General features: G+C 40.8%; 3 long non-coding RNA genes across 3 annotated transcripts in view; 2 read left to right on the top strand and 1 right to left on the bottom strand.

Moving 5' to 3' along the window:
* Positions 1–2,433, bottom strand: part of LOC116653252 — a 6,255-nt gene extending 3,822 nt beyond the window's left edge. Inside the window, exon 1 of the long non-coding RNA XR_004306806.1 lies at positions 1,849–2,433. This is a non-coding gene — a long non-coding RNA (uncharacterized LOC116653252). The remainder of the gene's footprint in view (positions 1–1,848) is intronic.
* LOC116653251 lies at positions 2,395–22,123 on the top strand. The gene is made up of 3 exons (XR_004306805.1): positions 2,395–5,345; positions 5,606–5,690; positions 22,043–22,123. It is a non-coding gene; the product is annotated as an uncharacterized LOC116653251 (long non-coding RNA).
* A 19,580-nt stretch (positions 22,124–41,703) lies between these two features.
* Positions 41,704–164,725, top strand: LOC116653231. The gene is made up of 5 exons (XR_004306758.1): positions 41,704–41,895; positions 81,907–84,979; positions 95,302–95,420; positions 163,629–163,734; positions 164,145–164,725. It is a non-coding gene; the product is annotated as an uncharacterized LOC116653231 (long non-coding RNA).
* The last annotated feature ends 120,312 nt before the right edge of the window (positions 164,726–285,037 follow it).

Below are 285,037 nucleotides of genomic sequence, written 5' to 3'. Positions count from 1 at the left end.
GCGGAAATGCATAGGAGAGATAAAGAAGAGGATGAGAAAGACTTAAACGATGACTTTCAACAAAAGGTAGGTGAATTCTAATGCAGAATGTAGATTGTGTTTTTCATTGCTTGTTTTTTGGCAAAAGGTCTCTCGTAAAGGAAAGACTGCATTTTTTACTCAAAAACAACTCATTTGGTTTTGCCTGTGATTTATTCATTACCAAGATGTTAACGACTCAACTTCAGAGATTAGTTGTGCTGACTGCTGTGGTGGTATCAGCTCCAGCTCTAGCTGATATGCAACCAGCCAACTCAAACCAAGCGCCAGGCGTTATGGTTCAAAATCTGAAACCCATATCACTCCATCTGCACACTGACTGGTGAGCGTACAGTGAGAAGAACTGCTGGATGGAACAGTTCAGAACCTAAAATGGAAATCGTTCAGAGCTTCGGAAGATTTCCAGTTAGTTTCTGTACAGGGAATACAAGTTTTGGAATGTGAAGGTGCAGTTTGCGATGTTGCATAGAAACACCTTGAAGATTTTTGTTAATATCTTATTTATATCTTTATTTACATCTTATTTATATCCAGTAATTTTCTCTATTTCATTCTTTATTTTGCTGCTTAGTAAGTAAGAGTGCTTTCATTTCTCTAAGTGTCTTCTCTGTAGTTAGAGATCCAAATCATATCTTGGCATTTCAGTAATTTTTTGGATATATTACATTTTTATTTTTTCTTTTTGCTATGTAATGGATATTTTCAGTATGAAAATTTCAGCTTACAACATATATATGTATATATGTAGACATACTTAAGTTATGCAATTTCTGTTTGCAGCACATCACTTTGGAAAGCGTGGCATAAGTTCACTCTCTTGTATTCGTTGCTTCCAGACAGCACAGAGCAAAGGATTTTTCATTATCTGTGTCTTAAAGACTTTTCACTCCCTCTGTAATTTCCTTTTATTGATTCCCTTAAGATATCTGTATTTGGTTTTAGTGATTTAGGGTATTTGGTTTTAGTGATTACTAGTGATAGTACAGGTGTGGAATGGAGCTGTGTACACCTGGTGCCTCCTCCAGAGGTACTGCTTGTCTTGATCTTCTGGGGCTGGGCAAGGCTGATGTCATAATTTTCTTGGCAGAAAATGCATTATCAAATCAAAACCCTTTGCAAATAGCTAAAAATGTCACCATTGCCATCAGAAGCTCTCCTTAAATTCTCAACTTTATCCTGGGCAAAGGGGAAAACTAGAGGAGAGAAAACCAATGAAAAAAACATCTTGGATTTCTCAACAAATAACTTTTACCAAAATGAAAACTTTCTATAAAAATTGGTTTCACAAGCTATTTTGATTTGATTATTGTTTTTATTTTTCAATGGCAAGTTATTTACGGTTTTCTTTTCTCCTCATTGTGTGGCCCTGGGCCTTATTAAATGTGTTCTATTCAAACCCTGCTCTGAAGACAGAAATATTAATTTCCTCATGGGCTTTTCTATAGTACTCATCGCTATGGTAACTGAATGTTTCATAAACATTAATGAACTTATTTTCACTGCGCTGCAGTGAGGCATTGGGTGGTGGTATTATCCCCATCTCATGATGAAGAACTCAGGCTGAAAGAGATTAAGTAGGAAAGTATTCACTAATTTTAAGAATTTCCCAATCTGAGATGCACGCTCTGATTTTTCAGAGGACTTCAGCTTGTTATCTGTTCAAAGCACAGCTCCCATTGCTGCCAGTTGCAGCTGTGAGTTCAGATTTCTTTGTGCTTCTTTACTTGGATAGAGGCTGCTTTAATCCCATTCGTACGCGGACTTTTTAATTTCTTTCCTCCACAACAATCAGAACGAACTGAGACTTACTAGTACCAGCCACACGCTCTTTCTGCATATTGACTGAAATGGCAGTACTCCACATCACTTTGTCCATACACCACTTTGCAGCTCGGGTGCTGCAATGAAAGTAAGAAATGGACTTAATCTAATTTATCTGAGATTAAAAAAAAAAAAGCATTTGTTCTCCTAATGTTTATTTTTCATGTTTATGAAAGAGAGGAAAATCTGTTGTTTTGAGGTTAATTTTTGGACTAGTGATGTGACTGCAAAGAGCTAAATTGGTGTTGGGAATTGCATGTATTCATCCAGAATCGTTAGTGGAAGAAAATAAATCCTGCCTTCCCTCAGTGCAAAGATACTTCACTAAATTTATTAAACACACTTGGTTATATGGGGTTTTCAAACAGGTGAATCAGATGTTTCAAACATACCTGGGTTTTGGCAAGGTTCAGGTTCACAGTCATTGGCCTGTGGACATCCCCTTTAATAGGAGTGTGTCGATTAAGATAGTTTTATGTCTTCAGACAGCAGGGCTTTATAGTAGCTTAGGATATCTTGAGGAGCCAGCCCTTAATTTGCATCAGAATACATCATGTGGCGTGGTGGTTTCTTTTTCAGATCTAATTTTGCAAGCTGCTCTGCCATTCTTTCCTCTAGACCTGCAAGTATAAACAAAAGGCAAAGTTTACTCTCAGATCTCCCCTGAGAGATTTACTTCTGGAGCAAACTTTTGTAGATGTTTTTCCAACACAGTGGTTTATAAAACAAGCACCGACCCATCTGAGCTGCAGAAGTGTGAGCAGGCTGCCCTTAATACCGTGTTGTTGAATTTTTCTTCCAGCACTGACTGAAAGAGAGCTTGCCCTTTTCCTCAAATCCCTCTCTGATTGAGAGACGAGTGAGCTGGTAACTACAATATCCAACAGCTTCACCAAGTCGAGAATGTGATGTCTGTGTAATAACGCTCAATTTTACACACTTCAAATCCATTAGTAGCAATTACCTTACCTGAGGTGTTTTGAGTTAGTTTTAGCACAGCATTCTTGCAGTTGGTAGATAATGAGCATAATAATGTATACAGCATTTTCAAGTCTCTGTTTTTAGCTACAATAATGCCATTAGGATTCTATTTAGCAAATGTGTGCTTCATGTGAAAAGTTAAGACTTTTTGTTCATGTTTTTCCCCCCACCTCTTTCTGTTGCACCTCACGTACTTCTCTATGCAGCTCCAGCTCTCCTGTAAGAGCAGGAAAGTGCTTTGGCCACCGTGTTGCATGCAAAGGTAGTGAGGCCTGGCACATCGGTATGACAAGTAGGATGCAGGAGACCTGGGGTTCATTTTAGTCCTGCTCCAGCATCCCAGACAAGCTGTATGTCTGCGTTCTATTGATGTTCTGGAAGAATTCTTTACTCAGAGAGTGGTGGCACCAGAGAAGCTGTGGTACCCCATCCCTGGAGGCATTCAAGGCAAGGTTAGATGGGGCCCTCGGCAGCCTGAGCTTGGGGGGGAGAAGACAGCCATGCCTACAGCTAGGGTTTGGAGCTCGATGGTCTTTAAGGTGTCTTTCAACTTCAGCCATTCTATAATTCTTGTGGGCAACCACACAAAATATTTTGAGAAACAAACTTGTATTTATAGTGAATGTGTTTAGAAACAGATAGGTAAGAGTTTAGAGGGCCTCCTCTGTTGAAAAAGGGAGCATGTGACGTCATGTCTCAGGCAGAAGTGTATTGTCTCTCCAGCTCTTTTGCACTAGGATGCTCTTCTGAGATAGCCAAGTGATCCTTCTGGCATTGAACTGATATTTCTCACCTTTCAGTTTTTGATAAGACAATGGTGTATTAGGATGAAGGGGAGCAGAACCTGTCCTCCTTGCTCTGCTGCCATCTCCCTGCCTGCAGGGCTGCCTCTAGGCAGTCAGGCCTCGGTTATGTGCTCCTGGGGCTGAGATTTGTGCTCATCACCTCTGGCACCTTCAGCTGTGAGTGTGACTGTCACCTCCATCCATCTGCTGCCCCGCATGTCTGCTTACTTGACAGCCGAGCCCAAAAGCTGACCCCATCTGCAGCCTGCAAACCGGAGGGGAGCTGGGGGAGGCAGATATCACTGCTCAGTCACAGTGTGCCCGGGCTGCTCCAGGGGCAGCGCAGCGAGGCGCTGGCCCTGATCTCCTTGCATTGCCATCACCTACCCTGAAATTAGTAACAGCGCATCCAAGGTTAGCAGCAAATTCAGATGCTCAAGTCACAGAGGAGGAGGGTGAATAAAGGACGGTGAGTGCATACAGTACTAGCAGTTGCCTTAGACAATGTGTGACCTCTGAAGTAGAAAGACCGGGATTAGCAAAGAGCTTTTGGCAATATTGGGTCCATTTACAAAAACCTTTAGTCCTAATTGTATGGTGCCACAGAGCTTTAACTCAAGCACATATTGGTTTTGTAACCTGATCCCCATATAAATTGTAGTCTGTGAAGAGCGCAACAATTAGTGCCTTAATCTGCTGGAACTGCATAGTACCTTTAAATCTGAATCATCCCGATCATTACAGGTATAACAAGAGTTAATTCATTTATATTTCACACAGAAATCTAATTAAATCCCACAACAACATGCCTGTGAAATGCTTGGGGAGGGATGGGGAGCGCGGAGGGAAAGGCCTTTCCTCACGGAGCCGCCATCAAACTTTGTGGCGTGTCATTAATGGAAATGAAATATGTCCTGTTTTGCTTTATGATGAAGTACAAAGTCTGGTGTGTGGAGATGTGTTTTCTAATTTCATATGGCGCAGTGGAGAGGTCACAAAAGGAGTTTGCTGCTGTGTACTTTCAACTCAGTCTGCAAGAAAATCATATAATGCCTGCTAACCAGCGTCAGCACTTGGAAGAGATGAAGGCCTTGATGTTGTGGAGAGCCCGGTGCCGGTAGTTGGTCACCTAAGGGAATCCACTTATGACTCTATTACCCAGTAAATTAGCAGAGCGGTTCAGTCAGGTATATTTATCATGAAGAGAACTGAAGATAATTAATACACTGCATTGAATGCAAATTGCACCCACAGCACTTATCTCATTTTCAATTAGCACAAATGTTACAGCACTGCAGGCTTGTTATGGTTTTACCATGGGCTGGGTAATTAATTTCTGTGAGCTACATATCAGACACCTGATAATGCCGTTTATTAATAAATGTCACCCCAGGTATCTGTTAGGAGAGGTAAATAAATTAAATGTTCAGTTGTCTGCCCTGTGCAAATCTATTCTTACACCTCATTGCATCTTTTCACTTGTTTGTTTATCAACGAGAATGACTACGGAGATTACAATGGCAAACAAAGGAATATGAGGAACAATAATCTGTGCCGAAAAGCGCCGTTCTCTCAGTGACAGCCCATTGCTGATGGCAGCAGCAGGGCACATCTATGCCTTGGGTAACACTCCTGCTGGGGACACGGGGCCCACCACAGGAGGGAAGCTGAAGCACCCACAAATCCTCCACTTTGAAGGAACTGGACAACCACTTACTGGTATGTACTACTGACCCTAGTATCCCTCAGAGCCATTTCACCACTCCTGACAGAGACCATAGTTAAAGCTGCAGGTGAACCTGCCTGCTTGTCCTCACCACCAGAGGGACACGGCCACACCGTGCTGCGCTACCTCAGGGCTGGAGGCAGCAAGGAGTGGACTGCTCAAGGCATTTCTGGAAGGTTCTCCACACCTGAGGGCTAAAATAATACTGATTATAGCAAGAAGCAGCAGCCATATATTCTCTGTTCTATTCCAGCCTTTGGAAAACCAGAGAAGCGGGAAGTGGAACGACTTCTGCGGGCTGGTGGAAGATAAAGGGAAGGTTTTTCTGCAGGAATGTGGTAAGGTTGGGAAATGCCATCTCCCCCATCTGGTGGGTTTTTCTGTTGAGTGAGTGGATCATGTCTGGCAAATTGTATGGCCAACTACTGCTCTGAAGTTCCAACCTCAGTCTTGCCGCCATAGTGAGGAAAGGTTTGGTCCTCTCCTATGATTTTAAAATTTCAGCAAGTCACACTAATGAAAATAGTTGTAAATGTTCAAAGTAACTTGACATAAATAAATAAATAAATACAGCCCATATCCCTAAATCCACACTGAAATAATAGAAAGGCTTTCAGGGTTGGAAAATATATGTGGTATAATCAAACCTGTTGTGCCTGCTAGCTTCTCCACTCGCTCCTTTTGCTGGGTCTGTTCAAAGTGTACCTGCTGCTGCTTCAGTTTTCACAGCAGAGACTTGTACCACTGGTGACACTGGTGGCTTTGGCAATTCCTCTCCACTGGGAAGGTCAGAAGCATGTAGCTGCTGTCAGTTTAAGCAGACTTTTTCTAATCTTGGTCTTAGACAATACAGGCTTGGTTAAACTAACAAAACCTGCATTTCTTGGGTGTAATTCTGCTGATAGAAATTTGCTGCATGTTAGTAATTTCATATTACAAGCATAGAGTCAAAGCAAGTAGAGCCGTACAGTGTAAATACTTGTATTGTAATGCAAATACTTGCATTTTGATGGACACTGAGGAATTGTACCCGTCTGAATACATTAGAAATCTGAGTATTTTACAATACAAGACTCACTCTTTCCTGAGAACAAACAGTAATTACAGCGACCCTCCACTCCCCACAAGAAAAGTGCAATGCAGCATACAATTCCATAGATACTAACATATCTAGTGATAGCTCCACTATTAGGGACTTGTAAGTAAGCTGTGGGAAAGGAAGCCTCTAGAAAGCAGCTCTTGCCGCAGTAGTTTAATCAGTGTGAATTTCAGCAAATACTGCTCTTAGGCAAAGTGTTTTCATCCTTTATGCAGATCTTAATTATATTTCATAGCCTTTATATGGTAAATAATTTTCACGTGCTTGCTAGTAATGTGACCTGCCCTCTTACCATCATCAGCTGTGATCTCTTGAGCTTGCAAGACTTGGAAGATGGGATTTATAACAATGCTTCTTTAAAAGTACTGGAGCACTTGAAAAATCAATTTAAAAAAAAGTCTTATTTGGATTAAGATTCATATTCTAGTGGAGAACATGTGATTTTAAAGGCCAAGTGACCTGTCAGCAGCCTCTAAAACTGTGTTTACTAAGCTGAGAGAAATGTATAAACTCACAATTTAAACAATTAAAATAATATTCATGCTGAAGAGCTGGCATGGTACAGAATTCCTGCAAATTCATTATCTGTTCAGGAACAATGTATACAGTAAAAACAGATACAATGAATGCACTTTAGTACCTGGGTGCAACATATTTGGTTTCTTTCCAGTTGGTTCCAAGTTAACTCCCATTGTGGGTCCCTGCCCTTAGTGTGTGCTTGGGATGCCAACTCCCTTCCGGCAGCCCCTGCAACCCCTAAGCAAAGTGCAACTGGTGCCAGGGCCATGCTAACCCAACTGTTCTGTGTGGATGGAGGCTTTAGCTTTGCTGGTGACACTGGTGCTGCCTGTGGAGTGAGGATCTGTCATGGGGAACAAGCATTATGGGAAAGGTTGTATAGGAAAGGACCCTACATGATTTATCAGGGCTTTCTGATGGGACTGCCTCTCCCACCTTCCTACCAAGAGAGAAGTAGATGTAATGAAGCACCTTGTTTTTGTGTTTCTGCTCTTGTTATTCATTCAAGTCAGAGAAATATGCCTTAAGATAGAGGTGAAGATATTTGATCCACAGGCTGAAGGCTCTGGACAGATGTGTTTCTGCAGCGAGCTCATAGGTCTAGAGGAGCAAATCTGTCAAATGGTCCCTTCATTGCAGCTTTGAACAGCTTGTTAGATGTGATGAGGATGATAAGAATGAAGACCATAAACTCAATTAGGAATTCCATGGGAAGCTGGTGCCAGGCCCAATGCCAGGTCTGATATGCCATTGTCACTGAAGAGATGCATTAAATGAAGTTTCCTAAGTGTGAATGCTGCGTACTTGCATATTTCAAATGACTACAGTCCAGCTGAGAAGTGACACAGCCATGAATAACTGAGACAAGGTCATCACCTGCCAGGATGGGAGAAAGCCTGCTAGCCAATGGAAGAGAACAGAAGTGTTACTTGCAGAGGTTGCTGTGGGAAATCTTAGCATCAGTAGCAAATCCAAGAACAACCCTAAATTATGAAACAAACACCCTGACTGTGGAAATGCAACCTCATGCCAGGCATACTGCACACAAGTGACAAGCTCTTAAAGATGCTTTCCTGTCTCCCATCTGTCTTACCTCTGTCTTGCTTGAATGTAACCGACTGCTTTTCTTCCACTGTCGTGTTGGAGGTAGCAGGGTGTTTATATTCACCAAAATGTCGATAGAGCCATATTTCATCTGCCTACTTCTGACAGTTCAATCCATGTCATGTCAAGTAGTGGCTGTGTGTAGACATGGGGAAATGCTGCAAAGAATACAGATCACAAGTCCACGGAGAAAGGAGTTTAGTGATGAAGATAATGTGGTTTTTTTTCACGAGTCATGGGGTGCGTCTCAGCAGAAAGGACTGAAAAGAATTTTAGTACTTTACCCTGGACTTCTGCCACCCATCAGGTGAGACAGCAATATCTCATGGTTAATACTGAAGTCAAGGAGGATGAGGATGGATGTATGTGTCCTCTCCCCACTGACAGGAGACCCTCATCCATCAGTGCAACTCAAGCTGTTTCATTTCCACATCCTAGCTTGAATCTAAACCATGCCAGATGTAGAAGATTTACTTTTAGCAGGTTTAGTCCCAGGCATTCCTTGGCTAGTAGCAGTAGGAGCTTTCTTGGGAACTGGGAAACCTGATGGGTGTTGTTTAGGAAGAACTCATGTATGCAGAGTGCATTTCCTCAGGGATGAGTGATGGTTGATTTCCAGTGTGGTGGTAATTCTTGGTTGGTGTGTCCAGCTTCCCTCCTTCAAGATTTCAGCCTTCTGGGTTGGGCTCTGCAGCAATCCTAGACAGAAGGCAATATTGTGTGGTGAAATCCGGGACAAATGGATACTGAAATGGAGAGAGCTCTTCATTGCAGTCACTGTACCCAGAAGCCATGTCCAACTGTTCATTTTCTGAGATTTTACAATTCAGTTAAATTCGGCCATATGTAAAATAAGGCTCTTCCTTTTTTCATGAACTGAGGAGGAGGGAATGGGAAGCTTTTACAAAAGATGTAAGTATTTGGTCTTTGGGTCCTGGAATGCAGCTGGGTTGATTTCCAGGTGAGAAGAAGGGTTGGGTCCTTCTTGTTGATTAACTAAGTTGTTGTAGACAAGGATTATGGGAGGGGATGGCAGTCACTGGATAGTGTGAGTTGCTTTGCTGGAAGAAATGAGACTGTAGTACAGGAACAGGCTTCTATTAGCTGACTCTATTTATTTATGTGGGATTTCTTTTGGCTCCTTTGTTACTTCTGGGTATTGTAATGGAGGCGCAGGGTGGTAGTTACTGCTTGCCTCTAGATTGGGATCAGATACTCGTGGCACTTAAGGAAAATGAACATGGATAGCCTGAAAATGCAACAGGTTTTTCCTCCTGGCCTTGTGGGTTGATGTCAAAGCCTTTAAGTCATTATTCTGTAACAATGTGTTAATTATGTGTTTATATTCTTAAAAGTGTGGATTTGTATTTACCTGTGTTTCATGATGATTATTGGGTACCAAGCAACCCATTACACTTGCAGCCAATCGTGTGCTATTAACAGGGAGAAATGGTAAACATTGTTTTAAATCTTATTTGGCTTGGCAGAGATACAACAGTAAAAAAAATAACAGCAAAATCAACTGTTTGTATATACAGCTTTTATCACCCACAGGCATCTTTGTCAGTACAGTTTCGATTAATATCTGTACACAAAGTAGCATATTCCTATTATCATTTGAGAAAATTTAATAGGCTGTTTGCTTCTTTCCTTGAAAGAGTGGATTTTAGAAAATAACAATAATAAGAATAAAACACATAATTTTTATGCTTAAAGGAAGTTAACCAAAATCTTGATACTCATATTTGACCCACAGTATGGGGAACTGTGGCCAAGTTTGGTCGTCTACTTTGTTTTCCAAATTACAACAGTGATTATGTTTATTTTTCTTGACCAGGAACAAAAAATCCAGAGAAATATTTTTTACCTCCCAACAGGCAGGTCAATTTCCATAATGAATGTACATGTCTTGAAGGTAAACTAATATTAGTAGGCAGAGAAGAGGGTCAAATGTTTAATCCAAAACTGAGGTCCTAGTTGAAACATGCAGAAGAGTCATGAATTTGTGCCACTTCCAGTGAATTGTTTCAATTTGGGGAAAAACAAGAAAAAACAACAACAACAACAACAAAAAAAACCCACCAGCCAAAAACCACTCATGTCTCATTTCAACATTTCTCTACATTCCAGTGAGTTTGTTTGTTTTTTTAATATGAAGAAAACCTTCTGGAAACTTGTTTTAGGTCAAAACAATGGATGTTTATTTTCTTATTGTATTATTATTTGGCTTTGATTCTTTGGTTGCTTAGCTAAGAAAGTCTTGTAAGAAGCAGCAGCAACATAGAGTTTCCCAGTTGCCAGAGGCAGGTGGAGTGTTGTGATTGTTGGAATCATGCAAGAGACAGTGGGATTGGGGGGGAACTTCACTTCCTCTGGTGTTAGGAACACTACAGCTTAATCTGCTCCTGTGAAAGTCAAGGGAAGAATTCATGGGTAGTATCTTGCCTGCTGTAAGTAATGCTGTGGATCAAAAGGTTTGCATTTCCAGACACTTTATTGGTCTTAATGCTAATGAGTTTATGGTGTAAGAAAATTACCTTGACCGTGTTGTACATGCGCTTCTTTGCTACTGTTAATATCATTCAATCCAGCTCAGAACTGTAGATACCACTCACTTGTTACTTAAAGACTTTTTTTTTTTTTTTAATAATCTTTGCTCTAACATGGAAGCAAAGGTGGTTGTGTGTGAAGAAGAGCATGGGGGGAGGGAGGATTTTAATCAGCAAATGATCCGAGAATAAAGAAAGGTTACCTGTTTGTTTGTCAACAGGATGAAGTAAATAAGAGTTAAAAAAATCTGAGACACCAGTCAAAAGCAATCAAATATGTATTTAATTAAAGCAAACATAAAAATTAAAGTTACATGTTGAATCAATAAACAGCACTTTTTTCTACATGCATTTTGAACAAGACAGATCAGAATCTTGCATGATGAAGACATAATGTGTCATAATAATTAGGAACACAGACAAAAGAACAGCTAATCAACATGCAAATTTATGCAGTTCTGGCGATTCAGATGAGGCAGATTTCTACCTCTTTTTTTGCTTGATTCATCTTCATTGCTAATCATCTGAAGGCTGCCAAATGTTCACTGACACTAATGTATTATAGGTCAAGAGAGGCAGGTCTTCACCTATTACCCCCACAAACAATATGCTTTCCTTCCCTGTTTCCTCTTCAGGATTTTCAGCAATTACTGCCAGATGCAATCAGACTCCTTGAATAGGAGCAACTGGGGCTTGTTTGTGGCTTGGATTCATTAGAATCAGGAGGATGAAGAAAGGAATAAATTACTTAATTGCACAAAAAAGTTGCAGCCAAAGTGATGGTGAGAGAAGCTGATTGTGTAGTTGCGTATTAGGCCACTCTTGGAATGGAGGATCTTAGAATAGCTGGTAGTTTGGCCTTCCTGATTCAGACAGATTTGGGTGTCCTCCAAAACAGATGGCTCCACACACCATCTATTCTTCTCTTTGTCAGGTTTTACCATTTATTTGATCTTGTTCATCTATGATGCTGGTTGTATTAGATGTAACACAAATATGCATTCAGATCATATCCATTTAGTCTTGCATCCCAACTTTTATTCTTTTAGCCTTGTTTGATGAGATGATCAAGTTGAACAAAGCCCTTGTTGTCCTATTCCTGCACAACATCCATACATAAAACACCAAAAACCGTGACTAAAGCCTTGCACAGACAAATAATCTTCCCGTGTCTCATGTTTTAGAGGTTTATTTCTCCCATTTTTACTAAGCAGCCCCCAGTTCAGACAAATGATAACCAGACACAACAAATAGTTAATTTTTATTTGATCCCATAGAAACAAACATTTGCATATGCCCAGGCAAAACTGCCCGCCTCCCATCCTTATGCTGAGACCCCTGTTCAGATATTCTCTTCAGGTTCCAGGCCATGTGTTATGTTTGTGGGTGGTCTTAAGATCTTAAAGAAAAGCTTTGCTCTGTGAAGTCATGCAGCACTGTATGTAATTAAGAGGCTTTCTCCCCCCCCCCCACCTCCAAACTCCTCTATCTCTCCTAATATTGTTGTTGCGAATGATCTACACTTGTGGATGAGCTGCCTTTCAGGTAATGGTTAAAATTAACTTTCTAAAACTGAGACGTGTGGTCAGGAATTCACTTTGTGGGAGCCCCACTGAGCACAGTGCTGTGTGTTTCCTGGGTCTGGAGTGGGCACATTGCTGGATTTGGAGTGCATGTTGCTGTGTGTGTATTTACAGCTGGAGGAGTTTGTGTGCTTGTGTGCTTGGTAACTGTGGGGGTCTGTGTTTGGTGATGGGCAGGTTGGTATATGATGTGACACATTATAGGGTTGTAATGATCTTCTAGGGTCAGTATTAGTTTCTTATTTGGCCCCTTATTTGTCTGTAGTCTGACAAATACCCAACACGCTTCTTTATTCTATGATGGTGTTTAGGTCTCAAGTGAATAATATGGACATTTTGGGTATGTTTCAGCCTAAACTGGGGTTTGTAAAAGGCTGTAATATATTTTCAAAGTAAAACAAAACACCCATGGGTATGGCAGCTCAGTCACAACCCCAGACAGAGAGCTCAAGCTCATGATTTCCAGCATCAAAGCTGCAAATCCCCAAACACCCTGTCTTTCAGAGACTGGTGAGATGAGGAGGAGAAATGCTGGATCCCACCTCTTACCAAGGCTGGCATCTCAACAACCATTTGCATTTCCACCTCTGAGGTAGCCATTTCAGAGAGCTTGAGATGCCTCATGTAGAGTTTTTTTAGAGGTCACGTGTTAGTATGGATTCATGAAGAAGGTGTGTCCTTCAGATGCCATCTTTACTTTTGGAATTGAAGTTGATGGCAATTTTTGTCTATGAACCCAATGCACAGCCTTCAGTTCTTCCCTCCCCTCAGCCCCTGCATGTGGCTCACAGCCCCTTTGACCTTGGCCCCAAAGGTTTCTCCACTCCTCTCTCCAAGTGGGAGGGAGAGGAGCATTGTGCTTTTACCCTGTGCATTCTTTTTTTTGTTCCCATAGGCCCAATTTTTATTTGGGATGTTTCGTAGGGCATCAGTGAATACATTTTATTGCAACTGTTGGAGAATTAATTTTACTGCTGTGTCACTAGGGGGAGATTTGTGAAGGCACAAGTGCATTTAAGTGCTTACCTTTCCTTTGAAAGTCAACAGGAGTTGTGTATCTAAATGGCTTTTGTGTCTGAGGAAAATATTTGCACTGAGATGGGAAAAGCCCACATATCTGGAGCAAGAGCTAAAAGCCAGTGGGTGATGCTATACTGAAGTCTGGTTTTGTTTTTGTGTGTTTTTTCTTTTTTTCTTTTTAATTGTCCTCAGATAAGTTCTTAACAGACTGAGGTTTGGTTTGTTGCAAAGAATTGCGATACCTCATCTCTTCAGTCAAAGTCCTCCTAGATTGTTTTGTGATAAGAAGACTGAGAAAGTCTACACGAGGAACTTCTCTTTGTGCAGATGATACCTGGCTGCTATTCTTTCTAAAGTTATAGTGATTCAAGAGCTGATGATGTCTTACAAAGGCTCTCTCTATCTCAGGCTTCCCTCAGAAAGGCAGGAGGAAGGCTACTTTGACAGGCCGGCTTTTAAGCCCATGTAATCTCTTGCAGAATGGCCTTTGCTTTCACAGCTCCTCATGTTGCACCACGTCCTGGTTTCTGCACTCACATTTGTCACTGAAGCATTGCCTGAGCAGTGCTCAGTCTGAGGGCTGCTCACTTCAGGTGCTTACAGTTTTTTACTCAGCTGTGAAACTAGTTATTCCAGTGCTCAGAATAGCATTGGTAGCATCAGACTGAGTGACTAAACTGTTCAGATTGGAAATGTGAGGGAGGACAAGTGATGCAAATGAATCCTACTTTACGACTGAAAATACAGAACTGCTGGCAAAGCTCTGAGCAAGTAAAAGGCTGTTAGTGCAAGCACTGGTGAAAAGGCTTTGGTCACAGTCGGAGCAAAAAGTCCTCTGAATATGCACAATTGCCAGTGATACTTAACTAGGTCCAAGCACCTACTCTGTGCATCTGTGGCCATAAACATCTGCATTTGCTATTAGTGGTGTTCTTTAAATGCTGATGTTTCCCATGAGAATGAGGCACAGGCTTTGAAAATGGGACTGTTTGCTCAGTGAGCTTGTCTATGAACAGACCACCAGACTTGTGTGTGTGCAAAATGTAGGTTAAAAAGGTTGCTGGCCTTTTGTGTTAGGTGGGGCTTATGTTACCTTGTTGGTCTCTAAAGGCTCTTGAGGAACTTCTGATCAGTGAACTCATTCGTCCTGATGGTCCATTACCTCCTTTGTTTTGACATATTTTCACTCTCCTCTTAACGTTTCCTGTTTTCATGAATCTTCCCCTCCTGCTGTATTTTCCTGTGTGTGTTTCTTGTCTCTCAGATGTTGTGTGACTGGCTATTTCAGTAACTCTTTGCGCACTACAAACTTGAAAAAAAAAAAACCAGAAATGGAAAAAACCCACAGTGGAATGATGCTCTGTTTTCCACGTGCATGTCACATGTTGACTGAAACATGCTCAACTGACAGGTTGAACATCTATCTAAATACTGCGGTACATAGTGTTTAATTAGAGTATCCATTCAGTATATGAGTTGGTATCGGTTTCTTCAAAAAGATAGAAGCTCTTTTAAAATAGTAGTGATTTGCTAGAAATGAGGAGTTGAAGATTTTTTCTGTGCTTGTACCAGTTTAGAACTATGGACTTCTATGGAAAAAAAACATGATGCACTTATGAAATGGCCAGAACATATGGATGTAGGACAGGATATTTGAAGATGTACACAGTAGCTCTTATTCTGGCTTCCTGATGTTTGGCACTTCTGAAAGACAAGCTGTTTATTTCTGTGCCTAACTGTACATTGTGGCCTGCATTGTAGAGCTCAGCAATGCCAACTCTTTGCCTACCAAAGTAATTTTATGTGTATCCACACAGATTTATCAAGGGTAGGTTCTTTTCTTGTATAGTGCAGTTTATATGCAGTATACACCTGTGTACTAGTATCTAGTGATTACTATGGGAGCTGAAATGGAATGATCTACTTAGTTCTATGTACCTGCATTGCCTACCTTTAACAGCTGGTTGCTGAAATCTTTGCAGTGGTAAATACAAACCAACTTGAGTCTTGAGCTCCTAAAGTTTTGTCCTTTTACCTCTGAGATCTGGTTGCTGTGCAAAAATACCAAGTAAAATTTCACACTGGAAATGACAAATTAATGTAAGAAGCAAGCTGTTTGAAACAGACAATGACTGTCTTAATTACAGCTCTGTCAGGGATCTTTAGCTCAGTTCCCCAGCTGATGTGTGCTCAGTAAAAGTCCTTGAAGTGGGTTTCTTCCCCCACTTCCCTTGCCGCATGTGTGGGTGTCACTAGCTAAAACAGTTCTAGAGTTTACAAATACATTTGGCAAAGTTTTCTCCAAATCCTAATTATTTGGGTAACTGTTTAACCATGATGATAATCCTTGTAAAATGTCTGTGGAACATACCCAACTGTTTCAAACAAATCCAGGGTGTGGAAAACATACTGACCAGATGTGGACAGGGAATTCTGTGCTGCTGGAGTGCACCATTAGGCTTGTCATGCCTATATGGCCAGCAGCATTTGCTGAGTACAGTATAAGCTACATCCATCCTGTGGAATAGGCAGAATCAAATTCCTTGTTGGTATCTGCAAGCTTGCAATGTGACAAATACTGTCCTTACATTTTGGTGATGTCAAATTTAGTTCTATTCTGTAAGAGCTCTGATGAGATTCCTTTAGCTCTTTCAATTTATGTGCACCTTCTCCTCTTTAAAGAACTGCCTCCAGTCTTTCTGTCCCTTCAGTAGCTTTCTAATGTGTCCTCACTGGCAGTTGAAGGTGTACATAATGAACTCCTCAGAAAACCTTTGACACTGGACAGTATCCCAGACCTTCTATCTTTTCTCTTTCTTAAGTCCCTAACAGAGCAGTTCTGGATGCTGGGGATCAGAAGAATTTGGTCTATAATTGCAGTTAAATGCTTCTGAACTGTAACAGGCCTGTAACTCCACACACATTGCTGACCAATGGTGGAATGGAGTCCTTTCCCCATGGAGCCAATGTATAACCAATCCCATGGAGCTAAGGGCTAAGGAAAGACCTCCAAGGTCTGATACTGCCAAGCAGTGTCATGGTAGGCACTTCAGAGCTGCAGGCAGTGACTGAAGTGTAGAAGCTGGTGGGGATATTGGCAAAAAAAGTGTTGAAGCTCCTGATATAAAACCACAGCCCATGCAGTTTTGGAGGACAGTCATCTTAAACTTCTTGTTAACTCCTGCATTTTGAAAATGCCACCTGACATTGCCAAGTGGTCAGGGTGCTCTCATGCAGTCATCTGAGTCCTTTGCCAGATGTGCTTGTTGGTAGATGAGTTAGGGAGCCTAGAGTTTGTACCCTTAATGGCAGCAAAATCTTCTCTTTACATCTATAACATGTTTTCTATGCCCTCTTAAAAAACAATGGTACCTGAGATTTCTTTGAGATCCAGACGGAAAGCTTTTGTTAAAGGGGGTGGTAATGAGGCTCAGTAAGATTTGTTTTTTGTTAAGAAAAGATCATCTGGTGCTTGCTTTTGGAGCTGGTTGCTCATGAAGGTTTCTAATTCAGGGTCTTAATTTTTGTAAAGCGTGAATTACAAGAAGTCAGAAGAATGATGCGAAGAGCATTTAATAATGCACATTCACAAAGAAGTGGTGTAACTACATTAATTAGGCAAGTCTTGCGTAAAGATGCAATGTAATTATATATTTGAGACAGTTAATTAGGGAGCTACTTGGAAATTTCAGTGAATATTAAGGTAATTATACATAAATACTATAACCATTAAGACTGCACCCATAATGAAAGCAATAACTAATTACATAAATAACAGCATACTTATGTTTTTACATTACCAATACCTAACAATACTTCATCTCTTTCCTCTCTCTCTTTGCCATGCAAATGACAAAACTTCCATTTTTAATTCACATATTCTTGCAAATTGTCGGGGTGACAATGAACTTTCCTTTTGTTCTCTTTCTCTAGAGAAGTCCAGACAACTGGAGTTATGCTCACCTTGCAGGAAGACAGTTAAGAATATTTCAGATACATATGGAGTTTTTGGTGACTACCCTTGAATGTCACACAAACCCAGGTCTGACAAGCTTAGTAAATAAATTGTATAATTGTAAAGATGATGATTTAGACTGTTTAATCAGCTTTGAGTAATTCAATAATGAGGGTTAGGTGAAAGGCTCTTGTAGAAACCGTGCTCTGTACTTCACTGTGTTAGACCAATGAACAAATGCCCGAACCATACTAAGCATTTTCTTTCCATTTACTTCTGTCAGGGTTTAGGGTGTCTGTCTGCAATTGTATGCATCTTTTTCTAAATCTATCAATCAGCTTCCAATGACAAGTGAATGTGGCAACATTCCACGTGCTATGCACGCTGCTATCCTTCCCTCATGCTGCCTCAACAAGATTGAAATTTAGACCCATATGAACAGCTTCTAAGCCAGGAGCTTTTTATGAGGAGCAGTCCTATTGATTCAGCTGAAACAGAGAAATTGTTGCATCCAAATACACTTTCTGAAATGACAGTTTCTAGCAACTAAGGATCTAAAGGTGTCTCAAAAGCTCTAATAAGTAGGATCTCAAAATGAGTCTGGGATTTTTGTGAACTATTCTGATGGAGACTGTATTGGTGTCATGACTTTATTAACTGTCATGAATCAAGTTATCAAGTGACTTTTGCAATGTTATAAAGAACACTGAGAGTCCTACTGTAAGTCTCTCAGCTGTGTTTTAGCCAGAGAATCCTTCTTTCTTCTGCAGCAAGGACGTGGCACATGACTTAGGGTCTACTGATGCTACTCTTTTCTCACTTTGTTAATCTTCTCTGAGTAATTAAATTGACCTGGTGAGGCAGTGGAGTTCACAAAGGAATGTTATTTTCAGCAATTTGTACATATTGTTATGTTTTCATCAGGCATGGTAAGTAGCTGTCTGAAAGGGCCCACAGCAGCATGAGCTCTGTGCATGTTTTTAATATTGAAGTCACCATCATGCAGAACAAGGTCATAGTGAGAGCTGGTCTGGCACCTGGGAGTTCTTCAGGCTTGCTAAAGAAATAGTGATGGCAATTATTTCCTTCCATTTCCTTCCAAAAGTTCTATTTCCACAATGATACCAATGCTAAGGTATTTATATATATATGGATATATATTAACATATACTCTCACTGTGGACTCCAGAGCAAGTAGCTCTGGGCAGCTCGTCCATATTTTCTCAGCTCAGCAACAGCGACCAATGGAGCTGCCTGCCACAAGATTTAAAACCTCTTAGAGGTTAGTAGGACCTCTCAAATTATTTTCATTTGAGATAGATGTCATAATTTTGAGATAATAAATCCTTTCTGTAGTTATATATGATCTTACACTTAGCGGTTTACGCTGTATTCTGTTCCAAGGCATGTGAGGTCTCAACTATATATATATATATAATTATTTGTACTGTAGTAATTTTTAAAACTCCTTATTTCTAGCGGAGTGAGACTGGGGGAAGTGTGTATATCTGTTGGAAGAAAGAATAATGTGCAAATACTGTACATTGGTTACCATGGATAAATAGTACATGGGTTACCATGGGTAAATTGTGTCCCATTCCTTCAGTATCTTTCTCTGAGTTTGTGACTCTAATTCATCAAGGCTTCTGTAAAACATTTAATGCAGCGCTGTGTGAAAGAAAATCTAGGCTGGAGAATGTGAGTTTTGCTAGAAGTGTAAAGAAATGGCTATAGGATGATTGCTGAGAACCTAGTTGAAAGAACTGCCAAGAGACAAGAACAGCAACTAGCAGCTTATTAAGGATCAGTCTTGTAACCTATCTATCTAAACATTTTTATTTGTGGCCACAGCAGAAAAAGTGAGCACATAAAAAGTTTGTAAGTGACGGAAAGCTGAAAGGCCTTGACAGTTCAGAGGACTGACCCTGACAATAGCAAAAATGGAGAACGGATAAAATTAAGTACTAATAAAGCACAAGGTCATGCAGATGTTTTTCTCTTTTGCTCTGAGCAGGAGGCTCATCAGCTGGAAGTAACAGCAAAGAGTTTTGCTGAATCTCACAATGACTGACAACTGCTGGAGCTCTGCAACAGCAGGGAAGGGAAATGTTCCCTGAGATGTTCCCCTGGATGTTGCATGAGGGGAAGCATATCCAGGAAACATGTGGTATTCTTAAACACTTTTGTACAAGGCACTGGGGAGATCCTCATGAAGTTCAACAAGGAGAAGTGCAAAGTCCTGCACCTGGAGAGGAACAACCCCAGGCACCAGGACATGCTGGGGGATACCCAGCTGGAAAGCAGCCTGGCAGTAAAGGACCTGGAGTTGAATACAGGCCACCAGTGTGCCCTTGCTGCAAAGAAAACCACAACAGCTAAATGTATCTCAGGCTGCATTAGGCAAATCATTGCATTAAGTCAAGAGAGCTGATCCTTACTCTCTGCTCAGCACTGTTGAGGCCACACCTGGAGAATTGCATTCAGTTCTGTGCTTCTTAGTGTAAGAGAGAAGCTGGGATGCTGGAGAGCCCAATGAGACGTTACACAAATGATCAAGGGTCTGGAGCACCTCTCCGGTGTGATAAGGTTTAGACAGTTTGGACTAGTAAGCCTGGAGAAAAGAAGGCTCAGGAGAGATCTTAAAAAGTTTGTGCCTGAAGGAAGGAAGCAAAGAGGATGAAGCCAGGCTCTTCTTGGTGGTACCTTGTGTCAGGACAAGAGGCAGTGGACACAAACTGTAACATGGAAGGTGTTTCTATCACAAAGTGTTTTGCTGCTGCTTGGGTGCCAGCACTGGCACAGGTTGCCCAGAGGCTGTGGGGTCTCCTGCTTGGAGATCTTCAGAAGCTGCCTGGACATGGCCCTGGTTAGCCAGCTCTAGGTGCCCCTGTGTGAGCAGGAGTTGGGCCGGATAGACCCTGAGGTTCCTGGTAGCCTCAGCCAGTCTGTCATGCTGTGATCCAGAAAAAGAGATAGGAACTGTGTCTTTAGTTCTGTTAAACTAAAACTGAGTAGGGGTATATTGCTCCTATAAATATATAATTGGGATAAATGATGAGAGAGAACTCTTTAAATTAAATACATACTGACTGCTGTAGGAATGACAGAAAGGAGCCAATTCTGAACACAAGTTCTTTGGAAACTGAATAAAGATTTTGAATAATATGAAGTTTTGGGGCAGCCTTCCAGTAGGAGTCACAGGGGCAAGAATACTCCCCGATTTCATGAAGAAACTTGAGAAATCTATCAATGAGATAGTGATGTTGTGATATCAATGAGATATGATGTGTCAGACATAGCAGGGGATGACCTGGGAGGACACCACTAGTCATATTTCCTATGTAAAACTATTCAATAGAACCCCTGGTCTCCAGAGTACTTTTTCTGTAAAAAGACTTCAATAGCAAGGAAGGGAAAAAGTCCTTTGCTTTGGATTCTTTTTTTTGCCCTTATCTATACTGGTGGCATTAATCTGATCAAAGCGCCAATGAATCTTGTGGTAGGTTGGATGCAGATCCCTATTATCTGTATGACAATACCCCTCTGAGGTCCTGCTCATTACCAAGGCACAGCTACTTTCCATTACTTGACTTTTGTGATCTCAGTTCATCTCTCAGCTAAATCCATCTGAAGCTGTTTCCTTGATAGCTCCTTTAATTTTATAGGATTCTTACAGTTCCTGTATTCTTGTAATCTTCAGAGGTTCTTTACAGCAAGCCAAACAATCTTCTGCCACTCACAGTGCTACCTATCTGCTAGCCAAAGCCATGCAGTAGATCACTAATTCTCTGAGATAAGATCAATAGCAAATCACCCTTCTCTATCGTGAAAAGATCTGACAACTCAGTTTAGTTGTAACAACTGAAAGAAACGTTAATAATGGATGATGACAGACCAGAACCATGGTATTCATGCATACTGCTTGTTGATTGACAGTCCCAACAGGTTAGAGGTTACCCACAAAATACAGCCTTGATGGCCTAGGATGAAATGTTCCTTCTGACCCTTCTGTAAGCTAGTGATATACAGCACTGGCTAACGTATCATTAACTTGCAACACCATGATGATGGGATTAAGACCCAGAGGGCTTTATTTCCACCTTATTAATGGCAATTAAAAGCTGTGTGACAGTTTTAAAACTTGATGTAAAGAAAGTTTGTACCTGTCTTATAGTAGCACAGTAAATAATTGTCTGATTGCTTCGCTTTTTGTAATCTGCCCGTGCAGCTGTATATTATCATTATTTTGCTGCAAATACAGCTTTTCAATTTATCAACAAAAGAGCAGGTAAGGCTCTGTGTAAATAATAATGAAGGACACTTCCAGGTTGGATTATTTCCCATTTAGACTACTGAGCATGAAAGAAGCAGAGGATTTTCAAAACTGACAATATCTTTTAGAGGTGGTTTTCAATGCCTAATCACCACTTATATGAAATAACATTTAAAAAAGGTTTTAAACCCAGTTTTAGTTACTGCCAACTCCACCTGGGTAATTCATAGGGCACAAAAAATTCTCCCCACTCCTCTTTATTGGATAGCAGAGTTATTCCTTCTTGGGGGCTGATACGATGGTTTCATGGCAAGATATTTCATATTTCTTATCCTTCTGCATGGTCAAGAAATGTGTCTACTGATAGAGCAACAGTTGAATGCTGTGAACCAGCACCACCTCTTTTACACATGGCTTTTATTATAATCTCAGTCTAATCACAAACTCAAATGTGCACACTGTCTGGAAGGTATCCTTTTCCTCAAACATATAGTGGCTATTCTTGCAGTTCTGCATATCTTGATAATCTAATTTTGGTTTTGGTGTCTCAGTTCCAGAAAGTTTCTGATCCCCTGTTCTCATTCTCAGTTCTTCAGTGACAGAATGGACCAAAAGTCATCTGTGCAGCCCTCAGAGTTGTCTGTCCGTCCTTGCTCCCTAGTGAGACAGGTAAGGTTCTAGGTCTATGTCTCTCTGTTAAATAGATTTATTGGGTCTGCCTCAGGGTTAATGAATCTGGACAACATTTGTTTGGTAACGCTTGAGCCGTCTTCATTGTTTTCTTATAGAAAAGGGTTCTTAGCTTTCCCTGCTGCTGCTGTTTCAGAGGGATCGGCAGCTGCAGCAGCCCTTGCTGCTCTGGCCGCAGGACTCCCACTGTGTGCTTTCTACTCCGGGGTCCTCAGAAGCCGCGGGACTCTGAGACATGTTTGTCATTTCAGACCCTTGCCACTCCAAGGCAGAAATTGCCTTACACCTGTAGTTTATACAGCCCCAAGCACAATGTCAGCATTAAACATTAATTAATAATAGAGGCTTATATTGCTAATCACATAATTATAAATTATGTGCTGGTTATGCCTGCCATCACATATTACTTTGTAGTTACATAGATATACACATAGTGTATCTGGGCTTTTGTAAATCAGCTTGTAGTTGTTCAATGATACAAAGGCTATGCCAGCACATAAATCCGATGTAAACTGCTAATCATTTTTAAATGAAGACAAAGCAATCTGAGTTTTAAAACCATAATGCAAGAGAATTACAGTGCGGGTGCCTGAAATTTAGGAAGAGAACTTGCTTTGTAGACGTTTCAATTGTAAGCAAATTTCTGATGTTACGCGCATTACATGGTATTTTACTGAAATCACACTCTGTGGCAGATTTGCATAAATGAATGTATTGTATTTTTTATAACTGTGAAAGCTTTAATTACCTAAACTCTAATTAGACTTGCATTTTTCAGAAAACACAAGATATTAGCTTATTTTGTAGTTGGCTCAGCTTTAATGTTTTCACAAATTTTAACTCATACGTAACAATATACTATAAAAACACACGGAAAACACAGAGATGAAGGCATCCCTGGAACTTCTGAAGCTGATTACTTGTTCTTTTCTTGCTGTGTTTTAGTCTCAGTGCACTGGAATTTTCTCAAATGTAGGCAAAATCACACCTGACGTAAATCTGCCACAGCTAAATTTGGTAGCATTGCATCAAAGGTGAATCTAAATGAATAAATGCTAATAATTTCTAGGAATAAATGTGTTATGTGGAAAAGAATTGTTGACAGTGCTGTTTCCTAGTGGAATTTGGTCTTTTAGGAATTCTTGCAGTTCTACAGCAGTTTTTCAGACAGTGAGATATAAAGGTGCTGAAAGGGTACTTGGCCAGGTGGGGTCCCAGCGAAGATTTATGTCCGTAATGCGGGTTTTGAAAAGGCCTTCATGACTTGATCGTTGCTCGGTACCTAGTGAGTCATTGCTGTGCTTACACAAAATGGGAAAAATTAATTACCAGTGGTCATTACTGCCTCGTTTGCCAGATCTTTGAAGAAAAAAAGAATTAAACCATCTTCTGTTAATTGTCTTGAATTTTCTCATTTGCTTCCCTATCAAAGTGCCTGTTCTATCTGTATTGAGTTGTCTACATCTTGCCCTTTTCTCTTTTGAAAATTATTTCTACATTTGTCCCTGTGTAGAGAGACTGCTGCAATGTGCTCTATCAAGGGCTACTTCTACAGGCAATTTAGCAGCCCGTGCTAGAGCAGAGCATCCTGCCCAGCGTTCACTGAGGGCTTACTGCTAAGAGCATGCAGCTCCTGTGTTCTGCACTTGCTCTCAATACAGGTCTGCATGCTGTTGACACACTTGCTGCAATGTGTAGCCTTCCAGATGCTCAGAACATTCCTCTTTTTTTCCCTCCCCCAAGGTAAAGGAAGGTAAGGATGCCTGCTCTTGAAGGACTGGGTTGAGAGAGATTGTATAAATCTTCTAGTTGTGTTTGTAGTACTGCTTGCGGTGTTTTTGGTGAAGCCAAACAGTGCAGCCCTTGTGGTTGGCACATTTTTAAAACTTCTGCTTTCCTTGCTGTAGGATCAATAAGTATATAGATGTTGTATAGAATATAGAGAAGTTAAGCTGGTACGATTATCACATTGGAAAAGATAATCAGAGATAAATGAAAAGTGCTCACCAGTGTTGTAGGCTTGCAAGAAACTCCACAAGGAGCAATCTCCAGAGAGAAATCCTTCCTCAGTGGCAGTCAGCCCTTAAATGGGGTCTAGGAGAGGTGCAGCCAAGCTCCAGCCCTTCCGGTAGCACAGCTGAATTGCCTTTACTTGTGCTCCTGTGGTTAACTCAGTGCTGCCTCAGGTAATTAATCAGAGGTTTAGGATGTGATTCAACAGTTCCCATACACTTGCACATTGCATTTTTAGGACAACATTGTAATTTTTTACATATTCAGACACCTGAGATTGCAAGGTATATTTGTACCAGGGTGGATCTGTGAGTGGATTCAGTGATTATTCCAGCCCTGCTAAAAGCAAGCAGCTTTTAGGTCTACAGATCCAGCAGCATCTGCATTCTGCTTCCATTGTATTTCTGGATATTCTTCAGGCTGGCTATGTGCAAGTCTACCAGCAAGCTCATACTCCTAAAATGTTCCTGTGCAGAACTGTATACCTTGAATTCTGAAAAATCTGGCCTTCAGACACTGTAGATACTGCTGTTGGTGAAGACCTTTAATGGTATTAAATGCGCAGGTATATCCATCTCCTGTCACTTCATGAGGGTTGTGTTCTGCTAAACTCCTGAAGGTTAACCTCCCCCTCTACTCTGCCCTGGTGAGGCCACATCTGGACCACTGTGTCTAGTTCTGGGCTTCTTGGTTCAAAAAAGATAGGGATCTCCTAGAAGGAGTTTAACAGAGGGACACAAAGATGATTAAGGGTATGGAACATCTCACATACAAGAAAAGGCTGAATAACCTGGGTTTGTTTGTTGTGATCCTGGACAGGACTAGTTCTTATCTTATGCAAGGAGCCTCATCCCTTGTGCATTTTTTCTGTACCAGTACTGGCAAGTTCTTTTGATCCTACTGTGGAGATATGACAACACTGACAGTTGTAACAGCAGGTGTCACAACACCTATCCTTAGTGGCCTCGCATCACAGTGAAAACAGCAGCCTAGAGTTAGGTGCAGAGATTTGCTGTGAAATCTATATGAACTTTCGAAGCTGGTTGGTAGAAGAACTTTACAAGGTATTTCCCCCAGGCATAGACTCTCTAATCAGCACTATTTGCTACCTCTGTCTATGTGGGATTTTCAGCCTCAAAATCTCTTCTAAAGATCAGTGCCTGACTTTCCTCTGAAGAACTAACTGGTAAGGAAACTGCAGTATTTTTAGCTGGTGCTTTACTGGTTGGTACATTCATCCGAGGCATCTGAGTTCACTTTCCCTTTCTCCTTCCTTAATTCCTGCCTAGGAGTTGGACTTGATTCTTATGGGCTCTTTCTAACTCAGGTTCTTGTGTGATTGTATAACTCTGTTTTCTGGTGGAACGGGATCCTGCACATCAAACTATCAGCTAGTCTTGGGTAGGATGACAGAAGAGATCCTCTTCATGCTCCTTCTGGAAGTGATTCTCATCATGACATTCAAGGTTAATTGGGGCAGAAAAAAAAATGTAAAAATAGTCCAACTCTAGCACAGTGATTAGTTGAGCTCGTTTGGGAAAGGAAGGTTTTGTGGCAGAAACTGAAGCATGTAATGGAAATCAAGTGCTGCCATTACCACTAGGCATGCCTTCCTCTTCTAGCCATGGTGCCTAGGAAATTGAGAGCAATGATGTTTTTGTATTGAGTCCCTCTCAGTAGATGTGTTCCAAAGGCACCTGTAAGAGCAGGCTGTTACGCTGAGATAGATGGAGGTGTGTGGATGCCTGCTGGGGCATAAATACTTGATCACCACAGAGTGACTGAGCCTTTTCAAGACAGCATTTTCTAAGCATGCACAGAAGCAAAATTGTACAAACTGAGGAATATGTAATGCAATTGATTGATGTGCCAAAAGACTCCTGGGTGTTCTGAGGATTATATCTTTTCCACACAGGCTGGATACAGCTGCTCGAGCCCTGCTGTGGATCTGGTCCAGAACCCCTTTGTATTGGAGTTTTCTACCAGTAAAATGTAGAGAGTGCCCTTGTATATTCAAGAAGTTCAGATATGATGCCCCATTATTGGGTAAATACCTAATATAAAAAGGACAAAGAAAAGTTGAGTCCCTTGCAGTTTGCAATCTGCTCTAAGAGGTTGGCGAATACCATCCCAATTTAATGTGGGATATTTCAAAAGTCCGAGAGGTAAGAGGCCAACATTTCAAAATCACCAGTGGTTCATGGGGGTAAAAATTTGAGGTTTCTCCAAAGTTGCTTCTGAGTGTTTCAGAGAAGCCCAAACAGTTGCTGATTCTGAGACTATCTGAGACGGGAACATAGGAGCTGCACTTGAGTCCCCTAAAAATGGAAGCATCTGGGATTAGTGTGAGAAAAATTTTGGCAGACTACCTTGTGTCTCACAGTAGGCTTGTTCCAAAGCCAGGGCCCAGCATCCCTTCTCCAAGTTCTTGTAACAATAAGAACAACCTCCTCAGCAATTGCCTTACAAAAGGTTTGAACATCAGGTTACCCAGAGACATGAGCAGATAGTAGAGCAGTGATGTACAAATGAAAGTCCTACACTTTGACCTCCAACCACATGAAGCCCCATTACAATAAATATCCAACAACACATCCCTTACCACACCACACAGATGCTGCCTTAGGTACAAAGGTACTAAAATGACTGTTCCGTGTAATAAAACATGGTGGGAGAAATTATGAAGTATAAAGTGAGGTTATTGCCTTCACTGCTAATTAAAGTTTACCGTATCTTCTTGCAGCTTTGTTTAATGGGCTCCAACATATCATGGGGCGTTTCTTTAAAGAATTAAAAGAAAGCTCTTTTTAAGGTCACTCGCTTGACCTCGACTCATTGTGTTGTGAATGCAGTATTGTAGTAGCACATATTGTGTGGGGTACAACACCATGTGCTGCTCCAAGACTCCCGTGGTAGCTAGGCACAAAGGGCTGCGTTAACGATGGTGTGTCAGCCTTAGCTTTGAATTTCGTTGCTTGAGTGCTAGTTTTCATTACTGACATATAATATGTGGTGTTAACCATTTCAGCACCAAGCTGTGTGCCAGGAACACTTCACTGCTTGTGCTTGGAAATGGTCATTTCTGAAGTGCCAATGATCTGAAGTACAATAATTATTTTATTACTTAATGGCATCAATTAGGGCAAGCTTTGTCATCTAGCACACAATGATCTCAGCACCACAGTGTGATACAACTATTACAGTGAGCATCACAGGCTGATACTTATGCCATATAGGGAATAAAAAGCTTTCAGGCTTTCTTTTTTTTTTCTTTCTTTGGTTGTTTTTTATTTGATTATAAATTTCATGTTCTGAAGTTTTCACTTTGTTTCTTTGTGCCTTCATTTCATCCTCAGAAAAATCCTGCACAGCTCTTCAAGTACTATTATTCCTTTATGTAATATGTTTCCTCCCACAAAAATTTTCTGTTCAGCAACTGATACGGCATTTCAAATGGCTACATCCTTGATTATTTTCAGTTTTCTCTTGTATGCTTTTCCCATTCTGCTAGCTGAGTCGAGGTCTATGTTTGCATCATACATCTCAAGCTGCAGCTGCTGTGGATCCTCTTGTTTGGTGGAACTCTGTTACTTTGGTATCTTGGCTGTTCATCTGGCTCGGGCTGCTTCCTCCTCAATACGTGTTCCACTCATGAGGCGGGTGATCCAAAACCCATTGAAGTAAATGGAAAAATTGCTGTTGATTGAATTATTTCACATCTGCACTCCCTGGCTCTACCAGCTTCTTCCATTGTCCACACATCCTGATTCACAAATGTTTTAAATGACAGCTTTAGGAACATGAAAGCCTTTGGGGCAATGGCCTAAAGACACAGTGGAGGGTAAAATCTGTGAGCATTATAGTGCTTTAGCTCTAGCACTCCCATTAATCAGTACTGAGCATCTAACTGAAAAGCCTGCCTAGTTAGGCAGGGGAAGCTTATATTTCTCACAATCAGGCACACAGGCAGCCCCCGGCCCACAGTATAGTTCATCAGGAGGCTTATTTGCTTCCAAATGCAACTGAACAGCATCTTTATTTTGCCAAAGGATTTGGTTTGCTTTGCTATTTCCATTCCTCTTCCTTGCAGGTGGAGGACAGTAACAACACCAACTGCCCAAGTGAGCAGACTTTGGATGATTGACTACACTATAAGCTGCTGTGGGGCATATTGGAGAGGAGGGGTACTGTGATGCTGAAGCAGGTCTGTCACCATCCTAAGCCACTGTGGGGATTGTCACTGATGGGGTACAGCTGTGGTACTAATAAATGTGTCTAGCTGGGAGACCTACATGTTGTACAACTGCCTCCTGATGGTAAGTCTGTATAACACCCAGAGGGCTTCACCCCCTCTCATCCCTAAATGCTGGTGTTAACTCAGAAAATCTGGGAAGAAGGCAGATGTTTCTCCAGCCTGTGTCCTGCTCTCAGGACCAGAGACTTGTGATGACAGGCTGTAGAACCAAAACAGACTCCTCCACAGAGTTGGAGGAGACCTTATATCCCATCCAGACCCACCCCCAGCCATGGGCAGGGCTGCTGCCTCCCAGCTCACGCTGCCCAGGGCCCCATTCAACCTGGCCTTCAGTGCCTGCAGGGATGGGGCACCAGAGCTTGTCTGGGTGGCTGAAGGCTGGGTTGTGGGATCGAGTGTGATTTATGCCTGGATTTCAATTGACTTGCCAAAACAGTTAAAATGGCAGTTGAAAGTATCAGTAGAACTGGTTTTCCAATATCAGTCATGGAAATTAAGCACATTTTCAAAAATAAGGGGCTGTTTACTGATAAAATCATTTTCGGAAGCAGGCAGGAAGCAATGTCCAATTATGGCAACTGTGCGTGTACATTTGATGAAGGTTACATGTATGCTCAACAACTCAAATACCACTCCCAAGTTGTTCTCATCTGTTATTTTTCTCCTCCTCTCATTTGTGCCTTTGTCTCTTGGAGCTGGAGTGACAGTCCAGCAAAGATCATGAAGTAACCTCATAAAGCCAGGCACAGTTGTGGGGGGAGAAATTCAGGACTGTGAATTCTCCCCTCCTTGGGAGGAAATCTACAAATGTTTTGAAGAAATGTGAAAGCATTTAAAAATCTTTAGAGGTTTGCCATGTTCCATTAAGACACAGATTCAGCTTTACCAATGGAACAAATGCTGGTTATATGCTCCAATTATATACCATTGTAGCAAACCTTCCTGTTAGTCACTAAAAGAATAACAATGTCATTACAGTGATAAATATAGTTACCGAGGAAACCAGTTTATCATAATTGACAATTTATCTCTGATTCTTTCTGTTTGGTATCCCACTGCACCTGAGCTTATTTATTTATTTTCCCAGTTAAAATGTCTGGTGAAATGCTGTAAGGCTGACTGTCAATCTGCATCTTAATAAAGGCGGATGTATCTTGCCTGCAGAGGTAAATCTAGGTGCTCACTCTTTCTTTAGCATCTAGGGCTAGGAGAGGACTCTATCAGTTTATTTTATTGCTCCCATATTACTGAAAAGTGACTTCGATCTACAGTATTTCCAAACTTGTATACTGCCGCTAAAAACACAGTGAGGGAAAGAGGAAGCAATTCTTGGCTAACAGATGGCATCAGCTCCCCTGTAATGTTTAAAATAATCAAAGAAAAGATGTCATGTCTTGTGGCAGAGGAAGGAAAGGGCTTGGATTTCTTTTCCAGGACCTAGAAACATTTCTTTTCCACAGGAATTCTCTGGGGTTGACTTTGTTGGGTGTCTTTGGTCCTGGTTTCCTATCTGTGTAGCAGATGTAAGACATGACACTGTGTGTTGTCCTGTTGAGATCAAGGAGTTGACCTGCATGGATGGGGTAAAATGCTGTGCTATGAGTAATGATGGAGCAGTTCCCTTCCTTGAATTCCCCTGGACTGTCATTTTAAGATAGGCAAAAGCTTTAGCTTTAACAGAATGACACATCAATTTTGCTATGTCTGTAGGCATCTTTGTTTTTAAAATTCATGACAAGTTCCTTACAACACATTTTTACTGCATTACAGCCACCTGTTCTTCCTTGGTGTGTGGCTGTAAATCTGGGACTGTCCTTTTGCACACGTGTGCCTAAATGACTGTCTCCTGGTACAGCATACAAAGAGCTTCCAAAATGTGTTCACAGCCTGGACCAAACTGGGAGACATGTGGACGTTCCATGTATCCTTTTCTGCCACTGTCAGAGTGTTGCTTTGGATCCCAATGCAAAGTGTTAGGAAAACATGTAGCACCTTTCTCGTGTCCCGGTGGTGCTTCTGGAGCCAGGTTCTGCCACCCATGATCAGCTGGAGTTTTTAGCTCTTGTGCAGCAGTAGGCAGATTGGATTCAGGGCCATTTCTGCTCCCTAGAGAGAAGCCTCCTTGACCCAGGGCTGTGGGGTGAGATGCTGAATGAGAAACCAGGAAGATCTGCCTTCTGGTTCTCAGCCCTGGATTAGGCTTAGAGAAATCTTGTTGCTTTCATGTGCCTCAGTTTCCTGTTTTAAAATTAAAATAATGATATTTTCTGCCTCCTTTTCTTTTCCTCCTGTCAAGTTTAATAGTAATACACCTGAAAGCCTTGTAATGCTGTTCATCTCAGTGCTGTAGTTTATTAATGGCTGTTAAAGCAACAGAGACCTAGAACAGGGATTCATTTGTTTTATGGGATGAAGTACAAATAAATCAACTCAGTGCATTATTAGAACTCCAGGATGATTTCAAGTGGAGGTTTACTGGCTTGCTGTGTTTGAAGCCAATGGAAGCTCCTGGGGGCAGAGCCTTCTCTTCCTGTATATTTGCTTGTAAGTGCTGTAAAACAGTATCATTATGCAGAGGCTGTCCAGTTCCTTGTACAATATTATAACCCAAATGTGTGGGCCACATAGAAGGCTCATGATGATAGAAAGCAGTCTCAAGAGTCAATGCTGCAGGCTAGTCTTTTATTAATCTCCTGCAAAATGAGGTCCCACGGCAGCAAATCACACAGCGCTGACACATTTAGTGCTTGTCTTCCCTAGTTCACATAAGGGGAGAGCTCTGCATCCCCATTTCTGAGAGAATGAGGTGCAGCATGCGCTGTGTCTAAGGAAGAGGTTGGGTTTGCCAAGAGCACCAGATGAGACATTGATGAAATCCTGGGAGCGCCTGTGTACTTCTGGTGGTGTGGATTGTAAATCACAGTAAGGGATGTTGATGCTTTAATTATGTGTATGTGATGGTCTATGTGTTTGTGCTTGTGGGTTTTTTATAAGTACGGTAAATGGAGGAGAGAATCTGGCCTGGCTCTGAGGCTGCTGCTGCTACTGGCGAGGCGGGAGAACATTTTGGCAAAGCAGTATATTTATTTTTTTAAACCTCCCTCCCCAGCCCCTCCTGCCGTACTATATTTTTGTAGGATTTTTTTTTGTGTTCCTTATCGGAGGTGCTGCTGGGACTGGCCGTGTGCTCCAGCTTGCTTCCCATTTATCTGGTGTGGTTCCCAACCTATGATTTAGCAGCGGTTTGTGCAACAGAAAGAGAAAAACAATGTTTGATCTGCTAAAATGTACCTTAAGAGCAAACACATACACATTGATGAAGGTATCAGCTGGGTTCTGCCTACAGTTATGTCAAACAAAGTATGCTAGGAAGTGCCAACTTTCCTTTTGTGCTGTGACACCAAGCGCTGCCAAAAGATATTAAAAAGCTTGCGTGAACTAGGTGATGGCAGCTGTAACTATCTAAGTTATTGCCTGGCAGCTGTAATGCTTCTTCAGTGCTGCTGGCTGCTTTTTATATTTGGTTCCCCATTTGTTTGCCCTTATTCTAGCAACCGATACCACCAAAGCAGGCAATCAGTGTGTTACAGCACATGGCCACTTGCTACTGCAAAATAGGCAGCTTAGTAGTGGCAATTGAGAGACTCTCATGCAGCAGCTGATATAAGTCATATTTCTTTTGGAAGAGAACCAACCCAGTGTTTTTTTTTCTGTATGTGTCAGTGTGAATCCAAGAAACCTTAGCTGAGCCGATGGCAGAAGGCAAACACACACACGCTCATACACGCACACACTCGCATGCACACACACAAAAATGCAGCTTTCCGTGTTCTTTCCGTGTTGGCTCAAAATGTGCTAGAACAATATAGCCAGCTCCCGGCCCCTGCCAATCCTACATCTGCTCTCTAAAACCTCCAGCAAATAAGAATTACTGTAGGGTTGTTTAACCAACGCTTACAATATACACACTTTTCATTTTTCCGTCGCTTCTATCTGTACACTGGTGGCAAAGGTTTGGGAGATAATGGAGAACGATACCCATTGGGCACTTGCTTCTGCAGTGCTGTGAGGTGGGCAGTAGCCACCTAGATCTCACTGCTGGCAAATTTGGGGCAGTATAAAATGTTTTTTCATTGCCATGTGCTTTTGGGAAATTGTCTACACAGTGGGGGTAGATTTCTGCTGGTTTTAGGGTGTTTTATGTTTTTTTGAGTGAGAGGAAGGCTGTATATTCCATGCTCTTCCTTTGAGCTTCCTCTGTCCAGTCACCTCTTAAATAATTCCTACAGTTCACAAATGCAATATTTTTGGGAGATATGTTTCTTTACTTCTCCTTTCTCTTCCTCATTTCCAACCAAACCTGGCTGCATGTAACCTGGTAATATTTTCAGTGTGCCTAAGCTTCAGAGTGATTTCCCCAACATAGAGATCAGGTTGAAGTAGTAGCAGCATCTTGCAGAGGACAGGGCAGAAGATCTCAGTTGAGCTTTTGGATTGTTTTTTTTCCTTTACCATTTAGGCTCAGCTGTTACAGAGACCTGAGACAATTGCATGTTGTCTCACAGTAATAAGACACCATAATTCTTTCCACCAAAGAGTCCCAAAGCATTCATGAGTGTTTAATTACCTATTCCATTTCACAGATGAGGATGCTGAAATGCAGAGCAGTTAAGTGATATGACAAAGGACACCCAGGTATTTGATCATGTAACTTGTAAAAGAAACAGCATGTTATTAATGTTTCCCTTCACAGTGACAGGACTGTGATGGCAATCAATGTGACTAAAGAAATTTGTAGGGTTTTGGAGCCTTGCCTCCAACTATATTGCTTAGCCATTTTTTCTAAGTTACTATTATTATTTTTCTTTTAGGGTGCTAAGAATTTAAAAATCCCCAGTTTCTTTGTTTAGATTGTATATATATATATTTTTTTTTTTCAAAAAGATAAGTGCCTCACTATTATTTCAGAACATGGAAGTGGATGAGATTTGTGGAAAGGCTTATAAATGATGGTAGTGTGTTGTTCAGACTGGGGGCAAATTTGAACTCAGCCTCTCACCACTCAGATTATGTCAGTCATCCCATGGCAAGTACTGTACTGCAAAGAAAGACCTATGCTGGCCCTCTCAATTGCCAATGAATTTCTCTCTGTAAGAAAAGATTTCTGTAAAATAAGAATTCCCCCCTTCTATTGTAGAAGCCATACTGCTCTGCAGTATTAAAGCATGCCAAGTGAAAGGGGTTTTGAGAAGTTATACTGTTTCAAAGTTCTCTTTCACCAGGGGGAACCTGCACATGCCCAGCAATTTTGCGTGGAAAGGCTGGCATAACTCAGTGAGGGAAAACACCTGTGGGGTCTGTGAAGCAGTCTTGAGCTGGTTAACCTGCTACCTGTTGCTTTTCCGAAGGATCTTCATTTCTGAGATAAGTTGACCTATTCTCTAATTGCCTCAGCACTTGCCTTTTTTTCCTATCCATTCTACTGGATAGAAAGCGATGCTTGTGAGTCAGCCTTGTTCATGGGCAACAGCTGTCACAAAAGGATGGTGGAGTGAGCCCTTGTCCTGTAGGATGCAGCAAACATCACTCCCACGTATATCAGCAGGGCTGGGAATGCCCACCTGTAGGTTCCCAAACCCCAGCAGATATATTCTTTACCTCTTAGTGCATTTGACTGCCTGCAGAAAACAACGCTTCCCTCCCATTATCCCTCTCAGCTCAGAGATCTGGGGCACCTGTTATTTATTAAGAGCTGGTCAGCCACAATCAACAGCTCATTCATCAAATCTTGTCTGTAATATTTTTAACGTAATATCCTATTGTCTAAATTAGTCACCTAAAAACAAGTGTGTGGTTGGAGGGGAGAAATTATCTGCTTTGTTGTTTTTTTTGTTTTCTTTTTGGCACGATAGCTTTCTCTAAGACCAATCCATACAACTATCCATTTCAAATTTTCACCATTGTTTTCTATTAGTAAATGCAAAACAGCTTACAAGGAACATCTTGTATCTCCTTTTTTTCTCTCTAGAAATAAAATAGGTGTTTCATTCTAAGATTCTCATACCACTTTCAGCCCCAAAGTATTCTTTTCTTTTTTTTCTTTTTTTCTTTCTTTTCTTTTTTTTTTTTTTTTCCCAGAGGGGGATTTGAGCTGTCCCTTCCCTCAAGAAATGTGTGCATGCGTGTGTGTAATGGAAATGCTGACAGACCCTTAACTATAGCAGCACGAAAGGCGCCACTAAAATAACAGTGGAACAGATGCTGTCACCACTGCCCCTGGTGGGGAAAGAAGATGAAACAGAAGGGCATTAGAGTTGGTAGATGGCAAATTAATCCTATTGTACTAGCAGCTGCAACCACCGAGATGCTAGCATTCATGCTTAGACACTTCCAGTACACCAGGCTCTAGTAGGGGTGGTTGGAAAGGATGAGCCAATGAAAGGTCACTGGAGCTGTTTTCATCTGAATAACAAAAATGTTGGTATACGTTCCCTACTACGAATGGGCTCTTTTTGCCGTGGCAACCAAATCAGGGATCTTTCTGGTATTTTGACTCTTTCAGTATTTCTGAAATGCTCAAGTATAATCCTAATGCTTTCTTTTTTTTTTCCCCCCCAAGCTTTCAGTGCTGAATCTGATTTTAGAACACGGGTAATGACAGCTCAGATCTCTTTCTTATGCTCACATTAACAGGCAAAAAAAATCACTGTCATTTTAAAACAGCGAGTAAGAAAGTTATAATTATCATTCCTAAGACAATCTGGGTGATTTTGTGAGGATGCTGCAGAAACTGAAACTCAGAAGGACCTGTGGCCTGAAATGGTTGGGTTAGAAATGAAACCTTGTTTCCGATGCAGGCTGAGTGGATGGTGTAAATCAGAATTTCAGGGGCTTAATTTATCCCTACAGGATTTATTTTTAAATTTTTTATTTTTTATTTTATTTTTGGTGAAAACTTGTTGAAGAGAGCTGTGCAAACAATAGCTTGTGTAAGCCAAAGCTGGCATCCAGTAATTCTTAATGTCTGAATGAAAGTGCTTTCTTTTTTTTTTTTTTTTTTTTTTCTTCCACAGTACATGTTGCCAAGAAAACAAGGAGTAGTTGCTTTAAGCATTTACAAATGGTAATGCACCAACAGCTGGTCCCAATCCAACTGAGCTATTGTAGGGGTATTAAAAAGACAGGCCGGAGTTTGAGATCTACTGCCAACCTCCCTTGCAGAGTTAGGGAACATTTTACTTGAGGAAAAAAAGGTCTTCTCTTCCTGTAGAGATCTGCGGCTGTATCCTCCTGCAGAGCCTGAGCCCTGCCTGGCAGAGTAGGCAAAAATGCATCGGTAGGCCAAATGTATCATTGACATGAAAGTGTAGAATCTAATGTCTCCTGCTACATTATTCATCTCAGTCTAATATTACAGCCTTCACTTTTAATATGCTGTTTGTTAGATAAATAGTTGTTTCATGTTATTGTCTACATTAACTTACTGTAATGTTAATATGAATGAAATTTAACTAATTCTTTCAAACTGAAGGATTGTTCTAGATGGGGGGAGGGGGGGGGGTTAGTCTGAAAAGGTTTTCTGCTTTCTGTTGTTGGTGTTCACACTCTTCTTTCCATCTAGCACAAACTATAAAATATTTTGGGGGACTTCTATGTTTATAAGTAACAATTATACTAAAGAATATTCTTGTTCCAATATAATTATAAATCTTCTAGAGAGAGCAATAGAAGTACTGTTTCTCATTCCCCAAACCTTTGATATTAGCAGTACGTTTTATATATGCTGTCTTTTCTGAATGGATGCACAATGTTTGGCTTTTCCCTAGAAAATAAATGATGCCATTTGTCGATGTACCACACTTGAGCTGGGCATTTATGTGAAATTAAAAAGGCCAAATTAATTGTAAAAGACAAACAAAAAGTCCAACCAGGAAAATGTGAAAAATACGCGTTTATCTTCTTTGTTGCCTTTCAAAGGTGTTCACAGACATTGGCACAACTCCCACTTGTTTAGGTTTGTGTGTATACAGATATATGTATGGGTTTCTCAGCGTTTTGGTTTTTTTTTTTTTTTTTTTTTTTTTTTTTTTTTTTTTTTTTTTTTTTTATAGTCATATGGCTTGGTTCTGTTCTACAGATCTTGTCCAGGAGCTGCTATTTGAAATAAAAATGTTTGTATCCATTTTCTCATTAATCGTCTCATTGTGATACAACCTGCTGCAGCTAAATGACAAAACAGATGCAACGATGAAAATTAAAAGTGATGGATACTTATCTTTGGCTATAAAAGCTGCTAACAATTTAGAGAACTAGAGTTGCTTTTGGAGCTGGAATGTGGCAAATGAGAGAAACAATAATAGGGCTAAAGAGTTTGCTGTTTGTGAAGCAGATAACTGAGGTAACTGCATTACTGCATAGCACCTGTTTTATGCAATCTGCCTTTTCTATCGTGTAAGATCAAGTGAGGTATCATTGTAATGGCTGATACGCCTTGTATAGCATTGTTGGAACTGGATGTAACCCAAGCCCAACAAAACTGCTGGAGACGTGACTTTGCTTTTGTATGATGTTTTGAACTTGAAACTTGAAAATAGGCCTCCTTTATTTTTTTTTTCTACTGCACGTACTAGAATGGCTTGGAGCTTTTCTTTGTGAAACAGGTTCCTTTTCCCTAATAGGAGCAGACTTATTCTGATATGAAATATGGTTTTGAAACATAACAGCCAAAATCTGACTAGTTTTTCTTTGCCAAAATGTCGCATTTTTCAGTACATTTCATGGGGATGCTGAATCTAGAGGGTGCAAAAAATTCAAGGGTCAAAAATCTTATGGCAGAAATACTTAAGGTTGTTCCTTTTATACTTGGATCTCCATCACTGCTTGCAGTAAGACATATTCTCTCACCCATCTCTAGTTGCTCTCTTCCTGCAGCTGGGCCTCTTGCCTGTTTTCTGCTGTAATGTATCTGCATTGTCTGTGATTTGGCGATGCACTTCTGCAACTCCAATGTACACTTTCAAAATGCTGTTGCCACCTGAAACCTTCAGGTGTTTACAGTGGCTGTCCAGACAAATCTCTTCAAAAATGCATGATAATATCTATGCCCATACTTAAAGTTATATTCTGAGTAGTCCTAGATTGGTTTGGTATGGATGTTTTTGAAATGCTGTGTTCATGAACAGCAAAAGTGTACAGTACAGGTACCTTCCGATCAAGTCCAGTACAACTTCTCCTGCTCATTCCTCTATTTTAGATTTATCTCAATGCATTGTTTTTATTCATAGAGAACTCAAGTTTCCATTGAAAAAGGAAATGATCCTGAGACTGAAGAATTTGAATTCTCCATATTTTATCGTGTCTTATGTTTGTTGTCTTTAATGATCCCTGTGTGTGAGAATAGAGCTTCAGTTCAAATCAGTTAAATAGAGGAAGGGCAAAGTAGTTCAGGGCATTTTTAAAAGCCTTAGACATTATTATTATTATTATTATTTATTTATTTATTTATTTATTTTTTTCTTGTGGGTTACTAGGAATCCACCCTGGAAAATCTAAAGTGGTGAGTGTTTACCTGTCAGAAAGGGAGAAGTGATATCAGATAGTGAGCAGGGAAGTAAGAAGATGATGTGCATGGGAAATGATTAATAGGGGAGGGCAAGAGGTGACAAGAGATGTGACAAAACAGGAGGGTCCTTCTTTTATTTTCCCATCTGTCACTGGGCAGCTTACATAGTTTAGATTCCTTTTAGATAGTTCCATGCATCACCTGTGCTCTGTTTGAAATATGCTGATGTTCTCCCTCCTGGCTACAAAACCAGAGTTCTCTATTGTAGATAGGAACAGAGCATCCTCTATATGTGCACCAACTGCCTCCATGAATGAGGAGTAAAACTCTCTTAAGTACTGTGGGTCACTCTCTTCCCATGACAAGCTGCCAGTGAGATAGGTCCCAACACCAGGCCTCTTCCTCATTCCACCTTCTTATCATACCTACAGCCCCAAGTCAGCTAGTGCCATTGGCCCTGCTCACTTGAGGGTAAGTTCAGGCCTGGCTCCAATCTCTATTTGGGAAAAGAGCACCTACTCCTGCCCTCATACCCTATGCCTGTGTACTTCTGTGTCAGATGCCGTTCTGTCGAACTGCCCCTCTGCTGCCAGCTGTGATATGGCAATAACACATAATGGAATATTGGTGGGAAGGTTCAACCTTTTCTGCCATACTACCAGCATCTGTCTCTGACAGCGCAGTTCAACATAGTACAGTATGAGGCATAACTTCTGGAGCATCTCTCATAGTTCTGCATTTCACAATGTCTTGTGATGTCAATGCAAATAGCAATAATTGCGTTGCATGAGAAATAATTTTCTTTTTTATTGTTTAAATATGCTACCTGATAACTTTACCGAGTGCCACCAACTCTGTGTATGATTTCCTGCCTCACCTTCTTAATCACATTTATGCTTTTGCTAACTTCTACCGACTCCCTCTTCTGTTGTCCTTTTCCTTCTGTTGCCTTGATGAATTACAGTCTGTTTCTTTCCTCACTGAAGAAAAAAGCTCTTCTTTGCCTGCTTTTCCATGCTTCCTTAAATGTTTCAAGAAATTATGAGTGAACAACTTTCCATGATCCTTTTTTGCAAAACCAAGTGTCAGAAAATGCTTTTGGCTTTGTTCCAGTGATACAAGAAAAGAATATAAATGTCAAGCTGAAAAGAGAAGGACTTCCCCGCTTATATGATCAAATCTGAGCTTGCTCAGGCTTCCATCTTCAGAGATGTGCCTCTCTTGCCTGCAAGTCCTCTTTCCAGTCTCAGTATTTACAGATGGAGCTCCTGATGAATGCTCAAGCATCAGATATGCACTTGGGCCTTAGGATTTTTCTGCCAATAACCTGCCAGTAATTCTGAGACTGAGTAGGCAAATATGCCTGTCTTCATACAGACAGAGGAACTGAAATTAAGTGATTTACACAGGAAAATTCTGTGACAGCACCAATGCTCATGGTTTCCTGGCTCTCAGTCCTGTAATCAGATCCTTAAGCAATTCTTTTTCTGTCCTGTAGTTGTGCTATCTTAGCTCAAAATGAGGCCAAAGCATGAATCTGAATCTTGTGTTCCCAGACACTGGGAAGTAGGTTGTCTGTTCTTTCTTAAACACATTCAGTGTGAAGCAGAATTTATTCAAATCCCTGAAGAATAACTTGTGCTTTTATTTTCTCTGCTATTTTTAAGTTGTACCATTTTTCTTCCTAGTCAACATCTGAACTGTTTTGTGATTGCTAGTCGGGAGAAGGGCTGGTAGAAATGAACAGAAAGGTGGTACAAACCAGTGGTGTTAGTGATTGCAATGAGAAGTAGAAAAAAAATCTGATAACTCTTCTGTTGGGCAGCCTTGGAGGAAAAAGAGATGAAATCACTTTGGCTAAAATGAATGTCTGCAGCTTTGCTAAATCTTTCACAAAGAAAAAACTCTTACCTTATAGTTTTTACAAAGACAGGAACAGCCAGAATGCCAACAGAAAGATCAGTCCAGACAAAGACTTCACTAGTATTTCAGTACAGAAACTCTACTTTCTTCCTGGTGCTGTAAGAACCAAGAGCGACACAAAGTCTCAGGGCTAAAATTCTTTTTTAGTATTTTTTCTTTGTAACAATCAGCTACAGCTCAGACATGAAGCAAATGCTGGATTTAAAAATGCAGCTTTCAGTGAGCAATGAATCTGGCATCCACATATTACATTGTGCTGCCAGTCCTTTTTTATATACCAACTCGTGTGCTTCCTACCGCCTTATGAGCTGGGGCTGTCTGTGCCATGATGTAGCTATTATGACAGTGATATCGCCAGTTGCCTGCACCATCCCATCCCTTTAGATTTGGAGTTCTAAGAAACAGCAGATTGGGAAAAATCAAGTAAATGTCAACTCTCTGGACTTAAAATTAGACCTTTCTTCAGAGCATCTCAATGCATGTTACAAATCCAGACCACTATTCCTAGGAATTAGGGAATCATATGCCACATGTATGAAGCATCACACAGTTGAGGAGCTTGATTGGAAGCATACCTGAAACACAATACCTCCAAGAACAGATTCCTCCTTATTCCCACTGTATGTGCTAGCCAAATGGCTGTTCTTGGACTGTGGTGCTCTGAGCTAAGGCCTGATTTGTCAAAATTATGAGTAAAAGTCCAGCAAAATAACATTCAGGTGCAGTGTTGCAGCTTTTCAGGGGAAAGCAGCTGCCTTTGATAGATGTGAGACTTCAGATTGGGAGCTCAGGACCTCTGGAAATCAGAACCTCTGCTAATATATAACATCCTGTGCTGAAATACAGAATGTGCTGGCTTGGGATCCACAACTCAGCTGTGGAATGATTCACACGTGCTACCATCTCTCTGCTCTAACAGTGATAAATGCTCTAACAGGGAGAAAGAAAAATACTACATGTCCTTTGCTGCTTTCAGTATGTGGACAGCACTTTTCACTTTCCTGTTTCTTATAGGCTCAGCTGCCTCAAGCTGCCATCTTTTTCTCCAGTTATTGGCAGACTGTTCTTCCTCACCTTGTTGGCTATCCACAATTACTTCTGACTTACCTATTCTTTTCCCCCACATTTTCTTTCTTCTCTGTTAGTTTTTATCCCTCCACCTTTATCTCTGCACAGTTTCCTTGTCTCCTCCTTCCCTTGTTTTTGTATCTTTTCATCTCTTCAGTCCTCCCTGCCTTCATCCTGTGTATGTGCCTTGATATCCTTTGCCTTCTATTTCATTCCTGAGATGGGCTGAGCTGTGGTCATGGGGTTCCTTTACATAAACTCCCTGAAAAGTTTTGTATTCATGGACTTTCAGTGTGCTTTCAGATGAGAGTGGATTACACCGAGTATTTTGTGAAATGCTTTGAATAGATGAGCTTATAATGAATTTTTCCACCAACTTTCTGATATCCCACCATAGCTTCTGAGGTCAGCTGAAGTCATTTCATTTGAACCACCTGCTGTTTTCTCTGACTCATAACAGGATCTACCAATATAAATTCACATGCTTTGTTTTCACCTTTTCCTCCATCTTCTACCTCATTTCTGTTCATTCGCTTTTCTTAGTACAGGCTGTTGGCTCAGGTGTTATTGGCAGGAATGTGTGAATACCACATGAGTTAGCCCATTAGCTTGAGTAGTGAGGAAGCAGCCTTTGCAAATCAGCAGGTTACCTTCCTCAGGCTAATTCTCCTGTAGTATTTATTTATTTATTTATTTATTTATTTATTTATTTATTTATTTATTTTTTTACTCACAGTTCATGTTAACCTAGGAAGGCTGTTTCTAGTACCTGAGCTTGATCACAGAGAGTTCTCAGCTCTTTCTCTGCACTGAACTACTGTGCCTCAGCCATGACTCCACGCCAATCTCTGCAGCATCTTTCAGGACAGCCCAAAGGTTGGCTTCATCTTCCCTCAAAAAATCTTCTGAGACTTCACTTCAAAGACTCAGGTAAGTGGCAGCTTCAATGACAGGTAAAATTATTAACCTACCAGTGAAGTAGTTAACACAAATTAAAAAAAAATACACACCAATGTTTTTATATCCTGGAGATGCGCCCAGAATCAGACTAACCATTTGCTGATCCATTCTTATCTCATCTAATCCACGCCATGTCTGAATCCATGCTTATTTCTATGAATTTCTGTGTATTATTAATGTGCATGAGAGTCCTGATAATACAACATGTACATGTACTGGTGAATATCTGCATGTGCATACTGCCTTCCAATTGAATTATGTCCAGAAAGAGAGACTGGGAGGCAGATCCTCTGTTCCCCCAGCTAGTGTGGATATGCAAAGCACTGGACTGAAGGAGCATCTATATTATTGCTTGCTCAAAGCAGCAGAGACTCTGTCATACATAATACAGAGACATCATTACTAATATAAAACACTGCTGGGGAGAAGGGACACATGGGCGGGCCAAGATGGCAGATGGCTTTTAGTGGCATGCTGCTTTCAGTTCTTCTACCTTTGTAATTTGTGCAATTTAAAGCCTTTGGTTACTGTTTTTAGTCTGCTGTCCATTGGCTCTACTGGGAGCTTTTGTTGTTGTGCAAGAATGCACTGTATTTTTAGTGAGGGCCACAGCCAATAGTATGTGCTGTGTTCTCCTGGCGACTGGTATTAGGAAGGAAGGCTAGTCAAGAATAGCTGTTATGATCGGCTGGATTGCTGAAGAATTGATGAAAATAGCAGTTGTCTTGGCCATATAACCTCTGCTCTGCTGTACTGTAAGATTTTGCAGTTGCTCTGTAATGCTTGAGTACTGAGGTAGAAAGACCTCTGGCAGTGAAGGGAGGAGGATGGAAATAAAATATACCTCAAGGAGAAGCAGTTTCAGCGTGGGGTTAAGGACACATGAGAGTAGCTTCTGATTTGTGTAGTGATGGAAAAAGTCCTTGGGGGTTGGGGTGAAGAAAGTGAAAGTGCCAAAGTGGCCCTTCCTACATTTCCAAAGTGGTGTTCAGGAAATTTGAGGTTACTTGTCGTATGGGCCAAAGTCACTTCGGTTCCTTTACCCTCAGCATCCCATCTGCAAAATGAAAATAACAGTTTGGTATTTGGAAAGGTATTAAGTCATTCTCCATCTCTTCATCCTCTGGGATCCCTAATGCTCTCTGAGACCCATTGATGGATGACGCTGAAGGAATGCACGGTGTTGGTACTATTGGTGCCAGTTATAGTTCCACAAAGCAAGATCGTGACTGGCCTGCATGTAGCCGTGGAAAGTTTATCTTCCTCTTTGTGCAAATTGCACAGGGGCATTCATGGTCATAAATTCTGTCCCTCAGAACAGTGCCTGCAGGCAGATGCAGCACAGGAGGCTGACTCATTTTCTGTTCCCAATTTTATCTTTTTTTTTGCCTCACTTCAGAACCATAAAACTTAGCACCTACTTCATCTTATAAGGAGAGGGCTGTTCACCTCTAGCTGCTACAATAAAATTAGTTTTTTAGATGGCTGAAGTATCTCATTGCAGCTTGGCCCAAAAGTGGAAGCACAGAAGTACTGTTAAGGAGCTCACCACAGATGGGAGAAACAGGAATGGTGAAAAGATGCCTGTGGATACATACCTGCTTTAATTTCTAGACTGAAGAAACTGAAAGAAGCAACCCACCTCGGGAAAGCTTTTGCAGAGGCTTCTGAACTAGAAAAAAGCCCAAGATGCAAAGGCTGAAATTTGATCTCTCTATGCCTTTCCTCCTTTTTTTTACAGCCTTTCCACATTTTCTGATGCTTTGCTTCCATCTCTGATTTGATGGTTTTGTGTGAGGACCTCTCTAATTAGAGCAGGTGAAAACAGCTCAGCTAAGCACAAGCTTAACTGTATTGCAGTATATTTAGTACGTTTCATGGCGTGCTTTGAATTGCAGTTTTAATAGTACACTAAATCTGTGTATGTATAAATTTAAACGCTTCTGTTGCCAAATATAGGATTCCTTATACTGAAAGATCCATACGTAAGCAAGCGATATTGCCAAGGAGTCTTGTTGTAATAACAGTAACTTTGGTTCAGACTCACAGTCCAAAGATGCATTTTTAGAATACCTCTGCATATGCATGTTAGTTCATTTGAACTCATGAAAGTATTCCGCCCAGGTTCTAAGTATCAGATGAACTCCTAGGATGAGTTTAGGAATTTCCTAGGTATGCTTTTGAATTCTTCTTTAGCTTCCTATGTTTTTATCTATTTCCTGACAGTCTGAACATACACTGAGTGGATTTTTTAAAATCAGAATGTGAGCGAGCATGAGACACGAATGTAATAACCTATTTTCAACTCTACTTTCAGGAGATGTTTTCTTTTGAGTTCACAATGCATACAGTAGCTATAAAAAGACACATTATATTTTCAAGGTCTGTCACATTATTTACAATGTGTGAACATAAAACCTCTCTGATGTTTCCCGATAAACAGTCAGACCCAGTAGCACAGCTGAACAGGCTAGGTACATCAGGTGTATAACCAGCTTCAGGTGGAGTAAAGAAGCCAAGGGTATAGGAACATCCTTTTTCTAAAGGACACGACTGTACTCAGATCTCTGTAGTTTCAAATGCTGGAGTACATGGGTTAAAAAACATTTCTGGTACGTTGTGGCCTAGCACTGCTACCTTCCAGGCAGTCAGTCATTTAAGCAAAATTTCCACATGGGTGGCTGCTGAAAAACACAATGCCCCTTACCGTAGGGTGAATCCTAGTTTTGTTTAAGTCAATGACAAAACTGCCTTTGACTTCAATGGAGTCAGAATTGGTGAAGTCTGACTTCCATTTGAGCTTAGGCTTGGAGATATCTTGCAGGAAAACAAATCAGACTTTTTGCCCAGGGGAAGGAATAGCTCAGTGGATTTGCAGCTCTTTCACCTTTATGACCAAAGAGGGCTTATCCTCTTCTGGACCCAGAAGTGCCTATAGAAGAAACTATTGCCCTCCTCAGAGGTCAATGCTTCTGACCTCTTAAGTTGTTTTAAGGATAAATTATGTAGGTTATTATATAGAACTAGAGATTGTGGTTTTAGCTGAGATATTTGATTTGGAATGAGTTAGGAAGTGCTCATATGAGCTGCACAGCTTCAAGATCAAGATAAAACTTGGAGATGCAGGGTTGCTGTAAGCATTAAGCTCTGGGTCAGTAAACAATATTATGCCCATGGTTCAGGTAATTAGAAGAGTGCTTTCGCCTCATGGCTTCTCTGTGTGATCAGTGTGGACACTACTGACCAGGGCTGTGTGTGTGTGTGTGTGGAAGTGCAGTGGTCTAAATCCTTCTTAGGATGAACCTTACAAGGACAGAGGGCAGTGTGTGCTGTGAAAGCTTCCCTGAACCAAATCTTTGTCCCAGGTCTAACTGAAAATGATTGATCTCTATTTCCTGTGTTCAAGGTGGAAAAGCACTTCCTTATTTTCCCTTCTGTCTCGTCGCTCGTATTTCTTTTTTTCTGTCAAATGGGTGCTGCTGGGCTAAATAACTGGAGAATGATTCAAACTGGGCAAACTTAAGACAAACAGAAAATATAAGTTGTTGGAACAACACGAGAGCTCCTTCAACAAACATCAGAGCCTGAATTTCTTTCAGAAAAATACTAGTTGCTTGTTTGAGCAATGTATCTGTGCTATGTCTAAGTGCCTGGCACAACTGACTGAAGTAGTTAAGCTGTGCAGTCTGTGCTGCAAGACTCTGGGCTCAAATGTATTTTATGAAAAGAGAAGGTTCCCCTGAAATTACAGTGTAGTTCTTCAACAGTTGAATGTCTCATTCTTTGATGCTGCATACCTATGTACAAAATGAACAGACCTTGTGGCTGACCACAAATGGCATTCTGAACCTCTGATCTGCCTCCCTGTCTGTGGGAGAAATCTAATCTTATTTACAGAAAGAAGTCTATGAACATTTATGTATCTTACACTTTAAATTTCAAAATTATTCCAGAATTTCATAATTCAGACTGTGCCACTTTGGATCCAGCATTTCTTTTGCAACTTGTTTATTTGTGAAAGGATTCTTCTGGCATTTTTTGAACTTCAAAGCAAACGCAACAATAAAGACTTAACAGCTGGGTCCTGGAGGGAAGCCTGCTGACACCTCATTTAGTGTCTGATTTTAAATTATGTTAAGAAATGAGAAGAAGAGTGAACTTTTTAGAAGTATTCCAGGCTGCTCAAATTCTGAGTGTGACCCTTGGGCAATGCATAGCAGCTGGATTCTTAAGGGTAGGACAGTGGCAGAGCACTGTGCATCTGGAGACGTCCTGGGATTTAGGCAGAGCAGTGTGCTGAGGGCAGAAGTGATGGTATGTTTGCTTTTCTTGTGGTTGTTGCACTGTATGTACAGATCTACAAGCAAATCTTCAGTAACAACAATCCAAACAGTTCTGACACTTCTCAGGAGGCTCTGAAGTCCAAGTCCAACAGCAATCCATCAGAGAAGGTCTAAGTATCATTAGTAGATCCTGGCTGGCTGCAAGGACCTAGGCTAGCAGTCTTCTTTAGTTTTATAATAATAATAATGATTACAATTGAAAGGGAGACAAGAAATTGTATTAGCTGGGCAACAACAGAAAAGGGAAATGCTTCTCATTTATTTATTTATTTTATCAGATGGTCACTCTTAAAATGAGCTGTTATCCTAATACTTGTAATTCTTTCTATTACAGTTTCCTTTGTTACATATTAATGTTGGGTTCGAAGATGACCCCAAAAGGTCACTGAAAATCAATGACTTGTAACTGGCTTCACTAAGGACTCAGTTCTTCAGCCTCAAGAAATTAAAGAGGGTTTTGCATTGCTTGTTACATTTGTGCAGCTGTGATAGAGAGTTGGGTGGCACATTCTTGAGGTAATCGGCTTTTGAGCTGATGTATGCTTCCAATATCAGGTTACTGAATGCTGGTGGAAGAGAAATTTTACTCCTAGAATTACAGAATCATGAATATTGGAAAAGACCTTTAAGATCATCTAGCCATCTGACTACCTATCAAAAATATTGTATACTAAACCATGCCCTGAAGCACCACATCTATATATTTCTTGATCTTCTCCAGGGAGGGTGACTCTACTACCTCCCTGGGCAGCCTGTTCCAGTGCCCAACCAGTTATTTGGAGAAGTTTTTCCTAATATCCAACCTGAACTTCCCCTGGCACAACTTGAGGCTAATCTCTGTTCCTTCTCTGCCCATTCTGACTATGGATGACAGGTACAAGTCAAGGCAGTTGTATCATGTTGAAGACTGTGAGTGGAGATAGCACAGTATCTAGCTCTCACCCCTCTGTTGGCCCTGGGGTTTGGAACCTGACAAAGGAGATGGACTTGAAGGTGGCATTGTGTTGCTGTTAACATGTGCCTAAACTCAGCCTGGGGAGCACCCCTAAACTCTAAAGGTGCATCACATGAGGCCCACCAGCATCCCACACCACTCACTGATTGCTTGCCCTGGAGCGAGGGCTTTGTATGGAAGGGAAAAACAACTAATAGGATGTGATTCTACCTCTATGTGAAGGCAAGGTCACCCTGATCCATTATCTATTTCTGTCCTAGGTAAACAAAATCACTTATTACAAAATGGCAGCATCCATATATGGATAATCAATATGGGGACCTCTGTGGTGTGTTCCTTGGATGACTGTGTCTTCTGTTTTCTCTCCTTTGATATTTTTATCAGAATAATTTAGTCTGACAATGTTCGTAAGTTAGTGAGAACAACCAAAGGATAAACAGTTCAGTCACCTTGGCCTCTTTCTTTTCCTGGTATTAAAAGTTAATCTAACTGTTATTATGATATAGTATTTTACTCATTGACTTTCTTTTGAAGGTTCATAATGTGGAAGCTGTTTTAAAAAAATCAATTTACATAAATGCTTTTTAATAACAAAAATGTGTTTACTCTTCCTTGACTGATTAATAATTTTCTACATAGCAATTATATATAAAAACTTGAGCCTGTCTGTAGATGTACACATATATATTCATACAGGCTCGAACATATATGCGCAAAACTTGTCTTCTGTAGCTGGAAACAGATCAGCTGAGAAAAATAATGTGCCCACCAAAACAATTGTAATTTTTCAACAAGATCCCAGTGTTTTCTTTGTAAAAAACTGGGATTGGAAAAACATGAGGTTTTCCTGCCAGATTCCATTCATTTTCAGCATGAACAATCTGCTCCTCTCAGCTGAACGTTTTACAGCAAGAATGGCTGGAACTGAGGAACCAGCTCCTGTTTGGAAATAGTAATTGTTTTTAATGAAAATGCCTGCCTACCATTTGGAGCTAATACTAGGACCACGATTCCACTAGGACAAAGCATCAGCTGGACAAAAATATATAATGCAAAGAGGGCAAGATGTCATGTTACCAGGAAAGCAAAGAAGAAACCCTTTCTTTTTTCCTGCTTTTCCTTTTTCTCTCCTTTTCTATTGGTTTCATCTGTGGTTCCCTAAGAGATACCAGATAATAAAAAGGGCAAGGGCCAAAAATCACCTGGTGGTGACTGGAGTCATGCCAAACCATTGTGTGTTTGAAAACAAAGCTGATGGTAAAGGAACAGTGTGTTAGACCTCCCTGATAGTTAGGGTTTGCTTGGAAAAATATGGACAGCTTGGCAGAAATAATTTGATGTACAAGGAGATGTGACTGAGAGAACCTGGAGTTCAGACAGCCCCGTCACCTTACTGTGAAATGTCTTGAAACATTAGTAAAGTCTTTTTCACAGAGGTAGAGATTCAACTGTTTCTTTAATAACTTTACAAATCAGAGAAGCAGAATAGCTAAATTTAAATTCAGATGCATATTTATAAGCAAAATGAATCCCTAACCCCAAATTTATTGTGGTGCAAACCCGTTAGTGGAAATGCCTGGCTTTTACGTAATACATTCGGCTTATTAGTATCAGCTTTCTACCCTTGAATGTAATGGATTCCAGTGAGGCATCTTTGATGTACTGCACCTCTTCTCATTGCTTCAGTGGTCTGAGTTACCATCACTAGATACAAGATCTTTCCATCAGGCAGTTCAAGCTGACCCTTTTGTTTATCCATGCCGTTCATAAGATTTATGTATTTTCTGGTTTTGCTGTCTCGAGTTTGGTTGGGAAGAGTGGATTCTTCTCTCTTTTGCTCTGATTCAACTTTTCTGCAGCTTAATTTATACTGAACTGTTAACAAACTCAGGATGTGGTCAATTAGTACCACAAGTATACTTATTTTCTATTATTTCTTCAGTTTTTATTTGAAATGGGAGGAATATATTAGTTGAAAAGACATAAGGTATAGTGTTAAAGCTGTCATAGTCTCAGAATATTCAAGAGGACTGAGAGATTGGTGGGGAGAGGTCTTGCCTTTATTAGATGAGCTGATATAATAGAAAATAATAGGCAAGGTTTCAGGCACATGCAAGTTGCTATTTGACCAAATCAGTGAAAAGCTCTCTTTAGAACTTGGGCTTTGATTCAGTCTATTAGGGAAAATATGTATTTAGATGTCTTTAAAATGGCTACTACAATGATGACACTATTTATTTTCACAGCAGGGGTAGGATGGCTTTTGATATCAATGACCATTGGAAACAAAGGCAACGAGAAGTGTGAACTCACTCTCACCCCAATAATTCCACAGTTATAACACAGGTTAATGCTGAAAATAATTCAGGTCACAATATGAATCTACCAGACTATAGCAGGTGTTTTACAGGCATTTCAGTTTATCATGGTGTATTTGAAGAAGTCAGAAAAACATCCCTTAATCTATAGCTGCAACAGAAATCTGTCCCATTGATAATTAGAGTTTCTCATACAAATCCTCAACCTATGTTCCTGTATGTTCAGTACAGCTGGCAATAGAAGAGAGAAGGGAAATAAAGGCAGTAGCCGGCTTTGCAATTGCCCGTATTTCATACTGAAAGTTTCAGTTTGGTTTTGGGGAGGACCTGTGTGTCTTCTTCAGACATTTCAGGGACCACAGGATATCTGGCTTAGATGTTTGCAACACAGGTGCAGCTGTGTGAAGGTGGTGTGAGTGGGTACGTGTACTAGAGTAGTAGAAACACTCTAAGTTGTCTCATTTGTTTAGCAACCACCTTTTAGCTACTGCAAGTAAAATCTGCTAGCCAAGTATCACTTACTACCTTTTTTCCTTTTATTTAAAAACCAAAACCAAAACTTGCTGCTTGGCGTAAGAATGTCTTACTGCTAGGCAGAAAGAAATCCTAAGGTTAGTGAGTCAAACTGATGCACTGGCACTGCCTAAATGACCCACCTCTTTTGAGGAATCATCTCCTCTTTCAGAGTTTACTAGGAACATGAAGTGGGGACAACTATAGACACATCAAAACATTTGTGGCTGCGCTTTCATAGGGACTTGCAGAACAAGCTTCATTACAATTTGGCTCTTCCATTGCTTCCATGTTTACAAACCTGCCCGCTTGATTGGGAATCCAGACTTTGCAGTTTAAGTCCATATCTACAAAAACCTTCTCCCTGGAATCTTTAAATGAAGTTACTGATGAGCCAGACGTACTGTCTGGCTGGGAAGGGCTCAGATGAACAATGTACTGTCTTTGGAGAAGACAGACGTGCCCTGAATTCAGAAGGCAGGCATTTCAGCTAAGACTGCATCTTCAGCCTTGCATTTTAGGTATAAAACCTGGATCCTGTGCTCAGGAGGGATCTGGCATTATGGAATGTCCACTTTGGTTCAGATACAAAGGTACATTCCTGAGTTTGGATATCAGAACACTTCAAGACTGCAGATTTGCAAATCATCTTGTGGTCAAACTGTAGGTAATAATTTCTTTCTATTTTGGTGAACACTGTTCATCCAGGGAGAATTAGTTCTTTTCCTTATATGTGAGTCTACCCTTCAAGAAATATAAAGAATATGAAATACAGCTTTTCTAGTGTTTTCCTTCATGATTTTGTTAATCAGTCCTAGTTTATTAGTCATTTCCTGTTTTGCTCTAGAAAGAGTAAAAAAAAAAAAAAGAGAGAGAGAGAGAAAAAAAGAATCTATTAAAAGCCTCTCCATTAACTTCTAAATGTGAATTAGAAAACATGGTAAACTGCAATTGCTACTTTGAGATAGAGGAATTAGATCTGACACTATTTTCTTGTTTGTAGAGCTTGCTGAAAATGAGTATTTCTCCACTGAGTGCTCAGATATCTGCCATAGCTGAGCATGTTCAGATCCATTAAGAATAATAGCATTGAGTATGGAGCAGTTTTATTATGTTAAATGGAGTAATCTTATGTTTTGAAAGCTTGTGGTAGATTTTGAGGGAAATAATGGTGCAAAATGACATGGCTTTATGCATGGTTTTCATTCTTGTTTTTTGAGTTGCCTCTGACATTCTGACATGAATTTTGAGTATTTGCTATTGGTTGGGTTTGCTTTGACTCTTCTGTTCCATGAGCTCTCTGCAAGATCCATGCAGCAGCACTTTGATTAGGGCAGCCCAAGAAGAATTCCAGGTTTCAAGTGTTCCAAAACAGAGCAGAGTAAGGCAGCACCTCCATACTCCTTCCCGTGCCTGCCTAGGAAGTAGAATATGGAAAATGAAGGTCATAGTCTTTCAGTCAGGCTATTGTTGCCATGCTATATCGGGATGTACTACAGATGCACAAAGAATGTTGGTGCTGATGTAATCTCCCAAAGCTCACCACACCAACCTGCTTCATGAGGAACCTTGTGTGATAAAGGATTGTAGGTTTATAGTGCCGTAGCCAAGCTTTCTTCTGTTGGACCTGGGGCTACTTCCCTATGAACTGAAGCTTTGACTCACATGCCTGACTCTGCCTAGGCTGACACTTTTGTGTGTTGCATTTTCCAAACTCCCCTGGTTTCCATGCACAGAGAAGCAGCACACATAGCCTGAGAGTGCATCTCTAACCCTCCCACCAGGCTCACTGGGACCAACACCTTCTAATGCCTCAGCAGATACAAATGTATCCCTGAAGAGAGGCCATATGTCTGCTGAATGTGAACACAGGTCTCCGTTTTGGTAAATAAATTCTGTGGCTGTGCATGTGAAGGGTTTACAAAAATAGGTTGGCTTATACTGCTTGGCTCTGCTCTTTCCTTTGTCCTCTGCTCTTTCCCTTCCCACCATGGCTCAGTCTGTGCTGTCTGTATTGTCTTGCACAGTGTGTTCTCTAGACGTTTTGCTAGCAGGTGTATTTCTATCTTGGGTAATGACAGTGTTTCAGTGATCAGCTTCACACTGTAACAGCGGGGCCCATCTCTATGCCTAGTTTATGCAGACAGTTCCTCCACCTCCTCTCTGCAACAGTGTCCTGAAGCTCCCTGTTGCCTTGGGTATTCTGGAAATGATAAAGATTTGCTTATTTTCTTTCTCTTCTGACAGTAGAATTGATTCTGTCTCTAGTGGCTTATCTTTCCTTGCTCAGATCAGGCTGCGGTGTTGTTTAAATGGAGTATTAGGAAGGAACAGAACAGATTAACACACTGAATTCACCTTTACCTAACCATACTGTTGCACTGTGCCAAAATGGTTCTGTGCTAGGCTGTTCAACATGGAAGAAATGACACAATTGTATGAGGTAGTATAAAAGAAAGTATATATGATGTGGGGAGACTGAGACTGCTGTTCTGAAAACACAAACTCTTGAAGTATCAAACTAAACCTTCGTGATTACTCACACGAGTTGGGAGTTATTAAAAGTTATGTATTGCAGAGCGTGTACTTGGGCCTGTGCTTTCAGGTACAGACAGCTTGGTAGGAAAGTTAGTTTGTGGAAAGTTAAGCTTTTGCACCATTTCAGAAATGAAGTACGGATGTTATTAGTGTTGTCAGATACAACTTCTGCTTTGTTGCATAGTTATAATGACCTTTGGCTTTCTGCCTTTTTTGTTGTTCCATTACAACACAACTTGGGGTTTTCCATTATTTTTCTTTTTAGTGCAGCTGAAAAAAATCTGTGTTATTCTTATTGACAGATTTCCCTTTTGGAGTATGAGATCAGCTGTCCTGATTGTTTCATGTGATCAGACTTTGGGAATTTTAATCAATTCCTCAAAGGTCTTCTGTGTTACTTGAAGTTGTATTAAGTCTTAACTACAGATACACACTCAAACACACACACAAATATATGTATGTATTTATATTTTTACAAAAGTCTGACATTTCTCACAGGAAAATACTTCAAAGGAGTTATTTATTAGTGTTAATTGTCATTACTCTTTGATTTTTCGGGGATCTGTTGTTCCCCATTCCTGAATTTCTCAGTTTTTGAAACGTTTCAAATGACAAAAGGAAAAATGGAATCAAGATTTAAAACAACCAACAAACCAAACAGAGGAAATTGTGAAACACTGAAGTTCACTCCTTTGAATGATCTGGAAGAACCTCTCTCATCTCTCTATTGACAAGAAATGGTTTTGTGGTGTGGGCACAGCCAGCTAGATTGTTTTTTAAGTTAGACAGTGTAACCCTCCTGCCCATCCAATACTGTTTCACACTTATGGTGAATTCATTTGTGGGCTGAAGTTTATGGCTACATGCCTTCACTAGCATAAATTTTTAAAGTTTTTGTAGGTAAAATAGAGAATATTATGCTTTAAAAAATATTATTATGAAGTGTCACACATCATGGGAAAGATAAAATGAAATCCTGGGTACTGTCTGTTACGCCAGCATGAAATTATGAGAACACTGTCTCAGGTTAGATGTGTTGTGGGTATTTCCACCGCTTTTTATTAGGCACTGTGATGCCCTTCTCCAGGCTGCTTTTACCACTGAAGTTGCAGTCTGTGGACTTAGTCTTGCTTCGTACTGAGAGTTAGGTCGATGATGCCTTTTATTTTCCAGGTGGATCTTTGCGGATGGTACAATAGAGTTTGCAAATTTACCCTCTGTATTGTAACCGAGCCTTCCTATTGGTGCTGTCTCTGTATACTTACCTCAATACTATATGCCAAGATATGTTTTTCAAGTTTACTTAATATGAAATACACATAGTCAGGAAAGAATTTAGAGAGTTTAGGAATCTTCCTGTACCTTTAATACTATATTAAAGAAACACATATAAATATAATTGCAAAATAGTTGAGAGAATGTGGAATACAGTCTGTGACTCAGCTGAGCAGATAAATAGTACTGTCCTTCAAATCAGCTAAAATTGCTGGAATATTCAGTGTCCTCATCAGAAATGTCCTACAAAAGGGACATGTAAACGGGCACTCTTTGTTGTACATTATATGTCCTGCAGCTTTCTTACTCCCACACTCTGAAGTCAGTCAACCCTTCTTTAAAGTGTTTGGCCCTGGGCAAGTTCAAAGTTGTGTGGCAGGTGAGGGGTTAATGGCATGCATGCAGCTGCTAATACTTAGCTTCTGAGGCAATATGGTCTTCAGGGGTTATCTATCCAGGCATGGATAAATCTCTGACATGAGATGTGACATTTATCATCAAGCCTAGAGAGGGCTGTTGTACACATTCTTAGGGCTATCAAGAGCTCATGTTGGTTTCTTCCCCTTTGCTGCATCGATTCTCATGAACCAGTTGGAGTCTCTCTGCTTCTACATATCCTTCTGCTAGGCTTTTGTCTATCCGCTGGGGAATCTCAGTTTCCCTAACTAAGTGGAGAAGGTTACTATTACTTGATGACTTACCAGAGGATAGTGAGGAATAGCTCCACAAAATGAGGTGGGCTGAAGACAAGCCTTTGTGAAAGATGTTGGCAAAACAGTGTGTAGAGGCCAAGCAGTATGAAATTGTAAGGGGGCTTAGGAGAGCTATACCTTGGAAAGTTTTGGAAGTAAAGGAGAAGATATAAAGAGATGCTGACGATAAATAATGAAAGGGAGGCTCAAGGGCAGAGTGATAAGAACATTGATGTCTGTTATGGAATTATTTGGCCTGACATCGAAATCCATTAGTTCTGCCTACCAAACTGGTGGCAGAACTAAGGTGGCCTCTGGTATGACTCCTGCAAAGCTGAGCATAGGTGACTTCCTCCTTACAGAGACTGCAAGCCAGGTTGGCTCAAAGGAGCTGTGGGTGATGGAATCTATTTGTTTGCTTCCAAGTGTTCCCTCCACAGCCACTTAAGGATCCTCAGACTAAAAGCTTCCCAGTATGTGGGCTGAGGTGGACAGATAAACCCAAGCTAGCCTTCAGATTGACTATGAAGGCAGGGGCTCTGTTTGCAGGTTCCAGAACCCTTATTTTCTGTATGATGAGATCTGGACAGTATGTGTAACTACAGTTATTTCACAGGGAGGAAGGCAGGAAGACTCTGCAGTCACACCTCTAACAGCAGTGCAGATATATCTTCCCATGTGCCACTGTCTGGCCTATTATTTCTGTTCTCTGTTACTGTAAGCATAAATCCACGAGTGTTCTCCCATTCAGTTTGTCATACAAACAAAGGATTTTAAAAAATAAAAATGAATTAGAATAAAAGGAAGCAAAATAATTATGCTCATCTTCAGAATATTCAATTCAGCTCCATCCAGATCTCTAATTTAAGGTCAGCACAATAATTCAGTGCACAAAATAGAAGTGGATGCCATTAGAAACTGAATATTTACCAGGCTTCAATAGTCACTGAATGTAGGTGTTCTTTACCTTGGTCATTTTTATTTTTTTTTTTCCCAAACTGAAAAAATTCTCAAATTCTACATAAAATATAATTACAGTCTGGATTTGAATGGCACTAGTGCTGCTTCCTGTTGATTTTCATCACGAGTTTAACATTTTTTGCTTAATTTTCAATGTATGCAAAAAAACTTTGTTCACTTTTCTCAGGACACGGACAGTTAGGGAATGGATTATGAAACCAGAGATGCACTAACCTTCCTGCACACCTGACATTACTTACAGTGAATGAAAGTTATTCTTTGAAGCAGGTGAATGAATGAGAGCATTCTGCTCTGTTTTTTAAGCTCTGTGTTACTTTAGCTGCTGACTTTTCTCCCAACAGAGAGGGCAAGGGCTAAGCAGGTATTACAGCAGAACAGCCTTTTTCTGCATTAAAATTTCATACTGTTATTAAATAGGTCCAAGCACAGCTCTCAGAAGTAAAAGTGATGAATAATCAAAGCAACGTCATTCGACCTAGAAACCAGAAAGACTAGAAGACATAATCATAAAAATATTGTCTGTGATGAACACCTTGCCTACATGAAAGCTCCCACTGGCAGTAACAACAATGGGAAGTTTTTAGGAAAATCTCAGTAATATGGAAACATTACAGTTGGTTCCTGTAGCTCAGGACTGGGATATGTTTCTGCAGGGCAATTTTGGACATGGTTGCATTATTCTCACAGTATGTACCCTCTGGATAAATTAGATTTTGATTTTCTTTCATCTGACTTCCATTTATTAGTACAACATTTGTTTATAAGCAATATGAAGTTGTCTATTAAGAGATGTATGCCCTCTCTTCCTACTGATTTGTTGATGAACTTCCAGTGCTCTATGGCTGTGATGTTTGAGGTGTCCCTTTGCCAACAGCCTATACTGCAGCATGTGCAAGAGTCTGGCTGTCACTGTGGGATCTAGAGGAAGTAGAGGGAGACTGATGAAGGAAAGCTTGTACTCAGATATCAACAGCCTCATGTTTAGAGGACAGGAAAAAAGAAAGTACTATTAAACAATAGATCCCAGGTGGGGTCTTTTGTTTCAGAAATTTCTCTGTTTTGGGACTTGTTGCAATGTGAAAGCTAAGTCCCAGGAAAACCCTGGCCATGGAACCTTCCAGCTAAAAGATGGCATGCAAGATAGACAAGACATAGGAGCCAAGGTTGACTGAGATGCTGCTGAGAAGATGAACCCAAGATCTGTGACATCCATCTGCAGCAGGGAAGGTCCATATAACTGCTTCTGGCAGCACTGGGCACACTCCTACCTGTGCTGCACAGGGCTGTGCTCTGGAAATAAGAAAGGTGAATAAAAATTATTCAAAGAATTGACTGATTTACACTAGGGTAAATTCACAGCATTCTGAGTTGCTTATCTGTTTCCCCTGAAAACCAGAAACTTCTTGTCAGTTCTATTTCAAGGCTATATGTGAGTGTAGAGTGTTTGTTGAGGGATGGAAGGATGGAGGGATTCTCTTCCTCGTGGTTCTTTGTGCGTTTATGTAGCAGAAAGAGGATGTTTCCACAAGTTCTTGAGTCTTATGAGCCTATGGAAAGACCAAAGGATTTCTAACAGTCACTGAACCTGGAACACCAGGCGGTAGAATAGCTGAAGTGGCTTGAAACAAAGAATGAGTTGGCATAAATTTTGAAGTACATAGGTCACGAACATTTGGGAACTGATATTTCCTGATGTTTTTATTTGGAGGGGTAAAATGAATGCCCTAAATCTATACCTTAGCAGCATAATGCAGAGTTAGAATATCAGTACTAATAAGCAACTGGATGTTCTTTACGCTGTGCTTGCTGATGAGACTTCTGCATTTCTCAGTGTCTCTTTCCTTCAAACTGCTGATCCTGTGCTCAGTAGCTGCTATTAATGTGGGTGAAGTTGGCCATATGGCAAGCAGAAAACAGTGTTGGAAGAGCTTTCACACATAGCTATCGCAGTGCTGTCTGCTAAATGAGGATTTTCTTCCTGAAGTCCAGATTTCACATTCAGATCTCTGGGGTAATGCGTTAAACCACAAACAAGACTGAAGTGTTTGCATCAGTCTGTTTTAATGCCTGGGAGAAATCCATCTTCTCTTTCTCTTTTATGATATGGGGCTGTTTTTGAAAACCTCTTTCTGTGGAAGCTGGAGGGGGAAAGTAGCTGTTAGATTTGCTGTTAAATCTACAGTAGGTTCATCAACAAGTTATTCACCAGCAATTTCCCTTAGCCTTATCCCTGAGGAATTCCCCTACATCCTTCAGTTTTTACTTGCAAAACTGCATTATGCTACTGTAGGTTTTAGATGAAATTTTCTGTTTCTCAGATCTACAATGTGTTCCTCTAAATCACCTATTTCAGCCAAAGCATCTGTTAGAGTGTGATTGTGTATACATGTTTTTCTTTGTATGACTTAGTTTGTCATATTTATTTCAATCTCTCTGTGGTATCTATCCATCCATATGTCAGGCTGCAAACCAATATTGATTTCAGAGGCCATATGCTATCCTGATGTCTACAAGCATTTCTCCTGGTAGTATCAATGGGAGTACTCCCTGTGGAGACTGAGGACTTTTCAAGCTTGGGTACTGCTGTTGATACTTACTGTGTTGGCTGATCAGTTTTTCTTTATGACATAGAAGTTCAACAGCAAAGTAAAACTTGCTTAATCCAATAACTATTTATTTGTTGAGAATCATGGTTTTCCTTTTAAGCAAGCTTTAACTGCAAACATTATGTTCGAAACATTGTACTATGAATATGTAATAGCAGTTGACGTAAATATCGCCAACACATGTCTTTTGGCATGTCTGTTGAAGTCAACAAAAAGTTTCATGTACATTTTAAGATGCAAGGCTTGTAGTTACTTAGAACCTCTAGTTAGAGGTGGATATATGGGAGGTGTGTTTCTATACAGTGTTACCCTGGGACAATTTGGGCACCCAGTGCTGCTTCACGCTTGTTTTACTTCCATGGCCCTACCAGACATGGGTTTGTCTGCAGGCTCTTGGGCAGCCCTCAGTCTCTGTGAGCAGGAAAGGAACAGATTAGGTGGTGCTCCTCTGTGAACTTTGGGGAATATTCAGTGGGACTAATAAAAAAATATATATATAATTTTTTTTTATAAGAGGTTCTGTCTTGTTGGCTCCCATTATTGTTCTATTCTGAAGGGCAAATGTGCAGCTAGGAGCTAACTGTCCTGGAGGTAACAAATGACTTGGACTCTCCTATGTAGCTCCTCAGTTTAAGGAAGTACTAGAGTCTTTGTGCTAAAAGCTGAGTGGTACCCTTATTAGTCTTTTCAGGTGAATCCTTCAGTGACACTTTCATATGTTTTTTTATGAAATACTATGGTCTTTTGCATTGCAGTTCTGCAGTGTGAATCATGCTTTATTTTGTTATTCTTTTATCTAATAAATCTTAAGAGATTAAGAAAAAGCATGTTTCTCCTGACATAGATCTTCAACTCACTTTTCTTTAGATAGAGTACTTTCTCAGGAGAAGTTCTGGAACTCAGGCAAAGGCAAGTGGTAGATGGTGGATGCAGGCCATATGTTTAACAATCAAGTACATACTGAAGTACAAGACTTAAAAAATTTAATATTAAAGGATTACACCCTCCTTAGCCCAGAATAAGACTATGTTTGGGGAAAAAAATCAGCCCATCAAAGAAGAAAATGTAGTGCTGAATGGTCGTACCTACTCTGACTTGTGATCATGCCCAGCTTTCATTAATATAATCCATTCTAAACATACAGGTGGCGTCCTCTTACCAAGAGGGTAGGCATGATTTTATAAGACTCACTACAGAGCTTTCTCTGCATAAATCAGGCCTGCCAAGAAAAAGAAGTTTTCTTCTGCGCAATCTATGAAACAAACAAACAAACAAACAAACAAAAAAAAAACCCCACAAAAAACCCTCACAACAAACTGTTGTTAGCAGGGACCGATTTGCTGTTATCCTAGAGCAAACAAAAAGAAATCCTACCTGTAAAATAAAGCTTCCAGAGAGAAGGAATTCCAAGATATTTCTGTGTTTCTTCATCTGGTCAGTCATATCCTGCCAACTCTTGTAAAATCTATTATTTATTTCATTTATACTCTACACATTGCTGTAGTAGCTAAGCACTGTGTACACTACTATAATATTATAATTGAGAGCTAATGAGAAAGAAATGCAAATTGCTTAGTTAATTTTAAAGCAGCTTTCAGGTTTACCAGCTGTATCAGTAGAGATGAACTGAAACCAGGGTGAAAGGAAATCTTTGCAAAAGGTAGCACAAGTTCTGGTTGCCTGAGTGTAATACAATGAAAATGTAGTCCTAGGCTTGCTTGCCTCTGCTTATGTTTTCATTTCTTCATCCAGTTAAAGAAATGGAGCGTTGGTGGTGGAGGATGATGGGATGGGTCTGGGGGGTGGGGGGTGGGAAGCAGACCTACTGAATAACATGCTCAAGAGCTCTCCTGCACAATGAGATTAGCACAATGTAATCATTTTGGTGCCAAGGTGCTAACACAATAATACAAGCGAGTTTGCCAACTTTTCAAATTGAATGTATTTGATTATTTGCTTTTAATTAGTGTGAGTTTTGGAGTATGTACAGGATTGTTAGAGATACATGAAAAGCCTCCTATGGCAGGAGAGTGTATTCTCAGTAAAGACAGTACAGCATTGTTCTTTTTTAGCTGTGGAGAATGAGATTTAACAGCTATGTTAAATGTTTTAGCCCATTTCTATTGTGCCTCCATTTCAACCTATTGGCAAGCCCAAGTGATGACAGAAAATAAACCTCTCATTTGATCTGAATGCTGAGCACTTTGCCATAAGAATTTCCAGCCCAACTTCAGGATACAGAAAGTACTACTTATTAATTTATGGGAAGCTCTTGCTCCCTTTTTCTTCCTTATGATCTTGATCTTGATGAAACTCATGGTGTCCTTTATTTTCTTTTACTTTTCCTTTTTTTTTCCTACACAGTGCTCCCCTTTGCATTCATTTGTCTTGAGCATTTATGTCAAGACTTTAGATTTTTAAAAATCTTTTCAAATGGCAGAAACAGATTGCAGCTCTGGAAGAAATATAACGAGGCAGAAACTGTTTATTTTGACCTCTTACCTTTTTTCCTTAAGTAGGAAGGCAGACTGAAGGTGTCTTGGGGATTGCTTGGATGATTTACTAGTGGCTCACTTCATGACTTGCCAGTCACCAGGAGTAACTCGCTTCCCTGGATCAGGGGACATGTCAACAAAAGGAAGAGTAACTCTCAGTGTTTGGCACAGACTGTAAGTCAATGTCTGTTTCTTAGTTTTGGGCATTACCTGCCTTCACAGAGTTCAGCCTCTTGGTCTTCTACCATCTGAAGAGTGGGGTTGAAAAGTCTTCCTTGGGAGGACACAACCTTCTACCTGTGATGTTCTTCAGTCATTTATACACAGTTATATATGCACACACACATATATATTTTAAATACTCTCCCCTTTAAACAATAGCGAAAAACAAATGGTTGACAATAACAATGGCAGCAGCTCTCCAACAAAAGCATGCAATTATTACAATTATACTATCCTTGATTAGGCTCCCATGCATTGCATTTCAATGTAATTGATGTTGTAGGTTGACACATTGGACACCAAATATTCTCGCCTGTCCCTTCACTCTTTTGTTTCAGAGCCTGATTTGCATTTTCTATGCTTTTAGTAATGAAGACTTAGCACTTTTCCTCCATTAGAAAAAAAAAGAGAGACACAATAATCTGCAACTCGGCACTTGTTTAAGGATTCTGACCCTCAAAAATACCACTTTGCTTCACACATTAGCTGCTTACAAAGAAGGAAGCTAATGTATCATCTAATTGGGCAAACCACTGCATCTGATTTCTCTCAATCAGACTATTAGCTTCGTAATTACCCATCTGCCTCATGTGGAAAAACGGCAAGGCGAACACCCAGCTAATAACATTCTCAAGAGCTCTCTACCACAATGAGATGAGCATGATGTTGTGGGATATAGTCCCTAACCATTTAAGTGCCAAGGTGGTCTCACAATACAGTGGGAGTCTGCCAACCTTCCCAGTCTGAATGTGCTTAATTATTTGTCTTTAATTAGTCTGAGTTTTGGGGTCTGTTCAGGATTGGTGAGGAAAAATGAGCGGAAGGAAAGAAAGCCCTCTGAGCCCCCTGGCAGTCTGTTTTACATCATACTATCTATTGAAATAGTGGTGTGGAAAGTGGGATTTATCTCCTGAGCAGCTCAAAGTTTCTCCTGCTTTTTCCAGATTGGAAGGAGTTTTCTGGATATCTAAGATGAGGAATGTCCTTGTCAGAAATCAGATGGAGGATGTGCAAACCAAGCCTCAGTCTTGAATCTTTTATTTCCTGTAGGTATATGCTCTTGGTCTTTATGGAGCTATTGCCACGCTATTCTAATTTAAGAGAGGAGGTACTCAAATCTAAGATTTCCTCTTCAGCAGTGAGAGGTGCCATTCTCTCTTTCCAGGTCCGGTTCTGCCCTTCCTGGATAGTTTGCAATATCTCTGATTCTTGCAGATTGCAGAAGGCTGGAATGCCCTTGCTACCTGGCTCCAAGGTTGAAACCATATGGTCAAGTGGCAGGTGATTCTCTGAGAAGGGCCCTTGGCTCTGTTTTCGCTCCCACATGTGGTTTAGTAAAGCCCACATCTGGCTGCAGGTAGAGAACAGAGCAAGATGCAGCTGCACAATTCTCTTCATTGATTTGGAAGCTTAGAGGAGATTCATTGAGGATAAATCAAATATTGATCTACATTAACTAATTGCAAATAACCTGGTTTCCTTCGTTCATCTTACCAAACAGCACAAAGCATTCTTCATTTTATTGTAGCTTATTCTTTTGTCCCAGTACCTAGAACACTGCTCATAGGCTTGACCATCCAAGTTCAAATGATCTCAGCAAAGGAATTAAGGATTTTTAAAGAAAATGTTAATGGATGAGGAAGAACATCCACCATGAAATAAGAATTCTTATAACAGAACTGTCCATTAACCAAATGTTTTTTTGCATACTAGTGTATTTCAAGTCAGGAATATTAACACCTTTACCTTCTTCAGAAACCAGTATTTTAAATGCCACCACAACTACTGATGTCAGTTACAGTGTAGAAGATGCAAGTACAGCTATTCATTAATAACTCGATACTTCTACGACCCTCTCTGTCTTACTAGCTTGCAGTACTAACGAGATGTGTACACAGCAAATGGAAGCAAACAGATGGTCTTGCAGTTATGACCCTCACTCTCTTCTCTCCCAGTGTTTACTGATATCACTCTCTGTGCTATGTCCAAACCCTTTTATAGCTCTGCCAGCATAGATTGCTGGACAGAGGCCTCAACTTGCAGATTCTTCTCATGCTCATTTCTGGTATTGTGTAAATACTATTTTGGACGTAACAGATAAGCTGAGAACCTGGTCCTTATGGCTAACTCAAGGTAGCGGCTCATTGTCGTGTGAATTATTCTTAACATATAAAATGATTACATGCAGGCTGGGTTGGAGGTTTCTCTGCAGTGTAGGCAATGCTGAATGCTGACGCTCATCATGTGAACAGCCAGAAGAGGCCACCCTGTCCCAGGGGGAGGAAGGCAGGAGAAACATTAAGTGCAGGTTGCAGCTATGAGCCCTAAGCTGCTGGAGGATGGACACAGCCAAGCCTGTTTTACCCTTGTTTGGCTGTTTAGCTGACCCTGCAGTTTGTTGCCACTGGCAATTTTCTATGTTGCCTTTGCACTGAAAGGTCTTGTATTTTTTGCTTCTTGCTCATTGTGTTATTAAATAATATTCTGTGGCCTAACGACACTCAGCATTTTAGGTTATCCAAATCCTTCACCAAATACCTTCAATGGATTCTCAGCTGCATTTCAAAAATTGTGACTCCATTTTACTGACTACAAAACTGAGGCAAGATTTTAGGCAATGCTGTAAAGTAATGTAGCCCTGTCAACTGTCTGAGTGTTTACCTGTTTATCAAAATGAGTACACGGCCTTAAATAACTCAGGCTCTCTACTCATGCATGTTGTCCTCGCTCAAGTGGCATTCTTCAGGGTATGGCTTGAATGAATAAGGACTGCAAGGCTGTTATTTCACATGCCTGCGTTCCGTGTGTTTTATCTTCACCTTCTCTCTAGTGACCTCTTTGGGGGAAAGGCTGTGCAATCTCTGGCCAGACACATCACTTCAGCAGAGGTGTTGACTCACTTATGGCTTCAGATTAAATTTGTATGGCTGAAGTGTCATTGCTGCCCACCACCCGCCCTCTCCTATGCTTCCTTCTGAGATTGCTGACTTCAGAGCAGAAATGGCTGAGCAGCTCTTGAACTGTTACCATTTATAGCCCAACATAGTACAGTAAACTGGCATTGGCTCTGGTTTTCTTTCAAGTATTGGCCTGAAAATTGTGGTAGTTCAAGAGCTGTTGCTCCTCTGCACTGAGATTATAATTCCAAGACTCAGATTGGGTAATCCTGGACCAAGAGACAAGGTATCCCACACAGGAATCACTGCCACCTCAGCTGACAGGATCAGCAAATGCCATTTAAGGATTGCTTTGTTTGGTGCTGCAGGGCTATACTAAGTCTCTACAGTGGGGATTTGTGCTGGTCACATGTGGGCCTGTTGTTTGGAAAGGCCCCAAAGTGAACTGAGAATGATACAAAACCACACTGCTGGTCTGAAAAGTTTTTTTCTGAGTTACTCCTTAGGTATTGCTGCTGAATATGACTTTCCTCTTCATGTATGTGTGCATGTTAACTGGCACTAATTTGATGGGAAAGCTCTCTCAGGTGGCTTGAGCTGCAGGAATGACCCATGTTATTGCTGAGCTCTGACTTGTGCCCTTGTGCCGAGGGGAAGTGAACTTGGTGCGTGAATGAGGAGGTAAACTTTCTGGACTGGACACACCATGTCTTTTCACAATGTCTGTCAGACCAGAGGGTTCTGAACTGGGTAACGTAAGGCAGTTAAAGCAGACTAGTGGTTATGATGGACTTTGGAAGCAGTACTGAATTGAGCTGAGGAAAACAGCTCTTGAGTCCATGGTTTATTCTGATAACCTGATGGGAAAGCTCCCCTTCCTTTTAGGTTCCCCTCTGGCTTGGAAAATTCATGACAAAAGAAAAGATCAGGCTTTGTATTTACCCGGGAGTTGTATGTTTGTCAGACTAAACTAATTAGTTTCAAATGACTGCTGACTTTGGGTTCTGAGTCAGCTTGGGCCAATTAAGTTGTGCTGGGTTAAAAAGTTGGAACTATCATTCTTCAAGTCCACACCCTTGTTGTAACTCACTTAAAGCATATATCAGTCTCTCATCTGCCACTTGGAGTATACGAACACCTCTTTCTGTCTGAGATGCCATACTGAATTTCAGCCACAAAGGTGTGGCAATGAGGTTATTCCAATGTCTCATGTGAGATCAGTAACTTGTGTGGAAGGAGTCAGTCAGGGAGAACAGGGGACAGTGACATTTTTTGAACCCTTGCTGCTAATTTAACTACAGCTTGGGGTTAATTTCAGCAACTCTCTTCAGTCAGATTTATGTTGACATACCATTTTGATATAACTGATCCTAGCTTTTGTCTAAACTACACGGATCTTCCAGAAGTCACTTCTGTTTATCATGAGCTTATTTGAAGTCATCTAATACCTAAAGGAAAATTAGCCTGAGTTCAGACCAGTAGGACAGTTTGCACAACTAGCTTGACTTTGCAAACCATGTGCAAGACCAGCTGTAAATGATGATTTCAACAATGCACTCTCACTATGACCTCGCTATTAAAGAAACTGTATTGCAGTTTTTTAATGGCAGAATGGCTGATGACATAGAAAGGAAAATATTCTAGTGATTAATTCCTAAGAAGAGAATTAAAAGACCCTCAGCACACACTTTATTTTCTTCTTAATGGGAAATATTCTCTGAGGTTTTTTGAAAACTTCTTCAAGCAGTTAAGATTTCAGTTTCATTACCTCAGAAATATTGGGACATTTAAAGAGATTTTCTTCCTAGAGTAAGATTAAGTCAGTCCACTCTGTCTGGTTATTAGTGGATATTCTTTGCAGTACTATTCAAGCATTTACTGTTCCTTAATAAATGATTATTTCCCCCTTTTTCCTGCCTTGGGGATACTATTTTTGTTTTCTATGGATGAATGAGGATGGGACTGATTTTTCTACTTGTTCCTTAGCAAGGCAAGGCATAGGCTCATCATCCGTTCCTGCACTGAATTCCATATTATTTCTGATCCTGTTGGCTATCAGTATTTCAGGTATGTGCATATAACCTGTTCTTGTGGCTCTGCAAACATTGACCATTGGTGGTATGATTCGGTTCCCTGTTTGACCACAGTGTTTCAATGGTGTCCTTGTTCCCCATATAACTCTTTGTGCATCGTAACAACACTTTTGTACTTTGTTAGTCTGGACATGATTCATGTAGTTGTGAGCATTTCAGTTGCTGAGGCGAGAGGGGCCTAGAAATGCCTGTAGCAGAGGTAAATGTGTTCTTGTATAGAAGTAATTAATGTAAAGGGCACAATCTGAAAGGAATGAGAATATGGTGTGTGTATTCCTGGAGTCACTCATCTCTGCTGTGTTCTGAAAGGCTCTGTGGGATTTGAGCACTTTTGTAAACATTGTGGTAATACAGCAGTAATCCAGTACAGAAGATCAAGTGTCTGTATTGACTGAATTTTCAAGGAACAAGCCAGCAGCAGATCCAATGGAGGTTCTTGATTAGTTTGACTCACACAGCATGCAAGTGCAATAAGAAACTCGGTCAAATAAAACTCTTTCATTATTCCTCTTTCTTTCTGCAATAAAGCTGTCAGGGCAACTACTCAGCTCATGTGAATCAATATATTCATAGTACTGGGAAGTAATTTTATTCTTTTATCATTGGAAACTTGTTGTTAATTAGGCTGAAATACCAAGTGGACAAAGGAAGCAAAAGGGTGTGTTGTGACTTTAGGCAGAGCAATCTAGGTGCTGTTCCCAGGGAGAGATTAGCAGCTCTTGCTGAGAGATACTGGTGCTGAGCCAGCTTTAAAAGAGTCTGTGCCACATGCAGCCACCTTTGGAGTGGAGGGAAAGTGAATTCAGGAGAGGAGGCCAGGACAAATCTCTATTCTTATGAGTCACATGAACTGTAGCGCCAGACACAGTTTATCTGTGGTGTCTTATCTAATTCAAGAAACTATTACAGGATTAAAAAAACAGAACAAACAAACAAAATCTTAGCTGAGTTTTGAACCTTACTAAGTACTGAAGTATGAAGTACTGAAACATCAGACTTAATCAGCAGAAGAACCCCCTTCTGCATCATTTGACTGTGCTTCTTCCTTCTATGATTTATTTTTTTCTAAAAGCTGGTAACAACCAACAGTTCTTTTTGAATACACAGGATTCAGTGTATTCCACTGAACTTGCATTCCATTGCTAGACTCCAAGGTCACATCATAAAAATAGGGCACTGTCTCAACCATAACCTTGGCCTATTTACAGTTCACCCCTTTCACCTTGGCTGCAAAGCTGTTTGTTCTCATCATGACATAAGCTGAATATTTATAATAATGAGCCTTTATTGAACGACGGTGTCCAAACTCCTGGTATTACTTGCAGCAACACTTGGGGTAATGAAGAGTTCAATATTATCAGTCACAGTCTTGGTTTTGATAGCAGTGTACTGACTGCTGCTATGCAGAGAGACTAATGTAGCTAGACTGAAAAGGACTTTATAAACAGCAGTTTTGCTTAGGGCATCAGCTGTCAATCATCTACTGTGAGAGCTTGCAAATGAGGTTAGTGTGCTGGTTATGCATGTTATCTGTTGTTTAATCAAGTCCTTGATGCAATCTTCATGGTCCTTCTAGATTTCTGAAGGAGACTCTGGACTGGGATCTAAAAAAATTGTCAAGAAGTGCACCTGGAATGACAGAGTGATAGAAAACTCTAGTCAGATGACATCCTTAGAGATGTTAGCAAGCCTGACTTGGTGACAGATGAACTGAAGGGTGATGTCTGATTTCAAAGAGAATGACTCTTAGCTTTTTCTCTTGACAAAATGAAGTCGAATGAATTGGAATTCATGACAAATATGTTTAGAACATTATTTTAATTAGTAATGAAGTTACCCATTCCATTAAGCAGTACTTTAACAGCTTACATTACAAATGGGCTCTTATTCAAACTTCACTGATAGGTCATTAATTAAAGTGTGATGACTTCTATAGTGTCTAAGTTCAAGAGACCTATGTCTATACATATTACAGTAGCATCTATTCCCCTCTTGGTTGCTGGACCAAGTGATCGGTCTGTGATACATCTCATTTTGTTCCAGTGTGCTTGAGGCTGTCTGCCTCCTGCTGAGAGGGCAGCTTTTCTGTAATACTTTTTTCTATATGCAGATAAGGCGGCTGCTATTGTATTAAGAAATCTTAAAAGCAAAGAAATACCCAAGACATTTGCCAGTTAAGTCTTGTGAAACTGAGAACAAATAAGATGGGAATAATCCAATAGGAAAGTTGTGTTTTCTCTCTTTAACAAAGAAGGTTGAGCCTTCTTGCTTCATCTCCTTCTGTCCTCCTGCAATTTTTTGATGGGTTTTTACTTGGCTGCATGGCAAAGCCAGCTTTTAAACCTGCAATGAGATTCCAGGACCTTGAATATTAAGAATTCACCCACATATTCAGTTTTTAACAAAAGGATGCTATCCCCAATCGAGAAAGAGTGACTTCTTGGGAAAGGAAAACATGTTTGCTTTCACTTGGACAGTGACTCGGAATCACTGTGTGTCAGTGCATGTGGGGTAACCAAGAGTGGTAACCCGTGCAGTGGCTGTGCCATCACCAGCATCCAGGGAACTGGTGGTCCTCTGCCCAGTTCCAGCAGCCAGGTGTCATTTCCACACGGTGAGAAAAAACAGTCCTCCTAAGCAGGCACTAATTGGCCCCCTTGTTGGCAATCTCAGCAGAGATGCCAGAGTGAATGGGCATGAAATCCCGCTTAAACCCCCCTTGGTTTTCTCCTCAGGTCAAGGTTGAGGTGCTTTGGCAGAGAAGTGTGAGGAAAGCTGACACTGCTGCTGTCAGTCTCCAGGTCTGTCAAGCTGCCACCTTTTTTAAGCACTGAAGCTCAGGGGTTTGGGTTTTAAGATGTGATTTTGTTACTGTGTCAAACTTTGTGCTTCCAGAAGTATTGTCCTTTTTGTGGGCTGTACATGCCAGTGAAAAAAGGAAATTTCTAGCCTGCTCTGAAGGCAATACTTAGAGAAGAAATCTGTTTATTACCCGGAATCTGCCTTCCCTAATGTCAAGCATCCACTCTCACAGCCCACAGCCATCTTCTACTTGGAGTAATGAGACCCTGCTCCTGTATATGTTGTCTCTATGGCCCAGAATTTTTTAGGTTCTTCAATAAGGCTTACAGAATCATAGAATTGTTTGAGCTGGCACGAACCCTTAAAGGTCATCTAGTCCCAACTCCACAGCAATGAACAAGATGTCATACAGCACCCGAGAATGTATCATCTAAATAAAGTTTCATCAGATATGTCCCTTCAGCTTCAAGTATGTCAACTGTAAAAGCTTTTTAAGGCAACCTGATAATTGTAGGGAACCTAATTCAGGGTATCTGAAGGTTCATGACTGAGAACATTGATCTATATGAGGGCACTTATTCAGAAAAAGGCCTTGTTGATACTTCAGTACACACAAGTGGTTTGGAAGAGAGGTAGATTTCAGAAAATCCTTGTGAAGACTGTGTTGCAGCATCCCCTGGCACCATGCGATGTTTTTGAGTTTACAAAAACTAAGGAGAATCTGTGGGGACTGTGCAGAGCAGCCAGGCAGCGAGACCTGCAAAAGCAGCTTTGGCAGTGCTGACTTTCATCCCTGCAAGTCATTTCTTGGGAAAGACAAATAATCCATTAAAAACTGGAAGCAACATGAATACCTTCCTGTTTTCTACAAACTTCTGTAAGTGACTTAGAGTCACTACTAATGCTATTTCAGCATGATTTTCTGGCGCAGACCCTGAGGGCGCTTTATGTGCTGTAGGTCTTTTTTTCCCGCTTTTATTTTTTAATTTTGTTTTTGACTAATATCTTGCAAAGCCACAAGGGGTAATAGCTCAGCTGAGAGCAGGCAGTGGTGCAGAGGGAACTGTTTTCATTGTCACTTTCCCCCTTAATGTTCTGTAAAACTTATGTACTGTAACTAGCTCAGATAAGTACTTCATTCTAGAAGTTGTGCCAGATAACAGGTTTTCCCAAACTTAGTGCTCTTGTTAGCGGACTCACACGCTACCTGTATCTAATGATTTCCTGCAGATTTTGTTCTAAACAACCCTAAAATGGTTTGTGGAGACCAACTGAGATGGTGGCCTACTTAAGGAGGAGCTGCCTATGCTCACTTTTTGGTATTTTCACATCATGGCTATCCTGTAACATTGGTAATGCCAATCAAATAAGCCTCAGAGCTGCAGAAAGCAGCTTACGAGGTGCACCTGTGCATACCTGTGCGCAGCTGAGTTCACGACAGCAGCAGAAACAAACCAACTTTCCTTCTATTTCTTCTTGCTTGTCTCTGAAATTGTGTCGCATGATACTGAGATGTGCTGAAGACCTAGCAAAGAAATTTTGGATTACGGGTGGGCAGGTAGCTGATTGTGGCCAGAAGAACAAATCCTTGGACTTAGAGAGAGGGAAAGGCTTTCCTGAAAGCAGCTGTTGTGCTGTCCACTCTGAAAGGCCACATTTCAAAATGAAGTTAAAAGGTTGTAGTTCAGGAAAGAGTGACAGAAACAATTATCTGAATGGAAACCTGTTTTGGAATGCGCGAGTCAAGGATCTTAATACATTTTGTTCATCAAAGAGAAGGTTAAAGTGTGATAAAAATATCTACAGGAGAAAAAATACAAGCTGTAACATTAGTAAAAAGATATATAAGAGCCCAGGGCTAGAAGGTGAAGCTTGGCTAATTTAGCCTAGATATAAGGCACATTTTTACCAGGGAGGATAATTAACTGTTCCAACAACTTAAGGGCTGAAGTGGTTTCTCTGTCACTGGAAAATATTGCATGTTGTGCTGTAAGATGTGCTTCAGTTTAATGATGGCTTTTGGATACAAAATGGGAAATAATAGGCATTCAGGTGGTATGGAAGAAATTAAAATCAGCGATAACCCTTGTGCATGCCTACTGTTAAAATCTATGATGTTTCTCAAGTCCTACCATGCTGGATTTGTATTATCTATATTTGTTGCCTGTAGAATTTTTATCAATAGCAGTGTTTCATTCTTCATTATATCCTTATATTTATTTAATGACACACACAGTGTTTCTATAAGTCTGAAATAACAGAACTTTTTGAAGAAGTACTATCAAAGAGCTGGCCTGCTTTAGTGCCACACAGTTTTAAGACACCCAGACTGGAGAGAATAAGATTCTGTTTGGGGAGGGTTAAGTAACAGCTCTCTCAGCCTTTTCATAGTAAAGTACTCAAACAACAAAAATAACTCTATATTTAGTCTGTGCAGTGCACTATAAATATTGACACGTTAGAGTAAATACTAACAGATTAAGGTAACATAAATAGGATATGGAATAACATCCTGAAATTAAACAAATCCTAAATTAAAACTATTCTGAGTTGAATTTTTATTTTACTTTTAGTTTTCTGATAAAATTTTCACTTTTTTTTTTTTTTCTTTTTTTCTGTTTGCATCAAGATGGGGCTATTTGTAGAAATATCAATGTAATTTGGAAGAGCCGAAATTGTTACTTTTGGAAGGTGAGATCTGCACTCCAAGGTTTAAAAAATCTTTGTTTCTCACTTGAAATCACTTACACCATAGACATAAGCACACTTGGATGTCTCATATGCATGTATGGCTTTGTCAGTTGTTAGATTTAATTAACAGCAGTTTTGTAAAAGAAGGAAAATAAAAGAAGACAAAAGGCTGGAAACTGTCATTACAAGGCTATAACCAGCTAAATTTAAATGCATGCCTGTTAGGCAGCCCTAGGGGAGGGATGTAATGGAGATATCATCCTTAGCAACATAAAAAAAGGAAGAAAGATTTCATCACTTTTTCTTTTTTTTTTTGTTTCAGAACTGTTTTGAAATTACTGTTACTCTGGATAAAGTCCCATTACTCTTGTCAAGAATCCAAAATTTATATCTGTGTCTATGGGAAGACATGCAATAGATGGCTCAAGTTCTCCAGGGCCAGACCCATCACATGGCTGCCCCTGTAGGGGTGTCACTGCTGGTACACTCCCTCAAAGAGGTATTTTCACAATTTCAACTTTTAACTGTGTGTGTAACTTACAGGGGGCCTCGTGTTTTTTGATTATAAAGTCCCTCAGTGTCGTCCTCCCCTTTGGACTCAGGTGTGTGATCAGTTTGCCACATATTAGTTGTGTGGTCATTGCCTTCATTTTGTTCTTAGTTGATGTGCTTTTACTTCACTGGGCACAAGGAAGCTACCTACCTGCTCAGGTACCACAGTACAGCAACTCTAAGGCTTCATTGCTCCCATTCTAAGCTGTCTTTGAGCAGCACAACGGTGCACTTTAAACTTCTGTAGTTTGGCCAGAAGTATCAAAGAATATTGTCTAGAAGGTCAGCAAATGTAATTTAAAAGTAGGTGTGAGCGCTGCTTGCTTGCCTTGTGAAGCAACACGAGTACATCTTTGTATTAGTTCTGATAAAACAAATAATTCAGGTTAAAAAGAAAAAAGCAAAGGTTTTACTGGTGATAAGTAAGCATTTAAGTAAAATTAAATTTCTGTTGGTTTAAACAGAAAGGAGATAGGAGTGATATGAATTACATAAGGAAGAATAATAGGAATTACACAGCTGCATTAATTTTATGTACTGGTAAATGTACAAAATATAATTTTATTATCCAGTGCTGCTGGGTATAACACCGTGAATAAACCCTCTCTCACTGCAGTACCCACAAGAACATGCCAGTTGATAGATATGTTTTGGGTTTATTTTGTTTGTTTGCCTTTTATTGTCGCCTCATTCTCTCTCAGCTCTCCTCTTGCAGCGTGTTTGCTTTGCCCCTGTTGCATCTGGTTGTAACCTGGATTGTAAATTATCTGAAGTAAGAGGCCATCCGCTTGGTAAGTGTGTGTGCAGTGACTGATACAGTGGAGTACCACAGTAATTATATCACTCGTGCTGGAGTCCAAGGGACTGCTAATGGAGCTCTGCCCAGGGAGGAAGGTTTGTGGCATTAGCTTGTTGATATCCAGCATGACCCATAGCTGCTGAGAAGGAGCAGCAGCATATAGTAAATATTGCCTGACACTAACCCTGTAGTACTAAAGTCAGTATAATGTTTACCTCTACAGTCTACAAATGTCCTCGTGGATCAGGTGCTGTGGGAGAGTGTCACCTCCCTGCTTCACACTGGTGGGACAGTCTGAGCTGCTGCATGCCTAGGTCTCATGGGACTGTTCCTTCAGACAGTAAAAGTGTCAGAGAGGAAGCCTTGAATGGTGACATACAGCTGAACTGCTGCAAAGCTGTGAGTTAAGTCAGGTACTTGGGAACCTGAAACTTTTCCTCATTGAAGCAACCGTGAGAGAAAACAGGGCAGGGACCAAGCAAAGTCACGGCCTAAGTACTGAGAAAGATCATTTCTGAGGCATGGGAGAATTGCAGGGTAAAAATATCCTTGGGAAGGAGATTTACAGTGCTGGGCAAGGCAAGGAAATAAAAGGTGGAGGAAGTTTCCAGAGAAAGCATCCCTTAAAAGTGCTATGGTTTTTGATGTGATAAACATCATTCAAAGCAAACAGAACAGCTGCAAAATATGATAAAAATCACTTGAAAGTTCATTGATTTTGCAGTAAAACTGTAAGTACTTCACTTTATAGTAATTGTTCCTCTCATGCTCTCAAATCTTGTACTTGAGCTACAAGAGTATTCAGGTCAGGGTTGCATTCAGAAAATAGGCACAAAAAGACAATGAAGCTCAACTAGAGAGATACTTTAATCATGAGCTAATTTACAAACCAAAGCAAAACAAAATCATTTTTGTCTAAGATTATTAGAAGATGCTAATTCTATGCTTAAAATTATCTTTTTTCCATAACCTAAAAAAACCCAAAAACAAAAACCCAACTCTTATCTTCCTAATTAAATTTCTTGTCTTGGCTTACATGGTTGGTTGGACATTTTTTTCCTTGTCTGAGGACAATGTGCATGTGTTATTCAAATATGAGTTCCTCTGTAGTACAAACTCATATAAACATTGTCCTGATGGTACAAAACTAATGAGAGTGCTCTTTGTAATCATTTTCTCTTGGCTTGTAGTTATATTTAAAATAAGTGAGAAGCTTTTATGGAAGAGAAACACGTGAAAAGGGAGCCCTGCTATGTGTGGACAACCTTGTAAACTTTGTAAGGGACTGAAACAAATGAGTGGGGATATACAATAAATTTAAAGCAATGATGAGTAGAAGGAACGTTTCTGTGATCACATGATAAGGATGCTGCATCAGAGCTAGGCAAGGAAAGAATAGAGAGAATTCATTTGAATTAAAAATATGAAAATAGCATTTGTTATCTGTAATCATTTTTATTTTCTGGAAACACCAGACTATTTCTTACTTCTTTTTTAGAAAATAGAAAACAACCACACAAAATAATCACAATATTGACTCTGTGTGAGTATGTATGTACTCAAATACCTGTGTACTGACACACGGAGAAGAGCAACTGAGCTGGTGCAGGAAGTAGAAGACCAGTTATCAGAAGAGTTTGAGGGAACAGAGGCTGTTTGGCCTGGAGAAGGGAAGTCTGAAGGGAGACCTCATTGTTCTACAGCTGCTTGAAAGGAGGCTGCAGCCAGGAGAAGGGGTCTATCTCTTTTCACAAGTGATAAGGGATAGGACTCAAGGATTCAGACTCAGATTGTGCCAGAGAGGTTTAGATTGGATGTTAGGAAGAATTTCTTCTCAGAAAAGGTGGTGGGGCATTGCAACAGGCTGTCCAGGGAACTGGTGGAGCCTTCAGCACTGGAGGCATTCGAGAGATGCGTGGATGAGACATTAAGGAACGTGGCTTAGATAGGACTCAGTAGGTCAGTTTGGTGTTTGGACTTGATGATCTTGAGGGTCTTTTCCAATCTTCTACATCACCCCACCCAATTCATGAACATCCAAGTGCTAGCAATCAGAGGAAAATATGGGTGAAATAACTACAAGTGGTTTATTTTCTGAGTTCTCTCAGAAAGTTTTTTAAGTCATACACACATGAGTTTTGTGGTTTAAAATGCCCGATTATGCTTAATTCTGTCTCAAGTGTGTAGCTGTATGAAGTGAAAATATACATTTTAAGTTTTTTATATTAGCAAAATTCAGGCACGAATTATACAGCCCTTCATTTCAAAAGACTATGTTTGCATCAAGGCAAATGTTGGGAAAGGTACAAGCCCTTTATTTATTTATTTAATTTATTTATTTATTGATACCTCGTGGCATCTTTTGTCAGGCAGCTCATCTTGTTTTGTCCTCCTCTTTGTTTACACACTATTCAGTTTGTGTCTCTGCAGCACTGGCGCTCTTGGTGTGATATCTCCTTCTTTCCATCACCCAGGGCAAAGATGGACCTAGACCTTGCACCAGCTGCCTGAGCTGTGGTTCCTGGGGAGTCCTCTAGCTTTGTCTTCTGCAATTCGTTCTGACTGCTGTGCTGCTGGCCAGGCCTACTGGTGCACCCAGCCAGTGCCCCACCTTGAAGATACTCTCGCCCACTGCCCTTTAGCTCGCTCACTAATTAAAGCTCTCTGGATGTTCTTGTTTGAGCAAGGGCTCTCTAGGTCGATGATTGTGCCCTCTCTACACATTCCTGGTCAGTTCTTCTAATCGCACGGGTGTGATCACCCTGGTGTACTCAGTAAAATGCATCTCTCAGTGCAGCTGTCAGCAGTTTGTAATCCTATCATTGCTGTTTTGTCAGGTTTCCCAGGCGCCGGGCCAGTCATGACTTTCCAGTATTTTTTAAATGCTCCTATGTGAACATCAGATAAAACAGTGGTGCAATTGAGAGTATCAGGTGTTGGAGTGTTACTGTTGCCCTTTGGAAAACCCAAACCCTCCATTCCATTTCTTGTCATTTTGATCTCATGGTGACGTACTGTGCATCAAGTTTTGGAAGTCAAAGGCTGCTATAGACTAAAAAGATTTTTTGCAAAAATGTATTTAATATTATACTGATAAATCTGTGAGAGCCTGTGTTTATATGCAGAGAAGCCAGAGGGACAGAACTGTTATCCAAGGTCATGTATTTATGCATCCTTTTTCTCAAGGTCTACCTACAAACATTTGAGAGCAAGTTTAAACGATGTTGCTGAGCCAATCTTCCCATTTCTTTTATGAAGCAAGGGGTTTGACTGCTCTCAACTAGCATAAAACCACTCTGCACTGGAGATCAGCCAAATACCACTAGGTCTGCAATCAAATCAGAGCAGCAGATTTTTGAGTTAAGTGTGTGCTGTCATTTTTGACACTGGAACCTCTCTAATTTCTTTTCCCTCTTTTAATATATTTGAGTTCCTCTGAAGATGACAATTTATATTTTAAGTATTTTTCCTTCTCATTTGGCCTTAGAACATGAATACTTCTAGTGGAAGAACATTCCTCTGTGCACTGCTGATTCTGTTGACATCCAGTGCACAATGCAGATGCTCTAGGTAACTTCACACTAAAGTTTTTCCACTAAACACGTGACCCATGTCTACTCTGTTCCTGGGTTGTCTCTGTCTTGGTGTCAAATAAATTAGTTGCACCAAACCCTGGTATTGTGCTCACAGTTGCCCTTGCCATTTTCAGCTGCAAGAAGAAGGTAGGATCTGGAGGCAAGGCAAAAGCCTGGGCTGATTTTATAATGATGCAAAGAAGCTGTAAGGGGACAGACGCTTCAGCAGGGTCTGTTCTGATCAGAAAAGGGGAAAAGGTTTTAGACTAAAAGAGGAGAGATTTAGATTGGATTAAAGGAATATGTTTTTTACAGTCAGGGTGGTAAGGCATGGCACAGGTTGCCCAGAGAGGTGGTGGATATCCCTTCCCTGGAGACAGTCAAGGTCAGGCTGAGGGAGCTCTGAGCAACCTGATCTGCTGTTTGCTGCAGGGGAGTTGGGCTAGGTGACCTTTAAGGGTCCCTTCCAATGCAAACGATTCTGTGATCATTCTACATGGTTGTGGTGTAGCAGGACACCAAGCTGACTGATGCAGCACCTAAAACTTGTGTTGATTCCATATTCCTTGATCTTCCAATGGGCTTTAAGCTAGTATTTCACAGAGTGTATGTACTAGTTACTTTGGATTACTTTGTAGACAAGTTATATTAGTTAGCTCTTGCTTCAGGGCTAAGATCTGGTTACGACTCGCTCAGTGTTTGAGTTGTAAGCCATTTTGCGTGACTGTCAGTGGAATTAATCCTCTACAATTTGAGCAAATGTTGGCTCTCCTTTTTCTTATTTTAAAGGGAGAATGCAGCTGCTTATTCTGTCTTCTGGAACATAACCAGTGTTTCAACATTTGAGAAAACTTGATTAAGCCAAGACATGAAATCAAAAGCTCTGTATTCTAGTATCTCCTATGAGAAGTTATAGGGATTCAGTGATTGATCATTTTGTAACTTTTTGACTTAATCATCTCTAGACTGCATTCAACTGGATTTATTTTTGGATCACTTGTAATTCACAACTGGGTAGAGTTTGGTTCATTAAATAGCAAAAGTTTTCAAGCCAATGCTTACATTGTCCATCAATATCTTGGCAGAATTATCCATGATTCTCCTTAATTGAGGGAAGCGGTGAGAATGGGCTTCCAATTAGGGCATTCATTGTCTCAAACATCCATTTCTGTATGCTTTCTGGAAGCTTCCTCAATGTGCTGTGTTGTACTGGCCTGAGAACTGTACTAGTCCTGACCTACTTGGCTTGCTTAATCTCACTCATCCTCTGTCTGTCCTTTGGCAGACTTTTGTAGTCCAAGATTCTGCAACAGAATATGTAGATGTGTATGCCCCTTGGTCGTTCCTTGAAATGCTGTATTTCTGGGTGCTCTGGAAGATGCAAGCTTATTAGGTGAATGAGAAAGGGAGAGCATAGTTCAGGAGAGAAAATTCTGCTTTGTGAGGTATTGTGGGTATTTTGGTATGCCCCAAAGCTCAGCATAGTGAGCTGTAGAGATTCCTTCCTTTGGTGCAGGAGCCAAATTGTCTCTTTTGCCCTAAAGTTGGAATCGTGCCTGGGGCAGGATTACAGAGAGCTTCACTTGGCAGTGCTGCTGTGCACTGGAGGGATCCCTAAGGACCCTTGGGAACAGCCAGTCTTCAGTCACACCGATGGCTCACCAGGATGTAGGCAAGGACACAGGCCTGCTCTCCACATGCCTGTCCATCCCGGAGATGAGTGTGGTTAGCCTGACAACATTCTGTGTGTGGTAAAGTAATGTAAGTGAACTGTTTTCAGCAATGTTACTGCTGCTATGGCATCTGATGGGGCTGTGGAGCACCTTGTGCCTTACCTTTTTTTCCACTGCTAAAATCAGCATTATGCCTTTTACCACAGGTGTCTAATCTGCTTATTTGTCAAGATTTACAGGTTTACAAGATTCACAACTCTTTAATTCTTTAATCATCATAAGTCTTGGATTTCCAGCAGAGATGAGGAGTGCTGTTCAATTGTACAGACTCAAGACCACTTGTTGGAGTCTTTCAACGGATCAACACACTGTAGAGTGGATGCTGCTTCTATTTTGCATCCTAAGATTTGGCAAATTTTACTTATATAAAACAGTTAACATATAATCAGACCAGATCCTAGCTCTGTACAAGGAAAGCTGGATTTGACCTAACTATGGAAATCCAACTATTCATTTATAACCCTGTGTTTTAAAATGTCATCATGGCATTCCTCTAGGTAGGTATTCAGCTGTATTTTAAAAACATATCCATCTGAAATGCCCTTCTGAAGTATAGTGAGAGCCTGAGTTAAGGGATCTTGGTTTAGGGGAGGAGGATTGATTAGAAATCATAATAAATTCTGTAGAATATGTGGCCATGCCACATTCAATCTGGTAAACCTCTTATGTCTTACAACCCGATCATGAATTTTCTGTGTCAGTGGGTGTGTAATCACTCTTAATACAATGATTTACAGTTTGTGTGCAGACAACAGAGATATACACTCAAATTAGGAAGGAGTATACAGAGAATGCTGTATTTATAATTAAAGAATGTTACAAACTGTAGGCGCAATGAGATTAAAATTTGTTAGAAGTCAGGAAAATGCAACAGTAATTTTCATCTGAAAATCTGTATCATCAAGGAATTGTCCAAGATTAGACCCCTACAAGCATTAGCTTGTGAACATTGGGGGGAGAAAAAGAGCAACAGCTTTACGCATTAATGTGGTTAATCCCACAGCGTAGCACTTGGTTAGAGTCAGGATTTGGAATTATAGCTCAAATGGTGATATTTCAAGGGGAAGGTCAGTTTGAATCAGTGATAATACTTTGCATTTTTACAGCGCCTTCCGAATAAGAACCTCAGAGGGGTTTAGAGACATTAGTGAATTAAGGTTCTCAGATCTCTGCCAAGACTGCAGTTTTTATCCCTGTTTTATGGAGGGGAAAACTGAGTCAGGAAGAGTTCTGGTGGCCCTGCTGGGCCAACACTTGGTGGTATGCTGTGTGGTACAGCTTTGTGGGAAGCCTGGGCATACCTGTGGAAGCAGTGCATACTGCCAGTGTTATTGGGAGCAGGTGACAAGGAGACTCAATGGCTTGGTAATTATATGCTGTGGCAAGGAGTTAGCAGTTTTGACTCATTATCTTGCCTTGTGTTTGTACTGAAGTGTCTCTACATGGACTTCATATGGCGTTTCCCATCCACAGAGGTTGAGCCACTTCATGCTGCTCTGACCTGAGGGAGCACTTCTAACTTCTACCCAGCAATACTCCCAAAAAGAGATCTTGAACCACTGGGATTTGGGGAGAGACACATTCCCCCCCCCCCCCCCCTTTTTTTTTTCCTTTTTTTTCAGGTGTGTGTGTGAATTCTGTGCTTGACAGGAGTGCTGTTCTTACACAGTGGCAAGCAGCAGTAGGAATGAAGAATATTGACAAGCTTATTGCCTCAATGTTCCTTATTTCTTTTCAGATATTGTTTCCAGTACGTGGCTTACAACACAACTTATTGTTCAGAGTGAGATTCAATTGAAATCAATTGCTAATTAAATTTATGTCTAAATTAATAAATCACAACTATTCAGATCATGTTCATATGAATAATTTCTATTATGGTGAACATAATTATTAGATTCAGCATTTAATGAACCATATTGTTCAATGAAATTCTTGTGACAATTGGGACTAATAGAATATGTTAACCTTTATTCGCCTCAGCTTGACACCACATTAGACCATGAATTAATATATAAGTGCCTAGAAGAGTTTCATAATTAAGTAGCCATTGTGACTCCTTTGGCCTGTTGGATGAGTTACTTATCCCATGTTCTGTCTTTAGAACGCCGCATTTGAAGCAAACCCACAAAGGCCTCTGAAATGTGAACAGGGTGTGCTGTTCTTTGTTGTGCCTCTGTCTGTGCAAGTAGCATCCTGGACAGTTCATGTGCACTCCAGTGAGATTCAATTACATGCGTTACCTCTCATAAACACTTCAGCACAGCTTTCTTCCTCCCTCCTCTCACCACAACCTTGAATGAATGAATTGCTGGGAGCTTCCAGTCTGTGCAGGTTTTAAATATATGCCAGTTCTAAAAATCACAATGTGCTAAAAAAAATATTGTCCAGGAGTGTACTCGTGCAGATTTGCTGTCGTAAGTAAATTCTTGCCTTTAACTACCTTTGCCTGTTTTGTCACTGACATTGCAGAGGAGAAAGCTTGAAAACAGCTTCCCTTTGGCAGGCTGGAAAACAAAGCAGGGAATAGACAGAGGGAATCCAGGGGATTCGAGTCCCCCAAATGCTTTGCAAATAGGTTTAAAAGGAAGGGAAAGGCTGGTACTCTGGAAGCCAGGCTATCTCATGGGCCTAATGATTAGACTTTAAGCCCACATGGCTCCATGGAAAGATTCTAAACCCCACATACTACATACTAGGGGACATTGCCAGGGACTTTCTGTTTTGTTCCACTCTGAGGAATCTAAGCATTGGCACTCAACAACTAAAAGACATTTGCCATCTACAAAGATATTTCTAAGTGAAAATCTTTATATTCTTAAAAAATAAAACAAGAGCCACCAAAACCAAAAGCAACAGCAATTAAAAAAAAAGCAAAAAACAACAGAAGAAAAGGAAGCTAAAGCACTGAGCTTTGCAACCTGTGAAATAAAAGCTTAGGAGTCCACTTGATCCACTAGATCACCCTAAGATATACCCCTGTGTTACCCCCTTGTTTCCAGCTTACAATCTGAGCTCCCATGTTCTAGTTTAGCAGCCTTTCTCAAAACTTGAAGAGGTTTTCATGAAATTTTCTAGTAAATGCTATTGCTCCTCTTATTTTAAATAATGAGGGGGGATAGGATTAAATGTATATATGCATATATATATATGCAGAATCAAATTGTTAAGGGACTTGCTCTACTTGCTCTCATGTAATGAAAGTTCAACTAGGCGGGAAACAGCTCAGGATATAGGGAGATTTTCTCCATTGTTTTTCTTTGCAGAGCATCCATGAACTAGGAAGACAACAAGATATACACTTATTTATTTATTGATTGGTTCTTTTCTCTAACCCAGACATATATGACCAGTAATGTTAATGGGACATTGTGGAAGTTACTTATAGTCTATAATGGCAAGTAATAAGGCCTCAAGAAAACAATTTTTGAAGTAGAAGGAAGAAAGGCCAAACTTGTTAAGGAAATAACATTATTTTCAAGGTTCTCAAGGGATATTAGAAACAATGGAGAGTAAAACAAATATTGAAATTGCATAGAAAAGGTACTTGACATTTTCTATCTATAAATGACCCAAACAACATTACTGCAAAATGCTGTGATGTTATTCAATTGGCAAGAATACAAAAGGGAACAGTAGGAGATGCCAGCCATTCATTTTATTAAGAACTCAAAGAACAGAAAAATGAATAGGTAAATTGAATCTTAATAAGAACCGAAGACATAGCAATGTATTTAGTAATGAAAGCCCATTTAATAGAGGAACTTTCATAATTAAAGACTCATATTGCAGCTAGAAAGAACACAGTCCCACTACATTCAGTTTGTATACAAATCTTCTTGGATATGTTGTATGCTTTACTCAGGCCTTACTGCTTTCTTCTTTTTGTCTGCTTCTTCAGGTTCTCTGCTTTCATGCCATGGTTTCTGATTTTGCTCAGGAATTTCCAAGCTTCTATAAGGCCAGCAGTGAGTGAGTAAACTCCATTTAAAACTGATTCTCTTGATGAGTGGGAATGAAGAGCAATGTGGTGATGTCCTTTTTTTGGGTGAGTTTAAACAAGGGCTGTGAAAATGAGGGCTTTGATATATGTGCTGATGCAAACAACTGTGCTTCTTGAAGGAATGCTGTCCCACCAAATGCCAACACAGAGAATTTCACCCCATCCTGCTATGTTCGCAGACTGATACTGGTGTCTTATTAGTGAGCATGAACAATTCTAGGCTTTGGATTAAGTTGAGCAGGCAGTGAGTATGAGACTGGGCACTGTATTATTATTTTTTTAACTTACCTTGGAGTAAAGATCTCGTAAATGCAGTAAGACACATGTCAGTAATGCCTTTGGTCTTAATTCGAAGCAAATGCCATGTTCCTGATGGGAACAGCAAGGGTTTCTCCCACAGCAATCAAGTTAGGTTTGAGATGGAAGGCACCAGGACACAGAAAACAAGATGCCCTCATCCCCATACTCCTGTTGGCCTGAAGTGTCAGGCTTGGCATGTGGCAGGGGTGACTCCATGTTGTGAAAAGCAGTCAAATAACTTACTTCCCAAAGTCAGGGAGAGCAGGGTAGAAAACTGACTTGCTGAGTCGCAATCTGCTTTTGGCAGAAAAGAGATACACAGCACCCCTTGCTCTGAGCAGATTGTGCAGTTACCTTTTAGCCCCTTGCTAGTTGTAGACAGAGTTTATTCTGTTCACACTGCAATATGTGGACATTAGCTCATGACTTCCTTTAGTGTTAAATCCAGAAGTTTAAAAATAGGAGGAAGATGCAAGGATTTCATCAATATATTATTATCCATTAATTATATGAATTGTATCCATTATATAATACAAAATGAGAAGATACTGTAATATATATGTCTCTGCACAGTCCTGGGAACTTGCATTTGCATGTTTTCCAGAGGAGGTGTCCTGACTTTCAGGATGAATATTAGTCTTTAATGCTTAATTTTCACTCCAGGTTTAACACAGATGTAGTGGAATGGAGGGAAAATACATAATCAGACTTGCACCAAAGCTGTTGTCTTAACATAGATGGTCCTGAAGCTTGTTTATATTAAATTTGATTCTATTCCTACTTGAACTGCTTTATTGTTCTAATTGCTCACCTTTATTTATTTATATATAAGCTTCTCTCTTGGTTTACCTGTAAGTTACCCAGTAATTTATTTTCAACATAGTATTATTTTTGCATTACGCATTGGACCTAATGTTGGTTGATAATGTTCTGCTTAAGCCTTTGGAAGGAAGCTGATTCACAACAGCTGCAGGGTTTCTTGGTGACATTTGTTTTTTTTATGACCATGCACAAGGAGAAGTGGCAATGGTGCACTTGGACTTCATCAGCTTCTGGCCAATGGTCCTTTTCAGGCTGTGATAGTGGACCAAGTATTTTGGAAATAACAGTGTATCAGCTGAAAGGAGAAATAGTTTTTTCTTTGCTTTGTTTTACATTAACACCTCTCTACTGTTAAATAGCTACAGTATTGGTTCAGAACTGAAGAAAAGCTCTGCTATTTTTAAATTGATATTGCTCTTTTTGAGGAGGAAAGGAACTTCAATTTTACAAAACTTTCAATTTCCTTTCTCTTTCTTATTGCACTACAATGTATATTCAGTATATATTGAATCACAACTGTAAGAGGAAGAAGAGAGAGGATGGCCACAAACGCCTCTGGTAGCTGGGTAAAAGGACTTCAGGGGTGAGAAGAATGAAGGCTGTTGGGCAAGGAGTGGAGTTGTCACCCCTGGAGGTTTTCAAGAAACATGTAAATGTGGCACTGAGTGACACTGTTAGTGAGCATGGTGGGGATGGGTTGGATTTGGATCTTAGTGGTCTTTTCCAACCTTAATGATGCTATGACTCTATGACCTTCTTAGAGCAAAGAGGAGTTTATGAACACAGAACACGGTGTTTTGCCTGCAATTGATGTGTTACAGACTTGATTTTGTTATGGAGGTTGTCTAACCTTTGGGATTATCTTAATTTCTTCAAAGAAAAGAAGAAAAGTTTCACGTGTGTTTGGCAAGCTAATAGAACTGATCAAGTGATTGGGTTTGTGGTTTGAATTTAGAGATGGTCAAACTTTTGTTGTGATTTGATTTTTGCTATATTTTGTGACTTTGAAGCAGACCTTCTCCACTCTACCTCGGTATCCCACCAGTACACACAATGTTAACTTAGGAAATCTCACAGGGTTTTAAAATGTTTTGAAGAAGTCCACATCCATGTAGGCACTAGGTATGATCTTACATTTCCTCAGCCGCCAGTTTGGAGAATGTTGGGAACTGGGGTAAAATACAGACACCTGTTTCACCCTCAAGGTCCTTGACATATATGGAGCTCTATAGATATGAAAAGCAAGCTCCTGTACCACAGCAGCTAACTCCTACACATTCAGGAATGAAATGCAAGTCTCTGCTGGCATCAAGGGCGCACTCCACCTGAAGAAGGGCTGATCTCCCCCATGTTCTGTGGGCCTCTCACCTGTGGCTTAGCCAGGATCCAGTCTGGCCACAGGTTTCCTGTTGCTCAAGGCTGATTTGTAAAAGCTGATTTCTTTGGCCTCTGCATTGTCAAGTGGGTGCTGGTTTTCCATATCCCAGATCTCCACACCTCCAAAGCTCTCATATATGCCTGGTGCTGCCCCTAAGCCTGGCCACGAGCTGAGCTGTATACCCAGCTGCTTCTTCGAGCTCGTGATAATGAATTTTCATTGCAGTGGAATTTAGAAAGGAATTGCTCTGATTCTAAAGCTCATTGGTTGCTAATAGTAATAACAATAAAAGAGCTGTTTCTTAAGGACTAAAAACTAATCAGGGAATGTGTAGTTTCTATGTCTCCTGCAGGTTCTTGTCTTGTGGGGCTGCCAGACCGCCACAGCCACGTGACCGGCTGTCTGATTTCTGACTCAAGCTTTTCATTTCCTAAATGATAACGGATAAAAGATAAAATCTGGCACACACAGGTAATCTTTGCCATCTTAATATTTGTTAAGCTTTTTGATTTACTGAGAAGTTAAAGTCACTGCAGGTCACAAAACCTGCACATTAGATCTGCTTCATAAAACACTGTGAGGGAACGTTTTAGTCATTCATTTCACCATCTTTAAACCAATGTAGCTGAAGAATTGCACCTCCAATTTATAAATCTTTCAATTTATTTCTGATTCCATTTATGGGATGGGGCTATATCCAGCTTTTCCCAGCCATTTGTGCATAGCTAGAGAAGAAACCTAACATATTTCTTGCATAATGTAGACTTGATCCAGCTTACATTTGTTAAATCATCCAAAAGGAAATATTCTCACTAGGAGACTTTTGCACGCAGTTAACGTATCCAGTCTGACCAGCGTTTTAAATTTCTGCAGTCCTTCTGCATGTAATATCTCTTTCTCCCTCCCACCCCTCCCTTCCGTAGTCTCTCTCTGTTTTGCACATCTGCTCCCCACCCTTTTTCTGAAGGAGACATGTGATCCACAGAGAAATTAGAGATGATCTGAACCATTTTGGATACCTACTGCTATGGGATGTTTGGAGGCCCATGGGTAGCTCAGGTTTCACATCTGCCAGCTTTTCAGAGGATGTGATCAAGGGCAGAAACAAGCAGATGATGATGATGATGATACCACGGAAACTGGTGTGAAGGAAATGGGATCACTCCTCCCGGATACATGTGTGCCCCCTAGCCCAAGTCAAGATCATTTGAATGTAGTAAAAAAGCTAACAAAGGAAAGTATATTTTAAATTGTAATATTTTAAAAAAGAGAGTCTATGTCTTTAAAATACAGCATCTGAGTTATGATCTGCTTTAGATTTGGGCATGGTCTTTGACCTTGGAACGCTGACAGAGTAAAAAAGAGTGAAATGGGTCAAAGAGTCTGTCAGACAAGGTGAGACATACTAAGCTTTCCTCTGATCTCACACCAACACGCAGTGGTGTAACTCCATTGCCCTCTGTAGATTTATGCAAACATATGGAGAGTAAAACCTGCCCCAGAATGATTCTGTACCAAAATAGACCCTTCTTTTCTATGGCAATGTGAAAAACCTTACATGAGGAATGCACAAGGTTCCAAAGGGTAAAATTTTGGCTTGGATTAATACTGCTTGCAGCCACCCCAATGCGGAAACTTTTCTCCAATTAGCTGACCTTGATGGATAAATTCCTCCTTTTTATCTTCCTCCAACCTTTCCCATATTCCACCTCTTCTTCTCCTTGATCCTCCTGATAAAGTCAGGCTGTCCTTCCAACTGTGATCAGCAGAGCCTTTAGCCAGTGCACAGTGCTCTCTCCAAGGACTCCTGATGCCAGGGGCTCCCTTCATTTTCTCTGCAAATACTTTTTAACAAATTCAAAAGGCCTTATTGGGAAAGGAATGAAATACATTTGTGTGTAGTGATGTATCTGCTAAACGGTGTATGCTTTTGCCCATACAGTTCTCAAGGGACTCTCGGGCACGTTCTGTGGGCAGAACACATGGAATTGCTCAGATGTATTGTTTGAGCAGTGGGATGCTTTTCTGAGAGTCAGGTCCTAAGAGAGCTCTAGGAACACATATCGTTTTTGGAGATTTCCTTGTCTGTAAATGCTAGATTCAAACTGCCCTGTTTAGAGTCTGACTTTTCCACTGCTGTATAAGTCAGGTAAGCGTCTGGCCCTTGCAAAGAGATGCAGAGCACTTAAGACAAGTGTCTAGGCTCCCTCCATAATCAACACAGCCAGAAGAGAGCAATTCATCATGTGGCATCGGTCAGACACTTCTAATAATTGCTTTTGAGGCAAGGTATCCAGTATGAAGTTCTTCATGTGTCTGACTTGCCTGATCATCCAACTTTCTTTGCACACTGTGCAACAGCAGGAAGCATTACGCTTCAAGTGTAAACTGAATGCTGCTTGAGCTGTGAGAGTTTCAGCAGCTCACAGCTTAACCCTCCTGTTGTGAGAAGGAGGACGTTAGTGGAAAATTAATAGCCACTTGCAGGGATGTGAGTGGGCATCTGAGAGGGTCTCTGGACTTCATGTGAGGGCCTGTGTACCAGCATAGATGTTCCCTCTGGAAAGGAGGAAGGTGGAGGGAGGAAGAGAGACAAAAACTTCAAGAAAACTTTTGATGCAACAAGCATATGTTTGTGTTAGGGCATATGCAAGGCAGCTATTTGGTATGCCAAATGCCAGGTGTTTTACCCTGCTGAATTGTCTGCTGTGCCATAAAACTACTTTCTGCTTTCTTTTGTCCCTACATCATTCAGCAAAGAGACACTTTGTTTGAACCTCCCAATTTACCTCCAAGCAGTCTAGCTAAGAAAGAAACCCCTGAGAGATATTACTGCGCAAGCACGCAAGGACAAGAAAGCAGGAAATGTACCAGCTGCTGCAGAAAAAAAAAACACCAAAAAAGAGGAGAGTGCTTGCAGTCCAGGAAGGGCTCGGTATTTCTGTTCCATGTGTTTATTAGTTCAGTGCTCTTTGACATCTTTCCCCCACAAGATTTTCTACCAGTTTAACAGCAAACAATTACCCTTCGCTCGGCTTTGAAGCTATTGTTCCTCACACTCTCCTGTCTTTGGTTCACAAAAGATTTGACTGTATCTTTTATTAGCCTTAGGTCTCCTGAGTTTTGCTGTAAGTTTTTGTATTCTTCAGGTTTCAGATAACATCGGCCAAGCTTGGATGACCCTGGCCTCAGTTTCTAATAAAATATCTTTTTCCCCAAAGTGCTGGAAAAAAGTCATATCTGGGGTGAAATCATGTGCACTGCACTCATTTTTTTCACGTCCTTCACATTAGATCAGACAGTATTGACTCATGAGGAGTGTAATCCTGGTTCTGTCTGAAGCCACCATTTGCCCTCTACCCTACGCCGAGAAGGCTAAATTCAGCCTTGACGTTTGATTACTGAAATTTAGGCCCTCTTTGCTCGGAAGTTTATAAGCATGACTGACCAGTCTTTTCATTCTGCAACAAACCTCCATCCCAGAGCTGCCTGTTATTAGTTCTGTAGGAAACTTCTCACAGGTGTCAGTAGTGATGTGGGTAGAAGTTCTCTACTGCAGTTCAGTAGTGTGCTAAGCAGGAGACTGTTGGTTGTCCCAGTAGAGTCTGTTGTGATAGGACAAGAGGAAATTGTTTCAAACTAAAAGAGGGGAGACAGGTTATAAGGAAGAAGTTTTTTACAATCAGAGTGGTAAGGCACTGGCACAGGTTGCTCAGAGACCTTGGATGCCTCATCCTTGGAGACACTAAAGGTCAGGCTGGGGGGTGGTCTGAGCAACCTGACTGAGCTGTAGGTGTCTCTGTTCAGTGCAGGGGAATTGGACAAGGTGATCTTTAAGGGTCTCCTCAAACTCAAACAATTCTGTCATTCTGTGATGCTCTTGCTCTCTCCTCTTGCCCACTGACTGCGCAGTGGGTTGGTGGCTCTGTGATAGGCTGCTGTGAGGTGCGTGCCAAGGGTGCCACAATTCCCTCTGTGTTCTGGTTTCTTCAAATGGTGGTGACAAGGAGGGCTGTTGAGAAACTGCTCTGCGCCTGGGGTTTGGAGAGGGGCGTCAGCACTGGTCTCTTCAGGCTGGATCACGACTCGGGGTTGGGGGCTGTCCCCCTTTCTGGCTCAGCCTTGCCAATGGTGTGGTGGGGGGTGAGGCATGTGAGCAACACACTCGCCTACCCCACTGATGAAGCATCTGCATGGCATCCCCCAGGGTCCCACTGAGTGAACAGAGCAGGCGTCATCAAAATACTTCTGTCTCTATCTACATGACTTTTTGGTAATATTTCTCTGCTTACTGAGAATACTTGGACTCCATAAACCAAAATTTATATTGACTTTTTTTTTTTTTTTTTTCAGATATCTAGTTCGGCTGTAGAAAAGTACAAACACATGATCTGAAGGAAAATTAGGCAGAAACGGTGTTACTCTGGCTTTCTTAGTTTAGGACAGGGCACTAGAGGCAGGCAGGAAGATTTAGCTTAGATTATTCTCACTCTAAAGACTAAATCTTCAAGAATGAAAGGGTTTTGGAATTTCCCATGACTGAGTTTTAGGAAAGTGAATTCATCCATTCTGTTACACGCACTGTGACTTTCTGAGTTGAACCAGTTTTTCTGAGCTCCTGGTGACTTTCATTGTTAAACAGTTTCTGTCTGTTACCATCTCAAGGTTTTCTCTTTGCTTCCACATTCTCAGGGACTCCAATGATCAGTTAAATTACCTATCTACCTTCTTCACATAAATGAATGTGTTTCTGCCCCACAAAAATACAAAAAAAGGCTGTGTGTTCATGCAAGACCTTTCCAGGTAGCTTTCAAGTCCTTTGTTTTGTGCTTGGTCTTGAGTTGTCAACGTTACTATTCATTTGCATTTCACATCTCTGAGTAAGACAATGTCCTCAGGGTTCTGACTTGTTATTGGATGCCAGAGCTGAAAAACTGAGCTGTACCTTCATATTCTATTGTATTTGATGAGGAGTTCTTAACACTGCTTTGTCTCTTCCTGTTTGGAGGATATCTCCTTTCCTGACAAAGTTTGATACCTGCTGGTGATCAAGGTATATCGCGGTGTTAACCCTGTTCCTGCCAAGCAAACGACATTGTACCATTCCAGTTCATTTGTACAGGGAGAACAAAGGTGCTTAAAAGAAAGGAGAGGAATGAATGCCTGTTCTGTAGAGAATTCTAGCTTGTGGATTACAGCAGTCTGTTTAGGTCTTCCTCTCATTGTCCTTACTTACTCAGGAAAGGTTTCATTAGATGTTGATCTACATCTATATGGAGAAACACTGGGCAAACTTCGTTATACTGTTGTAGAAACCTTCCCTTCAGTGAGGCCAGTACCCAAATTAGTAGCTTAATTAAATGCAGACTTTGTTGCTTTACACCTGAAGATGGACAAGAGCTATTTCACTGCATGGAGTATAACAGAATCCCTTGGAAAGATCTACTGGGGGATGGTTAAAAATCAATATAACGTTATTGCAGGCCTAAGTGTGTGAAACAACTGTTAGAATACCATTTTACTGAGACTAAAGAAGCCTGGAAAGAACTTAAAGCAAAGAAATCAGATAAATCACTGTTGGAAGAAGGCTGTGGAAAGTTTTCATAAACATTGTTTGCTCTTCCTGCACTGAGATGCTATAGCTTGAGGCCTTTCAAATCTCTGGCAGTAAAGGACTCATTTGCAGCAATTTGAGATTAGAAATAGTCTTCCTCTTCATTTCTCTAATAGCCATTTCTTTACTTTGCTGTCTATTCCTCAGAATATTTTTTAGCTTTCATAAACTAAGACTCATAATGAACTGTTTTAGATACTTAGTTTTGCCATAAGAACTGTGAATATTACCCAATGAAAAATTAGATAAGCAAAAACAATATCGTTCCACCTTTCTGCATAATTAAGATGAATATTTCATTCTGCTCTAATTTTGTATTCATGATATAATTGTTTAGGTACTAGAAAAGCACAAAGAAGAATGACATGATTTCCTCAGCTTGGTTCCTATAGTTATTTAATAGTGGGTGGTTAAGTCAAGTCCCTGAGAAGCAGTGGAAGGAGTGACTGAGTTTGTTGCTTGCCTCCTGAACATCTTAAGGAATCAAATTGCTGCTCACAGGACAGTCACTGCATTTTAGAATAGGGTGCAATTACAGAAAAAGCCTTTGGTTTCTAAACGCACAAAAATTATCTGTGGCAGTGTGAAATGGAAATCAGATTGCAAGACCAGCATGGACTTTGCCCCGCAGCTGTCCTGGTCTGACATGAAGCTCATCCTTTATGTCCTCTCTGCAGAAGATATGTATCTCATTAGAGCAGGGATAATATTTCACGTACCATAGTGAATATATTATTTAGGGAAAAACAGTGGTGGACAAAAGTCCTCTTAAGGTGACAGTGTCCTGTCTGCTATCTTACTGTATTGCTGGGTATCCCTCAAGACTATTCTGGTGTCTAGTGCCATGGATATGTAGGATCTTTATTTTGCTGTTTTATAGCAAAATATATATTTATATATACTATTTTATTTAATCCTGTCTGGATCCTTACCTTGTTATTTTTTTATCTTTTCTTGTCTGTTATCGCTTTATAATCTAAATCATGGAATCATAGAATCATAAAATGGCTTGTGTTGGAAAGGACCTCAAGGATCATCAGGTTCCAACCCCCCTGCTACAGGCAGAATTGCCAGTGACTACATCAAGTACTAGATCAGGTTATCCAGGGCCCCATCCAACCTAGTCCTGAACACGTCCAGGGACAGAACATCCACAACCTCACTGGGCAGCATGTTCCAGCATCTCACCACTCTCAGTAGAAACTTCCCTCTGATATCTAATCTAAATTTCCCTGCCTTTAGTTTAAAACCATTATCCCTTGTCTTATCACTATCTACCTGTGTAAAAAGTTGATTTCCCTTATGTTTATAAGCTCCCTTTAAATACTGGAAGGCTACAATGAAATCTGCCTGCAGCCTTTTCTTTTCCAGGCTGAACAAATCCAGTTCTTTCAGGCTATGCTCCTAGGTGAGTTGCTGCAGCCCTTGGATCATCTTGTCGGCCCTCCTCTGGACCCTCCCCAGAGGTTCCATATCTTTTCTATGTTGGGAACCCTAGACCTGGATACAGTATTCCAGATGGGGCCTCCCCAGGGCAAAGTAGAGGGGGGCAATCACCTTCCTTGCTGTGCTGGCCACCCCTCTTCTGATGGAACCCAGGATACCATTGACCTCTGGGGCTGTAAGCTCATGCACCTGGCTCATGTTAAGTTTTTCATTAACCAGGACCCTTAAGTCCTTCTCAGCAGGGCTACTCTCAAGGAATTCTTCTCCCAGTTTGTATACATACCTGGGATTACCTTGACCCAAGTGCAAAACCTTGCACTTTGCTTTGTTGAACCTCATTAGGTTCACAAGGGCCCACCTTTTGAGTTTATCAAGATCCCTCTGGATGGCATCCTTGCCTTCTGCTTTATCAACCACACTGCTCAGCTTGGTGTCATCAGCAAACTTGCTGAGTGTGCACTCAATCTCATCATCTGTGTCACTGATTGTATGGGAAACTGGTAATCACAGCATGAACCTCTGATTAATCAGCTGAGGCAAATGTTGGGTCAGCTGTGGGAACACAGGTGAGAGTAATTCAGCTGTGCTCCTGGAAGGGGTGATGCTTGACTCCACCTCCCCCAGACTTCATTTAAGGGCTGACCACTACTAAGGCAGCATCTCTTTGAGATTGTTCCTTTGTGGAGATTGGATAACCAACATTAGCATTTTCTAGCTAGACTGAAGGTATCCATATTGGTGAGTTTTTCCTATAGATAACTTTTTGGATATATATCACCATCATTCTTGTATTATTACCATCTTTGTATTATTTCTACCTTACAACCACCATCCTTGTATTATTCTCACCTTACCCTGACAAAGTTGTTAAAGAGTACTGGACCTAAGATGGGCCTCCGGGGGACACTGCTTGTTACTGGCCTCCATCTGGATATAGAGCCACTGACCACAACCCTCTGTCTGCAACCTTTCAGTCAGTTCCTTCTTCACTAAATGTTCTACCCTTCAAATTTGTATCTCTCCAATTTAGAGATAAGAATGTAGTGGGGGACCTTGTCAAAGGCCTTGGAGAAGTCCAGGTAGCTGATACCAGTTGACTTCCTTTTGTCCACCGGTGCCATCACTCTATTATAGAAAGCCATCGGATTGGCCAGGCATGATCTTCCCTTGGTAAAGCCATGCTGGCTGTCTCAGATCACCTGCTTGTCCCTCACGTACATTAAGCAACCCCTGATGTTTCAACCAGATCTTCCGTAACTTTTATCTCACAAGCTCCTCTCAGATACACAGGCCTATAACAAAGCATCCTGAGCTCAGAGTACCAGGAGACTCAGATGTCATTTAAAAAATAATCCAAAAACTTTTGCAGCAAGGTGAATCTGATTACAAAAATCCTTGTTCAGAACTCTCAAATCATCACTACATTTCATTTCAGTTAGTTATTTTTTTCCAACAGTGGTAAATTTCCCAATTGCCCCTCTGCTTGGAAAACACACATACCCCAGGGTGAATGTGATGGAGAATCTTTGGAATGGCCCAGCACAAGGTTATGCGTGTGCTGTGTTTTACAGCAAATTAATGATGTCAGATATGTTGCCCTTGAGAAGTACCTATACATGCAAACAGATATCGGAATATGTTTCTAGTTGCACTATTTTGTTAATTCCTACATTCACAAATTAATTAAACATTTTTTTTTTCCCCTGGATTTTCCCAAATTGTCACCTAAATTATGATAGTGTTGATTTTACATTCTTGCGATGCAATCAGGATTTTACAAGGGTTTGTTTCCACAAGGGTAAGCAGAAGCATATTTTTCAGTGGCGTGTTCGAAGTGGTCATGTTACTGACATTATGGGTTGTGTGTATATTTTCTTGGATAACAAAGTTTTTTAAAACTGAAACTTGGCTTATAGGTATTTTCCCTATCTTAGAAAAACAACTAAAATAAAAAAGGGCTGTATATACACCCAACATTAAATATTGCCATTATTAATTTATTGTTTGTAATAAGTCTAACCCTAATCCAATGTTTATTAAAACTGGACAGGATTTATTAAATTGGTTCAAGATTATCAAATATGTGCAGATCTTTACACATATTACATTAATTCTCTTTCTAAATATTTGCAAAATTTATTAAGTCTTTGCAAGTCTTCTAAAAATGTTACATGACACTCAAATGGGACATATTCATAACACTGACAGAATTGACTGATTATATGAATATCTGAAAACAGCATCTGAAGATTGAAACAGCACAGCATCTGGGTGGTTTAAAAACCATTTTGATACGCAGGCTTTAATAAATGTATTTTGTAAAGTAAGCCTACTTTTAGGCATTTCACCTTGTTCTTCAGGAGGGTATGAGATCTGCCTCATAAAAAGGCTGAGGGTACAGCTATGTGTGTTCTCCACTTTTTTTCCTTCCTAGTATGACCAGGAACTTTGTCAGTGCAATTTAGAGGAGTTTTAATGAATGCAGCCAATACTGCAGCAATAACAAGCCATCCTGGGAAGAATCTGTGGCAGTGTTTTCAGTGAGGACACTGGACTGAGACTCAGGAGGTGTGGATTCACATTTACTAGACTTTGGATTAAAAATATTTAGGTGTATTGCACCAAGCATGCATAGAATCATAGGTTGGTTTTGGGCTGGAAGGGACTTTAAAGCCCACCCAGCCCCAACCCCAGCCATGGGCAGGGCTGCCCCAACCAGCTTAGCTGCCCAGGACCCCATCCAATCTGGCCTGGAGCACCCGCAGGGATGGGGCACTACAGCTTCTCTGGGCAGCTGTTCCACTGCCTTACCACCCTCTGAGTAAGGGATTTCCTCCTAACATCTAACCTAAATCTCCCTGCTTTTAGTTTAAATCCATTCCTCCTTGTCCCCAGTGTTAGACCACGTAAAAATTTGGTATATGTCCTGTTTATAAGCTCCCCTTAAGTACTGGAAGGCTTCAGTGAGGTGTCCTTGGAACCTTCTCCAGGCTGGACAAGCTCAAACCCCTCAATCTTTCTTTACAGGGGAGCTGTCATCAGGTTGGTGTCATCTGCAAACTCAGTCCCATTGTCCATGTTAGTCAGTCCCATTGATAAAGATGATGAAGAGTTCAAGTACTAAGATCCTGTAAACAGCTAGGAAGTTTTGAAAATACTGGCTTTAGTCTTTCTGTGTTTCACTTTCTTCACTGCAAGTCAGTGCAGGTGGCATGCATTGAGCATTGGTGATGACATTTCTGGATAGTATAGTGATCAAGTTGAGTCCCCAGCATCCACAGGCAAAACCTCAGTCCTGAACTTTGATGGCACAGATCCACGGTCTAGCACTGTTGAAGCTTTATGAGGTGTCCTGTGCTGCAGGTCCCAGTCGTACACAAAGCCCATGCAGGCCTTGTTCAGTCAAGCAGTAGATTATGCTCAGTGCTTCACAGCCTCCGGCAGTCATGGCAGTGTTTGCTACTTGTGGTGTTTGTGAAAACACCAGAGATAATATTAATTTTCCAGTTGTTTCTTTTTGCAACCTAGGTTTCCCCTGGTGTTATAAATAAGAGGAAACCACATTAGGAATCCCGAGAACCAGCTCCTGGAAAGTAAATTCTGGTTCAGTAGATAAATGGTGACTGGGATTAGCAACATTCTACTTTTATTTTCTAAACAGATCATCAGAAACATTATCTCAGATTCTGACAGAATGCAAAGCTAATTTATCTTTTTGTAATATTCTTTTTAGACATTTCCACTTAAATACACAGTGCATTCGTCTGAACTACAGAGAATGTCTTCTGTTATGGACAAGATCATTGTCTGATGCAAACTGGAAGAGAACTATGGAATTTCATTGGAGTTATGGTAATTAACACTACTTTGGGTCTGAATGCAAATGTTAATCAATCTATTTTAATTCTGTTTTCTGTTGCATTTAACCTTTGACTAGGCTCATTACAGTAGACAATGTATACATATTTTTCTCAGCTATTCATTTAAACCACCTTCCACAATCTGTGTGCAATTTTGCTATGAGCAAAGCAAATGCACACTTAACATTTCTGTTCTGAACCAAAATTTAAATGAACCCTTTTGTAGTTATGAAATATGTAATTAAAGCTGTAACCCAGTGGAGCACTTAACTGTATGCTTAAGAATCTGTATTGTCTCATGGACTTTCTGGATATGCTTACCAAGAATATATCATTGCTGACACAGATGACATTTTGTTTTCAGTCAGCTGGTAGCATGGCATGATGGTTCTCTTTCAGGGATGTATTTTACCAGCTGTGGAAAAATGTTGTATTTTGTTTGAGACTGTGGAGAATTCTCATCAAAGAAAGTAAGACTCAAAATGATGAAGAGACCAAATCTGAAACAGAATGTCCTGAGGCTTTTGATGTTGGTATTGTTAATCATAAAACTGATTGATCTGGGGTACTTTTCTGGCCATAAGGCATCTGACTGCAGTCTTCATTCAAGATCTAGGTCTCTTACTCAAGAAAAAGTGGAGATAACCAGACACTGAGATGCAGCTTCAAAGGGTTAAGTGATCAGTCCCAGGAGTGGCCACAGAACTGAATTTGGTACCTGGGATCCAAGAATAGCATGAGAGAGAGAGCTAGGACCCTAGAGAGGGAATCACTTGCAAGCTAACCTCTGAGTTGCTTTGTGGTGACTAATTATTGACTCGAATAGAAAAACTTTTCACAAGGAAAGCCTTGAGGCTTTCCTTTCCTAGCTGAGTACCTTAACTACTAGAGGAGAACCAGATCTTTCTGGCCACATGGTTCCTCCATTCCTGGATGCACAGCAGTTACAAAGCTGTACTCTCATGGTTTGGGCACATGGGTTTTGGAGTTCAGAAGCCTCAGGATAAAGTGAAACAATATTTTGACTTCACAGTTAGATAAATCTGATAGGTGCCAGACTGTTTGGTAAGAAGTGGGTACTGAGATCAGTGAGAGTGTTTGAAATATACCTAGCTTCTCCAGGAACTTAAATGCTAGGTTATGCCTTTCCTAAATCCCGGACAGCTTTAAGCAGTGATGCCCAGGTGGCCAGCACAAGAAAAGACAGATATCCTTTGGGACATCCTCTGTAGTGCAAATATAGCTGTAGCTCTGTGAGTGAATTCCTGAACACTTTATTGAATGCTGACCTAAAATAGTGCATTGTAATGTCAGAGGAAACCATTTAATTTCATGCAGTCACTTCTTTATGGAGCCATACAAATTTGTGTTTTGCTAGAACATCTTGTTTTCATCTGAAGGATCTAAAAGATGAATCCACCATTTTATCTGGTTATTTACACTCATGTTAAATTATGTGCTGTACTGAATTTATCTGGCTTTCATTTACAGGTGGTAGGAGAACAGTCTCACAAAGTAGATGCAGTTGCATTATAGCAATTGTGTGTGAGTAGTTTTTTAAATCAAGCATTTCTTAAAAAATGCAGATCTCTTTTGGTTTGGCTTCTCTGGAGGTTTGTAGCATTACATGTTCATTTTGTTTACTAGCACTATAGTACAGTTTGTTTACTAGAGCAGTTCTACTATTTGTTTACTATAGCAGTCATTTGAGATGAATATCACGTAACAGCATGTGTGAGTTAAACAACTACTTGTAGAGTGGGAAGTTTTTATTAATTTTCTTTTGTATTTGTTAACATTTGACCCTCTGTAACACATGATGAAAATGCATTTTTGGTGGCACATCTTGCCCCAGTTTAGACAGATCAACGTGGCATATGAAAAGCAGCTTCATTTACCGTCCTTGACATAACTAACCATACATTTGCAGGAACACTTCTTCCTACCTAGACTTATTATTTTTTCAGAATCTTAATAGATGGGCTTTGTGCTTATGAATTTGTAATGCTGCTTACCATATATTTTAAGTCAAAGTGGATCATTCTGTTGAGGATTCTCTACCTTCTTCTTTTCTTTTTTTTTTACAAAAGAGATAAGTGTTTTCATTCACCTTCTGTGACTTACAAGCTATTGAGTAGCACTTGTTGTGTTTGAATGTCATGTTATGTGTATTATAGCTGATAAAGAAATGTCATTTTCCCTCTGTTGCTAATATCTCTTGAGACGTTCTCAAAAACAAGATGTTTTGACACAAAGTGTTTGTCTGGATAAATACATTTAAAATAACATCAAGAATTTGTTGGAGAAGATTAAATGTAGTTCTACTTTTCTACATTCAGTGCGATGATTTCCCCCTGTTACTAAACATCTGAGGATCCAGAGATGAAAAAGACAACTGGGCTGTTACTAAAACAGCAAGTGGTATATTGAGTATAACTGAAGATCCCTCTAGCCCACCAAGAGCCATTAGTATTGGTGAAGTGTCTTCTATGCAAGGTATACAGGTTGTGGAAGTTCTGGTCTTGCTAATTTTTTACGTATACATCTGTACAGACTGTACATACAGGCTTCTGTCTGCATACAAGCTCCCCAGGGCAGTAGTCACTGCCCCAAGGCTGCTGGAGTTCAGGAAGCATTTAGAAAACATTCTCAGGCATAGGCTTTTAATTTTGGGTAATTCTGTGCAGAGCTAGGCATTGAGATCCATGATACTTGTGCGTCCCTTCCAACTCAGGTTATCCTATGACACGGTTCAATGAATCATTGTTAGATTTAGATTTAGTATTGTATGTATATGCTGCATGCATGTTTCCTCTCTCATTACCAAGTTTTTGGCAAACAATTATTTAGAGTTTTCCATAGCTGGAGTTGACATCCAAACTATGCAGTATGTAGCACCCTTTTTCAGGGAGCTTTTGGCTCCCTGAAACATCTTGCTGCAGGGGTTACCTGGCTTGAAGGTAGTTTAGATGAAGAAAAATGCATCCCTGAATACCTTTTATTTTGTACAGAGAGTATATATGCATAGCCCAAAGTCACAAAGTGTGTTTTCTAGGATTAGGCTTCACTGCTGCAAACACAGCTTTTCTCTGAACTTCTGCTGTACATCAGGTGAAGGAAGGTGAATTTTATTATTCTGTTTCTTTAGTGTTTTATAAAGCCATTGAATAGGACCCTTTCTTGATGAATGTTAAAATTAATTATTACAGATTCCTTCATGGACCTTGTCTTTATTTTCCACTGTGCTACTAGGTCTAGGAATACAGAGAATTTGTGCTAGTGAAGAGAATGGAAGAGACTGGCCCAGTTTCTTCAGGCACTCAAAGAGCAAAATTCCAAACAGGGCTGGTGAGGCAACCCCTACTCTCTGGGGTCCAGGGCAGCTGGATTTCAGTGGACTCCTGGCCTCATCCTTTCCTATTCAGGAACTTCTGTCTTCCTGTAAGGAATGGGTAGTGCAGAGTGAGTCATCCTGGCACTCGGCCACCTGGCAGTGCTTCTTTTTTGGAGGAAAATCCCTCAGTTTTTATTGGGCACTCCTGAGCCCTAGCACAAAGGGGCCAGAGTCTGGCCCAAGAACTACAACACACACAGCTTATGAAGCCGCTTAACACTATCCCACAGCTACAACAAACCATTGTCTGCCCATCGTATCTTATGGAAGCTCATGGTGATTTTTTCCATGCATCTTATCCAGCTGTACATTGTTATCAAGTGCAGCTTCTGTTGGTTAGTTCCTTAGATAAAGGCCTCACTAAGCCTCATCCACGCTTTGCTATTGTGCCTCTTCTGACGTCACCATATGTAGTGCATTTCTTCTTTTATGTCTCATCCAAGACTATCTCAGAGTATCCATCCATCATTTGGTGATATGACATACTCATTGTGCCTACTCTTTCTTTCCTGAAATAAAAATGTATGGCATATATAGTATTTAGCAACACTGCACAAGTCTGTTCCATATCTTTAAAAGATTAGTGTTTCTATTAGTGTCTCTTAAATAATGCAATACAATTTCCAGTTGCAGCCACACACTACATTATTATCAACATACATAGATACATTCTCTTCTCCTCTGTGTTGTGTTTTACTCCTTTTTAGAATGGCCTATGTCAAATTTACATTTGTGGGTGCCTTAGTACACCTAACAGAGTACTGCTAGGTTGCATCTACATGCACACTACACACCTCAGTGACCCCAGAGAGAACACGTGAGCAGGTTCATGTACCAAAGGCACTATCTTATGGAAGTTCTCTTCCTTGCCTACCATAGGCTGAGAGGTCATAGAAGGGCCCAGCACCTGGGCCGAGAGTTGTTATTTAATATAAAATTAACCTGGATCCCAGACCACAGTGAGGTTGCCATTCTTCTTAGTTCAGTGCTTGCTCACTTGGGACTGACTTGCATTTGCAGGTTGAGGTGATGAATGGCACTGAATGATACTTTCCATTGTGTGGTATAGTCAGTGTACTGTGTTTCAAGCACTTGCTAGCAACTCCTAAATGCCAGTCAAGCCTGAATAACTTCTTCCCCATTTGGGTATACATTGGTTGTTGGTTGTCATCAAACTTCAGAATATGATAAGAATTGCAATGGGATTGCCTGATATCTATGGCGCTTAGAAGAAGGTTGGATGTGTGATGCTTGTAGATGCCCTCATTCTTGTGGTGTAGCTGGTCATTGGTATCTGCTTAAGTACTTCTTTAGGCCATCATGGAAGACTATTTCTATCTCCTTTAAGGACATAGATGCAACAAGATTACTAGTGTCTAAAAATCAGGTTGTGTCTGCAGAGTGTTCCTTGAATGGCTGTCAGTTTAATAATATTTATGTTTTAAGTCTGCTATAGTTTTACATTTTACAACAACTAAGTTCAGATACAAACAGACTGATATCATGAAAGAAAAGACTTTCCAGTGCTTTTAATTTTGGAATTTGTTATATATATATATATATATATATATATATATATATATATATATATATATATATTTATTTTTCCCATGCTTTTATTCCCATCTCTTAATTTTAATCCAGTTACAGTGATAAACATAGGATTCAGTCTTGTTGGGCTTGCCCTGGAAGATCTCAGTAATCTGAGCTCTCTGTGAGCTCATGAGAGGAACAAGTTGGGATATCTAGGAATGAAAGCACATGCCCTGAACCAACTCCATCTGGAGTGAAAGGCAGCAGCATCTGTTTAGCAGCACAGGTCAACATGAACACAGAAACCTGGTGTCTGCTCCCTGCCCTGCCTTTTCAGTCCATTAGTAGGTGAAATCAATGAAGTGGTAAGGAAAATAATGGGTCATTTTTAAAATACTGGCTCTGGAAAGCCACTGTCTTACGTATGTCAGGAAAGATAAAAACACTGTGGCAGAAATGGCAAAATAAGAGAATAAAAATAACAATAGGGATAGTAGAAATCCAAACTGAACAGTTTAATTGTAGTTATGTTTTAAGTACAATGAAAACAAATTTCCATTGAAAATGTCAGCTTTCCTATAAGATGGCACAAGTTGTCTTGTTTATCATATTTATGTATAAAAAATGTAATCAAGTCCTGCAACAATGAATTGAATCTCTCCATATTCTTGTCTCTGCTTGATACCTGATTCTAATGTTGGAGAGTGAAGGACTTGAAAACAGGAGCTGCTGTAAATTCTGTCTCCTGAGGTTTTTCTCAGTTAAAGTCTGAGCAGATGTGATTATAGAAAGCCTGTGGCCTGTAAGCCGGTCAGCAGGAACTGATGGGTCTTGCTATGTAAAAGAAGCCAGCCATGGTACCTGAAATCTTGGTTAAGTTGTGGGTTTTGTGCAGGCTGGGATAAAGTCCCCACAACATTTAAATAAAAGGCCACAGTGTCAGAGAACTGGGCCTAAATGAACATATGGAGACTGTCCACACCTCCATACTTGTTAGTGAACTTCTTATGGTTCATAACCAGAGTAGGAGGTCAGAAACAGGATGAAAAATGAAAGCTGGTCTGTCTTGATTATCTGTTGCCTTACAGCGTCCTGAAGCTACATAGGGTACAGCATTCTGTCTGTTTGAAGGTTTTGGTAGTGGGATCTCTGTTCTGTCTGCCTGTCTGTCTGTGTAGGCACACAAATGCACGACAGATTAATCGAGTTAAATGTATCCCAAACTTGTTTGAAACAATGCCTGTTTAATTTTTTTCAAGAGACTGCACAGAAATATAGCATTGTACCACAAATAAAAGTGTTGCCACAATGCCTGTAAATCAGAGCTTTAAACTATGTTTCAATTATCCTTCTATTATCCAGCTGGTGTTTAAACATGTTTATTATTCAAATCAGTAGCGAATGTGCTGCTGTTGTGTAAACAACTGTCAATTGCTGAAACAATGATTACAAGGCACCATCTCTTTCAGGTGTACTTAGAGGTACTTATACCTCAGCCACTTGTATTTAAATAACATGCAAACACAATGCTTGAGTGACTACTTTCACTCCTGTTTCCAATACCTCGTGCCAATTCTATTACATTAAGAGGGAAATCTATTACATTTTTCATTTATACACATCTGTACTCTGTTTTTAACCATTGTATCATTAAGTCTTGAGTTAATATAATAGATATGCCAAGAGATGAGGTACATACTGAGAAATCCTGTTCAAAATAAAAGCCAATTTCTCTGCATTATTTTAGGGTATTTGAAAGCTTTTATGAAAACAATGCTAAGAAAATTATTTTCTAAAGAGGAAGCCTGAGAAAAAATGATTTAATCATGAAACTCTGCTCTCCTCAAACCTCTATCTGTTTCGATGGTACATTACCTGATGTGGTTTTGGTGTTTTTATTTCAGATAGACGATAACAGAACGCAGTATTGATGGCATTGAGCTGCCTTTCTTGTGTGTGTGACAGTATTCAGTGTCTTTACACACCTACTGCTGAGCAAAGGTAGTTCAACAGGCAGTGATTGCCAAGTGAGCTTTGGAGGGAACTCTTTCCTGGTTTGTCACATGCTGAGAGGGAGGAAATTTCAAAATGCTACATTTGGGAAATTGCTAATAGGATCCTCAAAAGGCAGAACTCAAATAAAGATTTTTCTGCTTATCTCGGTGTTCTCTTGAAGAAAAGATGCTACCACAGTTTTTGTCTGTCCTCTATTTTCCTAGAGGAAAAAAAAAACCTAGAAAATAAAAGGAGAAACTAAAAAAATAAAAGTAAAAATGGAGCTTCAAAATGATACAGGCGTTACATTCTACCCCTCCCCCTTTTCCTGTCTTTTAAGCTAAATGCTTGAATATTAAATACAGAGCTAATGGAAGAAACAAACACTACCATGAGGATAAGCTGTTGTAGTGTGCAAATAAAATATGACATTCTTTTTCAGAACTTAATAGAGATGCTTTGACTGTTGTTCTGCAGTCAACAAGGCTGGTCTAATTGGTGGCCATGGCAACAAAATCAGGTCATACAGAGGTTCATACCGAGATCAAGCATATGTAGATCTTCTTGTTCAAATATACATAAAGATAAGAACCTTTAGTGAAAGCTCACAGTGAAAGGCTGAAGATGGATGCTCCCACGCACATCTAATATTACTTAGAAATATTTACCTGTTTGTAACATAATGATGTTTTGCAGGACAGAAATAGAATAATCCTTCATACTCATTGGAAAACAATCATTTTTTAAAGTCAAAGCAGAGTGTATTCATGCACATTGCTTCATAGCTGTTTGTAATTTACTCCCTGGGGTTTTTAGTGTGTCTGACTTATATTTTAGATGTAATTAAGTAATCAGTGGTGTACACTGTAAAATGAATGTTTAGGCTGCTTAAGGTTGAATTTTCACAGCCATAGCAGCTGCGCAGTTATGGCTCCTGCCCCCACCTCCCTTCACACAGTCATCCATTTACAATTATTACTTGAGTTATTTACGTAGTTATGATATTTCATAGAAATAGCATAGCAGCTACCTGGTAATGGCTGGCAACAAATATACTGTAACTCACATGACTGCATCTCTCTTATTTTCTACTATATACGCATACAAGGTTTGCAAGACTTGGCTACTTAGTCCTCGAGTACCCTAAGCCTTGCATTGGGCATGAAGAAGCTACCGGTGAATACCTTTACCAGGTTTTCTCCCTCTGACCAAGTGCTTACAAGCATTATTAAGGCCAGGGAGGGCATCTACAGTCTTTCGTCTTCTTCACATGTATTTACAAGCCACGTTTGTAGCGGTTTGTAAGTTAAAATCTTATGATACATAGTACTCCAATAAAAATGAATAGTGAGTCTTGGGCATGAGCATCTGGGACAAGAACCTACTCCCAGACTGTGCAATATCTAATGTAGGTTCTCATTGAAAATGCTCCAGCTGTGGGCTCTGAAGCCAGTTGTTATGTAGATGTGGAAACATATGGTTGGAAAGTCTCTCCCCACCTTTCATTGATGTGCCAAGCTGAGGTGACCAGTCACTACCTGCATCCTCAGCTGGGCTCATTTTCTCATAAACAAAAGCTTATATTTTAAGCACCATTAAAAATAAGATGTTGAACAAGTTGAATTAGGCATACTATGGTAGGAAAAGAAAAAAACATTTTGTAGGAATTTCTACCTCTTCTGTCCAATTCTCCAAAGATTTGGTGGCAAGGAAAAACTTTCCTTCTTTCCAGTTTCCTATTGGTCTTTGCTAAAGGTAGTTGGAACAGCAAAAGCATTTACTGATGGACCCTCCCTTGTTCTTCTTTTCTCAGCTTCTTTTGCCTGATATTAACAGAAAAGTCCTTTATCAACCCTACCCCCGCCTTCTCAGCAAAGCTGTTTTTCTAGCTACAAGGATATGCAAAAAATCTGATTCTAGTTATCTGTTCAGCTAAAGGCAAGGATTAAGGTTTAAATTCTTTTTTCCTTATTTATTTATTTATTTATTTATTTATTTATTTATTTATTCTTTTTTCCTCTGGAACAGACTGCTCTGATCCAGTGCTTGTGAATATTGCTATATTTCATATTTCCAGGTCTTTCCACACTCACCAAGAAATTTGTTTGTGCATTGGAGTTCATTTTTTCCCTTAAATCATTGAATTTCTGCACATACCCAGTCGAGGAACTGGAAATTTTCTGTTCTCTCATACATATCCCCTTTGAAATCAAGTTAAACTCATCTGTAATGTTTTACATTCACTTTCTTTCTTGACGTTCATTTCCACTGCTATAAATCTTTGCTTCTTTAGAAGCCACAAGGAGAAGCTTTACTCACAGAGCTGAATGCTACATGCCTATAGTTCTATCTTACCTGTGAAGAGGAGTGGATCTGAACTCTGAGACACCAGAGTCTATAGATGAGGTTTGGGGTGGTCATCTACTTGACTATAGAAATGCAGAGAGGAAGAGTGATGCATAGACTTGTACTTAAATGGATGGGAGCATGGAAGAGAAGAAATTTGTCTGGCCTTTAAGATCACCTACTCCAAACACCAATCCATGCCTGTGACCATCCTAGACCACGACCCTAAATACTGTATCTCTATGTTTTTTGAACACTTCCAGGGATAGTGACTCCACTGCCTCCCTGTACATCCTGTTCCAATGCCTTGCTCTTTTTCTAGAAGAAATTTTTCCTGATATCCAAGCCGAACCTCCCTTGGTGCAGCTTAAGGCCGTTATCTCTTGTCCAATTGAATAAAAGTATATTCCAGGCTGTGACCCAGTGTGTGCCTGACACACAGAGTGGTGATCAGCCAGAGGCTGAATGTACTTCCAGGTAGTGGTACTTCCTGCTGGGGAGTTAAGCAAGCCTGCAAACTCCCTTGTTAAAGTATTCCCTTTTTCCTGGCACATAAGCCTCAACAGGTGTGAACAAGTGTATGTAGGTACGAAGTGCCAATGTTTCATTTCTGGCAGCGTGCGGCCATCATGCACAAGAGATGACAATTGCAGTGTGTTGCAGTCTGCCCATCAAAACACATTGTTGCCTGGCACCTATATATCATTCAACTTGTGAGCAGGCACTGTGCCATCAGAACAGATGGTAGTGAGAGGAAGCAGCCAAACTACCACGTACAGTAGATGCATTAAAGTATAGGTGTGGAGAGTGTTTTCCAGCCAAGAACGTCAAAACAGCTCTCTTCGTCTTGAATTTACATGCCCAGAGTTAAGGGGATGGGCAAGCATTTAACCGCACTCCCAGCTGGATATGGTTCCATACACACACAAAAAGCTTCTACTTCAGCTCACTTCAAGTGAGATTTTGGCCTAGCTGAATTAGGCGGGGTATTGGAAATGACAGTGAGAAGCATTTTAAAGTGTTCTCCACCTTTTCTGGCTCTCCTCTGGAAGTCCCCCTCTATGGAATAAGTGAAAAGAAACTCTCATGGCCAATTGTCATTTATGGAAATTTGCAGGGTGCTGTAAAGTACTCTTAGCTTTCTAGTGTAAATGTCTTTCCAAAGAAGGCTGCAACACTTAGAAGTAATGGTGTATTTAGAAAAATAAAAGTATGCAGTGATAAAAGAGCACTGTATTGTGGCTCTGCCCTCTCCTATTTGTAGTACTCACATTCATCAAAAAAGGAATTTTCAGATGAAGATGAAATGGAAGTGTATGGTACGCTTCTCTGGCATACGTGCTGGGAATATCCCTCCATAATAATAAAACAAGGAAGCATTAGTAATTTCCTAACATGGGAAAAAGAAGTTATTGTTTAATATTCTACTTCTTCATGAGCTGCTTTACTGGAAATTGGGCAGTTTAAACGTCACTGTGGCTCTCTTGTTTGTATCATTATGCTTTTCAGAAAAAGCAAACAATAAACAAACAAAAAAACTTAGTTTATAAATAAAAAAACACTTTTTTTAAACTTTTTTTTTTTTCCTTTTTTTCTTTTTTTCTTTTTTCTTCTTTTTTTTTCTCCCCCAGACCTCTTGTTTTGCAAAATTCTGCCCAGGAATTTAAAGCCAGTCCTCATCTGCCATTGCCATAAAGAACTCAGGCTGAGTTCTGTCCCCATTTTCGTGTGTGAACTACACTGCCTTTAGATTATGACCTCCTTCACACCTGTAGCCTCATTGTTTTCAAGACAAAATTTTACTTCTTTTTTTGTTGTTGGCCTGGTTTTGATAGCAGTGTGAAGAAGGGCGTGTTTCTCTGCCTAGCTGTAGGCACAATAATAGTTTCATTTGAGTCTCTACAGCTCTAATAGGCACAGATGAAGGGAAAGGGGATTTCTTTTTAAAGAAAAGGGCCTTGTGTTCTGTGGCTGCCTTAAGACTGCTTCATGTCTTTCAGAATCAGCCTTTAAAACTGGCATAGGCTGGAATTTTCTTAGTTGCTGAATGTATTAAGAATGGGGGTTGGTTTCGTCTGTTGAACAAATGAAGTGAATCCTGGTTTGAAGAAAGAGTGGAAGAAGGAAATTAATTTTTAAAGAACAAGACATGTCTGAAGCTGAATTCCTGCATTTTAAATAATTACAGGAAGGTTAAAGAATTGACAACAGCTATTTTTCTCACAATAATGTAGAAGTGAAGAGCCCTTATCTCCTCATGGGGAAAACCATCAGATTCTCTTAGAGGAAGTTTCTTTCTGCATGAGGTTCTTAAGGGAGAGTATAATTCTCATTATAAGCAGAAAACCTTGCTTTAAGGACACGAGGAACTCTTTAATTTAAAATACCAATAGAACAATAGATGTTTGTACAGTTCATTGATTTTCTCAGTATTCAATTTTCTGTTTTTCATGTCCCAACTTCACATAATACCATTTCAGAAGGGCAAAGCTCAGCCCTTCTCTGACTTCCCTATCATCTTGCCTGCTTGTGTAATCTAGCAGTGAAAAGTACATCCCTCTGTGTGCCGGGAAAGTATGTGTGTTTAGCCTCATCTGCCTGTTCTGAAGAAAAGCCATCCATTTGAGTGACTGAAAGTGCAGATGTCTTTCTAGTCTTGCTAGCTCTCCTCTATGTTTGTGAGAGACCTCATGTATACCCAGAGCTAAATGCTAAATGCTCTGGGTAGGGAAGATACAGTCTAGGCTTTGCTGCCATGATCCAGGAGGTTGTTGGGGGATGTATAACCATATGTGTACGGTTCTGATGATAATTCTCAGCAAATTCTGTGAGTCTGTAAAAAGCCAATGCCCGTAGATTTTCTTAACCAATCTTAATTTAAGCTTTGGGATCACAATTGTTCTGCCTGCTACTGCAGAAACTTTGAGTACGTGGTGCGAACAGTATAATGAACACTCCCAGGGCTCCAGCTCCCCTTCTGTGGAACACAAGCAGTGCTTATCTTTCCTTGTCTAGGGAGACTGTAAAATATTCAGGGTGTAAAAAAAAAGTGTGTTTAAAGTGGGATTTCAAAGGGAGCTAGTGCATGGATGTGAGCCCTCAATGCAAACTGAAGCTGAGGTGTTAAGCGAAATGAAAAGTGAAGTGGTTTTGTACTTGTATTTCTGGTTAGAAGATGTCTTACAAGTGCACTAAGTGGGCCAAAGTGGCTCCTAGATGATGTACTTCTGCTGGATAGACAAGGTTTCTGGTTTAGTAAAGTGCTTTATGATCGTTGGAAAAGGGCTGTTGTAGAAATGCTGAGAATTGGTACTATCAGTGTATGACAGAACACATTTATGGCTTTTTGCCTATTCTGTCTTTGTTATCACAAGCAAAGCACCTTCATCCATTTTCTGTATGACTAAGCTAGTTTATTCACAGATAGGCCCAGGTGCATCCTATCTAAGAGAAAGTACCTAACCAATGTGCATCTATTAAGGGTGCAGCTACCTGGTTTTCCTTCTCATTTGCTGAAGGGTGATAGTCATCTCAGAAAGCAATTCAGATTTTTCACTAGTTTAAATTGCTCCCTAGAGCTCATATATCTGCCACGCAGGGGTGGGGGGAACCCTGGATGTCATTAACCCTCAACGAGTATGTCAGGTATGCAGACTCTTCACAAAAATTATATAGTTTCCCCAGCAGGTTTGGATCAAAAGAAGATGGGAAGAATCACCTTGTCTAGATAACAGTGAGTCTTGGCAAACTGACTGAAATGAAGTCATCGATTTTGTTTCTTGAGTGGTTTGGAAGGGAGAAGGCCTAGGTCTTACTAGGACTGAGGCTGCTGTGGTGTGGTGTTAAGTTCAGGTGGGTGTAGGGATGTGGCTTCATCTCTTGCTCCTCTTCCCTCCGGTGCACATGTAAGACTGTGTCTGTTACAGCAGGGATTAATTCGGTTGGGGCTAAAGAGTAGTTATGTAAAGGCCAAGAGATTGTTTAAGAAGAGAGTTTATTTTCTATACACAGAGATATAAAAACTAGTAGTCAACTTTCCCGGGGCTCTGTTTGGAGTAAGTAACCTGCTTTAATACAGTTTATATCATGGAAAATGCTGCTGACTGCATCTCCTGTTTATTTAACAAATATGTACTGTGTGTACGTTTGTTGCAAGAAAGTGACTGAGGACCATCATACTGTCAGTGTATCTTCAAGACCCGTTGGCATCTTATCTCTGGTTTGTGCTCAGACAGTTCTTCCTGCCCTCGGAGGATGGAGAAAACAGTAGGCACAAGTGAAGTTGTGATGGCTGTTTCTCAGGATGGGGTGGAATTTGGTGCATCTTTCAGTTAATCTACTTCACCGAATCACCATGATTCATCTGAAGGTACTAGGTGCAGCTGTAGCAAAGGCAACTTAAGCATCTGAAGGAGGAGATGGCTTTGCCAGTTGGGTGTGATTGTTTCGGCTACACCATTGGTTGAGTAGAAATCTGCAAAGCATGACCCTTTAGAGGCAATGCAAGGGGTAACTCATGTCTGTGTCTACTGCAGTAACTTCAAACATAGTTTTGACCAGATAGAGAACGTAAGAGAAAGATCAGAAGACTATATCTGAGCACATTTGTATCTGTACATGTACATACATCATAAAGGTGGAAACATAACAGTACTGGGGCAATGTGATCTGGAAAAATCCCTGAACACTGAATGACTTTTGTTGAAATTTTTATCTTCAAATGCAAATAGAGGGGAGGTGTAGTGGGAAGGGAAAAAGATGTGATTGAACAGTAAACATGAGTGATAGTTACAGGATAAATAATATTATTAACTTACATTTTATTACAGTGGCTACTGTGGTAGAAGAGGGCACTTTTTACAGGCATAAAAATAATAATAGCTCAGAGAAAAGCACACAGTCCATCAAAACCTTATTCCTGGCAACAGAAAATAGAAATCACCAGGTATGGTAGCTCACCATCTTATGTAAAATTATCTCTCTAATGGCCGTATGGCTACATTCACTCCCTTCTCCAAAAATGTCCAGCTCCCTCTTGAAATGCTGTTCAGTTTACATCTATTACTGACTTCAGCAAAGCCCATTTTATTCTTTGTGATGAAAGTCCTTTGCAGAAAGATAGTCTATCTGAATTCCACGTAGTTTTTTGCAGCTGTTCCCTTGTCATTGTCAGTCTTTGTGACCTCTTGCTTTGAATGATAAACTTTCAGAAACCTCATTTGGCAGTAATCCATTTTTTCTGTACTTCTGAGAAACTTCTGTCTCTTCTGCTTTATACGCTACTGTATGTTGACAATCTTCACATATGGCTTCTCTACAAAACCACAGATTAGAAAAAGCTTTAAAAATGAGGGGTAAAACAGATCACTGCTACAAGCCCACCTGACTGGCTGAACAGTATTCCTCTTATTTTGTATGAGTATTATTGAAAGGAGAATGTGCATTTAATATAAAAAGGTGTTCTAATTGCTCTGTCCAATTACAGCAAAGCACAAAGGCTAGCAACACGCTTCATACTTCCAAATAAAACAAGTGGCTGGGATGTTTTTATTCTGCTGAAATACTTGGGAATTTCTTGCTGCAGTAGCCATTCTCACTGTGCTTATTTCCTGAGGGGAATGCTGCACCTGCTGAAATAAGGGTGGTAACTTCTTGTTCTACCACAGCTGATGGAGATGTTTTACTACTGGAAAGCTGGTCATCTATATCAAGATAAGCAGCTCTGGAGAAAGCACTGAAGTGTTATGAATGTATGCCTGCAAAAATGGGCAAATATGTGCCCTCTAATGTCCAAATTCTCTGACACTGGTGCATCTACATCTATTTCAGCAGCAGGATTATGATGGTGAGTGCCTTGTAGACTCCTGTTAATTGTCTTCTGTTGTGTTCAGCTGTGTAACACAGATCACATGTCTATTCTGCCTAGTATGTAGTATACTGATAGTATCTGGTATTTTAATTAATTGTTTAGATAAATACACTTTTTCACGCTGTAGATTCTTCAGTGTTTACCATTTTCTTAGTGGTAAGGCTAGGCTAATCCTTTAGCCCCTCACATTTGGTTTAAGAGGAGAGTTAGAATAAATCTTATTCTGCATGTTTAATCTGATGCAACTATGTTGCGTTCTTTGGTTTTCTGTGGGCTCCATTATTTCAGATTTCATAGTCAAAGCGCTAGCAGAAGATCCTAATGCTCTAGCAACGTGATATGCTGTGAACGCATCTAAGACTTTATGTTCTATAACTAACATCTCTCTTCTTTGGTTTTCTTTCCTAGTCTTACAAATTCTTCTCTCTCAAAGCTTAAATGAAAGCAACCCCTTGCTTTCATTTTCTAGAAAGAAAAAACATTTTTTTTTAAATAGCTTCCATTTTCTTCTTTAGTGAAGGACCCTTAGACTAAGAGATGAAAAATAACTTTCAGTAATGAATCTGGTTTTAAGTTCAAGTGAACTGATTCAACTTACACCTTATTTGCTGAGGAGATGGAGTATGTACACACAAGTAACAAGTGAGCAAGCTATTGTAAATCAGCTGCTGGATGGCAGCTAGGCTGTCTATACTCTTACCCTATCATAAATGCAAGGTAGGTTACTGTGAATTGGAGGATGAGGAAGTGTCCTTACTTTTACCATGAGAATATATGCTGGTAATTACCCTAGAGCAGCTGATACCTGGCTGCTTCCCTGTGTACACTGTGTCTTATGATATATATGAGATAATTTGAGGGAGTTTATCCCTAATAGATGATTCCAGGATTGTCACTCCTTAGAGCGTGAGAAAATATTGTATTAGGTTTGAGTAAACGGAGACTCTTCTTTGACTGTTTTTTTGTTGCAGTGGGTGGTAGGTCACTCAAACCACTGTACGGCATTGTTCCTTCTCTCATGATGGATGTCTGAGTTGCAGGTAGCACCAGTTCCCTTGGGAAATTCTGGAAAGAGTCTTTGTGCTGAAATCCACGTACCTTTGGAACTTGTCGTTGTTTTTATGAGGTCCCTTAGGACCTTGCAGGCAATTACTCATATGGTTTCAGAAAATGGTGGAGAACCGAATATCAAGAAAATATTTGCCACAGAGGTTTTCAATGAAACATCCCAGATACTAGATAGATTATTTCGTATGTTATCAGAACCTAGTCTTTCAACAGTTAAGAAGTGTTTGGCTCTGTTACATTATATGGCATACTGTTCCCTCATTTATTCATTCATGACCTCTGGGCCTTTCAATTAATAAATGAAGTTCTGTGTTTTCCATCTACTTCTTTATTTCTACAAAGCAATCTTTTTAAATGCTATGAAAATAATAGAATCTTTTTAAAGCAATTATCAGAATCCTTTACTATTAAAACACATAGAGCCTTAAAAAACTTTAAATGCATTTTCTGAAGACTTGCATGTGGTTGGAGATTTCTTTTAGTGAATCAGAAACTATCAGGAAATGGAAAGCAAAGTCGATGAGTTATCTCTTTGTATTTTTTATTATTTTAAGTATTTTCTTACTACTACCACTAATAATTCTGTAGAGAATTACTGTGTTCCTGTACGGAGATGATATGTCTTGCAGTCATTGTAGTGAAGGAGCAGCATAGAGTGGAGTTACTTAAATAGGGGAAGGCCGTAACCCCCAGTATCAGCATTTATGTACCTTGTATCGAAGACATCTCCATTAAATTCACTCCTATCAGAGTGAGCAATGTGAATAAAGATATCACATGCTGGCCTATAATCTCACTAGAGAGTATGGATTTGACACTAACCCTACAGGCAATCTGTTTTAGATTAGGTAATTAATAGCATTTTACCCTTGTTACCTGGGTCATTTCATTGCCTCTTGCAAAGTCTCTTTATTTGCATTCCATTGCTTGTTGCGAGTTTGTGTCTACTCAGAGTTGGGAGGAGAATGCCTGTAAGTCCCTTATCTCTTTTAGACTTTGTAAATCTTTGTAATGTACTCAGGTTCTTAAGATGAGAAACAATACAGAGGGGAAAGGTGTTATTTAATTCAAATTCAGCGGGCTATTTTGTGTTTTCATCCTTCAAAGGAATTCAAGACTTAGTAAGTTCATAATAAAGAAAGATGAAAGAATTTTGTTGTTCAGGGTTTCAGGAAAGAAATGTTTTACTACTTATGAAATCAACGCTAAAATTACTGTCCTTAGAAATGTGGATAGATGCGTTACATCTTGAATTGGCTGTGTAACATGGAAAAATACATTGCATTTTGAGAGGTTCTTTCTTTGAAGTCATCTGATGTAGGATTTTAATTCAGATCATTTCAATATGCAAACATGGTCTGGCCATTACACACCATTAATGTTTAGGCTTAGCGTAAATACTCCAGTCTAAAGGCAGGCCTTCTGCTTGCATCCACAAGCTTATCACAGGCAATTATCTTACCCAAATAAAAATGAAAATGAGAAAGTTAAATAAATAAAAGAACATTCTGATGGAATCATGTTAACATACTTCTTGGTTAACACCAACCCTGACTTTTGGACAACTGAGTTTGTTAAAGCACTTGTCCTTTGCTTACTCATCAAACCCTGTTAAGTCTTCCTGTGCTCTACAATGTCGTGAGCCTAGTCATATCTTCTCTGTCTAACAAATAAGCCCCTGAGATAATGAAAGCACTATCAATATAAGGCAGCAAAGTCTTAAGAGAATGTCATCTTGATTTATTTTTTTTTTAATTTTTTTTGTTGTTGTTTTCAATCAGAAATGAAATCACTGTATAGAAAATGAATAAACTGAACTCTTTTGGGCATAATTGATAATCTACAGATTTTTGGACACTGTATGATTTAAGTATTTAGAAATCAAGCTCTGTCCTTTGCCTGCAAGTACATAGGAGACAGTTGAGGGGAATGAGATGCCAAATTGTCAATTTTGCTACTGAATATCCCCCTTTGTGTAGCAGAATTTGCATGTGCAATATCAGGAACTTAATTTATGATTGTCTGTCTTGCAGTGCGTTCTTAAACTGACTGCATTAAGAAAATTCAATTGTCAGAAATAGAAGCTATTGCAAAAATTGTTCCAAGCTGTGTATCTTCTTCCACACTAGAAGTGCTCAGCTGCTCAAGGTCTCCTGAAGCAAGAAATTCGTTCTGTTTGGAAGCTTGGTGTAGTGCTTTTAACATTCGTAACCAGTCCCGTCCTGTGATTTATGGGTTATGGTGACTCATTTTAATGTTGATACATTTATTCCAAACATAGTCTAAATAAAGGTTTAGTGTCGATCACATTTACAAACACTACAGTTCGAAATAATTAAAACAAACAGAAGAAAAAAATGCCTGCTAGTTAATTCCACTTACACATGTACTTATTATTATGCAAATTAGGGAAAAACCTTTTCAAAGGGTGTCATCCCATCCTTCAGCAGCATTTACCATATCTGTATTGAAGCTACTTCAGTCTGGCTGCTGAGATGCTGGGCTAGAAATCAGGAGGGCTGCTTCACTTCTGTTTTCAGACACTCTTCTTTAGTTAAGGCAGTTGGTCCATCAGCAACACTGTTTCACAAACTGTAAGATGAGAAATACCCTTCCTTATAAAATACTGTGAGACTGATGTGTTTAAAGCAGTCACCAGGATTTCTTTGTTCGTGGTGCTTTCTGGACTCTTTTTTTTTTTCTTTTATTTTTCTTTTTCCTTTGTCAGCAATGTGGAAGGGATCAAGGGAAGGCGACCTGCAAAACTTTCTGCTTGAGAACTGTGTTCTATAGTTACTATCTAACAATGAAAGCTTAAGGGTTGCTTGTGATTCAGCAACAGTTTTGACTAGTAGGTGCATGTGGACATTTGTGGGAGTGAATTGGCACTGGGTGTTGTACTCAGGTTATTTGACAGGTTTGCTCAGTTAGTAAGGGCCACATCCCCACTGCTTCTCCTGTGACCTTTACCTTTCTGTCCTCCTCCTACATCTGCTCTCCAGACTACCTCTGCCCTGACTTTGTCAGCTTCCATCTTTTTCCACTTCTGTGTTTTCTTTCCAGCCGTTCTTCAGTGAATTCTTTCAGAGATGTCTGTTTAAATATTTCTGCTGCTTCTTCTCCTTGATCTGTAATAATTTAACCTTCAGAATACATTAAAAAACTCTCATTGTTCTCAGGGCCATCAGATATTTAGAAGTGAGCTGTGGGAGGAGTAAAGAAGGAAGAAACTTGTAGAGAGAAGACCCTGGAAAGTGGTTTGGGGAGCCTAAGCAGCACTGCTTTCTTTAAATGGATATGCTCAATAGACCTGCTGGACTCATACGTGTCTTTCCATGTGAATTTAGCTGCCTGGACTGGTACTAACATGAGTCTGTCCCTAAGTCTCTGTCCATGTGAATTCCTATAGATGGGTCAAATGATGACAGACTTCTGAATTCGTCCAAGCCTGTGAAGACCCTCTAACCTTTGTGTTCATTGTGTGCAATGGTTGAAATTTAAATTCATGTTGTCATCTGCAGCTCAGGCTGGGGCGTGTAGGAATGCATGACCCTAGTTGTGCAAAGAAGCTGTGCCACAGTTGTGCTTGCTGTATGGGTCTTCTAGATTCAAATAGGCTGAAGATGGAATGTGTACTTCAAATATCCATGTAGCATCTCAGACCTTTAATCCCTCTTAGAAAGAATCAATGTGGTCATGAGCATGCTATCTGGCGTCACAGTCACAGGCTGAACTTGGAGGGTTGTTGCTGGCACTGCCACTCTTGTCCCAGCACTCCTCTTGTGTCAGAGACAGTACAGTGCAGCCCTGGCTGTGGAGGGATATTAGCTCAGTCTGTGATGAAATGTGATGTTTGTTTATGCATGATAAATGATGACTGCAAATGTTGGGTGAAATTCAGTTTTTGCTGCTCAAGCTGATGACATCTTAGAACATAACCATTCCTCCCCATCTCCTCAAGCTCTGTAGGAATCATCCCAGGAACTTCAGCTGTTGCATCCAAAACTTTAAACTGTGAAGCTGAGACATAAGGGGGTTTGTTGGAGGAGATCATAATTTTGTTATAACTATAGTGATAGAAGAGGTCATGTTACCTAGTTTAAAGCTAGCTCAGCTATGTCTACAGAGTGCCAAGGCAAAGACGATATTTGTTCCTGTTTCCACGTTCTATTGCAGAACCACAGAGCTTACCCTGTGACTTTATGTGAGATATTTAAAATCTCAACCTAATTTTTCAGTATCTCACGGTTTTCCCCTCCCTTTTCTGAGAGTAGTTTGAAAAATGCCCTGGAATGAATGGAACTTTTGCACAGGTGAAAACTGAAGGAAGGTGTTCTATTTTGGTGTTTAAGAATTTGAAATGCATCCTTCCTTCCATCTCGAAATAACTCTTGTTCTTATTTTTTCTTATATCTGTTTCCTTAAAATTTTCACTCAGTGTATTTATGTACATTTCAAGATTTGAACATTATATCCAGGTTCAGAACTAAGCTAGTGTGTGAAATCCAGAAGCAGAGGTCTGCCTCTACCAGAGGTCTGCTACTTTACCAAGTGCCCACCATTCCCAAAATGTGGGAGAATTCATCTGATTCTCACACTTGGACACAATTTTCATAGGGCAAAGCTCTAGGTCTAACCATGGACTCTTTGAGAATACTTGTTCAGGAAGAGAACTGGGTGTTTTCTTTTTTGTGTGAGCTTTTCTTTAAAAATGTAGTTAATTTTTTTTGGAATAATATGTGGTTTCTGTGATAGGAAAGAAGTTTGTGTACTGAAACTTGAAATGAGGCTGGAAATAAGGGCTCTTTGGCACAGTGACCTGCAAAAATTCAGTGCAGGTCGAAGGGAAAGGAAACAGGCAAGAACACAGAAAAGGGAATCAAGGGACTGGGACCGAGGGAGGACTGGGATAAGGAATGCACGTTTGAGAGGAGCAGAGAAAGAAAGAAAAGAAATAGGAGAAGGGAAAAGACAAAGAAATGGGGGAAAAATGGAAAAAGTAAAGAGGGCAGAGAGCAAAAAAGAAGAACCTAGAGACAGAAGGAAAAGCTGCAGGGAAGAGGGTTTATTAGAGAAAAAAATCGCAGCTTGCTGAAATATGGTTGGCGTAGAAGATTTTTATTTCATATCCTGCTGCCTAGGCTCTGATGATTCCTAGGCTGAAGGTATATGACACTGGTAGATAACATACGGGCAGCTTCTGTGCTCTTCTGAAAAGCTTTTTGTGTCCCTGACAACTTGTTCTAATTGCACAAGTTCAAACACTTCAGATGTTCTGTGTGGCTGCAAGCACTTTAGAAAAGGTTGATGTAGAAAAGCCATCTCTCTGTGGACTGACTTTTCTTCACAAGTGCTCATGTTGATACTTTAACTTTGTTAATCCAAGCAGACACTGTAAGTACATTGAATTTTAAAACATCAGATTGCAGAAAATTTGGTGTGGAAGATGAAATTTGCCTATATAGATTTATTTTTTTTTTTTCTGTGGCTGTATATTTTCTGAGAGGCAGAAATGTTTGTTCAAGCACTTCCTTCTGTTTGCCTCCTGCACACCTCGGTTCTTTATCCAAACCTAGCTCAGTCATATCAGCTTCTGACTTCACTTTTAATGAGTGATAGAAAAAGCTTTGAATCTTCAAAGCCTGTGAGACAACATGAAACTTATTATGGTGTGACCAGGAAAAGAATAGTGCATCTCTCACCTGGGACCTCATTTGAGGTCCTCTCAGGAGCTGATCATGGAAATGGCAGGACTGACTGGAGCTGAAAGAGCAGCATAACACAGGAAAAAAAAGGGGTTAGCAACAAGAGATGGGGCTGGTAGATTTTAAGGGTCCTTTCAGTGCTCAGGGGAAGTGTTGGTTGCACAAAGGGATGGCAGAGGAGTTGTTCAGAACTAGAAAGCAAAGGTTGCAGATTAATGTTCCAAGAGAAAGGAGAGAGGTATTTAAAGGGGAATGACTGTACTAGGACTCTGAGTCACTTTAATTCTCCAAACTATGTATATTGTACCCTATGCTCTTGTTAGTGGTTTGAATCACCTAAGATGAAAGACTGGAAATACATGCTTGTTGTGTGAGCAAGTGTGAGAGAAGACAATCACCAAGGATATCCTAAAAATAATAACTGCTGTGTCTTCACACTCACTTCTTTAGGCAATCTTAATGGATTCAAAGGGATTATGATACCACAGAAATGCAGACATAGGAAGAATGAAGGCAGAGCTTGATATTTCTACTCTTCATACCACCAATTTTCAGGCAGGATGGAAACAAGAGCACTTTAGCTCGGGCAGGGTAATAAACTCTGCTGATTAGACATTCTGTGAGCTACAAGACTATAGAAGCAGCACATATACATTGCAACTAGTCTGTGCTATGCTTGGCTATGCAATGCTGCCTTCAGACCTGTAAGCACAGTCTTCACACAATGCCACTCAGCTGGAAAGATTGCTGTCTGTCACCATTCCCAGGTATGCTGTTGTTGGATATGGTAGGAAGAAATCATAATTAATGTTTGGGCTAGCCAATTCATATACAACCTGCCCACTGCTTTGTCAGAGAATTGGATCTATACAGCATAAGAAGCTTAACTTTGAAAAATCTGTTGTCAAGGGAAAAGTGATAACAAACCCATTATTCTGAGCTGGTGATAGGTACCTCTTGTCCCCAGTCTGCATGGTCATGGTAGCACGTGGGTGACCTATCAGGCTACCAGCATCTCACCTCAAGGTGTATGGACTCCTTCAAGGCTGCTGAGGAGTGGAGGAAAAGTGGAAAAGTCCATAGGACAAGAAATGAGCGTTTTGATTTTAGTGCCAGTGAAACAAACCACACTCCTTCTAAAACGTCTGCTCAAATGATCTTTATCTGATGCAAAAGCATAGAAAAGTTGACTATTCAAATGCTGGAGAGGGAACTGGGCCCGTAAAAGTTAATTTGTAGTTTAAACAGCCCCAGCTACTCATAAAATCGAGAGATAATAGCAGCAAGATTTTTCTTCCGCCTGTTTGCATATGTTATGAAAGGTACTACAAAGGGAACATCAGTGATATGTTCTGACAGAGTGCAGCAGTTGGCAGATGTTTTTAATTAAAAGAATTCAGGTAATGAAACAGAACCAAGGGTACACAAGATACCACATTTGCACATGTGCCCGTCCCCTTTCACCACGCCCTTGCTCACCAGGCAGCACCTGCTCACCCAGTTGTCCTTGGACCATGGTCAGCAGAGGGAAAAATATGTACAAACTGACTTGAGGAAGACCTCCTCCTTTCTAAAGACACTTTTATTTTCTTGAACTTCTGTGTTCTGTAAAACAGATACATAAAGAGTGACTGATGACTTGTGGTTAACATGGACATACTGTGAAGTCATGTTGCTTTGCAGTTTCTTGCCATTTTTTGTTTTGAGTTCCAGAAACATTCAGAAATAGTTCTGCTAACTCTCCCCTTCCTTGCAGACCAAACTAAATATTTATACTTCTTTATGATTTTTACCCTAGTCTGAAGAGCTCCATAAAGTAAGTATCAAGGCAAACTGCAGGAAAAAGGACTTCATTTCAGGTGTTGTTTGGGTGCTTACAAATTCCTCATCAAGCTTGTGAATTGGGTGAGTTACTTTTGTGTCCAGAGCAGCAAAGACTGAAAATGTGTTCAAAACAGAATAATTGAAGAGTGGATGTGGGGAGAAAATTCAAGATGTGGTTACTGTTTGTTGTGTTATAGCACGCCAACTCAAAGCCAGTATTTTACCTGTCTTATAATCTATCTTGGAATATCTGCCTGGCCTGAAATTGATGCTAGTAACAAGAATTGATAGTGGATAGCACATGTGCACATGGGCACAATAAAAGGGTGACTTGAAGAGTTTCAGAGCAGTCTGTGGAACTCTGTTTTTTGTTTTGTTTTGTTTTGTTTTGTTTGTTTGTTTGTTTGTTTTTCTACATCCAGTAGTAGCTGTCTTGATGTGAAGGCTCAAGAGAAGCCAGCTCTATTACTCATCACAAATTCTATATGAGATGACACGGCAGAGAAGAAAGCTATACTTCCTAGTTTGGTTGGAAATGGTTTTGATTAGGTAGAAACACTGGGCCAGTATAATTAGGGCATGGCTATGTCCAAGGAGGACAGATGTAGTGTCCTTAGTTCCTAAAGCACTGTTAACAGTTCTTGAAATACATCTGCAACCTTTTTTGTTTGGGTTACTCTGAAAATCGGTATTTCATCAAGAAAAGTCTGCATCCTTCATGTGCAGCTTTTACCGTCTTGTGTGTCATCTCCACAAAAGTTAATGTTACGGTAGAATAGGGTGCAAGGCTGCATCTCTGAATGGCTTCAAGTGACTCTCTGCTACATTATAGAATTCATTTAGCTGAAGAAAATGAGACTGAATCTTGTCTGTTTCCAGGGGTTACTTTCTTATATTTTAAATGATTATTGATTTCAAAAAGAAATGTGTTTTCTATGTTTTTGAAAGTTTGTTTTTTATTAGGTTTGTTTGATCAGAGTTGTCTATGTCCAAGGTGAACAAAGGAATGCATTTACACTATGGATCTGAAGTATTTGGTTATAGAGACCTGGAATTAAAGTTAGTCCCTGACTGTGTAGCAGTGCATGAAAATGTGTTGAGAATGCTTTTGTTTAAAATGCTTTTGTTTTGTTCTTGTACTACTATTACAGTATCTCATGATCTTGGCTGTATTAATTTACATGATACCGCAGTTTGAAAAGTGGAAAATTGGTACCTGAGTTTCATGGGTGGGGGCAGAGACTGAGAAATGATGACTTCCAAAAATCACACTGACCTCAGTTAGGTCAATTATTCAAATTCAGGTCTTCCTAAGTATAAGTAACACTGAAGCCAAAGGAAGCTCTCTGTAGAACAAGCTAGTAAATGTTTCATATTAATACAAATTACTTTTGTGGGTAACTTCAAAGCCCACACAAAATCATATCTCAGTTGGCAAGGAGACTTGTGTGTCTATTCTCATGTGTTAAACTTCCATTTGTTAAACTTCCAGACTATCACTGGAATTTAGGATTGTCCTAAAACCAAATGAAATCTAAAATTCTTAACTTTGATGCTCATTCAGTTATCTCAAGTATTCCTGGTGCGGGACGTCAGTCACAAGACAAGAGCATCCTGTGAATTTACTGCAAGCTGAAATATACAGCAACGCATCGCCTCATGTCAAACCCTGATTATGGATGAGCTGTTTGCTCTTATGTCCTTCCTCAGACACATATAGTAGACTTTCCAAACAAGGCTTTTAAATGTTTGTGTTGAATAAGCCTTCCCAGTCTGGAAGATGAAAGAATTCCAAGGGATACTGCCCCTGCAGTGACACTGCAAATGAATGGAATCAAAGATGGTCTTGCTTCATTGGCACAACAATCGTGTCAGTGGCTGCAGTGGTTTCACATACAAAATCGTGTTATTAGGGCTGTGTGTCTTTGGGTACAATTGTGAAGCTTTTTGCTTGTTAAAAGCTTCTATTTGCATTTACCCAGTGCATTATAACAAGTGCATCTGAAACTTTCAAATGTTTTTATATGTACTGTGATTCCTGTATCTGTGTTGGCGTTTATCCTTGGAGAAGTTACTCTTAACCTATTTAAAAGGTGAGTGTTTCATAAAGAAGGTTGCAATGTCCCACAAGGCTTATTATCCATGAATTAGGAAATGAAAACTTTTTAATAAGAGAAGCATCCATTTTCTCTCCCTTTACTGAAAAAAACTTCTGTTACAGTCAGCCTACTACTATCTCTAGTCTATAGTTTACTCTTTGATAGGTTCCCATTCCGCTGTAATGGGAAGACTGTCCACCAATCTGAAATATTTGTGGAAACAGAGTTCCATGGTTGTTAGAAATGGTTCCCTAACATCCAGTCATTCACAACTATGTTTTAAAGCTTTCTGTCAAAATAATTCAACAATTCATAACTTGATTTTCACCTTCCATGGTAAACATTCACAATTTCTATGTCCAGAGTCTAAATTCTTAAGTAAAACTAAGAAATAGCTTTCGTTTGTGTAAAGACTGGCCATTTCATTCTTAGGCAGATGTGGTGGTTATATTTCCTACGTGCTATTAGCTTCCTTGCCTATTACTGCTTACTGTGGTTCCAGCTCTTCACCAGCATAAAATATCATCAAAGTAAGCAAGGTATCTTTAAGAGTAGGAAGATTCTTGTGGCAAATACTTTATGACTGAATATTGAAAGTATTGGAAAGAAACACTTGTGTGCTATGTCCCATGCTATCCTTTAGTGCTATAAACAAGTAGGGTGAGGTTTTAAAAAGTTTTCCTTAAATTTGAATCTAATTAAGAGCAATGGGATGAGATTTCCAGGCATCTTAAAAGGCTTTCACAATCTTAGTTATAGGTCTTGTTCTGGTGAATTTAAAGTTTGAAATGTCATTTTAAAATTTCTCTCTTTAATTCTCTATCTCTTTCCTTCACTTTGTCTTTCCTTCTTTCTCTGTTTCTTTCTCCATCCTTTCCCCTAGCCAGTAATTAACAAAATAAATGTTAAAACAGAAATGAGAATTAACAAATGGAATAAGCTGCTAACAAAACATACATAGCAGTTGTGGTATAAACACCCTGCTCGAAAGAATAGAATTTCTGTAATATCTCTCAGTTTGCATGAAGAGGAAAAAAAAAAAAAGCTTCACAGAGCAGTATAAATAAATAACAGTGTGATGTGTAACTAATATTTTCTAATTTTCATAGGAGCCACCATCTTGGCAATATTGTGTTGCTTAGGAACTAACAAAAACATGTCTTTTTTTGTTTTGTTTTTAATGGTTCCTTTGTGCCCTGATATTTTTCCAAGTTGGCAGCTGTAAGGAAAAACAGTGTGATTTGGTTAGATTCAGCCCCTCTCTTTCTCAAGTCTGGAACAGAACAGATAAGAACTCGTGTGTCAGAATACAAAGTTTACTCAGCACGAGTCAAAAGCTTTTGATGTTTGCTATCCAATCTGGCCCGGCATCTTTGAAGTTCAGTTACTCATACTACAGCCCCATCAGTAAGAAATAGTCATTTCCCCCTATGTTGTTTGAAACACTTGACAAATAGGAACAGCCATAGCATTGGCAGCAAGATGTTTTCTGACTTGATCTAGGCATTTATTTTTTCTGCTCTTCAATAAGAATGAAAATATTCAACAGAGTGTAAAGAAGAAAACTGAATTCAAATTCTGCAGTGTAATTAAGTATTGTGTTCTTGGAATGTGTTTGTCTGCTGTTCATGAATTAAATGTAGTGCACAATACAGTCATGGTAAAGGCTCTGGAAATATTCACTATGTCTTATTTGTTTGCCTGTCTTTGAAATGAGATGTAGGTCTCATTTGTTGAAAAGAATGAAACTTCTTTTAAGTGTTACCAGTATCAACACCATAGCTCTTCTGACACAAGAGAGGTATTTCCATTCCCCATTTTTTTTTTTTCCTTAATCAAGAGGTCAAATTCAGAGCCAGTGTAAATAGGCAGAATGCCTTTCAAATTGGTCAGCCTGGGCTGATTTACACCACCAGCTAAGGATGTGGCCCAAAGAGACTGAAATTAAGGAAATTGCCCCCAGTAACCCACCACAAAGACAGAAGTGGAACCCACCCCTGAAACCCTGTCATGTGCTTTAACTACAAATTCATAATTAAAGCAGGAAAAGCAGTATAATCTGTGGGGTAACTCTTATCAGGATCTTTTGAACTGTGCAATGAATTATTTAATTGGCATGGATGAATTCCTTTCACTTGAACAAAATCCAGCTGCAATGTTAAGTATTATGGATGTCAAATATTAAAATGATTTTCCTGTGCTACTAGTAGTGTTCTTTGAAGGAACAATGTCTTTGTTCTAGGAAAAAGAGCTGTGCAATCAATATACAACTAGTGAAGTCTCATATTCTCTACCTTTTACTGTGCAAACCTTGGATAACAAAGCAGGAACCCTCCTCTTTTATTCATCACGAGTTCTTAAGGAGACCAGTGTTTGTTATTTTTTAAAGGGTATTCTAAAGGGTCAGTTAGACTACATTCAGTAGCCAAGCAAAAACTATACAGACAGAAGGAGTACCACCACCTTTAATTGTAAATCTGCAGTCTCAACAAATTGTGACAAATCCAACTTCTATTTTTTATTGTAAATATGCCCTGAGTTAGCTGTTGGGAGGATGAAAACCTCATGTAAAGGATACAATTGTGTTACAAAGGAAAATACCTCACAATGAGGAGATTGACAGGGTCTCACAGAAGGAAAGCTTGAAAAAAGCAATTAACCACTGAGGATTTCTTAATAACATCTGGGTATTTAGTGTGTGGCATTGAAATTCTTTTTCTTCTCTTCCCCTTCTTTTGTCATGTTCTCAGCTCTATTTCATGACTTGCCTCTTGCCATCAATCTGTTGACCTTCCCCATTTGGAAGATATGAAATTTGGGAGATGGGTACCAATTCCTAACCCCAGCAGAAGTGAATACACTCTTCATGCTGTAAGGGAAGGAGCTGAGTGATAGTATAAGTTGCTTCAGAGAGAGATGGATACTGCGGTACTGAAATATGTGGAAGCTGTTCTTGATGTGACTCAGAGTGGTTGGTAGGTTTCGGCAGGTCTTGAGTTGTAACTCAGTCAGGCCTGGAAGGAGCTCCAAAAACTATGTTTTTGTTTTTTACCTTGGGGCTTGTGGAGTTAGCAAGACAAGCTTTTTAAGTGAAGAGGCTGGGACTCTTGATATTCCTGCAATTAAAAGAGAGGCATTAACATGTAAAGATAAAGTACTTGCTTATGGTCAAGTCTCCTTTTTCTCTGAGAAGGGGTGGATATCATGGAAAAGGGTGTGAACTCAGGTGTTGTGGACCACACTTGATTTTTTTTTTTTTATGGCTTTAAATCTTTTCTATAGGAGGATATGGGTACTGTTCCAGCCAGAGACGGCATTTGTTTGATGTCATTAAAAATGCTGGTAGAGCTAATGTCAAAACAGTCAGAAATACGCTAATGTGAGATAAAACTATGAACAAAACAAGGGCTAGATCTTGAAAATGATTCCCTGTAACCTGCTGGCCAGGTCTATTGTCTGTTTGGATCCAGCTGCAATGGTTTTACAAATTGCATTAACGGACTCCAAAGCCCCATTGAACTCCTTATTCTCAATGGGCTTGGTGGAGGAAAGTGTACCTTGTAGGGAGATGAGGGAAATTCCTTGTAAAAGAAGCTTGTAAGAAGGGGTAGATGTGCACATAGTTAGAAAAGAACTCTAGCAACATCTTAATTGAGAATAAATGATGCATTTAAATTCAGCAAGGGAGTAGTACTGCTGCCAGTTGATCTTTGCAGACATGTTCTATGCCCTTACCAGAGTGAAAAGAGTCAGCTAATGGGAAGCTGGTCTTTTTTCTTTTTTACTCCCTTTTGGAAAGTGTCCATCTCCTGAGGAAATACTATTAGAAAACTTCTCCTTCCATACAAAAGGCTGGAAGGTGGTTCTTGAGATAGAGAAAAGCAAGTGAAAATCAGCAAAGTTCCGTAGATCTGATTTACTGAAGTCTTTGTTTTGATCCAGTGGATCAGGTTTGTAAAATGATCATTTTGCCCAACAGAGGATGAAAATGCCAGGTAATCATGTAATCCCAGAAAGATAAACTTCTGGAAATTCTTATTTTGGGTGCAACGTGAATCTCTTTTGTCACTTGGAGAATGGAAGGAAATCTTAGAAACACTTCAGGGGAATTACAAATTAGATCTCTGGACTTCAATTCTTACACATGTGCAAACTCTGAAACTGAGCACAAAGTCCTTTGTGTTCCCAGTAATCCACTTTGCTGCTATGTAGTTCCAGGTACTGTACGGCTCTGGTGGTTCTGTTTTTCTACAGCTGTCAGCTGTGAATGTATTTGTGTTTGAACTGTAGAATAGGAAGCTCTGTGATAAATCCACATTTGTCTCTATGTTCTGTGCTACGCAGCAGATGCTTCTAGTGACTTGCTGCAGTGAGACTTACAACCAAGTTGTTTCTATTGGAGGACATGGTGAGCTTTCTGGTTCTGCCTTACCACGGCATTTGTGATTTGAAGGTATTACACTGTACAGCATTATTTTATTTTCCATATTCTCTTTCCAAAGAGTAGAAACTCGTAGGCTGATGTTTTGACAGTAAAGCAAATGTCTATTGCTCTTTTATGAATTCTGACAAGCTACTGTACATAACATTTATTTAGTGCTCTGTGTGTGTTGCCAGCAACGCTAGCTAAATTTCTTCCGCAGAAATAAAAAGATTTGATCAATCATATGATCTGGGCAACCCGTATTTATATCTCCAGTGTGTCATAACCTAGTGTTGCTTGTCATTTCTTATCTGATCTACAAATATTACAAAAGCAATTTTCTGTCAGACTAAGGCTTGATCACAGTTGACCTCAAATGCCTAAGCATATTCACTTGAGAACATCCAAAGCTCCACGAATATTTACGGGTGGTGTTCTCTCTCTGCAGCACCCATCAGTATCAGACAACCAACCTGTTTTCCAGTTAGGTTCCTTCCACCCTCATATGCTTTTGCATCACTTACCTTTTGCCAGTTTCTAAGTATTCTGGAGATAAAAATAGTGATATCTTCCTGTTTTCAGCTGGGCAGTATGTGAGCTTAGAGAGGCAGCCACTCCTCTTATCTCACCCTCTCTCTCTCTTTCCCTTTTCTCTCTCTTACTAGTTTGGTCTTTGTTATTACAAAATGTATCTTTTTTGTTGTTTGGAAAGTGTACAATGAAAACAGAATGCCAGCTGCATCTTTGCTGAAAGAGCAGCCTTAGTTAGCACAGTAGCTTCGGAGCACACTGGGAAACTGTTGATGCTGCAACCTCTATGACTGTGAGAATATTGCTCTTGGAGTTGTTTTTTATCAGGAACTCAGAGCTGTTGGCTGGATGTCTGTGGATTTTTCTGGATTCAAATTTATCCTCCCCCCCTCCTTTTCCCCAGTACCAGATTTATCTTTGAAATGTACTCACAGATGGTATAAATCATTTCTAAATGTCCTCGGTACAATGCAGTTTCTTAGGAATTCCTCTCCTCTTGTTTTGCATTTTTTTTTTCCTTTGGCATATTGAAGTGACCTTGGTGTGTCTTACAACACTCAATATCGGGAGGCTTTATAAAACTCATATCTCAGAAGTGTCTGACATTACATTACAAGAGGATCTGTAAACCTCTGTGAGATGACGAATGTCTTTTTTAAACAACAGACCAAGACTTCATTTAAATTAGTAACGTGGAGATTAGAGGAGCTCTCACAGGCTGTGCTGCAGCCATGCCAGGACTCTAGGAATATCAGTCACATGAAAGCTGTTAAGTTTGAGATGGAAATAAATCAAGGAGCCTGTAAAAACTGTCAGCAGGTCAGGGAAGTTTATGAACTCTTGCTGTATCTAATCATAAATCATAAGAATAAGCTAAAACTGAGAAGAAAAATGTCCTCTTTTGTAATCTAATGCTGTCTGTTAAGGCAATAAAACTCAAATGAAATGCATGCATTGCAATTTTTAGTTGATACTTTACATTATTACCAAAGTGAAGGAAGAGTTTCAAAGTTATAAAAGTGAGACAAATGAGAGGTGGGACTGTGCTGGTTGCCATTTCCAGGCCTGCATTTCTTCTGGCTTCCAGAAACAAAGAGCACTCATCCAGGAAAGCACTTAAGCATGTGTGGAACTGCAGACACTCAGGCCGACTTAATAACAGCAATGGCACAGATTCATATGCTTAAAGTAACATATGGGCACAATCTCTCTGCTGGACAGCAGCTTAAGGGATGGGTGCAGTAATCAGCATCATGCTGCTGTACAGAGAGCAAAGATCAGGTCTTGGAAGCGTGCCTGAGCTCTTGGCTATGGAGTGAAGCAAAAGGCAGAGGTGAGAGTCGTTGGGCACCATGGGCATAACAGAAATATTTTCTGGAGGGCACCAGCCATTTAACCTTCCAATTTCTCTCCATTGTCACTTTCAAAACTCTTATGACCAGCTCTCTTGCTTTTCAAATGCACTAGTTCTGGAAACTAGAAGCCACAGGAATAAAGCAGAAGTGGCTTTGTTGAGTTTTAGTCCCTTTGTTCCTTAAACCAACCCAGAGTCTTTCCTTCTGTGTCATTCAGGAAGCATTCAGTATCTGTTTAGGGCCCCACTGGCTTCAGCAGTTGGGTTAGGGTTTATCTGTGGGGATTGGGTTGCAGGGTGAGGGCCATGGGCTGAAAATCCTCCTTGCCTAGCATAGTGTTGTGAAGCACTGTGAATGTTTCTGACACTGTGGATACTGTTGTGCCGCTGATCCATCTCAGAGTATGGTAAGTGTTCGCAGTACTTAACAATGGCATGCCCAGCAAGGAAGATTTTACAGTCTGGGGCCCTGACCTTGCAATCTGATCCCTACAGACATATCCTTATCCCTGTCTGGACTAGCCCTGAGGTCAATAGGACCGGTTGAGGAGTAAAATACTATTCAGTATGAATAAAGAGATAGGGAGGAAAAGCCTGATACGATATGAACAATGCCTGAAAGAGGGAGAGAAAACATCTCAGCTTGCATTTAACAGAATACAGAAACATTTGAGGTTAGCTTTTCTACCTCTGCTTCTTAGCAGGACTGTGCATGCTGGCCTTGAAGTCATCTTGAATGTTTTTGCTGCTGAGAAATTTGAAAGGATTGTGTGTATACAATTATACATTATGTACATAGATTTTACAACTGGGTGTTCAAACTGAGGGTTGCAGAAGTCAGTGTGAAAAGACACTGCTGGGGAAAATATATCAGCGATAAAGAAATCTTGCTGAAGTTGTAAAATAATTGCAGACTGAACACCATACTACTGTAAAAACGATAATTGTTAGGTGCAAAGTGATTTTGGGTCATGACATGTTCTCAGGCCCAGAGGAATTTTGTTATCTTACCATAGTTCCTAAAGTTTAGGGAGCCTAGTAGGGTTTCTCCAGCCCTGGCCAAACACAGCCATAAGGGGAAGAAGGTGGACATGCCCCGTTTGTGAAGTGACAGCACCGGGATGAGGAGCAGGAGAATGAGCCATGTAGGCTCTAAAAACATTCTCCCAACTCCCTGTTCTGCTGATGCACATGGGCCTTTGCTCTTGCTGACCTCTTCTCCTCCCTAAGTGCTTGGCCCACTCTACTTGTCCTCCCCGCTGTTAAACTAGTGAGGGGCCTGATTAACCTCATGTGTGCATTGCCTGGTGGGGACTAATTACTTGCACTTCCTTCTGTAGCACAGAAAAACATGTTTTATATTTGCCCTTCAGACACAGACAGGACATCAGGATTGGGAAAAGGCTATAAACCAGCTCTTCATTAGCTTCTCTTCATTGTTACTGGGACAGGACCTTATGGCTTCACTTCCTCTGAGAGGGGCTTACTGAGACAGAAAAAAATGCAGGTGCCCAGGTGCCCATGACATAGTTTTCCCCTGTAACCAACCTGAATAGCTTTCAAGAGCAGAGATCAGAGACTCTGGCTTTTGTAATGTCAGCATCCTTGTTAAACATTTAGCAATCTGAATTCCACTGCCGTAATGCCTCTAGCTTTTTTGTTCAATGGACACAAATCCTTTAACAGACTTGTAATGATATTAAAGATGAATGAAGGACATACAATATTTAATTCCTTGTCTGTGATCTTTAGTGCCGAGCAGTTTGATCTGAGCGTTTGCTTATTGTACTGAAAGCAAAGGTTTAGTAAATAAGAAGGGAGTTCGGTGGGTGGGATGGTGGGGAGAGCAAGGATCAGGCAGCTCCTGAGGCTAGGAAGGATGGCCCAGAAGGCTGCGGCTGAAACACGGCTCTTACGTCTTCAAAATGAAGGCAACAACAAAGTAAATTGGCAATGGGGGATTTCCTAACTGATCACAAGGACGAGGAAAAAGATTATTACATAAATCAAAAGCTTCACTAAAAGATCAGTCAAATGTGGACTAGGGAGATGAGCTGGTAGCAAACATCTTTACGTTGTCAGGTCACCCACTAGACTATCTCAAAACCAAGACTTTTATCAACTGAAGATTTTTGAGAAGCTGGCGTGTAACAAATTGATGTCTTGGTGCTCAGTTGGCTGAGAATGGCCAGGCAGAAAAAGAAAACAGTTTACCCTAAACCATTGACCAGGAGGGGTGTCAGTGTGCTGCGAGAGGCATCAGGCGTGGGGAGCAGTGCTCAGCGGGGTGTTCCCTGGCTGCTGGCAGCCACTTCCCACCCATAGGTGACTGCCCCTGGACACCCGTGCTTTCTGAAGTCACCTTCATGAGCAGTGCCAAAGTTAACGTACTTCAGGCATGTACTTCCCTCTGCTCCTAAATTTGTTTTTCTTGCAAAATATATACACTCACCTCTGTATGTTCTGAGCTGAAAGGGGAAAAATAGAAAATCTGCGTGAGGTGGGGACGAGCTTCTCCTCGACATGGGGATGTTTCTCAGTAGTGTTTGCTGTTCAGAGAAGGCAATGGCAACAGGATGAAAGAATGGAAAGAGCTCTTTAATGAGAGTGACTGAAAGGATTCAATTTGTCTTCCTTAGGAAGAAGACAATAACAGGAAAACATAAATGAAAAGACATAAAAACTGTAGCAATCACTGCAACAGGATGTTATTAAGAGCAATAATTTAGTGAGATTAAAATTAGAATAGCTTCTTATTTGGCTAATGAATTTGGTTAAAAAAAGAAATATGTTAAAAAATATATACGTAATAGCTGCCTCTGACCTGAGATCTCCTGAATGCTGATCCACTACACAGATTCACTGGTTCAAGGTACTGAAATCAGATGAACTTCAAATCTAATCCAGAGTGACACTTCTCCTCCTCATCAATTTGGGGTCTGGAGCACTGTGATCAGCCTGGTGTTCTTGCCTTTGGAAAGCTTTCACGCCTCCACGGTGGTACTCATGGCCTGATTTTACTTCTTGCCTAATCCAATTGAGAACTGATTCTGCCCTGCATTTTTCCTTAGAAATGTTTGTTGTTTTTTTTTCCCTGTTTTTAGAATGTTTATCTTCTCCTAAAAGGGAAAATGAATTTGAAATTAAGTTTTTGATTTTTTTTTTATCAGTTGAAAACGTTTGGTTTTCAGTGCCTTGAGGGTGTTTTTTATCGATTTTGATATTTCACTTCAAGTATCTAAAATCCTCCGTACTTTCACTTAGGAAAGATCTGTTTTGATTCTTGATAAATGTAATCTTTGCAATTTTGGGTAAAATGCGTGGTTGTTGATTGTTTGTTTTTCTCCAGCAAATCTGCTGGAAAACCTCTCATCTTTACAACATAATTCATTATTCAGTAATTATTAATACAGAATATATTCAGATTCGCTATCAGAATACAATTAGAATTTATTTTTTTGCTCATTGCAGAAGAAAGGAGTAGGTGCATTGCACAAAGGGCTGTAATTGGGATGAAAGAGAGAAGTGTTATCAGTCTTTTATGCTTCGGGGCATAATCTGATCACCAGCTGTAGTCAGAAGAGATCACCGTCTATTATTTAATAGGAAAAAATGTGTCATATTTTGATGATGAGTTGTAGAGGAAGGGTATGGCTGATCAAGCATTGAGAGCAACTCCACTAGCAAAATAATTTTTTCATCTGAATTGACTGTATACATTTGTTATACATTAGATAAATGTGAGCTAATACATTTTGCAACTTTCTTCTTTTGGAGAGTGACCAAAAGGGCAGTGTTTAAAGTAAGGTCAGGCAGCAAAGCAGTGTGAACATGATAGCAGACCAAGCAGCTTGCCGCTGTCGGTGAAACCAGTGGAACATCACTTTTCTGTAGAGTTTGGGAAACGTGAGCCATATGGAATTTCTGCTCCTCTGTGTTTACTGAGGGGATGTTGGTTCAGGCAGGAGCTAACTTTCTTCACAGCAAATTGCAGGCTGCTTCCCTCTTCAGTCAGTAGAGAAGATTTTTCTGCTAGAGAACATCTCCAGGGAAATTGAAGTGGAGTTTTATTAGCTGATTTTATGTGTGAATTGGCTTAGTTTTACTTGTAATCAATAGACACAATACTATCCCAGTGATTTAAAGGGTGGAAAACCCTAACATTGTTAATAGAGATTGAAGTTCTTTATCCTATCTGTCTGTCCTCCTGAAATGCAGGGGGAGGAGTGAGTGAAACGTGCAGTAAGTGGGAGCCTCCCTGGGCTGTGCGTGTGCAGGGAAGGGATGGCTGTGCAAAATGTAAATGACTGGTACAGACAGACAAGGATATGTAAAGAGTAACCGAGCATCAGGTATAAAACATCAGGGAAAGAAGAAAGCTGGACAGATTACAGAATGAAATTAAGAGTGCAAAGAAGTGATAAGGAAAGCGAAGGCTGAGAATGAAAGGAAGATAGTACAGGAGGGTAAGACAGATAATGAGAAATGTTTCCAGAGCATAAGGGCCAGGAGGTCAGTGAAGGAGAGCATGAGGCCTCTAACACATCACAAAGGTAATTTATTGTCAGAAAACATTTCTAAATGTAATGTATGCTGTGGCTTGATACTCACAAAAGGAGGACAGGGGACAGATGCCACAGGCGGACATAAATTTCCCCGGGGAGGATGAAGAAATATGGGGAAGAGGGGAAGGAGTCAGGCTGACACAGGACTGCCCTGTGACCTTCGAGGACTGGCAAACAGTGTCAGGATGGGATATTAATTGAGAAAAATAATGTCTTATCATTGTGCCAGCTGAACTGACGGGACTGAAAGCGAAAACAGTCTGTCATTTCAGGCTACTATTAACCCATCTGAGCTGCTTCTGTGCAGCATCCTGGCCTCAATGGGACCCAGTTTGTCTAGAAATAGAACTTCTGTTTTGGCCAGATGGAGGTGAAAAGACTTCTACGTGCTTCTGAAGTCACAACCAGCTTTAAGTTCCTTAATGTATGTGTGGGTTGTTTTCCTGCAGCCCTGAAATAAGGGGAGTATAGGGCAACAATGACATCCCATGACACTGGTAACCACCGTGGCTTCTTTCTCGTGATAGGAAAGTAAGAAATATAACACTAAGATCCAGACAGGTTACCTTATTCATGCTGCATTTTGCTATTTGCCTTCTACAGGTGTTCTTGGGTATTCATAGGAAAGATCTTTTTCTGAAAAGGCCTGGGGCTACATTATTAGTTGGTGCAAGTCAGTATTGCTACAATGAATAGAAAATGCAGTTTGATGCAATATTCACAATCTTTTTTTCTCCTAAGGCCTTTCTCAACTATTCTCTGACAATATTTAGCGAAGAATTTTTCCTAAAGTTGAGGGTCTGCAAAGATGAGAGTTACTGGATCTGTCTCCTGCATTAGATGTACTTTTCCTTTCCCTCATAAAGCAGAAGGCAGGGAGCCTCCTGGGGAGGAGATACAGATGTGCTTTGTTCTGCCCAGTCACCTGCTGGTGTGGAGGTACTCACTCTGGCAGTCTCACCAGCACAACGAGAAGGCAGCAGAATTGAGAGAGAGCCACAGCCAGCTCCTCCTTTTCGCATGGGGCAGCTCTGACAAAAGAAAAAGCCAGTCCAGAGCTGACAAGGCAGCAGGATTTTTTTCATGTTCCCTGCAGGTAGGTTGAGTCTGTACCACCAGATTGTGTAGCTCTTGTTTTGCATTTCTTTCTGGGAATATTTCTCTTGCCTCCTATGGGGTGATGTGTGAATGAGTGCGTGCTCACTCATGTGAACAAGGATGACGTGCTCTGTCCCACAGATAGTTGTGTGATTGTGTCATTTCTTTAGTGAGGGAAGGTCTAAGCCAGTCATTTCAGCTGAATCTAGCTCACAATATCCGTTCTCAATGTCAATTACTACTTATTTCTTTGACAAGGCTTTTAAATTAGAAGCACATTTCCTTGGAGATCTCTATGGGAATAAGCAGTTCCAGCACTCTAAGAACATTTTGACTCCTTTTAAAGCTCTGTTCATTGATGGCGTGAGCAAAAAGAACCGATAGCTTCACACTGCTTATTACTAGCAACCTTGAGGCCTGGGTAGGTTACAGATAGGCCAGTCTGTCCCGACAATTCAGATGGTACCAGTTTGTAGAACTAGCTACTGAAACCTGGTTGTCTGTATGCTTAATTTATTAGAAGCAGCTTTGGCCACCTACTGTTCTCCAGGCAATTCCCTGGCATGACTACTGGTTAGCACAGGCCAGAGGCAGTCACAGTAGGTGGTTTGGATGCGACCACCCTATTTAATAGTGTAGGTGTGGCCTGCTTTATGCCAGCTGGTCTCAGTGTCAGAGTGGTCTGAGGTACTTTTAATTTACCAGCAGAGACGAGGCTTTAACTGTCAGTAAACCACATGGCATAACTTCTGAATGATGGCAGAGGACCTGATCTTTGTTTCATTCCAGACTTACACTAAGTATCTTTCTTGGTTATAATAAATTCATCCCTTATTTATTTTGCTATGAAAGAAAGATAAGAGTTTATATGGAAATGTGCTGCTGACCAGTGGTCTAAGTTTAAGCATCCCCGATGGTTGGAGCTCCATGGGAGGGGAGAGGTCTGAATCAGGTGTGAGGCGTCATGCATAGCACTGCATGAAGTGCTACTACTGAATCTCACAGTCATCGATTGGCCTTGCGGAACTGATCCAGCTTTTTGCTTCCTGCTGCTGCAAAGCTCTGGGAGCTCTAATTTTAGCTGAGGGTTACCTCTTTTTGATCTGACTGGAAGCTTGAAAGTCCTAAAAATCACAGCATGAGGCTTAGGGATGTGCGGATCTCCATCATAGCCTGCTAGGTTTGTCAGTGATCTGGGAGCACAGCACTTATGGAAATGGCAAATGTGTTGAGCTGCAGAACTTGAGTTTCCAGGGATCACTTAGAAGTGTTTCAGTTATTCTTAAACAATTTTATTTTTCAGAAAAATGAGGCATTTCCTGTGGAGTAGAAATCCCGTTTTTAAGCTGAAATGTCACTAGCTAAAAGTTGTGCAGGAAACAGAAGGATAACACACAACTTATGGATGCTCCTAGCTGGAGTAGTTTGTCATACAGCAGAGAACACGAGTGATGGATCACTGGATAGTGCTTAATAAGAATTAAAAAAGTGCTTTCTGGGAACAGTTATGGCTGGGTGGGAGATGACTATTAGTGCAACAAAGGAAGCAGACCTAGATGGGCTTCCGGACCCTTGTCTGTCTTAAAATTTCCTATGTAATCTCCATAGGCATCTCCTTCAGTCTAAATGTACTTTGGCCAGTAGCCTTGAGGTTTATTAACACCATGGAAAGTAATTATTGCCTTGTCCACACTCCCCATGGCAGTTATTGTTTAAGTATTTCCCTTCTCCTGGATTGCAGGAAAACAATCCATTACATAAATCTACTGACAAACAGTTATGCTGCAGCAGCTCGAGAAGCGCAATATTCTCTCTGTGCTAATTTCAGTGAAACAGTACGTTTTTGTAAATGAGCTAATCTACACAAAGTGACAGAATGTTACATTGCTGAGGCCTGGCTGAGCTAATGGTACAGAATGAAAGAATGTTTTCACTCCCTGTTCTCTTAAGTTCAGTCGGCATAATAAAATACTGTTTTCCTTCATAGAATATACATCCTTCTACTTTGCTTCTCTGTCAAAATAAATGACTGGCATGGAATTAAATGGGTTGTTCCTAGACATAGGATGTTATGATGAAAAGGAGTGTTTGCTTACCCAGCCCGTATCTTTGCTATTACAATGCTCCTTACCTTGCATTTTGCAGTGCTCTTTCCAATTTAGTGTTAAATGTCTCAAGCATCCAACCCTCCAGTGCTCTTCTTACAGGTCTTTTGCTCAGCTTCAGGGTGTGAACTTGCAAGCAAATATAGTCACGTTACTGAGGATTAATGAAGTAGCCCACTGTAATTATGAGCAAAAACACTTGAACTTGCCCCAACAGCAAAATACAGCATGTGAACATAAATTACAGCTGACATAAATGAGAAGAGACCTTCTCAATACCACATGTTAGCATGATTTTGTCCACGGCTGGGGTGGAATAAAAGCTTTAAATAGTCTGTAATAGTATCACAACTGTCAACTGAGAAGTGGGATAACTTGGACACTTTTTCTTGTGGTAGCTGGAAAGTTCTGTCTCCCTGTTCCTCTCCTCTTTTTGTCTTATGACTCCTAGCTGTATGCTTGTGCAGCATGGACAATCAATTCCATTCCTTTGGGGTTAATATCCTTGAAAATACCACAGACCGCAAAATGACTGAGTTGTTATTTCCCTCACAGAAGGGCCAGGCCCTCTGCTCTGCTGTATTGTAGCACCCTAGATTTTGGCTCTGTGTTTTCTCCCTGTCAGTCTGTGCCCTGCAGCAGGGCTTTGATTTGGGTCTGAGAAAAGATGACAAATGTCACCACTGGCTTGACTGTGGCTTACAGCCTCCTAAATCAGTGTTTACCACAGGTTTAAATCATATCATGCATAATAAAGATAGAAATTAACTTTCATCTGGGAATTTATAAATCTTCATCAAATGCCACGTTCTGTGTTGTGAAATTAGTACTTAATGTGCCTTGAAGGTAGCAAAAAGGCAGTGCTGAGCTCTGCTCTCTTATGACTGAGGGTATGGCATGGAGCTGTGTCAGGGGAGGGTCGGGTTGGGATTTGGAGCAGGTTCTTCAGCAGGTGATGGTGGATTCTGAACAGGCTCCCCATGGCCCAAAGCCTGCTACACTTCAGGAAGCGTTTGGAAGGTGCTCATAGGGTTTGAATTTTCATTGGTCCTCTCTGGAATCTGGAGTTGGGTTTGATGATTTTTGTGCATCCCTTTCAGCACAGGATGTTCTATGATTTGATAATGCCTGAGCATACCTTGTTAGACTCTTAGATCCAGATGAGCACAGTGGGTCTAGTTAAGATGAAAATTCAAAAGTTTTTAAGACAGAAACCAAATAGTGAAAATTAAATTCACATCAAATAGGCATGATTAATTCATGTCTGCATATAGCAAGACTCAAAGTGGAAATGGAAGTAGCTCAAGCAAAAACTGGGTAAGATGAAAATCTTTGTTAGAGAATCTCCAATTGGTCCAATTTGTGCAAGGCAATGCTGGCAAAAAACCATGCCTGTCAGTGCTTGTGATTCTCCACGTAATCTGTAGCTGACACACTGAGTGACTGCAGCTCTTCCGGTAGGCAACCTCGGCTGCAGTGCTCCTGGAAACTCACCCAAAGTGGGATAGAAATTTCTACATGTCCCTGTTTGTACTACTGTCTTTTTTTCCTGCTCTTCTCATTAATCTCATATAACTTTGGAGGGACTCCAGAGAAAATGATGGAGATGTCTCTAGATAAAACTGCTGCAAATGAAAATGAAACTTGGTCCCTAAATCATTCTAAAACACTCTGTCATGTTCTGACACAGCTTTATTGGTAAAGGTGCATACTCTAGCCAATGTTAATGGAACTGGAATCTTATTATTAAAGTTTTTGTTATCACACTGCACATGACAAGCTAGCTCTTTCTAGAAGGATGGCTTGGAAAAAGGCATTTAGATGTCCATTTCATGAGATGACTGAGAACATTGCTGAGTGGCTACTGGTCTTTCTCAGGCTTCATATTTTTTTTGTACATTAGGCCTCTGTAAAACTCTTCTGTCTGTCAGAAACGTTCTTATGTTGGTGTACTGAGTGCTATAACCACAGCAGAGCTGGTGGCTGCTCCATTTTATTTTTATTTTTTATTTGTGAGGGTTTACACTGTGTTGTTAATTGGACATTTAGTTTCATGCAGATGTGTCAGATAACAAGTATTGCAAAAGACTGTGTTTATTTAATATAAAGTTTCACTGTGTTCATTCAGAACTCTCATGAGTCCAACATGGAACGTTCAGAAATGACTGATTTGATAGCTTCAGATTTTAAAACCACAACAAACTGCAAAAAACTGGAACACCCCAGAAATGTTAACTGGAGGTTATTGCTGCAGTATTTGAGTTAATTTCAGTATTCATTAGGGAAGTTTCTTAAATTCATGTTGGTGTGGCCTCGGTTTTCCTGTATCTAGACAAGCTTTGAAGTTTGTGAAGCAGTTGAGGCAAAGCAGTGATGAATTCATGAGAATGCATCTTCTGCTGGGATTCAGGATCTGGGTTTTCTGGATGACAACTCTTAGCTGGATCACTGAAATCTGTTGCATCATTGGTGACTGCAACAATTTAGTGAATCCACTGATAACTGTGAAAGCAGATGACCCAAGTAACTACTCTACTCACTGGCAGCAGTTTGTTTTTTTGACACTGTGTAGAGTTGTTACTGAAGACTTGATTTTACATACAGAAAAAGTTTGGGGGTAAAAACGACTCTTCACACTTTGTTGACCTTTTTTTTTTTTGACTCCTATTTCTGTGGTTTCTGAAGGAAGTGTTTGGGGACGCCTCAAACGAGTACTTCATTTTGTGTAGTGTGGCTTCTATTTATCCAATAGTAGCAATGCTATTGGAACTGGAGTGCTTTGGCGTATTCTCTAGTGTTCACTTACATTCCAGAAGTGAAGGACTCTCAACTCCACAACTTGTTCACATCTGTTGGTTACATCACATAGTCTAATAAAAAAATATTAGTTCTTCCTATAAACTCTCACTTATCTATGTATTGCTACCAGAAATATGAAAGTGGTGGTGGCTTGTATGATAGAAATGCATGAGAGTAATAGTGTTTCTGTTCTTAATATGACGATAGAGGGGAAATAAAGGCATCACAGGTGAAGTGTAATCTGTAGCAAAGCACAGAGTGAAGTCAGTGGAGACTCAGTCAGCAGCAGAGACGCAGATCTGTGCTGCTTTCCAAGAACATGCTGAGTCTCACAAGTTCTGCTGTTGAGTGGACAGGAAATTCACTCTGAAATGCAGGCTGTGTAAGGGAGCAAAAATATCTATACAGTAGTTCTCTTCTCATGGTGGGTTTCTGTTTTTTCTGCAAAGTTGAAGTATTTTGCCTCCATGTATTTCAACCAGCAAAGTATTGATTTCAAAATTACATTTGCATTTTGAAAACTTGCTCTTAGAAGGATTCAATAGAGCCCTAAGTGAAAGAAAATTAATTTCAAATTGAACCCAATCAGGTAGTTATGGGCAGGGCCTGAAAATCAGGGATCCCGCTGAGCCCAGTGCCTCATACACAGTTTCTCCTTGCTTCCTCTCCATCAGAGACATTCTCCCACCAGGCCACTGCAAGGGGGCTTTGCTGCAGTTTAGTATTTGGCCATTCATTCCTGAAAATGGAGGGGACAACAGCAGGCCTCTAAATACTGCAGGGCCATTTGGGTGCCCTTCTTGCAAGGAAATGTGGTGTCTGAAACTATTAGATGCTGATTTTTACTGATATCAGCACCTGTCAGGAATGATTGCATATGGTATTAAGTCTCTGAAGCATTTGTAGCGGGAATGAACAGATTCTTGAGACTATAAATCATATCTGCAACTTTGCTGGATAGTGAGAGGAATCAGCCTTTCAAGTGATGCCTGGCTATAACCTGCTCCTCTTGCTAGCCTGGTCTGGCTCACATCTGTGAATGCAGACCCTCTCTGCTGCCATGCCATGTGTAAATTCCAGTGCAGATACTTAGATCATGCAAGCTTAGCACCTTTAATTTGGTGGCAGTACTGTGCGTAAGCCTTTTGAGTTTGGTGTCTTAATATTGTACAGTTGGTAAGCCTAATATTTGTGAAGAGGATGCACAAGACCAAACAAATATGAAGTAACAAGAAGTAAAAAACATATCTTCCCTTATTTTCCTTCCTGTTTGCCTAGGGATTATTTATTGTGTTTGCCTTGATTCCAGCCACTTATATTTTTCCAAACAGATGCAGCTGATTGATTAATGGCATTTTGTGTTTAAAGTCAAAAGTGTCAGCAAGACTCTTGCATGCCTGTGTCATTCTCTCCTAGAACAATAGGTTCGGCTGAGAAGCAGGGACTTGTGCCAAGTATTCTTGAGGATAGGAGGTCATGTGCCACTTTTCTGCTAGGAGACAGATATATATAAGGACAAGGGGAGGCATGAGTTTGGGGGGTTGGAGGGCTAACTCTGTTCTATTATTAGGAGGATCACATGGTTGCTAAGTCACCTACAACAAGGCTTAGTTTGCGGAGGTGAATCAAAGTGCTGGGAATTAAGGACATTTCTTCAACTATCCTATGACATACAAAAATAGGCCAAGGGAAATACATATGTGATGAAGAGATATTGACTGTCTAGGCCAAAACTACTCGTAGTAACTACAGGACTTCACTTCCCTCATCTTCTTTCACAATTTCTCTTCTCTTGCTTTCTAGTAACCCTGCATGCAGAAATAGCATACAGGTGGTCTGGGTTCTCACCTGATGTGTAATGGTATATATTTGTGTATGGGGCTGCAGCCTCAGCTGTTGGAAACAGAGATAGCTTGCCTGATGCCAGTTACCCCCATCAGGGTCTGGCCCTAGCTGCTCAGCCTGGTGTGAGAATGGGTAAGGAGTTGCAAATGGGGAATTACGTACCCATGCACTGCATTGGAAACCTATTGCATATTGTAATGTCAGTAATAGAAAGCATCTACATTTGCGGATCAAAATGAAACTGGCATAGCTCTCGTTTGACAGCTGTTTCAAATAAACAGCTCATCATGTTGTAATTCTTTCCCAGTATATGCTTAGAAACATGTAAAACACCAACAAGGCTGAGACCCTATTGTTCTCTTCTGCACGTTCTGAGAGTTTTGTGTAAATGTATCTCAGGCCTGGAAGAGCAGATTTCTAGATACTGAAGTCAGAGACTGAGCATTGGTATTTCTTGTCAATGGCATTAATCAACAAGTGGGGAGTCCCTTTTGTTTCCCTGACCTAATGTGTATTTTCCCAGCTTCACAGGCTCGGCTTCAGAGGAAACTTCCTCTGAAACTGTAAGCCACTAGAGGCCTCCTGAATACTTGAATTGATTTTGCATCCAGGAAGACATAGTCTCCTCAAATGTACATCGGGCTTGCAGAAGAAAAGGATTCCCAGTTTGCCAAGCTAGGCTGACACAGAGCCTAGCGAGCATGAATGAAAGATAGTGCAGCTGAAATAAAAAACAGAATGCACTTGAAATTCAGCTCTTAAAACACAGCCCATGTAATATTGAGTCACGGTGAATTACTCATTTCTATTTGGGCTTTATCTGTTGCAACCTGATTAGACAGAGAAACTGCATTCCTTTATTCAGGCATGAGGCCAATATTCATATTAGTCATTTTTAGCCATAATAAATTCTACAAACTTCGGTCAAAATGCTTAATCCAATAACACAAACGTAGGGGCTCTTTAAATAAACCATTCCTCAGCAATCTCTCTAATTATTTATTTATTTTGCATCCCCACACATTCTTCCTCTCTTCCTGTAGCTCTTGTTTTCTGCAGCACCAGGCTCATTTGTGTTTACCTCTTTTGCATAAGCATCTATTGCAAAACCCCCATGGATATCAGAGATACTTCGATGACACAGTTGATGTTTCCTCTCTGAGCTCTGCCAGGTTCTCTCATTGATCCAGGAGCATGTTCCTGTTAGTTAAAGCAAGGTCACCCCTAATTCCCTCCTACTGCTCTTTACCTCCCAGCCCTCAGGGGGGCAGACACTTGGAGGAGAAGCCTGGTTGCTTTCTGTGTCAAGAAGCTGGTTGGTAGCTCGCTGCTAATTACTTTGGCTACAATAATTCTTAACCCGATTACAGTGATACAAATTAAAGCACTCTTGGCGAAGTGCTGCTAAATCCACGTCAGGCACCACAGCCTCGGTTTATTTAGGGACATCACATTTCTTCTGATCTTGTTACCCAGTTTTCCATCTTCTTTGGGTAATCCTGAGTAAATCTTCCTGCGGTGGAAATCAGCCCCATACACATAGGCCTAGATTTTTAGAGAGGACTTTGAAGTTGTCTCACGAGGTACTCTTCTTCATAGTAACTAGTGATATGACATGAGGTAAATGGCTTTAAGTTGCACCAGAGGATGTTTGCGTTGGATATTAGGAAGAGTTTCTTCTCAGAAGGAGTGATGAAGCACTGACACAGGCTACCCAGGGAGCTGGTGGAGTCACTGCCCCTGGAGGTGTTGAAGAACAGGGCAAATGTGGCACAGAGGGACATGGTCTAGAGTTGTCATGGGCATGGATTGATGGTTGTTAGACTGGATGTTTTTAGTGGTCTTTCCAACCTTAATGATTCTATGATTTCTGTAGCCCTTTGGGGCCAACAGATTCTACTCCAAAAAGGATTGAGAACAACTGGGGTGCTGGGTTCCTCTCAGTTGTGTATCTTCACAGGGCTTAGTTTTCAGCTTGTCTTCAAAATCATCCTCTGCAGAGTACTTCAGCACTGGTCCACCAAAGGAACATGCTCTTTCTAGAAATAGAGGTCTATGTGTTAGTACAGCCTTTGCTTATGCAAATCACAGAATTGTCAGCTAACACTGTGTCCAGTACCACTACATGCAGGGAGATGGTTCTGCTTTCTGCATTCCCTGAAAAATGCAGTCTTTTTTTATGAAAAATGGGTTGGAATGCAGAAATGCAGTTCTGTAGGCAAGCAGCATCTTTCTGCATCTGCTTTCTAAACAACGTTGAGGACCCTGTTGTTTCTACTGGTTATGAGACCATGCTGGCAAGTAGGAAACTGGACTTGGGTCTTGTCAGTCCAGCTGGGCCTATGAAGCAGTATTTCTCAACTTCTGTAGCCACCTGCTAGAAACTGTAAAATGCTTTTGCTAAAATAATGTTTCCAAAATAGTGTTTCAGTATACTGTGAATAATACACTGATGGCTGAGTTAGTTCTGTAGTGGGAAGCAGAGTAACAAGATTAAAGAGAAACCTGGGAATAGAGGTAGTTCTGTTACTTCTTTTATTCTGGCCTTTACCAAGCTAAACTCCCTCCAAGTTAGAACAATATAAATATTGAGTATTGGCAGGATTTAACATTTAGTTCACATTACATAATTATTAGCCTCTGGCACCTTCTTTTTCATTTATAAAGCCACTGTCACGAGCAGATTGTAGTATTGCCAGGTATTTTATTTAGCTGCAGCCTCCTTGCAGAAAACCTCAGCTGTACCACATGCAACAAGCAGAACGTTCATCTTCTTTACAATAAGGTATCAGAGTACTATACAGTCAATCTGTTTGCTTAGCTGTGACATAACTATCCTGGTTTAGTTTCACCTATTTTCTGTGAAATTGCACACTGCCATTTGCACTGAATTACATAAACACAGGTGTATTTTTCAGGGTGGTTTGAAATGGCAAGGTACTGCAGGGTAACCTTATGCTTGGATTTTTCGTTGAGTATTTCAGTGTTGTAGACACCTTTCATGGATTCATCTGCATTTTCAGATAGGATGTGCTATGAGCATTATGTTCATTTTGTGATCTGAGACTTCCAGGTAAATTAAAGCTCCCTTCAAAATAAGGCTGAACTTAGCATGACAGGAGGGTTCTCAGTGGCTTGATGAGAGCATGCACTTATGCCTTATAGATGCTGGAGATATTTTAGCTCTTTGTAAACTTCCTGACTCATTTTCCACACAGATTCCTCTTTCCAGACATTAGGAGCAGAACTGAAAGGCTGAGGTGAAAATCTGTAAATTGCATTTGAAGAATTAGGTCTATAAAAACCCATACATAGTCATGGTCAAGGAAAAACAAAACATAACAAAACAAAAACCAGCACAAAAACACCCTCCTGTTTTGCAGCGCAGCTGCTGTGCTCTCTGAAGCAGGGCCTCAGGCACCGCTGGGAACAGGTGACTCTCACTTGCATATGTAGACATAGGCTTTAGGCTTCTAATTTTAGAAGGCTGAGCTATTTGATTCAATGCCCCATCCGCTCTGCACTGGAGCTCTCAGGGCATATCCTCGTGGGCATTTAGGCCTGTCTGTGCTGCTCTGCTGTCCACCTTCTACTGCTGCTGTTTCTGCCGAGCACAGGAAGGTGATTTACAAACGTTTGATGCGATGATGCTGGCGATTTCATTTGACCTTGTGAAAGCATAGGTGGGGCAGGGCCTGTCCCTGAAGGAAAGTTGCAGGAGGTTGGGTATTCCACTCCCATCTTACTGAGCACATCCGTCCAACTTCTTTCCTTTTCCTTTTCGTTTCTTTTCCCTTTTCTTTTCCCTTTTCTTCTCCTTTTCTTTTCCCTTTTCCTCTCCTTTTCTTTTCCCTTTTCCTCTCCTTTTCTTTTCCCTTTTCCTCTCCTTCTCTTTTCCCTTTTCCTCTCCTTCTCTTTTCCCTTTTCCTCTCCTTCTCTTTTTTCTTTTCTTTTCTTTTCTTTTCTTTTCTTTTCTTTTCTTTTCTTTTCTTTTCTTTTCTTTTCTTTTCTTTTCTTTTCTTTTCTTTTNTTCTTTTCTTTTCTTTTCTTTTCTTTTCTTTTCTTTTCTTTTCTTTTCTTTTCTTTTCTTTTCTTTTCTTTTCTTTTCTTTTCTTTTTCTTTTTCTTTTTCTTTTTCTTTTTTTTCTTTTTTTTCCCTCCTGTCCCTTTTTGTTTTGTTTGACCTTGGTCACTGATGACAAGGCTGCTTTTCCTGCCAAACCAATCAATAAGCTAAACAGAGAGAAGATGAGTATTTAGAATATGGGAAGCCAAACTCAAACACAGATAGGTTATCAGCCTAGCCCAGAGCAGACTTCTAAGCAAATATTTCATTAACAAATTTTTCATGGCAACTTGCATGTTAAAAAAAAAAAAAAAAAAAAAAGAAGCAACAACAGGAGAGGGAATGGTAAAGGGGATAAAGTAAAAGGACTGGGCCGGAGCCATTGGGCTTAGCTGTTGCATTGCTGACTTTGGTTACCAGTACTCTCTATGACACACTGCAGCTCCCTAGAGAGATGGTAAACAGGAAGGTGAAGATCTTGCACAGATGGGGCTCTGAAAGCCTGCTCTGTGCTGCTGCACCTTGTGCTTTCCTCCCCAAAAAGGTGTGCATGGACAGGCTTGGGGGTGAATGCTTAACCATGCTGTATGCTGATGGCAGAGTGACATTCTGGGCACAGCCTGAAGTTTATAACTGTTTAATCCTTGAATCTCTGGCAGGTGTTGTATACGTTTTCTGTTAACAAACAGGATTCTGAGGCAGTAATATCGTTAAGTTCCCAGTTAGCTTAGTGACCTATAGAAAATATATTTGTAATATAGCAAAACCTTGTGAAAATGCATCCAAAAATCTCACTTCGGTATCTCTCTCACCCCTCGTGTGTGAGATCCAGCTTGTTTGATGCATTACCACTCTCCATTTAAACCAGTAAACACAAATTAATGCATTGTGCTCAGATAGGGATATTTTACAGTGTTCTTAGCATAGATTAACAAACCCTCACTTCCATATGCTAGAGGGACGAGGAAGGAAAGCTCAACAATTTTTTTTTTTGTCGTGACAGCTATTTTAAAAGGTTGACCGAAGGGCAGAGAAGTTGCTAAATAACTTTTCAGATTTTGTAGAGGAGAAAAATATAGGTCACTAAGCAATAAACTCTCTACATCCTTCTGGCTAAGGAAGAGAGTCTGAATCTCCATCCACCTTTTACTAAAATGAGACCAAAATCCAAATCCAACATAAAGCATTACAGCTTTAAGTACTGAAAATATTTATTATTTTTATACCAGTAATCCAATAGCATAATCTCAAGAACATCAGTGCTCCAGGAATGTCTAGAAATACAATGGATTTGCCTTTATTCCTTTATCCAGATGTTTCTATAAAATACTCTGGATACTAGGAATCTGCAGAGGAATTAAAGATTTATTTTTAATACTTGAAAACTTGAATTTCTAATAACTATGATCCTTTAAAATGTTTTAACTGCAGATGCAACATGCTTTGACTTTTTGATGAGCTTTCCCTATATCTTTGAGCTTACTTTCAGTAATGGACAACTGTTTCTCACAGGCAGCTGCAAGACAGTCACAGGACACAGGCACTTTACTGATAGCTATAAATGTGAGAGTTAAACTGTGTTGGCTTCAATTCAGAAGTTTATCCTTATTCAGCAAAACCAATTAGACTTTGTCTTCACAGGACTGCGTAGATATAGCCGAGCAAGGGAAGGAATCACCAGCATCCTAAATAATATCAGTGTAGAGCTAATGAATCTAAACTCAGGCTGTAATAGTCAGCCCTGTTATTGAGAATGAACTTTCATTTAGCTGCTGCAAGGCAGAAGGTCTTCACAGAATATGACACAGTCTGTTTGGGTGTAGTTTTATCTCAATTCTGAGAGTCTCATACTTTTCTTTTGACAGATGCATCACTGTGAAAGCATTTCTGAGTCTTGTATACTTATATACATTCTGTGTTTGTCTTGTGCAATTATTTAATATAACTTCCCCTTGTACAATGAGCACTGCCACCCATTTCAGGAGCTGGGTAGTAGATGTTGTAATAAGAATTTTTGTTGTTTCTAAAGCACCATGGATTTAATGATTTGTTTAACAACAAGACAGGTGCAATAATCATGCAGGATTTTAGAGGCAGACATCTCCAAAGCCACTGTGTTCCTAACAGCAGGTCACAAACTGATTCCCTGAAGAAATCCATTAGAGAAATTTCACTGTATGTCAATATCCAGTTTCATTTTAGAGTTGTATATCATTAGCCTACTCCTAAAATCCTTTAATAAAAGAGGAGCACTAGCTCATATTTATTTAACTGTACTAAAATATTGCCACATTTCTAAATCTAATTTCAAAAAAGACATATTTAATGGAAATATTGTGAACTGGGAAATCAGATCTTAATCACAATTTATTCTGAATTTATTAGCAATTTAACATCAGTTTAGATTAGTCAGGTCCAAGGGTACTTTTCAGTGGCCACATAGAGTAGAAATGAGTTACTTTTTCCAGTCAAGAGAGCAACTTATGGTAAGAACAAACCTAAAGAAATAGTGCTTAGAGTAGTACTTTGGCTGAGGCAATGGATCTGCTACAGGAGCTGCTGGTGGAAGTGCTGGTCTAGAGATGTACAATGTACTAGTTGTATTAAGTGTTCCTTATTGTGCAGATAGGTGCCTCACTGTCAACTGCAAATATGAACACTGTCCTACAAATTTTAGGTGTGAAATTGTAAGATGCTTGCCATAGTCCAGAAGTGGCTCACTGCATCCACACACTGTGGTACTGCTTTTGTTGACCAGCTCAAGGTGTTGTTCCACTACTATTCAGCTTTGGGATCATGGCCATAAGAGCCAGGGCAGCAATGGCAGCAGGTTCATGCTTTCCTCTTTGCAGTGCCATCTCGTGTGCCACAGGGGCAGTCCAGAAGAGGAGGGCAGTCAACAGTATGAAAACATCTCTTCATGAGAAAACACCATACTTTTCAGTTTTCAGGGTGGAAAGTCAGAGGTAAACAACTAAGTCTTCCCACTTTTCTTCCAGCCTGCAAGAAGACCATATAGAATCACAGAATCATTAAGCTTAGAACCTGAACGTTCCCTGGCACAATATAAGGCTATTACCTTTTGTCTTATTGCTAGTTACCTGGGAAAACAGGCCAACCCCTATCGCAATACAGTTTTCTTTCAGGTAGCAGTAGGTAGCAATAAAGTCTCCCTTGAGCCTCCTCTTACAGAAAGTAAAAGCCTAGCTGAAGTGATGAGAAGGCCTCCTACATTCACATTGCTATGCTTCTGTTCAAAATGCAGTAAATCATCATATCTGAGCCTGTCCAGACCCCACAGTGAATTAGGAATGCTTCTCGTGTAGCACTGACTTGATCTCATCTTACACATACCCCAAAGCAATAGCTAGGGGAAAATTGCTGTGAAGCATTTTTTCCTTTGTTAGTGCCCTTAGGGCTCAATCTGAACTTGTTAGAGACAAAAAAGAACAGCTAGGAAAAAGTGGTGAATTTCTGCGTGCCACGAGGGCTGGAGGAATGTCCACTGTCATCTTCCGCTTTTGTTGTTGGGAGTGTGCAGATGTGACAGGGAGCAGGGCTTTGCTGGCCACATTCAAGTCAAACATGACCCATATTGCACCTCTCTCAGCAACAGTTGCCTCTTGGCTCCTACCTCAGTGTAAGGATGCAGTAAAATGCCATTTCAGCTAAGGATTACTTTCAGTACGCTTTTAAGGCTTGTAGTAAGATTCTGCTTCTATACCAGGCCTCTGTTCATATCTATCTCATGGTGCAGTATGAATCTGAATGGAAATTTGTGCAGAATATTGCCTGCTTATATTATTGGATATACATATTTCTGGATTTATGAATGGTTCAAGTCACTAAACAAAAGGGACAGGGATACATCTCAGATTTTCAAGTTTTGTAATTTCTCTAAAGACCAAGAATTTGATTTTACAAAGTTTAAAAAATATTTTAGTATAATATTTTTAGCTTAAAATTTTCTGAGGCATAGAAAATATAAGGATATTAAGAGGGGAGGGAATAGGCATTGTTTCGAAGCTTGACAGTCAGGTAATACTCCTCCATCTTCCATAAAAATATTGTAGGAATGATTTTGTATGGTAAAAAGAAACCTTTACTAGTCTCACAAAGATGTATGTATTGGATGAACTTTATTTGCTCTTTTCCTGAACTCAGTAAATCAGGTCTGTATATCTCTACAGGGTGACAGCCTTAGCATGTGTTTACAAGAGTTAGGATATTGATACTCCCTGTACTCTGTGTCCAGCTATAAAACATAAAATAACCCTTTTATGAGAATATTACGTGATTGCATTATATGAATAGGTGCTAATGAGAATGGGGCCCTTAGTGTTAGTACTGACTCAGTGAGGCGGTCATAGCACAGACTGTGCCTTTCTCTTCTGTCCCCTCTTTGAGTAAGAAAGCAGGATGCTCCTGCCTCTGGTTTGGACTCTGTAGGTCAAACAGAGTCTGGGAAAGGCATGAATTCAGGTTAGAGCTTGGTGCATCCAGGTTAACTTGGTTACAAAGGAGTTGGGCATCATAAGTTTTCCTTGTAACCAGTTCCCTTTGAGGAGAACGCTGCTAGTTTTGTGTAAGTTTTCAAAAAATTCAGAGAGATTTTCAGAGGTCTGTGTGAGTAGCTGACTGAAAAGTAATGGAGAGGGCAAGGACATTGATGAGAAACTGAAAATGTGCGGAACCGAAATTAGTATATGCCCAAGGGCCATCCCGTATGCAGGCTTGAAAGAAGTGCATTCACACTGTGATGAACAAGCCCTCCCCAAAAGTAATCAAGGGTAAGAAGGAGGCATACGTGAGGTATTAAACATCAAGTACAGGGGAAGACCAGAAAGATTGCAAAGAGAAGTTCAAGAAATATTATATATGATAAGAAAAGCAAAGGTTGAGAATGAAAAGAAGATTGCATGGGAGGCTGTGAAAAATAATTACTTTTTTTTTAAGCACACAAGGAAAAAGAGGTTTCTGAAAGAGACAGAAGGGCCTTTAAGACATGGCAAAGAAAAATTATTGAAAGGGAAGATAGATATTGCTTAAAATATTCAATACATTTCTTGCTCTTTTGTTCTGAAAAGAAGGTAGTGGTGGCGGACACAGGTGTTGGAAACAACCATAAATTTCTCTGGGGAGGAAGAAGAAACACTGAAGGAAATCAGGATCATGCCAGAATAGGTTGTTAAGAAATTAAAATATCTGAAGACTTGCAAAATAACTTGTTCAGATGGGACACAGTCTTGTTTCAGTAGGAAATGTTAATAAAATGAGGATAACCTAAGGCAGGCACATTTAAGATTGTGTTTAGGAGAGTGTATGACTAAGATGGACTACACCTTTCTGGGTGTTGTGAAACAGGAAGGACTCCCTGGGACCCATGGGACAGTTTTGGTGCCATGATGTTTGTCACCTTGTTGTGGACGGCGTAGAAAGTGCACATAGGCAGAAAAAATAAACTAATGGAGTTCAACTTCTTAAAATGACAGGTCTGTTCTGGGAACTGTGGATTCTGTAGCTAAGCGGACTTCAGTTGTTTGGCAGAATCCTTGGTCCCGTAGCCTTCTGGTGAAGCAGTTTGCAGTTCAATAGCAGATTTGTTTACATTAACTGTATATAAAAGTTTATACAATTAAGTACCTAAATAAATACAATAATTGGTATTATTTATTTTGATATCTAGATCAATTTAATTGATGCTATTTTCCTGACGTTCCCTCCCTGCTCAGTTCAATATAGCAACAAAAATGCAGAACTACATTGTAGGAGTTGCCATGGGGAAGCTGAAGTCTTTGGCAGTTAGGTAGGGGACAGTTGGAGCTTTTGGCACCTGGGAAGACATGGGAAGCAGTTTGGGATTGTGGAGTAAATGCATTGGCTGAAAGCTTCTGCTGAAATGATCATCAGTGGAATCATTAATAATACTGGAGTTTAAATTGTCAATTTTTCTTTCAGTATTAGCATAATGTTGTAGGGAATAGGGCTGTCCACACCTCACGAAGTTACAGTTTCAAGCTATGTACAGTGTCAGATAAATATTGGTTTATGGCCCATTACTGTGTTCAAGGTTATCTTCACAAGCTTGACAGTCAGCAAGATAACAGGAAAGTTTTGTTTCAGCAGCACAGTTGTGCAGTAAGGGAAGGATGCTCTGGCATATTTCTCAGTACCACTGTCACAGGAAATTCAGCTAGTATTTCAAATTCAAATCCAGGAAAGATCCAGAAAATTGCATGTCTATGGGCTTGTTTAATTTTTGTAATTGGAAGAGAATAATATCATAAATCAGAATGTGTGGGGGAATGAAAAAGATGGAGACCTCTGATGATATTGCGGGTAGCATCCATAAGTGCACAGCAGAGATCATCTACTGGAATCTGTGGGGAGAATCACAAAAGACTGACTGAAGGAAAGTTTGGCTACAACTGATTTTATTTGCAAGAAACCTTTTGGATCTGGTATCACTCAAACGATGGCTCCTTAGGTCTGCAGACAGTCTTGGATGTGAAGTACTTTGATGGAAGAAGAGTTGATGTAGGTATAAAAAATGGTATTTTCAGGGGTACATGAATCAGCTTTATTTTCCCATCAAAATCTGTATATTTTTTGGAAAAAAAAAAAACAAACCATAGAAACAACAAAAACAGAAGAAAAAAAAACCAAAAAACTATATGATCTCCAGAAGTCCCTTCCAATCCCTACAATTCTGTGATTTATCATTTCAATATTATTCATTATATTACAGTAGTGCTACAGATAGAATACACTGTTCTGTTTTTTCTATTGTAATGGGACAGAATTAAAAAGCAAGATATCTGAACTAATATGAAAGGAAGTAAACCAAAGGTTCTTGTTTTGCTGGCAATTGCAATGACCATATATTTATGTCGCCCATATCTCTTGTGCTCAGAAATTCTTCCTCAGGGAGCAAAACATCACCCATCGCCTCTGTGTGCTAACAGCTCTGGCTATCGTCTTCAAGATGGGTGTGTAAGAATGCTAAGATAATGTCCCCATGTATTCTAAAGTAGGACAGCATCGTAATCTGATCTGTGACAGATTCAGTGTCAAATATTCTGAGGCTGGAGAAGTTCATAGTGGGTCCTGGGCTTCTTGGAACCCTGTGTGTGTCAGGAGAGTAACTCACTTAAGATTGTGCACTCTGCATTTGAAAGCTGGAGTCTTAAAAAGATCTCCTGTGCTACTCTGTGATGCCTGTTTCCTTGGCTTCTGAATTGGTTTCTCAGCTTATGTAAACTGGTGGGATGCTGTTGAGGTTAGTAGAGCTATGCTTCTTTACAGCAGCCAAATGTCAGGGATATATTCTTTCTGTTCCCTATAAAATGATGTTTTTGTTTAGAATATAATGAAGCAGATAATGTAAAAGCAGTGTCCCTTTACTCATCACAATGCAAGCAGCCTGTGCAGAACTGTATGATGACCGGTTAGGTTTCATGCATCTGAATCCCCACTGATGCTGCCAGCCCACAGCACAGCTGTGGAGGAGCACGTGGGGCTCCCCTGGATCCCCATGTCAGCACCCAGGAAGGTCTGTGCAGTGGCAGCCCTACAACCAGTGATGCTCTTCGCGGCAGAGAGATTTTCAGGTACTGGAATGGAAGGGCACAGTTGGCAATGAGAAAAGACATCTTTGGGTCTGCAAGTAGGGCAAAAGATTATGTGGAAGGTACACAATGAAAAAAAAAGTGTACAGAATGCCTCTTCATTGTTTACATTGCTGCTCTTCAGAAGGTTAGATGCAGTTTATTAAGCAAGAGCTGAAAAATCTATTTCAGTGTCCTAATATTGTTCAGATACCAGTTGCTATTCCTAACATTGCTGAGTAATATTTTGTCTCGGCTCCAGGGCTAACAAATAACAGCTTTATGATTCTGATACAGTGCATCTTGAGATCTGTTCTGACTGTTCTGCTGGCTGGGCAGTAGATGGTCATTACCATGTGTGCTGATGCTCCTTCTGTTTCTGACTTTACAGATTATATATATTCTAATATATAATATAATATAATATTATATTCTAATATAATATAATATAATATTCTAATTCATGACATTATGTGAGCAGGTGAGGTGGGTTTGGTGGGTCAGCATAAGGGCCTGTGTTCACCTCTGTCCTATAGCTTTTCTTCTTAAATAGTTTCTTTAAAAGTGCTTTAAAATTCAAAATGAGTCATTTTGTTCTGAATTCATAAGGAAATCAATTTTTAAATGGTTAAGAGCTTTTCCCTTTGGTTCCCATTGTACAAAAATGAAAAGAAAAAAAAAAAAAAAAAAAAAAAAAAAAAAAAAAAGACTTTCCAAAATGAAAACGTTCTTTCTATTTTTTTTCCATTTCAGACTCTTTGCAATAATGAATGCTTTTGGTTGACTCAAAACTACATTTCTCAGTAAGAAAATTAATTAATTGGAAAATGCTGTGTACTTCAAAATAAGCTGAAGTAGATATAAAATATCATCAGTGGCACAAATGATTCAGTGCTTCTTGACCTGCAAGTCTATTCAGGGTAGTACCAATAAAGCCCTGAGTATCCTCGCCTCATTAGAAAGACTCAGGGAATATCTTTTGGTACTGGGGATAAGTATTAGAGGGATACAGGGAAGCTGCTAGTCCGTTTAACATCTGTCTTACAAATAAGCTTCATATGCTCCCTTTCTAAATTCTTCTCATTTAATTTGCAAAATAATCAAGAAGGAACATTTGCTGTCTTTGGACCAAATCTTGAGGCCTTATTCAGGCAAATGCTGACCAAGTAATTAGTGATCTCTCAGCAGCAGGACTGTACAACTGATTGCAGAGCACAAGGAACAGCTTGACATGATTTATGCTACGGTTTTGTCGCCGATTTCTCTGTACACAAGAGGACATGGCTGGGTAAAAAAAAACCCTCAAAGTGAACTTACACTTTGGCTTTATGCCTTTTCACTGGGGTCTTGCAAAGCAATGACTGAAGAAGCAGTTTCTTCCAGAGAAATGATTACGCAATGCCATGACAAAATAGGACTTTCTCATTTCAGGATTTTCTAAGTGCATGCCCAGTCACATGTCTCCCCATAGCATTATTCAGATCCTGAGCACTTGTGTCACCTTCCCCCAACTGGTGTTAAACATGGTGAAGTACAGTTACCCCCATGGTACCCAGGAGCCTTTCTCATCCCTCGTGTTTCTCTGCTCTGAACTCTGGGCTGTGCTGGAGGATATGCCCAGCCCTGGCTGTAGCAAACAGGCTGATTCAGGAAACCTCAGCACAAAGGGATACCAATGCTCTAAATCCATTAGATCAACAGAACAAAGACTGAGCAAAGGAAGCGCATTTGGAAATAGAGAAGAACTGACACTGCTTGCACATTTTGTCTGCGAACTTGAAACAACATGAAGAAAGAAACTATGAAAAGAAATTCTTCTCCCTTTTTCCTGCTTGTGCCCTTTTAATTATCTCATCTCTCATGCAGCTATTGTTCTTACTGATGCTTTTACTGATGTTCAAGAAATATCCCTGACTTCCTCCTACCTTTTGTAAATTCGCCTTGGCTCTCATTGTTGTCTCTGCACTCTTTCCCTTTGTTTTCTCACTCCATCCCCCTCCACCTACCTTTTATTTTCTCCCTCCCACTCTTTTATTAAGCTTCAACCAATACCAGGAAACAAAACTTTTTTTCTAAGAATCAGAGCACACTCTGATCACTGCCACATATGGCGTCTTCCTTTCAGGAGGTTTGCTTGGCCAGGTGAACATCTGTTACTGAGTGGTCTTATGAATAAACAGCAGTAATTCTGACAGAGTGAGCTTAAGATGACAGCTTAACTACTTTTGCGCACGAACTTAATCGTTCTTTCTTATCTGACTCCTCCTGATTTGCAGATGTATGCACACATTTTCCTTTGCTTTTAGGCCTAGTTAAACTTTGGAATAGAAATCTGCCTCTCTCTCTTCTGATTTTAATGAAATTTTCTTAAGTTGTACTGCCTTTTTATTGCTTATTTCTTTTTTAATGTGATTTCATTTCACTGCAGCCTGTCAAACATCAAGAAAGCAAACTTTGTTTGCTGTTTCAATTGTCCTTTCCATGTGCTGCTGGGAGAAGGTATTGGACTCAGGTTCTATGGATGGAGGGAGGGAGGAGAGTGTGTGTAATCGAGAGCAAGTAATGGGTTCCTGCAAACATAGTGCCCTTCTAATGTTGAGGCTGATGCCTCTGTGCTCTGTGCATAGCATAGACAAGGCAGGCAGCACATGACCAACCCCTTTAGCACAGCCCTCACCTGGGATGAATTTACAAAGCTTGGCACAGCAAATATTGACTACGAATGTCATGGGCTTGTCCTGCTGCTGGGAACAAGAGGGTGGCAGAGCAGCCTTCTGATTCCTGCAGCTCTGCTGCTGGTTTCTACTTTTTCCTACTTTCTTTGGCTGTCTACAGAAATACCTCTGCCTCCCAAGTAAGCTGAAGTCACGCTTGTGCTTTGCATCAGTTGAGTTAGTGTGAAAATAAAGAGGGGAAAGGAGTTCCTTTTAATTCAAGAAAAGGTGCACAAATAAAATATGACTAGAAGATGCTGATTTCCCCTTTTCTTTGGAAGCCTGGCAGTGGAAATGAGGGGAGAGCAGACAGCAAAAGGCAGAGAGCAAAGACCTGGGCAGGACGCAAAGCAAAGAGGACGAGGCAGCTGACAAGTTGTCACTTTTGCTTGTGTCGGCCAGGGAGGAAGCGCGCGGACAGCCTTGCATGGCACACTTGATGTATCTCAAGGCATGACAATATGGCTCTGTTTGTCTCAGTCGAGGGGGGGAGGGGACCATTTGTTTTCTTAAGACTATTAAGTCCTTCTAAGTACCACTATCGGCATTCTATGATTGAAAGTGACAAACAGAAGCAACCCTATTTAAAAACTGCCACTTCGAATTAGTGGAAGTATCAGATTAAGTTTTACAATATTTTACTGCTCCATTTTTGCACTCTTTTACATAAGGACAGCCAAGTAAATATCCTGGTGACTTGCCTTTGCCAGAATTCCTCCCCATGCTCCCGCCCCATTAGCTGCTGCCTTATGAACGCTGCGCTAAACAGAAAGTGACAGCAGCTGACAGAGCAGCCAGGGCCAAATTATCAAGCGTCTGAAGTAAGGCCTGTGCAGCCATGCACAGACCTACTGCCTTCCATGTGGAGCAGAGCTGCATGCAGCAAGTGCCCTTGCTGGTGGGACATCCCTACACCGGGCAAGCTGGAGGTATAGCTAGGAGAGTTTGGTGCCCACAGGTTGGAAGTGCAGAGCTTGGGTGTGGTGAGCCATTGGCCATAAAGGAGAAAATTGTTTTTGCAGTTCTACTTTGGATTATGAATTCAGTGCCTAAAATATAGAATCATAGAATCATTAAGGTTGGAAAAGAACTTAAGATCATGTAGTCCATCCATCAACATATCACCCCCATGCCCACTAACCATGTCTGTCAGTGCCACGTTTCCGCGTTTCCTGAATACCTCCACTGATGGTGACTCCACCACCTCCCTGGGCAGCCTTTGCCAGTGCTTCACTCTTTGTGAAAAGAAAAAATTTTCAAGTATCCAGTCTAATGAGTCTAAAATGCCCAACCAATCAACAGGGATAAAGTCTTCCAAGCTGCAGCATTCAGCCCAAGACAGGCATTTTGAATTTCTTCTGAGCCAGTTCCTACTCAGGTTAGTTGCTTAACTTTGGTCTGTTCAAGCCTCTGGTGAATTCTCCCTGCACAGGTCCCAGCAGTGGTACAGCTGTAGGTGCCACCAGCCCTGGTGGCAATGCCTCCACAAGACAGCAGCTGCCAGCACAAGGGGCAAGCAGTTTTGTGCTTCACCAGATTTCCATGGCCCTAAAAAACTCGGGTTGCCATCTTGGCTCTCTGTTTGGCTTCAGTTGTGTCTGGGAATCACATTACAAACTCCTGCTTTATCCTGCTTAATAATGAATATCTGTTATAATTTGTGCATTATATCCTGCAGGGACCCTGTCCCATGGCACACCGGGGTGCAGGAACAAGGGTGATAAGAAGCGTTGGGAGGTACAGGCAGAAGCCAAGGTGCAGTGTAAGCCTGAAGCCCGTGTTTAGGAGTCTTTCCCAACCCCCCGCCCTGTTTGAAAGGAGTAAGGAATCTTGTCTTTCAAAGCAAAGCTGCATTTGCAATCTTTGATCTTTCTTTTCTATTCTTTGTTTTTCATAAGGAAAGATGCAGACAAAATAATGCAGACAAAGCAGGTTATTTGTAAGCCAGCTTGAGTACCCATTAAATCTTAAAGGCTTTATTATTCCGACTTTCAATACCAATGCACAAATAGCTTTTCTTTTTTTTTTTTTCTTTTTCTTTTTTGTTTTTTTGTCCATGATCTTCCATATGGCCAGATACAGACGCCTGCATGGAAGCAGCAAAAAGAACCAGCCTGACGTTATAGTTTGCAACCACACAGCAACATTGGCAGAGTTTGGTCAACTGCATGCTGATAATAGTTTACATTCTGGAAGAGATTCCTTTTCATGAGATCATGTAAAGTAGTGCAAAAGTATGAAAGTCAACTTTGAAGTGTACAGTGACTAGTGTAGTATAGCAGCAAGGCAGCCAAGCTGTGTGCTGTGATACAAAGTACACTGAATTGAATGTAGGAATTAGTCTTATCTCTTGCTCTTTCAGGATATTTCTGTAGGTTCTTAATACATCATTTTCTTCTTCTTTTTTTTTTTTTTTTCCTTTTTTTTTTGGCCTTGTCTGTTAGGCTGTAAACTCCTCGAAGAGCACTTGATTGCCATCCTTCTGGCACTCACAATTATGGCCCAAAAAGGCATTTATGCCTCACTGGTCAAAGTATATAGTTTTCTCTTTGCTATTCACCACTGCAGATGGCATGAAAAAGATACCTTGGGTTGTTACTTGCAAAGATCAAGAAAAGCAATTGCCAGAGGTCAGCAGCATATCACTTCTGGTGGGACTGCTGCAAGAAGATGTGGCCACATAGAATGGAAAAGAAATAAATGGGGAGTTTTCTCAGCGGATGTGTAGATACAGTCACACATACATGAATACATATGTGCTAACTCAGACAACGATGGTCTGTAGAGTAACCTCTTCCATCCAGATAAAGCCAAACAACAGTGGCAAATGATGTGGGGAGCATGTGTTTTCTGTCCAAATGGTTTTGATACAGCATTATTTCATCAAAAGCTTTCAGTGTTCCTGATGTGTAACCTGGGAAAGTGAGTTTATTGTTTCCCCTCACTCTTATTCAGCACAAGGAGGGCAGCTGGTGCAGGCAGTTATTTCATAGGGACTGTTTCAAGGCTTGCTGCTGCTCACACCTGGCTAGCTGCAGGAACACCCGCTGGACTGTAGATCCCTCCCTCTCCTGCACAGCCTCTCAGTCCTCACTGAATCAGCTCTCTGCTCTGCTGGCTCGCTCCATATGGCACAGCCCCTCCTCTGGGCCAGGTATGGAGTCCAGAGCCTGGGGGGAGTTTCTGCATGGAAAGGAGGGTGCCAGGGTGACAGCACTCCCCCGTCTGTGCTCCCTGGGCCAGGATCCACAGATCCTGGCTCCCCTCTGCCTCTTCAAACATTTGGCCCAATGTTTTGTCCTCATTTTGCTTGTTCTGTAGCAACAGTTTCTTAGCAAACACCATTCTCAGAGTGGTGCTGATATTAATTGATGAGGCTGGTACTCAGAGTTGTCTTGGCATGGTAAGGCACTATCTAAGTAGAAAAATAAACAGCCATGTTCACTCCAGTTCCTTTCAGAAAACAGGAAAAAAATATCGATGCCTCACAGATGGAAATGAACAAAGTCAGCAGCAGAAAAATATCTTAGAGCTCCTAAGAAAGACCTGAAAAAGGGGGAGTGAGCAGTCCTGACTTGCTGAGGATTTTGTTTGTGTTAAACAAAGAACTGCTGCTGCTCTGATGCTGTGCTTGCAACGGAGGAGCTCAGGGCTTCAGACAGGGCATGACATTTCACTGATTCAGAGTCCTTTAGGAAAGAAAATCCCAATCTTCTGTGGAAAAGTGATTTTTCTTGTAAGTCATTGCTTTTCCTTTGAAACCATGGTAATAGGAAATGCTGTCTCCATTTAAATGTTTCTTTCATTCCTTTTGCCATTTACCATTTTAAAGAAACTTAGTAGCAATATCATCGAGGTCTTCAAAGTGGAGTTTATAAATATTTTGTGCTTTGATTTTCTATTTCATTTCACTAAATAATAATGTAAAAGACCCCTCACTCCTATCTGTTTCAAGGCTATAAATTCTTTGGTTTCAAATGTTGTCCTCTAAAAATGATGCCACTTGTGTGTTCAACAAGCGTTCCTAGTTAAGTTCTCTAATGCCTGGAATTTGACTCACCCTATACAATGCGAGCTAACCTGCTCAGGCTCAGAAGGAGCACCTGATTCAAGTTGTGGGAGAAGATGGGACACAATTCAGGGCAGGCACAGTAGTGACTGTCCAAACCTGTTCTATTGGACAACCCTGTATCTTCTATGTTCTTGATTCTTGCACATCTAAAAATTGCATGTTGGTTTTTCCACTGCTTATTCAGGCTTCTGGTTTTTGGTTTTTTTTTTTGGAAGATGGACTGGCAGCTGGAGTGGGGGCTTCTGAATTAATCTCCCTGGAGTAGTACACGTTATTTATTTACATCACTCCTGAGTGTGGACACTTCTCTCACACATTAGCACCACTACACAAAATGTTGAACTCATACTTACAGATGATCTCTGGTAAGGTAACTAGGTAGACCTAAGGAATCTGCCATGCCTATGTGAAACACCCAAGTTCCGTGAAGTGTCTGTTGCCACACTGAGAGGTTGTGGCAATTTTAATAGGAAATGGTTAGTTTTTAAAGTACATATACTCTATTTATTTATTTATTTATTTGTCTATTTATTTATTTATTTATTTAAATGGTCTTCTATTTAAGAAAACTGGTATCATTCCAAGGTTCAGCCATCTACTCATCATGAATAACATGAAGTGAATAGTGTGTGTGCAACTGAAAATGTGCCAGGCTGAGAAGTGGAAATTGAGACAATAGGGTGAACATGTTCTCAGAAATCAAGTGATTCCAGATTATGAGATGACTTATGAGCAATGACCTATGCAGCTGTGCGTTAAGAATACAATGTCCAAAAATTATGCTGATTTTTTTAATAGCCCTTTGAAGACAAGGCTTTTGGCCACTGGCAAGTATCTCTCCTTTGCTGCTCTTTCAGAGAAAGGCATCAAGGTAAAGTGCAAGGCAGTAGATGTTGTACGTGCCCTGATAAATTCTTAGAATAATTTTGTCATGTAAAGTGTAAAAAATGGTTAGAATAAATGTTATGGAAATTGCCCTTTGTTACATTATTTGACTATAATTAAAAGAGAAGCCAAGTGCTGATAGCTTAGCAGAGAAAATATTTTCATACTTATCTAATCTGCAGTTTTAAGTAGGGACAGACAAACTCATTTTGCCTAGTTTCAAACCCACTTGAACACAATTCAGCAAAGCACTTACAGTCATATTTTCAAAGCTTGAGATCTTTTCTTTCCCCTACAATGGTATCACTGCTGATATTCCTTCAGTGAGAAAGTTCACATGGTTTTATAAATGAATTTCAGGAGCATTTGACTCTACGAGCTGGATAAATGTCTGAATTAGAATTCCCTAGTTGTTTCTTTTCATCTCCAAGACCTTCCTCTCCTTACAGTGATTGGTTTGTTGGTCATTATCAAGTTCTCAGTTCAGCGCAGAAAATAAATGAAGGGAGAAAAGTATAGGGTGCTCATGGCTATCCTGGAAAGTTCACACCTAGCTGATTTCTGGGACAAATCTATGTGTTTACCCCAAATTTCTTGATTCCCTTTTCTTTTGATTGAAGAGAAAGTTAGGGTTGGTTGAAAGTCTGAAGACCTGCAGGATGTTGAAACTCAGAGTGTGAATCACTTTCCCCATCAGGCAGAGAGAAGGTTTCAGTGTGCTAACCGGCTTTGTTTTAACTGACTAAAACAAAGAGCACAGCAGCCAATATAAAAACTGGAAAGCTGTGATTAGCACTAATTAGTTCCAACATCTGGCAGAGAATGACCTCAAGCACATGGATGTTTGTTATATGAGTGCAGGATTGGGCCTACCGTCTGTACCAGCACCTTTGTATGTGAAGTGTAGCAGTAAAACAAATGTAACAAGTGTGATAAGAGACTTATTATGACAAGATGGAAAATGGACAGGAGGATGATTAGAGTCAAAATATGGATGTTCGTATCACTTTGCAGGTTATGAGATCTTGTACATCTTAGTTTTACCATTGTTGACTCCTCTCTTAGCATATATGCCAAGGTAGAGTGCAGATTAAAAAGAAAGTGAACAAAAAGACTTTGGGCCCTTTGGGGATGCTTTATGGCTGTTCCATCCCATTTTATACTTGCAAACATATCTGTAGTTGGTGCCAATATAAATACATTCCCGTGGTACTGTGATCTGACAGACAAAAGCGAGCATTGCTCTCTGGTCATTTGTTCTTCTTAGTTCAAACAAGACAGAAAATTAGAGCAAAAGGAGACCAATGAGAAGACAAAGATCTGAAAAACTGTTGCATGACTGTGTGGTGAGACCAGATGGCTGTATGAACTGCCTCTCCCTACACAAGAGCACATGGGCAATGAAATAAGATACAAACTCATCATCTCTTTATAATGTCCACTATGTTACACTGAGCCTGTGACCAAGTCTGAAAGATCAAATAGATGCCTCTTGTCAGAATGATGATTAACAGGCAAGCCTTGCTCAGTCCTGTTCCTCCTACACATAGCTTTGGAAATCTATCTTGATTTGCCCAAAATGAATTGTCTGCTGACAACCCGTGTTAGCTGTAAGTCAGGAGTGCTAAAGAGATCAGCACATACTGTTTTCTGTGGAAAATACTGTGTGCAATCTCTGTCATCCAGATAACATTGAAGACTTCTTGGCTGTTTTCTTGTTCCTTCTGCTCTAACACAGCTGTAGTTCTACGGCACTTTTCATTTCATCCTCTGTTCCTCTTCTTTCTCTCCCATAGAAACAAACATTCCAGGCCTAATCTAAAGTAAAAATAGAAATGAGCTACTAGAACTGAAAAGCATTTTGGATTTGGTTAGTTTGGGAAAGTGCTTTGCAGCCATTCTTGGTGGAGACTGGACTGAGACAAGAAATGGAAAGTAACAATGGGACTGTGAGGGATTTATGAACTGTTTAGCCAAGACTCAATTCTCACAATCACTTCTTCATCAAGGAGCTTTGAGAATTTGTATTACTACCACGTATAATTCCCTGGATTAGCATGATGCCTCCAGGCCTGATTTCACATTATTAACTGACAAGACTCTCCATCCCTAGCGCAACAACACATCATCAGTAGAGTAAAACTAACCTGTCTCACGACGGTCTAAACCAGCTCACGTTCCCTATTAGTGGGTGAACAATCCAACGCTTGGTGAATTCTGCTTCACAATGATAAGAAGAGCTGACATCGAAGGATCAAAAAGCGATGTCGCTATGAATGCTTGGCCGCCACAAGCCAGTTATCCCTGTGGTAAGTATGACCAGCAAGGCTGTCTTCTCAGAAAGCAGGTGACCAATGATTGGAGTTGAAAGATGTTTTCTCCTTCCAGGAATTTCAGACCGTCAATTTTAGAAATGATGTTTTGACATCTCAAGTTCATTGAAGTCTTTTAAGCAATGTGTTGGGCTGTAAGAATGAGGTACGAGTTACTGACTTCGTTTGTCCTCTATGAGTATTCATATATTCTGAATGGACTTCTATCCATATGCATTATCTCAGTCCCATCTCTTCTTTAACTGTTCCAAAACACTGGCTAAGTGTCTAATGTGACTAGGGAATTTCAGAGTCACGCTCCTTTCTTTCTCTGGCCAAGTGAATATCAAAATCTTCCACATGAAGAGAAACAGCTTTAACAGAGTATTCCCATGTCCTAGCCTGCTTTATGGGCCACTGGTTAGCACAAATTTTTGGAAACCAGAACATGTAGGGCTCAAGTCACTTGAAGTCAAACAGATGGAGGTTATGAGGTCTCATCTTTCATATACCTAACTTACTCTTCTGCTTAGGTGTGTATAACCCGTTGTTAATCTAGATATCGGAGTGGATCAAATTCTTTAGTTACTGAAATCTTCAGTACTGGGATGGTTTTCACCACCACTTTATTTTGATTCATTGTTATTCAGTTTATGTCCTCCCATATTCTCTTTCTGGATAGTTTTTAAAATCAGTACACAAATCTCGTCACATACTTTCTCCTTCCTGAGAAAGTATTGCCTGGAGCAAAACCAAAAACCTCTGATTGAGGGAAGAACAGGTTAATAGGGAAAGTGGATGCATAATGCCGGAAAGGAAGTTTTCAGCTCAATTTAGCATTCCCTTCAGGGTTTACAGAGACTAGTCGTTTGAGATCCTGACACCCACATGGGTTATATGGTTTATTTTTTATGTGTGGAAATGAAGTATGACACAATATTCTACAACAGAGCATTTAAATAATGCAGAACTAAGTGTGCAACTACCTGTGTTTAATTACGTATGTCACTGCAGAAAAAAAAAATTAAAAAAAATCAGCTGTTGATCTGGGGCTGCTACACTGTGTATTCCACCACAGCAAAACAGAAAAAGCAATTAAATTGTTCAGCCACCTATTCTACTCATCAGTTCTTCCCAGTTTCCATCACCCACAGACCACATATTTCTATCTTTTCCCCGTGCAGCCAGTCCTAGCAGTATTTGTCAGTTATGGGTGTGCTATAGGGTGATCACTGCAATGATGATATTTCTTTTTATTGCATGAAACTCAGTTGTGTCTCTGGCTTTGAAGGGACAGTAAGTAAGGGATAGTAGCAGCTCAGAATGGTCATCGATAAGATTTACTGAAACATACAGAGAAGTGTTTGGGAAAATAGAGACAGAGGTAAGGAACTATCGTGCTGTAATTAATTGTTAGTAAAAAGCATGCTATTTACATCTGCATACACATGTATTGTTATAACAGATTTCCAGAAGCATTAAAACTGCAAGGCCACAGCATCTTGCATTGTCCTTAGAACATCGCTCAAAGACACTGAGAACCTTGCTCTAATGTGGCAGATAAAGGACCTAGAAGAGACACACCCTTCCAGAGCAACAGCTTGCATCAGCCAGAATACCTTACAGCATCACCCTTGGCATGAACTTTCCACATGAGGCAAATTAGTTGAGCACTTGGTCTTCATCCCCAGCAGCAAATCTAGTTCAGACCTTAGCAAGAGCTGAGAAAAGTTTTGTATGACAGACTGTAACTTCTTTGATACTCTTATTTATTTTGACTGAAAAAGTTCAACACAACCAGTGGAGAAAGATGAGGGATGGATGTGGATGATGTTTCTGTGAGCAACACGCATGGTAACTGTGTCTTATTGTTGCTTAAAATGGCTCTGATAATCGTGGTCAAGACTGAGGATTGTGTTCTCTGTTATTTTGGTTGTTTTGTTTGTATTTTGTTGCAAAATGCCCTCACTCTTTGACTGTTACCATCTGCAGGTGTGGAGCAGTCTTTGTTGGTGATGGTGTATGCAGTATGTGACTGCACAGGAACTGACTCCTCAGGCTTTCTGAAGGAACTGGAATTAAATTAGACTCTTCTCAGGTAGGAAATCTGTAACAAAATGTCTGAAGCTTTTGGTCTTCAACATGAGAGCAGAAATTTGAATACAAACCATTTTATAATAAGAAATCAGATATAAAAAAACCTATCTGAACTCAGTCTAAACCAAAACCAGACTACTTTTAGAATTAAGTAGAAACTCTCAGATTCTTAGTGATCTCATGTCATTGTCTTTAGCGGAACACATCGCATGCTGGCTCACATGGGAAGAAGAGGCAACAGCTAGGGTGGGACAACTAAATAAACTTGACTTTGACTAGCTAAAACTTCCATAGGGCCCTATGCAAGACTGCAGTCCTATTGCAGTGCCAAGTTCCCAGCCAAGGGAGTCTGGTGAAGCAGCTCAGAAAAATGATTTTCTTGAAAAGTCTTTTTGTCTTTTTACTCTTCAGCCAAACCAGTTCCTTCACCCAGTTCAAAATACAACCATGGCCACATTACAGAAAAAGTTGTATGGATGTGGAGACAAACAGCAGAAGTCAGGATGCCTCTCATTAGCCATCGGGGCTGCCAAAAGGTGAGAAGGTGACAAGAATGAAATGCACAAAATGCATGTGTAGGAGCAACTTTGTAGGTCAAGAAAGAGCTTCACTTTATAAAAATATTAATCCAGCACCTTTTATTGAAACATTCACTTGAAATATGTTTTTGTCATGCTGGAATTTCTTAATGGCTGCAATCAAGTTGTCTTTCATCTGCAGGCAGTTGCTGACCTCATTAATGTAAATGGACTTGCTAGCCACATATCATTGGTGCTATACAAACCAAAGGGTTTAGTTATAAAGAAAGATAGAGGAAAACAATGAAAGTCTTTGCCAATCAACTTGAATCCATGCAGGCCAAATAAGGAAATGAAAGGACAAGGGTGTTGAGCTGATGCTGGCTGTGAGTGCAATGGGAAGTAGGAGAAGCAGGGTGAAGCAGCCCTGGAAGGAAATCAAGAGAGGAGAGAAGGACCTTTGGCCAAAAGCCTTGCTGAGTGGCAAGCTTGAATTCTTGAATAGGAAGGTGCTTTTTCTTGCAACTTCTTTCAGAAACAAGAGTTTATTTGTATACTTTTTAAATAAACAGAATTATATCAAATAAACATCTTCCCAATTTCTGTAGATATCATTTAAGGCCAAGAATCAAGAGGATATAAAGCAAATATAGTGTAAGATTCCAGTTTCTCCCTTTTCAAAAAACACCATAAGGACAGAATTTGGTAAAGATTAGATGATCATATATTTTAATCAGTTTTGACATTTTTAGGGGAAAAAAATTAGAATCAGATAAGATATCTAGGTCTTAAAAATCAATTATCCACTGTTCATGTGCAGTTAATATAGTAAAATGTCACAGAGATCTTTCACATGAGGATATGTAATGTTCATATGCAGCAAGCAGGCTGACACAGAACTTTTCAGTGATTACAAACAGGCCCACAAGGTTTGCTGTGAGCTGCATTGCCTGTGTAGAATTTATTAATCTGTTGTGATCCACTGTTGTATGGAAAACACCAGATAGACTCTGCAGTGTGATTTAGTGGCAGGTGAAAGAAGATGGATCGCATTTTCATAGATTTTGTTTTAAAAACATTAATGCCTCTGTGCTGTCAAAGAACAGAAGTCACTCTCATTCCAGTGTCTGGTTTCAGCAGAGCTGTACAAATGAATCAAGAGACTTTATCACATACTAGATAGAGTAATAGATCCAAGAAACCAAAATGCCTATGCACAACTTTTAGCCAGGCTGATTTCCGTGTTGAGAAGTTTGGTGTTGAGTTAGTGGAACAAGAATAGTTTGGATTCATGCGTTAGCTATTAGGAGAATTCCAAACAAAAAAAGTTGTAAACCAGAAAAGAGTAGTATCTCCTCCTGGATTTAATTTAAGCCTCATAGTGACTGGATGTTCTTATTGTCACTATTGATGAGGCTGTTGTGCTGGGCTCTATACAAACACAGGCCAGGAGCTGATGAAGTGCAAGAAACTGGAGCACATGGAGCTGGCCAGAGATGGGGAGGGTGTCAAAAAGGATTCAATCGCTGTCAGTCAGAGAGAGGTAGGAGGGAACAGAGACGGCACAGCTCTGCTTCTGTACCTCACTTGCACAGAAGGGAAGAGAGATTCTGTAACTCACTGTGGAGGAGATGTAGGGATTGGCTTTGCACAGCTCCTCACAAATTCAACTCTTTAATAACTAGGAATAATTCTTGGTATTTGGGCGTTCTTGTTTCTTCATTACTTCACTAAGTGTGCAATTTGTCTGTAACCAGATTGCAATCATCTTCTACTTGCACTGACTTCAGAAACTGAACATTAAAGTGATTTTTCAGTTTATGTGTATTCTGAATATGAGAACTGGAAAAGATAGAAAAATACTGTATGTGCGTGCATGCGTGCACATGTATATTATGTGCACTGCCAGTTATCTGCTGCACTAAGAAACTGGAGAATGGAATTAGAAAGACAGGTTGATGTGCTCGGGAAGATCAATGAAGATGAGAGGTTCACTGATGACAGATGGCTGGTTTCATACTCCGAAGGAGTGACAGAGGAGGAGGAGAACCAGCTGTGAGCGAGTTGCAGGATGAGTGCATTGGAAGCACAGCCTTGTGCAGGAGAAGCAGCCCTGTTCCAGCAAAAGCAGGAGGATATAAAGGGCAGAGGCTGGGCAGCTGAGAAGAGGTAGTAAGGGAGGGAAGAAGTGTAATAAAGAGATGGGAAGCTGTGCCAGTGCCCGGTGCATTTTCCAGAGTTTTAACGATTCGGAAGACAGGATCTCACAAAATGATGAAATGAGCATGGGGAAATCTGCAGCAAAATCAGATCAGAGAAGCGTTGATAGCAGAGTTGATGTTGCGGATAGTTACTGCTGTTTAAAATACCAAATCCTCTCACAAACACGCACAAGTCAAATGCTTCCAGAAGAAGGGGATTTTTAGTCAGTGGCTTAAGCAGATGAGACGATGGCTTTAAAAAGAGCCTAACATAATTGGTGGTGATTGTACAAATGATATGGAGAGAAGGCATGCAGGTACTGTAACAGAAAGCCTTATGCTCCTCAGCTAGCCAGTGAAACAAGATAGCAGCATAATGATGTTTTCTAGTATGCAAGTGATTCATTTTACTGCAGATAAATGAATAGTTCTGAGGTGGGGGGAGATGTGAGAGGTTTGGGGAATTATAAACAATAACGCAGAAAAAGCAAAATAGCAAAGGAGAGATGGCCCATATTTATCCCCAGCCCTATGGGAGCAAACAGATTGCCCACTAATAAGGAAATGATCTAGCAATTTTTTTAGATTAGTGGTGTGGGAGGAGAAGAATTTAAAGGAGAGAATGCATGGATCTCACAGCAATGTGTCCACTGGTTGTCATTGCAGGAGATAATGAGAATGTAAAGCAAAGGTGGGAGGAGAAAATATCTACTATACAAATGCTGTGAGCATATTAATAAGGTCACCAATTGGAAATATGCATTTTCAAGGCTAAGTGTGATATTCCTGGAATGTGTGAGCTAAAAGGGACTTAAAATGGAGTATGGAGGTGCGAAGTTTATTAAAGGAAACAGGCTGTGTTCTTCAGTTGGGACAGAGACGGCAGTATCTCTAGCAGGAAGTGCTACAAATGTTTTGCCTTTTAGAGCAGAGGCTGTCTGGGCCAAAGCTGAGGAAGGCCATTATGTTGTTCCTGGATGTTGCTACAGACCCCCAGGGCAGGCTGAGAAAGTAGGTTGGCAAATCTTTTAACAGATAAGAGAAATCTGTAAAACAGCTAGAACATTGATCATGAGGGATTTTAATTACTCAGCTATTGATTGGGACAGCCACAATGCAGAAGTGAAGCAGACGAATGGGTTTCCAGAAGTAATGCAAGATTGCCATCTCACATGGCTTGCTGAACAGCTAAGCATGCATAGTCTGAGGCTATTCAGGTCCTCATTCTGGGACAAGTGCCAAGTCTGATCAATTAAGTTGAAGCTGAGGAGTATTTAGGATCCACTGACACCATCTATCATGAGAAAGAAAATGCTCAAGTGGTGGCAACACAAACATTCCTGACACAAGAGGATAAGAGTTAAGCAAATGAAAGTTTTCCTAATGAAATTTGACTGGAATATTTTGAACCATGATAGGGGATTCAAAGAAGTCATAAAGGGGGAAAGGAAGGGAGTGGAGCAGTAATTGAAATTCATCCTGGTTCATCCCGAAGAGGGAATACGGCAGCAGAGGCTAATCGCTGCAATGATCCTTGGCTAATGGAGAGATTGGTGGGGGTCACGGACACCTGCATGTTTTAGAGCAGCCCTGACACTCTTCTAAATTACGTGGCTGTAGGGGATGTAATTGGGCTAGGAAGTAACAGCAGTAAGGAAAAGAGGATCCATCCCTTATGTTTTTGTAGAAAGTAAGGAAAAAAAAAATGCCTAACTTTATGGTAAAAAAGGGACAGGCTAAACTACTACATCTCACAGGTGATGGGTTATTACCCTAGCAAGAGAAATACTAATATTATGTCTATTTAAGAAAATGATTGGGAACTACCTGATAGTTCCCAGCAGAGGCTGAGCCCATGAAGCCTTCTGTGAGAGTGTGGAAACTATTGTGTATATAAAGACAGCATGAAAAACTCAGTGATAACTACAATATGAGTACATGACCTGGCAAGGACTTTCTAGAGGAAGAGCTGACAGGTGTGAGGTGTCCCACTGAACTTGGATTAGGGCAATAAAAGCAAGTGGGGTTGCTCAGCAGATTCTCAGTGTGATGCCGTCCACACACAGCAGAGAAAGGTAGATGACACTGGAGGAACAGGGCATAAAGGATCAGGCAAAGGTAACCACAGGCCCTGACAGCTGACTGTACCTACAGGTGATGGATTGAACTTCTATCCTTCCTTTTCAAGCTGACTCCTTTTGTAAAGTTGACTGAGTGGTCAGTGGGTTCTTGTTCCTTAGCTGCAGGTTGTGCAGGCTAGACCTCTCCATCTCATTCACTCTCTTTTGCTCCATTTATAGTTGATAGAGAGCAACAGTTATGCTAAGGACTTAAGTAATGAGTGCTAAAATATCCTGCTTTTCTCCAGCAGCCATAAGGCAATCTGGATGAATTCAGATTTAGAAGTCTGCATTGAAAGCATATAGAAGCAGACAGATTAAACTTAACTCAGCCTGCAATATTGGGGGCTCTGTCTATGATAGGTAAAGCAGGGTCTCAGACTAGTGTCTCCTACCTCCTTCCAAATTCACTGGGCTTCTGGCTGTCTGGGATGGGGCTGTCTTGAGCACTCATTTTCAGTACCTATCAGTAACAAATAATATTACTATTGCAGAACAGCACTGTTTCAACTTGATTATATAATTGAATGGTTCCTAGTGAATTCTAGAAAGAAACTTTTTTTGCTTGTAATTTTTTACCTTTTTGCTTCTTGCTGATCAACATGAGGAGATCTAACAGAAGAGAGAGCTCCCTTAAACTTACATATATTAATGAACATACAATACAAAATTATCCATTTGCCCAGGGAGGTGGTGGAGTCTCCTTCTCTGGAGATATTCAAGACCCGCCTGGACGCCTACCTGTGTGACGTGGTGTAGGGAACCTGCTTTGGCAGGGGGGTTGGACTCGATGATCTCTAGAGGTCCCTTCCAACCCCTACAATTCTGTGATTCTGTGATCCATTGCTTTCAGATCATGTATTTTAAGAATGTACAATAGTACTTGAAAATGTATCAGCAGCTGATAATATACTGTAGTCAACACAGGCAAAAGCCACTTAAAATAGTGGCTACAGTCATACTTGTAATGCAGCCAAAGACTATTTCCCAAATTCACAAGAATATCAGAATAAAATAGAATATACAGCATGGAAAGTTCATTCGCACATGAGCAGTATTAGCTTGACACTGAGCAGCTGCCCTTTTCTGTGGGTATCAAAAGACATATCAGCCTATAGTGCTGTCAGAGGAGTTATATTTAGGATACTCCCTCATGCTTTGGAATATGCGTTTACTTCACAGATGCCTTCAGCAGCATGGGTGGTTACAAAGGCTAGCATCTGCAAATTTGGAATGAATACTGTGAAAATAGTCTTTTTTTTCTGATGTATTAGGCATCCTCGGTCTAGTACAACACTGTCAGAATCATCCATTAGAATATAAGAGGTAGCTCATTCTGTTTGTTTCCATGTGACTGTGTCTCTACATGTGTGTAAAATTCTACCTACTCTTTCCACTTGCATGTAGAGATGAGGAGGTACAGAAAGAAATGCAGTGAAGAAGTTAGATGTTAGGAAAATCTTCTCAGAAAGAGTGATGAGGCATTGCAATAGGGGGATGGTGGAGTCACCTTCCTTTGAAGTGTTCAGGCAACATGGAAATGTGGCACTGAGAGGCACAGTTAGTGGGTATGGGGGCGATGTGTCAGTTGTTGGGCTAAATGGTCCTGGTAGTCTTTTCTAGCCATAATCATTTTATGACTCCTTGGGAGAGCACAGGCTAAGCCTCAAATTAAGCAAGCAAACAAACAAGAAGTTAAGCTGTAGACTCTAAAAGTAGAGTTCATTGTTTTAGACCTAGAAAACTGTCCTGAGGCAATATCCGCTGAATAGAGGAGCCTGGCAAGCAGGTTTCAGCATGGAAACACATATTCATTTATCTTCATTCTTTATTTTAACTTCTGTTGTTCCTGGCAAGCTAATTTTCTGTTGGGTAAGGACTATAAGCCCATGATCAGCTCAAATTCAGATGCAAATTATATTCCAGTATTAACAGTGATAGAGTATTTTAGAGGGAAGCAAAGACGGAGAGATCTGTGATTTAGCTCTGAAGTGGAAACAAGAGAAGATCATTTTTCCTCCAAGCCCAATGATTAATGAACAAATATATAACAAATATGTGAGAAGTGCTGCATGTGAGATATTAAAAAGAGGTTCTGAGCATGACTGCAAAATGAGACAGTAAAACGGTGACAAGGCACGAACAGGTAAAAAATGCAATAAGATTGCAGAGGAGGTTAACATAAATAATAAGGAAGTACTCAAGTATGTAAGGAACAAGGGGTCACTGAAGGAGATATGGTGAATATGATTTATTGACAGCACAGGTAGACATAGCCAGAAACATTAATGGATTCACTGCCTCAGTGTGCTCACATTAGAGGACGGGGAGCAGATTCAGAGGCAGATGATAATTTCCTGGGAATGTGGTGCTGGGGAGAGGGTGAAGAAAATGAAGCACTAATGAGAATCAGAAAGCTCCCACCAACTAGCTCCATATCAGAATAGATTTTTCAAAAAGTGACTGATTTACAAGCAGAGTGTAGGCTAGTCTTGTCTTTCCCGTAAAGGTAAGTAATGCAGAAAGTGGTGACAGAGAAGAAACATATATATTTAGAGCAGATTAAATGAGAGTAGTGCCTAAGAATTGTATACAATCCCAGAAATAAACTCACCAGGAAGGGAAAACTTATGTGGATCCCCTAAGAAGGCAGAAAGCAAAGCAACTGAAGGAAGAAGTATCCAATACAGAAGTGTGTGGAAAGTGTGGAGAAGTGGAAAGTTCAAAGCTTGGCAAAATATAAAATGAATCATGATGGAGGACATGGATCTCATATGAAGCGTCTGGAGATGCCTTTCAAAGACAGCCCATGCCAAAGGCAGGACAAACTCTACGTCTGACATCTGGGGTCTCATTTCCCCACTAACATGCATTTGCTCTTCTGGTAATGGTCATAGAAACCTTGTGGTTCAGAAACAAATAGAAGTGATTTGTGCTGTACCCTCACTGTCTTTTAAGAATCTTATCATGTGATGGTGTCACAGAAAATTTTGGTGCTTCATTTTTATTTTTATTTTTATTTTTATTTTTATTTTTATTTTTATTTTTATTTTTATTTTTATTTTTATTTTTATTTTTATTTTTACTTTTTTTTGGTGCTCTTTGCCTGCTTGAAGAATCTGGGGCTGTGCTGACTGTGCTGCTCTTCCCAGACAAGTATCCAGGATCAGATCTCCTTTCTCATCCTAACATCTTAGGCCTCCACTGTGACTATTCCAACTCCACAGTGAGGAATCACCTCAAGGAAATGCCCAGTAGGCTATGCTGCCCAACCTCACGCATACCTAGGGGAGGTGTTTCACCTGGTTGTGAGGAGATGAAAGAAGTGTTAAACTTTAGATAGATGATCTCAAGGAACAAGAATCATAGAGTCATTAAGGTTGGAAGAGCCTTCCAAGATCATCTTGTCAAACCATCACCCCAGTGCCCCCATGGCCACTAACCGTGACCCTTGGTGCCACATCTCCACGCTTCTTGTACACCTCCAGGGACGGTGATTCCACCACCTCACCAAGCAGTCTGTGCCAGTGCCCAGACCTACTTTCTGAGAAGAAATTCTTCCTAACATCCAACCTCAGCCTCCCCTGGTTGCAACTTGAGGCCATTCGCTCTCATCCTATGAAAGAGATACTGTGTACGAAAGCATCGGATTGAGGTGTTGGCTTTCATGTCAAGGAAGTCAATGCCAAGCCTCTTTGGGAACATGTTTCTCTGAGGAAGACAAAGGAAGGCTTGAGGAAACACATTCATGCCAAAGCAAATGAGCTCCAAATCAGACAACTGACTTGACTGACTTGACTTGCTGTTTCCTGAGGGCAAAGGCTGTCTCTTTTGTCACTTAGCCTTACAGTGTCTCACAGTCCCTGATCCATAACTGAAATTTTTAGATGCCAGCACGACCCAAGTATTAATTGCAAAACAAGCAGCAAAGTCTGATTTCTGCCCTGAATCCACACTACTACAATGTAGGAATTAGGTTTTCAAAATGTAATATCAACGGGATGCTCAGTATGCTGGTGGGGAAAAGGATATATGCTTGCAGGGCCAGATAGGGCTGGTGGATGTGGGAAAGGTGGTTTGACACTGCAGTGTGTGACCTAGCAGGCACCCTTCCAGCCAGTATTTGCTGAGAGATTTGGGGCAAGAGGTGTTTTAAGAAATAATCTGAAGTCCAAGGGTTCTTCTTATGCAAACCATCAGCAGCTGGCAGCGAGGAGGAAATGACTAATGCTGTATTTGTTGTTTGCTGCGTAGCGCTCTTGTGTGCAGAGCCTGTGGGAAGGGACAGAGAGGGATTTTCTCCAACCTTGTCTGCAAACAGAGCCTGCTGATTGCTCTCCTTTCACTGTCGGTTGCTCGGAGGGGAAGGTGTGGAGCTTAGCCTCACCTCACACAGGGATAGGTGCACATCTCCTCAGGGAAATGGCAAGAGCAATAACAGTGGGGAGGGAGCTGTGCAAGGTCTTTGATGACTAACGCTCCAGGTGTTCACCATGTTCCCTGTGGCCTTAATAGGCACAAACTCTTTTAGGGTCAGAGGTCTGCCTCACCTGCTGTGGTCTCCAGCAGTGGCACCTGAGGAATATACCTCTTAATTAATGTGAGCATCCTGAAGTTAGTCAAAGTCAAAACTCTCCCTCACTTTTGAACTTTCAGACCCCCACAGTGCCTTGCTGACCACTTCACCTCCAGCATGTCTGTTTTAGCACACAGAAGGTATTACCACTACTAATCCTACAGTGAGAGAAGAAGGAAAGACAGAAAATGTTAGTGAGATTACTTTCTTCATGGGAAGCAGTGGTGTCCTGGGGGGCAGGGACAGGGGCCAAGTACTCTGGTGGGAAGGAGAGAGAGGGAAAATGATTTCAAACTAAAAGAGGGGAAATATAAATAAGATATACAGATGTTTTTTTATAATCAAGGTGGTGAGGCACTGGCACAGGTTGCCCAGAGAGGTGGGCATGGATGCCCCATTCCTGGAAACATGGACCACTGAGCAACTTGATGTTGATGTAGATTCACTGCAGGGGAGCTGGACTAGGTGGCATTTAAGGGTCCCTTCCAACTCTAAGGATTTTATGATTCTATGACAAAAGTGTACCATGGATGAAATAAAACAGTGCCTGAGGCAGGGATGTGGAACTGGGAACACGGAACTAAGGGCTGGAAAAAAGGCTTGACAGAAGTGTGGTGGAGACTTCATTTTGCCTTCTGAGCATCAGCATGGGGCTGGAAAGACAACTTGTAGTGGCATGTTTCTGAGGAAATGTGAGCAGAGAGATGCTGCAAGGCTTCTTGAGAACTGCACCAAATGCAGGGATAAAAGGAATGAGTGCTTCAGTAAATAAATAAATAAATAATAATAATTAAAACCCTGCAACCTGATTTCATTCAAGTGACAGCTGAACACAAAGAAAGGAAAAAAATAATCTGATAAATACATGTAGGGTCCCTGTGACAACGTATCAGCTTCACTAGGTCAGGCCTCACTGTGAGTGGGTATCTGCTGAAGTGCAGTCCTTGTCAGCAAACACAGCAAAGGCTGGAATGTGCTCAGACGTGCCGATGTCAGGTGTTCCTATTGATTGGGAATATTTTCTTCTCAACAGTTGGGGCATTTGGGGCAGTTGGTTGTTGTTGCTGCTGCGAATCTGACAGAAGTTCCAAAAATCGGAAGTTTTTTTTTCTTCTCATTGAGGCCACCTGGTCAACTTTTCTTGAAAGAGGCACATTTTGGTCTGTTTATGCTGTTGTTGTTCCCTTTTCTATTGTTGTTGTATAATTATTTTCAAATGAATGCCTAAGGGCTTTTTGTTTTGTTTTGTTTTGTTTTGTTTTTAACCCTAAACACTTTCAGGATTGTTTTGTTAAGAAAAGCCATAAAGCCCATTTATCAGAACTATTGGTTCAAAGAGCTTTCAGTAAAATAAAGGGATAGCCAAGTACTTTAAGGATACGCCAAATGAGAGTGCTATCCTACCTGCCTTCAGAGAGGGCATGGAAGGAATATGTATTTAGCAAGAACTGGTGGATTATTAAGTGGTTTTATCTCCACTCAACATCTCTCTGTAAATAAGTCAAGGTTTGTTGCAACCTTGTGCAAGTGCTGGGAAAATTTAAAGCCTTAAATAGTGAACTGCTTTGAAGAAAGCTTATCTTCCTAATGGAAACAAATTGTGCCCGTTATTTATGTGTGTGGTAAAGCTTTATTAAAACAAAGCGGGGGGTACTTTGCTTTCCCACTTAAACCATGGATAACATGGATTGATAGAATAAGAACCATACAATAAAGCAATGTACTCAGTCTTTACGTAACCCTAGCAATGATTTAAAACAAAAGTGTTTGCTCAGAATTATCCATTAAAGAAAGCAATGCAGCACCAGCAGGGTTTTAGCTGAAGGAAATGCCTGCAGAAGTCAACAGGCTAATCCTAGTTGTCCTTCACGTGTGTAGGATCATCCCCTCAGGAGTCTCATGTGTCTCATATAGGTACCGCTACTCTGGAATAGTCTTACTCTCATCGCAGAGAAATAAGCATACTGTAGGATTCTTACTACCTGCATGAGATTTTACAGGTTTTGAAGATAGGATAGAACAAACAATGTTATTTAATTTCAATTATTTAAACTCTCAATCTGATGAGGTCTTCTCAATCTGATATGCTGTTTTTTTAAATCCTGCAATCTTGATAATTGTGGCTTTCAGTTATAAATTTGTTGAGCAGACCTGTGTGTTAGAATTCCCAATGCCTCTATTGAGTACCTGTTTATTTATTTAAATTTAAAAAGAGAGAAAAAGTTGAGGTGAATAAAAAGAAATCTCACTAATCCCTAACAGGTATCCCTATCTTGCATCCATAGTGTTGTAAGCTTTGAAATGCTGCATTCTCAGAACAGGACAACTCTATCTCCTGCCTGCCATGTAGATAAGTTACTTTAGCCTTTGGGCTACTGATCATTTCTGGGAAAGATGGTTCAAGGTGAGGCAGCTTTTGTGCTGTACAGCGAGATCTTCACCACACAGAGCCATACACATCTGAAGTCAGGTCTTTTGGGACTTGCACAACCTCTGAGCTGAAATACCTGAGGGTCTTAGAGCCTGTCTGTATTTTCTTCCTAAACACCTAACATCTCTGGAAAGCAAGAAGGTCATAACTGTATCCTCTTTCTGGGTGGGGAATCACAGAATCATGGAATGGCTTAGGTTGGAGGAGATCTTAATTATCGTCTAGCTCCAACACCCCTGCCATGGGCAGGGCTGCCAAGTGCTAGATCAGGGTGGGAATGGAAGCAGGGAGAAACTGAGGGACAGAGCCTTTAGGCACATAGCTCAGAAACTTCTCTGAAGTGGTGATGAACATATAAATACATCTGAGAGCCTGGGACGCAATGGCTGGGCCCCCAGTCACACAGGGGAATAGAACAGGGAACTGTACCTAGCCCCTGGAATTATGCAGCCCCTGGTAGAGGGTTATTTTACCTTCCTTTTAGCTTTGCTTGCAAACTGCTGCAGAGATGCAGCAAGAATACTGTTATTAAATGTAAGGTGAAGTAACAAACAAAAGCATCACTCTCTAAATGTGGAAAAGTAAGTTTGGTCAGAAGCACTTTGTTGACCTCACTGAAATAACTCCTTCTCTGACCCAGATACAGTACGTGTAATCCACTTTGTAATGTCACTACAATGCTCATCAAGATTTCTGCCTTGAAATGACATCTGTAGATCAGGCATTCATTGTTCTGATCAGCAGCGTTCTCGTGGTTGTGTTGCTACCTGGGCAGCTGCTGACACCAAAGAGACTTTGGCTGTATAAGATCATTTGAAATTTGCAGCAGCAGAGCATTTAGGATTTGCAGACAAAACCATTAAAGTATGGGCAGGATAGTTTTCGTTCCCTCTAAATATGAAGGAAGAGGACACGGGGCTTACACTTTATTTAATTTGGATTGAAAGAATGCTGTGAGGTTTCATTTTTTTGGAAAGGTGAGTTTTGATGTTACCTTAAACTGGTTTTTTAAAAAAATAGATATAAAAGTTCTGGCTGAAACTGTTTCCTCTGGAGTTTATTTCTAAAATCAAAACGCCTCTCTGATTTGAAGTTCTAAAACCCTCTGCTGTGAATAAAAATGTGCAGCCATTTCATTTATTCATTTTGGAAGAATAAAAGAGGCAATGAGTAAAACTGCAGTGGGGGTGAGGAAAACCTGCTGATCAGAATGAAGGTTACTTATATTACAATAAACATGTGTTGGTCTTGGCTAATATTGGTTTATGTCACAGTCTCATTTGAACTCAAAGTGCCTTTTGCTTTGGCTGCTCAAAGGACACGATTGTCATCAAGGAAGTGAAATCTCTTCTGTTCCCCCAGCTGGAAGAAAAAGGATCGGAGGTAGCAGTGGAAGGGACAGGGCACAAGAAAGAAAAGGAAAGAAACGCGGACGCTCGCACACAACTTCTTACAATGGCTCCAGCATGCCCTTCCATTGGCAGGAATCCTTTTGATCAAATCCTTGCCCTGGGCTGGAAGTGTTTTAATGAGCATACAGACATCGTCTTTTTTTCCTAGGTCTATTTTGTGTTCTTAAGGATAGATAAGTAAAGCGTGCACTTAAATGATCATGTGAGTGCTTCTTAACTGTGCTGTAGAGGAAAGGCGTAGTGCTTGAATGTGGAGGCTGAACAGTGCCAGCCTGAAGGACAAGGAAAATAGCAGAGGAGGAAACTTAAGCTGAACTGGACTTGTTTTCTGTAAAATCTTATTTTCCTTTGGAGAAGGAATAAGCAGCATGCAAACAAATAGACATTTGTTGGGTGAGGGGTGTTTTATGGATACTCCCATGCCTTGCTGCTTTTCCCCATAAAATATTCTGAATTGAAAGGGACCCACAAGTATCATAGACTCACAGAATGGTTGAGTTGGAAGGGACCTTAATATTCACTAAGCTCCAACTACCCTGCCATGGGATGGGTGCTCTCCGCCAGCTCAGGCTGCCCAGAGACCCATCCATGGCCTTGGACACCCCCAAGGATGGAGCACCCACACTCTCTGGGAAGCAGCTGTAAGAATTCTCAGAGGTGAGGTGGGATTTCTGCCTTTGCATGCTGGTAGGTGCCAGCCTGTGAGAGGCCCAGGGCTGAAGGATGTAGAAGGATGTAGAGCCCACCACTCCCTGCTCTCTCCACCACATGTGGTGCAGGTGTGGGACCCCAAAAGAGCTATCCTTTGGTAGCAACCAGAATGTTGCTGATTTGTGGAAATTAAACTGGGCTGCCAACCTGAGTCTTCCTTGGAGCCCTCAGAGACTTTAAACATTGTAGTTCATAAAAGGCAAATGTTTAGTTTGACACATCTCTTTTTTTTTTTTTTTTTTTTTTTTCCTGAGGAATTTGTGGGAAAAGACAACCTTTGTTAGGCTGTCACAAAGTGCTAACAGTTTCTGGATGTCAATAAAGTGACCTGCTTGCCTTGGAAGGAAGCGCTTAGCACAGACTTTCAGTTTCCCAGCTTAGTGATTAAGATGGGATGCGGGAAGACAGAAGCCAAGACCTCAGTGGAGAAGACACAGAGCCTTCCCCAGACCAGGATGGCTTGAGTTGAAAGAACATCTTGCTCTGACAGCAACTGCCAAAATCAAACCCCTTTTTAGTGTTTTTTTGATGTGAATCACAGGAGGTTTCACTACCGGGATTTGCATCCAAACAGGAACCCTGCAGATTTCTTCAAATCCTGGCGACAAAGGTGTGACATTTATGATTTGTGACTGTTATCCACAACTGTGAATTGCTAAAACAAAGCTTTCGAAAAATGGCAACTTTTTTGTTTGTGACTGATGCATTTTGTAAACAAGAAAGAGCCAACATTGACACTATGTAGTCTATTCCATCTCCAGGTGCCAGTGTGCTGCACTGAGCTGATTGCTGCAGTGCTGTTAATGATACTCCATGACTTTGGTTCAGACAACAGGTACCTGTCAGGTAACTGTGTACTTCTAGCAGTGTGGTGTTGGATTTGTAGTGGGAATTGTAGGAAACAGTTTTGGAGGAGTACAAAGTTTGTTGACTTAGATATGATGGTACAAAAACCACCCCAGAAAAAAGATTGTAAAGCTGTTGCATATGGATTCCAAAGGAAAAAAAATCCCTAGTTTACAATATTTGGTATTTACACAGATTTTTATAACTGTTGGTGGTAATTCAGCTCGTGTCATTACTAGTCCCATTACCACCTTTGGCACTCCTTGCTTATTGTTGCATAGGTTAAATGTATGCTATGTAAAACAGTTATGCTTTCAGTTTTAATTTTAGTATGTTAGTTTATTTAGGAATCTCATATTTATCCCATGTATACTACTTATTAATCTCTACACTTCTACTCATCTTTGTGGGAGCGAATCTGAAGCACAGAAGGGAGGAGGCTCATGCATCAGATCACTTCTGTTTCCATTACTGTAATGGTTCTCCCTGCTGTATTTCTTTGCAGTGGGGTAGTCAGATCTGCAATATTAACTAAGAGGGTGACTCTTTTTTCTTTAATAATACAGTGCTTTTAGTGCCATTCTCTTTCACTTAACACACCTTTACAATTCAAAAGCGTTCTATCTGGTAAGATTTATTTTTTAAATGTTAATTAGTTTAGATTTCTTTTTTATAGTGGTATTTCCCTACTAAATTTGAGGTGATTTTCTTTCTATTGAATAATAATTGTATTGAACAACATATGTCTATACATACATACATTTACATGTAGATAGATCTATATCTATGTTACATATTCACACATGTCTGAGCTGGCTCTGCATATTTCAGTCGGCTTTTCAAACAACCCTACCTTCATACTTCCTGACTGTGAGCTGCACTGGCACAGGGCAATTTAGAAAATAATTAATTCATTAACTAATCTCAAGGATACCTGAACAAAATACCAAAACCAACAGAAACAAAAACTTTGGGGGTTTTGTCTGTTAGAAGGAACATGTAGAGAATTCAGATGGTATGCAAGTAACTCAGAAAATGTTTATGTGGAAAATTGTCCATGCATTTTATTACTTGTTCACAAAAAAATCTCAGTGCACAACTTAGCTAAATTACCAACAAAGTTAAATTAGGCATGCACACTTAGAATTAGAAACACTACTTCTGCCTGCTGCATAGAGGCTGCATAGGGGTGGGAGCACAGACATACCTACTCTTCGCCTAGTCAGGAGATTGGCTCGCTGGGTATCCACAATACGAAGTATTCTGAGTAGTAAAAGTGGACTCAAATGAGATCATTTTAAAATTAAAACAGGGTTCACTAATGTTATGTTCATGAATCACAACAGAATAATGCATTATTGAAGTAATGCAGTAGAAACTACTGATAATTTTTCCGCATCCCATTTTTAAGTTGTAATATTTTGGAAACATATCCTTCATCTCGGTATGGGGAATATTTTTGTATTAAAAATTATAATCAGTGCAACTTTTTTTTTTTTTTCCTATTTCCTTGCAAATTGCTGTTTTCTTAGACAGTATTTAATATATATGGAAGCTGATCTATTTTCTTCCATGTAGGAGTTACCCAAATCAAGTATTTTCCAACTTAATTGAACTAGTCAGATTGCTAGGATTCATCCACAGCCCAGATAAGGCTCAGCTGTGCAGTGGTGCATATGGAGGGAAACCTCTGTGCCACCAAAGGGCAAAAGGTGCTGAATATCAATAGAGGGTGTAAGGCAAGGCATGTACTTCAGTACTAGCAGTGCCTCTTAGAAGAAGTTTGTGACACTCCTTGGAAGTACCTGCCATTCGCTATTTGTGAAACTGAGGTGGGGTCATCTCATTGCATTATTCAAAACAGGGCTCTGAGGCAAGTGGTCATTTGAATTTAGATGCTTTATGTACAGTAACCTGGGCAGAGTGGGGAAAATTCATAGAATCATTAAGTCAAATAGAATCATAGACTGGCTTAGGTTGGAAGGAATCTTAAAGATCATTTAGTTCCAGCCCACCCGCTATGGGCACGGTTGTCAACCACCAAATTAGGCTGCCCAGGGCCTGATCAAACCTGGCCTTGAAAGACTACAGAGATGGGCATTCACATTTTGGTGTTTTTCTTTTTTTTTTTGAGCAACTCACTAGCAGACAGACTTGAGTATGTATTTGGATACTGAAAGATCTTGTGGAACTTCCAGACCTCTTTTGCAGAAATAGTGATTTATGGCTGCAGGAGCTAACCAAGAATTTTAAAAGAACTACCAAAAGAACTCTCTGAACCATTAATGACAATTTCAACAAATCTTTGTGCCCTGGGAGATTCCAGAATGTAAGAAGAAAGCTTATGTTGAGCCAATATTTAAAAAGGTTAAACAGGATGACCCGAGTAATTATAGGCCTGTCAGCCTGACATTGATCCCAGGCAAAATAATGGAATAGCTGATATGAGACTTGATTAATAAGGAATTAAAGGAAGGTAATATAATTAATGCCAATCAACATGGGTTTATGGAAAATAGATCTTGTCAAACTAACTTGATATCATTTTTATGAGATTACAAGTTTGGTTGATAAAGGTAATAGCACTGATGTAATGTACTTAGACTTCTGTAAGGCATTTGACTTGGTACCATATGACATTTTGATTAAGAAATGAGAATGCTACAAAATCATTGCAGCAAACATCAAATGCATTAAAAAATAGCTAATCGGTACATCTCAATATGTAATTATAAATGGGAAAGTGTCATTAAGCAGGTGTGTTTCTATTGGAGTCCTGCAGAGAATCGCTTTGGATGCAAAGCTGCTTAACGTTTCTAACCATATTCTGAAAGAAAAAAAATGTCAGTCTCTGCAGGTAATACTTACAGACTATGTAAATACCAGGAGAGTAGACAATGGTAAAGTGAATGTGTTGATTGTAGAGAATAATAATGATGTTTTGGCAAACTGGCCAAACTCTAGTATTTTCTATCTAGAAACAGCAGAGGTAGGCCTTGCATGACCTTGCCTGTAGTAGATATGACTTTTTAAAAGACTTAGGACTCATGGGTGGATAATCAGCCAATCAGAAACTGCCAGTGCAATGTGGTGGCGGTGACACCTAGACATCAAGCACCAAGAGGGTGCTAATAAACTGATGAGCATCGAGAGAAGATCCCCAGGAAGTGCTGAGGAACTGGAAGAGGAGATTTACCATGAAGAGCGTAATGAATTCAATGTACTGCTCAGCAAACCAAGGGCTACTGAAGCTGATCATGATTATGGGATTTGTTTTGTCCAATTTTCCCCATCTGAAATGGAGGCATATGATCTAGGCTATACTTATACATTCAGTGCAGAAGTTCGATATCTCAAGTGGGCAGGCAACTAATCCCATGCAGAGATAGCTGCCATGAATTGCCTTCTTGTAGTGCCTGTTCCTCTTGGTTGATTACAAGAAGATCCCCAAATTCTAGGTGAGACCAAGATACTTCTTTTTTTTTGTTTTGTTTTTAAAGTTAAATGAGGTAATCCACACTAATTGCCTCCATTGGGAATGTAATTTTTGAATTGAAGGGTCTTCAACAGACTCTGAACGTTGGAAATTTTATAGAGACAAATTCAGATTAAAAATCAGGTGCACATTTTTCTCAGGGAGCACAATTAACCTTTAGAGCAAAAAATTACCACAGGTTGTGGCACTTTCTCTACCAGTGGAAATTTTAAAATCGAGATGGAATGTTTTTCTAAAAGATTTGATCTACACAAAATGAACTGATTTGTGGAAGTTATATGGCCCGAGTTGTACAAGAGGTCAGAGAAGATCATCACATTTGTCCCTTATGGACTAACAATACATTACTCTATGTCTTGCAATGCTAGAATGCCTTTAACATTTTTTTTCCTTAAGTTTTTGGCTATTCCTCAATTTTCCTGCTAACAGTAATTACAGTTTCCTGACTTGCAGGACAAATACATTTATAGTGTGTAAATATCCTGAACACAAAGATCATATACAAATTTAGGATATGTTCAAGAAATATAGACTAGAATAATAGATAGAGTTTCAGTAACATTTATTGCCCAATTGCTAATTGTTTCTTAGTCTTATTGGGGGTGGGTGCCAACTGGTTAATGTATCTATTGCCAGCTTCCACAAAATTAGAGTGCAAGTATATTGAAAGAGACACCCAGTGTTTTTAAAAATATCCCACAAAACATCCCAAGTTTTTCTTTGTGCAGTAGGCTCTGGAGTGAGGCCAGATGTACCCTGCTTGTGGTCTCCCCACCCTACTGGTTCATGGTTCAGGACAGAAAGGTCACACTGTTGATGTGGGGTTAAGTGAACAGGAAAGCCATTAAAAGTTATGTGATTTTGGCAATGTATTTTCCCTGTTTCAACTCTGTGACTGGATTAAAATAAATAAATAAATAAATAAATAAAAAAGAAAAAAAAAGAGAGAAGAGAAACAGGAAAGAGATTACAACCATTCAGGGAAAGAATTTTCTTCTCTCTTTGACTTAATCTTCTAGATTAAAGTCTAAATCCCCATTGTCTAAGAACGACACGATGTAATCATGGAGAAGGTACCCTTCAGAAGCATTCAGAGAATGAAAGAGATTGAACAATGTCTTGATCTGGACAGAAAGTTTCCATTTTTGACTGCTTTGGATGACCTATTTGTTTTATGTTTCATAAAAACTGTTGGCCATGGAATTTTTAAAGTTTTCTCTTTAAAGATGTGAAAACATGTAAGCGAAAAGTTTTCAGTTTTCAACTGAAAACGATCAGGAATATGTGCTTTAAAAGCTGTGTGTTGGCTGGTAGAAATCTAAATTCAGATACTTTAATTTCTTGATCTTGTATGTAGATTGTAGGTAGATTTCTGTCTATCTTCCCATGTTGCTCTGTAATTTGAGATCAGATAATCTCTCTGTATAAATATATTCTTAGAAATAATAGTTGTTCCACAGGTCTCCAATGGGACTGGTGAATCATGAGACCAAACAGCTAGCAGATTATCAGGTTAGGAACCACATGAGCTATACGCCTGTGAAGTACCATGACATTTTAAAAACCAAATGCAGTGACTTGAGAGATCAAAATGATTAGCTAGAATGTGCCTTAAATCCAGCATTCCTCAGTGATGCCCCTTGGTGTAAGTGAGGGCAGGATTTTTCTAGCTAAATATTTTGATGTACATCCTTCCACAAACTTTTGACATATAGAGCTTAAGGTCGTGAATGAGGTTGTTCACAATTCAGCACAGGGTCTTTGGCCCATGCATAGCATCTACTACCACTGACATGAAGGCCTGGCTCTCTGGTGCAAAGCAGAGGCCAGCACAAATCTGACAAAACCTTAACACTATGCAGAGTGGGATCTTAGCACTAGAATAGGTGGTCCAGCACATATGCACCTCCATTTTTCATACACTTTGGCAATTATTTTAACAACATTATCACGGTGTACTGAAAGGAATGGAGGACATGAAAATCACAGAGATTTATGGCCAAGTCTTCTCCAGATGCCTTTGGGACTTCCATCTTTAGTCTGTGTGCTGGGCTCTGCTTTCCTTTGCTTTTGAGCTAGGGAACCTTGGAGTCTTAGATAAAAAAATGGAGAGGGAAGAAATCTGTGGCCATCCCAGAGAGACACACTGGTGTGGCTGGACAAAGGAAGACCAAAGTCTTCCTTTGGAAATACAAGGAAATCTGGGACTGTAACTTATCCTGCCCCAAAGAGGGACTTGTACCTGCCCTGATGCTCAGTGAGCTGTTGGTCAAATGCTACCTGGTAAATTCCAAATGAACCCAACCAAAGAGTCATAACCTGGCCTTGCTTCCCAACTTCAGCTTTCCGTGATGATTTTCTGCCTGAATACTTATAAATGGAGGCAAATGGGAATTCAGATTCTGTGACAACTCATTATAGTTTTTTCTGCTTCAGTAACCTTATTGATTACAGAAAAGACCGATTGAACGTATGGTTCATATTTTTTTTCCAAACGCTTTCAATAAATCCTCTTTATGTTCCACAAAAATAAATAAATAAGGAAAGTGTGTCTTCCTGACAGCTGGCTGCAGAGTAAACTTAGAGCACCTGCTTTCTTCTCTTTTGTTCATTTTTTACTGCTAAGTGAATAACACTTAACACTAAATAAAGAAGGAGGGTGACCATGGCTACTGAAAAAGATTCAAAGGCAGTCTGTGCGTTGCTTGTAAAGAACTGATTACAAACACGTAGTGTATGGCAGATAACAATATTCCTGCACAATAATCTAGCAGTAATTCACATTGTGGTTTAAGTGCCAGATTCTCATGAAAGCTGCTGAATAATCTAAGGCAGCTCTACTCTGTCAGGTGCCACACGTTTCTTTGGCAAATTTAACTGATAACGTGCTAAAGTGTGCTGGTAGGACAGGCGGTGACCTTGAGAGCTGGCAGAAGGGGACTCGAGCAACTTTACCTTATTTTGGCCTCATCTGTAAGAGGGTTTTGGGGAAAAAAAAAACAACAACCACCAACCTTCTCGAGGTCTTGGTTATTTTATTTGTAAATAACCATCTGCTTCTTTCTGATCAAGAGCCAGCATAGTAAGGTATGACCCCAGGGAGAGCTGTGATTGATACTCCGCCACCTCTGCTAGCGGGGGTGCCGCACAAAAGGTAGCATGAGGCTCACCAATGGCCCGCGATGAAAAAGAATACACTTTCTTTCAAAATGTAAATGATCCGATGTTGTGAAGGGATGCAGGTGGCGCAGGGGAAAAGACCAGCCATCAAACACCTCCTGTCTGTCTGTCCTGTGCGCCTCTCCCACTCGGCTGCTGCTCCCCAGGCCAGGCACGGCTCTGCATCACCCCGCTGCCACCCGGCTGTGGGGCCTCAGTGACCTTGGGCAAGTCCCCTAAGCGCTTTGTGCGTCAGTTTATCTACTGGTGAACTAGGTCTAATACCTTTACCGAGGATTATGGCAATTAATTGCTGTTTGTAAAGCATGCTGAGATCTGCGATGTTACAGAAATGAATATTCTGGCTCAGAATTTGCCATGCCGAGTGATCGCAGGGTACCAGGGAGAGCAGCTATTCCGTTCCTGTGTTCCTGTGCTGCCTTCCTCGTTTCCAAGGACTTTGGGGAGCTGTCCCAGGAAGCAGGAACACTTAAGAGATCAAGTGCTTTTCTGCAGAACAAAATGGTTTAGGTTGCTGTCGTTCTGTCGCTTGTGGCAGTCTGTGTGAATGCCAAGTTAAAAAAAATAAATAAATAAAAATCAGCTGCTGAGAAGTGTTTCTGGCTATTCAAGATTGAAAAAAAATCAGCTGCTAAGAATTATTTGTGGCTATTTAGGGTTTGCATCCTTTGCTGCAACTCAGTGCTCACACCGGTGGAGGGCTGGTTGTTACCAGGGAGTAGTGGGGAAATCGCTGAATGAATGTAAGGAAAAAAAGGGGGCAATGTGGGCTGCAAAGCCCTCTGGTGTCTGGTGGATTTTTTTTCACTAAGGTATTTCAGCCTAATGTGCTTTTAGTGGAAAGGTTCCAAAACGTATAACCAGGAAAAAAAAGGTGAGGAGGGGGGGCTGCAGAATTCCCAAGCAAAATAACTAGAGGTAAATTCAGTGTTTTTCCACTCCGACAACCACAACCTTTGCTTTTATTCTGGTGCAAACAGCTGCAGGTGCCTCAAGTCAGCCAGTTCTATCTATCTGCAATGTCATCCATGTTTACTTGCAGCACTGGACTTTCGATTCTGTCAGGATGCCAATCCAACGGGCCGCCAGGCACTGCAGCTGACAGTCAAATCTGTAATGCTGAATCCTTCTTCTGGAAAAAAGGGCTAAAGAGGTTAATACACTCAAGTAAGGATAAACACACCAGCTGTTATAGTTTCTAATATTTAATGACATTATCAAATAAAATAACTCCTAAGAAATAAAAAATATGCAGCTTCCAAATCACTCATCTTTGTTAGCATTAATAAATCGTCTGAAAAGCCCACACTATAAAATAATAAGAGAGTCTACTATTAAAGAAGTCATATTTGCTCTTATACTCTGCCGATGTTGTTCTGCACGGATACCTTTACATTTTGGTGTTCCATCAATACTGGTGTCACATCTATAAGATAATCATGGATGGATTATTGGAATGCAGACAAATACAATTTAACTGTTTTTGTTTTTGTTTTTGTTTTTTTCTTTCTTTCTTTTTTTTTCTGAAAGGGTTCTTGTTGAAATATATCATCTATCTGATTTTCTGCAGATAACGATTCAAAGATTTCATAATTCTTAGTCTTTTACAAAAATCTGCATAGAATCTGAAGAATAATGAGTTCTGCAACAGCAGGAGTGCTTTTGTGTGTGTTTCTGCATGTAAAATCTCGAAGGAAGCCTTCCAGAACTCATTACTGAGGCTAAACACTTTTTAGAGAGTCAGGAAGTGACTATATGTTTTCCTCCCATCGCTGTCGCTGCAGCCTTTACTGCTTGTAGACAGGGCGGATTAAGTAGGGGGTAACTTGTACACCCTCAGGAAGGGTGAGAAATACATACAAACACACAATGAAAGAGGCTTTGCAGCCTGCTAAAACAGCCTGAAATGGGCTCAGCTGCCAGTTTATGATCTATGTTATAGCAAGGCACATTCACTGTGTTGTACGTAAAGGTCTATGACCAACACCATAAAATCCTTGAATTCTAGGATTTATCTGGCGGACACTCCAAATGGCATCAGACTACAGCTTATCTATGCTGTTATGCTTCCTTTTTGGTTATTGTTCAGTGATGGGCAAAGGCACAGAGATGCTAAGACACTTTAAAGGACATTGATGGTAAAGGAAGCACTAGGGCTTGGCAGGGCAGTGCAGCCGGTGGTGCCCTTCCGCTGGTCTTCTCCACACAGGTGTGTTGATTTCCTGCATTGTACTTTTAACAACGTATGGATTGTGGAAAAAAAGAATGTTTACATGTGTTTATATATATATATATATATATATATATTCTGGGAATATAGTAAGCATGAGGTAAAGCCAGCTCAATCACAAAAATTCCTTCCTGTGACGAAACAGTCATTTTCAAAATCCCCTTCAAACTGAGAAAAAACAAAACATTTTTATTTTTTTTATTTTTTTTTCTCCCTGAGAAGAACTCTCCATAAAATAAAACAAAACCCCAAGCCTCTTTTAAGGGAAGCAAACTGGAATTTCTTGGGGCTTGCCAGCTGCCTGCCGAAAGGGCGAGCGGCAGGAGCCCTGTCGGCAGGCTGCTGCAGGCAGGACACCCCGCGCCTGCCGCTCCCTCCTCCTCCTCCTCGTCTTCCCCCTAGCCTGGCTGCTGGGGAGGCAGCTGGGCTGCAGGGCCGGCAGAGCGCCAGGGCACTCAACCTCCCCTCCTCCCTCTTCCAGACCTGCTGCATCTCCCCAGCTGCCTGCCTGGAAGACTATTGTCAATTTTGCTCTCTCCCTGCAGACGACAACAAAATCGACAGGGGCCTTCCAGCCAAGCAGCCGTGGAGCCATCCGTTTGATTTTCCTAATAGAAAAATGAGAAATTTCTGGCAAAATTGAAATTTTCCCATAAAAGAAATCCCAATTTTATAAAAGGCAGATATTCCACCGGAAAGTCATTCCAACAGAGCATTCCCAGCTGCTGTAGTTTGACAGACCTTTGAATTAAAGTCCATAGAAAAAAATGCTTCTGTGTTTGGCTGTGAAATGAGAATGGGTGAGTGGAGTCAGATGCAAATAGAGGCGGCCTCAGAGCCAGTGCATGAGTTCCCACCATCCAACGATCAGGCTCAGAGTATCCGCATGACCCTGAAGGAGCTATAGGAGATCACATCTTTGCTATAAAGTGTTGAGATGATAATTAAAGCGAGGTTATGTCTCTTTCAAAACATTTGCACAGGTTTGAAGCCTCGTGAGAATAATTCCCAGCACACAGTTGCCACCAAATTGGTTCAGAAAAGCGTTCAAGCCTTTGTGTCTTCATCAAAATAGAAACCTTTTCAGCAGAGGCACATCAGACGCTGCCAGACAGCGGAAAAAAAATGGAATTTCACCCAGAGTAGTGCTACAAAGTCACCTTTTTCTCTGTTTTATCTGCATGCATTTAGGTGGTGGGTGATACCATGCTCCTGTGGATGAATTCTGGGACCAAAGAGCCCTGGTACCGGGAGCATTGGGGAGCCTTATGGGGCAGCCATCACCATCACTAAATAAGCTGTTCTGGTGATAAATGTAGAAACGGATGACTGAGCCCCAAAGTAGCCCATGGCAATGTGGTGCCATGAAGGCCCCTTACTGAGCCACTGGTTGTAGGACTGGCTCTATGGAGCCTTGCTCTGAAGTCCCGTGTCACCAACTGTGCCCCACTCTTGACATGGAGGCATCACAGAGTGAGTTGGAATGGAGTATGGCAGCTTTCTGTCCAAATGTGATAGCCTTCCTGGGGATAAAACAGATCCTTTATTGCATGTAAATATTTGTAATGAATGCTTGATAGTTGTGTTTTCAAATGTTCATTACAACTTCTCCCCTCAATATTTTATTCATATAGATCAGTCTTTGGCCAGCATCTTTCATAAAGTGCTGAAATTTGCCCTTGAGGCATCAGATGGAGTAGTCAGATTGTCAAATAAGTCTCCTAATTGAAGTGAATGCTGGCACAATATTTGTCTTTTGAAAACAAACAACGCCAGCAAAGTTGCAGGTCCACCACGGAGCCACGCGGAGCCGGGTGTGCGCAATGGGAGGAAGGCTGTGTGAGCAGATTGTTGCAGGGAAACACCAATCCTGTGAAAATTCACTGAACCAAAGCAAAAACAGTGAGAGCTCCTTATTGCTTTAAAGTCGCATGTTAGCAGGTGCAAGAAGTAAATAAATATTCTCTTTTGGTGATATATTTGCATTTTTATATCTTAAAGGGTCAGAAGAAATCAATAGTTCTCCTTGCACTCTGTGAAATTAATCAGTAACTTTGGAGACACTTTGTGTTTAAGAAAACAAACTGAACAAACAGCACATGGCCTCTAAAGATGTCCTCTGGTGGTGTTCCTGGTGGATTTGGGACAACAAAGGGCTGAGTATTTCCTAGCACAGCGCCAACAAGAAAACCTAAGCGAGAGCACAGGACAAAGCCCTGTCTGGCGATGCCCACCCCGGGTGACTCAGGAAGCAAGTGTTATTGCAGCCATAAGAAACCTGATAGCGCTGTGCCTATCAGCCATCTGCGGGGGAAAAGGTCAGGGGCATGGATGTTGCCACTCACCTGGAGCGCTTCTGTACCGCTTCTCCAGCAGCTGCCTGTGGCACTGCTCAAAATCACTGCTCTGATCAATGCCAGCAGGAGCAGGGTGTGTGCTTCAGGGTGTGTTGGGACTTCTGTAAGCAGCAACCTGAGCAAATCTAGGTGGAGTGCAAGCAGGACATCTTCATTTAAAATGGCTGTGTGTGATGACTTCAATCCCATAGCATGCAGTCCCTAACTGACATTGAGGTTCTTGGTGCATTGCCAGTTCCATGTTGCATTTTGTGTTGTTTTCAGCCCTGCCCAATGCAGGGCAGCTCAGGCTGCTCAGGATCCCATCCAACCTGGCCTGGAGCACCTGCAGGGATGGAGCACCACAGCTTCTATGTGCACCTGTGCCTCTGCCTCACTGCCCTCAGAGTAAAGAATGTCCTCTTAACACCTAACTGAAATCTCCCTTCTTTTAGCTTAAAGCCATTCCCCCTCATCCTATTGAGTGAACCTAGTCTGGGATTTCCATGTTAAAGCACTACCACTCTAGTAGAGCTCCCCCTGACAAAACAAACCCGCTGGCATTGAAACAAGTGGAGTGAGACTTTTGCATCAATATAATACATAGCGTGAATTGCTTGATGGGAAGTGAAGACACTGATAGCATGGGAGCAATAAAGAGCTGATCCTACTTCCATTAACTTTATTGGGAGCAGACCCAAAATCTTTAAGTGGAGATTGGCAGATCACATCTATCTAATCTAAAGTATCTCAGGATTTATAGTGTGGTATCAGGACTGAGACAGACAGATGAAATATTACTCCTGCTACATTTAATTTATAATCTTCATCTCACTGTCATTGCACCTACCTACTTATGTAGCCTCCATTACTAAAGTAGCTGAAAGCCTGCCAAGTATTTAGACATATAAATAAAATAGCAGAGATTGTTTTGTTCTGTGTCCCCTTTTCTGTTGTTTGTAAGATATCCCCTAAGGTTTGTGTTGGTTTTTTTATGGTTCTGAGTGTTAGTGAATGGAACTGGGAACCTGAAGTTTTTATTTTAATAAAGTTTATGGGAAAATCAGATATGTAGCAAAAGAACTGCATATTTATTTCTTTATATATTGGGATCAGTGGGTATCAGGGAGTACAGAAGTAAATGTGAATTACAGAGTTTAGATCCAGGAGCTTTCAGAATTTCATTGCATAAGCTCACAAATTTCCCCTGTTGATTCACGGTCCAGGCTGTACCCGTCAGATGTCATGGGCGGTCATGTTGGTGGAAGGAGATGTGATATCTCAGGAAGCAAAGTCCAATACCCTGAAGGGCTTTGACTGTCAAGACACTGGGCAAGCCAAAGAAATTTGTGCTGCTGAGTAAATGGGATGCTGTGTTTGGAAGTTTTCAGAACTTTCACAGGGTTTATGGCTCTGTTCCTATGTATGATAAGTAACCATGGTGAAACTTCAAAGTCAAACAATGCATGAGTGTCCTGTCTGTGTCTTGCAGGGATAGTTGTGGACTTTTGGCTGGTCAGTCACATATAGAGAGGATTACTGGGGATTTAGGAAAGTTGTGTGCTTCCCCTCTTTGCAAAGACGTCACTCCACCCTGGAGGGGCCACACTGCAGCTCCCTGCTCTTCCTTTTGCTGCTCAGACAGAACACAGTTGTGGCTGGTGCTGGGATGAAGTTTGGGACCAAAGTCACTGGCGCAGCACCAACTCTCTGGATTGGTTACTCAGCCTGGCTCTTGCCACTACTGGTGCTCATTATGCACCAGGGTCTGCATGTTGGGAAACCTTGAGGCTGATCTAACAGGAAGAACATCAGAAATTTGAGGATATGTCCTTAAGAACTGGACAGTCCTATGTTTTCTCTTTTCTGTTTCTGACTGCTGCTGAGCTCACAAATCCCCATCAATGAATAAACAGAGAGCCCTAGACCTTTTTCGTAATTGTTTCTGGATATATCCTTCCTCCATCTTATTCTGAACAAAACTTCTTGAATAGCTCATTTAAGGAGAAAACACTTGAAAAGTATATTAGCAAACTCTTTCAGTGGGGTAAAACCATCAACATGGAAAATTCAACTTTTCAAGAGAGCCATTAAGTGTGATTAAACCTTTAAAAAGGGAGAACAATGAATGCAGCCTTGTATTTAGCAATTTCATATCTTTAATTGTACAAAGATTTTCTTTAAAAGCACAAGCCTGAAAGGAAGCTGAATGTTACAGTATTTACTGAAGGAAAGCAATGAGAGAAGAGAAGGCCTGTTCACTAGCTAATGGAGTGAAGCCCAGAAATAATGACAAAAAAAGCGATAACGACCGCTCTCCAACACAACATATATAAAAGAGGGAGCCATAAAAAGGCAACAATTCTTGACTTAGCTTTGAGTTTCACAATGACTGTGATTACAGATAGCAAGTGGAAGAGCATATATGCCATGATGAAATCTCATTGGCTTTGCAATTGAGATTCAAGCGAGGAAAGAAAAAAAGCAGGGACATTGAATTTCTGCAGAACAAATTTTGGATGGGGTATGAGAAATGAAAAGAAAGGAAGAAAGAGCAAGGTCATCAAAAAGTTCAGCAGAAAATGAGTATATTCTCATCCATTCCATCTAATAATAAACACACTAGGGGCCAGATCCTCAGATGAACCGAATGCCAGTGATGGAGCTAGCTGGCAGTTCCTGCATATGAGAAGACCAAGCAAGCACACACATCCTGCCATACTTTAGCCTGTGCCATCTTGCAGCATCTTTCATACACACAGAAATCTTTGACTAATGGGAACTAGATTAAACCAAAGAATTCGAAAACTAAACTCATTAACTCATACAATAATTATGTTTATGATACATTTCATGCTAGCTTAATTGTAAGTGCTACTTTAAACAGAAAATATTTTGACACATTTTAATGACACATTAATTGAAAGCTTTATTTTTCTTGATCAGTTTTTAAAAAGTAGTGTTATCATCTTATCTTCCATCACATATGTACGTGTCTGACTTCATATATGTAATAATAAAATTACATATGCTGGTACTGTTTTGTTACAAGGCTAAGTTATCTGAGTTGAAGTCTTATGCTCTTTGAATTTTAATGGGCATCTTTTAAAGCCTTCCACTAGATTCCCAAAATACCTTAGATGTGCAAATTCTATTTAATCATTGTCTAGAAAACTACAAGAGCAAGGTTTCTTACACTTCTTGTTCTACAAAAATTAGCTTTAAAGGTGCAGAGTCCAGAAGGTACATTAAAAGAATCCCCAAAGTATTGAAACTATATTCTGACAGCTGGCAGAAGGTGCTGGTGGTCCCAGACAGAGAGAATGTAATGTGACACACTGCAAACCAGCAACCTAGCAGGGAGACTGATGACTGAGGCTTGATTCTGTCAAGGAGAAAGGCTGAGCAGAATCATATTAGCTCTCTGAGGAGTTTGCCTAAACAATTTTATTACAGTTACTCAGAGTAATACCAGCTGTGAGCTTGTTATTTAACATCATGGTAACTTGCACGAGCAATGAAATACAAATGAATTGGAGAGGAATGGAGTAGTAATGTATGGGTGGCAGCATGCCTGTAGGCATAAGAACGATGACTATGGATACCATTTTGAAGACTGAAAAAGCTAGTGCGACTGTGAGACAAGCATATGAAAAACTTGAATGTCTGATGCTTACCATGGAGCCAGTGGCTTGCTGATGACAGCCATATTAAATACATCCAATAAAGGTGGTTGGTGTAAAGAATCAAACAAAAATGCCATTTCAGAGCAGCTAGAACTATCTGCAAATGTAGTTCTCATTCAGTGAATAGCTTCAACTAGAAAAAAGAAAACACGCTTGAAAAAGACAGACACGATTCCTTTGTCATTTCTCATACTGAATCTGAGCAGGGGATTGTGAGGCTGATAGCTTGCTGGTAGATCAGTTGTCCTAACTCTCTGCGAAACCTAGACTCATTTGTATCCTTAGAGCATTGGGCCTAAATAATAGTATTAACTCCCTTTGCACTGGCAAAGAGATGGAATGAGTTTCCTCTTTAGACCAGCACGTGCTCTCCTGGGATTTCCCATCCCTCACTGTGTATATTTAATTATTCAATGCAAAATAAACCTGCTTGATGGAGATGGCAAGCTGTACCTCTTGCAAGAGAGCCCTAGACCTGACACAGTGTTAGCTACAGTCCTACTCTCAGTACACATATGGACTGGAGATTTTCAGAGCCCTCTCTAGCACCTTTTCTGTGCTTTCTGATGACATGCTCAGTTTGGTGGGTGTTAGGCACTGCTGTTTGGTGCTTGGCATCTACCTTCCTAGTGAAGGTATGTCTATGCTTTAGCATTTCCTTTCCTGTGTAGCAATTAAAAAGATTAAAAATCCCAGGATTGTCTTAGTTTTTAAGCACAGTAAAATGCACAACAAATGTTGAGGCCAGGCAGTCCTGATCTTGAATTAGAGGAGGTGCCTTAGGTCTGAGACTTTTTGCTTTGAGGAGTAGCTCTGCCACCATCATATTGAGTAGCCGAGCATAGCTTTCAGAAGAGTCCTGCAGGAGAGGGTATCTAGGTTTGGCTCTTAATTTTAAACCATTTGTGTTTCCAATTATAAGGATGACTCAAGCTGGGATTATGAATCTCTGGTAGCTCTGAAAATAATATCAAAAGCTGAGCCATAGTTATCATTAGAGGCACTGAAAATAGTTGCAAAACAATGTACTGATATTTCCTGTAGTCACACCAGCTCTGGAAAATGTTGACAGGAGACACCATCACAAAACTTTTGCCTGACAAATGAAGAAGAGGACAATGCCTGTAATTTAGATTTTGTAGTCTGCCATTAATTAAGTTGTATGAGAATCACTAGACCGAAGAGGGTATTTGCGTGGGAAAGGTGAATGAAAATGCTCACCATAGACTACATACACTGAGATTTTGCTAATGAAGAAAAAGAGCAAATACAGAGTTCCACTATCTAAAACAAAAACAAATTAAACTTGATTCATTGTGCCATAGCCCTTAACAAGGGCAATAATAGGCGCTTATGCAGGATGATATTTTGTGATTATTGTAAAGAATGACATCCTTCTATAAAATGAAATTGTGAATTGTTTCATGAATGCTACATCCCTGACACTTCCAGGACTGTGCCATTTTTTTTTCCACTGAAACACTTAGGCAACTACTCTTCGTGGATAAGACAGAAACGTCTGGATGTACAATGGTTTTTGCATTAACAAAGTTGCTGTGATGTAGTCTGCTGTTTGCATCTACTAACCTGCAGTGACCAGAAGCCATTATTTCCACCGGACACAATGGCAACCGGAAACATTACCCTCACAATGCTGAAGAATATAAATGCATTATCTCATGACCTCCAAGGATGTGGTATGTGGCACTGCTGTACAAAAAGTTTTGAAGCTGGTTTGCAATGTACTTACGTCTACTTGCTCATAGAAAATTACTTCTTTCACTTGCTTTGCTTTGACCTCCAAGGAGAATGAATGGCTCACACACGCAGTCTTTAAAAACATCCACATCAAGTGTGGGAGGGCTGGGAGCGAACAGGTTGTGAAGGCAGAGTGGCGTAAATGAGTTATTGTGGGTGGGGAATGAAATAAAAGCTTGGGCACAGGGGGGACAACAAACAAAGCAACAAAATTGCCAGAGAGGCTGTGCTCTGTTTTCTGACCTGCACTACCACATAGTTGAGAGTGAGATGTCTTGGTGACCATGACACAAACTTACGTTCCAACATTTCATTCATTCTTTCCCTTGCCACCTTTCCCCCTTTCCTCCCATCCCCCCCGCCTCCCCTTTATTTTTTCTTCATTATCTTACTGTGAAGAAATGGTAAACCTATCTCCATACCTTAATTATGCATTTCTTGTATCAACAGGCATTTAACTTCTTTTTTTTTTCACTGAAGTCCTCAGTTTCCTAGGTTTATAATGCTTCGTTTAGAATGAAGCATCTTTGGCTTGCTTCCCTCTCACCCACAGACACACGCACATGTACATTTCTGTTTCTACTTTACTGTAATTTCCTTCTCCAGGAACATTTTTCCAAACAGTTTCTTAAACTCCCCAAATGAAATGTTGTACTGTGCCAGAGACCATTTGGTCTTCAAATTTCCTGGGACCGGAGTGAGACTGGTGTGGCCATGCAGAGGAGTTTGTGAAGACCTCACACTGCTGCCTATGAGGATTTAAGATCCTGGGCCTTGAATAAGGAGCAGGGTGGATGCTGAGGATCTGGCCAGAAGTGGGCAGGAGTAGGAGCATCTCTGGTTCCTTTCCTCAGTGAGTCTCCTCTGATAAGAACAGGCCTGAATGGCCATAAATGGCTTTCAGATATTTGTCACCCAGAGATGGTCCTCTCCTGATACGGTTACATGGATACTGCATGGATGTTTCCAAGCAGCCCATAAGATGTGCAGGTAGAAAATTAGTGGAGTCTCCTGAGAGCTGGATGAATTCCAGGCCCATTCATGTTCTGATGGAACTTGAGACTACATGGGATATGTAGAAACTGTGTGATTATTTAAAGCTAAGAAGGGGGAAAATTATCTGGGTTATTATTACTTCTACGGTCACTGTTACTGAGCAGCACAGAAAAATCAACTTAAACATTGCCTTTTTAAAAAAAAAAAAAAAGTATGAAAAACCTTAGCTTTCTTGCTAATTTCTGATTTCTATTCTCTCATACCTTGTTGATCCCTAATGCAGAACATGTCTTGAACTGCCTGTGCAATATGCTGTGATGCCCAACATGGCCACACAGAAGGTTCCTGCCTTCCTCTGCTGTCCCTGATGCTGAAGGAGGACAAGCTGTGCTGGTCTGTAGGTGCTGTTGGGTGGGTAACCATGGCTGTGCCAGTGGGGGTGTCTTGCTCCTTTGGGGATGCACATGGTGGGAAAATGTATTTAAAAATTTGAATGAAAGTCTACAGAAGTGCTTCACTCCCTCAACTCAGTGTGTCTTGTTTTCTGAAACTGCCCACTGAAGTGCCAGCTACTGTTAGAAATGCCTTCTCCTTTCTAGGAACGCAGAAATAAGTGTTTCCATTATGATACATGTATGTAAAAATACATGCACTATTGTGAGATCCTCTGCAGTTCTAAATTGAAGATAAGGTGAGCAGCACAAGGACATGAAGCAGCTGCTGGAGTGTAGCTGCTTGCAGGCACCAGTGCACCCTGCTGAGGGTCCCCACTGCTTCCTTGAGCTGAGCAGTACCGTTATTTGGAGCAGTTCTGCTTAGGAAGGCATGATTAGAAAGCTAGTCTTTAAAGAGAAAAGTGAGCTTCTGAAATGTGATTGTCATTGTGGAGATGCTCTATTTCTTGTGACGTATTCAAATCTAATTCTTTATCTAGCAGTCAGCAACCCTGCCTGCAAGTAGAGGGGGTGAAACTGGATGATGTTTGAGAGCCTTTCCAACCCAACATGTTATATGATTCTGTGATTTTGAATCTGTATTTCTGCACAGAGGAGGCTGAAAACATTGGAAACAACAAATCCATGCAATAAACCCCCACAGCAGCCATTTTAATCAAAGCTAGATACATGAACAAGAACAAGAGCTATTGCTGCCATGATAGCGGGGTAGTATGGCTTAGCCAGGCCACCAGTGAGCTGAGGCTGAATGGAAAGATGCTGGAAACCTCCAAAGAAGGAGCCCTGCTTGTAAGCAATATGACGGTAAAATATCTTTTTGCACAAATCTGACATTATTTAATGGTTCAAAGATGAAATCTATCCTTGTTTGAAATGATAGGCACACTTTATTTGTGTGTCACACAGTTTCAGTTTGGTTTTTAAGGACAACGATGTGATTATGACAAAGCCAAGTGACTCCCAGGGCTCATCCACAATGCTGACGAGAGCTGGTGGGGAACACCATGGATGGGAATGAACCAATTTACGAGCATCTTTTAAAGGGAACTGTGACAGAGAGGTGGGCAGGAATTTGACACAGGGAAGGACAGGAAGCAGGAGTGTGGGATATCCATGGAAATAAGGCAATCTTTTCTGCTGCTGTTGGGCTTGGGGGTATTTTTGACACCCACTTGGAAGAACAATGCAGGATGAGGATGGTGGTAGCTGAAAAGCAAGCACTTTGCCAAAAACGTTGTGTGGGTACAATTGGCTATCCAGGCCAACGGAGATGGGTTTCATAAGGGTCCCCTCTTGTCCTGAAACATCTTATTCTCCTTGCTAAATGGCATTTAAAAGCACCAAATTTTTTTATTAAAAATGCTTTTCAGGGCTAAACAACGATAAAAGCACTTTCTATAGCTTGCATTGCTATTTAGGAGAGCATGTTATTTCTTTTTAATTTGCTCACTCATTCCTGAATAACTTTTCATAGGACTCCAGACACTGCAGTGTGACAGCTAAACCAAGGAGCATCGGATGCAATGGAATTGCTCTACAAGCAACCTTGCCAAAGGCCCTTTTGCTGCACAAAGCTGGCTCTATCTTTGTATATTGAGGGAACTAAATCAATGTTAAATGCTTGGCTCTTTTCACAGGACAATGACCAGGACCTAAGCTGCGTCCTTCCTATTTGATTGACACTTGAAACGTTGAGTTGGAATCAGCCAGAGGCACTGCTACAAGCTTGAAGCCTCTGCTGGGGATAACAACTGGTGACATCTGCAGAAAGGCCGACAAAAGGCAGTTGAAAGCCGTGTTTGTTGCTTTCCCCTCTCAGATCTCCTCTCTTTCATGGAGCTCCTTACTTGCTTTAATATTATGATTCAGCACCTGGCTCTTTTGAACCTTGCTTTAAACTTCAAAAGGCGAGGTGGTATTAACAAACATGAAACGAAAAAGTGGCAGTAGTTTGATTTACTGTTGTCGTCTTATCAAGGGGGTTTTTTGTCACCAGCTGCCACTTTCTGTCATCTTTGGAACCATTATCATTTCTCTAAAATCTAAAAGACTCCACTTAATAACAGCTTTGAATACAGGCAGGATCAGTAACGTATACAGTTCTGGGATGACAGGGCCGTCAAATGAAAAGAAAGATGTTGCCAAAAAAAAAAAAAATCCTTAAAAAAAAAACAACAATAAAACAAATAAAAGCCACGGTACTTCTAAGTGACCTTGATTTCAGAATTAAACAAATCAAGCACAATTCCATTGTTCTCTTTGGATTAATTCTTCACTTTCTTTGCAATATTTCTTTTTTGTTCTCAGGACTAAGGGAAAACAAAGCCAAGGCTTTCAGAAAACTGCTCGACACACAACAAGCACTCAGTATCACATGAGCACCGTAAGCTTCTCGCTGTAAAACCACCAGCAATAATTACTGGTCTTGTTTCCCCACCATCCCAGCACAGCAACTCACATTCAGGCTGAGCTGCCTTGCTAGTCAAAAATATGCTCTGCTCCCCTCTAATACTGCTGCTCCATGCTTTCCTGCAGACTGTCCCAACATAGTTGTGCTGGTTTTTGGCTGCCAAGGCAGAACCAAAAATGTTCCTGTGCCTGGTCAAGTCTGTCCACTGCAGCTGCTCACATTAAGCCACAGGCACTCAAATAAACACAATTTTCAAGTGTAAACCTACTGCATTTTCACACTTGTCACCTTGCCATTCTTTACAAGAAACTCACTCCGATCCCTTTGTTTTATAATGGCATGCACAATTAACTCATCTGAAAGTAGAAATTTCTCCCACTGCCTTCTGAACTCATGGATAAATGATGGACAACCCATTGCAAACAGTGACTTTTAATATGCACAGATTGGAACCTGCACTTGTGTGCGCCTTAATAGTTACATCTACTTGTGCAAAAGTAGTGAAGCCAACTGCAAAACCCAGAGGATCCCCTCCACTCTCCCCACAGTATGTCCTCCCTTCCCTTATTTATGTGCAACTCCAGGCAATGGGATCCAACATGTGGTCTCCCATTGGCCTCTTCCAGACCTGTTCAACCACAGGAATCTGGTGGAAATTTGTGTCAGAACATTCCTAAAACAGGGATGGAAACAACAAAGTGGGAATCTTCATAAAAGTGAAAGTGCTGATGTCTTGACCAGTGAAAACACAGGATTGCAAGACTCCAAAGTTGGATGATTTTCTATGGATTAAAATGTGAAAAAACTGCTATGAGGCTGCTAAAAATACCTATTATCCCCTGACAGAAGCACTCATTGTATAATGACAACGAGGTTTTTTTTCACAGAGCATGTCCACATTTGAAGTTTTAGTCACTTTAAGAAGTGTTAATTACTGCATGCTAACCAGCAGAACCGTGTGGGGGAGATGTTTTATATTTATTTGTTCCAGACTTGGAACATATTAGAAAGTAGAATCCATTCCAGGTTACTGTGGTATGAATGAATGTGTTACCCAACTACAAATGAAAAATATTGCAAGAAGAAATAAGGATTTTTCCCCCAGCGTATTTCTTTGAGGAGAAGACTAAGAATATGTTTAGTATATTAGGTCAAGTGGAAACCCTCCTAAAAGTGTGTATGGCACACAGATACTAGAGCAATGTCTGTGGGAGGTAATTTTTCTTCTATCCATGAAAAACAAGATATTCTGAATGAAAGAACACACATGGGAAAGCATCAGTACAGTTGGATCAGTCTCTCTGCATGCTTTATGATGATGCTGGAGAAGTGCAGAAGACTGTGACATACATACATTTATAAGTGCATATACAATTTATGCATAATTCACTTGTTATATACTGAATACATTAATTCATACTTATGTTCAATATACTTATAACAAAACAGTGTGTGTATGTGTATAAATACACTCAGCTGTGTTTTAGCTGTATTACTTCCTTAGCAGATTTTGGATATGGGAAAACTGAAATAACTATTTTCTTAAAATAACTGACAACACATTCTGAGATAAATATCTGGCAGGCCAATGAAACTCAGTATTGTGGGGTCAGAGTGCCTGAAGAACGAAAGATGTAATCCCCACATCTGATGTATACCTTTATGACTTCCACAGATCGACCACTATAAATTCCAGGAAAAGGATACATGTACAGCATTAAAATAGGCCTAGAAGATCTCTAGTTCTGTTGAAATAAGTTTGTTTTGAAACAGCAAAACAAAACAAACAAACAAAAAAACCCACCTGGCAGATAATAAGGAAACTCTCATTCAAGATTATAGGTGCTGAAGGAATCTCTTGGAAGAAAAATAACATAAAAATCAGCAAGGACAGAAATGTCACAGTAACCTGGGTCAATTTCTAGATATTTTTATGAAAAGGCACAAAAGAAGAAAAAGAAATGCAAATTTGACCCCAGAGACACTTGGATAAGCCACACAGGTTGAAAGCTGTAGAAGACCAGGAGGATTTTTACCACCCATTCAATAACCCAGTCAAGTCCAGTAACTCTTTATTACAGTTAAAAAAATTAGGGCAACAGAAAGGTGACAGCAACCAAAGATCCTTCCCCTGGGCCAGTCAGCCCCTAAATGATATCTAAGAGAGGTACAGCCAGGCTCCACTCCTTCAGGTCACAGAGCTGAATTGCCTTCACCTATGCTACCAGGGCTGACTCAGTCCTTGCCTCAGGTGATCAATCAGTGGTTCAGGCTATGACTCAACAGTTCCCATACACTCTAATGCAAATTTGCATGTAATTAGGGCAACATGCAGCCACTGCGGGAAAAATAGGAGGAAGAAAGTAACATATAGAAATCTGTATGAACTGGCTTTCTACATGGTTTGCTCCTTACTTGTTTTTAGGAAAAGGTTTGAGTGGAACATGTTTCTTCCCAAGGAAAGAGGCAGCGGATCACACTCAAAGAAGACACTTCAGAAAAAGACTCAATTGAATAGCAAAACCCATCAGGTTTGGAGAATTAGGAGAAGTGAAGCACAGATGTAATGAGTGGCTGTGGACAGGTGCCAACTCTGAACTCAGGCTGAGGAGCAATAGTATGTGTGTGACCTCAGTTTGTGAGGTGCTCCAGGATGACTCAGACAACAGTTCACTGGGAATCCTGGCCTCCGGACTGGTCACAAATATACTGAGGAATTAGATTAGTTACTGAGTTCAAGTATATATCCAGAATGGGTTGCAAATTATTTAGAAGGATGCTATGAACACATGTTTATCAGTTACTGAAGAAGGCAATAAACATAAGGAACTGGATAATTTGAACATTTTTATGTAATGGTGTAACAGAAATGCTAAGTCAAGGCTCGAAGCAGTGATTGAGTGCCTGGTGGAAAGGCAGGGCCAATGCAGGGGACCTCAGGTGCATGCAATGCTCCTGAGTGATCCACCCATTCTAGACCTGGTTTAAGGGTTGGCAGTGGAGGTATGGGTGTTTTGTTGGAGATCCCTGTATACTTGTGACCTTCTGAAGGTAAGCAGACTTTTTTTTTCCCCTTTCTTTTCCCTTCCTTCTCCTCTCCTGTGTTAACTGCTGCAGTATTTGAGCATGTTCTCACCTGTTGTAGCATATGATTTTGCTACTCTGCTGTCATTGCTGCACTTTCCATTGTGTTATGGCCTTGCAAGTGAGTTTTGGAATCTTGTCGTTACATTCCAGAACATAAAATCTTGTGGGAACCTAAACTACTATTGTAATTTAATAGGTGGTGTGAAATTAAGGCTGGGAATAAGCAGTTGTGATCATTTTAATGAAGCAGTTCAGATTACTGATATGGATTTAAGATGTCTGTGCTGTTCTATACTTTCATTAACTGTCTGAAAAGGTGAAAACTCTGATATAAAATTGTACTCAAGGGCTGCAGCAAAAGCTGACTGAAAGCTATTAGAGAAATTCATAGACTGAATGATGGCATAACAAAGAGATAGGTGAGATTCAATGTTTGTATCCTTTGCTTTAAAAAATATTAGGGAGAATAAATACAATTTTCTGAATGAAAGAGATCTTGAAGTCATTATGGATATTGTAGAGGCGTCCTCTGTAAGATGTTAGTTCACTACTCATTGATAGGGAAGAAGAATGTAAGGAATCATTGAGAAAAGCAATGAGATGAATGTGGGGAAAAATAAGCCCGTGTATATTACTCTATATACTTTGAGTTGAATGAAGCTCTACTAGCTTCTCCTGCAACATAAATAAAATTAAACAGTACGAGTACAGGAACAGAAAAGAGTGAGAGGATTACCAGAGAAAAGAGAAAATAATGAGAATTCTTTGTCTTGGAAAATGGGTATGTTTGGAAAATCCTAAAAAATATGGAGGCTGTGAGTTGAGGTTGACTATGATTATTTATTATCTCTTGGAACACGAGAACTAAGATAACCTAATGAAATGAACAGGTAGCAGAATCAAAAAGACTGAGTTTTACATGTATTGCCCCATTAAATTTTGTAACTTATTCCCAGGTGGTGTCATAGAACCCTGGTGAACAAATGGCTTTAAAAAATAACTACACTGAAAGATGACTCTTAAAGTGTGGTTTTTTTCTTTAACATTTATTTTTGGACAGTTACTTTTTCTGTTTAAATGTACCTTTAAAAATTCATGTGTGTTAATATGCTGAACTGCTCTACTTCTATCATCTGTGATTTTTCCTGGGTCTGTACTTCATGCAGCAATTGTCCTTCCCCTTTGTCAAAATTTGCTTACAGAAGTTCATCTTTCATCTGTATGTATAAGGATTAACTTAAGCCACCCTTCGAAAAACAGAGTTGTACCTAACCTTAACTGGTTGCATAGGTGATGTCATATCATGCAGTTATCATTAAAATCAGGGGATAAGTACCATATCTTCAAGGCTTTTTAACAATAAGTATTTTCAGGGTTAAGTTATGAACAGCTATTTACTGTAATAACAAAAATGCTGATGTGTTTACTTCAACTACTTTTGGATAATAATTCCGGATACTCTTCCTTCTGCATACATCATCACCTTAATGAAGCACCTCCACCAATCATTCATGCACTTGGTTTTCTGCAGAAGTGTCTGGGCCTGATCGTATGAAGGATTTAGATGCTCACAAGTCAGTAATAACACATCCGAGGTGTTAGATCCCAGCTGCTCCGGGAAAATGCCCCAGAGCTCCTGCTCATGAGGTTTATCTGCATTCTGAAAATCTTGCTGTTGCAGTGGATTAAGTAATCTTCAGTTTGGCTCTGGCTTCTTCCCTAGTACTGGACTTCTGTATATTTGAACTCCATCACCCTATGTAGCAGTCTTTTGGTACGTAGAGGGGGGGCTATAAGAAAGATGGGGACAGTCTCTTAGCAGGGCCTTTAAAGATAGGACAAGGAGAAATGTTTTCAAACTAAAAGTGTGGAGATTTAGATTGGAAATAGAGAAGGCTTGTTTGTTTATTTATTTTTTACAACCAGGGCACTGAGGCACTGGTGCAGGTTGTCCAGAGAACTGGTGGATACACCATCCTGGGAGGCATTCAAGATCAGGCTGGATGGGGCTCTGAGCATCAGATCTGCTGTAGGTGTTCCTGTCCATTGCAGTGGAGTTGGATTGTATAGCCTTTAAGCGTCTCTTTCAAACCAAATGATTCTATCATTCTATGATTCTGTGTGAAACGAGGCATTTTATCTGTAAGTTAACAGACAAACAACATGGCTAAAATCAAACCACTTTCTGTGCACTGTACATTAGTAACTGTACTGGAGACTGATGGGATAATTGCTTGCCAGTGGGAGCTGCTTTGGGCTCCCAGTCAGCCTTGGTGTCAGCCAACTTAAAGTTATCATTTGTTTTTGTTCACATTTGCAATGTGCAGCTAATCTTGCAGCGCAGCTTGCTCCACAGTGTTCTCGAATCACGTGGTTCATCAGGAAAACTCCCTCATGCACGTGCTTATTCCTCCAGCTAAAAATATCCCAAAGCACAATCTCTGAAATGGCACCCTCCTCTGGCTCAGCCGCACCCACAGCCAAACACACTTATCTGGCAATCACAGCAGCTCCAACGGAGCTGAAAACTGCAGGAAACTCCATAGCAAAACAAATAGGATGGCTGATGGACGCGTGCAAAGCTCTGGAGATTCCAATTCCTGTCACCCGACCACAGTGTGTATCAGATGTCAAGAACCGGCTACTCCAAAACATAGAGGCCAGGCTGCATTCCTGCCCCTCTGCCAGATAGGATCAGTGCCTGGTGCCCTCCTCCTCACTAAATCACAGCAGTGGAAGCCCTCCTAGGGGCCAGCCTCAGAGCTAAAAAAATTCCATTTACAACATACTCCACGGAGGTAACCCCGCAGACACCAGTACTTCCAGCACTCACATGGTTTCCGTAGGGATTGCCATGAAATAACAGGGTGCTGGGCTTGGCTCTCCCTGCTGTAATGAGGTAAAGCACACATTATTCATAAACTTATGCACACAGATCAAGTTTTGACAGTTCCCGCTGTGCTGTTATTGTGCATCAACCTACAGTGGAGATAGGAGCTTGAAATCTTCTAGAAAAGAAAACAAGTGCTTGGATGTGTGTATGATTTAGGGCCAGAAGTTGCATGTGACTGTCTACTGTGTGGGCTATCTGGTGCTGCATGAAGCAAGGCTGCCTGACCTCGCATTACACCTCTTGCTTGTCCATGCAAAGGTTGTTTCACACAGAAGAATGTGCACCCAGATGAAGTTTCCACAAGCCTAAAGGTTTGCAATCTGTTGTCTCTTCAAGATGAAGTGCCACCAGGAAATGGTGCTTCTCTCTAAGTCTCTGAGATGGGCAGTGCTTTTGATATATGTTGAGGCTGGTCTTCTGGAGAGATTAGGAGTAGTAATTTTGTCTTCTCGTTCACATAATGTTGCATTCACACAAGCACAAGTCTGCTTCCAATGCTGAGGCTGTGAAGGAATCTGAGCAGCACAGGGGGATGCTGATGGCTTGGGTTCCTGCCTCAGAGCTTGTAAGCAGCAGTAAAATTTACTTAAAAGGAAAATGAGCAGAAAGAGATTTCAATTAACTTATGCCATGCAAGATGCAAAGAAGGGAGGAAAAACATGAAGATGCTTCTCACCACCCTTGTGCTTGCAGGCTTCCAGTTCCATCTTCATGTTTTTACTGGGAGAAAAGTATCATGTTAAGATAATGAACTTTATGGTCTAAAGAAAAAAGGGCCAGCTGTGTGACCACATGACACTTTCTGCCCAAAATCTTAACAAAATATATGGGGGTGTTATTCTTTTTAAAATTCATCACATTTCTATAATGAATATGTCGTTTCCTAATTCCAGTTATTTCACCATTTCAAAAGCCTGAAGCTGCTACCAATAACACAAACTGACTTCAGTCAATGTTGATGCTGTTGGAAGAAAATCAGCTTCTATCCAGGATCTCTTTTTATAGTGTTTCAACTTTAAGGAGTTTGATGGGCCAAGATAGTTTTCAAACTGGTAGTGGTAAATTTAGGTAACCATGGTTGTGGATGACTTGGGGAGCTGAAGTGTTTCCTACATCACCTCCTGTGATGAGAAACTCAAAGCAATAGAACAGCTAGGAGCACCTCTCTCTTTGGTGAAATAGCTCAGAAAAGTGGAAAAGATCAATTTAATAACCTAGATTGCCCTACCCTATTAAGACAGATTAAAACGTTTACCCCCTCCCACTCTAGAATTTAGGGCATTTCATATTCCTTGCTTGGCCTTTTGCAGTGATAGGGGCCATCTGCACATCTTGAGCCTTGTCCAGCTTCACACTCTCAGTGCAGTGATGTTGGGGTTTACTGGTTTGGCCCCCAATTGATTTTTTTTTATTTTTTTTTTAAACTAAAATTAGATTTTTATTTTATTTTTTTTCCTATCTGGCTTAATAAACTTTCCATATTTCTAAATTACCATCTCTTTGCACGTGCTCTCTGTAGAGCTGCCAGTCAATGTCAAATGATGTGTATAAATCAAAACTCTGGTTATGTTCTGATAGCATTATATAGGCTGGCAGAAAAACACAGGTGAAATAGTGTCAAATCTACATGAGATTTTTTTTATTTTTTTTTCCCCTCCCTTTTTAAATGGAGACATCTGTCTAATCTCAGTCCTTTCCAGTAAAATGAATTTAGGCACCTCGGAAGCTTATCTGAGCTTGATGTTAAAGAAAAACATTTCTATGGGCACATTTGTACCTGTCAGCACTTACTGTAGAGTTCTCTCTCTCTATATTAACGTGAGTGACATCAGAATGATTAAAATGATTGTTAATGTTAATACCGCTTTTGCATCCGTTTTGCCCTATTTTGAAAGGGAAGCTTTCCTTGAACCCAAAACTTTGTGGGAACCAGGGAAGGACAAAGTCAAAGAGAAGCAGATGCAGCAGTTCACATTGCACAGGATTACGGATGTATACATCTGCCTATATGCCGGACTGATAAGCCTTCTTTGAGCTGTTTTTGCAAGGCAGTTATTTAACTGAACAAAAGTGCAGTTCAGACTCTCTTTCCTTGCCACCAAACCACATCCACACTTGAGCACAATGCTTTATGTGCGCACCAAGTCCACTCAAAGACATCTCAACCTTGACGTTTTGTTTTCCTTTGCAAAACTCCACTTCTTTAAAACACCACTTGCCTGGCATGCTCCCACGCGAAGAACAGTTGTCAGAATAATAATTAACAGGCTCTCACTAATTTGGGATCAAGCAGTACCCCCGATGAAGTGGGGCCTGAGCAATGTGATCCCTTAAAGTGAGACGTATGCTTTTCTTACACCTCGTGGCATCTAATCTGCTGTAGCCATTAGGCACTGGGCTGACCGTAAAGGCCCAAATAACATTGAGTCAAGGACAGTTAATGGATGCCGGAGCACAAACAAGAGTGCTCCAAGCATGTCAGTCAAGACTAACCTGAGGCAAAAACATCAAAATGCAGGTTGGAGTTTTGACATTCCTGCAGGCTCTGTACGCCTCGCCAGCGAATTTTTAAAGTCAATATCCCCCTTCTGCTGGCGAACACTTTCTATCTGATGAGTAGCAGTAATGTGGATCTGATTGAACTGTGACTAAAGTATTACTTAAAAGGCAGCGTTGGATGTGTGCGTGCGCGTGTATTTTTTTTTATAAATGTCTGTGATAACAATAAAGACAGTTTACACAGATTATCACAGGCTGTGTCTCTAGACTTCAAGGTTATATGATTAGGAAATTAGAAAAGAGATGAGATTAGAAAAACCACAGAACATTTTGAAAAAGAAAGCTTTTTACAAATTATCTGTGTACTGAATTTACACAGAATCTGTCAGATAAATCTTCTCATATTTGGAAATGGATAAATGCTGCAATGTAAATAGAGGGAACCAGCTTGGGAGCGCTCCACTGGCAAAAGTTCAAAAAACATATTAAGTGTTCTAATTCGCTTAAAGCTTACTTATAAAAAAAAGTATGCATATTGTGACATAAAATGTAATGATTTCTGCATGGAAATGTAATGAGCAATAATAATTGCTCTGGATGAGCACAGCACACACTGTTAGGATGTACGGTCCCTTTGCCTTCACATTTCACATTAAACCTTTATTTTCTTTTTCCCCTCTGCACAGTGGAGTGAAATGATTAAGGAAAAATGGACGTAGTGTTGAAGCCAAGATTGTTCCTAATATTGGGCAGCACACGTGAGCACACAGAGTGCCATAAAATTGGGGTGGTGGCAGCAATAAGCACACTTCCTATTACTGGAAAAGAAGGTGTGTTTTGAAGGGGAAATTATATTAACTGAAGTGGTACGTTAGTATTTAGAAGTCCCAACCAAAATTTCCAAGCAAGCTATAAAACTTGATTAATTTAGGAAGCCAGCATTTTCATGCATTCTTTGGAGAGTTTCTGATACGGCACTCGTGGTGTGCAATTTGACGGGGTCGTTTTGCCATTAGAGCATGTCAGTGGGTGAGCCATTTGATGTGTTTTTCATTTGTCTTGTGACCTTTCACTTGGCACTGTCCTGTTGTTTCTTTGGTTGTAACTTTTTTAACCTTTTCATTTTCCTGAATCACGAGTGCTCCCGAGACGCAGCAGCATAAATATTTTGCATGAGCTGCATGCACCTTGGGCGTAATTTTTCTCTGCCTCTTGGCTTTGCATAGCATTGCTACGTCCTGTTAAGCAGTAGCACTTCAGACAGTTGAACTCGGCAGAGGGATAAACTGTTACCTAAAAAACAATTGGGTTGTTTTAGCTCAGGTTTCTCTGGACCCATTAGGAACATACGGTGCTATACAAATATATATGTAATGAATTTCAAGATATTTTGGGTTTCTTTGCAACAATTACTGTTTGAAAGCCTTCAGCTAAACTTTGTGTACAGCCGTTTCTTCTTTATGTGAAGAACATTCTCTTGTCGCTGACACTTTTTTCTTTTTAATGTTTTAGTTAAGACTGTTTACACCCACCCAAATGTAATCAGATTTCTGTGCCAGAGCAAAAGGTGTTGTTTTTTGGTTTTTTTTTACTTTAAATGTCCATGATAACAATGAAGACATTTTGCCCAGATTGCCACAGTCTGTGCCTGAATGTCTAGTAGGTTTCTACTCAACCTGATGTTCAGACTCCTCTTTATCCAGACCAAAGACCAGTATAGAACAATGAAAGAAATAGAAATGAAATTATCAAATCCCAACAGCAATTTTCTACAACATGTTTTTCTCTCTTGCATGAGACTTAGTGTAGTCTAACGATCTCATGATAATGTCATGGCAACTCTGTAGAGCAGAGACCATATTAAGATGTCATTCTGACGGCAAAATGATGGCAATTCAAGTCTGCAGAGACTTTATGACAAACAATGGCAAAACAAACTCAATACAAGTCTATACAGAGCACATTATCATGTTAAGAGAATAGTATAATCTAATAGATCTTTCCTATCTCTAAATTCTGTGAAAGCAATGTCGATACCTGCCTGTGAGAGCAGAAGTTTATTAAGGCAGCTGTGGTACAGATTCAGTATCTTTTCTTACCTCCTCTCTGAAGTATTGTTTATGAACTGCAATACTGCCTGAGCATATTAAAATGCGCTAGGCCTTTTTATCTTAGATTTGTTTACAGTGGATATCTTTGTTTTTCATCACCTAATTAAAAGAGAAAAGAAAACACCAGAAAAATTCAATAGCTGCCAAGATAGCTGCAGCATGGAAGTAGGGTTGTAACCTTGAGCCTCTTGTGCCAACACTTTGGGGTGACATTTGTCTTCAAGATGCCACAAGCAACCCCTGAGCCTCAGAGGTGTATAGGAATCCAGGGCTTGACTCCCTTCTTGGTTCCGGCGATGGGCAGCATCCTGCCACGGTACTGTGAAACTAATGCCTGTATGGACCCCTCATATGAGCAAGGTTGTAGCAGTGGGTATCCAGATCTGCAGCTCCATCATGGCTGTGGGAGATTGTGGCTTGAATCTCTTTTCTGTTTGATCCAGTTCAACACAAGACTCAGCCATATGGGTCACTGTGATCTGATTAAATTAAGGATGGTAGAGAAGCCTTAAACCTGAATTTCCTTTTTTAATTTGAATGTTATTTTTTTATGCTTAGTTAATAGTCATAATCATGTAGAGTGTGCTAGTCCATTACCACTATGTTAATGGCCAGCTAATACTCAGAAGCCCTTGGCATTGCCTTGGGGCTTGAATTCCCAGATGGTCATTAACTACCTAATAAAAGACCACCACATCATACATAATTACTTAACATCTTGTACTTGAAAACATATTAAACAAAGTGAGCTTTTAAATATTTAAAACTAAATTACATTAAATAAATGTTATTCTTGGTAAATAAATTCAGAGGTGGGGATGTACTATATGGAATTAAAATCTTGCTGCTGCTCCCTCATGACTCAATTGGTTTAGCATGCAAAATGAAAAAAGTCGGCCCATTTGCAAAGGGGCATTTGGTGTATCAGTGATTCATTTCCATTTAATGCGTCTCTTTAATACTGACGGATGTGTGGCAGGAAGGTTTTGCTTTTGTTTTTCTTTTCATAATGTGCACATTAATTAAAATTGTAAGGAAAATCTCTCCGTGTGTTGGTATCTGATCAGCTTTGGTATGGAAATGATGAAGTTCGTGCTGTGTTCCTCAGAATGTTCCTTGATACAGGGTGATCTGCAAAAGTGATCTGCAGATACCATCCCCCACATCTGACCATGTTTTCTAATGCACCTCTAATCAACAGTTCTAACTGTTTGTGTTGATTCCCACTTCTGTTTTCAATGGTTGAATCATGAGTGATCTTGATCAGGCAAGCTCGAAGCCACACACATTAAAAAGCTAAAGCTGTAGACTTTGTGAAACTTCAGACGGTGAAACCAAAAGGATCAGATGTTGTAACTGCTCTCTTTTTTGCAAGTGTGGGAAAGATGTCCACTCATTTATCCACAAAGCAGATAGAGCATGGGCCAAAACCCTTCTCCACAAGTCTTCATCTGCATGGCTCACCTTACAGATATGGTACTGGTATTGAAGTGTCCTATATGAGGGACAATGCTATCCCTCGTGAGTTGTGAGTGGTTAGTACCAATTGCTTTCCAGACAAAGGATCGTAAACCTCAGCACTGTGGTGAGGTACACTCGTTGGGCTGAGATTAATGATTCATTTTGAGTAGACCACAACCTTCTACTGGCTTGGTTGGATTTAGAGCAGTGATCTGGCAGTGAAAGCCTTTGCACTGCCCTGCCCCTCCCCAAGCCACAGGGTTCCCCTTTGAGCACATTCATTTGTTAGTTTTCTTTTGAAGTTAATGGCAGGATGTGGCTCCTTGTCTGTATTTTCACAGGCGTCATAATTACTTGTTGAATGTTTTGAGGGGTCAGAGTAGGGAAACACAGGTAGATTTGCTACTGCAAAAGTCTGATGGCTTCCAGTTTGTGTTCCATAAGGTGTTTGGCATTTTATATGGACCTCCAGACCGTGGGTCCATTTTAGAGGAATGCTAGGCTTCTGTGTGTGTAATCAAAATAGCACACACAAGGATTATCCTGTTTTCTGATGCCAGGTGAGAAGAGTTCAGCAGGTGCTGAAAACGAGACCTTTACATTGCGTGGAGGAGAGAGACAGGCACCCCAAGGCTCTTTGCTGCAACCACCAGGGTGAGTACCCACCTTTCCTGTGCACCAGTCCCCTTGCAGATACCTTGCATAGAGAGCACATCTAAGAGGAGTTTACCAGTGCGTGATCCCGATCTCAGAGATCCAGCTATTTCCTGCTAAATATGCCGAAACCCAAGTATTTAATCCCCAGACACATGCTCTGATTTCCCAAAGCCCCAGCTGCTCAGCCAGCCCCAGACAGTCTGGAGGAGCTGCTGGGCTCTCTGCACTTCACAGACCTGCTTCCTTCCCTGTCTGTGCAAGGAAGGACTGAGGTTAGGAATAGATTTCTGGGAACACCAAGACCTCATTAGGAATTAACCACCAAACCTGCTAAGATGCTTTTTGAGGAGCACATTCCTTTCTCCGCTATAGCAAAAATTCTGAAATATATCTGAAAATCTTCTAATCCAGTTGAAAAAAATTATAGGCCTGGTATTTTCCACAGGGAGAAAGAATACCAGTCACAAGCAATGATTCCAGAAGTATAAATCTTTACAGTTTCTACATCCATATAATTTATCACTGAGAGAGATCGTGCTTTTGTCATCTAGAAGGCTTCCTCCCTGAATAGTCCATTAGGCCAAACCCTGCTACTGGTTTCTCTGAGGTAAATAAAATATTTAGAAGAGAGCAAATTAGGATACTGACCAGCAACATACGCTACTTTTCCTTGTTTCCCCCTGTTGTTTCTGTGGGTCCTTCTCATGGGAATGCGTAACCAAAAGCTCTTGCACGAGGAAAGAAGAGGAGAAGAGCAACATGCACACTAGAGACAGCTCCTAAGTCATTTCCAGTTTATAGCAAGAACTTACAGATGGGTTCTTGAAATCAAAGGGCACTTAGGTATAAAATGATAAGTGTCTTTGTTAACTGGTGAAATATACTTTCATGTGCGAACGGGTTAACTGGAGGCAAAACATGGCAGCATACAAAGCCAAATTCCATACAGAAAAGGAGTTCAGTGGTATTTTTATAAAGGCCTTGTCGCTGACCCAGATTTACAGTTACAGGAAACTGAGGCACAGAGTGGCCAAGTGGCTTGCAGCAGCTGATCCTTGCACTCAATTTATAACTTAGCCTGTCCTTTCCTTGTCCCGAGAGTACAAAACTGTCATATACTTAAGGATCTAAGCTGCATTTCATGCTTCAGCCTGTATTATCTCCTGCCTGTTGTACTCACTTGGATGTTAACTTGTTAAGCAATGAATGTTCATCCAGCTAAATTCTTTATAAGTAAAATATCACCAGAAGAGCTGCTTCTCCTATAAGTTAAATATAAAGTCACTTGCTGTTACGTGATAATGGAGAGCCTTGCTGAGAAAATTCAGTGCGTGGCCTGGTAAACACAATGTTGGCAATGACATCAGAGTCATCCTCCACACCTGCAACTCCAGGACACCTCCCCTTTCCACCACACACATTTAATCATGGTATCATAGAATGGCTCGGGTTGGAAGGGACCTTAAAGGTCATCATCAAGTGCCAACTGCCCTGGACAGTGACATGGATTCAGGAGTGCTCCAGCTAGTACCTGGTTCTGCTCGGAGAGTTATTCTTGCTGCTCAGCTGCACTCCCTTGCATCATTGCATCCGTAATGCTGCTAATCATCCAATTAAAAACGGTTGAAAAGCTTTTGTTACTTCTAGGATCCGGGCTGTGGATAGTACTGCCTAGATTAACACCAAAGCTGGGATATTTTTATTTGTAGAGGTACAATATTTATTTTATTTACTCATTTTACCTTTGGACAATTTATATCCAAATTTAGAAGGCTGTTTCTGCTTGTGAACTTTCCTCAAGCCACTGGTGTGGTCTTTGCAACCTACTCCAAGCTGTGGAGAACCCTGAATGAGCTAATTGCGGGCCATCAACATTCATCTTTCTCCTTTAGCAGGCTGTAAGTATCAGAAAACCTCACTGATTGCTCTAGATTTTAACTTCACAAAAGGAAATGACTTTCCTATTGATTCCCCAAGCTGCCGTTTTGGTTATGAATAGAACCACGTAGTATTTATTACAGTTATCCTAAAAGGGCTCTTCTTTGCCCCCAGTGAAGCACAGAAAATATTTTTCCCTTTCTTAAATTAAGTCTTGGTTATTTCCAGGTTTTGATCACTATCGTTTAAACTTTGGACTTTTACTGAAATTGTTTTGAGTCTGACAGAAGAGTAGTGGCAGATAGAGTGGGTAGATAAATGCACCTTCTGAATGGGCTTAATATCAAAAGTGGATAAGAGCAACGGCAAGGTATTTCGTCTATGAAAATTTCTCATCCATAAGATTTGCCACTTACTGCTGATATTCCTTTCAGCCTCCAAGGGTCAAAAGGTGAAAATGATTGAGGTACCTTTTGCTATGAATATTTCACGAGCTGCATATCCCTTTTTCACTGAGATCTATGTGCTGACTGAGGGCTTCTTCGGGATGAGTCCTTAGTTGACTGATGAATACAAAACACTTCTCGAACAAAAGGCATTCAAGATTAGCGGAAGACAAGACAGCCTACTTTAGTTTCTGTGAGCAGTACCTGGAGTATCAATGGAGATAAAACACTGAGTGACAGGTAACTGAAATACTGAATAACACAATATATTGTTCTCCTATTGATTGGGGAAATAATGAGAAAGTTAGCAAGTCACGGTAATGTCACAGACAGCGATGAACTTCGGAAAACTCAAGGACCAGAAAGTAACATGAAACAAGGAGCAAAATGAAGATAATATTTGGTTACAGTACAGTTCTCAAATGGTAGTGAAACGCATCCCACCGCCTTTGAGTATGCACGGTTTTTAAAATGAAGACAAAGGGAAGAAATTGCTGGCTGAAACAATATAGCTATTTTATTTTACTGCAGACAGTAATGTGAACTTCTTGGAAGACATCTTCTTTCACCACACTATTGCCGACGGACACATTTAGGAGCTATGAACCAAAATTATCCTCTCTCTGCATACCCTTTCTAGTGTCATATCCCGCAAGGCCCTGTGGTAATTGAACATATTCAGTACCAAGAATCAGCTTTTGTTTCACTGTGGTATGGAGGTTTCAAAGACAATCCCTTTGAAGAGGCTACTCATTCAAAAGAGAAGCAGCACCTTTGCAAAACACATCTAGAGAAAGCTTTTTTTTTTTTTTTTCTCTTCTCACACTGACTCAACTCTTGGGAAAGTTTAGCTTGCCCATCTCCATAACCGAGGGATGCTCCCTGCTTTCCTGTAGCTTTGCAAAAGACCCCATCCTCCTGACACCCATTGCCTAGGCTCTGTGCTAGTCAGTTAGACAAGTCAAAGTTAGACCACTGAAAATAATCATGCTGGCCCCACTGTGCCTCCCAGAATTTCTGCCTTCAGATAATTTTATAAGCCACTCCCAACTGCTGCCCTTCTGTCGCTTGAATAGAATAGAGCCCGTGTTGGCCACAGATATTTTCTCCTAAGACAAGCAAAACCCCACACAAAGGAAGGAAACTCTCTTTTCCTCACTTGAAGTGAGACAACTTAATTTTGTATTTATTTAATATTACGTTGTGCTGATCATCCACTTTTCGATTTATTTTATTTTTTTTCTTATTCTTCTTGAACACTTGTCTACTTCCTGGCAAGGAGTTACTTTAAAAATTTTCTTGTGGTCTTTATTTCTACATGCAGTCTCAAACTGCATTGTGCTCGTGCAGGACTTGTTTCAATGGCTTCACCATCGCAGCAGCAAAACACTTACTTAAGATGGATTTTAGACCTAGAGGGAGGCAGCATCTACTTTTTGTGGGATTTCAGCACCCACTATTTTGGCACCTGTCTACCTGTCTGTGATTTCCTTCTCCTGAAAATTAAGCAAGAGATGAGAAGGGATAGGGCAGAATGTTTGTCCAGCTCCTGCCCTCCTTTTCCTTGCAAGGTCTTGGATCGCATGCCTGCCTGGGTCCTGCTGTTTGCAAATGCTTTTGGGTCCATCAGATCAGATAAGGCCTCATCTCTCTTTGAAGAAGTCCAGATCAAGACTGTGAACTCTGTACCCTATTGGATTCTCTCTTCTGGTATGAAGAGGTCAAATGAATTGCTATGCTTGCATTAGAGTGGAACAGAGAAATGTCATGGTGGCTGGCCTGGTAATGCAGAATTAAAGTAGACATTCAAAAGGCAATGCTCTCCACCCTGCAGATGTAAAAAACATGTAGCGAGTAAGATCCATTAGGCCGACTCAGCAACCTGGTAGCATGTGAAATGCTACTTCTACAAATTCCAACCTGAAGTTTGGGGTGTGTGGGGCAGCAGAAGGTGGAAAATGGAGCATTGGTTCCAGGATCAGGATGCACCTGCTATTCCAAATGAAGAGCTGTTATAGCAGCCTTCGGAACTGTTCAGCACATGGCACTAGAATCATATAGGTATGTAATCAAGGTAATGAGCATACACTTCCGAAAATGGCCTCTACATGAAGTTTCAGGTGCTCCTTCACTGACAATTGCCCCCAAGACTTTTTTCACATAAATGAGAATGTATCTCCTAATTACTTAGGAAATGCTTTTCAAGCAGTGTGTCACCTTTCATGACATTAGTGGCAATGCTGTTATGCTGAGAAGCACCCGATCATGAAGTCCCTGATTCCTACAAGATACTCCCTGCCTTGCAGTGAGGAGGCAATTCATGATTCTATTTGCAGCATGTTGGTTTTCACTTGAGCAGGACCCAGCTGCAGTTTGGAGTTCCAGCAGGGAAGGCAAATCCAAATTCTGAGAATGAATGAAGGACATGACTCTCTGCTGCTTAGACAGAGCTGCAGCCCAGGAGCAGAGGTCATTGTGCTGGGTTCTAAACACATACAACACAATGCATGTTCCCCTTTAAAAGGAACGGTTGTCTTGTCTTTAATGCAAAGTCTATCCAGCCATCAATTTGTTAATAAAAAGGTGATGTGCTAAGGAGAATCTAATGACCAATAATCCACTATCAAACAATGTCACTGTGCTCAGGTTGAGGTTTGCTGGCTATAAAACATTTGCTACTCATTTTCTGCCCTCTATTAGTGGATAAGAGAAAAGAAGGGGAATTTCTTTGATGTAGGATATACATCTCATGCCATCAGATTACATCAGGTTCATCAAGTCATGCTTATATAACTTGCTTTTAATTTATGGGTTTTATTGTTGGCAGGCTTCTGAGATTATGATTTGGTTGAATGTCTGTTGAATGTCTGTAAAATATGTTAGTTTGTAAATGGACTCTAATGGATTACACTGCCTGATTCCGTTCTTATGGAGCCATTCACCTTTGCATGGTGTACTAGACAAGTCACATCTTGCTTTGATGGCACACAGTATCAACTGCAATAACTATATGTCAGAGGCTGTAGCACTGCAGATACAATCTGCTTAAAATCACTGTACATGTACCCAAGGAGAAAAGCTTTGTGTCCAGGAGAGCTCCAAGAAAACAACTCACCACTACTGGATATAGTTTCATTTATGCATTAATTTTTCTACTTTACTAATTACATTATGTATGGAACAATGTTTATTTAAAACACTTTTAAATTCTATTTATTTATTTTTAATGCCACCAGGTATGTTTCACCTCATCCTGCATACCCTAGAACTGCACAGAGCATCCTCTGGAGCTCTGTGGAACTCAGTCATGGTTCTAGCCCAAGCCTTCACCAAGTAATTCAAGAAGAGATGGTTGTTACACATTTGTATAACCGAAGTTCACAATCTCATGAAGCCTGAGCTGCTTCTGCTGCTTGGTTCTGCTGCTGCCAACACATTGCATGAATTACTTAGCTGCTCTCAACCTCCATTCTGTCAGCAGAAGAGTGGTGAGATTGATAATCCAATACTAGTGATTATAGTGGTCTCTTTCAACCTTAATGATTCTATGTTTCTATACCTATTAAGGCAAACCATTTTTAAGGTTCTGACATAGAGAAAAACAGAGCAGAAGGACAAAACCCCTCCCAAATATTTTCTAGTCTGATGGCATTTTTTCTGACCATCGTTGACCACATGTTTGGAAACATTTCCTAAACATGACTACATCGGAGATGACCACCAGTTCAACAGAAGCATTGCATGGCTTGTGTTTGCCACTTGCAGCCAATCGTAGCCCTGCTGACCCCCCTGAGCTGCAGCAGACTCACTGCGTGACCATGCTGTTCAGCGTGCTGTGGGGCTGTCAGCTCCTCAGTGGACCAGAAGGGACTACTGCCTGCAGAAAAATACTTGTACCAGCACCAATTTCCCCAGCTTTCCCTGCTGTGAAAAATTAGCAACCAGTTGCAGAAAAATCTGCTTGGCCTTGAGGCGGAGAAGTTACCTGTCCTGGAGGAAAGCACCAGATGTCAGGATATTTAAATAGAGATGCTGCTACTCAGAAAGCAGACTGTGACAGCTCATGCTTGTACTCCTTGTCTGCTCCAAGCCCATATCTACTGGAAAGGAGCTGAACTGCCCTTCATCTTGCAACACTTTCCAGTCCATTGGACTGCCGTGTGTTTCACGCCACACCTCGGGCACAGATACAATGACCAGCCTATGCTCACACTGCCACCAGCTCAGCCCCAGTTAGCTGGTGAGCTGGCACCATCTGGTCCAAATGGAGTCCTATAGTGATGGAATATCACAATCTGGAAGGGACCCACTAGAATCAATGAATCTAACAGTGAGTTCCACACACAACCACCAAAAATCCAAACCCTGTGTCTGAGATCACTGTCCAAATGCTCCTTGAATTCCTGGGTAGCCCGTTCCATGCTCACCACTCTCTGGTGCAGACCCTGTCCCCAGCCCCCAGCTGCCTCTTCCCTACCACAGCTCCATGCCATTCCCTCATTCCCTGCTGCTGTCACAGAGAGCAGAGCTCAGTGCTGCCCCTCTGCTCCTCGTGAGGAGCTGCAGCTGCCATCAGGCTTTCCATCAGTCTGGTTCATCTGTGACACATGTCCTCACCTGGGTGAAGTTTGACAGGCAGTATGGCTGTGAAGGGAACACACTTCCAGCATAGCACAGTGTCAGTGCTGGCAGCCAAACCAAGGAAGCAGTCACAGCACTGAGCACCCTTGATGCTGGCAGCTCATTCCCTCCTCTCATGGGGTATTACTGCAGCTTGAGAGAAGCTGCTTCATGCATAGGCTGTGGAGAGATGCATGCCCATGCAGTCCAAATCAACACAACACATCTCAAATGGTGGCTTAGAGCAAGGCATAAAAATTTGGCAAGATGCTGCACATGGGAAATGCTTGTTGCACTGAGAGCAGCCTGCAATGCTACCAGTCCGACTGGAGGATGAGCACATGCAATGAGGTGGTTCATGATGGAGGTCACTGCCTCTTCCAGCATATCCTGATCGTGTGCTGCTCCTCAGCAGACACCTGACTCTCTCTCTGCCCATAAACATTGCAGGCAAATACGCTATGGCTCAGAGCTAACCTCTGATACTTCCAACCTACATAATGGGCCCGCATAGGTCTTTCTGCTTGCCTTGGCTTCTCCATGCTACACCAGATGCCAATGGGCCCATGATGGCCCCCAGGGCTCAATGCAGTATGGGGTCACCGTCTGTGTGGCCCCTTTTCCTCCACCAGGAGGGAGGAAAGTAGCAAGGAAAGCATTGTGTTGTCTGGCGGGAGGTGGCAGTTGTGTGACTCCAGGCGGGCAGTGAGCAGAGGGCATCACCTTGAACAGCCTGGAGGAGAAGGTAGCAAAAAAAAGCAACCAAATAGCAGAATTTAAGCAAAAGCAGGCTTCTTGCTGCTGAGCTGTCTCTGTTCCCCAAGCCAATCTTCCATAAAGCAGCCAGCAAAAATCACTGCAACATCCAGCGATTTTCATCCAGGCAGAATTGTCCCCTGACAAAGCCCCAGGCTGCATCCAGTCCCACAGGTTTTATGAATCATAACATGAACAATTTTGTCACTTACAATTTTGCCTCCATTATTTCGGACCCAAATTTTCATCTGCCTCTTTAAACGTTGCCCACTTGTGCCTCATGTATGTCTAGAGACAAAATTTAGAAGAAAATAGTTGGCAGTTATTTTGTCTGTCCACAAATTGCCTATATTAGGGCACCCACCCTCCTGCGGGAAAAAAGGTGCTGTGGAGGGTGAGCAGAGCACCAAAGCTACAGGCAAACACTGATACCCTTTCAGAGCAGAATTATTATTTATATTGCTGGACAGTTTTCTTCTGTGAAACAACTGGAAATGATTTACCCCACAAATGTCTGTCTGTTGGCTGGGTAAGTAGCCAGCAAACACAAGAGGAATCAGCCCATGCCAGACTCAGCTAGCTGTGTGCGATCCATCGCCCATCCATCTGCAGCACATGATAGCCGCTGGTTTCTGTGCTCCAGACTGGTTGGGAGAGAGGTACTTGAAGGAATGGGAAGCTGTGTCTCCACAGCTGAATGGTTTTCCAGCTTAGCTACACATCAACATGGTTTGCCTTCTGGCTTCTCAGATGGTCCTAAACCTGAACCTCACCACATTATACTACTATGATTCAGTTCCCTCATTTATTGGTTAGAAGCTGTGCAGAAAATTCAGCTCTCACCTACTTCTACATACAATAAAGAATCTTGGACAACACATGGCGTATCCCAGTTCTGACACATCCTTCTTCCCCCCTGGGCTTTCATGGGGCCCCTCTGCTGGAGGAGGTGGGGAAGTCCCATAGTGGGAACACAAAGAATCATAGAATCAGTAAGGTTGGAAAAGACTGCTAAGATCATCTAGTCCAACCATCAAACAGGAGCACATTCAACTGCAGGTGCAGAGAGCTGATTCAGCTTCAACATGTCTCTTTAAACTAAAGCACGTCCTTATTTTTTTTTCATCTGGAGTCCTGAAGAGGTGTGTTTTCTAAACTGAAACTCAAGCTAGGAAGCAGTGAAATGTGTAGTGATGGTCAAAGAGACACAGAAAAGTAGATCATCCAGATAAGACAGATCTTCAGTGGAAATGAACTGTCCTAGCATAAAGCTACAGTCACTCAAGGGGCTACCTATTGCTTAGGCTTAAGCATACTCCATGCTGGTTATACGATGTTCAAACTTGAAATGTGTCAAGATTAGAGCTCTGCTATAAATCCACATCAGAAAGAGAAGATCATTAGAGTAAAGCTCTCCTATACAACAGAGATGCAGGTCAAGGTGATCAAGGTTTTTATCCCTTCTCTGAAAACCATTTAAGTCAAAGCTGTTCTATATAATTTATCAGCCTTGATTTCCTTCCCCCTCCTATGTGTGCTGAGTGTTGCTAGGTTTTCTAGCATTTTTTTTCTTTCTTTCATTTTTCCCCCACTCCTAACACAAGTAACTTTCCCTTTTGTTCCTTAGCTTCCCCAGATGTAAAAATATACTAGTGGTCCATACCTGTCAGGAAATCTGCTGTAGAAAGAAGGGTTTCCTAGCAGCATAATTTTACCCCAGGTTCAAATGGGGTTCCTGCTGCAGCAGATCCCCATGCTTGGGTCACTTTAAGTGACATTCATCAGGGGAGTCCCATTGGCTAACACAGAGCCTGGCCATGCAGCTCTCAGGAGGATTCTCCTTCAATTTCTGCAGAAGAAGACCAGAATTGCTGGCTGACAGGGGCATTTTGATCCTCTTCTTCGAAAGCTTTGGCCCTGTGTGAGAGGGGGTTGGCTCAAACTGTTCTAGAGATGCCTTCCCACCTTAGCTATTCTGTGATTGTGATTCTCTGACTTGCCATCAGGTGATGAGGTCTGAAATGTGACCTGGACAAATCTCAGAGACAAAGAGTTACCCATGACTGTGTCTCATGTAGGTATTGTACTTCTGGAAACTCTTGGATGTCTTTAGAGCTGCTCATGACTCAGGCTAGTGAGGACAGAGTCAAGCCCGCAGTTTTGTTACACTGCCTTATCTTTCCCTACTTGTGCTATGCTCATTACACAGAGTGAAATCAATTAATTCCAACAGAGGAATGGATTCCTGACCTGTCTATTAGTCACCAGGTACAAAATAGTTCTGTTACTCACATTAATGTCACATTATTAGCACTGTTTGTGATTCACCCAATTCTGCAGTAGCCAATGCTCTCCTGGCTGCTCTGCTCCTTGCAAGGAAGGCTCTTCTTGAGGCTTCCCCATCACAGACAACAGTTGCACAAAGTGCTACATTCAATTAAAGGCCTCCTGTGGCTGAAGCCTTCAGATGGACAGAAAGGCTGAAAAACATGCCTTTCTCTTGATTAGGCAGCTTTACACCAAATAGGATTAAGGAGAGAGATACCGCCATGCAGGGGAACAAAATATGGGCAACTCACTGAAACAGTGTGGTGTGTGGACAACAGCAATTTTCTGATTAATTAGAATTGAATTTTTAAGGATTGAACACAGGGCTAAATTTAGAACAACAACAACAGCAACAACAACAAAACAAAACCCCAAACCAACAGCACAGACAGACCTTTCAAAATTCTATTTGAATGAAACACACGTTTTTAAACCGAGGTTTGAAGAACGTAAGATAACTGCAACCTGCATCTTTGAGGGGCTGGAAATAATGAGAAAAAGTTATCTATGGCTTGTGAGCTTTTTGTCTTTAGAAACAAAGAATTAATGGCCAACAAACAAACAAGCGGCTCAGAATCCCCTCTCTTCAACAAAGAAAACTCTTTGCTTATGACTATTCTTGCTGGATTAGGAAATTTAAAAAAAAAAAAAAAAAAAAGTAAAAAAAAAAATCAAACAGGCAACAAATAATTTTACCATTACCAGGTAATATGTGTTAATTGCTCAGTTTATATACTCTGAATGACATACCATTAGAGACTGTGTATGCATTGTAACTAGAGCATTAATAAATTTAAAATGTGCCTATTAGGATGACAGCTTTGGAGGTGCAAAGGAATAACAGTTATCACTTGGCAGAAGCAGATCTCACCCCATCTGCCGAGACTTTGCATACATTTTCAGCTTCCTGAGCAATGATTAGGGCTGTCAGAACCTCTTTAACCTTCTAACTGCTGGTCCCAACTGGCCTTAATTAGAGACTAATGAATTCAGAAGATGCAGGCCGTGAGGAAAACTGCCTTGACAGTTTGTGTACAAATTAAGCACCAATTACTTCATGCATCTTTTGCATTGCTGATACAAGTCTCTGTTATTATTTTTGAATATGGTCATTTTAGCATAAACCGAGAACTTTGCTAATGTATTTTGTCATTTTTATGGCTCATCATAAAAAAAAAAGAAAGAAAAAAAAAAGAGATACCAGGAGGGTCATGAATATGTGAAATAAACTACTGTAGATGATAAAAAGAAATTCATTTCCCTCCAGGGATTATCTTCTAACATTTTTTCCCCTAATATCATATTATTATTATGATTAGTCACATAATGATCACAATTTAAGAAACAGACATAACACAGTACTCTGAATATTTTTATTAGGAATAGGGCTGCTGTTATTAGCACAGAAAGGCAAACAGAAATACAGGTAAGGGTCCTTCAGCTCTGGGATCTCTGAATAGCTTCTGCACTGCCTGTGTTAGCAAGAGAGTACTGACACCATCACAGCTGGAAACAGTTGCCCAGGGAGTCCTAGCTGAGTGGTCAAGTGGTCTAGGGAGTTTAGATGTCCATAGAGAGGTTGTGAATCTCCTTTGGGGATACTCAAAACCTGTCTGGACACCTACCTGTGCGACATGCTGTAGGGAAGTTGCTTTTGCAGTTAGCTGGGCTTGATGATTTTTAGAGGACCCTTCTTCAAACCCCTACAATTCTGTGATTTCAGCTTGTGAGCTGCTGAGCACGTCTGAGATATGCAACCCTCCGAACAGACGTACAGCCATTCCTTCGCTGGCCAGCTACTTCTTTCAACTTGGACAGATAAATCTTTTCATTTCTGTTAATTACCATCATGTTCCCCATTCCATTTAGTGCAATTTATTTCTGCTATGCAAAACAAGAGGTATGTCACATTCTACCACAGAAAATCTCATGGCTGTGCTGCCACTAAATCAAGGTCATACCATCCTTCTCCCAGGCTGCTAGGCGTCCTTGCTCTCCCTGCCTTGGGGAAAGATATCCACAAAGGTTCCTGGAATGGAATGCCAAAAGCAGAAGGGTAAATTAACATTGTACAGTGAAGTTTTACCTCTGCTATACCAGGTTAGAGGGCTGAATGTGTGCTACCTGCAGATGTACAGAGCTACAGAAGAGCTAGAGCAGAAATTATGATGACATTATTCTTCCAAGAACTACTGGAAGTCTGTCGATTTGAAGTTTGTTGAAGATGTAGAAAAGGCACAAAATTTCTTTACCTGATTTCAACCAGAGGGAGGACCTCACAGTCATTATGTCCATCCTCCCCTACCTCTGGAGAGTTTCCTTGACATAATGAAGCCTTTAAGCAGAAGGACGAACCCTCCAGTATTGAAAACTTCAAAGGTGGAGGTATACTGTAGGAAGGAAAGAAGCAAGGAAGGAAATCTCTAGTGTGTAAATAAAAAGGAGAGCATTAGAGCAAACCTGAAAATATCAGGCCAGTCTATTGGTGACAAGTCACAGAGCCAGTATCTGAAGGACTTGAATTTTATGTGAATAGAGACACAGTTAATATCTCACATGAAGTTTTGTCTTTGTTCACACAAAATTACAGATGCTTCTCTTGGTGTAGTCTTGATAACAGGTTCTTCTATACAGGTCTCTCTCATATTTTATCAAAAGTAATTTTAAGCTTCTCTAATGAGGGTGACCTAATGATCTCATGTGACATTTCCCTGTTTTTCCCTATAGTTAAGCACTGGCGTTTTCTGTTGATAACCCAACATTTTTCTTCTTGTTTTCACAGTAGTACAACATGATTACAGGAAGCAGCATTTTGTCCTTCTCCAAAACAGGTTTGCACTATCTATACAGTTACTTCAATTCCTTTCCACATCCATTTATGTAATATCTTATGCTTCTTCTTATTAATTTATTTATTTACTTTCTTTCCCTAGAATAGCACCTGTTATTAAGTAAGTTTTACATAGATATGTGTGGGGAGGATATTTCAGAAGCTGAGGATATATATAGATAAGGATACTAGAATGCAGTTATCTGCTCTTTCACAGACATGGTTTGTAACCTTAGTCCATGCCCTCAAGGGTGTCTTTTTATTGTATTGAAGTCCAGATTAGCCGGTTTTTCCTTGTATATTTGTAAGCTGGGTCCTGTTCTCCCACTTTTTCTCTAAAGTGAGGAACAGGCAGTAGGTCATGAAGTTCCAGTGCTGCACTGAGGCACTTCTCAAACATTACAGGGTCCCCGCCTCTGGGTCTCACAGTGCTGGTCCTTTCATTTTATTGCAGTTGTCTTCTCTTGATCCTTTTTTGTATCCCATTGTATTCCGGAAAAGGGCAGGCCCAGTCAAAATTCCAAAACCATACCCATCTCTGCTTTTATATGTGATCTTTCTACATACGTGATAGAGTAATCTACAAAACTGCTACTCTCTAGACCAAGAAACACTGAGGCAGTGAGGTTTTCCACTAAAAACATGTTCGGAGGCGATGAGCTGTCCTCCACAGGTATTTTAAAAGAAGGTTTCGGTTCAGCTGTCTCTCTAATCTGATATAGAATTTTCATAAATTCTTATTTAACTAGAATTTGGGTTAGCCTCATCCTATTTCCATTTCAGTTGACCCTCCATTATTTATTTATTTATTTATTTGCCACTTCTGATCACCCTTCTCTGGTGTCTTCTCCTTCAGTAACACTTGCACATGGAATGAATGCAGATTTGACATTGTCATCTGGGTTATCATTACACTGTGTACAGCTCACCGCTGTTTATCATAGCTCTAAAAGCTCGTGATAGAAAGAAGACTCAGAAGGAAAGAGAGGAAAGGTGACACAGCCTCTTTGTCTGATGCAAAGCCCTGATGAGTGATGAAGATCTAGCAGCTTTGACATAAATCCTGCAGACAGAGTGTGCTGAAGGTCAAAGTACATGGAGCAAAATAGTGAAATGTACACATGTATGTGTGTGTTTGTGTGTGTGTCCAGCTGCACGTATGCCAGCATGCCAAGCACTAGCAGCCCGTTCATCATTAGAGTACCAGGTGAGAGCTACTTGCCGCTCTTTGGAAAGCCAAATACTTCAAAGTCTGAGTCCTTGCTTTCTAAGCAAGTGTGGGATTGCACTGGGACAATAATTCTTGTAGCTAACGCCTGTGTATGGCCATCCCACGCCACCATTTCACCTGTGATGTCCCAGCTAGATAGACTTGTCCTTAACACCAATTACTATGTGCCTGACTACCATAGTCCCTGTAGTAATGGCATGAAGTACACACTAGCCACTGAAGTGCTTGATCCAACAGGAATGCCTCTCCCTTGGCATTTTGGAAAGGTGTCCAAGATTCTCATTTTATTATATATATGTATATACAGTATATATATAAATATATATATTATATACAGTATTTCACTTTCTCAGGTGGAGATATGGATTGCAGTTCTGCTTTCAAGATTTGATCTTCCATCTGGTAAGTCCATTATCTGTATCTATCCAAGCAGAACAGATTTTAAGAAAAAGAAAAGGGGGGGAAAAAAAAGAAGAAAAAAAGAAAAAAGAAAAAGCTTTAAACAAAGAACAAATTCAAAACCATGGAATAGCTAGCAGTCTCCTCATAGAATACATTTATATTTAACTGCAGTACATGGAACCAAAGGATCTCCTGGAAAAACAAGAACTCTACGTATAAAAATTTAAAACCACATTGATAACCCATCTGGCATCCTCCTAATTATGAATCTCTTAGTGGAGTAATATTCCCTTCAGAAGCAAAACAGTAAATACAACAAGGGAAACATGATTATTAATTTCTTTTTGCTCTGTCTTTCAAGACAAGCATTCATTCACATGTGCACCCAAAATCTTTCTCAACTAGAATTTATTGAAGACATAACACAATGCCTGCTAATTAATCATTTAAGAAGGAAAAAATGCCCAGTTCTCCATCAGGAGAAGATATTAATAGGTGCTTCATAGTGCAGCATGTGTTTGAACCCCAGATGTCTAAATACAGAAAAATAGAAAGGCTTGGTTTCTGCCTTCATCTTTGTGTGCCAATCTAAGCAGTTCACAGCGTCCAATCACCTTGCAGAAGAAAAGAGCAAAGCTTGATTATCTGGAGGGAACTTAATTCCCTTTCTGAGAAGGCACTACCCAAATAAGACTTCTCCTGACAACACCAGCTCCCTTCTCATCTGGAATGTGGCAGAAAGGCAAACAGCAACTTGTGCGGGAGCTTTGTCTTGGCTGAGGGCAGAATTTTTAACCATGCGTTATGAACAATGGTGGCTTGAATCGTTGCTTCCCAGAAAACCTTCATAGGATCACCAAGGTTGTAGGAAAAGACCTACAAGATCACCCAGTCCAAACATCCACCTATCACCGATAGTTCTCACTAAACCACATCCCTCAACACGATGTCTAAATCCTCCTTGAACACCTCCAGGGTCAGTAACTCCATCAGCTCCTTGGACAGCCCATTCCAGCCCCTGGCCACTCCTTCAGAAATGTAATATTTCCTAACATCCAGTCTGAATCTCTCCTGGTGCAACTTCCTGTCTTTCAAGAAGTTATACTATTCATTTTAAGACCAGGTCCCTCTGACAGAAGCAGTGATTGTATGCCTGGAAGGAAGTCCATCAGTAGAGGAACGCCTCCTTAAGGAAGCCCATGAGTTGGACAACAGGAGGTCTTGCTTTCAAAGCTCAAGTGTCTCAAGTAATGGGTTATCAGATCATCAGGTGAAGGTTTTGACCATCAAGGCTGGGGCCTTGGAGAAATAAACGTTTTCCTGAACAAAATTTCTAGCTCCCAGGTTGTGGTTCTCAGGTTCCATATTCATTAGAACTTTGTTACTGATTTTTCCCCCAGTAAAACTCCTAAAAGGAAAAAAAAAAAAAAAAAAAAAAGGCTGCCCTGTGGCTTTTATAGAGTCTCATATCTGCTGTAATGTCTCACTGTGGCAATAGGTGCTGGTAACACACAGCATCATGACATGACAAGATGCTGCTTCACACTACCCTGTTTTGCAAAGCTTTGGGGTCAGCTCTCCTTCTCTCCCCCCCCCCCCATGCACGTGGAGATCTCTGAACCTGATAGCTCGACAGACTGAGCTGCTCAATATCGATTACCAGCTTTAAGAAATCTTTTCACTTCAGTCATAGGCTTATCTGCTTTGGTTGTCACATGGTTGGGGGATGCTGCCATCAATACAGATTATGAGTCTGTTGCTGTGTTTTATAAATCTGCAAGTTTCCCTATTTCAACCTTCTACCTTCCTAAACCAGCTCAGTAAGTCCTGCTGGACAATAAGAGAGGTTGTGTATGTGCTGCATCACATCATTTAGGCTGTACAAAGGGTGGAAAACGAAAAATCCAAGAGAGGCTTAACAATGCTCTTGCTCCGACATCTGCTCCCAGCAAGGGCATCTAGGGACCTGTCGCACAGGTTTTTTTTTTCCTTAAAGATGATCACCGTGAATGTTGCAACAAATAATAATGTAAAACATTTTGACAGCCAAGTAAGCCATGAAACATTGAATCTCCAAGGCCCATATGCTCCCCTCTGTTAACGGAAGTGGAGAAGAGTAAAAATTCCATGGAAGCTGGCAGGAAGAAGCAGTTGAGTCAGATCACAGGTTTGCCACCCCCTTCCATCATCTGCAGTATTGCTGCCCAGGGCTGGACACAGGAAGAAAAGGAAGGGGCAAGGGTATACTGATGCTCCCTCTCCTTGCTTGTCCGTCAGATCTGACAGAGCTTTTTTCCCCCTGCTTGCAGCTTCAATGTCAAGTAGTCAGGCTACAGCCACCAGGAGACCAAGAAAGGCTGACAGTAGGGAGTGGCATGTCTCAACTGTCCACAAGACCATTGGGTCAAGGCATGACATTTTTACAAGTGCCTTGAGGTCTGTGGGACTTCCTTGCTGCTCTTACAGCCTCAGCTAATTTCCCTGCAAGCCAGCTCCATCACCCAAAATTGTTATTGTTATCTCAAAGAAATTCCATGGATTTCTTGGTTCTGCTTAAGGGCTCCCTGTCCTACTCAAAACTTTTCTGGGTTGCAGAACAACCTGTTTATGGATAATAGTAATCCGAAACAGAGATAAATTTCGGTGACTTTGATTCCAACTATTAAGCAAAGATCCCAGCTTTGGCCTGCTCAGTGGAAAGGCAAGCGGCATAAAGATGGAGAAAAGGCTTACCAGAACCTCAGTGGTGTTTCAATCTAGTATGTACCTTGGCAGTGTACTGCAACTTACTTTTTTCTCCGTCTACCAAGGTGTAGGAGAGCAAAGTATTTATTCACACCCCAACACAAAAGACCCATACCTGTTTATAACCTGGGTAAACAAGTTTTTACAACCACAGCAAGGATCCTGAGCACCTTAGTCACCACACAGGAAACCCACTGGTGGTCTGGAACTGAGCCCAAGTAGTAGCTGTTGCTGCAGTTTCTAAACCTGTATCCAAACAAATGGTATTGGCAATGGTACTAATAGGGCTCCTGGATATACATGGCTTCAGAATTAGATATTCATAGTTCAAATGGCAGCATTAAAGTCCTGGTGAAGTGGCAGTTGGTTACGGATGGTAAAGCAAAGATTATTCTTAGCATGGGGGCCAGGCAAATCCCAATTCTGAATCATTTGTACCAAATGTTCACTATTCTAGCAAAGGAATATGTCTCCTTCCATGCCTTATTCTAACTGCAATACAGCAGTTGCGCATTACTCTCTCTCTAGTTGGAACTGTGTCTTTGTTACTCCAGTGTTGTCCAGCAATATCTGATATTGGTCCCGCTGACTTCATAGTCAGATATCAGCACGTAGAGAAAAACATGGAATACAGTGAGCCAAAAATCAGAGAAGAAATAGATTGGACTTGTTCTTAGACTTTATTTAGATGCCCAGATCATAGTCTGAGCTCCTAAGGCAGAGAAAAGAAGAGATTAAAATTATACATTCAGTCCTATGTAGTACTGAGGACTTCAACACTAATCCTAAAGCAAAGCCTTTAAGCATGCAACTCCCTTGAACACCAAAAGCAGTAACACCAGGACATGCCCTCCCACACAGGGTGGTAGGATTGCTCAGTGCCTTCTGCAACAGTGCCCTGCAGCTTCAGAGTCCACCTTTCTCACTGGATAAGCACCCATGGTGGATGTGCTTGTGAACACTAGAAGCTATCCCAAGGCCTCTGAAGGTGGAGGTGGAGGCTCTGGGGACTTCACGTGCCTCATCTTTGACAATAGGTGAATATGCTCACACATCAGATTCTAAATATTCAGCGTCACTCAGCTCTAATGAATTATTATGACTGAAGAAATCAGCGATCCCACGGGGAAGAGCTGCACTGGAACATCAGCTAGCAGAAACTTGGTCTTTTTTTTTTTTTTTTTTTTTTTAAATTTAAATAAAGTGAATAGAATTATCTTCATTAATTCAATAACCACAGAAATATTTACAATGTAATTACATCCATTCTTTTTCTGTTCAAATATTATTTTTAAGGGCTTCTTGGCATCGCAGAGCCTCTTTCTTTGAAAATCCTGACCCAGTGTCACGAGGAGAACAGACCTAAGTCTCTTAATCTGATGGCTGTTAGCGGGGGTGACTGCTTTAGCAATGCTCTGTTGAAAAATGAACTTTGCAATAAATGACCTTCAGAGAAGAAGACTATTCATGTTAATTAGTAGCTCTTTTCAAGCAGGATTCGTATATGCATTAGGCTATGTCATTCTGAACAATGCCATCATTGTAGTAAACATCAAGACAAGACTCAAGTACAGTTATCAAAATTTTTAGAAAACTCCAGTAAGGTTTTTCCCTCCTAAGATTATGAATTACAATTACTGATGTGTTGCACAATAGGATGTCTCCTAATGGCTTTTAGCTTTTGCCACTGCCAACTTTTATATTTAAAATCCATACAATTATGGACAATTTGTAAGCATTATGAGGCGCTCTGTCTTCACCAGCCCGTTTTTTTGCACAGGTTCTTAGTGATTCAAAGCAGCTTTGAATCTAGCAAATCAAATGCATTTTGCTTAAAACATAATATTCATTCTTCCAGAGCCCACTTTATTCTTATTACTACTTATTACTTATTATGCATATTTAATTTAAGAATGCATATTCTCCATTAAAAAATTAGAATATTTTGAAGTACTAGAAAGTGATTATTTTGGTTAGTTCCCTTTGATTAACCACTCAAATGTGGATGTGTTCTTTCTAAAGCATGTACGTTACAAGAATTGAAAATGGCAAGAGGAGGCTACTAAAAGGAAAAAATGAACAAAATAAATCGATACACAAATGCAAGACATGATCTTTACACAGCTGATGTCAAAACATACATTAAAAGATAGTTACAGCTTATCAAAAATCTGCTATCTAGAGGCAGATAAACTTATCACAACAAATCTGATTCAGAAAGATGTTATTTAGAGATGCAGTAGACTAAAGAGAACTTGCAAGAAAAATCATGTAATTCTATGCATGAATTCTGAGCTATGTTTATTAAATGATTTTTAAGTCCATTTAGAGAGTGGATTCCTTGCTGCTATTCAAACCCAAACCCAAATTTAATTTCACAATGCTAACCTGTCAGACACTGTGCACAGTTGCTTCACTATCCAAAAAACATACATTCCTAACTAATTAGAGAATTAACAATAAATGTATTGTGGAATAGCATTTTAACAATATGTTTAATGAAGAAAGTCATCTGTGTTGCAAAACAATTTAGCTAACAAAGGGGAAATTAATAAATATTTATAAGACTAAAGCATATCATTTGTTTGGAACCTTACAAGATTCATGAAAAGGCAAACAATTCAGTTGAGCAAATAAACTGCAAGACTGGGCTTGTCCTAAATATCTGGCACGTGACACTGTTCATTATTCATGACTTTGAGGGGCAGCCACGCACCATGTCTGCTCTGCGGCCTGAGACGGACACTTGTAAGGCTGTCAGAGGTGGGGTGAAGGTGTTTCTCCAGTGGTCTCCTTTGGAATGGATGGGACCTCCCTGTTCAGCACATTGACATTCCTGAGCCCTCTTCACAAGGGGCCAAACTTCCCTCACACACCGCATCAGGAGTACAGCTACCCACCTAAACATCACAAAGCCAAAGTGCTTTCTGTGCACCCTCCCCTGAGAACAGCCCCTTCTGGCCACTGCCAAATCACCCTCCTCTCAGACATAGAAACATTCAGCACAGAGACTGCAGTGGTTTAGATGCAGCTGCCATTTTATTCAGGCATGCAGGGCATGTAGGCTTTTTGTTTTATTATTTTCTTTTTTTACAATTACAAAAAAAGAGATGGAAAGTAAAACCTGAGGTACCCTTGACTTGATCCTCCCTGCTTGGTTTTGGATGCGCATGTGTATGCTGTTATTTGTTCTTTAAAGAAATGGGAAAGAAGAATGGACCAGATGTGGGATTCATTTTACTCATATTCAGTCCGTGCAGATTTCAAAGAAATGGTTCCTTTATTTGCTCTCTTCTGGGAAAACATCTTGAGTTCATTTTGTTCTGCTTATAGACTTGTAGAAATAGGTCTGGAAAGGTACTTCAAGAGCTCATCTTGTCCCTCTTACTGCCTCCAGGCTGACTCACGCCCAGTGCTCTCCAACAGCTTGATAGATTTAAGCATACCAATAATCTTCCCCCTTTCCTCCCCCCCCCCCCCCCCCCCCCCCCCCCAAAAACAAAACAAAAAAACAAAAAGCAAAAAAAAAACCACCAAAAAACCTAACAAAACAACAAAAAATCAACCCACCACTGTAATGGAAAGTAAAAAGTTAAGATACAAGCTAGAATCAACTTGTGACACTGCTACAGCACTTAACACAATTTTACTGACATCCACTGTTGCTACCTGCTATAGGCAAGACACTGGCCCTCTCTGCTCAGGATGCATCCAGGTGTAAGCTGGGGAGGGTAGCTACTCTAGGTCCTGCAGACTTACCCTGGCTTCTTATGAGAGAGCTCAGGTGCCACAATCACCCCACAACACTTGCTCCCTGATCAGGCAAATGGTTAGGCCAAGGCTGCTCTAGTTTAATCTAAGATCTGCACTACTGCAGAAAATCCAGTGGCATCTTACATCTCTGATGACATATGTTTTAAGTTGCTCAACTCAAGACATTTTCAAAGAGATGTTCTCTAGAGTAGAAGTTCAGGCCTGATGTAAGCCTATATAATTCCAGTCTGGGCTCCCAGAAGGTGAGGGATGAATTGATGGCTGCTCAGGTCCATAGGCAGAAGGGCTACCAAAGTATGACACAAAGTTTCACAAAGAGAACTGGTTCTGTAGAAAACATACAATTTTTTCTGGTCCATTGTACCATAACCAAGTGTATAGTAAAAGAAGGCAACGACAGTGTCTTCTAATGGGAAACAAGCACTATGGCACAACAGCAGGTAACCAAGAAGAAAAGTCAGCATAGGTCTTTTGAAGACCTATACTAATGAGAGAAGTTCAAGATGTCCAGAAAGATGATGCTCCCTTGGCTGCTAACCCTTAAATGAGGATGAGGAGGGGTGGATCCTGGCTTCACCCCTTGTGTTCAATCAGGTGCATTGCATGCAACTGAGCACCCTGGGTTAGCCATGCTTCCTTACCTGGTGCTCAACCATTGATTCAGTCTGTGACCTGGCAATCCTGCTGCACTAAGACACACCGCTAAGATGGTGCAGCATTGTACCCTGTCAAGGATTCACACTTTTACGCCCACACACTAGTTGGAGTGTTGGAGAATATGGTGTGTAATAACATGAGTACAATTTTGGGCAGGTGTGGCAGAAACTTGATTAGCTGCGATCACAGTGAGAGAACATTTGGACAGCATCACCCCCTTTGATCCCCTATTCTCTGCTAAGTGGTTGCAGAGACCTGACCCATATACTGTTTCAGAAAAAAGGTAGAGGTGAGGAAAAACAATAATTCCGGTGTCAGTCAACAAAGCCAGGTACCCCCTCATTGAAAGTATGTACTCCTTTAGGAGCTTGTTAACTGCCACAGTTCTAAGGAGGAATCAAGCAGTGAGTAATGTGACAATGTGGAGAGAGCTTGTGATGGAGTCTGTATTATCAGTATTATCTTAACTTGGAGGTGGGGAATTGATAGCAGTCATGGACAGCTAACTTTTGATTGAAAGGAATAATATTTTAGTTAGGATAACATTCTCAGCCAGACCTCTCAGATCTTGAAGATTAATAAGATTAATACGACAGATATATATTTACTAACTCAGAGAAAAAGACTGAGAACACATGAAGGATTAAGCCTTACTTAGAAGTCTTGGCCTACTCAGTATTTCCCAGTGGTTTCACAGATGCAGATTCCAATTCCATATCTTCAGTCCTATTTGCCCTATTTTCTGTCCTCTTCTTCTGTACTTTCTTGGCACCCAGTGTGCGTCCTCACAAATGCTCTGCTTGACACACAGCTTGAGCTTTCAATGCTGGTTGTTTTAGAAAGAGAAGGCATGGGATGCTAAGAGACACTTGAACTTTAGTCCAGCTGCCAGATCCATGTCTCCCTGTCCTAACCCCACCGAGACCCACAGAAAAACCCTTGCCTTGACGCAGGGTGAGGCATGGGACAACATCTTCTGGGGTCAGAGGTGTTATCCCAGTCCTGGCTTGGGACACCAACAGTGCGGGCAGGTCTGTGGCTTGGAGAATGGACAGGAAAACACGCAGGTGTTAATCCCTCTCACAGCACTGTCTGAGCTCCAGCCTGCAGATTTTGGCCTCAAACTATACTTGGCAGTGTTTGTTGTTAGTACCCTCACTGTCATGGCTGTCCTCTGGGTCAGATAGTGTACATCCCAAAATAGCCTGCTAGGTAGCAGCCAGGTAAGGAATGAGAAGGTGATGCTGACTCTGTAATGAAGAATGTGAGACTTGTAGTCAAACTCTGACACAGCCCAGAGCAAGGAAGCTTGGAAAGAGGAAAAGGGAACAGGGCAAGGAGTGAGAATTAAGGGCTGAAGTCTTGGTGTCTGTGATAACAGCACTGATACATGAAGGAGTTTGGTTCCTAATGATGATTAGAAGCCTAAATAGAGCAGCAGTAGAGGAAAAGGAGGTAGCAAAAGGAAGAGTAGGATCCAGCAACATGGTGGTGGCTGCTTTCATCAGACCTGCTTGGTTTCACTTAGCTATAAATTTACTTCTCTCTAGAAGATTAATTTAATAGGTTAAATTATCCTGGTGATAAATTCTCTGTTCTGCTCAAACTTTGAGATCTCAGGCTGAGCTATAATAATTTCTCATTGCTGTTTTGGATGTTTCCTTGCCTATTCCTTTAAGAGACAGTTGACAAGAGACCCCAAAGCCAGTAATGATCATCTGGACTGGCCAGACCACAGTGTTGTCTCCCAGCTCGGAACTTTCCTCTTCAAGGAGAACCAAAGGCAGGCAGTACTGAGATTCTTTGAGGATGGTGAGGATAACAGGGAGCCTAAAAATGACAGCTGACATCTGGGTACTTATCCAATAGATAGAAGGCTTGTTGACATTTTATCCATGCTTTTGGATTTGAATCTATGTGTTTATCAACTTAAAATAATATCTTAGCAAAGATGGAAATCTTAACCATAGCCTGTTTAGTGGTGCCTTGTCATAGACTTTTTTTGACCAAAACTTAACTCATGGAAAAATAATTTGGTTTGTGAGCAGCAGTCCCTGAGATATCTAGTTTCTGAAACAAGATACAGGTGGTGCTTGTTGGGATAACAGGGTGGTATCAAAGTGACTTGTGTATGGCTGAACCAGATCTAGGACTTGAGAACTCTAGTAGAGAGCATCCTCAATTGAAGAATTCTTCTTTTTACCCCAGGAAAATGAAGGTCAATATCAAGTTCAGACACATGTACATCTGTGTAAGGTCTTCCCTTGCAATGCTTCACATCTCATTTTGGGTGCACTGTTCATTGTGTGTAAAGAAGGTTTGTTTTTTAGTTAGCAATTTTTTTGTTTGTGATTTGTTTTTCTTTGCAATATTTCAAAGTCTAGCCATCCTGCATAATGCCTAGGAGGCTATAATATTTGGTGTTCCATTGGATACAAGGTATTTTATAGTTACTGTTTTTAAATAAAACCCTTCCACCTTCTATTTCTAAAAAGGCAGTAAGATTATAAAAATATCCTTTAAGATCTTCTGGCACCGTTTAGGAAACTGGTTGTATTTATGATGAACTGAAGCATCACATTAGGTATAAAACAAAGTAAAAGCAGATGGTCCATACTCAGAGTGCAAACTGTTGCCTCTCAATAACATGAGTAAGGATATAAGAATTTCTCGAATAGATTTCTCCAATTCGTAGAAGATCTGAGTGAGCTATTTGCTATTAAAATGCCTCTTCAGAAGAAATAATGTTCTCTAGTACTTATAAAATTCATTTAGCTTCTGCAGTTGACATGAAACAAAACTATCTTATAAACCGCTGTTTAGCATGTAAATTAGCTGGTTTACTAGAATTGAATTGATATGCGAAACTTTATACAAAATCCTCTTGTTTCTCTAACCCACTAATAAGATCAAGAGAACAACAGAAAACATAGATTAAGTCTGTCTTTCAGAGACAGACTCAATCTTGCTGGCATAGGGTACAATAATATTCTGTATGACAGAGTGAAAAATCTTGGGAAAAACAGTGTGCTTTCTATGGAGCCTACCAGGACTCTTTGTGTGTTCTCACCTTCAAAATTCACCTTCAAAATTTAAGTAATTCACCTTCAAAATTTAAGTAATTATGTGAAAATTTGTGTTTTTATGACATCAATAATTTACACGGAAAGGTGAGCCCTTGTCTAACATAAATTTCTACAGAAGCTATTTTTAATTCCTATTACATGCATGCTTATGCTCATCCTCAGCAATGGAGGTATTTGTGAACTGAGGGCTTCTTTAATGTTTTTACATTCAGGAAAAGAATGTGCAGGGGTCAAAGCAGGATTGATTTGAAGGAGTTAGATTTTAAAATCCCTTTAAAAATCAGGACAAAGGATACCACACTATTAAAATAAAATGCTTAAAAATGAAAAGTATTATGCATGCCTCACAGTAGAAGATCAGATTTTTATTAATGCAAGTTTTAAATGCTGATTAATCCTCTTGAGAATCAGTTTCCCAAAGCTTTGGCCTGCATTCAAGTCTTTTTCAAAGGGGCACATCACTTCCATTATTCTGAATATTAATTGAACAACATTAAAACTAAGGATACAAGGAAAGATTTAAAACATGATTACAGCTGTCATTGCTTACATCTAAATAAGTCGTTGGAAATTGAAGCTTGGGAAAACAACAACAACAACAACAAAATTAAAAAAAATTTAAAAAAAAAACCTGTCATAAAGCTCTCTTGTCAGCATGGGGAAGCTGCTGCCTCCTGCAGCCCCTGCCTCCATGGGGATGGATCATCCGCATTCCGCAAGCTGATGGCACGGCTGCTGCCTGGTGCTGGGTGCATCCATACAACTCCCCCTGCACTGCAACTGGGGCTGTGCTTTGTCTTGCAAAATATGAAGTGTCCCAGAAATACGTTGTCATTTTTTCAATGCTCACGGGAAAAGGGATGCTGTATCAGTAGTCTGGGCTGCCCATAGGCATGCCTACTTCTAGATGGGCATTATTTTTGCTTAGCTCGAGCCATTTTCCAATTCAGATTCAGCACATGCCTTTATATAAGCAGTCTCGCTGAGTGCTTGTGCGCTTAGCTTTAAGCATGTGCTTGTTAAGTACATTCCTGAACTGGGCCGAAAGGTGCCTTCTTTGAATTGGTGTCCATCACTGCTGTTCTTGGAATGTTGCCTTTTTGGGTGAAAACTAACATGGGGTTACAGTAACCATCTAATTGTGATTAGACAAATTGCATTACGGAAGAAGTATTAAAAATTTATAGTCCTATATACCAAGTTTATCTGTTGCCCATAAAAAGCTGAATCTTACATAACATAAAAAGCATCCAGTCCTAATGATGAAAAAGATATAAAAAGATAATGGTGCAATCATAACATGTCTCTGAGAGTTTGTACATCTCAGTTGCAGTTTGGCACATCGCATAATTGTGTTGTGCCAAACTGGCACCAAACCACGATATGTTAGTGAAAAAGGCCTGCAGTTTAAGAGGAAAAGCTAGAAGTGTTAACTATACACTGTCTAATTATACAACCTTACTGTCCCAGAATGTGATTTCTGAAACCATTTCTGACATATGGGAAGAGGGTAGAACAGCTGGTCATTAAGGTTTTCTCAAGACTATTTAGTAACACACTTGAATGTAATTAAAGTGCTACATTAAATACTGCACTTGTGTACAATGTATTTTTAATCTTTATGGCATGCTGTAAAAGTAAATAAATGCAAAGCATTAACATTTCTCCCCTTCATCTCCTAAATTGTTAAGACATGTTATTCCCTATCTGTGCTGTACATTACCTGAAGAATACTCTGATGCTTTGTGAGCATCCTGTGCTCTGGGATAGGAAGCAAACCCAGTCTGAATTGTGTGAGACATACAATTCTACATGAATTTCATTTGCCCAAGTGAGGCCGTGATGACTCATCTGGTTGTATTTCTGTGGACAGTACTGTAACAATTCTGGTTTATTTCTTTTGGAAACAGTCAAGGTGTTGCAGAGCAACTTTGACCTATATTGGACCTAATGCAAGAAGCAAAACTCTGGTACGCAAAATAATGCAAACATCTTTGCAGCAACTTTATGCTCAGGTATCCCAATGGGACTTCTGCCCCAAAATACAGACTCAGAACTCATTTCCATACGGATGAAGGTTACAGATGGATTAAATTTAAATTACATCTACATCCCATAATCTCCACTACAATAGAAGTACCTAGAGCATCAAGACAGTTAAGTACTATGCAGGATTAGAGCCCCAAGTATTTATACCTTCCCATTCTTTTCCTGCCACTGTCTGTGACCAGCCTCCATTTCTACAACCAATAACTGAGGACCTGTATGAAACTAAGTACACTGGAAAGGAACTTGACTCAGACAAAATCCATGTAATATCTCATTCCTTGAAATCTGCCTTAAGAGCCAGGGGAATTTGTGGTCCCAAAACTGAGGAGATGCTGTGACATTGTGACAAAAAATATACTTCTGATGCACTTTATTGGTTTGGTGTCCAACTCAGTAAGAAAAAAAGAGTACTTCTCCAAAAACTTCAAAGCAAATACTTTTTTTTTTTTTTTTTTTTTTTTTTTTTTTTTTTCATGACTGTTCACAGAATATCATAAAGAGATCTGTCCGGTTCCTCAGAATAATTTTGTTGGTGAATTCAGCACTAAAAAATATTCTTGTCCAGCACAGAGGTTTTTTCCTTTGAACCTGAAGGGCAGTTTTGAACAGCATTTTCCATCACCAAACAACAACAACAACAAAATAAATTAAAAAAAAAAGAAAAAGGAACAGAAGATAAACTGTTAAGAACACAGGATTAACAAGGCACTCAGTTTGTAGCTTCCAAGGCAATAAACTGGTAGTCATCAGGAATACTGCAATGAAAACCAGGAGAAGTGAAACCATGTATGCACTACTATCAGAAGAGCTATCTGGAGACAGTGTTGTGCTCTGTCTGTGACAAAGTATGTAGTTGATTCAAGATATATGTTAATTTTTAAGGGAGACATAAGTTTTTGTTTTCTCTGCAATATAACATTAGGATTCCATTTGTGAACAGTCAATATTTGCAAATCTGTGAAGGATCACGGCATGATGGGCTTTGCCTTGTGCTGGGTATTTTCTAAATCAGTCAGAATCCTTATGCTTGCAGAAATGAAGCTTTTCCTCTATGGTAGTGGTACATCTGCAGCTTATTATTATTATTATTATTATTATTATTGTTATTGTTATTGTTATTTTTTATTTCTAATAAAAGGAGCAGTGGGATGAGGATCATCCCATCCTCCTGACTCTGTTAGTGGATGGATTCTGCACCGAGTTACATGCTGCAGCTGGTATGTGCAAGCAAAACCAAAAATTGTCAACCAACACAGAGAAGCCCAAGAAGACAAGAGACACAACTCTTTTATGGTATTTTAACTCAGTTTCACAGAAGAGAAGAATAACTCTAGAATTCACTACATTCACTGTTAATCGCAAAACTCATCTCTCTGACTTAACTTTGCCTCATTAATTTCCTCACATGCAGTTGCCAGGTACAACCATACTGAAGTACAAACAGAAGCAAACAAAAACATGCTGGTTGAGTTACTGCTTCCAGAAGCTAAAAAAAGAGAAAAATGAAGACACTGATGTACTCAAAGGCAGACAGATGTGCTGATAGAAGCTATGTAACACAGTGAGAAGCAAACACAGCTTCTTTCGTAAAAACTTCTGCAAAACATATTGACACCTCACATTTTCAGAGGCATTAATTTCCTAATGATCAACCCAAAACATTCACTTTTACATCTGCTTGAAGACAAATATTAAGAAATAACAGGTACAAACAAGTCTATAGGGCCAGAAAACATGCATTCCAGGATCCTGAAATGGTTGGCCACTCTGCATTGTATCTGAAAAGTCATGGATATATGTTGGAAGTCCCCTGTGACTGTAAAAAGGGAAACATCACTGCCATTTTCTAGAAAGGAAGAACCGGGGAACTGCAGGCCAGTGAGCCTCACCTCTGTTTCTAAGAAGATCATGAAAGGGGTCCTCTGGAAACTTTATTAAAGCACATTCAAAATGAGGATGTGAATCTGATTCATGACAGTTTCATAGTTTCACCAGTATGGTTTCACCAAGGGCAGATTGTGGAGTGACAGCATCAGTGGACAAGGGAACACTGACCAATGTCATCTACCTGGAATTCTGTAAGGCCTTTAATATGGTCCCACACAACATCCTTATTACTAAACCAGAGATATATGGATTTGAAGGGTGGTCTAATCTATGCGTAAAGATTTGGCTAGAAGGTTACACCCAGAGTTGGAACTGGATGATCTTCAAGGTCTCTTCCAAATCAAGCCATTCTACAATCATTTCTTTCATACCATTCCAGTCAGCCCTTGATGCTTTCCAAAACACCTGAAGATAATCAGACACCACTGGAGTGAATCTGAACAGGAAAATTTTCAGTTCCCTTTTTTCTCAAATAATTATCTACCTGTACTGGGATGTGGAATATATTGGAAAGTGCAGGGAAAAAAATTCTGGATGCTTGTGTATCACAGACTGTATAGAAAACTGAACACATTCACAAGAACAGGACATCCTAGCTTATTCACTGAAATCAATTCCTTTCTGAGACACAAGAAGGAGTTATGCTGAACCACACCAGAAGATGCAAATTGATAGTGAGCAGAGAGTACACAACTTGCTCATTTAAGCAAATGATACCATTCTTTTTCCCTTTTCTGCTTGTTTTCCCAACAGTGCTGTTGATTTAACCCCATACAGTTGTATCATGAGCACAGAAACAACCGAACAATATCCATAATCATTACAGAGCAGTTTGTGTGCGTCACAGAGGTCTCTTCACTAATTTGTCTGAAAATCTCTGCATCTGCTGTGCACAGACTTGAGTGCTCTGCAGTCAGACCTCCAGCTCCATTTCCACTCAGCTGAACCTGAAATTAGATCTTAGAAAATAACCATCTCTAAGACAATCAAGCTCAGCACAGGCTTTTCTAGTGAATGGATGTTAATTGTCTTCACACAAAGCGTGAACAACCCACCAACACAACATTTAATTGTTTGAGCCTGACTGGGAGAGCTGCATGGCCAGAAGAGACCAGGAACAAAAGATGAGGCCATAGCTCCTTCTTAGTGCTCTACCAGCCCAACTCACCCTAATCCTCATGGTAGCCCAGGCTGATGGCCCTGTCAGCTGTTTCTCGAGGGAGAGGTGGGCTTTTCTTTTCTTTTCTTTTCTTTTCTTTTCTTTTCTTTTCTTTTCTTTTCTTTTCTTTTCTTTCTTTTTCTTTTCTTTTCTTTTCTTTTCTTTTCTTTTTTTTCTTTTCTTTTCTTTTCTTTTCTTTTTCTTTTTCTTTTTCTTTTCTTTTCTTTTCTTTTCTTTTCTTTTCTTTTCTTTTCTTTTCTTTTCTTCTCTTTTCTTCTCTTTTCTTCTCTTTTCTTCTCTTTTCTTCTCTTTTCTTCTCTTTTCTTCTCTTTTCTTTCTTCCCCTCCCTCTTCTCTTTTTTCTCTCTTTCTCTTCTCTTCCTCTCTCCTTTTTCCTCTTTTTCGTTTTCTTCTTTTTTCTCTCTTTTCTTCTCTTCCTTCTTTTCTTCCTTTTTCCCTTCTTCCTTTCCTTCTCTTTCTTTCTTCTTTCCTTCTCTCTCCTTCTCCTCTTCTTCCACTCCTCCTTTTTCTCCTTTCTCCTCTCTCTCCTCTCTTCTCCCTCCTTCTTCTTTCTTTTCCCATTCCGGACGCGTCTGTCCTCACTAATCTTCTTTTCCCTCTCCTTTTCTTTCTTCTCTTTTCTTCTCTTTTCTTCTCTTTTCTTCTCTTCTTTTCTTTTCTTCTCTTTTCTTCTCTTTTCTTCTCTTTTCTTCTCTTTTCTTCTCTTTTCTTTTCTTCTCTTTTCTTTTCTTTTCTGCAGCTGGGATTATTGTCAGGTTCTCACTGGGTTTGTTGACTAATTTCTCGAGAAGAGCTGGTTGTTCTATGACAGATGCAAACCTGAATCATCCTTCGCTCATCCTAATTGTCTTGCATATTGTTTTTGTCTTGCATATCCTAATTGTCTTGCATATTGTTTTTGTTGACCATAGTTTATCTTTTACTGCCATGTATCTTCCTACCACCAAAGAATCAACAGTCTTCATTTCTTTGATCTATCACACTCAATTCCCTTTCAAGTCGCAGTTTCTAATTTTTTCTCCCTACTGACTCACTTTAGCATTGAGCAAAGTCAAGACCAACATGCACTGTCTATTGATTTTAATCATCTCTACCCATGAGTTCTGCAGTTTGCAGGTGAGGCTTTTCTCCCCCAGGCAATACACAGCCATCCAACAGCCGTGACCTGCATCCAAGTACACACAGCACGGCCTCTGTGAACCCACCAGCATTTATTTTGGCAGTGGCCTGGCACATCCTATTTAGCCTAGCCTGGCTTTGTCTGCTGTACTGTAATAGGCATAGAATCTCAGACTATCCCAATTTGGAAGGGACCCATAAGGATCATAGAGTTCAATTCCTGGCTCCACACAGGACCACACAAAATTTAAACATGATGTCTGAGACTATTGTCTAAATTTTCCTTGAACTCCAGCATCTCAGGGGTGTGCCCACTGCCCAGGGCAGCCTGTGCCATTTTGCAGAACCTTCCCTGACCCCATCAGCCCCCCCCCCCCCGGCCTCCCCCCCTTCCTTCCCCTCAACACAGCTTCGTACTGTTCCCTCAGCTTCTATCAGTAGTCACACAAACTAAACTGAATACCCACAATTTATCAATAGTTTTCTACACATGTAGAAATACAAGAATACCAAAGATTATGAAGGCTAAACTGTAAAGCTAAATTTTACTCAGGTGCAAAAATGTCTTTGACACCATTGGATGTATATGAGTACCATGTGTACATAGATGGGAGAGAACTGTCAGAATGCTGGAAGGTAGGTAAAATCATTTTCCATGAACATTAACAGGAAAAGAAGCCTTGAGCAATTTTCATTATTAATGCTGAGACCTATCCAAGACACAACACCGAAGCAGGACACTTACACTGCTAATGTTGCCTGCTGATTGCTGCCCGCCGTCGCAGGCAACCACATAAAGACAACCACATAAAGCCTCAGTCCAGAACTCAAAAAAACACTCAAAAGTAATTTTAGAAAACTTTCAAAAGCAAAAGATTTTTTTCCTGGTGCACAGGTGAAAAACAGCAGCCTCATAAATAATTATTCTTCTTTCAAGAAATCTCTTTAACTTCAAATGTCACTCAAGTGTTTTTTGACAAAGACTTTTTTTTAACTTGTGGGTGAGGGGAGGGAAATATTAACTACTATTTTTCAGAATGCACTGAAATATTAAGCAAAGTTTTTGAGAAGTTACACTTCATTTTCTTATTTTTCCTTCAGATAAATAAGAAATCCCTGACCAATCCCAGCTCCTATTGTAGGAAAACACACAGAATTGTCAGCACCGTGTAAGTGACAGTGTTCAGCCAGCACACGCGTCCACCTCAGCCCGTACACGGTCAGTTTGGTAAAGTGCCTTCTGGTACTATTTACGACTGATCAGCCATGAGATAAGATAACACGCTTGCACTGGACAAAGTCTTGAGGTTACATGTTCCTGCAGTGCTTTCCACAGTTTGTCATTAACCAGCTTTTGCAAGATGTTTTTTAAGTACCTTCATCCTGTCTCCAGCTCAGTACTGTCTCTCTCCCTTAATAACCAGGCTAAATCAGCAGGAATAATTAGGGAATCAGACACTACTTAGTGTCAGCAAAGGCAGCCAAATAACTTCCATATCTCTTCCTATTCCACAGAGTCACCCTCCTTCTGGTGAAGCTCGGTCTTTTCCTTACAGGGAGGCACAACACGCTAACTCAGAGCAATTTGATTTTTGGATCGTGAGTTTTATATTTTGCAATTGGTATCCAGCAGCACTACATACAACATTTATTTTCTCTCTCCTCTTTCTAGTAAATTGTCACTCCTCCAGCATACACTGGCTGGGTTTTTCCTGAAAGCCCGTGGGAATGAAACTCCCACACCAATGCTATATGATGTAAGTAGCCTGCACCCCAAGGATCCCTTGAAAAAACAAGCTCTCAGATTGTTTTCTGAACACTTCCTTAGCTAAAATTGCCGCAATTCATGCCTGGCAACTCTCTGGAGACAGAAGTATTCTCATGCTTGGATAGCGAAATATAGATATAGCACTTCACAGGAAATTAAAAAAAGGAGTATTCAGAGTTTATCTCCACCAAATAAATTAAAAAGCTGATTTTTGCAAGAAAGTGCTTCCTAGAAAGATGTAACAACACACGGTGAAAAACCCTGCAACACGTGTGTATCTGTAGAGTTCGACTCCCGCACAAAGTCTTAGGTTTTCATCATAACACACACACACTAGACTTGAAGTAGACGTCTCTTAATATACTCTATTACCTCATTGTCATTTACTTGGTAATGAATGCGTGCGTTAACAGAACAGCATGCTGATGCATTTTTTCTGCCATTGTATGTAACATATTTTCTAATTCTTCTGCTCTATTCAGCATTTGACCCTAACGATAGGGGATTATGGTATTAACTCTCTACACAGCACACATTCTTTACAGACTTTCACTAAATACTGTAAGCCTGCTGCAGAGCGGAATAAAAGTGAAAGCATACCGTCTGGTCTTAAGCTGTGCACACAGAGGGTCGTGATCCAATTGGAAGGGAAGCAGAATTTTAAAAAGAAAGAGGTTTGACAAAATTTTAATCCTTGTCATTTTCATTTCTCTTACCCTGTGGATTTGGGTGATTTTATTTACACTGTCAGCTTGAGCCTAGGGATTGAAAATCAGGCTTTTATGGAGATTATTAAAAGTACATACAGTACACTAAAGGCTGGACCACTGCTATATGCTACTAAAAATATGAATGTGGATGCTTTATATTATACATTTAAGGAAGTAAGTGCCATCCTCTTTGTAAGGTTGGACTTAGTGGTTAGGCTTATTGTGATTATGCCAAAGTGCATGCTTTAACATGGGTATTTAAGGGTGGCTTCAGACAGCTGAAGGTGTGCTGAAGAATTGAGAAGTGCTCCAAGGACCACTTTCAAAAGGGACATGGCAGCAACATTTTAGATAAAGTTGTACTTGAATGTTGAAGCAACTTCTGGAAGACCTCTGCTCTCATACCTGACAGCAAGAGGAGAGAAGCCTGATGCCTGGCCCAGGTTCAGACGAAAGAATGGTAGGCACATTTGGCCCACTCAGAAAAATATGCTTAGTTTGGATATTAGGAAAAACTCTGAAAGAGTGGTTGGGCACTGGAACAGGCTGCCCACGAAGCCTGGAGGTGTTCAAGAACTGTACAGATGTGGTACTAAGGAACATGGTTTAATGGGTAATATTGGTGGTAAGTGGAAGATTGGACTAGATGATCTTAGAGGCCTTTTCCAGCTTAGGTGATTCTATGATTCTACAATAATCTAATCACAAGTGACTATCTCCTGAAAGCACACCCTGGAAGTTGACCTCACTCCCACAGTGTGGGAATGAGGCTAATGGGAACCCCAGCAACTGGGTTTGGAGATGCAACACGGATGCACTGGACTACAAGGGCAAGGTGGTTGGGCACCTGGGCCAAGCCACATGGCAACCTGTGCCTGCCCACTGTGGGGACACCTCCTGCTTCAGCTTTCCCAAGGTGCACCCATGGGTTGCACAGCCACTGCTCTGGGGCCAGAAAAAAGTGACGGCAGATGGAGACAAGCCATGGCACCTCCCTGAAAGTCCAGGTGGTTTTCTCATCCACTGCAGGCACTGATGATGTGCTGTGGGATCTGCAGTCATGCTCTTGCAGGGTTTTGGTCTGAGTCAAGCAAAAATCAAATGTCTGCTCTGTGAGCAGAACTCTTCTGCCTCCATTCAACTTTTTTTTTTCTTGGTAGCAGCTGATATAGAGCCCAGAACAAAGTCCTAAATAGGTATGGAAACACAGGAAAATAGAGTGAGGTTTTCAGATAGATAGCAAAAAATTTGCATGACCTCAGAAGGCTCCCAGCCTAGTAAAATTAAGAAAGTAATAACCCTGCTAACAGAGGTGATGGTCACATTCCCTACATGGCAGGGAAGCAAACAAAGTCCCAGAAGGAACTCTGAGACTGTCTGCTGGGCCAGGGTGATGATTCCTACTGTGTCAGCAGCTTTCATAGTATGACCAGAGGGAAGGAGCCCATTAGAGATCTAAATTCACCTCTGCAAACCAAAAACTGCAAACTTGTTTTGGCCCTCTCAATGAAAGCACACTCTGGGCTTGGCAGTGGGGCTGATGCTGCACCCCCAAGCCCACCAATGCTTGGTAACTCTCCAGCTGATTTCAGTGAGAGCAGTGCCATATCCCCTATTGCTGTAAAGCCTTCACCCGCATCTTCACCCTGTGGCTGTGGGCAGCCCTGTTAAATCCTCTGGACTGAGGCTTTTTGCACAGACCTCACTAATAAGGTTATTAAAACAATTATTCTTGGACTCTGGGAAAGGAGGAGATAGCTTTTGCAGGTGTTTTCCGTTCAAGGAATCGAAAATTATTTTTTTTTTCCGTCCAAGGAAACTGCTTGAAATCAGGGTACGTGACTCTCACTGTTCTTATAACTGTAACTTTGGCTATCTGGAGCATGTGAAATAGGGTGGCATCGTGCTGAGGAAAGAAAAGGGCAGAAGCTCCTGCTCAACTTGGCCATTTCACAGTTGACAGAGGAGTTAAGCTGGCTCCACCTAAATGGAGTGCCAGATCACAGGATTTTTGAAATGCTACGCTTCTGTACTTCCCTGAGCCGATTTTCAAGATACTCAGGGTGTCTCTTCATAACAGGACAGGAGACAAACCCCATGGAGGACAATGGAAATCTTTCCTTCAATTTAAGCATCAGGTGGATTGGGACCACTCAGAAAAATTCAGCTGCTGCCCTGAGTGGCTTTCGTTGTGCTAGGGTCCCACTAAGACATCCAAATTGGCATCTCATAAAAATTAAATTGGCATCTCATAAAAATCCAGGCTAAAAACAACAGCCTTAGGCAGGAACTCTGACTCGGGCCTCATCCTGCAAAGGTGTTCAGTGCCCTCAGATCCCACTGACTTTACTGTGAGCTGAGCAGGCTCAGCACTTCTCAGGATTGCTCTGCAGGATTGGGCTTCTTGTCCTTAATACTATCTCATTCTGGTTATTCCCTATTGCCCAAGGATAATCCCATAGCATTATTCCCATTATGCCACTTGCCGTTCCCATTATAGTCTTTAACAATGTTTTAAACCTATCTTTCATTTTTAATTTCCTTAGCAAAATATGCGTATTTTATGTAGTCTTCTAAAAAAAAAAAAAAAAAAAAAAAAGTGCTTTTATTATACATATGGCACTATCATGTAGCTTCACTACTTTGTGAGTCTGGTAGATGAAAACAACTCTAAATGCAATGGCAATCCATATGTCTAAATATTTTTGCATGAACACTGTTACCTGTTCCTAGTCATAAAAGTATAATTAAACAGCATGTATTAAAGCAGTGCACCACAGGAATCGTTGCAATGTACTTGTTTGTTTCATTCAAGAATTGTCGGGTATTTTTACTATCTTTAGTCTGGAAAGGAAGGAAGAAGCTATCACAGCCATTTTACGTCTTTAGCATGTGCATGTTACAAAGCAGAGAACCAGAATCTTACAGACCTTTGCAACTTTGATTCATCTTTCTCTTTGATTAATTGCTAAGCTGCTTCACAACAGTTGCTTTAAAATACTACCTCATCAGGGCTTCTCTGGGAGTACTGTGAGACTTTCCTGTGTCAGGACCACCTGGTGCAGCAATGGTCTACCACTGAGTCGTGTCAGAAGAATGAGAGTTGGCTCCATTCCTTCCTTCCTGCCCACCCATTCCTAAAATCCCCATATGCCTCTTCCTGAAGTACTGACCCCATTCCTTAGGTGGGCAGGAGGTCTGAGTCCTCCTCTGAGCATTGCTTTTGGGCTGACAGCACTTTCCACCTGAGCCTCAAGCAAGCACCTGACCTACATTACAATGAAATACAGCTGCGTCCCTTCTATCTTGACCTGATTTGGGGTTTTTCACTTCTGATCTACAGATACTCACTCCCTGGGGTTGCCCAGCTGAATGGGAGGCAGGATTCAGGTATGACTCTAGCAAGTTTTCCAACTCGCTTTCTCAGCTGGAAGATATTGCTGTGTGCATGCTGCCTATGTGCTCACACATCTAACCTGAGGTTGTGGAGGAACCCAGGGCAGGAGGAGGCTTCTTTGTGACTAGGCTGGTTTTTCAGTTATTTTTTTGTGATTGGCCAGTTTACCACATCATGAAAGACAAATCGTTCCAGGCTGAATTTCGTTGATGCTTAGAAACACTTTTCTGGGGAAGAAGAAATAGAGAAAATAAAGCCAGAGAAGTCAGCTGTGTCATCAGTCCAGGCTTCTATAGACAACTAAACCAGAGAGTCCATAGATATCCTACCTGTTGTGTCCCCACATACCAACGGCCTCAGGACATCCCCAGTAGACTTCAATAAACTTAACACCTCATTATAAAGCAGCAAAAAGACAAGACACTTTACTTTGTCAATAGCCCAAAGCTTTGTAATAGAAGGGAAGTGTTGGGTGAAATCTGCAAATCCTAAGAAATTAAGACAAATGAAAACAATTCCCTGTTTTGCAGTAGTTTCTGACAATCTGAACAACAGGAAAATTCTTTCCTTACCCTGAATCTGATGGTCAATTCAAACTTGAGCTTATCAGTGACAGATACAAAAGGATTAGGGGGTCCTACCCCACATCCTGCTTTTTCGCGGTTCAGAGGTGGAACAGAGAGCATCATAGAAGTCTAATAGTGCATAAACCAAAAGTAAAAATGACCCTTACTGACCTCTGCAGACTGCACACAAAAGTTCTGAAGCATGTGATTAAGAGAATAAAACAATGGTGCAAATAAACAACCAAGTCTCTTTTCAAACCCAGCTGCTGACACATAAACATCAGATATCAACTGATCCACATCACAAGCCCCATTTTCTGTCCCTAAGAATTCTGTGATACAATCGTTTGCATCAGCATACCAAACTGCAACCTAAACCAGGGACTTTCTTTGCTCCTGTTAATGGAATATCATTTCTTGGATGAATGGATGGAAACCTTTCTCTAAATTTCCAGCCTGAATGTATTAATAATCAGACTGCATCACTTGATCTCATGCCAGTATTATTCTTTAACTAATACTTTTTGTCTTTGAAGTTTACCTCCTAAATGTCTTTCTGAAAACTCATCATATCCTATTTCCACCTAAGTTGCACTAGATTAAGCTACAGAACTCAGTATTTCCTCATCAAATAAAGTTTTAGTACTGAGTTGCTCAAAAAGTTTCAATGATTTAATATCAACTGGAAATCAATTTTAGGTTAGAAATGAAATAAACATATTATATTGCAGAGTTGATATAGTTTTATAATTATCCAAAAGTATGTTTTCCTCTGAAAGTCTCAAAATAAGGTGGATTTGAAGTCTAAGAGATGTTGGAAGAAATTATCTTGTCTAGCTCCATTTAGAAACCGGTAGAAATGGAGAGTTCTTCTAACAGATATTTGTGAATGGAAATAAGAACAAAAAAACGAATCCTGGGAAAATAAGCCAGAAATTTGAACCTGAATGTGGAGGCAAATTCTGAGTCCCAGATTTCTGAGTGAAGTGTGTGAAAGATTGCAGGAAAATTGGAGGAATATTTTTTTTTTTAACTCTAGCCATTCAAAATTATTTTAAACTTCACAGAAATGGCATCTACTTCCTTCATCTCAGCCCTAAATACCCTGTTTTAAAGTTCATGTTCCCTGAATGCTTTTCCACTTTTATTTGAGATGCTAGAGATCTCTGCTTATGCTTCAAGTAAAGTTGATTCAGATTTAAGGGGATTGCAACCACTTAATTTTTCTCTTTTTTTTTGGCCAGTATATTCTGACCCTTCCCCCCTTTTTATCTCCTCACAAGCCAGGGCCTACATTATCATAACCTGGCCTGCTTTTTAAGTAGTCTATATGGATAAAATTAGTTACACATTTTCCCAGAATTTTATGCCTTTATTTGGGATCTTCTTACTAGCAATGGGGAAGCTCTTCCCCTCTCCCTGCTCCTTCCATCTGGCCACCACACGGCTTTTACATCTCCAAGTGCTGTGATGTGAAGAATGGCCTAAAACAAAATAATGACTCCATTACATGTCGTATCTCCTTCTCATAAATTTCAAAGCCAGATGAGACCATTATCACCTGCTCTGATCTCTAGCACAACACAGGACTTCCTGAGAGAGATTCCTCACTTCGGGATAGGAAACAGCAGCCCTGACTCATAGCTTTGGCCCAATGTAATGATGGCTGTCTCCCAAGAAAATATAAGAGCAATCCTGTTTCATGCAGTCTTGCACGAGAGTTTTGATTATGTGCTGTGGAAAATAGAGAAGCATAAGTTTTAGGATGAGAAAATTCCTTACATATTCTCACGGTTCTTAAAGGTTTATTTCATAACAACGTTAAAATAAAATAAAATAAATAAAAAATAATTTAAAAAAAAGCATTGTGGAGAAAGTTATTATTATTATTGCCAAAACTGCATGTTCAATGTTGTACATCTTTTCTTTGAAGATCTTTTAAGATCTTATAACAAGTGCATAATTATATCTTAACCCCATAAAAACACTATAACTGACATTTGCTGTCCTCCCAGGGCAGCATGGCACCTATTGTGGGGAGAAGTGACTGCCATATTGAGAATTATACAAGCAGAAGGTAATGCAGCATTCAGCAAAGATCCAAACATAACTCCTGTCAAATGAAACAAGATTTACCACTTCTCCTGACAACAGCCTTTGGGAATTCCTCCATTAGCCCTGATGGGATGGTACTAGAGTTAGAAGGAACCACCGATTGAAACTAGGTAACCACATCCCGAAGTACCTGGCAAAAGCTTCTGATAAATGTTTCATTTCATGCCTGCTACATCTCAGCTTTACCTACAGTACTTGGTAGATATACTGTGGGGCCAGAGAACATATTTTTACCAGACCAAGATCTGACCTCATTTTATCCCTGTTTATTGCTGGGAAGTTGAATCAGATGAATTTAAGGGTCCCTTTCAACTCAAGCAGTTCTATGATACAGTGATTCTACAGTTTTCTTGCTGGACCTGAGTCCCCACAGAGATGCTCTGCCCCTTTGCCTGGGCTTGTGTCACCATGGCTGGGTAAGACAGCCAGGGGCAGGAGCAGCTGGATCCACCAGCAGCCATGCAGGCGTGCAAATTGAACAAGTGTTTGGTCCAGGGGCCATTTGCAGCACCATCCTCCCCACAGCAGTTGGCTTGTTCCTGGTGGAGGCAGAGCATATGCTCCATACTTCCATATCCTGGGATTTCATTACCCCAGTATTCTCTGCCTGTAGTGGTGAGTACAGGTCTGAAAATGGACAGTTTTTACCTCTTTTTTATTACTTTGAGACCATGAAAATGCTAAAAAATTTGAATATCTGCACTTCTTTATACCTCTGCCAGAGAGGTGTACCAGCCGGTGATGAACCAATGGCTGAAGTATGGCAGGGATTGTCCCTGGAGAAACAAAACGTATCCTTTGGATGCTTTGCCACACTGAAAATCCTTCAACTGAATCCCCCTCTTCTCAGTCTCAAACAGACAATTCCATGTGCCTCTGGGCATCCCTACTGTTTTCCAGGAACCAGGTCCCAGTGTCAGTTGGATACCATGAGTGTGCAGGACAGATCCCATCAAGAGCACAAGACCAGAACTGCTGCAGACACCTTGGGACCACCATGTTTACACCAAAGGATCACTCCCAGAATATCACAGAATTTTTGAAAAAGGCCACCAAGTTCAACTACTCCAACCATCAACCCATCATCCCCATGCCCACAAACCCATGTCCCTCATTGCCACATATTTGCATTTCTTGTTCACCTTCAGGGACAGTGACTCCACCACCACCCTACACAGCCTGTTCAAATAGCTTATCACTCTTTCTGAGAAGAATTTTTTCCTAACATCCAGCCAGACCTGCAGTCCATGCTGGACTGCATGATGCCACTCTCCTAGAAAACCTCATAGAAAACCCTGGAAGAGCAACTTAAGGAGACTGTGTTTCTTTCCATCTGTGGGAGCATATATTCTGTCCTGGGAACATGTTCTCTATCAGTGCCAGTTTATCTTGCTTGCTCTCCCTAAGCTGCATTTGCAGGACCAGTGTCCTACTCTGTCCCCAGTTGCCATTCTTGTGTGCATGTGTGTAATCCTCTGTTCCTTTGCAGACCTCCTTGCTCAGGCCCAATCTCTGTTCTGCAAGTTGGCATGACGGCAGCATACCAAGTAGGAGGTTTTGGCTTGTGTGTAGAATTTGGAGAGCAGTTTTGTAGTAAGTTGCTATACTTTTTGGCTTGCAAGCCCTGGGAGCATATGGCCCATTGCTTGCAAAATGCTGATATTTTAAAACTGGGGGAGGAATAGAGCATGGCACATTTATTTTACTTCTTCAGTGCCACTATTTTTGCCAAATTCTTCCCTGCCACACCATTCTGGATCATGCTGTTCTATCCATCTTTAAAGTGAACCCTCCACTGGCTAAAAAGTGGGCAGTGTATGATAGTCCCCTTACTGGTCTGAGAAAAATAGCCTTCCTTTTCTCAGTCTCCAAAACGAAATGCTGTCAGTTAATAGCTGAAGTGAGTGAGCAGCTAATGCAGGACTACTTCTGCTTGCTCCTGAACTCTTTGCAGCTGGCCTTGCTCATTCTTTCAACAAACATCTCTTATTTTCCAAGCAATCAAAACTTTATGGACTGTTATTTCCTTCCTCTCAACTTCCCAAGAGCTAACACCAGCACACTTGAGATGCTGCAAACTTATCACTTCCACCTTGAACTAGTGGTTGACCTGAAGAGAGAGAAATGCCAGGAAATGAATTAGAGTACTTAAGTACAGACAGAAGAACAGTGCTAATCCAAGCACAGCTCTGCAAAGCCACTACAGTAGCTGTCAAAATACATCAGAATTTCTTTTGTGCCTTCCCCTAGTCATTTTGTAATGTTGGAAAGTATATTTTGTTTTTTGAAAAACCTAACAAACCAGTAGGTAAAGGTGACATGCAAGGTAAGTATTTACTTGAATTTTCACAATGTTTTTGATAAGTTCCTTCATAGAATACTATTAAGAGAAATAAATAATCACAAGATAAAGTCTTTTTTTAAGGATTACAAATGGGTTAAGTGGCAGAAAACAAAGGGTTGTAATGAGAAGCTTCTGTGAATGGAAAGATATTAATGGTAGGGCACCACTGGCATTTGTTTTGGGACCAGTTTTATTGACTGAGGGTGTGAGTTACTCAAAGGAGATAATATGGAGGTGTTGGAGATACTTAGGTGATGCCATCATACTTTGCTGGGCCTAACTCCATAGGTTTTACTCACATGAATAAACCCATTAAACTCAGGTGGGTTGTGTGCACATGTTAAGGTATCCAACATTTGCAGGGACTGATTTTTGCTGAATGATAATTACTAAAGTCTGTGAATAACTCCAGTCATAATGCTTGTAGATTTAGAGTCATAGTGGCAAGGTAGCTGGGTTAAGGATTACTTTAGCAATAAACATTATCTAAACTCTCTAAGTCTTTCCTTGTACATCCACCTGTGAGGTCTTCTAGGAACAGAAAATGAGGATTCAGAGAAAGTAAATCACGAGGGTTCCAGTTCCACATACCTTAATCATTCTGAGCAGTCCCTTAAAATACAATGATCTGTTTGTTTCAGAGGATTTTGTGAGGGTGCAAGAATGAAAGAATCATTTCTCATTGTGTGTTATCTCATGGCATCTTACAGCAGAAGTGAAAAGCAGAAAAAATAGGGTGACAATACCAAAAAATAAAATGTGAAAAACAGAGCATACTGTAATGACATTACATCAAAAAGTCCTTCCACTCTTTCCTTCTCTCTAGCTTTGTTCCTGCAACCACAACCAAGAGGTTTGTCTTCTGGAAATGCCCATAAAAATGACTCCATGTTCAGAGATAATAATGACACATGATCTCTCATCTTTGCGGAATGATATCCCTGTCACAGTGGCAGAAGCCTTATCTTTAGAAAAGAACTAGCAAGAACTTGACTGAGGAATTCAACATGATGGACAGGGAAAGCCATTCAATGAACAGTTAGCATATGCCATATCCTGCAGGAATACAGCCCTTCTATTATCTGATGGCACTTGCTGTAGCAGGAGCTCAACAAATCAAAAATCCACTAGATTTTTCTGGGGGGGAAAAAAAAGAAAGAGGAGCTTTGTCATTAAACAGATGAGAATAGGTATTAATCTGTATCCTGATCTGCAGGTTCTCCAAACCTAATACATTCAGGGAAGAGCTCAGGGGCCACAAGCCAGAACAAGTGGACTGGAAGTTTTCCTGCCCGTGCCACTAGCTTATAAATTGGCCTTTGACGGGTCACTCCAGCATACCCATCCTTTCTGTCCTCCCGACCCATTCACCCAGTTGTTATGAGGCTTAATTAATTGCTTTACAGTAGCAACTCATTTGTCAGACCTGGGGAGTCCCAGCCAAAGAGAACCAGTAAAGTGCAAACTATTGTGTTAGTTTCAAGTGTAAAGTACTAATGACTTCATCAGCTCTTCACTGCTCACTGGGCAGCCATAGAATGGCTGGAATCAACATCTCCTGGCTGCCTTATTGCCACTCACGTATCCATGGAAATAGATGGCAGGTCTGCAGAAACAACAGAAAAGTATTTAAAATACGACTTTGCTCCATAATAGCAAAAAATATTCACGCTAGAAGAGGTAAGCTTCATCGGAGGAAATCAAAACACTTTCCATCATTTGCTTCCTTTCCATACAACTCCTGTAAGTGAAGAACAGAGCAGGGAGGAGACACTGCAGCCCCGCCATGTCATACAGCCAGGCCTGAGGAAGAGGAAATCAGCAACTGCTCAGTAGCACGGCTCAGCAGTACAAGACAGGAAGTGAAGATAACGGTACCCGATTGAAGCCATTGCCTCAATGGAATTATCTGGTGTGGAATTTGGCCCAGGCAGTGCTCTTCGCACCCCTGTTCCTTGCAAAAGCTTCACTGCTGGTGTTATTCCTGATCCGTTTTCTAATGTCAGGGAAGAAAAGTGAGCTTTAAACCAGCAGAAGTGGTGGATGCATGCCCAACAGCTCTGGCTATGTAGCCAGATGACTTTCAAACTCCAGGCCTGAAAATCACATCCTAATTCCTTTTTTCTTGTGCAGATACAGTGTTTGTGAAGCAAATAGGACTGAGAGCCATAAAAACAAAATCATTCAAGTTAGCTATGGACTCAGGTTGCACAAACTCTCCTGCCTCCACCCCTTTATGTGTTATTATGGACCAACTTTAGAAATCAGATAGTAACTGAGGTTCTGCACTCATATACATGCTATAAGACCTTCAATGTGCTGGGCTGCACAAAAGATACCATCTTGTGTGCATCTTGTGGTATAATTGAATCAAGGTTGTTTAGTGCTAATAAGGTACCTCTGGAGCCCAGATGTTCAATTCCCATGGTGATAAACAGAAGGGCAGCCCACATTTGCACAGCAGCAGACACTGACAGCCACTGCCTTGGCTAGCATACAGAGAGCCTACGGGTATTGCAGGTGCAGCTGCTACTGACCCAGGAGCTACAAGTGATCAAATAGCTTCCCTTCATTATTGCCTCTTATCCACCACCACCTTCCTCAGCCCTGTCTCCCTGAACATACACCAGCCCCTTTGTGACTCTCTTTGTAGTTTTCCTTTGCTTGTGCTGCCTCATCTTTGTTTTCTACCACTGGCCTGTATCTCTTCTCCTATATGAAATATGGGTCTTTATTTTCCTCTTGTTACCTCCTTGTATGATCACAAGAAATAAATAGGAGTCTGCAAAGGTTGTTAACAACTTCAGTCCACAGAGAGTGTTAAATTAATTTTCCTAGCACATGGATGACTCACCTCTTTTATTCAGGGAATGCAAACTAGATGCTCAGTTCAAGCAGGAGACCCTAAGGCTTCACTGATGCTGAATGATACATATTTCTTCAGGGCCAGGTCCCTGCTGACAAGGAGAGGCATCTTAGTGTCTGACAGAACTGGAGAGCTAGCACTAACTAAAAAGGGTGGACTGTGACCTTGTACTCTAATGTGTTTTGAGCCCATCAGCTTAAACATAACCCACAGGACTATCTTCAAGCAGTGGAAAGGACAGGGATATCAAAGGAGTGCTTGAAGCCTGCATTACACTGTCAGTTAAAGGTAAGACATTCACAGCACCTGATCTTAGCGAGCAGATCCTCTGAACTTCTGAAACTCCTTCCCTTGTAGACTGGTGCAACTCCTGTACGCATCTTGATGCTGGAGATAGCACTGATACCTCAGTAGTACTCTTCACATAGTAAAAAACATGCCTCCAGGTATTTTCTTAGTGAAAAATTGGGACTTCTTGTGTTGGAAAGCTGTCACTCATTATGTAAGTGAGACTAAGAAGTTCTTGGTGGTCACTCTCAGATTCCTAACACGGTGGTTTAGTTTCAATAGTCTTTGGCTCCTTTTTACATGTATGTTTGCATCACAGAGACAATTGTCATTGTACCTAACAAGTAAAAACAAAAACAGATTGCTAAATCACTTCTAACTAGCACTATATTTGTCACTGTTCGCTACTGGAAAATCTAAAACTCAGATAAAAATCACTAGATTTTTTTTTAATGCTTAAAATGAACTATGCTGTAAAGGAAACCTGCAATAATGAGATAATATGAATTAAAAATAAATACTTCACATGTTTTTGAGCAAGCAAAGCAGCATGAAAGCATTGCTGAAACAGGTATTTAACTCCTATTATTCAAAGGTTAGTATTTTCTTCTTCCTGAACTACAGTTTGTTTGGAGGAGTACTAGGCTTTTTTGTAATCAATTAATTTTAGATATAGTCTACTTAGATTCAGAATACTTGAATGTCAGAAAATTACAGACTACCAATTGTTACATAAAATGAAACTCGTTGTTAATAGCTATTCTCCAAAGCACTTACCAAGCATCTATCAAAGAAGCAGAGCAGTTTACATATCAACAGAAACAAGGCTCAAAATTCAAGAAGAATTTTTTAAATACTGATGCTCAATACCATGAGTTAATAAAATCAAGTGTAAGGGAATCAGAGAGTCAATTGTTTCTAAGGCTTAAAATGATCCTAGATATCCCAGACAATGAGAGGAAAAGTGACTTACCAACATTCATGCTTGATGGTGTCTTCCTTTTCCTCCTCCATATGAAACTCAGGACAGCTGTTTGTCTTTAAATTCTAGAACAGAAGGACATGAGGGGGTCACAGGAAAATATCTCCAGTGTAAAGCAGAAACTGTCCTTTTCCACTTAAAAGCATCTGTATGAATGTCAGTCTTACAAAGGAGACAGAACTAACTGAAGTGGAAACAAGTTTCCTCCTCAGGCATAGATGAGGTGGTAGCATTTTGCCAAGGTGACACTAGTGCTGGATGAAGTGAAGCATCCATTTGTATACATGCTGGTATCCTTGTCCACTCTTAGACCTCTCCTCTGTGAGGGAACTATGTCCCATGCTCTACAGAGACATGTCCTTTAGGAACAATGTCAAATCAGCCCTGACTGCCCCAACCTTCATGAGTCCCATAGCTGTCTACCCATTAGCTCTCAGAGGGCTTATCATCATGCCCAGACAGAGCTCAGTGCACCCCTGCCACTCTCTCACATAAAGGGGAATATCCCATCTTTGATTTTCCTAGAGGGCCTGTATCTACCCAAGGCAGCAATTCAGCTTTGTTAGATATCCCACACATCCTTTTGATTCTGTTGAGGCTGCCATCCTGTAACAGCACATGCACCTCAGTTCCTCCTGTTCCCCACACTGCATATCTGAGTGCACAGGTGCTTCAGGAGCCTCCCTAGTCGCACTGATGTCCTAGAAAAAGCATGAGAGTATGCCCTATCTTGCAGTTCTCTCAGCACTTAATTACTGTCTACATACACTTGAGATGGAGAACCTTGAGCCCTGCTTTATTGAATGTGAGATCCTTCCTGGCCATGTCAACAATGACATTGTGCCTCCCTGTCATTTCCCACTCTCACTGGTGTCACAGTTTTACTGTTGCCATGACTTTGCTTTTCCTTGGACAGAAATTGAAGGAACTCTTATCCAAAGATTTCAATCCTTCCTTCACTGACTCAGCATTGCCCAGCACACCCCTCTTCACTCATTTTCCATTAGCATCCAGATTAAGCTGTGGGTCCCTTTGTTTAGAGTCCTACTCTCGCTTGCATCTCCAACTATCATTTTCTAGCATCCCTCTTTCGTGTTTTGGCTGTGCATCAGACTTGCTGCCCAGTTCCTGCCTTTATCTCCACAAGCGTCTGTCTCTGGTTTCTTTCCCAGTGCTCTTTAGACTCCAGGACAACCTTCCAAGTTGGCCGTTCTCTGCAGATTTAGATGCCTCCTTAAAACACACTTCTGCAAGGCTTTTTGAAATGAGCCTTCCTACCATCCTACTGCCTTGAGTCCTTATCTGCATCCTTGTCACAGGCCAATTCCAAAAAACACCTCATTCCTAAAATATAAAAGATATTCAGTTTCCTTACCAGGCAATGCTGGTAAGCTGAATGTGAAGCTCTCCTTCTCACTGCCCTCGCCTACATTTGTTTTCTAACGGCCTATACCCATTTAACAAGTGTGAAGTTATTTCTGGTTTGCACTGTTGTGCCTTGTGATCAAAACCAGGCCCATTGCCTATCTCTAGGTGTAAAAACAGTAGTTCACTAAGACATTGCACAATACCTTAACCTTAAACATCTCCTGTGGAAGCATGTAATTCACTAATTATTAAAGCTAGGCTATTGCAGCATCCTAGAGGACAAAGCAGGTCAATTATACTGATCCTTATAACCCAGAGAGTGATTACCAACAGCCATCAACACTGTAACTGCTTGTTGAGCAAGTGAGTCAGACAGCAATAAGGACTTTTAAGCAGCCAGCAAAAGCACTCAGATTCTTCTATGAGAGAAGTTTATTACGGAGCTCAGCATCTGTGTCTTGCAGCTGCCAAGTGTCCTCCATGTGTTGTTACAGCTGCTGATTCTGCTGTTAAGGAAGGGGGAGCAGAAGGATGAAAAGAGGCAGCGTCAGGAATGTTCAGTTGCTGTAAAACGCTGCCAAGCAGATATTCACGTTATCTGCATGCACAAACTAAGCCATCTAAACATGTGAGCTCACAGCTCTCTGCCGGCTGGTCTCACACTACAGAGAACTCATGTGACAAAGCCACTGGACACTTTTCAAACTACTCCAAATACAGGATCTGCTGAAATCCTGAAGCAGCATACCTGGCTATATCAGTTTTGTGATGTGACATGCTCTGACTTGTGAGGACAGACAAGCAAAGAAGCAGGAGGCTCTGGGGAGGTCTAAACCAAGGGGAAACAGGCTCACTGCCCTGCAGGAAAGCCAGCAAGGTGCTCTGCAGCATCAGCCCGCTCTGCCTTCTTTGGCAGTCACATCACAATTGCACTTCATTTTATGTAAACAGTTTTGCTGTACGCTGTGATACAGAAGCTCAGCCTCTACCTGGTTTGCCATGTGCATGGCTAAATTCCTAGAGGTCAACAGCAGGGACAGTGCTTCTCAGTGGCTGTGGGCATAGGCCACGTGTCCCTCCCTGAGGAATCACTCTGCCCTCCAGCAGTGAAGGATCAAGTAATAACTGCTAATTTAGGAGTGTGAAAGACCACCAACATGACCTTGAGGCAGGTTCCTATACAAGCCCTGAAGCAGACGCCTTTTATTACCAAACCAAAAATGTATCCCAGAGGGTTTGGATATTGTTTTCTTTGGTTACTGTGCCAAACTTGTATTGATCCATGCTACTATCAAGCACAGATAGTATCACAGGATAATTCAAGTCAAGGGGGAACAATCTCCAGTCTAAGCTCATGTTTGCATTTAGCTATTCTAAAATGTAGATTTTTTCCTATATTTTATTTTATTTCTAGGTATAACCAAACTGCACTGATCTTGTCTAGCTCACAATAAGCTGAGCTCATAGTAAGCATCTCATTAGTGATTTCTTAGGTCATGGAAGACAAGATAATTTTGTCAGGCAGGAAGCACTGCACTGACAAGCAGTTGAGGGAATGGGTTGTCCCACTGCTCTGTGCTGGTGTGGCATTACCTTGAACACTGTGTACAGATTTGGGTGCCACAATATAAGAAGGACATAAAACTGAGTGTACAAAGAAGGGAGATGATGAAGATGGTGAAGGATCTGGAGGGCAAGGTGTATGTGAAGCAGCATTTAAAATAAAGAAGAAAACATAAAGACACTGTGAAAGCTGTGGGTATGTCTGAGATGGGTTGTGTGAGCACATGTGCAACCTTAAGGGATGAAGAGCACGAGTGTGAAAATACTTTTTTGCTCTACTTATATAAGAAGAAAACTCCAGTTTGTCCCATAGGAGTCAAAGTCAGATCTGTATAGCTAGTCTTCAAGGTAAAGGAATTTGTGCACTAAATCAGACAGTGTTGTATTAGGAAACGTTTTAGCAGCGCTTAGTGATTGAAAGTAAGATACAGTAGCTTTATGACAGAGAAGCTTATGATGAAGGTCCTTTGTAATAGCTTTTATATTACTGTAAAATCAGGATGCTTATGGTTTACTTTTGATTAATTTGGATGAAGTGCAAATCAAATGACAGCTGACGGCCTACCAACAGGTTAGCTCAAACAGCTGAATACTATTTTACTTTATATATATTTCAGCTTTTAACAGGATTTATAATCTTAAATAGCTCTGAGGTTTTTATCAGTGTAATATGTCTGGAAGGCTGCAAGATGAGAGCAATATTTAATTCACGCATATAAGATAGGGGTATTTGGAACCCATTAGAAACTGACTTTTTGTTCTCCCTTCTAATTTTGATTCTTTCATCGGAGATGCCAAGACTAATGCTGTCATGACAGATGGGGAGAGCTCACAGAAAGATTGTACAAAAATTACTGGAGCAACGTATCATTACCAAGTAGCACCTTCAAAATGTCACAATGAAAGTAACATTTACTGTGGAATAGGGCTTGCTAAGCAGGAACGAAGACCTGATTCCTCTCCTTGGTGCTAGACAATGTTACACCAGTTTCATTTGAACCATAGAAAAGTGCTTAAAATCACACAGCCACCCACTGAGAGAACCTGCTCTCACTTGTCCCCTACTTAATTGTGGGTATCATTATTTCAGCCATGACTTATTTCAGCCATTCCTGATTGTTTCAACTCTTTCCTATTCTGTCCTATTTCCTTTAACTGTCAAAACAGTTGAGCACAACAGTGCCAATTGCATCAGCCCCCTGTTAACTATTTACTATAATAACTTCTATGCTGACAGTGTTAGTAATGTGTGTTAAGGGGTTAATTTCTGCAAAAGGTGTATGGATGTGGCAAAACTTTACTGTATGCAGAAAAGCTCCTGGTTGATTCTAATAGAAGAAGTGAGATGCTCTTTGAAAAGTTAACAAGTCACCACGTGCAGCTGGAGGAGTCAGCCACCACAGCAGAGTCCCATAATGGCACAGTGTAAAAACACGTGGGGAGATTATGCAAGCTCTGTTAAAAGGTAGCCTTCGGTTTCAAATTAAAGCAGTAGAAGTGACACTGTTTCAAAGAAGATACAGTTCCCCCCACAAATCAGAAAGTTCTGTTTCTTGTTCTACCTTATGGTTTTTCATGCATGGAATGTTGTAATGATTTTGCTGTCAATGTATGTTAAATGTATCTCAGTGAGAAAGGACTATTTTGTTATATTTGGCTTTCCATCTCTTCAGAGCTTTATTAACTGTGAGTAATCCGTAAGAAAATGAATTTCCAGCAATTACAAATATGTTTAGAATGAGCAACAGACTAAAAACCACAGACGTTTTTATCCAGAATACAGATAGGAGTATTGCAGTGTTTTGTAGTACATGCCGTCTCAGACCCCAGAGGTTCCTCTCTGGCTCTTGGGAAGTTCAAACTCCTTGTCGAGTTGATTCAGAGCCACTGAAACGGATGGCAAAATTCTCACTAATTCCCAAAAGTTGGGTCAGAAAAATGCCCATCTGTCTTTTTGTTGAAATTGCCCAAGGGAATGAGAAAAGTGATACTGTGTGTGGTGCTGCTGCCTTTCACAAGGAACTGAATGGAAACCACAAGTTCATTCCACATGGTCCAGCAACAATCTTCAGATGCAAATAGCTATCATCTGCTATCACTACCAGCTTACAACTAAAAGACTTTGACTCCCATTACTAATCCACTGCCTTTCATCTGCCTCTCCCACAGTGAAGGCTAGTGTACTTCATTCTTTAAACAATAGTGTGGTACCTGAGACATTTAGCTTTGGTAAGTGGCAAAGTCCACATCCATTCCTCAAGCCACCACTGTCAGTTAGGTGATATGCAGTGCACCAAAACCTTGTATAAGCTGAGAAGGACATGGTAGCAGGCAGCAAAAGCAGAAGAAAAAGGAGCTGAAAAACAGTCCTCCCACAGTAGTGAACACCTGCAAACTGCACCCTAATGGAAACACCCAGCACCACTAAGAACAAGGCTCCAGGCACTCCTGATGTGGTTGGTCACTCAAACCAAAACAGAAAGATATCGGCACCCTTATTACTCAGAAACTCTGCATTTTTTATTTTAGACCCCAGAGATGCTGCTTAAAAATAAGTAAGCTCTTGGGCTCTGCCTGCTGTTGAAAGGCACACACATACCCTTGCATATCTCTATCATATTATTCGGTCATGGGAGAAAATGACCTCTCTTTGGAAATCTGTTCAGCTGTCAAATCAACCCCTTTATCTAGTTTCATACCGCTAGCTGAGAAGACAAGGATCCCCCTATCAACCCAATTTGGTGCTAACTGATTTAGCTTTCATCAGATTTTTTTTTTCTTCTGAAGTTGGAATTGACCTGAAACTCAGACCTTTGGGGGCTTTCCAAACTGAATCCAAGAAAGTTCACTTGGCAAAAAATAACAACGCATGTGTGTGGAGACATATTCAAATACGCAGAAATGTCACCATAAGTGAAATGACATCATGAAGGAAAGTGAAAAACTGGGTGTAAAACAAGTGTCTTTGCACACAAGTCAGCAAGTTTTCAGCTGTCTGATCTGGATTTAAAACGTCCCTTGCTTCCTTAACAGGATTCTTTGGTGAGGGCGATAAAAAGAGCCATTAGCACATTTGTATTTATCTACCTGACCCCCCAGAGTACTGATATCCATAGCAAAAGACAGCAATCTAATAAGCACAATTTTCTTCTACTAAATTTTATTCTTTAATCCATTAAAATATACTGCTGCCCTCAGAAGCAGTTGAGAAGCTGTTGCTGCTCAGATTTGTGCTTCAGGTTTTAATAGCAACTTCCTCCAGCAGATGCCCTAGTGAAGTCAGTCACACTACTTGAGCAGTAAGGCATTACTAAGCACAAGGAAAGGTGCAAGGATCTGGCTTTAAGCCAGCATAAGTGATGACGTGTGAAAGGTTTCTGCTTCGGTTTTACATGGTGATACAAGAGGCAGATTTTGGGACAGGCCATATTTATCTGTCTAGCAGCCTAGGGATTTAAGCTTGCCTGTCACTCCAGCATTTCTGTGTGCTCAGAGAGCATCCATAGGAAACACTCCCAATTATTCTCTTGCGGTGAAGTGGTCAGGGCTGGTTATCCCAGCCAGCACCTTGGGAAAGCTTCATTTCTGTACATTTATAGAGGAATGAGTCAGGGGAGACAAAAAGAGGGGATAAGAGTAAAATGCATCTCCGATGTAGAAGCTAGAGCAGCTTCTCTGCTCCAGCAGTCCCTAAAAGGAGCTACACTCACTGGCTCCTGGACCATCAAATGAAGACACACTGCCTGGGGAGCTAAAAGTGGTGTCCTGTGAGAAACACTATTTAAAGAGATTTCCCAGGATATACAGCAATACATTTCACTGCCTGGCACATGCAAGGAAAGGCTGCACCCCTGGCACAGGTTACCCAGGGAGGTGATGGAGTCACCATCCCTGGAGGTGTTCAAGAAAGGTACAGATGTAGCACTGAGGGACGTGGTCAGTGGGCATAGTGGGGATGTGTCAATGGTCTATTCCAATCTCAGTGGTTCTATGATTCTACAACTCAAAGCCATGCAAATTGCCCTAGGCACAGGCAGCCAGAGGGATATGGCTCCTCACGGCCAAAGTCTGTATCAGTTCACAGGGAGAGAATTCCCGTGAGTGCTTGTCACAGCAATTGCACCCCCAGCATTCTGGAGCCACCTGCTCAGTCTGCACTCATTTTGTTCACACCGCTAGCATGAAATCTTGATTTGTCATGATAAGAAAGAAATTTTACAATGCAACTTTTACAGTAGGTTAAAGTTTGAACCTCTCAACCTTGACTGAGCCTCTGTAACATCTGATTTCTATGGGCACCTGAAGTGTCCTTCTGGAATATTAATGTTCTCTGATTCTTTAGGTGTATATTGCAGGTATCACAAACAGATTTTTATTGGTATTTGATGGCTGCTTCATTTGCCAGGTACTCACATCAAATTTATGGAAGGCCATTCTGAGCAATATAAATGAGGGAAATCCCTTTCTCTGAGACATGGTATTAATCGTGTTAGTGCTTAGAACTCCCTGTCCATATACCAACAAGATATACCGCTTCAGTGTCTACAGACAGCTTCTAAAAATACACAGTCAAATACACTGACAAATTTCATACCTCAGAATAGATGGGGTATGCTGGTTCTTTAAATATTCCCTCCCTTTCTGCCACACATTCCCTACATCTTTGCATGTTTAGAGCTAGATGCATGGAAAGAGTGATGTAGGAGCTGCCTAGTCCTGGGCATCTGTACAACTCACAGCAGTAGTATCAAGGATGGCAGTGGGGGTCAGGATCAATTTGAGGCATTGCTTAGTATTTCTATGAGAGTACTGACAGATTAAGAGAAACAAGCACATTCAGTAATCTCCATTAGTCACAGTTTGGGTTATCTTCTCTTATCTACAATCACACATTACAATAAGTAGGGTGTCACAGCCTCCACAGGGACATCCCACCTCCTTATGTAGCTATGACAGGGACTCCGTGGGAAAATAAATGGGCTTGCCCACCCGTATCATTTGTTCACGCTCCTGCCTTGCAGCGTGGAAGTGTTTAGTCAGCAGAGTAGTGCCAAGAGAATACAGCTTCACCACCAGAATATGTCCAGGCTAAGAATATGTTCCTTATAGCAAAGAGTAATTTATAGCAAAGAGCAAGGATCATCACTTCTAGGAAGTGGGTCCAGTATCTGGAAAAAAGGCACATGACATTGTACTATCTATCTCCCCTTTTCAGTGCATTTCTATTTTGCCTTGTATTTGTATACTCATTATCAGAACATTCTGATTTTCCTATGCACGTTAAATATGCACGGATACCCTGTGCATGAGAGCAAAGTCTTCCAGTTATTACTTCCTTGACTCTTTGTCTTATGTATTTGTATGAAAACATGTCTATTCGGATCCAACTTAACTTTCCTTATCCTGTTTCTGACTCCCCCTGCCTCCATCATTCTCCCATTGTTTCTCTTGTTACATAGCAGACCTGGCCCTGCAGATTTTTCTACCATTCACCTGGTGGGCTTGTGGCAGTCCCACCACTCAGTCAGGCAGAGAGAAATTCCTCGCAGAAAATGAGTGAGAAGAGTTCACTAATTAAGGATGAAGAGTGCAAGTACGTCACCCACAAAACCACCCCCACAGTGCTGCACCTCGAATTGCTAATGAATGTTTTCCAAAGGCTGTTCTATCAGGTTTTCACTGACTTAAATTTGGTGCTTGGGAAAAGTCTGTTTGAATGAGACCTACCAAAGTAACTCTAAAACGATAGGATTGCCATAACTTGGGTCTAAGCCAGTGCAATGTACTGTGCAGTTGACCTGCACATATAAGCAGATCTGACACACTCCAGAGCCACAGACACCCTACACTGGCACAAGTCAGCACTGTGTCACCTGTGCAGTGATCTGATGCCTATAGAGATGTTCTTTCCTGTGGGATTTCCAGGAGCCTGGTGGTTCACCACACAAAACAGCCAGGTGATAAATTATGTCTTCAAACACTTCTCTTTCACTAAAACTTGTAGGGCAGGCAGGTCACATCTGAACACCTTTAGTAAAAAAAACACTCAATTTATTAGCTGCAGAGATCAGATCTTCACTGATGAAACCAGTCAGAAACTGTCAGGAAACTGTCAGTAAATCTGTTACATCATCAGATATCTGGCCCCAGATAGCACACATTTCTGCACAAGATCTCACTGCTGAACACAGAGCTCTGGAGAGTATCAACCCTAACACTGTGAGAGTGAGTAGCTCTCTCCAGACCAGAGTATTGTTGATCCTCCTTGTAAGAAGGCCAATTTGTAGCCAGTGTGGTGACATTTTTTCCTTTCCTTTGCAGAGACCACCCCACACCCACCGTGAACAGAGCACTGGTTAGCAGCTGTAATGAAGATTTTTACCTCAGCTAAAGGTGGCCAGATAGCATCAGACACCTTTTCTTAGGGTCGAAAAGGCAATTATTTTATTAAGACTGCTTCTGTGCACTGAATTATATAGACTATCTCCAAAAAGCAATGACAACTCAGTAAGCTGGATGTAAGCTGGGTCACTTCTGTCGCTGACCCATAAACTGCTCTCACTAACCTTGTGGTGTGTTGACAGACTCCAGAAATAGCCATGTCCAGTGACTTGCTAGGAGTGAGGTCTGGGTCATATCAGTGGGGGAGGTGAATTAAAAATGACAAGGGTAGCCTCTGGGAGTGGTCTCACCCCACTCTACACACAGCCCCAAAGGTAATACTGAGCTGAGCCCGGCACGTAGTCCCTTGCAAACATGTTAGTGGTCCTTTCTATGGCTGCAACAGGTGATGTCTGATACATCTGATACTTTCTGCCTCCCTAATTTTCCTCTCCATGTTCCCTTCCTGCTGCATGAATGACTTTTTCAATGTTTTCTTTTTCCCCAACTCTTCCTTACAGTTTTCATTTCATTTTAACGCAAGGGCATGGTTCCTAGTTTATGTCATAATAGACGGACAACAATAGCGCAGCATAACAAAAATAAAGTGCTAAACAGTGCTACATGTTGATGGAGTTGCGATGGATAAAATTTGTGTTTTGATGGTTTATATCTTCAAAGAAGTGCTGGCAAGTGTACAAAGTGACAAATGTATTTAAGAATCTATGCTATTCAAATGATACTGCCACATGTCTGTTTGGGATTTTTCCCATCTAAATGTGGGAATATGGGCACAGACTCACTTGCATACTGTGTTCTTCTAACATAAAGCGTCTGCGTCTCAGAGAGTGTCTCAGTGGCACCCGATGTCACCAGATACTCATTGCGAAGGAGACAGCCAAAATAAGTGCATGCAGTGTGTGCCAGGGAGTCTTTTTTTATTTATTTCCTGTGTAGAGGAGAAGACTGTGCTCAAAATACTCTCATTGGAAATTTATATCTACGTGAGAAAGTGAAAAATGTACCATTTGCATTTCAAGGCATTGCACGTCCCTGTCCCAGCTGAAGTTGTCACCAATTAGGATATAAAGGGACAAGATCCTGATGTGAGCAACAGTGATGTAAAAACCCACTAACCTGTGTCATCTGGATTGAATTATTCTGCGTTTACACCAGTTTTGCTAGAACGGAAGCTGGCTTTACCTAATCTATACATTTTGTGCCTTTTTCTCCCTTTATTTGTCACAATAAGCCACACCCTCTGCTGATTATTTTTTATTTGTTGAATGTAATCATATGCTTAGAGTCCATCTGCTAAAATATGGACTATTTAAAAGAAGATGGCATCATTAGCTACCCTTTTTCACTATAAAGAAAGGAGCAGTTCCCATATTTTTACCCAGTTCAGTGGCTCAGTGGATGCACTAATCTTGCTGAACACTTCAGTTTAGATGGTATATCAATGAGGCATTCAAACAGAGCAGTTTATACACAAAAATTCTGTCTGCTTTGTAAAAGATTATCCTTTTATAAACACTCTGCGGAAAACATAAAAGCAAATAGGGGACAGCACATAGGACAGGAAAGATGTTAGCAGGGAGATTAATACTGAATGGGTCGAAATGAATGGTGCTTACCAAAACGAGGTCCAGATACTTTGGCTGCAGTGAAACATAAATAATGGGAATGACACATCGTTTATTCGGGATAATGAGTTGATCCGAAGTAGGGGCCTAGAACAAGAGATTAAAGATTAAATATCCATCTCCTGATGAATATCAGTAGCAAACTTTAACCTTTTCCTTCCAAAAGCACAATTTCTTTGAACAATTGTGTCAGCACAACACAGTGAAGAAATGAGCTAGAGCATTCTTGAATCTCATTCTTATTTTATCCTCTAGGAAAACATTGTTTCCTGTTTTAAGACAGAGAATTGTATTTTTGTTTTCATGCTTGTAACTCTTTCTGAATAATTATATGAGAACAAAAAGATTTTGCTTGATGCTTTATATTATAAAAATCTGCTTAAGCATTTATTGCTTGAATTTTACTTCTCTGCAATAACTGAAGAAAGAGCATGCCCATCCTGAACATCCACTTGGGTGGAGAGATAATGACAAAAATCAGCCTGCTGGAAAAGCACAGCATACCACATGCCGAATTAGAGTCTTGAATGCAAGGAGGGCTTGGAAGATGTCATGAGCTTTGGATCAGTGAGGGCTGGAAGTGTAGCAAAGAGGGGAAAGACACAGACAACCGGAGACAGCAGGCTGACTACACTGCAGTGCTGGCAGCCTGTCCAAGCTGGTCAATTAGTGGTCCTTCTAGCTCAAGATGGTGTACTGCAACTGAGGCAGAAGACGTAGGACAAGTGGGAATCTGGATAGCTGTGGCTTGCCCAGAACTTGGAACAGAGCGGCTGCTGAATGCATACAGCCAGCCAAGCCCAGCATTGTGGTTTTGTTGCTGATGGCTGCCTCCTGAAAGAAGGATAAAAGAGGGGATGGGGGAGGAGGGGATGATACTTTCAAATGACATTTAGAAAACAGCCAAACTAGGAGGAAAGGGTGAGTTCAGCCTGCTTTCACCTGCTTCATGGAAAGGGGTTCACAAGCAAAAGGAGTTTGTGGTTTCGTTCTACTCTCGAGGGAACATTTTGTCCCAGTGCCAAACCAGCATGCATATACAGTTGGCAGTTTCTCTGCAAAAAGAAGCCTAGGATGCGGAGCCGTGGAAGAGTATCCATTTTTACTTGGTAAATATTTGCATGCAAAACCAGATATTCCCATAGGTTTTTGCAAGGCTCTGTGAATTTATTAAAGGGAAGGATTTTTGGTTAGTGCAGCAGGAGTGCACACAGTGATGCACAGTGCCAGCCAGGATGTGATCCTGGGGAGTGTCCACAGAAATGGTGTCTTGAAGGGCACTGAATACCCACCTGAGGACAGGCTCCACACTTTCCAAAATCCACACACTGGCAACAGAACAAAAAATATTACCATTTCATATTGTCCATCATGAAAACAGACAAAATTTGCCAGGACAAGAAAATAATTGTACTTTCCTCATGTCACTATCCCTGGTTTTTCCTTCTGACATTTGGTCATCCCTCTAGTTTGACAGATGCTGTCAGATCTCATGCCCTGTTCTTCCCATCTCTTAGTTCAAAGTTATGAGCTGTTTCAGATGGCTTTCCACCTTGTCTGTCCCATCACAGCCTTTCTTCACTACCCTCATCCTAAAATGTCCAGAAAAGGAATTTCTCCCAAGTCTGCTGCTGTTCTACAGACAACAGAGAGAGAATGGATTCATAAGTTTCAGAAAAGCCAATAAATGTCAATCAAAGAAGAGGACTTTTTGTGCTGGTCTGGTAGAGGAGGCAGAGATGACTAATCAATAGTTATGGTGTAAAAATAAGACATAAAGCTGCTATCATTGCAGTCAACTATGCTCTGCTGTGTCTGTCTAGTCAAAATAAACCCATACCAGGGTGTGGATCAAGTTCTCCACTACTGCGTGTGGTGGTGAGGGCAATGGCAGGTCCTTGTGATCCTGCTTTTGCAGGAAGTTAGACTAGATGATCTCCAGAGGTCCATTCCAACCCCTATGATTCTGTGTTCTGTAATTCTGTGCTCTCCCTCAGAGGTGGCTCTGGGGAACCAAAGCAGTGCTCTCTAGGGATGCAGAATGCCATGCTTGACTCAACTTCTTTGACTATTTTCATCACTCTGCACTGATTTCCAGCCAGACAGGTTTTTATCCTTGAGATACAAGCAGCAACTTTCCTTTTCTTCAGAAAACAGTAGCCATTTTTTAGTATTATCGCAGAGCTGATAATACATATTACAAACAGCAAAGCTCTGAAGGGATGCCAGAACCCTGCTGCTGACTGATACATGACCTTAGGAAAGCCTACATAACTGCCATGCCACAGAATGCTCTTCCATGCAGTAGGGACTGTCCCACCCTCAGCACAGGGCGCTGAAGGAGTTCGTGCTAGGGACCCTGCTGCCTCTCACAGGGCCAAGGGGCTCCTCACACTGTGATTTTACTAGATGTATGCTACCATTAAGCAGCCAACCTGACAGAAATGTAATTTTCTTCCATTATGGAGGGGGACCAAATTGTTACCTGAAGCAGGCATGGAATATGGGTATGTTTAGATTTGCACCTGGTTGTAGATCTGAAATTTGGATTTAAGTCCACTAACTAGTGGTAGTGGACAGAATTACATATGAAAACCTCATCCAGGACTTTCCAGGAAGGAAATTGCCCACCTGCAGCTGATGGAGCTCAAGGAACAGGATTTAAGAGTACCTTGTGGCAACCTGGTCCCTGAGCAACTAGTAAGTTCCTGAGGTGGAGTTAAAGGTTTGTCAGCAGCCGAGCTGCCCCCATTTCTGCATATCAAGGACCAAGAATGGCCAAGAAACACCCTGCATTGCCTGGCAATTCCCTTCACATCAAAGCAGTCTCTCAGAGGCCCTGAAGGCTGTAGGAGGGCACAAGAGCATAGTAAAGCTGATTGAGTAGGGTTAGCAGTGCGCTCCCATATGGTCTTGGATTGTACCTTTCCACAAACCAGCTGTACTTCTCAAGCAAATACATACTGGGCAAAGCTCAGAAAGGCATCTTTCTGGAGATTATTTCCATCTGTACATCACAAAGGATATATTGATTTAGCCACACTCCTGAGATCAGAGTGGAAACACTGTATAGTCGGGAAGTAGACACATGTGCTGCTTATCAAAGCTATACATACAGCACAAAAGGTACCAGTGTGGAGAGTAACCAGCTATATTTGAACCAGCACATGACCTGTTCTGTCATTCTCTAAAACAAAGGAAAAGGAAGAGCTCAGCACTGCTGTTCCTCAGCCATGCAAGTGGCATGGCAGGACTACGTCAGTCTGGGCTGACCTCATGGGCATGAGAAACTTAAGTAACATTGCTGTGCCCTGATATAGCCTGCTTATGTGATTTGTGAATTATCTGTATTGGAGCTGAGAGAAATACTGACGCAATAGGAAAGGATATACCAGGAGGTGTTCAGAAGGGAGAAGACATACTGAAGATGAGCACAAGGTGACACTTGTCACTTACAGCAAGGCTGTATTCCCCTGCAAGTCTCTTTTAACTATTTGTGGGAGGACAGGTTATCCAGTGTCCCAGATTTGTGGCATCTTGCTTTTGTAGCAGGTGACATAATTGTACTCAAAAATTACAAATTGAGAAAGTTAGTCACCTAGATCATGCAGTGCCACTGTATGCTCAGTCCGCTCCTGGGACAATCAGTGCAATGGTCATCCGTGGAAGCAAAGTGGTGACCCAGCTCTCTTGCACCACCCATCCTTCCTGCTGTCTCTGGGTTAATGGAGAATAAATTTTAGAAGAAAATAAGCATGTATAAAATAATCCTTCCAGTTATTTCTGGGTGTTTCTGTGTTTTTGTAGTTTCACGTTACTTTAAATTAGGCCATAATCAGCAGGAACGTCACTGGGAGGGTTGGCAGTAAAGCTCTTACAGAAATTTTCTCTGCAGCTGCTCTTGTACACATACTCACAGCAACCACGTGTTCAGGATGGACCAAGAGTGAATCAGTACTATTGTGTGACAAATCATCTTCTACAGTTCAACTGAGACCACTTACAAGTCCAAGAGGGTTGAAACAAGGCACACTATGTTGCCAGTTCACAGAGAGAGGACTGTGGATGCCTGACCTCAAGACTGACACCTGCCCAACAAGTCTCCATCAAGTCTGGGAGAAAAGGGTCCGAAAATCCCAAACCCAATGTAGTTTCTCAGCATGAGGTCCTGTTGCTTTGTGGTACCTGGCCACAGGCACTGCCATCCAGCAAGAGAGAGCTCCTTCTGAGTAAGGGCTGTGTACCCAGGCATGAAAAATGGCATAACTGCTTTTTCCTGGAAAATTCCATCCAACATCTGCACAGCAGCTGGACTTCCCAAGTCTGTTATCTCATTTTGCTGATGTGAATGGATTTGCTCTCAGAACAGTTGCAAATCTGTATGTGTCACTCTGGGCTTGATTTACCATGGTTTACCTGAATAAAGTAATAATTAGCTACACTGTCTCCCCTCCTCCTATCATCAAATGTTAATTAATTGTAATTCATAAATGAGGGGGGGGAAAAAAAATAGCACATGAATAGTTACTCTGGTCCAAATGTAAAACAGTTCTAAAAATCAAAAGCAACTCTAGTCCAAAAATCCAAAGCAACCACAGGCCAGGACTCTGCTAGGGAATAAATTCATCTTCTTCAGTGGCATTCTTCCCATTAAAAAAGGCTTAAATGCATTTGTTTGTTTGTTTATTTATTTATTTTTATTACTTTCTACAGATTCAGCCAGACAGATACATCACCAATATATTGGCCAAGCATGGGAATTCTTACTCATCTTAGGAAGCTGCTTAACCCAAGAAGGGTCCTCTAGGGTGAAGTACAGTTGAGGTGTTTAGCATGAAGTAGAGATACCAAGCAGGTGCTGGTACTGTAGGCTTGCTGATTTTGTTCTAAGATCCAGAGCATAGCAGCTTTACCATCTCCTTGACTTGAAAACCATAAATAGTTATACCACAAAACACTTGCACCTCCTTCTGAAACATGCAGACATGCCATCAAGTCCTCAGGAACGTGGGGTTGCATAGGCAGACTTAGAAATATGACAACTGTACCCAAGGCATACGTCTCCTAAGAGGCCATGTTCAAACTACTGGATGTTCAGTCTTATTGGTGGCAGCTAGGTTTTGAGTGGAATTTCACAAAGTTGTTCTCTTCTTTTTGAACTTATTGTTACTTATAAATCTTACAGCTATCAAGCAAATCAGGCCATTGCATTCTGCACTTTCTAGTGATGGCATCCTTTCTTCTCACTCTCTATAACAAAAAGTCTTTGAAGTCCCATGCTGTTAGCTAAAAGTGTTTTGATATTTCCCTAGCAAGGATGTCATAGCAGCCAAAACAAGCCTCCAGGTGCCAATATTACACCTGACAAATTAGGCACACGACTGGAAAAGGGTGGGCCCATCCTTCTTCTTAATGTCCATTTCCTCTCATTTCCACATTAACAGGAAGTAGTTGGAATGGAAAAAAGGCTTTCCTTAAAGACCCAGACTATCAAAGGCCCGGAGCTTCTCCTTACAAACAAAAAACTTGGAAGCCAGCTGAGTGCTACGATTTGGATCTCATTTACAGTGACTTATTTAACCCCTACTGACGGCACGATGAACAGGATGTTATGATTTATTTAACACTTAAAGCGGGTGTGAGAACAAGGTGGATGGTGCCCTCAGACGCAGTCTTTTCATAATTTATTGCTCTAAGTGCTTAATTTTTCCTCAGGGAAGCCTTTGATAGCCAGCTGCTGCATTGCGGTTAAGTGTGTGCATTAAGCTGTAAAGCAAAAATATTAATAATAATAACAATAAAAACAATAACTATAACAGAAGTTATTATTTCACATAATAATAACTTTCATGTACTACTCAGCTGGAACTCTAAAGTGATATCCCCACACCAACGGAATTGACTTGAGGGCATTTAATGGAGCGACACAAAGAGTGTTGAATTTACCTTCTGGAGACCTGAGCCCTGCGATCTATCCACAAACAGAAAGCAAGCCCTCTCTTACAAAACACCGCATGGCTCCTAGGAGGCCCATGGAGAACAGTAACAAAGCTGGCTTTAAAAAAAAAAAAGACTAACATCTCCTTCACTGGTACCACAGGGGACTCTGACCAAGAGCAGGCTCAAAAACATGTTATGTCTGACCGGCTTTAAAGTTGAACTGCCGCTTAATGGCGTTGTAGCATGCCTCGGAGGGTTTATCTTAAAGCACCTCTTTTTGAATGGTGTGTAATCTTTATCTGGGATACAGGACCATCCTTTGCAGACTGTTTTCATGTCAAAGTTACTCAGTGAAATAATGCATGGATCGTCTACCCTCTGGAGATCAGCGTTCAGCTCTGCTTCATGTCATTACATTGAAGGCCCTCGGTGACTCTAGCAAGCAAAAGCTGTAGGAAAGCTTATACCTGTGGATAAAGGACTTCAACCTTGAATGATAAATAGATATTTCTGGGAGTTTTTTTTCTGCTCTTGAGCATGCATGTGTGAACGTAAGTTGTATTTTAATATAGACAGGCAGGTAATACATTTCACTTTCAGGAGATGAAGTAACGATTTTAGCAAATTACATTCCTCTCTTTAATCTCATATTTCCATGCACACTGAGTTAAATGTTGTAAAACTATCAATTCTGTCAAAACCTAACAGAAAGAAAACAAGAAACCCTGCAATCTTAATGTCCAAACTGACTGGTGATTATCAGGAATTAAATGTGCAGGAATTCCAAATCTTTTCTGATCGGAGATGTCTGGATGACTTTTGTTTTTCCATAATTGTATGAGGTTTCTACATAGTATTTAAGAATCAATTATATTGCAATTGATGTAATTAACTCTAATAATCCAGTAAAAGTCAGTAGGAGGGCTATTCAAGTCAATAGAAAAGAGGGACTATATTATGAAGGTGTTATTAACCTATACAGATTTTTACTAGACATTTCCTTTTCTTACATAATAAATATACAGTGATGAGGAAGGCTGTCATTATAATTTAATGGGAACAATGTCTCATCACTTCCTTTCCTGTACAAGCCTTAACTAATTCTACATATGCTGTATAAGTAAAATGAAGTTAAATGAATCTCTCAAATTAGCTATTAATCATCCATCAATCATCTGTTGCTCCATGATTAAAATCTAGGTTGCATTCAGAGCTAGGAAAGGTATTTGGGGAGTGGCAGGGGCTGCATGCGCATCCCCTTGTGCACTTCCATTTTGCCATGCCAGGGGTGCTCACTGAAACCAGTCCTGAAGTCAGGTCAAGCCTCCCAAGGAAAGTTTCTGCCCTTCTTGGAATAAAGCAGAACTCTCATTTACATGTAGATAAGAATTTCTCTGGCTTTAACCACCGTGGCTTATGAGAACCTCATTCATGCTTTCTGAATTCAGCGTGACAACTCTTTTTCAGGAAAGGAAGCAACACTATGAGGTTAGGGAAACTGAGGCAGTGCCATGCACCATGCAGAGAGATGAAGAGAATTCCTCTTTCCAGGATCCTAATCCCTTGTCTTGTGCCTTAAGCCTTTTGCACCGCCTGCTGAGGCAAAAGGGAGTTCTGCTTGAATACGGCTCTTTACATCGGGCTTTTTAGGAATTTCTGTCTTCACCTACATCAAGCTGAGCATAAGCCTTATTAGATATGGAAGACTGCATTGATCTCATTAGCAGAAGTGTTTGTCTTGGCAGTAGACAGAGATCAGTTGTTTGTGCTAGTGTTATTGGGTGTATTGGTTGCCTTCTACATGGCTGGCTGCAGGTGAGCATCTTGTACCATGTGTTGGCTGCTCCAGGCTGAATGGTTCCCCATGGCATTGCTTGTCTGTCTATCAAAACCTATCCTGGACTTCTGTGTGCAGGTCCAGAACATACCCAGGTGTCCAAGCAGTGACTTGGTGATGCACTGCAACTGCTATCCTACAAGGGAGGAGGCGATCCAAACAACTCAAGAAGGGAAGGATGGACAGCACTTCGATTATTCTGGAGACATTTAAAATCAAACATTGGATGAACTGCATCTCCAGTGTAGTGTCACTGAATTCAAGCAAAAAGTAAGTGTAACATTGAGGAGAGAATATTTGTTTGTCTGCTGTGTTAAAATGTAAAAAACAAAAAGATGATCTTGGGAAATGGGAATAAAATCTGAAAGCTCTTCCCATGGAGAATCACAGAATCACATGGAGAATCGTTTGAGTTGAAAAGGACCCTTACAGCAAACCAGGTTTCTCAGAGCCCGCCCAGCACAACCTTAGACCTCTCCAGGGATGGAGTGTCCACCAGCTCTCTGGGCAACCTGTGCCAGTGCCTTACCACCCTGACTGTAAAAAGCCGCCTTCTTACATCCACTCTAAATCTCCCCTTTTAGTTTGAAACCATTTCCCCTTGTCCTGTCACAACAGACCCTGTTAAAGAATCTGTCCCCTTCTTTCTTACAGCCCCCCTTCAGATACTGAAAGGACCCCTCTCCATCTTCATTCATTCAATCACACCACTCCAGGTGAGCAGCAGTGTGTGCACTCAGCTAAAGGAAGAGGGAGCTGTGATGTAGCAATACACACAACATAGAAGAGTCCAGTTATACTTTGTAACTGCAGTGCTGATGTTTTTTTCAAGTCGCAGCAGTAGGGCAAGTGCTCTACAGATATCAATAGTTGCACCGGAGATGACCTGTGTTGCACAGAATGAATGAGCTTTGGCTATAGGAGCACAGACAGGCAGCCCTGCTGACTCCTGCTGAATAAACCTATTGCAAAGCTGGCAAGCAACATCCTTACAGGGCACTTGGACTTACGGCTTCATCTAGTCTGTGGGTCCTGAGAGCATTTTTTTTTTTTTTACTCTATAACAGCATCATGCTGCTACACTGCAAAACACAGAGGATATTTCTGATGTTTGCACTGAAAGCTTTGCTCACAGTATTCATGTTTGGTGTTGTTTCACAGAGCTTTTGCTTCAATTTAGAAGCCAGATCAGTGATATTCAAACATACATGGATACAGCATAACTCCATGAGATATTCAGCTTTGTTTTTCCTTTCTGGTGGTGATGAGGTGCAGCAGGACATAAAAATGACTGCAGCATAGACCTACAGGGTACAAGCTGGGCTGCCCTCAGCTCTACCTGAGAGCACAAGGGTGTTCTTCAGGTGTCCCTGCAGCCACCAAGAAGCTGTGCCAGAAATGATAGACTGAGAACTGTTCAAGTATGGCAATTCATCAGTCAAAACTTCCTCCCATTAAATCCCCTAGCACCACATAGCCACACAGTGGTCTCAACACTGTTACGCTCCCCACATCACTGGGAGCAGACCCAACCGACGGTGGGACCGTGACACTGCCTGCTGCCTGGCCGCCTGCTGCACACAAAGTGACAGTAACTTACAGGAGCCAAAGGAAAACCAAACCACCAACTACACAAATATCTTCCACTCCATTTGAATTGCCATCTGTAAGAAAGGATTCCGGTGTTTGGGCTTCCATGGAAAATCAATATGGTCTTATCTTTATGATTTATTTATTTATTTTAACATAAAAAAATACTTGGGGTGACAGTACTAGGTAGCAATGTGAAAAACTAAAAATAGCTGTAGATCACAGTGGGTGTGAATGGAAAACAAAGGAGCCAGGAGCTGAGCTCCTGCTGCTGCTACGTCACTGCAACACCCATAATTATGTTGTTATGTGGACTTCCCACTTCAGCTCTATCTGGACACCACTTACCATGATAAAAATCTGATTAATGATAGGCCATGTAATCTTGGTTCCTTTGGTGAGCATTAACTTCTGTCTTGTATGCTGTTTTTCAAACAGACAGGAGATTTGTTTTGCTTCCCTCCCACAGGGAGTTTGGATGGGTGAGCATACAGAAAATGACAGAAAATAAAAAGGTTTTTTAAAACCTCCTGGCTGGATTCAGTGTGCAAATACTTCGAGCTCCATTGCTGTGTGTGAGTTCACCCCTCAAACACTAACACTATAGAAATATCTGTGCATAGAACTTCACCTGGACTCATGGCATGTCTATCTCTACAATCACTACTCCTTTTTATCCACTTCTTTTGATCTTGGCATGTCTTGTATCAGCTGAAGATGTTTCTGACAGAAGCGCTGTTTCCCATTAAGACATTAGCACACTGGGGAAACCCTCAGCTCCATTGACACCAACAGAAAAATTCCCAGGTGGTCTCATACACATATTTTTCTTCACCCACTTCTTTCCCCTCACCTGCCACAGGCATGACTCTGCCTAGAGGGGTCTTGGCCACAATCGGCATTGAGCAGGAGCAGCCACAGGGCACTGGTTGTACCACATCCCCACAGGATGCACATGCCTGCACCTCAGGTGCTGCTCCTGGTGCCTCCATTGCTCCCTCTTGCACCATTTCTGCATAAAAAATCAGCATGGTAAGCTGTTACTAATGCATTAATGATTGCAAATTATGAAGGATTATTTGTAAAGATCTAGAAAGTGAGAGGGGCAAAACAGAACAGGCAAGAAAGTGGACCACAAGGTTCTCTGAGATTTTTTTTCTTTCACTTAGCTGAATGAATAGTCCCAAATCCTCTGCCTTATTATGTCTTCAGCCTGTGAGTTATACTAATTAGTTTGTTTCCCAGTTTACCAGCAAAAACCCTCAACTAAGACAACAGTTAAACATCTCATTTTCATCTACAATAGGGGGAAGCTGTACTGCCAACAGCTTGTTCTCAGAATTCCACCTTAAAACAGTTTTAGTACCACCAGACCAGAAGGGTTTGATGCCAAAGAGCTGTTCTGTCCTATTGAAAGCAGAGAATGGCTTCCTCTGCAATATGTACAAAGAGCAAGGAAATTTACTCAATTAATGTGAAACACAAAATGGCATCTGCCATCTGGAGATGCACACAAAAGCCATGGGCAGTCAAACACTTCTTAAGACTTTGGCATGTAAAATTAACATATTTTAAGACTTAAAGGGACATGTAAACTCCTACTCCTAGAGTGTTTCATTGGCAAAATAAAGAAATGAGTATTTCCCAAGCAGCACCTCAGAAACAACAGTGTAACAACATATTAAAAAATGTCTGCGGCACCAAGACCACCTTTTAAATTCTGCTGGGTGGGAAGGGAGCAATTATTTATACAAATACACATTTTTAAATACCAGACTGAAAAATGCTTTTGCTACACTTTACCACTGTTCAGGTTTGGTGCATGTGAGAAGTGTATAAAATGGGTTCCCTTCACCTCAGTTGGTTTTAAATATCCTTTTCTTAAACAAAATGAAGTAAGTTTGGATCAAAGTGCTCCCTTTTGTGTACAAGGCACAGTGCTTTAAAAAAGCACACGACATATGGTATCTAAGTGGTCACCACTATAAATTATTCAACCTCTGTGCACTCATCAAACATAAATCTAACAAAATGCAAAACCTGAGGCCTCCCCGCCAAGCTTGCGGCCACAGATCCTTGTGGCACACATTTGGTCCCTGGATCCAAAATGTTCACCCAGGCACCCACAGGGAGATACAAATCTACCACTTTTGATGGGCCAACACACTGCCAGTATCCCAAAAATTTCCCTCATGCTTTGTGCTAAAGAAAAAGTGGGGTAAGTAGAAGAGAAAGGGGAAAACAATTCTTTTCCTACTTAGGATGGAGGCTGTGGCTCAGCAGTGATACACCCCACAACTTTTCAGTGATTACCATAAGTTTCTGTCAGCATTTTCCCCCCACACACCTCTTTTTTTAAGTCCAGAAGTGACTGTTTGTGAGCATGTGGGAAAGCTGCCTCACAGAGGAATTCAGAGCCAAGGACACCAAACCTGCAAACATTACTCATGTAAATTGTGATAACACAGCCACTGCGGCACAATAGGGCCATACACATCACATGCATTGATTCCAGTGTGTAGGAATAAGGTTGCAATAAGCTCAGGGTGTTGGAGTACTGAGGAAGGATACGTATGGTGAAAACTTTTAAAGTAGTGATCTGTCACTCAGTCTGCAAGTTTGATGCTTTATCTTGACAAAGATTTGTTTCTTCACAGAATTGTTTGTGTTGGAAGTGACCCTTAAAGATCATCCATCCCAAATTCCCTGCACTGAACATGGACACCTACAGCTCCATCAGATGTTCAGAGCCTGGTCCAGCCTGACCTTGAGCATCTCCAGGGGTGAGGCATCCACCGACTCTCTGGACAACCTGCATCATCGCCTCATCACCCTGACTATAATAAACTTCACCCTTATATCCAATCCAAATCTCCTTTCTTTCAACTTGAAGCCATTTTCCTTGCCCTGTCACAATGACCCTCACAATGAATCTGTTTCCTTCCTTCTTACACCCCCCCTTCACACACTGAAAGGCCCCTATCCCAATTTTTACTGACCAGTTTTTCAGTTAAAGTCCTACCGATGACAACCCAGTAAAAAAACTCTAACACACAGCAGAAGAAGCAAAAGTCATCACTGCAGCACCAGTTTGCAAGTAGATCTTACATTTGGTGCTATATTTTACAACAAAAAACCACAAAAATTAACGAGGAATGTACTGCAAACTGCATGCTCACTGGAAGAGAGGGGACTGCAGGGCCACTCACATAGATTTGTGTCTCATTCAGAAGCACAACTTTTGAATTTCCAGGTTCCTGAAAACATATTAAAGCACCATTTAAATTGTATTTGCCCGCTTGTTGATTTGTGCTTGTGTTTCTGAGTGCGCGTGTGAAGGGAGAACCAGAGACAGAGGGAAGAAAATGAGTCATGCCTGACAATGTTATCATGCAAATGGCCATAACTGGGGGCTTCCCTGGGGGAATCTGCACTGCCACAGCACACAGCACAACTCTGGCTGCCCTGTAATCACAGGGCGGCAGAGAGTCCTCCCGTGCGAGCTGAGATGTCTGCAGTGGCACTCTGGAAAGTGCTGGGACAAAGGCTGGGAGCAGAGCCTTCAGCCCAAGATCTTTCCAAATCACTGCAAAATATACATACTTGTGCCACACAGCTCCCTTCTGATGGCCAAATCCCACTGCGCAGAAGAACCCACCATCAACAACACTGATGCAAAGGTCTTTGAGTTAAAAATAAAAACCAGAGCCTTAGTGGAAAGGAGAAGAGTTCCTGGGTGAGGAGCATGAGCCCTGCCAGTGACAGCCCCGGAGTGCAGCATGACGGAGATGCTGCTGGATCCGACAGCTGGGGGCCGAGCTGAGCTCTGCAGGCATGTCACAGGGATGACATCCCACGGCTGCGGGGCCAGGGCTGCCGAACCTGCTGGCGGCCAATCCTTGGAGTGTCACTTACATGAGCGCCGAAGTCGTCTCCTGGCCCACCCTTTAGGACAGAGATAAGATGTCACCATCAGCTAATGGGAAGTGACAGGAAGAGATAAAAGGGATGGGGACGGAGGGAAGGTTTGGGGTTGGGAAGACATTATTCTTCCCTCTGATGCCAACCGTGCTAACTATTGGGCTGATTTATTTAATGAGTGGTTTGAGCACTTACTTTCATCCATTTTTGCATACAACATTAGGTTGCTTTCTTTTTTTTCTTTTTTTTCTTTTTTTTTTCTACAGAAGTGTTTAATGCCATTAACCTGCATCTTTTTAAGCAATCCCGCATGGCAGTCCTTTCAGTCTGGTTGGTAAAACATTGTCCTTCTACTTGAAAAAAAAAAAAAAAAAAGAATGTTATAATTAGGGAAGAAGATTGCGAAGTGTCTTTGTTTGTCTCCTCTCTCAGCCACAGCCTTCCATCTGGCAGGGGAACACATTACCAAGACATCTGAGCATCTTACACAACAAAATCAAAAACCCAGACCACAACAGGCAGGTATTAAGTTTCTGTCTGTCTTCCCTGTACAGGGCACAAAATCCTATGTCAGCTTCAGCTCAGCGGCACTGCAGGAACCTGTTTTACTTCACAGCATCCTATGGAGCACACCATAAGATGTGCAGGATGGCGAGTGTGACTCTCGTCCATGGGTGCTGCTCTGTGCCAGTCATGCTGGAGCCATGTCACCTCTGCTGCCCTAGTGCCACCACACAGTGTTTGTGCCCTGCACAAAAACAGCCCCCAATGCTTCCCAAACTCATTATGCCTTCTGAAGCTTTTGCCAAAAAGCACAAAAACCTGTAGCCAGCATAGCTGAGCATTTGATAGCAAGCGCAGTTTCTTCTGCTTGACATATTTTCCTGGTGTATTTGTTTGTAAAGGTAGAGATAAGTACCGTAACACAATCTGTTCTTTAATATCAGAGGCAAAGACAAACCACAAGTCACTAGCTAAAACAGTTGACAGTATCTGTGAGGCAGCTGCAGGCGGGTGTTTGGGCTTTTAATTCTAAAGATCCCATACTGAGCCTGATCCTGAAACCCCTTCTTCCCTCCAATGACCCCCGGCAGCAGTAATAACAAAAAGCAAGAGCTGGTATAAGGCAGGAAAAAGAGATGAGGCTCCGATTCCTCCTGCGGTGTCCGTAGTGTTGGTTTCACTAAAGATAAGAAGCACCCATGTAACACAAACAGTGTTCTGCCCACACATAGAAATTCGACAGTCAGCTATAGAAAACTCAGTCTTAAAAAAGTCTTAAGAATAATTATTAGAAACTGTAGCCAAAATAATACGCATCAGCCTTGATTAGTTAAATGAAAAAGCTGCTTTAAATTGATAGTTTAAAAACAGGAAAATTAGCAGTGTGATGAAGTATGAATGGCTAATAAAAATAATTTTGCTACAACAGATTAAGGTTCAGATAAAGGTCATAATAGGAACTGATTGAGGAAACCTTACATTTTTTGCTGGATCTCTGTAGATGTTTCAGCAATGTTGCTTCTGCTGAATCGCAGCCCCTTCATGAGGAATTGCACCGATGGGGTTAATAAAGAGGTGGCATGTATGTCTACACCCAAATTTCAGATAAAACATTAATTGTGTGTCAAGAAAAAGGCAAGTTGCCCATAAAATATTTATCCTTTTTGTCTGTGGGTGCCTCCAGAAGACTTCCTTGATCACAGGTTGAGAGCTGAGCCTTGGGTCTGTGGCTGCAATCTGAAATTCAGCAATTCCAAGGGAGAAACTTGCAAGGGATGGCAGAGCCTTTTTTGCACAGAGACACTGCTGCAGACAGGATGGGGACTATGCCACCAAACTATGGGCACAGATAACCTCAGGAATTTCAGGCAAGATGCAATCTTTTGCATGCATTTGCCTTCTGAAAATTGTTGCTTTCTTATTAACCCATTTGGCCAAAGAGGCCAAAGAGTTGAAGTGCAAGTGATAGCATCAAATCACACCTCCATTTTATCCTGCTGCTGTAGAGGACAAGGTGGGAAGGACCACAGGTTGTGGTACCAAGTCTGTAAGTTGGTGGTATACAGATGGGGATGAATATATATTTCAGGTTGGATATTAGGAAAAGTTTATTCTCAGAAATAGCGGTGAGGCACAGGAACAGGCTGCCCAGGGGGGTTGTGGTAGAGGTATTGAAGAAGTGTATAGATGTGGCAACGCGGGACGTGGTTAGTGGCCATGGTGGGGGTGGGTTGGCAGTTGGATTAGATGATCTTACACGTCTTTTCCAAACTTAATGATTCAAAATTTCTGTAATGATAGGGATGGGGTGTTCTTCTGGGGTGGTTTTTTTTTCACTCCCAGGCTGGTGCTTTGCTCAAGGGGCAGCTGGCACTTCTGGTTTGCAATGGAGCTTTCATGAGCACCAGGCTGTTGATCCATGCCATGAGCTATTGCCACAGATGTGACTCCAGCCCTGGCAGGGTCAGCAAACTGGTGCAGGAGCTGTATGACTGGGCAGCCCTGCCCCAAAGCACACCTGGCTGCGCCCAGACAAGCTGTAACAGGTTCAGCAGCAGCACCTTTTCTCTTGCTAAATAAAGAAACTTCTGTCTTGCAGAGCCCAAAGCCCTCCCTGAAAGACTGAAAGGAGAGCGGGCGGGTAGGACAAAGGGGCTGTGTGTGATGTTTAGGGTTTGTTTGTTTGGATCCTGGTAGAAGGGATTCACACGGAGCAAAGAACACTGACACTCAGAGGAAAATAAGTTCTCAGTTTTAGAAAGAACAGCAGCTTCCAAGCAGCAGGACTCAGAAAGTCTAAGCCCTAAAGATAAGATGACTGCCCCAGGAATCACATTTTTATTAGTACATAAAACACATGTCACTTTACCATAAGTATCTGAAGCACAGAGTGAAATAACCCTCCAGCGGTGAAGTCAATATTTAAATCAATATCTCTGGCAAGGAAAATATCTTACTCATT

Source organism: Coturnix japonica, chromosome 3 (assembly GCF_001577835.2).
Source record: "Coturnix japonica isolate 7356 chromosome 3, Coturnix japonica 2.1, whole genome shotgun sequence".
Taxonomy (NCBI): Eukaryota; Metazoa; Chordata; class Aves; order Galliformes; family Phasianidae; genus Coturnix; species Coturnix japonica.
The sequence above is the reverse complement of the archived record's forward strand: the minus strand, read 5'-3'. Positions and strand labels throughout refer to the sequence as shown.